This window comes from Aquarana catesbeiana, linkage group LG06, assembly GCF_042186555.1.
Source record: "Aquarana catesbeiana isolate 2022-GZ linkage group LG06, ASM4218655v1, whole genome shotgun sequence".
NCBI lineage: Eukaryota > Metazoa > Chordata > Amphibia > Anura > Ranidae > Aquarana > Aquarana catesbeiana.
In genome coordinates, this window is record NC_133329.1 from 415,433,206 (window position 1) to 415,665,696 (window position 232,491).

Below are 232,491 nucleotides of genomic sequence, written 5' to 3' on the forward strand. Positions count from 1 at the left end.
ACCTCCCTCCTCCTTGTAGTGTATGAGGATCCCCTCCAGTCCTCAGTACTTACCTCCCTCCTCCTTGTAGTGTATGAGGATCCCCTCCAGTCCTCAGTACTTACCTCCTTCCTCCTTGTAGTGTATGAGGATCCCCTCCAGTCCTCAGTACTTACCTCCCTCCTCCTTGTAGTGTATGAGGATCTCCTCCAGTCCTCGGTACTTACCTCCCTCCTCCTTGTAGTGTATGAGGATCCCCTCCAGTCCTCAGTACTTACCTCCCTCCTCCTTGTAGTGTATGAGGATCCCCTCCAGTCCTCAGTATTTACCTCCCACCTCCTTGTAGTGTATGAGGATCTCCCTCCAGTCCTCAGTACTTACCTCCCTCCTCCTTGTAGTGTATGAGGATCCCCTCCAGTCCTCAGTACTTACCTCCCTCCTCCTTGTAGTGTATGAGGATCTCCTCCAGTCCTCGGTACTTACCTCCCTCCTCCTTGTAGTGTATGAGGATCCCCTCCAGTCCTCAGTACTTACCTCCCTCCTCCTCGTAGTGTATGAGGATCCCCCTCCAGTCCTCTGTACTTACCTCCCTCCTCCTTGTAGTGTATGAGGATCCCCCTCCAGTCCTCAGTACTTACCTCCCCCCTCCTTGTAGTGTATGAGGATCCCCTCCAGTCCTCAGTACTTACCTCCCTCCTCCTTGTAGTGTATGAGGATCCCCCTCCAGCCCTCAGTACTTACCTCCCTCCTCCTTGTAGTGTATGAGGATCCCCTCCAGTCCTCAGTACTTACCTCCCTCCTCCTTCTAGTGTATGAGGATCCCCTCCAGTCATCAGTACTTACCTCCCTCCTCCTTCTAGTGTATGAGGATCCCCTCCAGTCCTCAGTGCTTACCTCCCTCCTCCTTCTAGTGTATGAGGATCCCCTCCAGTCCTCAGTACTTACCTCCCTCCTCCTTGTAGTGTATGAGGATCTCCTCCAGTCCTCAGTACTTACCTCCCTCCTCCTTGTAGTGTATGAGGATCCCCTCCAGTCCTCAGTACTTACCTCCCTCCTCCTTGTAGTGTATGAGGATCCCCTCCAGTCCTCAGTACTTACCTCCCTCCTCCTTGTAGTGTATGAGGATCCCCTCCAGTCCTCAGTACTTACCTCCCTCCTCCTTGTAGTGTATGAGGATCCCCTCCAGTCCTCAGTACTTACCTCCATCCTCCTTCTAGTGTATGAGGATCCCCTCCAGTCATCAGTACTTACCTCCCTCCTCCTTCTAGTGTATGAGGATCCCCTCCAGTCCTCAGTACTTACCTCCCTCCTCCTTGTAGTGTATGAGGATCCCCTCCAGTCCTCAGTACTTACCTCCCTCCTCCTTGTAGTGTATGAGGATCCCCCTCCAGTCCTCAGTACTTACCTCCCCCCTCCTTGTAGTGTATGAGGATCCCCTCCAGTCCTCAGTACTTACCTCCCTCCTCCTTGTAGTGTATGAGGATCCCCCTCCAGCCCTCAGTACTTACCTCCCTCCTCCTTCTAGTGTATGAGGATCCCCTCCAGTCCTCAGTACTTACCTCCCTCCTCCTTCTAGTGTATGAGGATCCCCTCCAGTCATCAGTACTTACCTCCCTCCTCCTTCTAGTGTATGAGGATCCCCTCCAGTCCTCAGTGCTTACCTCCCTCCTCCTTGTAGTGTATGAGGATCCCCTCCAGTCCTCAGTACTTACCTCCCCCCTCCTTGTAGTGTATGAGGATCCCCCTCCAGTCCTCAGTACTTACCTCCCTCCTCCTTGTAGTGTATGAGGATCCCCTCCAGTCCTCAGTACTTACCTCCCTCCTCCTTGTAGTGTATGAGGATCACCTCCAGTCCTCAGTACTTACCTCCCTCCTCCTTGTAGTGTATGAGGAACCCCCTCCAGTCCTCAGTACTTACCTCCCTCCTCCTTGTAGTGTATGAGGATCCCCTCCAGTCCTCAGTACTTACCTCCCTCCTCCTTGTAGTGTATGAGGATCCCCTCCAGTCCTCAGTACTTACCTCCTTCCTCCTTGTAGTGTATGAGGATCCCCTCCAGTCCTAAGTACTTACCTCCCTCCTCCTTGTAGTGTATGAGGATCCCCTCCAGTCCTCAGTACTTACCTCCCTCCTCCTTCTAGTGTATGAGGATCCCCTCCAGTCCTCAGTACTTACCTCCCTCCTCCTTGTAGTGTATGAGGATCCCCTCCAGTCCTCAGTACTTACCTCCCTCCTCCTTGTAGTGTATGAGGATCCCCTCCAGTCCTCAGTACTTACCTCCTTCCTCCTTGTAGTGTATGAGGATCCCCTCCAGTCCTCAGTACTTACCTCCCTCCTCCTTGTAGTGTATGAGGATCCCCTCCAGTCCTCAGTACTTACCTCCCTCCTCCTTCTAGTGTATGAGGATCCCCTCCAGTCATCAGTACTTACCTCCCTCCTCCTTCTAGTGTATGAGGATCCCCTCCAGTCCTCAGTACTTACCTCCCTCCTCCTTGTAGTGTATGAGGATCCCCTCCAGTCCTCAGTACTTACCTCCCTCCTCCTTGTAGTGTATGAGGATCCCCCTCCAGTCCTCAGTACTTACCTCCCTCCTCCTTGTAGTGTATGAGGATCCCCTCCAGTTCTCAGTACTTACCTCCCTCCTCCTTGTAGTGTATGAGGATCCCATCCAGTCCTCAGTACTTACCTCCCTCCTCCTTGTAGTGTATGAGGATCCCCTCCAGTCCTCAGTACTTACCTCCCTCCTCCTTGTAGTGTATGAGGATCTCCTCCAGTCCTCAGTACTTACCTCCCTCCTCCTTGTAGTGTAGGAGGATCCCCCTCAAGTCCTCAGTACTTACCTGTCACCTCCTTGTAGTGTATGAGGATCCCCTCCAGTCCTCAGTACTTACCTCCCTCCTCCTTGTAGTGTATGAGGATCCCCCTCAAGTCCTCAGTACTTACCTCCCTCCTCCTTGTAGTGTATGAGGATCCCCTCCAGTCCTCAGTACTTACCTCCCTCCTCCTTTTCGTGTATGAGGATCCCCTCCAGTCCTCAGTACTTACCTCCCTCCTCCTTGTAGTGTATGAGGATCCCCTCCAGTCCTCAGTACTTACCTCCCTCCTCCTTGTAGTGTATGAGGATCCCCTCCAGTCCTCAGTACTTACCTCCCTCCTCCTTGTAGTGTATGAGGATCCCCTCCAGTCCTCAGTACTTACCTCCCTCCTCCTTGTAGTGTATGAGGATCCCCTCCAGTCCTCAGTACTTACCTCCCTCCTCCTTGTAGTGTATGATGATCCCCTCCAGTCCTCAGTACTTACCTCCCTCCTCCTTGTAGTGTATGAGGATCCCCTCCAGTCCTCAGTACTTACCTCCCTCCTCCTTCTAGTGTATAAGGATCCCCTCCAGTCCTCAGTACTTACCTCCCTCCTCCTTCTAGTGTATGAGGATCCCCTCCAGTCCTCAGTACTTACCTCCCTCCTCCTTGTAGTGTATGAGGATCCCCTCCAGTCCTCAGTACTTACCTCCCTCCTCCTTTTCGTGTATGAGGATCCCCTCCAGTCCTCAGTACTTACCTCCCTCCTCCTTGTAGTGTATGAGGATCCCCTCCAGTCCTCAGTACTTACCTCCCTCCTCCTTGTAGTGTATGAGGATCCCCTCCAGTCCTCAGTACTTACCTCCCTCCTCCTTGTAGTGTATGAGGATCCCCTCCAGTCCTCAGTACTTACCTCCCTCCTTCTTGTAGTGTATGAGGATCCCCTCCAGTCCTCAGTACTTACCTCCCTCCTCCTTGTAGTGTATGATGATCCCCTCCAGTCCTCAGTACTTACCTCCCTCCTCCTTGTAGTGTATGAGGATCCCCTCCAGTCCTCAGTACTTACCTCCCTCCTCCTTCTAGTGTATAAGGATCCCCTCCAGTCCTCAGTACTTACCTCCCTCCTCCTTCTAGTGTATGAGGATCCCCTCCAGTCCTCAGTACTTACCTCCCTCCTCCTTCTAGTGTATGAGGATCCCCTCCAGTCCTCAGTACTTACCTCCCTCCTCCTTGTAGTGTATGAGGATCCCCTCCAGTCCTCAGTACTTACCTCCCTCCTCCTTGTAGTGTATGAGGATCCCCCTCCAGTCCTCAGTACTTACCTCCCTCCTCCTTGTAGTGTATGAGGATCCCCTCCAGTCCTCAGTACTTACCTCCCTCCTCCTTCTAGTGTATGAGGATCCCCTCCAGTCCTCAGTACTTACCTCCCTCCTACTTCTAGTGTATGAGGATCCCCTCCAGTCCTCAGTACTTACCTCCCTCCTCCTTGTAGTGTATGAGGATCCCATCCAGTCCTCAGTACTTACCTCCCTCCTCCTTGTAGTGTATGAGGATCTCCTCCAGTCCTCAGTACTTACCTCCCTCCTACTTGTAGTGTATGAGGATCTCCTCCAGTCCTCAGTACTTACCTCCCTCCTCCTTGTAGTGTATGAGGATCTCCTCCAGTCCTCAGTACTTACCTCCCTCCTACTTGTAGTGTATGAGGATCCCCCTCAAGTCCTCAGTACTTACCTGTCACCTCCTTGTAGTGTATGGGGATCCCCTCCAGTCCTCAGTACTTACCTCCCTCCTCCTTGTAGTGTATGAGGATCCCCCTCAAGTCCTCAGTACTTACCTCCCTCCTCCTTGTAGTGTATGAGGATCCCATCCAGTCCTCAGTACTTACCTCCCTCCTCCTTGTAGTGTATGAAGATCCCCTCCAGTCCTCAGTACTTACCTCCCTCCTCCTTGTAGTGTATGAGGATCCCCTCCAGTCCTCAGTACTTACCTCCCTCCTCCTTCTAGTGTATGAGGATCCCCTCCAGTCCTCAGTACTTACCTTCCTCCTCCTTGTAGTGTATGAGGATCCCCTCCAGTCCTCAGTACTTACCTCCCTCCTCCTTGTAGTGTATGAGGATCCCCTCCAGTCCTCAGTACTTACCTCCCTCCTCCTTCTAGTGTATGAGGATCTCCTCCAGTCCTCAGTACTTACCTCCCTCCTCCTTGTAGTGTATGAGGATCCCCTCCAGTCCTCAGTACTTACCTCCCTCCTCCTTCTAGTGTATGAGGATCCCCTCCAGTCCTCAGTACTTACCTCCCTCCTCCTTCTAGTGTATGAGGATCCCCTCCAGTCCTCAGTACTTACCTCCCTTCTCCTTGTAGTGTATGAGGATCCCATCCAGTCCTCAGTACTTACCTCCCTCCTCCTTGTAGTGTATGAGGATCCCCTCCAGTCCTCAGTACTTACCTCCCTCCTCCTTGTAGTGTATGAGGATCTCCTCCAGTCCTCAGTACTTACCTCCCTCCTCCTTGTAGTGTATGAGGATCCCCTCAAGTCCTCAGTACTTACCTGTCACCTCCTTGTAGTGTATGAGGATCCCCTCCAGTCCTCAGTACTTACCTCCCTCCTCCTTGTAGTGTATGAGGATCTCCCTCCAGTCCTCAGTACTTACCTCCCTCCTCCTTGTAGTGCATGAGGATCCCCTCCAGTCCTCAGTACTTACCTCCCTCCTCCTTGTAGTGTATGAGGATCCCCCTCCAGTCCTCAGTACTTACCTCCCTCCTCCTTGTAGTGTATGAGGATCTCCTCCAGTCCTCAGTACTTACCTCCCTCCTCCTTGTAGTGTATGAGGATCTCCTCCAGTCCTCAGTACTTACCTCCCTCCTCCTTGTAGTATATGAGGATCTCCTCCAGTCCTCAGTACTTACCTCCCTCCTCCTTGTAGTATATGAGGATCTCCTCCAGTCCTCAGTACTTACCTCCCTCCTCCTTGTAGTGTATGAGGATCCCCTCCAGTCCTCAGTACTTACCTCCCTCCTCCTTCTAGTGTATGAGGATCCCCTCCAGTCCTCAGTACTTACCTCCCTCCTCCTTGTAGTGTATGAGGATCCCCTCCAGTCCTCAGTACTTACCTCCCTCCTCCTTGTAGTGTATGAAGATCCCCCTCCAGTCCTCAGTACTTACCTCGCTCCTCCTTGTAGTGTATGAGGATCCCCTCCAGTAGGGATGAGCTGAACAACTCCCTGTTCGGTTCGCACCAGAACTTGCGAACAGGCAAAAAATTCATTCGAACACTCGAACACCGTTAAAGTCTATGGGACACGAACATGAATAATCAAAAATGCTAATTTTAAAGGCTTATATGTAAGTTATTGTCATAATAAGTGTTTGGGGATCTGGGTCCTGCCCCAGGGGACATGGATCAATGCAAAAAAAAGTTTTAAAAATGGCCGTTTTTTCGGGAGCAGTGATTTTAATAATGCTTAAAGTGAAACAATAAAAGTGTAATATTCCTCTAAATTTCGAAATTAAAAAAAAAAAATGACGTGGGGGTCCCCCTCAAAATCTAAACCAGGCCCTTCAGGTCTGGTATGGATTTTAAGGGGAACCCCGCGCCAAAATTTAAAAAAAAAATGGCATGGGGTCCCCCCAAAAATCCATACCAGACCCTTATCCTAGCACGCAACCTGGCAGGCCTCAGGAAAAGAGGGGGGACGAGAGAGCGCCCCCCTCCTGAACCATACCATGCCACATGCCCTCATCATTGGGAGGGTGCTTTGGGGTATGTTGGGGACAAGGGCCTCATCCCCACAACCACCTTGCCCGGTGGTTGTGGGGGTCTGCGGGCGGGGGGCTTATTGGAATCTGGAAGCCCCCTTTAACAAGGGGACCCCCAGATCCCGGCCCTCCCCCCTGTGTGAAAAAAGCTGTCAAAAATGTTAAAAATGACAAGAGACAGTTTTTGACAATTCCTTTATTTAAATGCTTCTTCTTTCTTCTATCTTCTTTCTTCTATCTTCCATCGGTTTCTTCCTCCATCTTCTTCTTCTGGTTCTTCTGGTTCTTCCTCCGGTGTTCTCATCCGGCATCTTCCTCCGCGGCGTCTTCTTCCCTTCTTCTCCTCGGGCCGCTCCGCTTCCATGATGGCATGGAGGGAGGGTCCCGCTATGTGACGCTTCTCCTCTTCTGACGGTTCTTAAATAACGGGGGGGGCGGGGCCACTCAGTGACCCCACCCCCCTCTGATGTGGGGGTCCCCCTCAAAATCTATACCAGACCCTTCAGGTCTGGTATGGATTTTAATGGGAACCCCGCGCCAAAATGAAAAAAAAAATGGCTTGGGGTCCCCCCAAAAATCCATATCAGACCCTTATCCTAGCACGCAACCTGGCAGGCCGCAGGAAAAGAGTGGGGACGAGAGAGCGCCCCCCCCTCCTGAACCGTACCAGGCCACATGCCCTCAACATCGGGAGGGTGCTTTGGGGTATGTTGGGGACAAGGGCCTCATCCCCACAACCACCTTGCCCGGTGGTTGTGGGGGTCTGCAGGCGGAGGGCTTATTGGAATCTGGAAGCCCCCTTTAACAAGGGGACCCCCAGATCCCGGCCCTCCCCCCTGTGTGAAAAAAACTGTCAAAAATGTTAAAAATGACAAGAGACAGTTTTTGACAATTCCTTTATTTAAATGCTTCTTCTTTCTTCTATCTTCTTTCCTTTATCTTCCATCGGTTTCTTCCTCCATCTTCTTCTTCTGGTTCTTCTGGTTCTTCCTCCGGTGTTCTCATCCGGCATCTTCCTCCGCGGCGTCTTCTTCCCTTCTTCTCTTCGGGCCGCTCCGCATCCATGATGGCATGGAGGGCGGGTCCCGCTGTGTGACGCTTCTCCTCTTCTGACGGTTCTTAAATAACGGGGGGCGGGGCCACTCAGTGACCCCGCCCCCCTCTGACGCACGGGGACTTGACAGGGACATCCCTGTGGCATTACCCATGACGTCAGAGGGACGGGGTCACCCTTAACGTAATCCCGCCCCCTTCTGACGTCACAGGGAATGCCACAGGGAGGTCTCCGTCAAGTCCCCGTGCGTCAGAGGGGGGCAGGGTCACCGGGTGGCCCCACCCCCCGTTATTTAAGAACCGTCTGAAGAGGAGAAGCGTCACACAGCGGGAGCCTCCCTCCATGCCATCATGGATGCGGAGCGGCCCGAGGAGAAGAAGGGAAGAAGACTCAGCGGAGAAAGATGCCGGATGAAAACACCGGAGGAAGAACCAGAAGAACCAGAAGAACCAGAAGAAGAAGAAGATGGAGGAAGATAGAAGAAAGAAGAAGCATTTAAATAAAGGAATTGTCAAAAACTGTCTCTTGTCATTTTTAACATTTTTGTGTTTTTTTGTGAAATGGTAGGGGTACTTTTGTACCCCCTTACCATTTCACACAGGGGGGAGGGCCGGGATCTGGGGGTCCCCTTGTTAAAGGGGGCTTCCAGATTCTGATAAGCCCCCACGCCCGTAGACCCCCACAACCACCGGGCAAGGGTTGTGGGGATGAGGGCCCCTGTCCCCATCAACATGGGGACAAGGTGTTTTGGGGGTCTACCCCAAAGCACCCTCCCAATGTTGAGGGCATGTGGCCTGGTATGGTTCAGGAGGGGGGGCGCTCTCTCCTCCCCCCCTCTTTTCCTGCGGCCTGCCAGGTTGCGTGCTCGGATAAAGGTCTGGTAGTTGGGGGACCCCACGCTGTTTTTTGTTTTAATTTTGGCGTGGGGTTCCCCTTAAAATCCATACCAGACCTGGAGGGTCTGGTATAGATTTTGAGGGGGAACCCACGCCATTTTTTTTTTTTTTTATTTGGCCAGGGTTCCCCTTAATATCCATACCAGACTTTAAGGGCCTGGTATGGAATTTAGGGGGACCCCCCCCCACGTCATTTTTTTAAAAATTTTGGTTCGGGGTTCCCCTGTGGGGAATTCCCATACCGTTTTTATCAATGAACTTTTATGTGTATTGTCGGACTGGCAATTCATGAATAGCCGCGAGTAGTAGCTGTCAGACTGTTCTAAACACGTGAAACATGCGCCCCTTTACAGGCATACTATAGACACCCCTCTGGTATGAAATTTAAAGGGATATTATACTTTTATTGTTTCACCTTAAGCATTATTAAAATCACTGCTCCCGAAAAAACGTCCGTTTTTAAAACTTTTTTTTGCATTGATCCATGTCCCCTGGGGCAGGACCCGGGTCCCCAAACACTTTTTTATGACAATACCATGCATATAAGCCTTTAAAATTAGCACTTTTGATTTCTCCCATAGACTTTTAAAGGGTGTTCCGCGGCTTTCGAATTCGCAGCGAAACCCCAAATTGTTCGCTGTTCGGCGAACTGGCGAACAGCCGATGTTCGAGTTGAACATGAGTTCGACTCGAACTTGAAGCTCATCCCTACTCTTCAGTCCTCAGTACTTACCTCCCTCCTCCTTGTAGTGTATGAAGATCCCCTCCAGTCCTCAGTACTTACCTGTCTCCTCCTTGTAGTGTATGAGGATCTCCTCCAGTCCTCAGTACTTACCTCCCTCCTCCTTGTAGTGTATGAGGATCCCCTCCAGTCCTCAGTACTTACCTCCCTCCTCCTTGTAGTGTATGAGGATCCCCTCCAGTACTCAGTACTTACCTCCCTCCTCCTTGTAGTGTATGAGGATCCCTCTCCAGTCCTCAGTACTTACCTGTCTCCTCCTTGTAGTGTATGAGGATCCCCTCCAGTCCTCAGTACTTACCTCCCTTCTCCTTGTAGTGTATGAGGATCTCCTCCAGTCCTCAGCACTTACCTCCCTCCTCCTTGTAGTGTATGAGGATCTCCTCCAGTCCTCAGTACTTACCTCCCTCCTCCTTGTAGTGTATGAGGATCCCCCTCCAGTCCTCAGTACTTACCTCCCTCCTCCTTGTAGTGTATGAGGATCCCCCTCCAGTCCTCAGTACTTACCTCCCTCCTCCTTGTAGTGTATGAGGATCTCCCTCCAGTCCTCAGTACTTACCTCCCTCCTCCTTGTAGTGTATGAGGATCCCCTCCAGTCCTCAGTACTTACCTCCCTCCTCCTTGTAGTGTATGAGGATCCCCTCCAGTACTCAGTACTTACCTCCCTCCTCCTTGTAGTGTATGAGGATCCCTCTCCAGTCCTCAGTACTTACCTGTCTCCTCCTTGTAGTGTATGAGGATCCCCTCCAGTCCTCAGTACTTACCTCCCTCCTCCTTGTAGTGTATGAGGATCCCCTCCAGTCCTCAGTACTTACCTCCCTCCTCCTTGTAGTGTATGAGGATCTCCTCCAGTCCTCAGCACTTACCTCCCTCCTCCTTGTAGTGTATGAGGATCCCCTCCAGTCCTCAGTACTTACCTCCCTCCTCCTTGTAGTGTATGAGGATCTCCTCCAGTCCTCAGTACTTACCTCCCTCCTCCTTGTAGTGTATGAGGATCCCCCTCCAGTCCTCAGTACTTACCTCCCTCCTCTTTGTAGTGTATGAGGATCTCCCTCCAGTCCTCAGTACCTACCTCCCTCCTCCTTGTAGTATGTGAGGATCTCCCTCCAGTCCTCAGTACTTACCTCCCTCCTCCTTGTAGTGTATGAGGATCTCCCTCCAGTCCTCAGTACTTACCTCCCTCCTCCTTGTAGTGTATGAGGATCCCCTCCAGTCCTCAGTACTTACCTGCCTCCTCCTTGTAGTGTATGAGGATCCCCTCCAGTCCTCAGTACTTACCTCCCTCCTCCTTGTAGTGTATGAGGATCCCCTCCAGTCCTCAGTACTTACCTCCCTCCTCCTTGTAGTGTATGAGGATCCCTCTCCAGTCCTCAGTACTTACCTCCCTCTTATTTGTAGTGTATGAGGATCCCCTCCAGTCCTCAGTACTTACCTGCCTCCTCCTTGTAGTGTATGAGGTTCCCCTCCAGTCCTTAGTACTAACCTGCCTGTTTCTTGTGGTATATGAGTAGCCCCTCCCCCAGTACCTACCTTCCTGGTCCTTGAAGTATATGAGGACTTGTCCCCGGGTCCAGTTGATGTCTCGGATCTCACACCCTCCTCCGTCTGATTTGTCCTTTTTCCCGAAATACAGCTCCAGTTTAATCTTTAGTTCTTTCAGCTTTTTGGGCTCTGTTCCCACTGAACAAGTACAGGATATCAGTAGATTTTGTCCCCCATTCTGTGTGTTGCTCTGGGAAGGTAACGGTCTATGTCAGTGACATGGCGATGGCTGTGTTGGGTGTGATTTTCACTTTCTGTATCTCAGTTTTCAGTTTCTCTTCCTCTTCTGGGAAATCCCTTTGCACTCCGAGAATGTCTCCACCGATCACCATTTCTGATCTCTGCAGGAGATACAAACACAGGGCAGGGCTGAGCACAGGAGCTGACACTCTAATCCTCACAGTGAGTTTAATATTGGTTTTCTGGGGACATTAGGGGGTCAGGTTTGGGGATTGGAAGGAATTACATGACTCAGATGAGGAAGTAAAATGATAATTACTGACATTCTGTCACATGATATGGGGGGGGGGGTGACGTCTGAAAGCGACATCCGAAAAATGTGAGATGTCAGGTGACTGGAGGAGGGGAATGACATTGTCCCCGATGTCCAGGGACAGTCTGAAGCCTCATCCCTCCTCCTGAGTCCTGTACATCCTGTGTTATAAATAATACATTCATCATCATCATCATCATCATAATAATAATAAACAAGTTAAAAGTTTTCATATCATCCGGTTGTGTTTTGTTACATATTTAACCTCACGCTGACCATGGAACACACAGTATGTGTGGCAGAGAGGAGGATGGACCTCAACATCTACACATGTGTGTCCTTGGCAGCTGAGCTCACACTCTGCACGCTCCCAGCACAGTGACCGAGATGTCACCAACATCTCCTCCTCTCTAGTATTGATCAGGAGCCGATGGGATGGTCCCCAATCATGTGACCACTATGGCTACCAAAGTGGTCACATGATCAGGAAGTCAGCCACTGCCCCCAGGTGGGGGGAGGAATTAACCAAATTTGCATAACTATTCACCCAGTGAATCTGCATGTACATTTGTTCGAAAAACAAACAAATGTTCTTTAGGCTATTTTCTCTTCTGAACGAATGTTCTTTTATTATGGGCCATAGTAAAATGATGCAAAAACAGGGAGGGGGAGAGAACCTTATTTAATAGTAAAATAATGCATTATAGCCACTAGATGGAGCTAAGGAGCATAGGAAATACAGATATCTTTACCAAGAGATACAATGTTACAATTCCAGATGTGACAGACCTAGCCGGGAAAGAGACTTTTGGAGGGGACTGTATGCTAGCCTCTTGCCGATCGATCGGGGGCCCTTGCATTTAGGGGAACGGTGCTCTTTGTAAGCTGTATGCCTGGGGACCCTTGAGGTGGTATTACTGTGGATTCGGGTCCTGGTCCCCCAGGACACACAGACTCTGGGGACCCTGGATTTGTCATATTGGAATAGTGGCTGATTCATAATGCTGGGACAGATACTGTTAGGAGATGCTGATGTAAATTCCAACACCTGTCTGTCTATTGTCTGCTAAAATGTGTATTGTAAATAAGTCTACTATGGGATCTAAGAGTCATTAGAGCCCCATTGTTATTTGTGTTAATTAACTCTGCTATTGTGTGAAGAAGAGTCTATGTTGATTGTGATAATGTTGATTGGATTTTCTGAACTACAAGACGGCCAGTCTGGCCTAACGGTCATGTCTGAGTCATCTAGGTTGTCTAAAGGGATTAGTTAATTAGCTCATGTTAATTAGGTTACAGCTGTATTGTTAGAGTAATATGAGCAGGAGGTCTGCACCTCCACTTTTAGTGTATAAAAGCCTGTATTTTGCAATAAAAGAAATTCCTGTTTGAACTTACATACAGCCTGCCTGGTGTTTGTTCTGAGCTATCACAACTGGATTAGAACGGCACATAGCTGTAGTTCTAGTCCCGGAGCATCGGATGACCGAAACAACCAGACGTTGCAATCTGATTCAATAGCTGCAGAGGAGTGTCGGGAGAGTGGAACCGAGCAAGCAAGGGGCTCGTTACATTGGTTGGCAGCCGTGGGATTTGCTCTCCAGTTACTGGGACACTCCAAACCAGCCTGCAGGAGAGCCACGCTGAAAGACTTACTTGAGAGCCGTGGAGGGAATGGTGGGATCGTGCTTCCTTGCCGTGAACACATCCAAACCATCACCTGGATCCAAGGTAGCAGGATAGCAGGAGAGGAGAAATACCAGCCGCCATGGATGAGGAATTCAGAAGGAGGTTGCGAGAGAAGGAGATACAGCACAGAGGACCAGTATCAGAGCAGGTCCTGCTAGGATGGTTTGATTCTATCCGCTGTGAACTCTGGAAGTAAGCGCTAGCCCGTGAGCAGCGACACCAGGGAAAAGTTCTCCCCTCCATCCATGTAAGGTACTGGTCGCAGTATGAAGTGCGAATGCTGTTTTTGGGGGAACAGCCGAACCAGGAGTGGACAGCCGAGTTAAGCAGGCTGATCTGGGCAGAAATGCGGTTGGACGAGAGCTACAGAGCCCTCCAGTGGTATGTAGCCCAAGTGTGCCCATGGACAGCGGATGACAGCCCCACGGAAGGCTTTGACTACGATGGCCTGGGATTGTTATACTGGAGGCTGTCCAGGGACCCTGATTTTGGAAGTGATCGGGAGTGGCGTTTGGAGGAAATAATGGAGCACAGAGAGCGGAGACTGAATGTCTCAGAAGTGCACTGGGCACTGGAAGATTTGGAGTTTCTGGACGTTCAGGAATGGGAGTTGGAGATCACCTACAAACAGCTGTTAGACTCTGCTCAGCAGCAGGGTGGTGCTCCCTTTGCCTGGGACTATCATGAAATACCAGTTGACAACTCTGAAATCCTGGCTGAAGAGTTGACAATGTGGCAGAGTAACGGTGTGCTTTGCCAACCTGCACCCGCAGCTATGGAGGCGGAGGTCTTATGGCGGATGCAGCAAGTGCTGACTTACCTTGATGAACCTGTTTCTGCATTGGATGATCTTGGATGGAGGAATGTGCCTGTCCAGCAGAATGCCAGAGAATCGGCAGTGGAAAATCTTAAGATTGCTGTCCCCAAAGCTGAAGTGCTGACAACAGGGCAGAGCTCTGCTAACCTCTGCCCAGCACTGATAGCATGTTCTGGGTTCCACGGAGAGGAGATGGTGAACCTTTATCCTCAGACACCAGTTGCAGAGACAGGGGATTTTATAGACTTTTCTGCTAAGGAAAAACAACCTGGTGAGCCTCCAGCAGAAGAGGAGCTGTTATTAGGGCTAAACTTCACTATGCTCTGCCCAGCACCAACAGAAGTATCTGTGAAGTCACAAGGAACTTCCCCAGCTGAAGCGCTGGTAACCGGACAGAGGGTCCAAGATCTCTGCCCTACACCTGCAGCGGTTCCGGAGGCTCAGGGTGAAAAGGAGGTGGTCACTTCCCAGCAGCAGATCAGGATACAGGGGGAGAAGGGAGAGGAGGTGTTCGTCGTCCCTCCCCAACAGTTAGCCGGAGCAGATGGTGTGGGGTTTCCAGCAGAAGGGCTGGCAACAGGGCCGAGTACTGCTGGACTCTGCCCTCAACTAACAGAGGATGGATTTCCTGTGAAGGTGGATGGGACTTCAGTCTCCACCTGTATACCCCAGGGATGCTGGGCAGTCGGCCCAGATCCCCAACAGCATGACGGAGTGAGCCCAGACACCCTGTCTTCTCTCCACCGGCAGAAAGGACTCCAGGGAGAAGGGCCATTCCAGGCCTCTCCCCAGCGGCAGATATGTTCTCTGAGAGAGGCAGAGGTTGGCTGGGTGAGTAATGCTTTGTTTGGAACAATTTGTTTGGGGTACTGTGTGGGTACAGGCAGTAGAGGACTGGAACTACTGACTAACTTCGGAGTCAACCCGTCTGGGGTCTCCTCCTGTGTTAGTCTCCTGCCAAAAGGGGAGAAATGTGACAGACCTAGCCCGGAAAGAGACTTTTGGAGGGGACTGTATGCTAGCCTCTTGCCAATCGATCGGGGGCCCTTGCATTTGGGGGAACTGTGCTCTTTGTGAGCTGTATGCCTGGGGACCCTTGAGGTGGTATTACTGTGGATTCGGGTCCTGGTCCCCCAGGACACACAGACTCTGGGGACCCTGGATTTGCCATATTGGAATAGTGGCTGATTCATAATGCTGGGACAGATACTGTTAGGAGATGCTGATGTAAATTCCAACACCTGTCTGTCTATTGTCTGCTAGAATGTGTATTGTAAATAAGTCTACTATGGGATCTAAGAGTCATTAGATCCCCATTGTTATTTGTGTTAATTAACTCTGCTATTGTGTGAAGAAGAGTCTATGTTGATTGTGATAATATTGATTGGATTTTCTGAACTACAAGACGGCCAGTCTGGCCTAACGGTCATGTCTGAGTCATCTAGGCTGTCTAAAGGGATTAGTTAATTAGCTCATGTTAATTAGGTTAATTAGGTTACAGCTGTATTGTTAGAGTAATATGAGCAGGAGGTCTGCACCTCCACTTTTAGGGTATAAAAGCCTGTATTTTGCAATAAAAGAGATTCCTGTTTGAACTTACATACAGCCTGCCTGGTGTTTGTTCTGAGCTATCACAACTGGACTAGAAGGGCACAGAGCTGTAGTTCTAGTCCCGGGGCATTGGATGTCCGAACCATCAGACGTTGCAATCTGATTCAATAGCTGCAGAGGAGTGTCGGGAGAGTGGAACCGAGCGAGCAAGGGGCTCCTTACACTAGAGAACTAGCAAATTATTGTAACCAGTGATTATATTTATTTTCCATTTCCTTCCAGCGTTCTCTAGAATTGTTACATTGTATCTCTTCTTACAAAGACCTGTGTATTCTCTATGCTCCTCAGCTCCATCTAGTGGCCATCATTAAGTACATTTGTTCAGAAAAGAAAGATAGCCTAAAAGAACATTTGCTTTTTTTCCCCCAATTTGCACAGAACTAAAATGTATGAATGGCTTTGCAATTGTTGTTTTTATTTTTTAAATAGACCTAGAAGTCTTTCAGGATTTTGCATGTGCATACCTGGATGACATTGCGATCTACAGTGGGTCTTGGGAGGAGCAACTGGTTCACGTAGGGGTGGTTCTGGACAAGATTCGGGCCTCAGGCCTGAACTTGAAACCAGACAAGTGCCATCTAGGTATGGCGGAGGTGCAGTACCTGGGACACAGAGTAGGGTGTGGGAACCAGAGCCAGCCAAGGTAGAGGCAGTAGCTAACTGGCCCACACCCCGTACTATGACCCAGGTATTAGCCTTCTTGGGGACTGCAGGGTACTACCGACATTTTGTCCCTGATTATAGTGCTATCGCCAAGCCACTGACCTGATGAAAAAGAATTTACCTAGGCAGGTCCTGTGGTCTCCAGGTTGTGAAGGCATGTTTCTAGCCCTCAAGCAAGCACTTGTAATTGCCCCTGTCTTGGCTCCCCCAGTACCCAACAAATGTTTCCTTGTCCACACAGACGCTTCCATGTTTGGACTGGGGGCTGTGCTGAGCCAAATTGGGGAGGACAGAAGAGAACACCCCGTTGCATACCTGAGCAGAAAGCTATTACCTCAGGAAGTGAGCTATGCGGCAGTGGAGAAGGAGTGCTTGGCCCTGGTCTGGGCCCAAAAAGTTGAACCCTTATTTGTACGGACAGGAATTTTCATTAGTCACTAATCACAACCCATTGGTCTGGCTTAACCGGGTCTCAGGAGACAATGGCAGGTTGCTGCGGTGGAGCTTAGCCCTGCAACCATACAACTTCACCATCAGCTACCAACCCGGTAAGCAAAATGGCAATGCGGCAAACAGACGTCACTCTAGTTCCGGACAACCCCAAGTTGATAAAGCCGGGTCTGCCAGAGTGTCCCACAAGGAGGGATTCATGTGACGGGAGTCACTTTTGGGTGCAGGGTGACCAAAGAAAATAATGTACCCTGTATCTGCCATATTAGAAATAGTGGCTGATTCATAATGCTGGGACAAATACTGTTAGGAGATGCTGATGTCAATTCCAGCCACCTGTCTGTCTGTGTCTGCTATAATGCAAATTAGTCTAGTATGACTTGTCACAGCTTCTAAAGAGTCTTTTCATCCAGTGTGCTAATTAACCCTGCAACTGTATTGAGATGTATGATAATGTGTATTGTATAGTCGGTGAGCTAGGAGACATGAAGTCTGTCCTGGAGGTCATGTCTCTGAGTCACCTAGGCTGTGTAAAGGATGGATGATTAGCTCATGTTGATTAGGCTTCTGGTGAGAGATTATATTTTCATCCTGCGGTATATATTTGTGCGAGATCTCAAAATAAAGAGTCATTCCTGCTTGAACCTCAAGACAGAGCCTTGTCTCGTATTTGGGGGAGAATTATTTGTATGGGTTCCTTGTTCAGCTGATGGAAGTGTTCGGTAGCTGCCTTTGTGTTTGGGTATGGAATGTCCTAAACGACTTTAACCCCTCATACTCGGGGTGTCGTTACAGAAGGTATAGCAATAGGTGTCCCAAGTACTTGCAGCCAATCTGCTAGCAGTACACCACCATCTGATTTTAGCAGGCAAATTTCCTTACCCCAGTTGCTACACCGTAAAAAAAAAAATCTGTCCCAGCCATCCACATGCTCAGCGTCTGAATGCTAGCTTGGCCAAATTGCTAGCACTGCAATTGCTGCCTTTTCAGCTGGTAGACTCTGCCCCCTTCCGTGAATTTGTGGAATGTGCTGTACGTCAGTGCAGGTTCCAAAACGCCATTTATTTCATGGAAGGCCATTCCGGCGCTCTACCAGCAGGTAGAATGCATACCGCTGACTCATGGTCCAGCAGGCATGGGCAGGGATGTTACCTTTCCTTCACGGCGCACTTGGTAACTCTGCTAGCTGCTGGGAAGGATACAGGACAGGGTTCAGTGTTGTTGGAGCTTGTTCCACCACCATGCCTCCAAAATGCTAGTGGTGATTCTGCCACAGCTCTCTCCTCCACCGCCTCCTCTTCTTCTTCCTCTATGGCCTCTTCCTGTGCAGATTTGTCCTCTGAACCAGCGGTGCTCCGTAAGCGTTCAAGGGGCTACGCAAGCAGTCAGGAAAAAAGATGCCATGCGGTGCTTGAGTTGGTCTGCTTAGGGGACAAGAGCCACACTGGGGCAGAGATTCTGTCAGCTCTGCAGAGGCAGGCTCAGAAGTGGTTGACGCCATGCCAGCTTCAGCCAGGAATGGTTGTATGCGACAATGGCACCAACCTTCTCTCCGCCCTCCGACAGGGACACTTTACCCTGTTCCATGATTGGCACACGTCCTGAATTTGGTGGTGCAGCGGTTCTTGAGCAGGTACCCGGCTTACAGGAGCTCCTGAGGCAGGCCAGAAAGGTCTGTGGTCATTTCCACTGGTCATACAATGCCAGTGCTCGGCTGGCTGACATTGAAAGGGAATGTAACCTGCCCACCAACCACCTCATTTGTGACATGCCCACCAGGTGGAACTCAATGTTGGCAATGCTGCAGCGGCTGCACACACAGCAGAGGGCCATCAATGATTACCTGTGCGAATATGGCACCAGGACAGGGTCAGGGGAGCTTGGCTTCTTTTCACCACCCCAGTGGCTACTGATCAAGGATGCATGCACTGTCCTGTCACCATTTAAGGAGGCCACAGAGATGGTGAGCAGCGACAATCCATGCATCAGTGACACTGTCTCTCTAGTCCTCCTGTTGGAGCACACGCTTTGTGGAATCATGGACAGGGCACTTAAGGCAGAACAGCAGGAGGAAGAGGAGGACTTCCTTACCTCTCAAGGCCCCCTTTATCCAGATGGCCTCCCTTCTGCAAAGCCTGCGAAAGGACCATAGGATTTGTGGTATCAAGGAGAGGAATCATTACTGGTTGGCAACCCTTCTTGATCCACGTTACAAGGGTAACGTTGCAGAACTAATCCTGCCTTCGCAGAGGGAGCAGAGGATGAAACATCTTCAGGAGGCCTTGAGGAAAGGTTTGTGCAATGCATTTCCAGACCCTGGGAGGTTACAATTTCCTGGTGCTGGACGTGTTACTGAGGCTTCGTTCAGTCAGCGGACGAGCGGTGGAGAAGGTGGCCGACTGATCGATGCCTTTAAACAATTTTTCAGTCCTCAGCACCAAGGCCTGATCACCAGTGCCAAGCAACCATCACCAGTGTCTGCATTACATAGTAAAGGAATATCTAGGGGCAAGAGCAGACTTGGAGACCTTTCCAACAGAGCATCCATTGGGTTACTGGATCTTGAGGATGGACCACTGGCCAAAACTTGCTCAATATGCAATTGAGCTACTGGCCTGTCCTGCATCCAGCATGCTTTCTGACCGCACATTCAGTGCTGCTGGAGGGTTTGTAATGGATAAAAGAGTGCGCCTGTCCACAGACTCCGTTGATAGGCTCACATTCATAAAAATTAATCAGTCTTGGATCAGCAGCTATCAAGCACCTGATGATGATGTAACTGATTGAATTTGGATGGGAAAATGGATGTGGGATCCCTTGAAGACTACCCATGCTGACTATCCTATTCCTCCTCAATCTTGATGATGCTAGCTTCCAACAATATTTTTGGTTTAGGGTACCACCACCAGCACCACCCAAGGCCCAATTTTTCTGCCCCTGTTTAACAGGGGGATGCAATTACAATTTTTGATATAATATTTCACAGCAGGGCCTGTTCCTGCGCCCACCAAGAGTAACTGAGGGCTTACAGTGTTCTGGTACCACCAACACCTAAGGCCCAATTTTCTGCAGAGTATATAGGCTGTATAGTATATGTACTGCTATTCAGAGTATATAGTGCCTGGGGGATCCCCATGCCATTTAAAAGTATTTGGGTGCAGGGTTTCCCTTAATATCCATACCAGACCTGAAGGGCCTGATATATATTTTAGGGGTGACATCCACGCCATTTTTTGTTTGGTATTTTTGATATTTTTATCTATATTGCCGGGATCCGACAATACATTACAGTCAAGCAGTTTTAAATTACATTTTTCCCTTTAGAAATGTAATTTTGCTGTGGCACTGTTATAAACATGGGAAAGATGCACTACTTTACAGGCCTACTAAGGACACCTCCCAGGCATGATATTTAACCACTTAAGCCCCGGACCTTTTGGCTTCCTAAAGACCAGAGGACTTTTTACAATTTGGCACTGCGCTGTTTTAACTGGTAATTGCACAGTCATGCAATGTTGTACCCAAACAAAATTTGCGTCCTTTTTTCCCCAAAAATAGAGCTTTCTGGGCATTCCATGGCCTCCGAAACTGTGATAGGCAGTGAGGAGTGAAATCAAAAATTTACACCCTTAGAAAGCCTGAAGACGGCGCTTGATTTTCGTGGTCCCGTACGCGGCTAGGCTCCCAAAAAGTCTCACACATGTGGTATCCCCGTACTCAGGAGAAGCAACAGAATGTATTTTGGGGTGTAATTTCACATATTCCCATGGCATGTTTGAGCAATATATCATTTAGTGACAACTTTCTGCAAAAAAAAAAAAATGTGTCCTTTTCCCGCAACTTGTGTCACAATATAAATTATTCCATGGACTCGACATGCCTCTCAGCAAATAGCTTGGGGTGTCTACTTTCCAAAATGGGGTCATTTGGGGGGGTTTTGAACTGTCCTGGCATTTTATGCACAACATTTAGAAGCTTATGTCACACATCACCCACTCTTCTAACCACTTGAAGACAAAGCCCTTTCTGACACTTTTTTTTTACATGAAAAAATATTTTTTTTGCAAGAAAATTACTTTGAACCCCCAAACATTATATATTTTTAAAGGCCCTACATATTAAAATGGTGGATGTTTCTTTTTTTTTTCACACAGTATTTGCGCAGCGATTTTTCAAATGCATTTTTTTGGGAAAAAACACACTTTTTTAAATTTTAATGCACTAAAACACACTATATTGCCCAAATGTTTGTTGAAATAAAAAAGATGATCTTAGGCCGAGTACATGGATACCAAATACGACATGCTTTAAAATTGCGCACAAACGTGCAGTGGCGACAAACTACATACATTTTTAAAAGCCTTTAAAAGCCTTTACAGGTTACCACTTTAGATTTACAGAGGAGGTCTACTGCTAAAATTACTGCCCTCGATCTGACCTTCGCGGTGATACCTTACATGCATGGTGCAATTGCTGTTTACATTTGATGCTAGACCGACGCTTGCATTTGTCTTTGCACGAGAGCAGGGGGGGGACAGGGGTGCTTTTTTTTTTTTTTTTCTTTATTATTTTTTTTTTGCTTTTTTATCTTATCTTTAAACTGTTCCTTTCATTTTTTATTTAATCATTTTTATTGTTATCTCGTGGAATGTAAATATCCCCTATGATAGCAATAGGTAGTGACAGGTACTCTTTTCTGAAAAAATTGGGGTCTATTAGACCTTAGATCTCTCCTCTGCCCTCAAAGCATCTGACCACACCAAGATCGGTGTGATAAAATGCTTTCCCAATTTCCCAATGGCGCTGTGTACATCCGTTGAAATCTAAGTCATGAAATGCTTGTAGCTTCCGGTTTCTTAGGCCATAGAGATGATTGGAGCCATTCTGGTCTCTGATCAGCTCTATGGTCAGCTGGCTGAATCACCGGCTGCATTCTCAGGTTCCCTGTTGGGACAGGAGAGCCAGAGAAAAACAAGGAAGACGGTGGAAGGGGGTACATTCCCTCCCACTTCTTGTAAAAGCAGTCTAGAGGCTAATTAGCCACTAGGATTGCTTTTCCTTAAAAGCCGACCACTGAAAAGAATGATACCAAGATGATACCTAAACCTGCAGGCATCATTCTGGTATAACCACTCAAAGTCCAGCAACATACCAGTACGTTGCTGGTCCTTGTTGGGCATATATTGAAATCTTTTTTTTTCAAGCAGCCTGTGGAAAAAAAGAGATTGATCGGTGGGTATGCCCACCATTAGAATACCTCCCTTCATCCACCCACTTCTAATGATGGGCATACATGCACCATTAATATATGCTGAAGCATGGAGGCATCCGCCCCAAAAGTTTGGAGCAAATCGCTCCTCCAGCCCTGCCCCCATGCTTTGGCATATACCGTATTTATCGGCGTATAACACGCACCGGCGTATAACACTCACCCCAATTTAGGAGGGAATTTTAAGGAAAAAAAACTTTTAGGAGGGAAGTTGAAGGGAAAAAAAACTTACATTTAAATGCCCATCATTGCAGTCTTCTCAGTGCAGCCATGTCAGTGCAGCCATGTCAGTGCAGCCTTGTCAGTGCAGCCATGTCAGTGCAGCCATGTCAGTGCAGCCTTCCCCAGTGCAGCCTTGTCAGTGCAGCCTTCCCCAGTGCAGCCTTGTCAGTGCAGACTTCCCCAGTGCAGACTTCCCCAGTGCAGCCTTGCCCCAGTGATCCCAGCCATTCTGGGCTTCAAAATCGCCGACCGCGATTTGAAAATGGTGCCGCCGGCGCCGAAATACACAGAGCCGGTCCTCGGCTCTTTCCGGCGGCTCTCGTTCACTTTCGGCTCCACTCGTAGTCCCGAGCGGAGCTATCCGAACCTAGCCGAGTAGGTTCGGATAGCTCCGCTCGGGACTACGAGTGGAGCCGAAAGTGAACGAGAGCCGCCGGAAAGAGCCGAGGACCGGCTCTGTGTATTTCGGCGCTGGCGGCGCCATTTTCAAATCGCGGTCAGCGATTTTGAAAATGTGACAGGTCGGGATCGCAGGGGATCGGCGTATAACACGCCCCTGCGATTTTCCCCTGGTTTTGAGGGGAAAAAAGTGCGTGTTATACGCCGATAAATAGGGTATGCTTTTTTTTTTAACTGTGGTGGTGAAATCACCTCCTATAGCGCTGGAGTCACGGCTTTATGTATCGTGGGAGCAAACGCTGTTGCTGTCAAGATAAATAAATCAGTGCTGCAGCTGAATGGCGTACCTGCTAAGCAAATGATAATTAACAATAAAACAAAGTAACATTACAGTATAACAGTAAGACTTACCATACCTGCAAAGCAAATACAAACAAAACATAGTAAAAAATAAACATTTTTAACGCAATCTGTGCCTAAAATATATATATGCCGAAGCATGGGGGCATCCGCCTGCAAAAGTTAGGAGCTGCAGCTGAATGGCATACCTGAAAACAAAAAAAGGGTTAACAATAAAACACAGTAAACAGTAAAGTATAAAAAAATTACATACCTGAAAAGCAAACATGTTAAAAACATAATAATAATAATAATAATAATAATAATAATAATAATAAAACATTATAGAATAGAATACAGTAAAAAAGAGTAGAACAATAGAGAGAGAATAGAGAGAGAGAGAGAGAACAATAAAACGACAACTATTTTTGTTTTTTTTTATTTCATATATCTTTTTGTGTTTTTTTTTTTTTTATATACACTTTTTTTGTAACTGTAACTTTTGTACCTGTAACCGGTTCCAGGTTCGGGTCTCTCAAAATGTGATGGCATCTTGGGAGACCCTGTGAAAGTGTGTCTAGTCTGTGCAATGCTGTACCCTATGATAAAACTCCACTAGTGTATGGTAGCGCTCAAAACATTCACCAATGCAAAGACCAGGATTGTCAGGACAGGAGGGACAATAATACCGGGTGTCACGCCTATATCCTCGCTTGCTGCAGACACGACACCTTCTTTGGGGGGCTCGTTGGGTAGGGGTACTCGGGAGGACATATTGAAAATGCCTCTCATGCAGCCGACTTACTGCATTTGGTTGGGGATGGTGAGGTGGAGCACCGTCTGGATACAGAAGGGCTCTGACAATCTCTTCCTGGAATTTAAGGAAGGATCCAGTCCGTCCTGAAGCTCTGTATAGAACATGAGTGTTCAGCAAAGCAAATTGAAATAAATAAACAGACACTTTTTTGTACCAGCGTCTGGCCTTACGCGCCACTAGATACGGCGCCAACAACTGGTCGTTGAGGTCCACCCCTCCCATATTTTGGTTATATTCGTGGACACAGAGGGGTTTCTCCACAACACCAGTCGCCGTAGTAATTTGGGCCGTCGTGTCTGCATGAAGGGAGGTGAGAACGAAAACATTCTTATTGTCCCTCCACTTCATAGCGAGCGGGTTATTACACTTCAAGCAGGCTCTCTCCCCCAGCCTAAGACGGGAATCTACAAGCCGCTGGGGAAAGCCCCGGTGATTAGATCGCACAGTGCCACATGCTCCAGTTTTGATGATCAAAAAGGTGACTAAAAAGTGGCACGCTCGTGTAATAATTGTCCACATATAAGTGGTACCCCTTTCCAAATAAGGGTGACACCAAGTCCCATACTATCTTGCCAGCGCTTCCTATGTAGTCAGGGCAGTTTGTCGGCTCTACGTGACTATCTTTGCCCTCGTAAACCATAAAACTACATGTATAGCCTGTGGCCCTGTCACAGAGCTTATACATCTTGACCCCGTATCTGGCACGCTTGCTGGGAAGGTACTGTTTGAATGACAAGTGGCCAGAAAACTTTATCAGGGACTCATCAACGCAGACAACTTGATGCGGAGTAAACAAGTCTGCAAAACGCTGGTTGAAGTGGTTTACGAGGGGCCAAATTTTGTAGAGCCGATCGTATCCAGGGTCTCCACGAGGACGACAGAGTTCATTGTCATTGAAGTGCATGAACCGCAAAATCTGCTCGTATCGTGCCCTGGCCATGGAGGCAGAGAACACGGGCATATGGTGAATTGGGTCAGTGGACCAATATGACCGCAACTCACTCTTTTTATTCAACCCCATGAGGAGGGAAAGGCCCAGAAAGATCTTAAATTCGGAGACCGTAATTGGTTTCCAATCTCTGGCAAGGGAGGACTGGGGATTAGCAGCGATGTGTTGACCAGCGTACAAATTGCTTTGGTCCACAATAGATCTATAGAGATCTTCAGTGAAAAACAGCGAATAAAAATCCAGTGGCGTAAAATCAACTGTTTTCACATGAATTCCGGGTTGGCCAGTGAATGGGGGAAGTACGGGTGCTGAAGAAGTGGTGGGTTCCCAATTCGGATTGGTGAATGCAGCAGGAAGGGCACTATGGGCACGACGGGCCTGTCTTTGTCTTCTTGGTGGCAGCGGGACACTACTTGTGCTTGTCACCTCACCAGCTTGAACTGCACTTATGGGACTCGCCACGTCACCACGTGATACTGCAGTGTTGGATGTACGACCAGGGTGTACTAGGCCGCTGGTGCTTGCCAGTTCACCATAAGGGAATAGCGACACCAGTACTTCTCTGCTCCATACGAGGGACCTGCGGTCCTTGCACATCAACGATAGAAGAAGAAGATTGGGATCTGATACGCCTGACCTTGGCAGGGACCACAACTCCGTCGTCAGAGCTATCTGTCATGGAGCCGCTGTCCTCCTACAGGATCGTATTCTGAGCCTGAATCTGACAGATGAGTGACTTCCTCTTCACTATCTGTCATGCTCAGAAACGTGTAGGCCTCTTCACTAGTGTACCTTCGATTTGACATTTTGGGCTCTAAATTTAGTAGTATACTAGTGAGACTCACAGGCAAAAAAGCTCCTGACTGTCAGCGACTGTATCAAAACGCTACCAACAAAAACTGTTAGTGATCACAGGGATCAGGCCTGACTCTGCGAACGCTGCAGTTATGTGTGTTTAGTGTTTTGTAAGTGTCAGTGATCGATCGATACTGCACTTGGGTGGGCTGGGCTGGGCCGGGCGGAGGGGCTAAACGCAGGTGCTAGCAGGTATCTGGGCTGATCCCACTAACACTGCGTTTTTGGGAACCCTAAACTGCTGGGGACGCTAGTATCTGATCGGATCAGATATTGATCCGTTCAGATACTTTACCACTAAGGGAGGCGTATGCTGCCTGCGTGGGTGTTAGCGGTACTGACGCTAACCTGACGCTGCCTGGGGCAACACAGACCTTATCTGACCTTAAAACCTAACTTGTATCACCCGCCGGGTGATTAGGGGGCTAAACCTTTATTCGGTAATAAATGGCGGGTGCCCTGACACTATAAAAAATAAACTAACCAGCGTCACCCATAACAGTTATACGGTGATCACTGGTGAAAGGGTTAACTGGGGGGCAATCAGGGGGTTAAAACCTTTACTAGGTAGTATATGGGGGTCTCTGACGTTATAAAACGCTGACGGTGAACCTAAATACTTACCTCCCTAACTAGCGTCACCAGTGACACTAATACAGCGATCAGAAAACCGATCGTTTCGTGACACTGGTGACGGGGGTGATCACGGGGTTAAACATTTATTGGGGGGGGTTAGGGGGGTACCCTAAACCTAAAGGGGCCTACCACTAACTGCCCTACCACTTATAACGGTCACAAACTGACACCAATGCAGTAATCAGTAAAACAAAAAACTGCTATAGGTGTCACTGTGACAGGGGGGTGATTGGGGGGTGATTCGGGGGTGAAAAGTGTGCCTAGTGTGTTCTACTGTTAGTGCAGTGTTGGTGAACTTACTTGGATGCCTTCTCTCCTCGGCGCCGGAACGAAAAGACCGGCACGAGGAGAGATGACATCACTTCCTCTGCCGCTGTTTACATTACAGCAGCAGAGGAAGATTGTCATACATTGGAAGCGATCGTGAGGGGGTGGCCACGAATGAGTGGCCTCACCCTCAGCACGGATCGCTCCCCTAACGATGCCGACCGCCTCGATGCGCGCCCGCGGGAGGCAAATCACATATCAGATACGCGATTTTGCCTGCCCGTGCCATTCTGCCGCAGTATATCTGCGTTAGGCGGTCGGCAAGCGGTTAATAGGGATGGGCTAACTGTTCGAGTTGAACATCGGCTGTTCGATCTTTCGATGCCAAATTTGGGCGGCGTGTAATGGCCCATAATGCACTGCGTCATTGCAGTGCATTGCTGGCTGATGATTGGCCAAGCATGCACTATGACCCGCATGGTTTGGCCAATCACAGCGCCGTCAGTGAAGAGAGCCATAATTGGCCAAAGGCAGGGTGCCTTTGGGCAATTATGGCTCAGGGGGTTAAGTCCACGCCCCACACTATATAAGGCCGCCTGCACGTGGGCCCTGTGTAGTGTGTTGGTGGCATTGTTAAGGGAGAGACAGAGAGAGGCAGAGAGAGTGTCATTTCATTTAGATTGAGCAGGTAGTTGATTCAGTTAGCTGCAGTGTATTTCATATATATATATATATATATATATATATATATATACAGTGTATATATATATATATACAGTCAGTCTAGTATATATATATATATATATATATATATATATATATATATATATATATATATATATATATATATATATATATATATATATATATCCACTGTATACAGTTTAGCTAGATCTTATTGCAGACCGTTCCTGGTGTACTGTTGCTAATATACTTCAGGCAGGCAGGTGATACAGTTAGCTGCAGTGTATTTAGTATATATATACATCCCGGCTTTGTATATATATATATATATATATATATATATATACACACACTGTATATAGTCTAGCCAAGCATATACCTGACTGCCATTCCTGGAGTACCTGTTCAAAGACACTTTCAGGCAGGTGACTCAGTGAGCTGCAGTTCATAAAATATATATCCACTGCATTGTAGTCCAGCCAAGCCTATACCTGACTGTAGGCCATTCCTGAAATACGTGTTCAAAGACACTTTCAGGCAGGTGACTCAGTGAGCTACAGTTCATTTAATATATATATAGATAGATATATCTATCTATATATATAGATATATATATCTATCTATATATATAGATAGATATATATATCTATATATATATATAAATAGATATAGATATATAGATATATCTATAGATATATCTATAGATATATATAGATATATCTATAGATATATCTATATATCTATAGCTATAGATATATAGATATATATATATATATATACAGGATTGTATATATATATATATATAGTCTAGCCAAGCCTATACCTGACTGTAGGCCATTCCTGGTGTACTGTCTTTAGTAAACTTCAAGCGTTGTTTTGCTAATCTAATTGTACAGTGTGTCTGGAAGGCCATCAAGGAGAGGTAGATGCTTACAGGCCACTAAAAGAGGACAAGCAGGCTCTGTGTCTACAGCCAACAGTGCTGGTCGTGGAAACACGGTGCATCCTCAGCACGTGGCTGTCCTTTTTTTTTGGCAGCTGGCCATGTTGCATGTTGAGCTACAACATACAGAAGAGTTGGTAGAGTGGATGACCAAGCCGTCCTCATCCTCCTCATCCTCTGTCCCCCAGGCTCAGGGTACTTTATCTGCCAATGCAGCTGCCAAAGCGGCCTCTTCCATCGGCTCAATGTCATCAGTCACTCCTTCCCTAACCCCACCATCATGCCCTGAAGAGTCCCCCGAACTGTTCGACCACAGTGTATGGTAAATCCTGAAGTAGGATGCGCAGCGTTTTGAAGGCTTTGATGATGGTACCCAGGTTGAGGATGAAGGCAGTAACATGAGCCCAGAGAGAGGGGGTGCCCAAGAAGGACAAGAAACTGGCAGTCGTGTTCCCCCAGTTGCAGCATACTGCCAGGTTTGCTCCAGTGGCGAGGAGGGAAGGGATGATGAGGTCCCTGACTCTACGTGGGTGCCAGATAGAAGAGAGGAGGAGGAGGCACATCTCCAATGAGGCAGGATGCCCTCCAGGGGCCAGCTTAAGGGCAGCCAACCGACTGCATTACACCGCAGAGCTTCCCATGTGTAGGGCGCTGCTGACTGTGCGTTTTTCCAAAAGTTCTTTGGTGTGGGCCTTTTTTGAGATGTGTGCAGCAGATCGCACCATTGCTGTTTGCAACATATGTCTGAAGCGTATCAAGTGCGGCCAAAACATCTCCCGCTTGGGCACCACATGCTTGACCAGACATATGTCGAGCTTCCATGCAGTCCGTTGGCAACAGTACTTAAAACACCCACACCAAAGAACAAGGCGGACCTCTCCTTGCTCCTCATCAGCTGGGATCTCCAACCCCACTTTGACTTCAGTCCTCTCAGAGACCTGCACTGAGAGGAACGAAGGTGTAGAATTAGGTGTCCCAAGCACTTCCGGGCAATCTGCTAGTGGTACACCAACATCCGATTGTAGCAGGCAAATTTCCCTACCCCGGTTGCTAAACCGGTGAAAGAAATTTGGTCCCAGCCATCCACATGCTCAGCGGCGGAATGCTAGTTTCGCTAAATTGCTAGCACTCCAACTGCTGCCTTTTCAGCTAGTAGACTCTGCCCCTTTTCGAGAATTTGTGGAATGTGCAGTACCTCAGTGGCAGTTCCCAAACGCCAATTTTTTTTCTCGGAAGGCCTTCCGGCTCTCTACATGTGGAAGGCAATGTCTTGGCCTCGTTGGACAGGGCGGTCAGTGGTAAGGTGCATATTACCGCTGACTCATGGTCCAGCAGGCATGGACAGGGATGTTACCTTTCTTTCACGGCGCACTGGGTAACCCTGCTGGCAGCTGGGAAGGATGCAGGACAGGGTGCAGTATTGTTGGAGCTTGTTCCGCCACCATGCCTCCAAAATGCTGGTAGTGGTGATTCTGCCACACCTCTCTCCTCCACCCCCTCCTCTTCTTCTTCCTCTATGGCCTATTCCTGTGCAGTTTTGTCCACGGAACCAGCGGTGCTCCGTAGGCGTTCTAGGGGCTACGCAAGCATTCAGGCAAAAAGATGCCATGCGGTGTTTGAGTTGGTCTGCTTAGAGGATAGAAGCCACACTGGGGCAGAGATTCTGTCAGCTCTGCAGGGGCAGGCTCAGAGGTGGTTGATGCCACACCAGCTTCAGCCAGGAATGGTGGTTTGCGACAATAGCACCAACCTCCTCTCCGCCCTCCGACAGGGACACTTCACCCATGCTCCCTGTTTGGCTCACGTCCTTAACTTGGTGGTGCAGAAGTTCTTGTGCAGGTACCCGGGCTTACAGGATCTCCTGAGGCAGGCCAGGAAAGTCTGTGGGCATTTCCGCTGGTCATATAATGCCAGTGGTCGGCTGGCTGACTTCCAAAAGGAATGCAACCTGCCCAAGAAGCGCCTCATCTGTGACATGCCCACCAGGTGGAACTCAACGTTAGCAATGCTGCAGCGACTGCACACACAGCAGAGGGCCATCAATGACTACCTGTACGAGTATGGCACCAGGACAGGGTCAGGGGAGCTTGGCTTTTTTTCGCCACGCCAGTGGCTTATGATCACTGTCCTGTCACCATTTGAGGAGGCCACGAGGATGGTGAGCAGTGACAGTGCATGTATCAGTGATACTGTCCCTCTTGTCTACCTGTTGGAGCACACGCTGCGTGGAATAATGGACAGGGCACTTGAGGCAGAACAGAGGGAGGAAGAGGAGGACTTCCTTATCTCTCAAGGCCCCCTTTTTACAGACAGTATTCCTGCAAGCCTGCCTATCACACAGGAAGAGTAGGAGGATTGTGTCAGCGTGAAGGTGGAGCCTGGCACTCAGCATCAGCAGCAGTCTTCAAGGGATCGTTTCCAGTCCCCAGAAACCCATGGACTTGTACGTGGCTGGCAGGAGGTGGCTGCGGATCAGGTCGTCCTTAGTGACCCAGAGGACTCCGGACCGAATGCCTCAGCAAACCTACGCTGCATGGCCTCCCTGATCTGGCAAATCCTGCGAAATGACCCTCGGATTCGTGGTATCAAGGAAAGGGTTCAGTACTGGCTGGCAACCCTCCTTGATGCATGTTACAAGGGTAAGGTGGCGGAAATTATCAGCCATCGCAGAGGGAGCAGAGGATGAAACATCTTCAGGAGCCCTTGCAGAAAGGTTTGTGCAATCCCTTTCCAGAGCCTGGGAGGTTACAATTTCCTGATCCTCCTGGACAACGTGTTGCTGAGGCTTCGGTCAGTCAAAGAAGGAGCGGTGGAGAAGGTGGCCATCTGACCAATGCATTCAGACAATTTTTTTAGTCTGCAGCCCCAAGGTCTGATCGGTTCCAGCAACCATCACCAGCGTCTGTTGTACATGGTGCAGGAATACCTTTGGGCAAGTTCAGACTTGGAGACCTTTCCAACCGAAAATCCACTGGGTTACTGGGTCTTGATGATGGATCACTGGCCAGAGCTTGCACAGTATGCAATTGAGCTACTGGCCTGTCCTGCATCCAGAGTTCTTTCAGAACGCACATTCAGTGCTGCTGGAGGCTTTGTAACCGATCACAGAGTGCGCCTGTCCACCGACTCGGTTGATCGGTTCACCTTCATAAAAATGAATCCGTCTTGGATCACCAGCAACCAAGCACCTGATGCTGATGTAACCGATTTATTTTTTTATGAATGTGAGATCCCTTCAAGACTGCCTATGCTGATGCTGAGTGACTATCCTGTTATGCTGAGTGACTATTCCTCCTCAATGTTCATGTTGATAGCTTCTAACATTCGATTCCAATAGACTTTAACGGTGATCGAATGTTCTCACGAACTGAACCGGGGGGTGTTCGGCCCATCCCTAATTAACAGGGTTTTATCAGAATGTTAAAAAAAAAAAAACACAATCTCTGAAGGAGAAAAAAAATAAAAAAAAACCCCACAAACAAATGTACACAGAAATGGTAATTGAACTAGGATAGATTGTGAGTTATTTTTTTTTTAGTACTGCTTGAACCTTGAAGATGGGGACAAACTCCAAAAGCTTGCCCTGAAAAATTGTATGTTAGTTGTTGTTTCTGACACACTTTATCATTAAAATTGTCTACAGACACAACCCTCAAATAACCCCAAAGTATCACCATGTAAATTCATAATAGAATAACTGTCCATTTACATAGTTACATAGTTAGTAAGGTTGAATAAAGACACCAGTCCATCAAGTTCAACCTGAGCAAGTGTGGGTGCCTGTCTACAACTATCCCTATTTTTTTTTTTTTTTTTATCCTTGGAGTAGTTGCCAGGTCCACCCCAAGGGGGGGGGGGGTGGTAATCTTCAACAAGTTTCACAGGCTTTCCCACCTTCTTCATCAGGAAACTATGGAACATATTGCAGATAATAGAGAATTACACAATCTTCACAGTCCAAAAAGTATATTTAATGTTTTCATGAAGACATCACAGAGGTGCAGACACATATCCTAATGTGGAGGGGGGGGTGTAAACCTAGTTTCTGATATTTGGGATATAAATACAGCAAAGGATAAAACTCCTTTGAAACAAAGATGAACACACCTCCCCCCTGAGCTGGACCTGACAACTACTCCAAGGATAAATGGACAGTTATTATATTATGAATTTACGTGGTGATACTTAGGTGTAGTTTGAGGGTTGTGTCTATGGGCAGTTTTATGATACGGTGTGCTATTTGTAAACTCCCTTAGCAGGGATTGACAGATATGCTCAGTACTTCTGCATTTTGGGCCAACAAGGAGAAAGTTATATATATGTATGTCCATAAGTAGTATCTGAATGGTACCTTTGGTTCTATTACATTATGTTACTTAAATTGTGTATTTGGAAATATGGAGCACCCATTTTGAGAGCTGGCCACCTTTGGAACATTATTCTATCTTTGATGGATCAGTCTTCAGCACATTGTTCAACAAGGTCTTCTCTAACATTAATCAGTCTTATGCATATTATCCTAGAGTGTGTAGTCTATGATTGATCAGTCTTCAGTACATTGTTCTAGAAGGTCTAGTCTTTGATTAATCAGTCTTCAGCACATTGTTCTAGAAGGTCTAGTCTTTGATTAATCAGTCTTCAGCACATTATTCTAGATGGTCTGGTCTTTGATGGATCCGTTTTCAGCACGTTGTTCTAGAAGGTCTGGTCATTGAAGGAGCAGTCTTCAACACACTGTTCCAGAAGGTCTAGTCCTTGAGGCATCAGTCTTCAGCATGTTGTTCCAAAAGCAAATTAGATATAACACCTCCTGTGCATGAGCGTAGTGGTCTGATGCTAAAATTGTTGCACAATGCCTTGGACTGGAGATGTCCCAAAGCCAACTGAACAAAAAGAGAGGGCGCTCCAGCCTAGAGCATATCACTAAAACCATTTTGTAACGACACCCCTAGTATGAAAGGGGTTAAAGTCATTTAGGACATTTCATACCCAAACACAAAGGCAGCTACCGAACACTCCAATCAGCCGAACAAGGAACCCATACAAATAATCCACCCCAAAAACGAGACACGGCTCTGTCTTCAGGTTCCAAGCAGGAATCAACTCATTTATTATAACACATGGGCACAACAGATAAAATAACTCAGAGACTCTTTCCCCCCACCCTTGGAAAAGAGGGCGGGTTAAACTGTCCAATGACAATGGACACACAGGTCAGGTGTGTTTAACGTCTCATCAGTACACAGTGTTAGCAGGGAGAGCTGTTGGAAGAATCCCCCCTCCCTCCAATGCAATACACATCCTGTGATCCAAGGCAGACAAACACAAACCCTCCAATGCAATACACATCCTGTGATCCAAGGCAGACAAACACAATAGAACATTGATTTGCAGGAGGCTGGCATTCAGTCCCCTCCAAAAGCCTCTTTTCCGGCTATGTTTGTCACATTTCTCCCCTTTCGGCAGGAGACTTACACAGGAGGAGACCCCAGACGGGTTGACTCTGAAGTTAGTCAGTAGTTCCAGTCCTCTAATGCTGGTATCCACACCGTACCCCAAACAAAAATTGTTCCAAACAGATCATTACTTACCCAGCCAACCTCTGCCTCTCTCGGAGAACACGCCCGCCGTTGGGGAGAGGCCTGGACTGGCCCTTCTCCCGGTAGTCTTTTCAGCCACTGGAGAGAAGACAGGGTGACTGGGCTCACGCCATCATGCTGTTGGGGATCTGGGCACGGATAGTCACTGGGTTGGCTTCAGTGGGGCCTATCGGGGCGTAAGCAGAAATGAGGGGGGCCAAATCATTCCCCAGTAGTACATCCGCTGGCAAATCCTTCATCACCCCCACATTCACGTGTCCCGAACCAACCCCCCAATCCAGGTGAACACGGGCAACGGGTAGCCGGAAAATGGTGCCTCCCGCTACCCTTACGACTACAGTGTCCCCGGTGTGTTGGCTCTCTGGGATGAGGTTCTTCCATAGTAGGGTCATGGTGGCACCAGTATCACGTAGGCCATTGGCTACCTTTCCATTAACCCGGACGGTCTGCCTGTGTTGCTGCCGGTTGTCCTGGTTAGCTGCTTGTACTAGATCAGCCTCATGCAGGACGCCCCAACGTTCTTCCTCCTCAATGCAGTGAGCCGCAGGCATGGATGTGCGAGGATTCCCCCCTGCTGGCTTTCTCCACGAGTGGGACTGCCTGGCTGGATTCAACGGACAGTCTGGCTTTTTGTGCCCTAGCTGTTTACACCCGAAACACCTTAGGGGTTGTGAGTAGTCTTGGGAGTTGAACCTGGGCTGCCGAGAATAAGTGGCCACTGGAGGTGGTGCTGTAGGGCGGTACAACTGTGGTTTGTAGGCACCAGCTGGAGGGGGTGCCGCTGATCGATAATCCACCCGAGCTGTTGTCTTGACCACATGGTTATCCAGTTTGCGGGCGTCTGTGTATTCGTCCGCCAGGCGAGCTGCTTCAGACAAGGTGCAAGGTTTTCGGTCCCGGACCCACTCTCTGACTTCTGGGAACAGCTTGTCGAAGAAGTGCTCCAGCAGGAATGGCTGCAGCACCTCTTCCCCAGATACTGCTTGGCATCCAGCGACCCAGTGGGATGCCGTGCGGTGTAGGCGGCATGCCCACTCGGCATATGAGTCTCCAGTCTGCTTGCTCGTCTCTCGGAACCGCCTCCGGTATGCTTCTGGTGTGACGGCATACCTGCCCAAAAGTGCTTCTTTTATCAGCCCATAGTTCATAATATCCTTGTCTGGGATGGCCCTGAACGCTTCACTGGCCCGGCCGGACAATTTCCCAGACAAAATGGTAACCCATTCCTCTGTGGGCACCCGGTGTAGGGCACATTGCTGTTCAAAATCGGCAAGGTACCCATCAATCTCCCCTTCTGCTTCAATGAAATTTTTAAAAGCAGCAAAATGTACCTTTCTCCTTTCAGTAGGTGCTGTTGTGACTCCCGCTGCTGCAGCACCTCTTTGCTGTAGCCAATTTGCATCCACAGCCGCTATAACTCGGTCTATGATCTCCGCTGTAGGGTTAGGGCCATAATGTGCCAGTCTTATTTTAACAGCCCGATCAAAACTTGCCTCTTCGGGTGTCCTGTCTGTTATGCTGGGTCTTTCCGCTCTATCCATTTCGACTAGTTCTTCGATAATGTCCCTCTTCTTACGGTTGTTGGCAGGTCTCCGGTTGTAGCTGTCCTTCTGGGCTGTGGGAATGATCCCGCTGCTTGCCACCAGTGTAACGACACCCCGAGTATGAAAGGGGTTAAAGTCGTTTAGGACATTTCATACCCAAACACAAAGACAGCTACCGAACACTCCAATCAGCCGAACAAGGAACCCATACAAATAATCCACCCCAAAAACGAGACACGGCTTTGTCTTCAGGTTCCAAGCAGGAATCAACTCATTTATTATAACACATGGACACAACAGATAAAATAACTCAGAGACTCTTTCCCCCCACCCTTGGAAAAGAGGGCGGGTTAAACTGTCCAATGACAATGGACACACAGGTCAGGTGCGTTTAACGTCTCATCAGTACACAGTGTTAGCAGGGAGAGCTGTTGGAAGAATCCCCCCTCCCTCCAATGCAATACACATCCTGTGATCCAAGGCAGACAAACACAAACCCTCCAATGCAATACACATCCTGTGATCCAAGGCAGACAAACATAATAGAACATTGGTTTGCAGGAGGCTGGCATTCAATCCCCTCCAAAAGCCTCTTTTCCGGCTAGGTTTGTCACATTTCTCCCCTTTTGGCAGGAGACTAACACAGGAGGAGACCCCAGACGGGTTGACTCTGAAGTTAGTCAGTAGTTCCAGTCCTCTAATGCTGGTATTCACACCGTACCCCAAACAAAAATAGTTCCAAACAGATCATTACTTACCCAGCCAACCTCTGCCTCTCTCGGAGAACACGCCCGCCGTTGGGGAGAGGCCTGGACTGGCCCTTCTCCCGGTAGTCTTTTCAGCCACTGGAGAGAAGACAGGGTGACTGGGCTCACGCCATCATGCTGTTGGGGATCTGGGCACGGATAGTCACTGGGTTGGCTTCAGTGGGGCCTATCGGGGCGTAAGCAGAAATGAGGGGGGCCAAATCATTCCCCAGTAGTACATCCGCTGGCAAATCCTTCATCACCCCCACATTCACGTGTCCCGAACCAACCCCCCAATCCAGGTGAACACGGGCAACGGGTAGCCGGAAAATGGTGCCTCCCGCTACCCTTACGACTACAGTGTCCCCGGTGTGTTGGCTCTCTGGGATGAGGTTCTTCTGTAGTAGGGTCATGGTGGCACCAGTATCACGTAGGCCATTGGCTACCTTTCCATTAACCCGGACGGTCTGCCTGTGTTGCTGCCGGTTGTCCTGGTTAGCTGCTTGTACTAGATCAGCCTCATGCAGGACGCCCCAACGTTCTTCCTCCTCAATGCAGTGAGCCGCAGGCATGGATGTGCGAGGATTCCCCCCTGCTGGCTTTCTCCACGAGTGGGACTGCCTGGCTGGATTCAACGGACAGTCTGGCTTTTTGTGCCCTAGCTGTTTACACCCGAAACACCTTAGGGGTTGTGAGTAGTCTTGGGAGTTGAACCTGGGCTGCCGAGAATAAGTGGCCACTGGAGGTGGTGCTGTAGGGCGGTACAACTGTGGTTTGTAGGCACCAGCTGGAGGGGGTGCCGCTGATCGATAATCCACCCGAGCTGTTGTCTTGACCACATGGTTATCCAGTTTGCGGGCGTCTGTGTATTCGTCCGCCAGGCGAGCTGCTTCAGACAAGGTGCAAGGTTTTCGGTCCCGGACCCACTCTCTGACTTCTGGGAACAGCTTGTCGAAGAAGTGCTCCAGCAGGAATGGCTGCAGCACCTCTTCCCCAGATACTGCTTGGCATCCAGCGACCCAGTGGGATGCCGTGCGGTGTAGGCGGCATGCCCACTCGGCATATGAGTCTCCAGTCTGCTTGCTCGTCTCTCGGAACCGCCTCCGGTATGCTTCTGATGTGACAGCATACCTGCCCAAAAGTGCTTCTTTTATCAGCCCATAGTTCATAATATCCTTGTCTGGGATGGCCCTGAACGCTTCACTGGCCCGGCCGGACAATTTCCCAGACAAAATGGTAACCCATTCCTCTGTGGGCACCCGGTGTAGGGCACATTGCTGTTCAAAATCGGCAAGGTACCCATCAATCTCCCCTTCTGCTTCAATGAAATTTTTAAAAGCAGCAAAATGTACCTTTCTCCTTTCAGTAGGTGCTGTTGTGACTCCCGCTGCTGCAGCACCTCTTTGCTGTAGCCAATTTGCATCCACAGCCGCTATAACTCGGTCTATGATCTCCGCTGTAGGGTTAGGGCCATAATGTGCCAGTCTTATTTTAACAGCCCGATCAAAACTTGCCTCTTCGGGTGTCCTGTCTGTTATGCTGGGTCTTTCCGCTCTATCCATTTCGACTAGTTCTTCGATAATGTCCCTCTTCTTACGGTTGTTGGCCGGTCTCCGGTTGTAGCTGTCCTTCTGGGCTGTGGGAATGATCCCGCTGCTTGCCACCAGTGTAACGACACCCCGAGTATGAAAGGGGTTAAAGTCGTTTAGGACATTTCATACCCAAACACAAAGACAGCTACCGAACACTCCAATCAGCCGAACAAGGAACCCATACAAATAATCCACCCCAAAAACGAGACACGGCTTTGTCTTCAGGTTCCAAGCAGGAATCAACTCATTTATTATAACACATGGACACAACAGATAAAATAACTCAGAGACTCTTTCCCCCCACCCTTGGAAAAGAGGGCGGGTTAAACTGTCCAATGACAATGGACACACAGGTCAGGTGTGTTTAACGTCTCATCAGTACACAGTGTTAGCAGGGAGAGCTGTTGGAAGAATCCCCCCTCCCTCCAATGCAATACACATCCTGTGATCCAAGGCAGACAAACACAAACCCTCCAATGCAATACACATCCTGTGATCCAAGGCAGACAAACATAATAGAACATTGGTTTGCAGGAGGCTGGCATTCAGTCCCCTCCAAAAGCCTCTTTTCCGGCTAGGTTTGTCACACATTTATTCAAACAAATGTTAATATATCTACTCACAGACGTCCATAATGACAAAGTGTATCAGAGTAATACAATCAGTTTGTCCACTTTGCTTGCCCTCGGGCTTGGGATTACCTCATCAATGATCCAAATGTCTTACGTGTTTCAAGGGCAGTACCCTCTTCCTCCGAGTCAAGGCTATTTGGATCTTAACTATTTGCCATTTTTCCAAAAGACCTGGTCTTTGATGGATCAGTTTTTAGCACATTGTTCTAGAACAGGGGTATCAAACTCAATTTAATCTTAGGCCCCATCAGCATTATGGTTGCCCTCAATGGGCCGGTTGTATCTGTAAGACTAAATGTCCAGAGCACCCCACTCCCCCTTACATCAGATGTCAAGAGCCCCCCGCCTTCAGAAGTCAAGCGTCCCCCACCCTTCCTTACATCACAGTGCTCCCACATTACCTTGTGCTGCTTCTGTGAAGAAACTGGGGGTGGGAGCTGGGAAGTTCAGGGTCTGGATGAGGACAAGAGGAGACCTGGAGTCTGTAGAATGCTGAGACCAGGGGGAGTCAGACATGAGGCTGCACAGAGAGGCACAGAATCTGTAGAAGGAGTTCTGTACTGCTGACGTCTTCTGAGATGGGGAAGGGGGTGGGAGCAGAGACGAGCCTCTCTGGGGCTGCAAGAAAACGCACAGGATCTGGCAGAGGAGTTCTGTGCTCCTCTCTGCTGTTGACTGCTGAGACAAGGTGGGGACAGAGACAAGAGGGTTGCCATAGCTGCAGGAGAGGTGCGAGGGCCACATGAAATGGACTGGAGGGCCATATTCGGCCCGCAGGCCTTGAGCTTGACACGTGTTCTAGAAAGTCTGTTCTGTGATGGATCCGTCTTCAGCACATTGTTCCTGGAGGTGTGATCTTTGTCTGTTATGTTCAATGGCAAACTGTAATCTTCCTTGTTTTATTAACCACTTAAGGACCGGAAGGATTTACCCCCTTAATGACCAGGCCATTTTTTGCGTTGCTTTACCTGACAATTGCGCGGTCGTGCGAAGTTGTACCCAAACAAAATTTCTTTTCTTTTTTTCCCACAAATAGAGCTTTCTTTTGGTAGTATCTGATTAGGTATGCCTTTTTTTTTACTGCACTCTAAACAAAAAAAAAGCGACAATTTTGAAGAAAAAGCCATATTTTTAAAATTTTGCTATCATAAATATCCCCCAAATATGTATAAAAAAAAATGTCTTCCTCAGTTTAGGCGGATATGTATTCTTCTACAAATTTTTGGTAAAAAAAAATTGCAATAAGCGTATATTGATTGGTTTGCCCAAAAGTTATCGCGTCTACAAAATAGGGGATAGAGATATGGCATTTTTATTATTATTTTTTTTACTAGTAATGGCGGCGATCAGCGTTTTTTATCGGGACTGTGACATTGCGGCGGACAGATCGGACACTTTTGACACTTTTTTTGGGACCATTGACATTTATACAGCGATCAGAGCTATAAAATTGCACTGATTACTGTATAAATGTCACTGGCAGGGAAGGGGTTAATGCTAGTGGTGATCAAGGGGTTAAATGTGTTCCCTGGGAGGTGTTTATAACTGTGGGGGGGAGGGGACTGACTGGAGGAGGAGAGAGATTGCTGTTCCTGATCACTAAGAACAGACAATCTCTCTTTCCTGTCAGAACGAGGATCTGTTTGTTTACATTGACAGATCCCCATCCTGGCTCTCTGTGGAGCGATCGCAGGTGGCCGGTGGACATCGCCGCCGTTGGTCACGGGCTCTGGCACCCACTGTATCTATTGTAAGAACCGACGTACGGCTACGGTGATTCGCGCAGTAGAGCCAACCTGATGCAGTATAATGACGGCGGCCGATCGACAAGTGGTTAAAAAAAAATCTCACTCAGTTTAAGTTGGTGCAATCTCTTTGTGATTGTAGGTTCATGCAGTAACCTAAACACCCCACTATTACATTTCCGGGTTATTGAAGACTTCAGTTGTCATCAAACAGTCAGCTCTTCGGTTATCAACATCTGGTTGGTTGTTAATCCCCAGAATAAGAATTCTGTGTTAAAGTGATTGTAAAGGCTTTCTTTTTTTTTTTAAATAACAAACATGTCACACTTACCTCCACTGTGCAGCTCGTTTTGCACAGAGTGGCCCCGAACCTTCTCTTCTGGGGTCTCCCGACTCCTCCCCACATCTGATAACCCCCCCCCCCCCGGAGAGGCGCTTCCCCGGAGGGGTTACCTTGCGGGCGCGCTCCCGAGTCCAGCATTTGCGTCTATAGACACAGAATGCCGGACTTGGCCCCGCCCCCCGCGTCATTGGATTTGATTGACAGCAGTGGGAGCCAATGGCTGCGCTATCAATCTATCCAATCAAGAGCCGGGAGCCCGTGGAGAAAAAGACAGCGCGTCCCCGCCAACTGAATGAAGGGGATTAGGTAAGTAAAACAGCGGGGGGGGGGGGGGCTGGAGGGCCGGTAGGATGCATAGGATGCATTAAGGTGAAAAAACACGAACCTTTACAGCCCCTTTAATATTGAGAATAAACTGTCCAGAGTCTGGCATGTGAACATGAAATGAAATAATCCGAAAACACAACATTGTAACCGATCTTATTAATTTACATTTTTACATTGTAACAGACTAAAGTGCCATATATAGGAAGATCCATTTCAGGCAACCAATCAAACATCAGACCTGCAACAAAAATCGATGGGTGAAGAATGAGCGTTGTAATGTGATTGGCTCATAGGACCTGTCTGAATCCACCCCCCACCCCCTCCATCACCTACCTTTCCCAATAGTTTTATAAATAAGACCCCCAATGGCCAGCAGTATGGAGACTTCATATTTACTCTTAGGACTCAGACACACCAGCACATTGTAGTAACATGGCATGCATGTGTTGGGTTTTAATGGCTCCCCAATGCACCGCAGCACATGTATGTTGTGATGCAAAACGCCACATGCCAGAAATGTTCCTGTGTTGAGGTAGGTTACAGCCCATTGGTTATTATGAATGGACTTGCTAATGCAGCCGGCTGCAATGCATCTCAAGGCACAAAACTGTCCGTGTTGCAGCAAAGTTTGTAGTGTGAACAGACATAGAAGGTTGCAAATAATAATTGCACTTCAAAACATTGATAGTCTTCCCTGAGGTTCCATGGAAATATTAATCACAAGGACACTTATTATGTGTATTGTGTGAAAGAAATGTTACATTCTGTATAAAACCGTATTATATTCTGTATGCTTTGCTTATATTCTGTACTCGGCACTAATAATGTTCTAATTACATTTTTTATTATTCTTTAGTGTCTGATAAGAAGATGGCCTGCCTATGTTCTTTTCTGTACTGCCCCGTACACACGATTGGATTGTTGGCCAACAAAACCGTGGAATTTTGTCCGAAGGTTGTTGGCTCAAACTTGTCTTGCATACACACGGTCACATAAATGTTGGCCCAAAATTCCAAACGTGGGAACGCAGTGACGTACAACACATATGACGAGCCGAGAAAAAGGAAGTTCAATAACCAGTGCGGATCCTTCTGCTTGATTCAGAGCATGCGTGAACTTTTGTGCGACGGACTTGTGTACACACGATCAGACTTTCCGACACGACAAGTTTTGTTGTCGGAAAATTTGAGAACCTGCTCCCAAACATTTGTGTGCAGAAATTCCGACAGCAATTGTTCGATGGATCATACGCACAGTCGGACTTTCCGACAACAAGCTCCACATCCACATCCATTTCCCGTCGGAAAATCTGACCGTGTGTATGTGGCATAAGAGCGGAAAGGATGTGGAATTCCCTTCCACAGGCGGTGGTCTCAGCGGGGAGCATCGATATTTTCAAGAAACTATTAGATAATCACCTGAATGACCGCAACATACAGGGATATACAATGTAATACTGACACATAATCACACACATAGGTTGGATCTGATGGACTTGTGTCTTTTTTCAACCTCACCTACTATGTAACTATGTAACGCCCCTTGTTACTGTAAAAGTACAATTATAATATCATTGTGATACCGATGTAATCATGGTTATAGAAAATTCAAGATATGCCAAATAAACAGAAGAGTGATTTGGAAAGCCGCTGAGTGTATCTTTTTGTGTCTGTTCCCTACTGCAGCCATTATTATTATCTGGAACCGCTGATCGGTATGAGGATAGGAGTTGCCTGCTTATAACTGGTGATATCATAGGGGACAACCTTGATTGTTCTCCACCCCCCCTGCCAGAAGCAGTCGGCTCTCCCCGTCTGAGGCTCAGTGAGTGAAGATCGGAGTCCCAGAGAATGAGTGCAGCACATGAGAAGTTGTGGAGCAATGAGCCATGGAGATCCCAGAGAATATAGACAATGGGGGGCTAGGACATTCCCCTCCTCCTCACTCTCTGATCCTTCACTGATGAGTCCCTGTGTGCTTGTTTCCTCTGGAATTATTTATCAGTGTTTTATGGCTGCTGTAGACAAGTGATGGAGCCACGCTCTGACAATATTATATCCCGATCCGGCCAAGTGACACCAAAACCAGGATTTTCAGGAGTCTCTGTCCTGGAGATTTGTGTGATCCCCGGTCACAGTCATGGATCATCACTGGAAGATGATGTGATATTCGGGGTAGGCCTGGATGTCATTAAATATCACAAACATTGAAGGATTCTGGACGTCATCTGTCACGCTGTCATAAAGGTCGGTGGGATTGGCTGCGTTTTTAGCTGGAGGTGCTATCATCCCTTCATATCCTGCACAGTAGAGTCCGGTGAGAACCCGGGCCAGGTACATGTGTTTCTGTCCATTTCTACCAGGGCTGGCGTAGTTAACAGAATAATTTGCATTGACTGCAAAATACGTGCCATTTCCATAAAGAGTACCTGTTTGAAAAGAAAGACATGTCACACGTTAATATGGGAGAGTTCCAGAGAAGAGGTGTAGCAGGAGAGAAGGTCTGGAGGTGAGAGTGAAACATGGGAGAGAAGATAACACTAAGACACAACAACCTCTGCCAGGTTAGCCCCCCATATCAAAATTTTTGAAAAAATCTTATGCTGTTTGTTAGATCTTTGTTAGATCAGGTTAGATCAAACGTTGCTTACGTTAGATCTCACACAGAAGAAGCAATATTAACAGTTATTTGCTAACCCGTCATCAGCCCCCCTTATCAAAAAATTGACCAAACAGTTAGCTATTTTGGAAGCTATTTGTTAGATCCGGTAAGATCAAGTGGTTTTAACGTTAGATCTCACATAATTAGAGACTTATTTAGTGATTAATAAGGGGGGGCTGGCTCCCCCTTATCAAACTTTCTGGCCAAAAATCATTCAGGCTAATAGATGTTCGTTAGATCCGGTAAGATCAAGTGGTTTTAACGTTAGATCTCACATCATTTCAGAGATATTCCACATCAACATAGAGATATTAGGTGGTAAATATGGACGGGTTATCCCCCCCTTATCAAATTTTCTGGCCAAAAATCATTCAGGCTAATAGATATCCGTTAGATCCGGTAAGATCAAGTGGTTTTAATGTCAAAGATATTAGGTGGTAGTACATAAGGATGAGATTAGATCTCACATAATTAGAGACTTATTAAGTGATTAATGAGGGGGGCTGGCCCCCTCTTATCAAATTTTCTGGCCAAAAAATCACCCCAGCTAATTGATATTCATTAGATCCGGTAAGATCAAGTGATTTTAATGTTTGATTATCCATAATTACAGGGATATTATGGATATTTGGTAGCGATGCACGCATATCCATACTAATGTCTATATCGGAGCTGGTGATGAGCATTTTCACGTGTACCAGTGAGGATTGCCATTGAGCATACCGAGGTATGCTGAAATTATGTTAATCAACAGGTGTGTCCAAGCCGAGTGAAGCCTGAAGCACAGTGCCAGAAACCAGAGGGAAACTTCGGAGGGCTCTGGTGAAGGAGCCAACCGGGTGCCCATCAACGGTAGCTGGCTCAAAACCAATGACACAGAGAGACAGCAGCGAAAGTCCAAACCCTTGCAGAGGGCCCCCCGTTCTTGCCTCCAAGCAACCCAGTGTCCTGTTTCTTTTGACAAATGCTGCCTGGTGTCGGAGAGTCAATGAACACCAGACTCCCAGAACTTAGCGCAGACTTAAGCCCGATCGGAACCTCGCAGAGAGGAGCGCGGATACAAACCACCGAACAGGCCAGGGCCACCACTTCCTCCATGCTCCCTGACAAGCTGGTGGGACCTTCTCCTGTTGTTCCCATCCAAGTAAAGGGAGTCTACACCAAGGCCCTTCTGGATACTGGAGCTTAAGTGACCCTTCTCTACAGAGACTTCTATGACAGGCACCTCAAGTACCTGCCTTTGCAGAAGTTGGAAGAGCTGCAAATATGGGGCATTGTGACTCAGAACTTCCCCTATGATGGCTATCTACCGGTCAAGCTGACCTTCGTCCCCTCCATGGCTGGGAAAGCCGAGACTTTTGAAACTCAGGCTGTGGTCTGTCCTCGCCCACCAGGGGTCAGTAAGAGTTCTCTCATCATAGGGACCAATACTGATCTTGTCAGAAGGCTGTTGACACCTCTTGTTCTGGAGCCGGGCAATTCAACTACAAGTGTGCACCCCATGCTGCGACAAGCCTACCAGCACCTGGTAAGGGAAAGATCTAGCGCTTGGACCAGTGTGAGAAGGTGTTACAGCCTGGTAAAGTGGCTTATTTACGAGCATCTGTCAAGCCAAATTGGAAGCAAGCAGGCCTTTTCATTGTCCTTGAATCAGACGGACAGAGAGAAGACATGGGAGTGGAGATAATTCCCGAGGTGGTTTCAACCAAAGGGTTGCAAAAAAGAAAAATCTTGGCTAGTGTCCGCAACATAGCAGCCTTGCCAGTGAAGATCCCGGCTCAGATGTTGCTGGGACAAGTGAATCTTGCCACCCCAGTCCCGCCGTCTGATTTGGTGGGGGGAGCAAAGGATGGGATCTCTGTGGAGGAGCTCTATCCGAAGAATACTCCCCTTTTGCCTGAATGGAAAGAAAGGGCCAAGACTCAGCTACTGAGATGGCAGGCTGCATTCTCCAAGAGGGAATTTGATGTGGGGTGTGTAAAAAGTGCCCAATATTTTGATGGATTCCTTTAGGGGACTTAGAGGATCTGCATGAACAACTGGCAGAGTTGAAGAGGGCAGGTATCATCCGAGAGTCCCAGAGTCTATACGCTTCCCCAATAGTGGTGGTACGGAAGAAGAATGGGTCACTGAGGCTGGGTATTGACTACCAGACGCTGAACCGAAGGACCATTCCCGACCAATATACCACCCCAAGGATAGAAGATGCCTTGCAGAGCCTGTCAGGGGCGAAGTGGTTCAGCATGCTGGATTTGAAGAGTGGGTATTACCAAATCCCCATGCACCCTGAGGATCGGGAGAAGACCATTTTCATTACCCCGGAGGGGATCTTTGAATTTGACAGTATGCATCAAGGCCTGTCTGGCGCCCCAGCCACCTTCCAAAGGCTAATGGAGAAGACCGTGGTTGACATGAAACTGATCGAGGTGTTGGTGTACTTAGACCACATTATCATTTTCAGCAAGACCCTGGAAGAGCATGAAGAGTTTCTGCAGAAGGTCCTGAAGAGACTCCATGATGAGGGGGTTGAAGCTGTCTCTGGAAAAGTGCCAGTTTTATCAACCCTCGGTCAACTGCCTTGGTCACATTGTGTCTGCTGATGAAGTGGCCACTGACTTCCAGAAGCTGGAAGCTGTCACCTCCTGGCCGAGGCCTACCAAGGTGACTGAGCTTAGGTCATTTCTGGGATTCTGCTCTTATTACAAAACATTTGTCAAGGGATTTGCTAAGACGCTAATCCTGATCTGGCGAAGCCTGTCAGACCAGCTGGAGGGCCCAGAAAACACAGAGAGTCCATTCAGGAACAATGGACTCCGAAGTGTGAAGAGGTTTTAGGCAGCTGAAGTGAAGCCTAACAACCACTCCAGTCATGGCTTATGCAGATCCAACCAAGCCATACGAGCTACACTTTGACACCAGTCAAAATGGGTTAGGTGGGGTGCTATATCAAGAGTAGGGATGAGCCGAACACCCCCCGGTTCGGTTCGCACCAGAACCCGCGAACGGACCGAAAGTTCGCACGAACGTTAGAACCCCATTGACGTCTATGGGACTCGAACGTTCGAAATCAAAAGTGCTCATTTTAAAGGCTAATTTGCATGGTATTGTCCTAAAAAGGGTTTGGGGACCCGGGTCCTACCCCAGGGGACATGTATCAATGCAAAAAAAACTTTTAAAAACGGCCGTTTTTTCGGGAGCAGTGATTTTAATGATGCTTAAAGTAAAAAAAAAAAAAGTGAAATATTCCTTTAAATATCGTACCTGGGGGGTGTCTATAGTATGCCTGTAAAGTGACGCGTGTTTCCCATGTTTAGAACAGTCCCTGCACCAAATGTCATTTTTAAAGGAAAAAATCTCATTTAAAACTGCTTGCGGGTTTAATGTCATGTCGGGTCATGGCAATATGGATGAAAATCAGTGAGACAAACGGCATGGGTACCCCCCAGTCCATTACCAGGCCCTTTGGGTCTTGTATGGATATTAAGGGGAACCCCGCACCCAAATTAAAATAAGGAAAGGTGTGGGGCCACCAGGCCCTATATACTCTGAACAGCAGTATACAGGCGGTGCAAACAAGACAGGGACTGTAGGTTTGTTGTTAAGTAGAATCTGTTTGTAATTTTGAACATTTTTAACGTGTTTAGCTCCAGCCAAAAAATCTTTTCTAAGCTTTTTGGAAAACATAGGGAAGGGTTATCACCCCTGTGACATTTGTTTTGCTGTCTTTCCTCCTCTTCAGAAGATTTCACCTCACTTTTTTGTCCCAATGAAAAATGTTTTTTGAAAATTTGGGTTTTTTTGTGGAACAAGGATTGGAAAGCATCAGTGGAAAGGAGAAATTGTTTTCCCATATTAACTCTTACAGGAGAGAATTTCCCTTCCTAGGGGTAGATTTCATCTCACTTCCTGTTGTCTCCTTCCGTTTGCAAGTAGGAGTCGTTTGTAAGTTAGATGTTTGAAAGTAGGGTCCTGCCCTATATACTCAGCAGAAATTTGGGCCTTAGGTGTTGCTGTGGCCACAACACTGTAAGCCCTCACAGGGCCCTGCTGTGAAATATTAGATCAAGAATTGTAATTACATGCCCCTGTTGAACAGGAGCTGAAAAATTAGGCCTTAGGCACTGGTGCTGGTGCCACAACACTGCAACCCCTCACAGACACTCTAGTTGGAACGCAGGAACGAGCCCTGCTGCAAATTATTGCTTCAAAAATTGTAATTACACGCCCCTGTTAGACAGGGGCAGAAAAATTGGGCCTTAGGCACTGGTGCTGGTGCCACAACACTGCAACCCCTCACAGACACTCTAGTTGGAACGCAGGAACGAGCCCTGCTGCAAAGTATTGCATCAAAAATTGTAATTACACGCCCCTGTTAGACAGGGGCAGAAAAATTGGGCCTTAGGCACTGGTGCTGGTGCCACAACACTGCAACCCCTCACAGACACTCTAGTTGGAACGCAGGAACGAGCCCTGCTGCAAAGTATTGCATCAAAAATTGTAATTACACGCCCCTGTTAGACAGGGGCAGAAAAATTGGGCCCTAGGCACTGGTGCTGGTGCCACAACACTGCAACCCCTCACAGACACTCTAGTTGGAATGCAGGAACGAGCCCTGCTGCAAAGTATTACATCAAAAATTGTAATTACACGCCCCTGTTAAACAGGGGCTGAAAAATTGTGCCTTAGGCACTGGTGGTGGCGCCCAGAACCAAAAATGTTCTTACAAGCTATCAGCGTGATGATTGAGGAGGAAGAGGATAATTACTCAGGGATAGTCACTCAGCATCAGCATAGGCAGTCTTTGAAGGGATCTGAGATTTCAAAAAAAATTATTCGGTTACATCAGCATCAGGTGCTTGGTAGCTGGTGGTGATCCAAGACTCATTCATTTTTATGAAGGTCAGCCGATCGACCGAGTCGGTGGACAGACGCACCCTGTGATCGGTTACCACGCCTCCAGCAGCACTGAATGTGCGTTCCGAAAGAACGCTGGATGCAGGACAGGCCAGTAGCTCAATTGCATACTGTGCAAGCTCTGGCCAGTGATCCATCCTCAAGACCCAGTAACCCAGAGGATTTTCGGTGGGAAAGGTGTCCAAGTCTGATCTTGCCCCTAGGTATTCCTGCACCATGTAAAACAGACGCTGGCGATGGTTGCTGGAACCGATCATACCTTGGGGCTGCGGACCAAAAAATTGTCTGAACGCATCGGTCAGACGGCCACCTTCTCCACCGCTCCTTCTTTGACTGACCGAAGCCTCAGCAACACGTTGTCCAGAAACAGGAGTTTGTAACCTCCCAGTCTCTGGGAACGCGTTGCACAGACCTTTCTGCAAGGCCTCCCGAAGATGTTTCATCCTCTGCTCCCTCTGCGATGGCAAGATAAGGTCCGCAACCTTACCCTTGTAACGTGGATCAAGGAGGGTTGCCAGCCAGTATTGGTCCTTCTCCTTGATACCACGAATACGAGGATCCTTACGCAGGCTTTGCAGGATCAGGGAGGCCATGCAGCGTAGGTTTGCTGAGGCATTCGGTCCGGAGTCCTCTGGGTCACTAAGAACGACATGGTCCGCAGCCACCTCCTCCCAGCCACGTACAAGTCCATGTGTTTCTTGGGACTGATCCCTTAAAGACTGCTGCTGATGCTGAGTGCCAGGCTCCACCTCCATACTGACACAATCTTCCTCCTCCTCCTCTTCCTCCTCGTCCTCTTCCTGTGTGATCTACGGGCACGCAGGAACACTGTCTGGATAAAGGGGGCCTTGAGAGCTAAGGAAGTCCTCCTCTTCCTGCCTCTGTTCTGCCTCAAGTGCCCTGTCCATTATTCCACGCAGCGTGTGCTCCAACAGGTGGACAAGGGGGACAGTGTCACTGATGCATGCACTGTCACTGCTCACCATCCTCGTGGCCTCCTCGAATGGTGACAGGACAGTGCATGCATCCCTGATCATGGCCCACTGGCGTGGGGAAAAAAAACCAAGCTCCCCTGACCCTGTCCTGGTGCCATAGTCGCACAGGTACTCATTGATGGCCCTCTGCTGCGTGTGCAGCCGCTGCAGCATGGCCAACGTTGAGTTCCACCTGGTGGGCATGTCACAGATTAGGCGGTTCTTGGGCAGGTTAAACTCCTTTTGGAGGTCCGTCAGCCGAGCACTGGCATTATATGACCGGCGGAAATGCACACAGACTTTCCTGGCCTGCCTCAGGACATCCTGTAAGCCCGGGTACCTGCCCAAGAACCGCTGCACCACCAAGTTAAGGACGTGAGCCAAACAGGGCACATGGGTCATTTGTCCCTGTCGGAGGGCAGAGAGGAGGTTGGTGCCATTGTCGCAAACCACCATTCCTGCCTTAAGTTGGCGTGGCGTCAACCACCTCTGAACCTGCCCCTGCAGAGCTGACAGAACCTCTGCCCCAGTGTGGCTCCTGTCCCCCAAGCACACCAGCTCAAGCACCGCATGGCATCTTTTGGCCTGCGTACTTGCGTAGCCCCTTGAACGCCTACGGAGCACCGCTGGTTCCGAGGAAGAGGCCATGGAGGAAGAAGAAGAGGAGGGGGTGGAGGAGAGAGGTGTGTCACAATCAGCATTTTGGAGGCGTGGTGGCGGAACAACCTCCAACACTACTGCACCTTGTCCTGCATCCTTCCCAGCTGCCAGCAGAGTCACCCAATGCGCCGTGAAACTTAGGTAACGTCCCTGTCCATGCCTGCTGGACCATGAGTCAGCGGTAATATGCACCTTACCGCTGACCGCCCTGTCCAGCGAGGCATGGACATTGCCTTCCACATGCCGGTAGAGAGCCGGAATCGCCTTCCGTGAGAAAAAGTGGCGTTTGGGTACCTGCCACTGAGGAACCGCACATTCCACAAACTCACGGAAGGGGGCAGAGTCTACCAACTGAAAAGGCAGCAGTTGAAGTGCTAGCAATTTTGCCAAGCTAGCATTCAACCGCTGGGCATGTGGATGGCTGGGAGCAAACTTCTTTCGGCGGTGCAGCAGCTGGGGCAGGGAAATTTGCCTGGTACAATCTGACGTCGGTGTACCAAAAGCAGATTGCCCACAAGTACTTGGCTGTGACACACCTAATTTTACACCTTCATTCCTCTCACTGCAGGTCTCAGAGAGGACTGAAGGTCTAGTGGGGTTGGAAATCTCAGCTGATGAGGAGCAAGGAGAGATCCTCTTTGTTCTTTGGTGTGGGTCTTTTAGATACGCTTGCCAACGAACTGCATGGCAGGTCAACATATGTCTGGTCAAGCATGTGGTACCCAAGCGGGAGATATTTTGGCCACGCGAGATACGCTTGAGACATATGTTGCAAATAGCAGCGGTGCGATCTGATGCACTCGTCTCAAAAAAGGCCCACACCAAAGAACTTTTTGAATAACGCGCAGAGACTGCAGCGCCCTGCACATGTGGAGCTTTGGGGTGTGATGCAGTCAATGTGCTGCCCTTAGGCTGGCCCCTGGAGGGCATCCTGCCTCGTTGGTGATGTGCTGCCGCCTCCTCCTCCTCCTCCTCCTCCTCCTCCTCTCTCCTATCAGGCACCCACGTTGAGTCAGTGACCTCATCATCCCCTCCCTCCTCATCACTGGAGCAAACCTGGCAGTATGCTGCAGCAGGGGGAGCATGACTGCCAGATTGCTGTCCTTCTTGGGCACCCCCTCTGTCCGCGCTCATGTTACTGCCTTCATCGAGCTCAGTATCGTCATCAGAGCCTTCCAAACGCTGGGCATCCTCCTGGAGCATGTACCCAACACTGTGGTCAAACAGTTCGAGGGAATCCTCATGAGGACATGGTGGAGCTAGGGAAGGAGTCACTGATGACATTGAGCTGAGGGAAGAGGCCGCTGCTTTGCCAGACAAAGCACCCTGGGCATGGGTGAGAGAGGATGAGGAGGATGAGGACGGCTTGGTCATCCACTCGACCAAGTCTTCCGCATGTTGCGGCTCAACATGGCCAGCTGCCGAAAAAAAGGCCAAGCGTGTCCCATGGCCACGTGCTGATGAGGATGCACCGTCTCCACGACCAGCACTAGACACAGAGCCTGCTTGCCCTCTCTTATTGGCTTGTGACTGTCTGCCTCTCCTTCTTGGCCTTCCAGACATACTAATGGCCTGTAGCTGCACTAAGCTGGGATAGAACACCTGTAATTTTCTTCAAGTAGCTTTATATACTGTAACCAGACAAGCCTGCCTGTCAGTAGGAAGATAACAGGAACGGATCTAGCTGAACACTGTGAGCAGGACGCACTGTACTAAATGTAAATAGTCTAGCTGCCTGACCGTGGTACTAATAGGATCAAATAGAACACCTGTAATTTTCTTCAGGTAGCTTTATATACTGTAACCAGACAAGCCTGCCGGTCAGTAGGAATTTAACAGGAACGGATCTAGCTGAACACTGTGAGCAGGACGCACTGCACTAAATGTAAATAGCAGGAACGGATCTAGCTGAACACTGTGAGCAGGACGCACTGCACTAAATGTAAATAGTCTAGAAGATAACAGGAACGGATCTAGCTGAACACTGTGAGCAGGACGCACTGCACTAAATGTAAATAGTCTAGAAGATAACAGGAACGGATCTAGCTGAACACTGTGAGCAGGACGCACTGCACTAAATGTAAATAGCAGGAACGGATCTAGCTGAACACTGTGAGCAGGACGCACTGCACTAAATGTAAATAGTCTAGAAGATAACAGGAACGGATCTAGCTGAACACTGTGAGCAGGACGCACTGCACTAAATGTAAATAGCAGGAACGGCTCTAGCTGAACACTGTGCGCAGGACGCACTGCACTAAATGTAAATAGCAGGAACGGATCTAGCTGAACACTGTGAGCAGGACGCACTGCACTAAATGTAAATAGCAGGAACGGATCTAGCTGAACACTGTGAGCAGGACGCACTGCACTAAATGTAAATAGCAGGAACGGATCTAGCTGAACACTGTGAGCAGGACGCACTGCACTAAATGTAAATAGCAGGAACGGATCTAGCTGAACACTGTGAGCAGGACGCACTGCACTAAATGTAAATTGCAGGAACGGATCTAGCTGAACACTGTGAGCAGGACGCACTGCACTAAATGTAAATAGTCTAGAAGATAACAGGAACGGATCTAGCTGAACACTGTGAGCAGGACGCACTGCACTAAATGTAAATAGCAGGAACGGATCTAGCTGAACACTGTGAGCAGGACGCACTGCACTAAATGTAAATAGCAGGAACGGATCTAGCTGAACACTGTGAGCAGGACGCACTGCACTAAATGTAAATAGCAGGAACGGATCTAGCTGAACACTGTGAGCAGGACGCACTGCACTAAATGTAAATTGCAGGAACGGATCTAGCTGAACACTGTGAGCAGGACGCACTGCACTAAATGTAAATAGTCTAGAAGATAACAGGAACGGATCTAGCTGAACACTGTGAGCAGGACGCACTGCACTAAATGTAAATAGCAGGAACGGATCTAGCTGAACACTGTGAGCAGGACGCACTGCATTAAATGTAAATAGTCTAGATAGAAGATAACAGGAACGGATCTAGCTAAACTGAATACAGTGTATATATATATATGCAACACCTGGGATGCATATATATACACAATACACTGTAAGTGCAGCTAACTGACTGACTGTTCTGCCTAATCTATCTAACTCAAATCAAATGACACTCTCTCTCTCTCTCTCTATCTCTCAGCACACCGGAACACACACTACACAGGGCCGCCGTGCAGGCGGCCTTATATAGTGTGGGGTGTGTACTAAATCCCCTGAGCCATAATTGGCCAAAGCCACCCTGGCTTTGGCCAATTACAGCTCTCTCTACTGACGGCGCTGTGATTGGCCAAGCATGCGGGTCATAGTGCATGCTTGGCCAATCATCAGCCAGCAATGCACTGCGATGCCGCAGTGAATTATGGGCCGTGACGCGCCACACGAATTTAGCGCGAACGGCCCATAACGTTCGCAATTCGGCGAACGATCGAACAGCCGATGTTCGAGTCGAACATGGGTTCGACTCGAACACGAAGCTCATCCCTAATCAAGAGCATGACTGCCATCTATGGCCTGTTGCCTACGTGAGTCGGAACTTGGCCCCCGCCGAGAAGAACTATCCCATGCACAAACTTGAGTTCCTGACCTTGAAGTGGGCGGTGGTGGATACCTGTATGGAGCGGAGATCGTGATCAAGACCGACAACAATGCTCTCACCTACATCCTCACTACCACCAAGTTGGAAGCCACGGGTCAGACGGTTGGCTGCTCTATCAGGGTTTATTTTCAGCCTGAAGTATCGACCGGGGTCAGGAAACAAGACGCGGATGCTTTGTCAAGAAGGCCCCATTGTTTCAGAGACCCTCCAGAAGAATAGGCCCAGCTGACACCAGAAGGGTACGAGCCTTATGTCAAGGAGCAGAACATCAACATGGAGGATCCAGGACCAAAGAGGTTGGAGTGTCAGCCGCTTGTGTCCCCAGATGTTATTGCAATGTCGCCCAAGTCAGGGATGAAGGTCTGCCCAAGCTGTCAAAGACCTGCAAAGGGACCAGTATGAGGACCCTCCCTGTAACTTGGCATTGAAGGCCTTGGAGAGCCAATGTCCTGACTTGCTCCTCACTGACTCCCCGAAGGAAACCCATCTGCTGCACCGAGAGTGGGATCGGTTTCAGGCGCACAGAGGGTTAGTCTACCGAAGGGGCCCCTCTGACGATTCTGAAGAAAAATGGCAGCTATTCCTACCTGAAAAACATACGTAGACAGTATTAACTGCCCTCTTATCAGGAACCATGAATCAGACCGAGACAAAAGTATAGTTAAATAACACTTGTTTAATAATAATAATAATAATAATAATAATAATAATAAGTTAAACAGAGTAAGCGTAGTCAAAACAAGCCAGAGTTCAGTAACCGGATCGGGTAGTCAGCCAAGCAAATGTCAGAGAGCCAGAGATAAACGTAGTAGTACAGCAAACAAGAGCCAGAAGGAACGCCAGCCTAGCAAGTCTTCAACAGGAACGCAGGAGAAAGACTCTGTGATGTTGACAAAGGCGAGGGCAGAGATCAAGTGAGCTGGACGACTTTAAGTAGGCAGGACTAACGAGCAGAATCAACAACAGCTGGGTAACTGTGGAGAGAAATGGGAGCTGGCAATTAGCTGACAGCTCAGCCCAGCCCTGACACCTACATGACAACCATGGCCACCTAGGGCCCAAGAGGACTTTTCTCCTGGTGAGGGACCGGTTCTACTGGCCCTGCATGCAGGCTGAAGTTGAGGACTATTGCCACTCCTGCATCAGATGTATCCAAAGGAAGACTTTGCTTCACCGAGCTGCCCCAATGGACCATCTTCAGAGTAAAGGACCCATGGAGCTGGTGTGCATTAACATTCTGTGCTTGGAGCCTGATCTGAGCGGGCAGGGAAATATCCTGGTAGTGACTGACCATTTCACTCGGTATGCCCAGGCGTTTTTCACGAGGGACCAACAAGCATCCATGGTGGCCAAAATCTTCACAGAGAAATTCTTTGTGCACTATGGTCTGTCCCAACGCATCCACTCTGATCAAGGGAGGGATTTCAAGAGCAGTCTCATCAAGAGACTTTTAGACCTGTTGGGCATCAGGAAGTCTAAAATCACCCTGTATCATCTACAAGGAGATCCTCAACCAGAGAGATTCAACCAAACCCTTCTGGATATGCTTGGAACTCTAATTCAGAACAAAAGCAGCACTGGAGCAAGCATATAGTGGCTATTGTGCATGCTTATAACAGCACCGCCAATGATGCCACAGGTTACTCTCCCTATAGTTTGATGTTTGGACCGTAGGCCCGACTGCCAGTAGACTTGGCCTTTGGCACATCCCTCGACCATACCTCAGCAACTTTCCACAGAGGGTATGTGGATCACCTGCAGAGACGTCTGAAAATCGCCTATAATAAGACTCAAGCTGCCTCATATGCCCAAGGACAGAGAAACAAAATACATTTTGACCTCAGGGTACAAGTGCAGGACCTACAGCCAGATGACAAGGTACTGCTGAGAAACCTGGGTGTCCCTGGAAAGCACAAGTTGGCTAACCGCTGAAAGTCGCAGCCCTATGTCGTTTTCAAGCATCTGCCAGGACACCCAGTATATCAAATCCGGCCAGAGGGAAGCACAGGCCCACTGAAGATTTGGCATCACAATCATATGTTACCTCTGTCACAAGCAGTTCATGTGCCACCACAGCCAGATTTACAGTCCACACCCACGGCCTCTCAAAGATCCCGACAAGTGACTAGATCTCACTCTGTAACCCTTGCTGAAGATGAAAACAGCGAGGATGAAGAGAAAGATTGTCTGTGGCCATCTCAAATGCCAGGGCCTGCCACCCCCCCTTTCTTCTCCTCCCAAGGTGACTGAGGTGACTCTCAGGCCAGAGGCTCCTGAGTTTGTACCTCAAAGTCCACCTTTTGAAGAGTTGGAAGACCCTCAATCTTCCCTGCTGACAGACCCCTAAGACTTTCCATCCTTCATTGAGGTAGCTGAAGCTAATATGCAGGAAGAAGAAGAGACCAGTGTGCCTGTAACCCCAGAACCTAAAGAACAGCGAGAGCGAAGGGTTATTCACCCGCCCAAAAGACTAACATATGATACTTTGGGTGAAAGCTCTGAGGAGGTCGTTCTCATTGCAAAAAGGACTCTTGAAGTAACTGACCCTTCCACCACAGATTTGGTGGTGGACAATCCCAACTCACTGTCAGGGCTGGGCTCAGCCCTTCCTTCTCTGAGCTGGCCGCTCAGCTGTCGGATAATTGCCAGCTCCTATCTCTTCACAGTTACTCAGCTGTTGATGATATCCTGCTCGTCAGTCCTACCTACTTAAGCCGTCCAGTCCAGAGGATCTCTGCCTTCGCCTTGGTCAACATCACAGAAACAATCTCCTGCGATCCTGTTCAAGACTTGCTTTGCTGACATCCCTTCTGGCTCCAGATCCTGCTTGCTGTTCCACTACATTGATCCCTGACTTCTGGCTTGGCTGACTATACGTTCCGGTTACTGAACTTTGACTATGTTTTGACTACGTTTGTTCTTTATACTTTTATTATTAAACAAGTGTACTGTACTGTACTTCTGTCTCAGCCTGATTTCTTGTTTTCTTGACACTTACCCCCTGACACATCTAGCTGGGCCATTCCAGTTAAGGTGGCCTGTAGGCAGGACAACCTCCCCTCCTATGCTAAGTGGTGGGATGTTCCTCTGCCAGGGTTTTATGCAGATGTAAATTGTATGGTTTCCTTTGCACACTAACCTGTTTTTTTTTTCCGTGTGTATATCAAAAGCATGTAACAGGTCATAGACTCTTTACCTCCTTTGGCGGACCAAAGGTTCTTTGGTGGGGGGAGTGTGTAGCGGGGCTACTCTATCACCCGTGGTCCCGCACCTCCCGCCATTCCTGCCAGCGACCGCTGGACTGAATAGACACTGACACAGGCACTCACTGAGGGCGAGCATCGCACCTCCCTGTGCCCGAGGCGGTCGGCATCGCTACAGGAGTGATCCGTGCTGAGGGGGAGGCCACTGATTCATGGCCACTCCCTCGTGATCGCTCCTGGCGAAAGGAATGGAAGACATCCTAGTAAGTGCACCAACACTACACATACAGTAGAACACGCAGGCACACTAATCACCCCCCCCCCCAATCACCCCTGATCACCCCCGATCACCCCCTGTCACAGTGACACCAACAACAGTTTTTATTTATTTACTGATTACTGCATTGGTGTTATTTGTGACTGTAATAAGTGGTAGGGCAGTTAGTGGTAGGCCCCTTTAGGTCTAGAGTACCCCCCTAACCCTCCCTAATAAAGGTTTAACCCCTTGATCACCCCCAGTTAACCCCTGTCGCCAGTGTCACTAAGCGATCTTTTTTCTGATCGCTGTACTAGTGTCACTGGTGACGCTAGGTAGCCATGTAGGTATTTAGGTTCACCATCAGCTTTTTATAGTGTCAGGGACCCCCATATACTATCTAATAAAGGTTTTAACCCCCTGATTGCCCCCTAGTTAACCCTTTCACCAGTGATCACCGTATAAGGGTTAGGGGTGATGCTGGTTAGTTAGTTTGTTTTTTATAGTTTCAGGGCACCCGCCGTTTATAACCTAATAAAGGTTTAACCCCCTGATCACCCGGCAGGTGATACAAGTTAGGTTTTAGGGTCAGTTAGGGTCTGCGTTGCCCCAGGCAGCGTCAGGTTAGTGTCAGTACCGCTAACACCCACGCACGCAGCATACACCTCCCTTAGTGGTATAGTATCTGAACGGATCAATATCTGATCTGATCAGATCTATCCTAGCATCCCCAGCAGTTTAGGGTTAGCAAAAATGCAGTGTTAGTGGGATCAGCCCAGATACCTGCTAGCACCTATGTTTTGCTCCTCCGCCCGGCCAAGCCCAGCCCAACCAAGTGCAGTATCGATCGATCACTGTCATTTACAAAACACTAAACACACATAACTGCAGCGTTCGCAGAGTCAGGCCTGATCCCTGCGATCGCTAACAGTTTTTTTGGTAGCGTTTTGATTAGGGTTGTCCCGATACCACTTTTTTAGGACCGAGTACAAGTACCGATACTTTTTTTTCAAGTACTCGCCGATACCGATTACCGATACTTTTTTTTAATGTCACGTGACAGTGTTTTTTTTTTTTTTTGTTTTTTTTTTTTAGGGGGGGGGGGGGAGCGAACGGTGTGTGTGTGTGCTTTTTTTTTTTTTTCATTTACATTTATTATTTTTTACAATTTAATTTTTTTTTATTCTTTATTGCACTATGTGTGTGTTTTTTTTTTAATCAGCCCTGTTGGGGGGCTTTGGTGAGATATCAGGGGTCTTAACAGACCTCTGAAATCTCCCCCTTGAGACAGAGAAAGAGACCGAGGATAGAGATTCCCCAGTCCCTTTCTCTGCAGCCTCAGCTGCACTGAGAATGAATGGAGAGAAGACAGCGGCTCCTCTCCATTCATAAACTGACACATCGTAATCACAGGTGATTACAATGTTTCAGTTATGTGAATAGACAGAGTCAGCTGACTCTGTCCATTCACACAGCGGAGAGACAGCAGAACGGAGGGGACAGAGGAAGAGAGAGGGGGACAGCGGAAAGCCGGAACGGATGGGGACAGCGGAGGGGGACAGAGCAAAGAAGGAGGACAGCGGAGGGGGTCAGAGGAACGGAGGGGGACAGAGCAACGGAGCAGGACAGCGGAGGGGGACAGAGGAACGGAGGGGGACTAAGGGGGATGAGGTGACAGTCAGCGGTGATCGCGTGTGGGGGAGTTACAAGCACCGATCACCGCTGTATGTCACTAAAGCAGCTGAAAGCTGCGGGGGGGAAGCTTGTAACTCCCCCACGCGCCGATCACCGCTGACAGTCAAGGTATCGGGGGAAGCATTGGGAGCATTTGTCCGAGTACAAGTACTTGGGCAAATGCTCGGTATCGGTGCCGATACCGATACTAGTATCGGTATCGGGACAACCCTAGTTTTGATACAGTCTCTAACAGTCAGGAGCTTTTTTACCTGTGAGTCTCACTAGTGTACCAGTAAATTTAGAGACCAAAATGTCAAATCGAAGGTACACTAGTGAAGAGGCCTACACGTTTCTGAGCATGACAGATAGTGAGGAGGAAGTCGCTCATCTGTCAGATTCAGGCTCAGAATACGATCGCGTAGACGACAGCGGCTCTGTGACAGATAGCTCTGATGACAGAGTTGTGGTCCCTGCCAAGGTCAGGTGTACCCAACCCCGATCTTCTTTTGCTGTCGTTGAGGTGCAAGAACTGTAGGTCCCTTGTATGGAGCAGAGCAGTACTAGCGCCGCTCATCCTTCTGGTGACTTGGCAAGCACCAGCGGCCTAGAACACCCTGGTCGTACATCCAGCACTGCAGTAACACGTGGTGACGTGGCGAGTCCCATAAGTGCAGTTCAAGCTGGTGAGGTGCAAACACAACTAGTGTCCCGCTGCCACCAAGAAGAAGACAAAGACAGGCCCATCGAGCCCATAGTGCCCTTCCTGCTGCATTCGCCAATCCTAATTGGGAGCCCACCACTTCTGCAGCACCCGTACTTCTCCCATTCACTGACCAACCTGGCATTCAGGGGGAAACAGTTGATTTTACATCACTTGATTTTTATTCGCTGTTTTTCACCGAAAATCTCTATAGATCAATGTGATCCAAAGCAATTTGTATGCTGGTCAACACATCGCCACTATTCCCCAGTCCTCCCTGCCAGAGATTGGAAACCAATTACGGTTTCCAAATTTAAGCTCTTTCTGGGCCTTTCCCTCAACATGGGCATAACTAAAAAGAGTTTGGGGGCGGAGCTAGTGCGCAGCATGTGAGGAAGCAGAGGAAAGAGCTCTCCCTGCATGTCCACGATTCTGACCTGATCCTGTGAGCATATTGCTCTGAAATTACCCGGACTGTTGGGGTATGTGTTCGGGGTCACCCCAAGATCATCCAGGGATGGTGAAATACGGGCCACCCTGGCCAAAATCGACGAGAGAGCGGCTGGCCCGCTTCGCATGGGGATCCCAAGATGGCGCCGACCTTCGGCAGGCGGTGGAGGAGGAGGAATGGCCACTGCTGCAGCTGCCTGTTGATCCTGCTCGGCCGACATCCCCATCATCACAGTATCGGGTGAGTCCCGAACCACAAAGGGAATGCCACAAGCGCAGGGGAGGCTCCCTGGATAGACTGGATGCCCGTATACACAGATCGGGCAGGGAGGCAGAGGAGGGTGGAGAGCCGTCCCTGAAACAGATTATGGCAGCCATACAGGGGTGCCAAAATAAACTGATCATTTTGGGCAGTTGCAGCTGGAATTTTCTTTTATAAAGCATGATATGCAAAAGATGAGGGAGAAGGTACAGATATCTGATCGCTGTATTGCAAGTCTGGAAGACACGGCCAGGCCTATGGCAACAACTGTACATGTGGCACAAAAAATCCTCTCTGAGCACACCTTAAAGATGGCCGACATGGAGGATCGAATGAGAAGAAACAATATTAGGCTGGTGGGCTTTCCTGAGGGAGCGGAGGGGAAACACCCTGAGGAGTTCCTGGAAGGTTGGCTTAAAGAGCAATTGGTTCCTGACACCTTCACTAAAGTGTTTGCTATAGAGAGGGCACACCGTGTCCCGGGAAGTCCCCAGACCTATGATTGCAAAGATCCTGCATTTTAGGGACCGGGAGAATATTTTGAAAGGGGCCAGAACGGGGCCTGAATTGGAGTTCAATGGATGTCGAATATCTATATATTCTGATTTTTCTGCTGCTACGCAGAAACAAAGAGCTTCCTTTCAGCAGGTGTCCTCTTTCACCCCTCCTGTTTGCCTTGACAATAGAGTGCTTATCGGTTAAGATACGATCTACCCCAGACTTGATTGGTTTGAGGCTTGGGGGGTTTGAAGAGCGAGTGCCGCTTTGCAGATGACATGCTGTTATATCTGCAGGATCCGGGTCCCTCGCTCTCAGAAGCCTTTAGATTGATACAGGAGTTTGGAGACTACTCCGGTTTTCGCATTAACTGGAAAAAATCCTCCCTTTTCCCTATAGATGAGGCGGTGGTAGTTCCACCGGATTGTCCTATCCCTTTATCCAGCACCTTCAGGTACCTGGGGGTTGAGGTACAGCTTCCCATCTCTATGTATCTGGAGAATAATTTGTCGCCTATTGTGGGAAATTTTCGAGAAAGGGTGCAGGGATGGAGGAATTGGGAAGGATAAATTTGTTTAAGATGATCTTCCTTCCGAAATTTCTTTACATTCTCTCGAACTCCCCTGTTTTTGTGACACTAAAAACTTCCAGGCACATTGATTCTATCGTTGTGGGATTCCTTTGGGGCTCTAAGGCACCCAGGATATCCCTTGCGATTTTGAAACTACCAGTCACGATGGGGGGATGGGCCTTCCTGATCTCCGCTCTTATTTTATGGCCTCGCAACTAACCTTTTTGCACTGGAGACTTTTTCAACAGAAACCAAATGCCACTACCTTGTTGGAGGCAGCTGTTGCTACCTCACAAGAAACTCTTCAGAATATGCTCTATAGGAAGGGGATTCTGGGGAGGAAAATAGGATCGTTTATGGCACTACCCGGGAAAATATTTCACTTGTGCTCCCAATGGCGGAAGGATACACCCTTGTGGATGTCTCTGAATAGTCCTTTGTGGTGTAACGAATTCTTGGGGGAGTTTTTAAAACTACTTGATGGACATAAGACTTGGGCACGTTATAGTATTAAGTACTTACACCAAATCTGTCAGAATGATCGGTTGTCCACTTTTGACCAATTGAGAAAGCAATTTGAAATACCCAAAACTTGGCTTTTCCGATACTCACAGTTGAGACATGCAGCGAAAGCTCAGTTTGGAGGGCATAAAATTCTGGTACAGAACACGGACTTGGAGAAGGTTCTGATTGATCCGGACCCATCTAAGAGAATCTCTAGATACCATGGGGCAGTGGGGTCAGGGATAAGGATGCTAACGGCTAGGACCAAGGAAAGGTGGGAGATGATTGTCCCAGAGTTGTCGGAAGAACTGTGGCATGAGGTTCTGGACACATATTTGGTGTCGGTTATCTCCTCTACAAACAAAATGATTCAGTTTCGGTATCTTCATCAACAGTATTATACTCCAGCTAGGTTATACCGAATGCACAGAAAGGACACTGTTATATGTCATAAATGTATGGAGGAGGAAGGCACTTTCATACACATGGTATGGGAGTGCAAAAAGGTAAGACCACTCTGGTCACAGGTAACTGAATTTATCTCTGATAAGTTCGCCCTGCCTAACATTTTCTCGCCCTTACGGTGCCTCCTGGGGATCTTTGATCAGGAGGAGATTAATACATGCACTAAATTGTTTCTTAGGATTCTATACTTTGAGGTGAGGAAACTCATTGCCAGACGCTGGATTCATGATGAACAATTGACTTTGGGAATGTGGATAAGAATAGTAAATGCGGATATGATGATGTATAAGGTGACCTATGAAGCTAGAGGAGCTCCCAAGAAGTTTAGGAAAGTATGGTTTAGATAGGTGGACTCTGAAAACACACTGGAGGAAGAATGAACACCGAGCATTAGTTAGTAGGAAAGTCTTTGTTCTCAAACAAAACAGATGGAGGGATGGGCACCATGTCTCTTCTTACGATAGCAAGATAGGGATTCTTAGGTCTATTGCATGGAACACTGAATGCAGACATCTCATGGGGGGAGGGGGGGTTCTCTCTTCTCTGGCTGGGATATAATGGGGAGGGATGTCGCCCTGAGAGAGTGGGATACCTGGTCTGTTGTATCTTCCAGGGAGGGTAATGGGTGGGAGTTTGGGAGGGGGGATGTGGTGTTTTAGTGTTATGAACAGTTATCTTTGCTTTAACAAAAAAAATGCACATATACTGAAACAGTGGAATGGGGGTAGAAACCCACATTATATATGGTGGGGAGATGGATATTGCAATGGTAATGTAATGAATATGCAATTTCAATTGGTTACCCTCTGTATTCCTGTCTACTGTGATGAATGCTCCCTCTTTGCTATGTGCACAATAAAATTCTTTAAAAAAAAAAAAAAAAAAAGAGTGAGTTGCGGTCATATTGGTCCACTGACCCAATTCACCATATGCCCGTGTTCTCTGCCTCCATGACCAGGGCACAATACGAGCAGATCTTTCTGTTCATGCACTTCAATGACAATGAACTCTGTCGTCCTCGTGGAGACCCTGGATACGATCGGCTCTACAAAATTCGGCCCCTCGTAAACCACTTCAACCAACGTTTTGCAACCTTGTTTACTCCCCATCAAGTTGTCTGCGTTGATGAGTCCCTGATTAAGTTTTCTGGCCACTTGTCATTCAAACAGTACCTTCCCAGCAAGCGTGCCAGACACGGGGTCCAGATGTTTAAGCTCTGTGACAGGGCCACAGGCTATACATGTAGTTTTATGGTTTACGAGGGTAAAGATAGTCACGTAGAGCCGACAAACTGCCCAGATTACATGGGGAGGGCTGGAAAGATAGTGTGGGACTTGGTGTCACCCTTGTTCGGAAAGGGGTACCACTTATATGTGGACAATTATTACATGTGTGCCACTTTTTAGTTACTTGTTTAATCAGCAGATTGGAGCATGTGACACCGTGCGACCTAATCACCGGGGCTTTCCCCAGCGGCTTGTAGATTCCCGTCTTAGGCTGGGGGAGAGAGCCTGCTTGAAGTGTAATAATTTGCTTGCTATGAAGTGGAGGGACAATAAGAATGTTTTCGTTCTTACCTCCCTTCATGCAGACACGACGACCCAAATTACTACGGCGACTGGTGTTGTGGAGAGACCCCTCTGTGTCCACGAATATAACCTTAATATGGGAGGGGTGGACCTCAACGACCAGTTGTTGGCACCGTACCTGGTTGCCCGTAAGGCCAGACGCTGGTATAAAAAAGTGTCTGTATACTTATTTCAATAGGCTTTGCTGAACGCTCATGTGCTATACAGAGCTTCAGGATGGACTGGATCCTTCCTTTAATTCCAGGAAGAGATCGTCAGAGCCATTCTGTATCCAGACGGTGCTCCACCTCACCTTTCCAATGCAAATGCAGTAAGCCGGCTGCATGAGAGGCATTTTCCTTATGTCCTCCCGAGTACCCCTACCCAACGAGCCCCCCAAAGAAAATGTTGTGTCTGTAGAAAGCACGGGTATAAGCGTGACACCCGCTATTATTGTCCTTCCTGTCCTGACAATCCTGGTCTTTGTATAGGTGAATGTTTTGAACGCTACCATACACTAGTGGAGTTTTATCGTAGGGTACAGCATTGCACAGACTAGGCACACTTTCACAGGGTCTCCCAAGATGCCATCGCATTTTGAGAGACCCAAACCTGGAACCGGTTACAGTTACAACAGTTACAGTTACAAAAAAAGTGTAAAAAAAAAAAAACACAAAAAGATATATAAAATAAAAAAATTTAAAAATAGTTGTCGTTTTATTGTTCTCTCTCTCTCTCTCTCTCTCTATTCTCTCTCTATTGTTCTGCGCTTTTTTACTGTATTCTATTCTGCAATGTTTTATTGTTATTATGTTTTATCATGTTTGCTTTTTAGGTATGTAATTTTTTTATACTTTACTGTTTACTGTGTTTTATTGTTAACCCTTTTTTTGTTTTCAGGTACGCCATTCAGCTGCAGCACTGATTTATTTATCTTGACAGCAACAGCGTTTGCTCCCACAATAAATAAAGCCGTGACTCCAGCCCTGTAGGAGGTGATTTCATCACCACAGTTAAAAAAAAGAGCATATATGCCGAAGCATGGGGGCAGGGCTGGAGGAGCGATTTGCTCCTAACTTTTGGGGCGGATGCCCAAATGCTTCGGCATATATAAATGGTGCATGTATGCCGATCATTATCAGTGGGTGGATGAAGGCAGGTATTCTAATGGTGGGTATACCCACCGATTAATCTCTTTTTTTCGTTCAGCCCACAGGCTGCATGAAAAAAAAGATTACAATATATGCCCAACAAGGACCACCAACGTACTTGTATGTTGCTGGACTTTGAGTGGTTATACCAGAATGATGCCTGCAGGTATAGGTATCATCTTGGTATCATTCTTTTCAGCCAGCGGTCAGCTTTTATGTAAAAGCAATCCTAGTGGCTAATTAGCCTCTAGACTGCTTTTACAAGAAGTGGGAGGCAATGTCTCCCCCTCTTCCACCGTCTTCCATGTTTTTCTCTGACTCTCCTGTCCCAACAGGGAACCTGAGAATGCAGTCGGTGGTTCTGCCAGCTGACCATAGAGCTGATCGGAGACCAGAATGGCTCCAATCATCTCTATGGCCTAAGAAACCGGAAGCTACAAGCATTTCATGACTTAGATTTTGCCGGATGTAAACAGCGCCATTGGGAAATTGGGAAAGCATTTTATTACACCGATCTTGGTGTGGTCAGATGCTGTGAAGGCAGAGGAGAGATCTAGGTTCTAATAGACCCCATTTTTTTCAAAAAAGGAGTACCTGTCACTACCTATTGCTTTTATAGGGGCTATTTACATTCCCTGAGATAACAATAAAAATTATTAAATAAAAAAATGAAAGGAACAGTTTAAAAATAAGATAAAAAAAGCAAAAAAAATATTAAAGGAAAAAAAAAAAAGCACCCCTGTCCCCTCCTGCTCTCGCGCAAAGGCAAACGCAAGCGTCGGTCTGGCGTCAAATGTAAACAGCAATTGCACCATGCATGTGAGGTATCACCACGAAGGTCAGATCGAGGGCAGTAATTTTAGCAGTAGACCACCTCTGTAAATCTAAAGTGGTAACCTGTAAAGGCTTTTAAAAATGTATGTAGTTTGTCGCCACTGCACGTTTGTGCGCAATTTTAAAGCATGTCATGTTTGGTATTCATGTACTCGGCCTAAGATCATCTTTTTTATTTCATCAAACATTTGGGCAATATAGTGTGTTTTAGTGCATTAAAATTTTAAAAAATTTATTTTTTCCCAAAAAAATGCGTTTGAAAAATCGCTGCGCAAATACTGTGTGAAAAAAAATGAAACACCCACCATATTAATATGTAAGGCCTTTGCTTTAAAAAAATGTATAATGTTTGGGGGTTCAAAGTAATTTTCTTGCAAAAAAAATAATTTTTTCATGTAAACAATAAGTGTCAGAAAGGGCTTTGTCTTCAAGTGGTTAGAAGAGTGAGTGATGTGTGACATAAGCTTCTAAACGTTGTGCATAAAATGCCAGGACAGTTCAAAACCCCCCCAAATGACCCCATTTTGGAAAGTAGACACCCCAAGCTATTTGCTGAGAGGCATGTCGAGTCCATGGAATATTTTATATTGTGACACAACTTGCGGGAAATAGACAGTTTTTTTTTTTTTTTTGCACAAAGTTGTCACTAAATGATATATTGCTCAAACATGCCATGGGAATATGTGAAATTACACCCCAAAATACATTCTGTTGCTTCTCCTGAGTACGGGGATACCACATGTGTGAGACTTTTTGGGAGCCTAGCCACGTACGGGACCCTGAAAACCAATCACCGCCTTCAGGCTTTCTAAGGGCGTACATTTTTGATTTCACTCTTCACTGCCTATCACAGTTTCGGAGGCCATGGAATGCCCAGGTGGCACAAACCCCCCCCCCCCAAATGACCCCATTTTGGAAAGTAGACACCCCAAGCTATTTGCTGAGGGGTATAGTGAGTATTTTGCAGACCTCGCTTTTTGTCACAAAGGTTTTGAAAATTGAAAAAAGAAAAAAAAATACACTTTTCTTTACTTTCTTCATTTTCAAAAACAAATGAGAGCTGCAAAATACTCACCATGCCTCTCAGCAAATAGCTTATGGTGTCTACTTTCCAAAATTGGGTCATTTTGGGGGGGGTTTGTGCCATCTTGGCATTTTATGGCCTTCGAAACTGTGATAGGTAGTGAGGAGTGAAATCAAAAATTTACGCCCATAGAAATCCTGAAGGCGGTGATTGGTTTTCGGGGCCCCGTACACGGCTAGGCTCCCAAAAAGTCCCACACATGTGGTATCCCCGTACTCAGGAGAAGCAGCAGAATGTATTTTGGGGTGTAATTCCACATATAACCATGGCCTGTGTCAGCAATATATCATTTAGTGACAACTTTGTGCAAAAAAAAATAAAAAGTTTGTAATTTTCCCGCAACTTGTGGAAAAATATAAAATATTCCATGGACTCAACATGCCTCTCAGCAAATAGCTTGGGGTGTCTACTTTCCAAAATGGGGTCATTTGAGGGGGTTTTGTGCCATCTTGGCATTTTATGGTCTTCAAAACTGTGATAGGTAGTGAGGAGTAAAATCAAAAATTTACGCCCTTAGAAATCCTGAAAACGATGCTTGGTTTTACGTGGCTAGGCTCCCAAAAGGTCCCACACATGTGGTATTACTTTTTGTAAATTTTTTTTGTCATTATTCAATCACTTGGGACAAAAAAAAAAAATATTCAATGGAGGGTCATTTGGGGGGGGGGGGGGGGGTTTGTACTGCCCTGCCATTTTAGCACCTCAACAAATGAGATAGGCAGTCATAAACTAAAAGCTGTGTAAATTCCAGAAAATGTACCCTAGTTTGTAGACGCTATAACTTTTGCGCAAACCAATAAATATACACTTATTTTTTTACTAAAGACAAGTGGCTGAATACATTTTGGCCTAAATGTATGACTAAAATTGAGGTTATTGGATTTTTCTTATACCAAAAAGTAGAAAATATCATTTTTTTTCAAAATTTTCAGACTTTTTCCGTTTATATCACAAAAAAATTAAATCGCAGAGGCAATCAAATACCATCAAATAAAAGCTCTATTTGTGGGAAAAAAAGGATGCAAATTTCATTTGGGTACAGCATTGCATGACCGCGCAATTACCAGTTAAAGCTACGCAGTGCCAAATTGTAAAAAGTGCTCTGGTCAGGAAGGGGGTAAAACCTTCCGGGCTGAAGTGGTTAATTTTCAGAACATGCCCACAACTTTGAAGATTTTTTTTTTATTATTGTGAAGCAAACAACAAATAGGACAAAATAACAGGAAAAATAAATGTGCATAACTATTCACCCCCCCTAAAGTCAATACTTTGTAGAGCCACCTTTTGCGGCTATCACAGCTCCAAGTCACTTTGGATAAGTCTCTATGAGCTTGCCGCATCTTACCACTGGGATTTGTTCCCATTCCTCCTTGCAAAACTGCTCCAGCTCCTTCAAGTTGGATGGTTTGCTCTTGTGAACAGCAATTTTTAAGTCTGACCACAGATTTTCTATTGGATTGAGGTCTGGGCTTTGACTAGGCCATTCCAACACATTTCCATGTTTCCCCTTGTTAGATGTGACTTTTAAATAAGTCACCTTTATGTTTATATTGCTTTGTCAAATCCTAAACCTTAAAGAAATAAACACGGAGCCAAATGTCTGTGTCTCGTTTCACGGTCTGAGTGCCCCGCAGTGAGATAGAGATATTACTGTCCTGTTTTATTGAATATATTTATAAGGTTTTGTTACATGACGTAAATATCGAAGTTCAATTCATATCAACAAATAATTCCTTATCAGCAATAAAAGATACAATAAAAAACAGTTTCATCGAGAATATGCGTCAGAAGGCAAAGGTTGAATACATCTGCAAAGCAGGCATAATATATTTCAAAAACAGATTTTAACACGTAGACATTAGTTTAAGTAAGAACTCTAAATCAAATCCCTAACCCTATCACCCTTAAACCACTCAAGTGTTGCTTTAGCAGTGTGTTTGGGGTCATTGTCCTGCTGGAAGGTGAACCTTCGTCCTAGCCTCAAATCACACACAGACTGCTACGGGTTTTGCTCAAGAATATCCCTGTATTTAGCACCATCCATCTTTCCCTCAACTCCGACCAGTTTCCCAGTCCCGACTGTTGAAAAACATCCCCACAGCATGATGCAAGGAGGGCATTAATCAGAGAGGCAGCACAAATTGCACATGTCTAGTGAATACTTTTGCAAGGCACTGTAGCTTTTGGTATTAAAGCCCAGCTTAGTTCTGGATTGAATGGAGAAGGATTATGGCCTCTGTCTGGCTTTTATTACCTGATACAGTAACTAGGTTTTGAGGCTCTAGACCAGGCTTTCTCATTGGTTCCTCCAGAGGTTGCTAGGGGTTCCTTGAGCAATGCAATTTCTGCCTCTCAGATAAGTTCCCACTGACTCTGATCATCTTTTTAGCTATTTGTAAGGGGGACTTTCTTCCCAATGATCGTCATGCTAATGTACTGGGAGCTCTAGTTATAACTGTTATTAGCAGGAGTTCCCTGATGCCGCGTACACACGATCGGGATTTTGGTCGGAAAAAGATATGATGGCTTTTCCGATGGGATTCCGCTCAAGCTTGCCTTGCATACACACGGTCACACAAAAGTTTGCTGAATTTTCGACTGTCAAGAACGCAGTGGCGTACAACACTACAACGAGCTGAGAAAATGAAGTTCAATGCTTTCGAGCATGCGTCAAATTGTTTCGGAGCATGCGTAGTAATTTTTGCGCGTCGGAATTGCTACAGACGATCGCATTTTCGGATAGGAACTTTTTCCGACCGAAAAATTGAGAACATGCTCTCAATCTTTTGCTGGCTGGAATTCGGCCAGCAAAAGTCCGATGGAGCATACACACAGTCGCATTTTCTGACCAAAAGCTCTCATCTGTCTTTTGCTGGCCGAATTTCTGAACGTGTGTACGCGGCATTAGAGTGGAAAGTTATTTCAAGGTTTCCTCAATGATAAAAAGGTTGAGAAAGAATCTGGACTCTATTATAGGTAGGTATACCAGTTGGTTGTATTAGTCCTTACTGGATTCAGGCAGTACACCAGTCATGGCACCAACTGAAGGTATGTTAAATCTTAAGGCACCCCAGTCTAAAATGGGATCATCATCTTCATTTGAGTTCCCTTTCACATCATAACCCCCCCTGTCACATCAGAGACCCCTTCTGCCTCCATTTCACATCAGAGACCTCAGTCCCCACTTTCATATGACAGTCCTCAGTCCCCACCACCCTTTCACTTCAGAGCATGCAAATTCTCCATTTCACAACTGAATCCTCCATCCCCCTTTAACATAAGAGTCCTCCCTTCTGATTTTCACCACAGAGTAGCTGTGGTGTGGGTGAAGAAAGATTTCCAACCCCTTCTGAATGATGGGGCTGCCCTGAATGCCGCCCACCCTGGATTAGCCTCATGTGTTTACGATGCTGCCAGAACCATGAAAACAGATGATGCTGTGTGAAAATACCAGACACAATGTGGCACCCCTGATGGACCCAGATGGCACCCTGATTGAGTAAGGCTGCTGTAGTGGGCCACAGCCATAGGCTGGGTCCTTGGGGTAGAGTCTTAAAACGAGAAATGAGCACCACAAGGGTTTTGATAGTCCGTTTGATAGTCATTAGTTGCAAAGTTTTATGAAAACTCAAAAGCATTCTGGGTGTTTAAAGGGACCTCTTTACCAGGACTTTAGACTTTTTAGCTAAAGAGAATCACAATCTGGATACCAAATATAATCCATTAAAGATATATATTTGATATGTAGCCTTCTCCAGTCATTGGTTTAAGGATTTTATCTGGTATCCAGATTGTGCCCAGATTATCTTCGGCTAAAAGTCTAAAGGAGCCATCTGAACCTCTAATAGACGTGGGCCTTTCCTTAGAACTCTGCAACTCATAAACTCTGTCTGGACTATCAGAATCTTCATGGCGTTCTTTTCCTTTTACCATATTTGAAGATTTTTATTACAATCTGTGTCTCTGAAGGGGGGATTTCCCAAAATGTCCTCCTCTGGTGAAAATCTATGTGTCTGTGAGTGATAGGGTGTCACTAGGACTGGAAATGGGAGGAAATCTCTGCAACATGGACACAGACAGCGACAAAAACCTGGTGGAGATATTTTATAGTATGTATATAGAAGAGTCAGCTCTGGTGTCCAGCATGAAGCCTGCATTTGATCCAGAGGAAGACAAAAACCTTTACACCACGTGATCCAATTTGCTGCAGCAGTAATTAAATCCTTTCTGATCCTCTAAGGTAAGCGACCACTCCCTGAATCATCAATCTACATTCTTATTTTCTCCAGATACAAATGGCCCCTTATATTCTCTCCATTTACATACACATCCAGGTCTTTTCTTATCATTAGTGTTAGCTAATAAGCTGTTATTTTCCCCTGAAATCTCTCACCATTTTTCCCTGCGTGGCTCCGGTTGAACCCATTATGATTGACATGTTGGATGGAGGCAAAGTCAGTCCCATGGAAAAGCTCTTTCTCATTGATGGTGGAACCATTCTTGGAGTCGATGTTCTGCTTCTTTATCTGGTATTGGAGCCAGAGATCTCTGTTCTGTACACGTAGAATCTGGGCGGACATACAAAGGCTCAGATGTATACAATATTCTACCAATAAACCGCAGACTGATCCAACTATTACACAGGAGAGGACATATTCTAGCATGAATACAGTGACAAGTATTATTCGGGTGGGTGAAAAGGCATGCTCGATATGGAAGGTCAGCACACTTAGGTTATTAAAAATATATTTATTGAAATTCACAGTTCACAGGTGATACAGGTGAACATATCAGGGAAAATGTCTCCCCCTTCCTCAGGGCTGTGATGGTTGGTGTGGTCGGATTTTACCTCATCGAACATGATAGGAGTACTTTGGTTGCTGTAAAATGACAGAGAACCGGCATGTCATATCAGCACTTGTTGTATTTGAACTCCAGTTCCTGGTCAATCCTGACCATGCCAACTATCACAGCCAACGCTTTGACTCTACTTATCACCTGTGGGCTGTTAATGTTATTAAATATCTTTAATAATAACCTCAAATGTGACAACCTTCCTCTACAACCATCTGAATCTATCTTTAGGAGCGCCTTTCAGTTGCTACCAGACCCTAACGAGGCTCACCCACATATTGCCTTTATCGGCCACATTAAAGGACAACCTATCCCAGATCACCTCCAGGGATATCAGACTGCAGACTGGTCCAGCGCTGTCTCACATACACATTGAGGTCAAGTATCAAACAGCTCTAACATGATGTTATGGGTAAAATATTCTATTGAAGGTTTATGTCTGCCCATTCCATAGTGCCAGTCATTATTCTATAATTGGAGTGCCCAGTTCTTTGCACCATCATAACCAAACCTGCACCTAAACCCTGATTATACACCCTCTTGTTTATACTTCATCTTAGAGCAGTCTGTTTGCCCTTTCTGCTATTTAACTGTCACCTACAGGAGATTCTGTACACTGCATGTACTAGACTAACGGCAGTGGATGTGGCCTTCACACCTGGCTACTGAGTCAGAAATTTACCTCCAGCTCATTGCCTGATCACAGATACTCTGACTAAGCTTTGGAATCCAGAGCTGAACTGATTACTTGGTAATCCAACTGTACACCCTGCTATTCTGATGTAATGTTTTCTACTGTTGCCATGAAAGATGATCGAAAGGTCCTGCGTCCTTGAACCTGTTTGTTGCTGCCTTTCTGGACTTTTGGCAATCTTCTATAAGATCAGCACTTTACATCTGTCTAGCCTGTATCAGAAGTCACCAGAGGAGCCTCTGCTGGGGGATTTATCTTGTGCCATCCAACAATGGTGTGACCCGGTGACCCTGCTCTCCAGGTAAGTCAAACATCTCTCCCTGTCATGGAGGCTCTATTTACTCCATGACACATACCCAGCACCAGTCTCCAGTGCCATGTTGATATGTCCAGTCCCTACACTATAAACGTTATACCATCACTGTCCCCCAGAATTCTATCACTGACATCTGCTATCTTTAATTACAATGTATCAGAGACATTACCTTCAGTATTTTGTTTTCACAACTTTCCTGGAATTTCTGCTGTACAGCAAAGTATTCAGGAGTTCCTGGAACGAAATCCACTTCCATCACAAGAGTCCCACCCATCGGCTTCCAGTGTGACGGTATTCTGTGAGTGTCCCCCTCTGAAAGATAAGATGTGCAGTCAGGACCCAAAGAAAAACCAGACAAGTAAAACCTTTTTGTACAACCTCGATGAAAGCATTGACATGGCAGCCAATAAGAATGGTTTAATGTATAGAAGATAATTCTGAGGTCCCCTCATACACTCAGGTCTCTGTTTTCTGGAAACGATAAAGCCACAAAATCGTAGCAGAGAAGCAGATTTCCACCTTATTCCAGATGGTCTATCCTAAGCTGTCACATTCCCTCCATGTTCCTGCAATGTAGGAAATAGTAACTAGCCATAGACAGGCAGATGTGTCACCAGAAATTAAGGATGATGAGACATCTGGCTGCCATTGAATTTATTGAGCTCATCTTCCTGGGGTCTGAGGCAAGGTGCAAGAAATCCAAGCTGGCTTGAGTTAGGATCGGGAGGTTCAGGAAGATGGCTGCTTGTTGGAGCATCTTCAGAGGAGTCTGCTATGCAGAAAGAAATCCAAGAGAGCTTGGGGTAAGCGGCTGCTACATGGTCATTACAAGGAGACCTCATTACTCAACCCTTAAAGGTACCTGTAAGTGCTTGCATAGGGTCATAGGAATAATTCATATTGAAAGTCTGCTGCTAAAATATTAGGAACACCAATAGCTACACCTAAAGTGTCTAGTGTCACTGGAAGGGTTCTACTTAGGATCACCAATAAATGCTCTTAAAGAATGTAATTGTTACTGGGAGGCTGAAACAATAGGCACACCATTAACTTTGGTATAAATGGAAGGCCACTACTTAAGAAATTATAGCTACCGTCCAATACACCATACAATTTTGTTGCTGAAATAAGATGAGCTGGGTTATTTTGGGTATTCTGTACCACCAACCCTCTCTCCATTTGTTGAGCAACTACTCTTCAGAAAGACTAAACTGACTGAAACGTAACTATCGCCCATTGTGCACCATCGGGTGTAGCTATGGGAAGGGTAGGAGAGCCCATGAAAATCCAGCATCTCTTGTGGAAATAATGCTACAGCTGTCTTGGTTGAGAAGACTCTTCCCTGCAATGGCAACTCTTGTTTTTCATTGAGTTTATATAATATAATGGATGAACTACCAACAAAAGTCATATTACCATGTTTCAAAACACGTTGGATTTGAATTTGGTTCCCATGCATGTCTATGACCGTTTCTCCTTGTAAACTGACAGTATTTTGGTTTCCTCCGACCTGGATTGTGATCTGGACCTTGTTGTCATTTTTTGCCTCTTCCAACTCCAGGTTTGTCATCTTGTCGAAGGGAACCATAGTTCCTCCATTGTCATATCTCCATTCCACCAGTTTCCCGGTGAGCTCTGCTGCCTGCTCTCTGTTCTTTCTGTCTTTTACCCGGTTTATAATCATTTCAATCTCCCCAGACACAGGTAGGACGTCCCGGGTGAGGCCCACAATCCGGATGGAGGGGTCGGGTGGTTTGTAAATGACAGAGACTTGAAACTTTTTCTGGAGGTCGGAGATCTTCTTCACCTCAGCTTCTTCTAATTCAGAGATACATTCCTCTGTGATCACCTTCTCTGCCTGCTCATTGTCGATCATCTGCTGTAGCCAAGCCTTCGTCCTGTCCACGCTCCCTTTATCTTCAGCACACAATCTGAACACCACAGGCTCAATGCCGTCCATCAACTGGAAAGCAGCAAGCTTCTGAGCTGGCTTCGGTGCTTTTAGTGGCATAATATATTCTACAGAGGAAGAAAAGAAACAATGGTGTCACAAACTGCTCTGAAAGTGGAAATATAAATTGTGAACAAATAGTTTATGAATGGGATGTAGACCAGGTTTAGGTAACATGTGGATTGACATCTACTTTAATCTGTGAAGCATTAAATATCAAATGAACTTTATACAGAACATCCTCACAGTTCCTAAGCTGAAATACATGTTACCCAAACCTGGTTTACATTCCATTCATAAACTATAACATAACTGAAAGACCAAACTCTGCCCCTGTGTTTGTTTTTTATTGTTGGAATTCAATAGTAAGGCAACGGTGTAAATATAAAGAATGTGAAAACAGGTCTGCCATCTTCTGCACACCGAAGGGCTTTGACTCGGTTGAATTGATGATAGGCAACTCCTATCCTCATATTGATTAGTGGTTCCAAATTAATAATAACTACTGCAGTAGGGAACAGACACAAAAGATACGTTCAGCATCTTTCCAAATTACTGTTCTGCTTTATTATGACGCAATTGAAGGTTTTTATGCACATGATTACGTAGGTATCACATTAATATTACAATTGTACATTTATGGTAACAAGGGGCGTTACATAGGCAGGCTAATTCTAATCAGGACTCGAAAGAATGTAAACATTTACTGAAAACATTATTAGTGCCGTGTGCACAGTGAGGGCAGTGTGCAATACATACAAAATACAATACAATTATATACAGAACTTACAAATTTCCATTACAGCTTCCATGATCATTGGATCAGTGGATTATGATAGGGATAAGTGAGCTTAGAACTGAAGCGGGACACTGTGATATTCAATCCCAAATAAACTTTTATTCAAATAGTAGATTGTCTGCAAAGCCAACATGTTTCAGGGCTTAGGAGAATGAAGCACAGATAGTGTATGTGAACTCAATAATCAGTATATAGTTGGATGTTGTTGGAGTGTTGGGAGTTAGGAGTTGATTTAAACTCATTATTGAAACCACATACACTATATCTTTGTTTTATTTTTTAAAGCGGAAGTCTCACAATATATCTTCTCTTCATCCTTAGGGGACAAAATGCATGTCGCACTTTGTCCCATTTTGATAGGTCCTGTGTATTCTGATGGAGTATGATAAACAGCACGCCCCTGCTCCCCCTATTGCTGTCTGACCACACTGCTCTGTAGAAGATGAATAACTAATTAGCATTTATTTATCTTCATATATTCTTGAGGGATACTGTTCAGAAATATTACTGTCCCAAGTGAAAGAGCCCCTTCATCCCTTCAACACAAACCACACACATAAGACCCAGGATAATGGGTAAAATTAAATGTTGAGTCCGGTGAGGTTGTACAGTGATTCTGATTAGTGCAGATTAGACTGGGGTTCTCGGTCAATCTGCGCCCCTAATAGATACAGAGTGACTTACACCTAGGATGGGCCGGGGGAGCTGGACAAGGAGTTTCCAGAGCTCTCCAAGGTAAGCTGGGTTCCACAAGCCCCCCTCCCAAAGTGACACTTGTCTCTAGCACCCCGAACTTACCTGAGACCAGCACCATCAAACTGCATGCAGAGGGGAGGAATATTAAAGCAATTTCCTCTATGCTCAGACTAGCTCACTGTTGATGATGACATCAGTGTGCCCAACAGATACACCCAAGACATGCATGGTGATAGCAAAGTGGGCAAGGGCAACAGAGCAGACAAGATCAATGATGTTGATATCAGAGCGACCAAAAAGCAAGCCTGAGATGGGCTGTGATAGTGGTGGGGGCAGAAGCAACACAGTGCATTAAATTATTGAAGATAGCATCTGCACATCCAACAGGTACACCCAAAATTTTTGGTAAAAACAGATGAATTACATGACTGACGGAGCGCATTAAATCAATAATGATGACTTCAAAATGCCTGACAGGTGCATCCAAGATGCATGGTGACAGCAGAGGGGGCTGGAGCAACAACAATTAATGTGTTCAACAGGTGTGCCTAAAATTCACAGTCACAGCAGAGGGGGCGGAAGCAACAGAGCTCTGCTTGATCTACCAATTAGGAAACCCCCACAAATTGGGCTTCTGGCAGGGGAGGAGCTGACAGACAGTAATAGCAGAGATAAAGAATAGATTTACTGGCACTGCACAATCTTTCAACATTCAGGGATAAGCATTTCTATGTTTATCATTAGACCAGCAGTTTTCATTGCTCATGAGACCTCTTTTTAAGTCCTGATGAAGGGGGTGGGATTACAGCCCCCAAAACTTGTTGGCTTTGTAAAAAATCTATCATTGTAATTAATTTGTATTCAGAGTTTAATATCAGGCTGTAGTGTTTCAATTGGTCATTATTCCAGGATCCTGAACTCCTACATACAGAAGGGTCTCTTCCCCTTTCTTGTTAAGTTGGCCACACTGAGCTCACACCCCCAACTCACCAGAGATTCTAGTTAAGAAGGATTTGTCTTCAGTAAGGATGGTCCCCTCTCTCTTCTTCATGCTCATGTAGAAATCATTCAGCATAGGTTGCTGGAATAGAACCACTTTCACCGTCTGAAGAGAACGGACCGATTTAGATGTGATGAAGTCCACCAAACCATCGAGGATTGAGTCGGCCACTGTGGAGGCGGCTAATCCCCCCGCACCTATATCAACCAGACAAAATGTTTACCATAGATATCTACTGACTAGGGATAAGCTTCGAGTTCGAGTCATAAGTTCGACTCGAACATCAGCTGTTCGCCAGTTCGCCGAACTGGGGTGTTCTCGGCAAATTCGGAAGCCGTGGAACACCCTTTAAAAGTCTATGGGAGAAATCAAAAGTGCTAATTTTAAGGCTTATATGCAAGTTATTGTCATAAAAAGTGTTTGGGGACCGGGGTCCTGCCCCAGGGGATATGTATTAATGCAAAGAGAAGTTTTAAAAACGGACGTTTTTTCGGGAGCAGTGATTTTAATAATGCTTAAAGTGAAACAATAAAAGTGTAATATTCCTTTAAATTTTGTACCTGGAGGGTGTCTATAGTATGCCTGTAAAGGGGCGCATGTTTCCCGTGTTTAGAACAGTCTGACAGCAAAATGACATTTCAATTCAAATGAATTGTCGGTCCAACAATATACATAAAAGTTCATTGATAAAAACGGCATGGGAATTTCCCCGCAGGGGAACCCCGAACCAAAATTTTAAAAAAATGTGTGGGGTCCCCCTAAATTCCATACCAGGCTCTTTAGGTCTGGTATGAATTTTAATGGGAACTCCACACCAAAATTTGAAAAAAAATGGCGTGGGGTCCCCCCAAAAATCCATACCAGACCCTTATCTGAGCACACAACCTGGCAGGCGGCAGGAAAAGAGGGGGGGACGAGAGAGCGCCCCCCCTCCTGAACCATACCAGGCCACATGCCTTCAACATTGGGAGGGTGCTTTGAGGTAGCCCCCCAAAGCACCTTGTCCCCATGTTGATGGGGAGAAGGGCCTCATCCCCACAACCCTTGCCCGGTGGTTTTGGGGGTCTGCGGGCGGGGGGCTTACTGGAATCTGGAAGCCCCCTTTGACAAGATCCCGCCCCCCCCCCGTGTGAATTGGTAATGGGGTACAAATGTATCCCTACCATTTCACAAAAAAAGTGTCAAAAAGGTTAAAAAACACAAGAGACGGTTTTTGACAAGTCCTTTATTAATTTCTTCTTCTTTCGGCTTCTTCTTCCATCTTCTTTCTTTCTGGTGTTCTTCTTATTCCTCCATCTTCTTCTTCCTCTTCTTCTTCTTCATCTTCTTCTTCCTCCACTTTTCTCATCCGGCATCTTCCACCAGGCTTCTTCTCCGCTCTGTCCGCACGATCCGCCTCAGTGGAAGTCCTCTGCTGTGCCATCCGGTGACCCCGCCCCCTCTGACAACACGGGGAAAGCCACAGGGAACTCCTGTGAATTCCCCGTGCGGGGGAGTGGGATCTGAGGGTTCCCCTCTTAAAGGGGGCTTTCATATTCCGATAAGCCCCCCACCCACAGACCCCCACAACCAGCGAGCAAGGGTTGTGGGGATGAGGCCCTTCTCCCCATCAACATGGGGACAAGATACCTTGGGGGGCTACCTCAAAGCACCCTCCCAATGTTGAGGGCATGTGGCCTGGTACGGTTCAGGAGGGGGGGGGCTGGTCTCTTGTCCCCCCTCTTTTCCTGCGGCCTGCCAGGTTGCGTGCTCGGATAAGGGTCTGGTATGGATTTTTGGGGGGACCCTAAGCCATTTTTTTAAAATTTTGGCGCGGGGTTCCCCTTAAAACCCATACCAGACCTGAAGGGTCTGGTATGAATTTTGAGGGGGACTCCCACGCCATTTAAAAAAAAAAAATTGGCACCGGGTTCCCCTTAATATCCATACCAGACCTGAAGGGCCTGGTATGGAATTTAGGGGGACCCCACGCCATATAAAAAAAAAAATTTGGCGCGGGGTTCCCCTTAATACCCATACCAGACCTGAAGGGCCTGGTATGGAATTTAGGGGGACCCCCACGCATTTTTTTTTTAAATTTTGGTTCAGGGTTCCCCTGTGGGGAAATCCCATGCCGTTTTTATCAATTAACTTTTATGTGTATTGTCGGACCGACAATTAATTAATAGCCGCGAGTAGTTTTAAATGACTTTTTTTCCTTTGAAATGTCATTTTGCTGTCAGACTGTTCTAAACACGGGAAACATGTGCCCCTTTACAGGCATATTATAGACACCGCCCAGGTACAAAATTTAAAGGAATATTATACTTTTATTGTTTCACTTTAAGCATTATTAAAAACACTGCTCCCGAAAAACCGGCCGTTTTTAAAACTTTTTTTTGCATTGATCCATGTCCCCTGGGGCAGGACCCGGGTCCCCAAACACTTTTTATGACAATAACTTGCATATAAGCCTTTAAAATTAGCACTTTTGATTATTCATGTTCGTGTCCCATAGACTTTAACGGTGTTCGAACAAATTTTTTCCTGTTCGCATGTTCTGATGCGAACCGAACTGGGGGGTGTTCGGCTCATCCCTACTTTTGACCACAAAATGTAACTTTTCATTCAATAAATGTAAAGGTAAAAGACATTAATCAGAGGAACCTGACCTCCGGAGCCTCTGCTGTACAAAGCTGGCATCAGAAGAGGCCCATCCCACTACTTAGTGCAAGGATGGAGGGAACCCCTCATAATGGTCACAGAAGGTGCGTAGACATGGGAACTTAGCACAGGAATTGTGGGAATCCCCATAATGGGTACAATAGGTGTACAGACCCGGGAACCCCTCATAATGGGCACAGCGGGTGTACAGACCCAGGAACTCAGCACAGGGATGGTGGGAACCCCTCATAATGGGCACAGCGGGTGTACAGACCCGGGAACTCAGCACAGAGATGATGAGAACCCCTCATAATGGGCACAGCGGGTGTACAGACCCAGGAACTCAGCATAGGGATGGAGGGAACCCCTCATAATGGGCGCAGCGGGTGTACAGACCCAGGAACTCAGCACAGGGATGGTGGGAACCCCTCATAATGGGCACAGCGGGTGTACAGACCCGGGAACTCAGCACAGGGATGGTGGGAACCCCTCATAATGGGCACAGCGGGTGTACAGACCCAGGAACTCAGCACAGGGATGGTGGGAACCCCTCATAATGGGCACAGCAGATGTTTAGGCCTGGGATTTAGCTCTCCACTTTCTATCAAACACTAAAATCTAAGTTCTGTCTGGACTGATCCCATTACTCATCTCTTAAGCTTATATCACACTTGTGATCCTGAGGGCAATATTGCTATGGAGGACACAGCAAGGAGGTGAAACATTCACCTGCTTGGGTGAGTAGGCCTCATGCTGGTTAGATGAGTGAGGTATACAGGTACATTTTAGCAATCTTGTACTAAGTCAGATGGTTATTGGGTGCAGCTGAGAGGAACACATATTTTATCTTGCACATGGAAGTAGAACTGTCTGTAATGCATTGATCATACCTGTTCCCAGAGCGGGGAAGGTGACAGAAGAGGCCTGATGCTTCTTGCATGCCTGCAGGATATTGCAGACAATTTTCTTGATGTATTTTGGATTTTTTGATACTCTTACATGGAGAATCCATTTACAGTGTTTGATGTTTCCAGAATCGGTGATGACGTATCCATTATGAGGTTGGGCACCTGTCAGAGATGGAAACTTTAGCTGGTAATGTACTGTAGATATTCCTGAATAACACTAACTAGGCTTAAAAATATCCCTTCTCCCCTCCGGGTACCTCTGCTGACTAACCTGTGGAAAAAAAATGTATAAACCAGAGGTGTAGCAAGAACCTTCAGGTCCCCGGTACAAGAGACCATGAAGGGCCCGCCCCCCAGACCCACCTCCCTTCCCTCCGAGACTGGGGCCCTTTACTCCCATTGCAGGGCCCTTTATTACGGTCCAACAGTGGGACCCTTTCACATGTTCTGCAGTGGACCCCCTTCCTGCCTTCTCGGGTAAGGTTGCCACCTTTTCCTCAAGCCAAATCCGAACACTTTAGCTCCACACAGCAAATTTTATTTGTGTAGTAAACACTATACATATATTTTGTGAATAAATAACATTTCTAATCATATGGATTTATTCACAAGAGTTCCCCCTAACATCAGAATCGACAGAGTTCCCCTTTATATCTGAATAGCAGAGTTCCCCTTTATATCTGAACCGCAGAGTTCCCCTTTATATCTGAACCGCAGAGTTCCCCTTTATATCTGAACCGCAGAGTTCCCCTTTATATCTGAACCGCAGAGTTCCCCTTTATATCTGAACCGCAGAGTTCCCCTTTATATCTGAACCGCAGAGTTCCCTTTTATATCTGAACTCGCAGAGTTCCCTTATACTATAAGGGGGACTTTACAGAATTTGAGCTACGTGAGAACTCTGGGGACTTCAAATTAAGGGGAACATTGAGAACTCTGATGTAAGGCGAAACGCAGCAGCCCCTCTGATAACCTGAGCCCCCACTTACATCAGAGTTCCCAGTATTCCCCTTTAATCAGGGTTCCCAGAGCCCCCTTACATCACAGTCCACAGAGTTCTCCCTTACATCAGAGTTTCCAGAGTCCCCCTTACATCAGATTCCGCAGAGCCCTCCTTACATTAGAGTCCACAGAGTTCTCCCTTACATCAGAGTCGGCAGAACCCTCCTTACAGTCAGCAGAGCCCCCCCTTACATCAGAGTCCGCAGAGGCTCCCTTACATCAGAGTCCACAGTGCCTCCCTTACATGAAAGTCTGCAGAGCCCCCCTTACATCAGAGTCCGCAGAGCCTCCCTTACATCAGAGTCTACAGTGCCCCCCTTACATCAGAGTCTGCAGAGCCCCCCTTACATCAGAGTCTGCAGAACCCCCCTTACATCAGAGTCTGCAGAATGTCCACTTACACTGTAAAGGGTATCTCTGTGGACTCTGGAACTCTAACATAAGGGGTGAACTGGGAACCCTGATTTAAGGGGGCTCTGATGTAGGGGGAATGCTGAGGACTCTGGTGTAAATGGGAACTCTCATGTAAGGGGTCTCCGCTCACCAAAGCCACCTCATACATCAGAGTCCACAGTTTATCTCTTACATATGAGTGCCCCTTATGTCTCATACACACGATCGGAAATTCAGCCAGCAAAAGACCGATGAGAGCATTTGGTTGGAAAATGCATCCGTGTGTATGCTCCATCCAAGATTTTTCTGATGTAAAACCCGCTCCTGCGTATGCGGCATTACATTTGTTTACTCAGAGACAGGAGAGAGAAGAGTGGGAGGGAGCACTTTCCTTACAGACAGAGGATGGAGGATGAGCTAACTCCCATGATGGAGGCTCAGCCATCCTCTGTCTGCACCTTTGATCATCAGCTGCTGGGCTTCACACTTCTTGTGGTGCACACACAGGAGGAGAGGGCGGAGGATGATTTGAAGGTCATCTCTCTCCCTTCTGTGCAAGGGAGGATGGAGGGGGGAACTGTCAGTGCTGGTTCTGGGCTGTGTGAGAGAGATGCTCACAGCTCAGAGCCCTGCAGCCAGCTGGGACCCCCCCATCCCCCCACAGTGGTGGAAGGCTATGGCCTGGTCGTAAGTGCGACCTTTGCAACCCTGGTAGTTCCACCACTGGTATAAAGGTACTTATTTTCAGCCAACTCCCGTCCAGTCCTGTGATCTCCTATGTCAGCCAGTGGTGGCTGCAGAGGAGAAGATAGAGTACTCAATAATGGCTGATAAAGCCTGGAGAGGTGACACCATCCACAGGCTCTTATGATCCATCCCTTGTCGGCTCTCTCTCTCCTCTTCCCTGTAGCTGCCACTGACTGATACAGGGGCACTGGATCACATGACCGAACCAAAGCGGGCTGCAAATAGTAATCACCAAAAATAAAATACACCATTCCAAAGAGTATCACAGAAAAGGCAAAACATATATTATAATAAAAAATTTGTTATTAAAAAAAAAAAAAAAATATATATATATATATATATATATATATATATATATATATATATATATATATATATTATGTGGCATTGGGATCCTGTGCTACCTGGAATATTGCTGGTTTACACCAGATTTTGGAGAGAAGGGCACGCTGATTGCACAGCTGTGTGCTGGGTAGGGATGGGCTTTATGTACAGGTCAAACATTATTTCTGAAAATGATGATAAAGGTTTTTCCATGGCAACCACAGGCAGTGCTGCAGAGTTGTCCCTGGAAATCTCACGAGGACTCCCTGTGTTGGAGCTGGCGGGGCTCCAGGACAGCTCTGATACTGCTCAGGTGGAATACAATGGGAAAACAGCTCAAATGATGGAGCATGATTTATCACAATCTGATGTGGTTGACAGTGACTATTGCAGGATGCCTGCTGCTAAACCACTCTGTCCACCTGTGTTTCCATGGGCAGAGGGAGCAGTACTGTGGAGTGCTGGTGACTGGAGCACAGACAGGATAGACTGGGATAGTCTCGCCATAAAGGTGTTAGCGTGGTGGAAAGAAATTTCTAAAGGTAATAGTAAGGTGGACACTATTGCTGCTGTGACAAATGGAGAGGCTGCAGGGCCAGTAGACACAGGTGTGTTGGCTTTTGCAGAAGTTTAACCTCTCCAGTTGGAAAAATCTCAAAAGGGTGCATACATAGCAGAGGTTTTGTCCACAGGAAAAGAGATGAGTAATGTTGAGTGTCAGGATGGTGGGATGATGGATGAAGACTTGGAAGGGCTCAGTGTTGCTGAAAATGAGAGGATGAATGTGACACATGCGTTTAGCAGTGCTCATGGGGAGCCGCAAGTTTTGCCAGTTGCCTCTGAGGTGGAGGTCTCTAAGTGTCTCGGCCTCTCAAGCCTTAGCAAATGAGCCCCTCTACGTCGTTAGTAAGGGAAAAGTCCCTAGAGTTCTGTGTTTAGATGTGGCATGTCTAGAAATAACTGAGATGTTGTTGGAATTGGTAAAAATCTTTCCACTGTATGTATCCTCCGCAGATGAGTGACCTCGTACTGCGTAGTACCAATTGGTGGAGACAGGTGGTACAGGCGATGTTAAGCAATGTTGATAAAAATTGGTTACTGCCATGTTGGTTAATTTTGTGGAAAGTGGTGTCACAGTTCTCTGCGAGAGTACTTCCAGCAGCAGTTGTGTGTGGAAGGCGCTCAGGGGAACTGCTAGAGGAATCAGAAATGATAGAAATAGTGGAAGTCTCTCCGTATGCTGGTGTGATGAGGTGCATTCCTGCTGGTGCGGTCCGAGGTGCAGCTGAGCAGTGGTTGGTACATGGCGCGTGTGCTGTCTCACCCACTGGACCACATGTAAAGAAAGGGCCCGGAACAGACGCAGCAGTAGTGGGAATTCAATCCATCACTCGCAGGGAGGTGCAGGTTGAGGTACCAATGGACACAGAAATGGTTAAAGAGATTGGTGTGGACAATCTCTTCTTGTGGACAAGAAGTCCTGATGACAATGATAATATTGAGTTGAATAATCGCTTGTGGAACATTGCTATTGAGGTTAAACAGAAGGATGTGGTGTTGATCTCAGATGGTTTGGTTGCCAAGGGTAACCACACAGGGTTTAGTGAACTTGGGAAATGGATGTTGTTGGTCAGTTTTGCGTCAGGTAGTGAGAGGGGTCAGTCCCTGACAGGTTTCATGGAAGTGGGTCCCCAACAGTCCCGGGAGATTAGGTCTATGTTAGAAAAAAAAAGAAAGGGAGGATCCCATGGCCAGAAGGTAGAAGGGATAGAGAGGTTAGTGGGAACCCACAGTTCAGGAAGAAGTACTTGTGGAAGCACACCTGGAAGAAGATGTGGGTGGAGTACCCCTTTAGAAAAAAGTGCCAAGGTGAAGTGCTGGTGGAAACACAGAAAGTCTGTGCGTGGGAGTCAGGTGGACTCCCATTCCTCTGCAAGAGTCAGAGACTGCATGGGTACAGACAGAGCATGCATGTCTGCAGGAGGCAGATGTACTTTGCGACAGAGCAGCAAGGCGCTGATCAGGAGTAAGCTAGGAGAGAGCTTAATTCAAGGAAACACTTTTGTTCTAAGGAGCGGACCTAAGACCTAGGCTACAGGCCTGAAGCAGCTGTGTGGCAATAACATAAGCCAGGAGAGAGAGTGTCACCAGAGGTACAGTGTGGGTACAAAACAGGGACACAGTTACAGGGTCAGGAGGACCGAGGTCAATGCCTGAACAGCAGTGCTGACCAGAGAGCCAGGTGGCTCGGTATTTTCCACTTATTTCATTATTGCTTTGTGGAAGAAACCCCTGCGTGGGAATTCTGGATGGACTGTTTTTCTTTTACTTCAATAAACCTGGGCCAAAAAAAGCCCTTAAACTGCATATCTGGCGTAGACTCAGCTCATTGGTAAGCTCTACACTGAAGCTAAATAACTCCCAATACCACTATATATATATATATATATATATATATATATATATATATATATATATATGTATGTATGTATGTATGTGTAGCGCACACCCCATTGAGGTGGGTGCTTAGTGTGTTTCTGTAATTAGTGATAGGTAAATTTGGCCAAGGCTTTGCATTTTTTCCTTTGGGCCTGGTTGTTTATTTGGGGGTGTGAGTGATAGAATAGAGGGGGGTGTGGCCACCTACACTCGGGCTCAAGGAAGTCCCCTCATCCTTCCAGTGAAATTGCATTGGAAGGGAGGTAGGATTTGGGACTTGAGTGGCAGGCAGCTTATGTGGAGAGCTCTGGACCAATTGTTAAATTGTATTGGCAGGGGCGGGATATAAACTGGGGTCACATGCTTCCTAGGGGGAGTTCACTGGAAGAGATGCAGGAGCTGTAACCATGTAGGGTGCAGGAGGAGGAGGCTTGAAGGCCTGGGTGGTTCAGAGATCCCAGTGCTGGATAGCAGGAGCAGTCATCACCATGTAACTAGAGGAGAAACCAGGCGCCCTAGCCGGGGGTGTGCCGGACTACCATGACATGTGACAAGAAAGAGAACAAGATGCTCTCACATGGTTCCAATGAAAACACGCCTGTCACAGAACTTGTAATGTAAACCAGAGTGATCCCATCCACCGAGCCGGGTAGCTGCTCTAAGATGTATTCCTGCATACAGCCAGGGACTCTGAGCCAAGAGCTGCCGCTGGAGACACTCAAACCAATACAGCCTGTGGCACTTGCAATGAAGGGTCAGGATGGCTGTGGGCACCGATCCAATGTGCCGGGGGAGTCACAGAACACAAGTCTGTGTACTGTGGATACTGCAACACGTTTCTGAAGACGTGGCCTCCTTCTTCAGGCATGCTCAGTAGGGCTCCTCCATCTCCTTAAAAGCAGATCCTGGTCTAGAGTCCCAGGAGGAGGCATTAACCCCTTACTATCAGATGGCTTACTAAGGGGCATATGTACAGTATATGTACAGTGGGGACGGAAAGTATTCAGACCCCCTTAAATTTCTCACACAGCACCCCATATTGACAGAAAAACACAGAATTGTTGACAGTTTTGCAGATTTATTAAAAAAGAAAAACTGAAATATCACATGTTTCTAAGTATTCAGACCCTTTTCTGTGACACTCATATATATAACTCAGGTGCTGTCCATTTCTTCTGATCATCCTTGAGATGGTTCTACACCTTCATTTGAGTCCAGCTGTGATTATTGATTATACTGATTGGACTTGATTAGGAAAGCCACACACCTGTCTATATAAGACCTTACAGCTCACAGTGCATGTCAGAGCAAATGAGAATCATGAGGTCAAAGGAACTGCCTGAAGAGCTCAGAGACAGAATTGTGGCAAGGCACAGATCTGTCCAAGGTTACAAAAACATTTCTGCTGCACTTAAGGTTCCTAAGAGCACAGTGGCCTCCATAATCCTTAAATGGAAGATGTTTGGGACGACCAGAACCCTTCCTAAAGCTGGCTGTCTGGCCAAACTGAGCTATCGGGGGAGAAGAGTCTTGGTGAGAGAGGTAAAGAAGAACCCAAAGATCACTGTGGCTGAGCTCCAGAGATGCAGTCGGGAGATGGGAGAAAGTTGTAGAAAGTCAACCATCACTGCAGCCCTCCACCAGTCGGGGCTTTATGGCAGAGTGGCCTGACGGAAGCCTCTCCTCAGTGCAAGACACATGAAAGCCGCATGGAGTTTGCTAAAAAACACCTGAAGGACTCCAAGATGGTGAGAAAAGAGATTCTCTGGTCTGATGAGACCAAGATAGAACTTTTTGGCCTTAATTATAAGCGGTATGTGTGGAGAAAACCAGGCACTGCTCATCACCTGTCCAATACAGTCCCAACAGTGAAGCATGGTGGTGGCAGCATCATGCTGTGGGGGTGTTTTTCAGCTGCAGGGACAGGACGACTGGTTGCAATCGAGGGAAAGATGAATGCGGCCAAGTACAGGGATATTCTGGAGGAAAACCTTCTCCAGAGGTCTCAGGACCTCAGACTGGGTCGAAGGTTTACCTTCCAAGGAGACAATGACCCTAAGCACACAGCTAAAATAATGAAGGAGTGGCTTCACAACAACTCCGTGACTGTTCTTGAACGGCCCAGCCAGAGCCCTGACTTAAACCCAATTGAGCATCTCTGGAGAGACCTAAAAATGGCCGTCCACCAACGTTTACCATCCCCCCTGACAGAACTGGAGAGGATCTGCAAGGAGGAATGGCAGAGGATCCCCAAATCCAGGTGTGAAAAACTTGTTGTATCTTTCCCAAAAAGACTCATCAAAAGGGGCTTCTACTAAATACTGAGCAAAGGGTCTGAATACTTAGGACCATGTGATATTTCAGTTTTTCTTTTTTAATAAATCTGCAAAAATGTCAACAATTCTGTGTTTTTCTGTCAATATGGGGGGCTGTGTGTACAATATGGGGGGCTGTGTGTACAATATGGAGTGCTGTGTGTACAATATGGGGGGGCTGTGTGTACAATATGGGGTGCTGTGTGTACAATATGGGGTGCTGTGTGTACAATATGGGGAGCTGTGTGTACAATATGGGGAGCTGTGTGTACAATATGGGGTGCTGTGTGTACAATATGGGGTGCTGTGTGTACAATATGGGGAGCTGTGTGTACAATATAGGGTGCTTTGTGTACAATATGTGGTGCTGTGTGTACAATATGGGGTGCTGTGTGTATAATATGGGGTGTTGTGTGTACATTAATGAGGAAAAAAATGAACTTAAATGATTTTAGCAAATGGCTGCAATATAACAAAGAGTGAAAAATTTAAGGGGGTCTGAATACTTTCCGTCCCCACTGTATATACACGTTCTGAGCTATCCATCTGTAGTACTATATACCTAAAAATAATTCTAATAAGAAACTTGTCACTACTTGAATGAGAAATATACAGATATATACATAATTATGTCATAAAAACATCATATTCCAAAATCATAAAAAAAAACTCAGAGTCCCTGGCTGTATGCAGGAATACATCTTAGAGCAGCTCCCCGGCTCGGTGGGCCGTGTTTTCATTGGAACCATGTGAGAGCATCTTGTGGTCTTTCTTGTTCCCAATAAATGAGGTTTTACACTAGGGGAGCGAGTCCCTTGTTTTTTTTTTTCCCTTCTTCCTTTCGTTACAGATTGCAGCCCAGAACTTGTTGACAATCTCCTAGGGGAGCAGCTCTACCTGGTTCACCTAATTAGGACAGTGGATATCTAGGTTGAAGAGCGCAGGATAAGAAATCTTTTTTTGTGAAAATATCTTCAACAGAACAAATCTAGCAGAATGTGGCCATTTATTACTAGCTACAGTATACCATGACTTGGATAAATGAGAACCTTCACAGACATATAAAGATGTACATGGCATGGCCTTTACTGGCACCGGGTGAGCGTCCATCAATAGTAATACCCAATGGTTTAAACCCATTTCCTTCTATATCTTCCCTACGTCTGTCACATTATGTTGGTGCATTGTCTATTCTTGTACAAAGGCAAAAACAAAGCATAAAACAAGGACGGTCCAGTGCAGAGCTTTACCCAGAGCCACAGCAGATGATACAACAGACGGTCCAGCAGCTTCCAGAATCACTTTTGAAACTCCTACAAATAAAAAATATAAAACACAATGAGGCTCAATTCACAGAGCTTCAACACACGGGTTAGTATCCTTATTTATCCAAGTGACTGTCATTTTCAAATCTTATTGAACTGAACTGAAAATAAGTATCCTTTATCCTGGTGTGTTAGCTTCGTGAATTGTGCCCTATGTCGACTCAACAGAGAGATGAGCCCAACAAAATTCATATTCCTTTATCTACGAGTCTTTCCATCCATAACTCATACAAAGCCCTTCACAATCTGATGTCTCTATACATTCCCTCACCAGTTTCCAGATACAACCACACATGACCTCCCCCTCCCCCCCTCCTCCAGTCATGTCGTCACACTCCACCACCCAGAACTTCTCTGGGAATCCCCTCCCCCATCCCGATCACCTCTACAGGCATCAAGTGCACTCTTCACACTCAGGTTGTAGTTTTTATGCTATACTAATCATTGGATCATTGTATTATCTGTACTACCCACCCGTGTTCTATCTAGGACTCTGAACATAGAACAAAATTATGACCACTTTTTTTTCTGGATTTCTTCATGAGTGATTTACAATCTACACTGATCAGCCATAACTTTATGACAGGTAAAGTGAATAACATTGATTATTTTGTTACCTGAAAGTGGGTGGGATATATTAGGCAGCAAGTGAACATGATGTCCCTGAAGTTGATGTGTTGAAAGCAGAAAAAAATAGGCAGGTGTCAGGATATCACCGACTTTGACAAGAACCAAATTGTAATCACTAGACCTGTGTCCACAGCCATAAATGCCTATGATGGGGATGTGAGCATCAGAACTGGAGCACAGAGCAATGGAAGAAGGTGGCTTGGTCTGATGAATCATGTTTTCTTTTACATAATGTGGATGGCCGGGTGTGTGTGCGTCACTTACCTGGGAAAGAGGTGGCACCAGGATGCACTATGGGAAGTCTGATCCATGGAGGCCCCACCTTGCAACTTGCAGGACCTAAAGGATCTGCCAGATACCACAGCATACCTTCAGAGGTCTAGTGGAGCCCATGACTCGATGGGTCAGGGCTGTTTTGGCAGATAAAAGGGGACATACTGGATAGTCATAGAGTTATGGCCGATTGTTGTATAATCTGATATTCAGATGTTGGGGGTCGGAATGAATCACCTTTGCACAGAGTGAAGTCTCGGTTGGAAGAATTTACAATGACGTCAGTGTCCTCTTTGGTTATATCGCCGGTCTTCACCTGATAAGTGATAGATCCGATCTTCATTTCATGAACCCAGAGTGACGGGTTTGTTACCGTCCCAAAGAATGCTGCAAGACAGAAAGGATAGGAATGTATGGGAGATGTATGTAGACCCCCTTCCCAAATGATGGAGTTCAGGTGGCTCCAGTGAATGGTGCTGGTAATACTACATTGTACAAGGACATCGTACACAATTGTGCCCTGCCAATTTTGTGGTAACAGTTCTGGGTAGACCCTTTTTTGTTCCAGAATGACTGTGCCCCTCCTGTGTACAAAGCCAGCTCCATAAAGACATGGTGTGACCAGCTTGGTGTGGAGGAACTCAAGTGTCTTGCACAGAGCCCTGATCTCATCCCTACTGATCACCTTTGGGATGAAATGGATCTCTGATGGTGAGTCGGGTCTTCAATACCTGACCTCACAAATGGGCACAAATTCCCACAGACACCCTTCAAAACCTAGTGGAAAGTCTTCCCAGAAGAGTGGAGACTACGAGGGGAAGGGGGCTGAGCAACTCCATATTAATTAGCCAATTTTTGGAATTGGATGTTCAACAAGGTCACGTAGGTGTGATGGCCAGGGGTTCACAGACTTTTGGTCATACAGTATATAATAAATTAGAATCTGATATGAAGCATCATTTGTATATTTTAAAATATATGGAATAGTTTGAGGGAATAAACTTCTTATAGCAGACATAGATTAATATTACATAAACATACTTGACCCCGTCGCAGCTGATTGCATGTTGGTGGCCCCGCTAAGGATAGCATCAGTGCAGTTTTCCAGTTGGCTTGTAAATGCCTGTAAATACATAACACAAGAAAACATCCATTATACAGCAAGAAAAACATATATGAGATACAGGTAATGTGAATTGGGAAGTGAGGTGGCCAGGGTCTAGTGGGATGAAGGAGAGGCTTTCTATAATCGTATGCACTACAATGATACCTTCTAAAAAGAGTCTTTGGTAATCCATGTTTTCGTTTGTAGTCACCAAATGTATTATCCTGTATGTGTATCCTGTTCAAGCCATCTCCATGCACCTAATGATGGCTCTGTGCTTGCCGGGGACAAGGAGCAGGACACCCCACCACCCAGATGGCCATGCAGGAATATTCAACCTCTACACTAAGAGCATCACAATAATCACAAGATCTCCATTACCTTGATGGTGTCACTGTCACTGGGGTGAAGGACCAAATGAACTTCTAGAAGGTTCTGTACTTTGTTTTTGCAGCTAAACTGCAAAATTTCATCGAACATCACAAAAGCAACCAAATCCTTTGGAAAACTGAGAATGCCGGTTCCAATAGCTGGGAATGATATTGACGTCCGCTGGTTCTGCTCTGCCTGCCCCAAACAGTCTTTAATAATTTTGCGAAGAATCTGAAACAGAGAGTCCAAGATTAAAGGGTAACTCTGGGCAAGATTTAAAAAAAAAATCACATATATTTAATTTGCAATTCTATAGTGCTTTTCTCCCTGGGGACTAAAAAGGGTTTAGGCGGTGGGGCAGCCATCTTGGGAGCACCTAGTTTAGCCAACTGACCTACCAATCTTTAGAGCGAGGAAGGACACTGGGGTACCCAGATGAAACCCATACAAGCACAGAGATAACCTGCAAACTCCATGTGTGACAGGGGCCTTTGGAGGGGACTGCAGGGTGGCCTCTTGCCTACTGACTATGGGCCCTGGCTTTTAAGGGAACACTACTCTTTGGGAGGTGTGTGCCTGGGGGACCCCTGAAGTGGTCTTATTTATATTCAAGTCCATATCTCCCCAAAACACACAGACTCTGAGAACTGGAGGTTCTGATGGCCCAGTAGAAGTCCTAGTAGGACGAAACGCGTAGGGCTTGGTTTCTCCGCTCCCCATACTGCTTTTATACATTTCATTTGTATGCTGGTTTTTATGAAGAATAAACAACCAACCTTTTTGATCTACACCATCGGAAGCTCTCTCCCCTTTTTTGCATATTCTCTGCTGTATGAGCTTGTTTGACCTTTCCACCTGGTGATTCATTGCTCGCTGGCTGTTTCCATCACTGCGATTCCACTGAGAGAGGACCGGACCTTCGAGGATACCGCTGACCACTCCAGACCCACCGAGTGATCCTCCCAGACCCTCCGGAATGTTCCTGCTCCATCGTGGTTCCGGTTACCCATGCTAGTTTGACCTGGTGTCGCTGACATCCAGGTCCACTGGCTCTAGTAAGAGTACCCATCTTTATTCAACTATTGATGTAATTTTCTTCAGATACAAATTCAACTGTTCCTGGTCTCTGTATATGAATGATCCTGTGTTTGTGGCACACCTGTCGTTTTTTGGGACTGTTTCATTTGAGACTTAGCAGTAGTCCTTTTATCTTCACTTGGTTGGGACTCATTTATGCACACATTTTACTTATATACTTGGTCATTCATGTATTCACAAAGTATATTAGCACTGTCTACTAGTACATGGTTATTTGTGTATTTACACAGTTCGTTAGCACTGTTTATTCATTACTGCTACATTTTCACTTTCTCCAAGAACATTAAACCTGACGCCCTGTCCTGGATGTTCCTCAAATCTAAGTAAATCTCTCTTCCAGACACTATCCTTTCTCCTGGAAATTTCCTCCTGCTTCAAGAAAACCTGCTCTCTTGAATCAAGCAAGCTTCCGCAGGACAGACGCCCTCCATTGGACCGGAATTACAGGCTAGAGATGGCTTGCTTTGGCACAAGGACAAAATTGACATACCTGAAAACCTACGAGTGTCTAAATTGGAACTTTGCCACGATCATGCACTGGCTGGGCATTTCGGCATGACCAAGACCACTGACCTGGTACAAGAATTGTAGAGCCAAGGCCTGGGGGCTACTAAAACCTTTGCCTGTCCCAGACAGACCATGGAAGATGTTATCCATAGACTTCACTGTCAAGCTATGACTGGCAGAAGATCATACCACTATCTTTGTGGTAGTAGATCGACTGGCAAAAATGGCACACTTTATTCCAATAAAAGGCACCCCCTCAGCCCCCGAAACGGCACAGGTATTCATTAAGGAAGGTGACAAACTCCATGGAGTACCAGCCAACATTGTCTTAGATCGGGGGGTACAATTTACCTCCCAATTCTGGAGGTCTCTTTGCAAAGCTCTGGATATTGAATTATCATTTTCTTCCGCTTATCATCCTCAGACCAATGGGCAAACGGAGAGGACTAATCAAAACCTCGAGCAATACCTGCTTCTCCTCTTTTGCCCAAGATGACTAGATTTCCCTGCTCCCATTGGCCGAATTTTCCTACAACAACTCCAGCCACTCCGCTACCAAGCAGACCCCATTTTTTGCTAACTATGGCCTTTATCCTTCATTCCTGCCCAATTCCCTTCCCGAATGTACGGTGCCAGCAGGTCAGGAAAAGATAAGTTTCTTTGCCTCCAATAATCAGCTATTACAGCAAACCATTTCCAAGACTCAGGAGCACAACAAAGAAACTTTCGACAAAAGAAGACGAGGTGAATTAATACTGAACTTGAAGATGGCATTCCCTTCAAGGAAGTTGGGTCCCAAGTTCATAGGTCCATTTCCTGTTAGAAGGAAAATCAATGAAGTTGCTTAAGAACTAGAACTTCTGAATTCACTGAAAATCCACCCTGTGTTTCATGTGTCACTACTGAAACCTTCTGTCTCCAATCCATTTTCTGGTCAAAGTTCAGATCCTCCAGACCCTGTCATAGTAGATGAAGAGTAAGAATTTGAAGTGGGGTCAATCTTGGATTGCAGGAGGAGAAACAACCAGAACCAATTTTCTGATTAAGTGGAGGGGGTATGGACCCGAAGAAAACTCTTGGGAACCCGAGGGGAAAATCCACGCTAAGAGTCTGGTTCAATCCTTTAAAAGATCCCATCCCAAGAGGCTGCACCTTGGGGGGGCAATGTCCGGAAGATCCTGCCAGTAACAGGCGCTCCAGGCTTATTGGTTCGTGGGCGCCAATGCGCATGCGCTTGCGCACAGGAATGTGCACACACTCCTGTTGGCACCAGGCGGGCTATTTAAACCTGCCTGTCACATACAAACTTCACTGTCTGCTCTACAGTATTCTGTGTGCCTTAACCTGATCAGAGACTTTACCTGTGAATACCCGGCTATCTGTTACCATCCCAGCTATCCACCTGCATCTGATCTACGGCCTGCTTTTGACTACTCTCCTGCCTGTTCCTCTGGTCCCTCTGCTGCCCACTTGATATGCGACCCAGCCTGCCTGACTACTCTCAGTGTGTTCCAAGTTCCAGTCTACTAACCTGTCAGCTGTTCCTGGTTCCAGTCCAGCACACCAGTTCCAGCCTGCCTCCTGTTCCTGTCTCCTGTCCCCTGCAAGGAATTCCTGGACTTCTGGACTTCCTTTCTCCGCTGTTGATCCTGCCAGGCACTTGTACCTCTCCTCACTCCTGTGCCTCTTTTTACCTTACCAGGGGCTGTGAGTAGGAGCCGTAAGGGAGGCCTCCGTCTGCAATTCGGGCTCAAGCCACTAGGTACGTGTCACTTTCACATGTTCTGCAGTGGGCCCCCTTCCTGCTGTTATGGGTATGGTTGCCACCGTTTCTTCAAATAAAATAAAATGACTCTTGGGAGCCACACACCCAACTAATAATAGTGTAATATTAAATAATAATAGTGTAATATTAAATAATAGTGTAATATTATGGGGAATCTTGATGGGATGCAATGTTCAGGGATGGGGACAATTGTGGGTGCTCACTCAGGTTGAACTGGATGGACTGGTGTCTTTATTCAACCTTACTAACTATGTTACTATGTTACTATTAATAATAGTGTAATATTAAATAGTAATAGTGTAATATTAAGTAATAATAGTGTAATGTTAAATAAAAAGCTGCCAGCACCCTCTCCACTTCCTTATAGTGAAATAACACAATATTTGTACATATAGTGCGGCGCTACTAATAAAGTGCAATGAAATTAATATCACTAAAAAATACAAAAAATAGAAATAAAAAAAATATACATAGACACAAATCAAACTAACAAATGTCCAAAAATACAAAGAATTTGTTAAAGTGAATGCCTTTTTAGATTGCATCAATCCAACCAATGTACAAAAAAAATCTGTGCAAAAAAATATAATATAAAAGAATATGTGCAAAGAATGTTCCTCAATCAGTGATCTTCATGTCATATATTTTCCACTGTGCATTATCCTTTTCTCTCAGCCACCTCCACCGTATTTGATGTACCCTCATCTTAAGGCTACTTTCACACTGAGTGCCCATGTGCTAAAGTGCAGCTTGTTTTGGCAGCGCTTTAGCGTTGTTTTAGCCGCGGTTTTCGGGCCGCTAGCGGGCGCTTTTTACAAAAAAATTGTAAAAAGTCCCATGTTGCGGCGCTTTTAAAGCACTTTTAAGGTGCTCTGGAAGCATTGCCCTTTCATTGCAATGGACAGGGGTGTTTTTAGAGCACTGGTTACAGCGCCCCCAACCGGCCCCAAAGATGCTGCTTTCATGACTTTTTTTCCCGTCCCGCAAGCGCACCACCCCCAGTGTGAAAGCCTTCATTTCAATGAATGGGGGGCAGTTTTGAGGCGCTTTACAGGTGCTATTTCTAGCGCTAAAATGCTTGAAAACTGCCTCAGTGTGAAAGGGGTCTAATACAGCAGATAATGAGTCTTTAGAATTTTCCTCATATAACGATCCTTGCTGAGTCATTTTACTGCATGCCCCAGACTCCTCAATCTGCAGCTGGAGATCGTTGTATGCAGATTGAGGAGTGTGGGACACGCAGTAAAGTGACTCAGCAAGGATCGTTTTATGAGAATACCTTCACACTGAAAGCGCCGGCCGTTCGCGCTAAAGCGCCGCTTGTTTTAGAGGCTCTTTAGCTTTCCGGACGCCAGCGGGGTGCTTTTATCCCCCAAAAAAGGGTTAAAAACTCCAGTTTTGCGGCACTTTCAAAGCGCTTTTAAGGCGATTAGAAAGCGCTGCCCATTCATTCCAATGGGCAGGGCGTTGTGGGAGTGCTGTATACAGGGCTCCCAACCCAAAGATGCTCCTTGCAGGACTTTTTGGAATTTCCTGCAAGCGCACTGCCCGAGTGTGAAAAGACACACTGGAATGAATGGGAGGCAGATTTCAGGCGCTTTGCAGAGGCTGTTTCTAGCGCTAAAACACCTGAAAACCACCTCACTGTGAAATTAAAATTCTGAAGGCTGATTATCTGCGGTATTAACTGCTTGCCGACCGCCTCACGCAGATATACATTGGCAGAAGGGCTCGTACAGGCAAAACCACGTACCTGTATGTACCCCTTTAAGAGGCAGCCAGCGGGCGCGCAGCAAGCTCCGTGAGTCGGGTCGCGGGTCCCGCGAACTCGATCGCCGTGGGGATACCTGCGATCACCTCATGGGGAGGAAGAACGGGGAGATGCTGATGTAAACAAGCATCTCCCCATTCTGCCTAGTGACAGTGTCACTCGATCTCTGCTCCCTGTCATCGGAGCACACAGCCACGCCCCTCACAGTTAGAAACACGCCCCTAGGACACACTTAACCCCTACACTGCCACCTAGTGGTTAACCCCTTCACTGCTAGTGTCATTTACACAGGAATCAGTGCATTTGTATAGCACTGATCGCTGTATAAATGACAATGGTCCCAAAAATGTCCGATGTGTCTGCCATAATGTCGCAGTCACAACAAAAATCGCTGATAGCCGGCATTTAAAAAAAAAATTATTACTAAAAATGCCATAAAACTATCCCCTATTTTGTAAACGCTATAACTTTTGCGCAAACCGATCAATAATCACTTATTGCAATTTTTTTTTACAAAAAATATGTAGAAGAATACATATCGGCCTGTGGAGAGGGTGAGCTGTGGGGGGGGGGGTGAACTGTGGAGAGGGTGAGATGTGGGGGGGTGAACTGTGGAGAGGTTGAGATGTGGGGGGGGTGAACTGTGGAGAGGGTGAGATGTGGGGGGGTGAACTGTGGAGAGGGTGAGCTATGGGGGGGGTGAACTGTGGAGAGGGTGAGATGTGGGGGGGTGAACTGTGGAGAGGGTGAGCTATGGGGGGGGTGAACTGTGGAGAGGGTGAGCTATGGGGGGGTGAACTGTGGAGAGGGTGAGATGTGGGGGGGGGTGAACTGTGGAGAGGGTGAGATGTGGGGAGGAGGTGAACTGTGGAGACGGTGAGCTGTAGGGGGGTGAACTGTGGAGAGGGTGAGATGTGGGGGGGGGGGTGAACTGTGGAGAGGGTGAGATGTGGGGGGGAGGTGAGAGGGTGAGATGTGGGGGGGTGAACTGTGGAGACGGTGAGATGTGGGGAGGAGGTGAACTGTGGAGACGGTGAGCTGTAGGGGGGTGAACTGTGGAGAGGGTGAGATGTGGGGGGGGGTGAACTGTGGAGAGGGTGAGATGTGGGGGGGAGGTGAGAGGGTGAGATGTGGGGGGGTGAACTGTGGAGAGGGTGAGATGTGGGGAGGAGGTGAACTGTGGAGAGGGTGAGATGTGTGGGGAGGTGAACTGTGGAGACGGTGAGCTGTAGGGGGGTGAACTGTGGAGAGGGTGAGATGTGTGGGGGGGTGAACTGTGGAGAGGGTGAGATGTGTGGGGGGGTGAACTGTGGAGAGGGTGAGGTGTGAGGGGGGAGGTGAACTGTGGAGAGGGTGAGCTGTGGGGGGGTGAACTGTGGAGAGGGTGAGATGTGCGGGGGGGTGAACTGTGGAGAGGGTGAGATGTGCGGGGGGGTGAACTGTGGAGAGGGTGAGATGTGCGGGGGGGTGAACTGTGGAGAGGGTGAGATGTGTGGGGGGGGTGAACTGTGGAGAGGGTGAGATGTGCGGGGGGGTGAACTGTGGAGAGGGTGAGATGTGCGGGGGGGTGAACTGTGGAGAGGGTGAGATGTGTGGGGGGGGTGAACTGTGGAGAGGGTGAGATGTGGGGGGAGGTGAACTGTGGAGAGGGTGAGATGTGGGGGGGTGAACTGTGGAGAGGGTGAGATGTGGGGGGGTGAACTGTGGAGAGGGTGAGATGTGCGGGGGGGTGAACTGTGGAGAGGGTGAGATGTGCGGGGGGGTGAACTGTGGAGAGGGTGAGATGTGTGGGGGGTGAACTGTGGAGAGGGTGAGATGTGGGGGGGGTGAACTGGTGAGAGGGTGAGATGTGCGGGGGGGTGAACTGTGGAGAGGGTGAGATGTGTGGGGGGGTGAACTGTGGAGAGGGTGAGATGTGCGGGGGGGTGAACTGTGGAGAGGGTGAGATGTGTGGGGGGGTGAACTGTGGAGAGGGTGAGATGTGCGGGGGGGTGAACTGTGGATAGGGTGAGATGTGGGGGGGTGAACTGTGGAGAGGGTGAGATGTGCGGGGGGGTGAACTGTGGAGAGGGTGAGATGTGCGGGGGGGTGAACTGTGGAGAGGGTGAGATGTGGGGGGAGGTGAACTGTGGAGAGGGTGAGATGTGCGGGGGGGTGAACTGTGGAGAGGGTGAGATGTGGGGGGTGGTGAACTGTGGAGAGGGTGAGATGTGGGGGGGTGAACTGTGGAGAGGGTGAGATGTGGGGAGGAGGTGAACTGTGGAGAGGAAGGGGGAGAGGGTGAGCTGTGGGGGGAGGTGAACTGTGGGGGGGAGGTGAACTGTGGAGAGGGTGAGATGTGGGGGGGAGGTGAACTGTGGAGAGGGTGAGATGTGGGGGGGGTGAACTGTGGAGAGGAAGGGGGAGAGGGTGAGCTGTGGGGGGGAGGTGAACTGTGGGGGGGAGGTGAACTGTGGAGAGGATGAGCTGTGGGGGAGTGAACTGTGGACGAGAGAAGAGAAGGTAACCAGAGGGAGGAGGGGGTGAGCTGTGGAGAGGGGAGGGAGTAAACTGAGAAGAGAAGGTAAGCTGTGCATGAAGGGAAAGGTAACCTGTGTGTGTGTGGGGGGGGGGTGAGCTGTGGACGAGAGAAGAGAAGGTGACCTGTGGATGGGGAGGTGAGCTGTGGACAGGGAGGAAGAAGGTAAAGAACACTTTACTTCTCTTTCCCAAGGAATGGCGGTATTGGGGGCGGGAATAGGGGTGGAGTTGGGGCGGTGAGGGGGCGGAGAGTTGACTGGGGAGGGTGGGTTCCTGCACCTATTCTCTGAGAAAAAAAGCCCTGTATATACAGTATATTTTGTGATTAACCGCTTGCCGACCAGCTGCTGTCATTATACTGCCATAGGTCGGCATATTCCTGCAAACCGTCGTAGCTGTACGTCGGCTCTTTAAGCAGGGGTGCCGATGCGATCCCGGGCACGAGAGCCAGAACAGAGATGTGTGTGTGTGAACACTAGGGATGAGCCGAACACCCCCCGGTTCGGTTCGCACCAGAACCTGCGAACGGACCGAAAGTTTGCACGAACGTTAGAACCCCATTGACGTCTATGGGACTCGAACGTTCGAAATCAAAAGTGCTCATTTTAAAGGCTAATTTGCATGGTATTGTCCTAAAAAGGGTTTGGGGACCCGGGTCCTACCCCAGGGGACATGTATCAATGCAAAAAAAACTTTTAAAAACGGCCGTTTTTTCGGGAGCAGTGATTTTAATGATGCTTAAAGTAAAAAAAAAAAGTGAAATATTCCTTTAAATATCGTACCTGGGGGGTGTCTATAGTATGCCTGTAAAGTGACACGTGTTTCCCATGTTTAGAACAGTCCCTGCACCAAATGTCATTTTTAAAGGAAAAAATCTCATTTAAAACTGCTTGCGGGTTTAATGTAATGTCGGGTCCTGGCAATATGGATGAAAATCAGTGAGACAAACGGCATGGGTACCCCCCAGTCCATTACCAGGCCCTTTGGGTCTTGTATGGATATTAAGGGGAACCCCGCACCCAAATTAAAATAAGGAAAGGTGTGGGGCCACCAGGCCCTATATACTCTGAACAGCAGTATACAGGCTGTAGGTTTGTTGTTAAGTAGAATCTCTTTGTAATTTTGAACGGGTACATTTTTAACGTGTTTAGCTCCAGCCAAAAAATCTTTTTTAAGCTTTTTGGAAAACATAGGGAAGGGTTATCACCCCTGTGACATTTGTTTTGCTGTCTTTCCTCCTCTTCAGAAGATTTCACCTCACTTTTTGTCCCAATGGATTGGAAAGCATCAGTGGAAAGGAGAAATGTTTTTCCCATATTAACTCTTACAGGAGAGAATTTCCCTTCCTAGGGGTAGATTTATTCTCACTTCCTGTTGTCTCCTTCCGTTTGCAAGTAGGAGTCGTTTGTAAGTTAGTTGTTTGAAAGTAGGGTCCTGCCCTATATACTCAGCAGAAATTTGGGCCTTAGGTGTTGTTGTGGCCACAACACTGTAAGCCCTCACAGGGCTCTGCTGTGAAATATTAGATCAAGAATTGTAATTACATGCCCCTGTTGAACAGGAGCTGAAAAATTAGGCCTTAGGCACTGGTGCCACAACACTGCAACCCCTCACAGACACTCTAGTTGGAATGCAGGAACGAGCCCTGCTGCAAAGTATTGCATCAAAAATTGTAATTACACGCCCCTGTTAAACAAGGGCTGAAAAATTGGGCCTTAGGCACTGGTGCTGGTGCCACAACACTGCAACCCCTCACAGACACTCTAGTTGGAATGCAGGAACGAGCCCTGCTGCAAAGTATTACATCAAAAATCGTAATTACACGCCCCTGTTAAACAGGGGCTGAAAAATTGTGCCTTAGGCACTGGTGGTGGCGCCCAGAACCAAAAATGCTCTTACAAGCTATCAGCGTGATGATTGAGGAGGAAGAGGATAATTACTCAGGAATAGTCACTCAGCATCAGCATAGGCAGTCTTTAAAGGGATCTGAGATTTCAAAAAAAATTATTCGGTTACATCAGCATCAGGTGCTTGGTAGCTGGTGGTGATCCAAGACTCATTCATTTTTATGAAGGTCAGTCGATCGACCGAGTCAGTGGACAGACGCACCCTGTGATCGGTTACCACACCTCCAGCAGCACTGAATGTGCGTTCCGAAAGAACGCTGGATGCAGGACAGGCCAGTAGCTCAATTGCATACTGTGCAAGCTCTGGCCAGTGATCCATCCTCAAGACCCAGTAACCCAGAGGATTATCGGTGGGAAAGGTGTCCAAGTCTGATCTTGCCCCTAGGTATTCCTGCACCATGTAAAACAGACGCTGGCAATGGTTGCTGGAACCGATCATACCTTGGGGCTGCGGACCAAAAAATTGTCTGAACGCATCGGTCAGACGGCCACCTTCTCCACCGCTCCTTCTTTGACTGACCGAAGCCTCAGCAACACGTTGTCCAGAAACAGGAGTTTGTAACCTCCCAGTCTCTGGGAACGCATTGCACAGACCTTTCTGCAAGGCCTCCCGAAGATGTTTCATCCTCTGCTCCCTCTGCGATGGCAAGATAAGGTCCGCAACCTTACCCTTGTAACGTGGATCAAGGAGGGTTGCCAGCCAGTATTGGTCCTTCTCCTTGATACCACGAATACGAGGATCCTTACGCAGGCTTTGCAGGATCAGGGAGGCCATGCAGCGTAGGTTTGCTGAGGCATTCGGTCCGGAGTCCTCTGGGTCACTAAGGACGACATGGTCCGCAGCCACCTCCTCCCAGCCACGTACAAGTCCATGTGTTTCTTGGGACTGATCCCTTAAAGACTGCTGCTGATGCTGAGTGCCAGGCTCCACCTCCATACTGACACAATCTTCCTCCTCCTCCTCCTCCTCTTCCTCCTCGTCCTCTTCCTGTGAGATCGGCGGGCACGCAGGAACACTGTCTGGATAAAGGGGGCCTTGAGAGCTAAGGAAGTCCTCCTCTTCCTGCCTCTGTTCTGCCTCAAGTGCCCTGTCCATTATTCCACGCAGCGTGTGCTCCAACAGGTGGACAAGGGGGACAGTGTCACTGATGCATGCACTGTCACTGCTCACCATCCTCGTGGCCTCCTCGAATGGTGACAGGACAGTGCATGCATCCCTGATCATGGCCCACTGGCGTGGGGAAAAAAAACCAAGCTCCCCTGACCCTGCCCTGGTGCCATAGTCGCACAGGTACTCATTGATGGCCCTCTGCTGCGTGTGCAGCCGCTGCAGCATGGCCAACGTTGAGTTCCACCTGGTGGGCATGTCACAGATTAGGCGGTTCTTGGGCAGGTTAAACTCCTTTTGGAGGTCCGTCAGCCGAGCACTGGCATTATATGACCGGCGGAAATGCACACAGACTTTCCTGGCCTGCCTCAGGACATCCTGTAAGCCCGGGTACCTGCCCAAGAACCGCTGCACCACCAAGTTAAGGACGTGAGCCAAACAGGGCACATGGGTCATTTGTCCCTGTCGGAGGGCAGAGAGGAGGTTGGTGCCATTGTCGCAAACCACCATTCCTGCCTTAAGTTGGCGTGGCGTCAACCACCTCTGAACCTGCCCCTGCAGAGCTGACAGAACCTCTGCCCCAGTGTGGCTCCTGTCCCCCAAGCACACCAGCTCAAGCACCGCATGGCATCTTTTGGCCTGCGTACTTGCGTAGCCCCTTGAACGACTACGGAGCACTGCTGGTTCCGAGGAAGAGGCCATGGAGGAAGAAGAAGAGGAGGGGGTGGAGGAGAGAGGTGTGTCACAATCATTAGCATTTTGGAGGCGTGGTGGCGGAACAACCTCCAACACTACTGCACCTTGTCCTGCATCCTTCCCAGCTGCCAGCAGAGTCACCCAATGCGCCGTGAAACTTAGGTAACGTCCCTGTCCATGCCTGCTGGACCATGAGTCAGCGGTAATATGCACCTTACCGCTGACCGCCCTGTCCAGCGAGGCATGGACATTGCCTTCCACATGCTGGTAGAGAGCCGGAATCGCCTTCCGTGAGAAAAAGTGGCGTTTGGGTACCTGCCACTGAGGAACTGCACATTCCACAAACTCATGGAAGGGGGCAGAGTCTACCAACTGAAAAGGCAGCAGTTGAAGTGCTAGCAATTTTGCCAAGCTAGCATTCAACCGCTGGGCATGTGGATGGCTGGGAGCAAACTTCTTTCGGCGGTGCAGCAGCTGGGGCAGGGAAATTTGCCTCGTACAATCTGACGTCGGTGTACCAAAATCAGATTGCCCACAAGTACGTGGCTGTGACACACCTAATTCTACACCTTCATTCCTCTCAGTGCAGGTCTCAGAGAGGACTGAAGGTCTAGTGGGGTTGGAAATCTCAGCTGATGAGGAGCAAGCAGAGGTCCTCTTTGTTCTTTGGTGTGGGTCTTTTAGATACGCTTGCCGACGAACTGCATGGCAGGTCAACATATGTCTGGTCAAGCATGTGGTACCCAAGCGGGAGATGTTTTGGCCACGCGAGATACGCTTGAGACATATGTTGCAAATAGCAGCGGTGCGATCTGATGCACTCGTCTCAAAAAAGGCCCACACCAAAGAACTTTTTGAATAACGCGCAGAGACTGCAGCGCCCTGCACATGTGGAGCTTTGGGGTGTGATGCAGTCAATGTGCTGCCCTTAGGCTGGCCCCTGGAGGGCATCCTGCCTCGTTGGTGATGTGCCGCCTCCTCCTCCTCCTCCTCTCTCCTATCAGACACCCACGTTGAGTCAGTGACCTCATCATCCCCTCCCTCCTCATCACTGGAGCAAACCTGGCAGTATGCTGCAGCAGGGGGAGCATGACTGCCAGATTGCTGTCCTTCTTGGGCACCCCCTCTGTCCGTGCTCGTGTTACTGCCTTCATCGAGCTCAGTATCATCATCAGAGCCTTCCAAACGCTGGGCATCCTCCTGGAGCATGTACCCAACACTGTGGTCAAACAGTTCGAGGGACTCCTCAGGAGGACATGGTGGGGCTAGGGAAGGAGTCACTGATGACATTGAGCCGAGGGAAGAGGCCGCTGCTTTGCCAGACAAAGTACCCTGGGCATGGGTGAGAGAGGATGAGGAGGATGAGGACGGCTTGGTCATCCACTCGACCAAGTCTTCCGCATGTTGCGGCTCAACATGGCCAGCTGCCGAAAAAAAGGCCAAGCGTGTCCCATGGCCACGTGCTGATGAGGATGCACCGTCTCCACGACCAGCACTAGACACAGAGCCTGCTTGCCCTCTCTTATTGGCTTGTGACTGTCTGCCTCTCCTTCTTGGCCTTCCAGACATACTAATGGCCTGTAGCTGCACTAAGCTGGGATATATATATATATATATATATATATATATGTACTGATACTGCAGCTAGCAAAATCAACTGCCTGCCTGTAGTATGAGAACACCACCAACCTTCTACAGGTAGCTTTAGCTGAACACTATAAGGTGGACGCACCCCACTAACTTGTAGGTTTAGCTGAACACTGTGAGCAAGACGCACCCCACTAACTTGTAGGTTTAGCAGAACACTGTGAGCAGGACGCACTGCACTAACTGTAAATAGTCTAGCTGCCTGACTGTGGTACTAATAGGATCAAAAGAACATCAGTAATTTTCTTTAAAATACTGTAACAAGACAAGCCTGCCTGTCAGTAAGAAGATAACAGGAACGGATCTAGCTGAACACTGTGAGCAGGACGCACCCCACTAGCTTGTAGGTTTAGCTGAACACTGTGAGGTGGACGCACCCCACTAACTTGTAGGTTTAGCTGAACACTGTGAGCAGGACGCACCCCACTAACTTGTAGGTTTAGCAGAACACTGTGAGCAGGACGCACTGCACTAACTGTAAATAGTCTAGCTGCCTGACTGTGGTACTAATAGGATCAAAAGAACACCAGCAATTTTATTTAAAATACTGTAACAAGACAAGCCTGCCTGTCAGTAAGAAGATAACAGGAACGGATCTAGCTGAACACTGTGAGCAGGACGCACCCCACTAGCTTGTAGGTTTAGCTGAACACTGTGAGGTGGATGCACCCCACTAACTTGTAGGTTTAGCTGAACACTGTGAGCAGGACGCACCCCACTAACTTGTAGGTTTAGCAGAACACTGTGAGCAGGACGCACTGCACTAACTGTAAATAGTCTAGCTGCCTGACTGTGGTACTAATAGGATCAAAAGAACATCAGTAATTTTCTTCAGGTAGCTGTATTTACTGTAACAAGACAAGCCTGCCTGTCAGTAAGAAGATAACAGAAATGGATCTAGCTGAACACTGTGAGCAGGACGCACTGCACTAAATGTAAATAGTCTAGCTGCCTGACTGTGGCACTAATAGGATCAAAAGAACACCAGTAATTTTCTTTAAAATACTGTAACAAGACAAGCCTGCCTGTCAGTAGGAATATAACAGGAATGGATCTAGCTGAACACTGTGAGCAGGACGCACTGCACTAAATGTAAATAGTCTAGAAGATAACAGGAACGGATCTAGCTAAACTGAATACAGTGTATATATATATATACACAACACCTGGGATGCATATATATACACAATACACTTTAAGTGCAGCTAACTGACTGACTGTCCTGCCTAATCTAGCTAACTCAAATGAAATGACACTGTCTCTCTCTCTCTCTCTCTAAGCACACCGGAACACACTGCACAGGGCCGCCGTGCAGGCGGCCTTATATAGTGTGGGGCGTGTACTAAATCCCCTGAGCCATAATTGGCCAAAGCCTCCTTGGCTTTGGCCAATTATGGCTCTCTGTTAAGGCGGCGCTGTGATTGGCCAAGCATGCGGGTCATAGTGCATGCTTGGCCAATCATCAGCAAGCAATGCACTGCGATGCCGCAGTGAATTATGGGCCGTGACGCGCCACACGAATTTGGCGCGAACGGCCCATATCGTTCGCAATTCGACGAACGATCGAACAGCCGATGTTCGAGTCGAACCCATGTTCGGCTCATCCCTAGTGAACACACACACATCCCTGTTCTGTGAAGAGGCAGATCGTGTGTTCCTACTAGCTAGGAACAACGATCTGTCATCTCCTCTAGTTAGTCCCTCCCCCCTACAGTTAGAATCACTCCCTAGGTAACACAGTTAACCCCTTGATCGCCCCCTAGTTAACCCCTTCCCTGCCAGTGACATTTACACAGTAATCAGTGAATTTTTATAGCACTGAATGCTGTATAAATGCCAATGGTCCCAAAAATGTGTCAAAAGTGTCCGATGTGTCCACCATAATGTCGCAGTCCCGATAAAAATCGCAGATCACCGCCATTACTAGTAAAAAAAAAAATATAATAATAAAAACACCATAAAACTATCCCCTATTTTGTAGACGCTATAACGTTTGCGCAAACCAATCAATATATGCTTATTACCAAAAATATGTAGCAGAATACATATCGGCCTAAACTGAGGAAACAAATTAGCTTTTTTAAAAAAAAATTGGGGATATTTATTATAGCAAAAAAACAAAATATTGTGTTTTTTTTTCAATTGTTACAGTTTTTTTGTTTATAGCACAAAAAATAAAAACCGCAGAGATGATCAAATACCACCAAAAGAAAGTTCTATTTGTGGGGAAAAAAGGACGTCAATTTTATTTGGGTACATCTTTTCATGACCGCGCAATTGTCAGTTAAAGCGAAGCAGTGCCATGTCGCAAAAAATGGACTGGTCATTGAGCAGCCAAATCTTTCCCGGGGCTGAAGTGGTTAACATAACATTTCTAATCATGTGACTTTAATAACAAGAATTCACCCATACATCAGAGTCTGCAGAGTTCCCCTTTAAATATGAATCCACAGAGTTCCCCTTTACATCTGAATCAAAAGATTTTCCCCTTTACATCTGAATCTGAAGAGTTTCCCCTTACATCTGAACTGGCAGAGTTCCCTTACACTGTAATGGATGACTCTGATGAATCTGATGATGATTATAGGGAACTCTGATGTAAGGGGGTCTCTGCTCACCAAAGCCCCCCTTACATGATAGTCCACAGAGCATCCCTTACATTTGAGTACCTTCCTTTTCTGGCTGCTGGGCTTCAAACTTCCCACCCACACAGAACACAGGAGGGGAGGGCAGGAGGATGAGGAGCAGAACCAGCTTTTTCTCTCCTCTCCCATCCATGTGGGGGGTGGGGGCAACTGTCAGTACTGGCTCTGGGCTGTGAGAGAGAGACTCTCTCAGCTTAGAGCTCTGCAGCTGCTGGGGAGCAACAGTCCAGGCTCTTGGGGGCCCCCCTAGTGGCGGAACTCCAGGGTCAGTCACAGGTGTGATCTTTGCGACCCTGGTAGTTCCGCCACTGCTCTTTATTATTATTAAATCTAGACCAACACTGAATAGTCTAGAAGATCTATCTGATTCTCCAACATAAACTACAGTTCTCCTTTCACATTTTAAATGAGAAACTTGAAAAACCCCTAGAATGCTTTCAGTCATATAATGAGATACACATTTGTTGAAAGAGATAACAACAACACCTATAAATATGGCCTAATACTCTCTACTGATGTCTCTCTTGAGGTCCACCATATCTTAACCACTTCAGCCCCGGACCATTTGGCTGGCCAAAGACCAAAGCACTTTTTGCGATTCGGCACTGTGTCGATTTAACTGACAATTGCGCGGTCGTGCGACGTTGCACTCAAACAAAATTGACGTCCTTTTTTTCCCACAAATAGAGATTTCTTTTGGTGGTATTTAATTATCTCTGCGTTTTTTATATTTTGCGCTATAAACAAAAAAATAGCGACAATTTTGAAAAAAACGCAATATTTTTTACTTTTTGCTATAATAAATATCCCCCAAAAATATATTAAAAAAACATTTTTTTTCCTCAGTTTAGGCCGATACGTATTCTTCTACATATTTTTAGTTAAAAAAAATCGCAATAAGCGTGCATTGATTGGTTTGCGCAAAAGTTATAGTGTCTACAAAATAAGGGATAGTTTTATGGCATTTTTATTAATATTTTTTTTTTTCTACTAGTAATGGCGACGATCAGCGATTTTTATCGTGACTGCGACATTATGGCGGACAGTTCGGACACTTTTGGCGCTATTTTGGGACCATTCACATTTATACAGCGATCAGTGCAATTAAAAATGCATTGATTACTGTGTAAATGTGACTGGCAATGAAGGGGTTAACCACTAGGTGGCGCAGTAGGGGTTAAGTGTGTCCTAGGGAGTGATTCTAACTGTGGGGGGGAGGGGCTGTGTGTGACACATCACTTATCACTGCTCCCAATTACAAGGATCTGTTATCAGTGATCTGTCACTAGGCAGAACGGGGAAATGCTTGTTTACATCAGCATTTCCCTGTTCTTCCTCTCCGTCAGACGATCGCGGGAATCCCCACGGACATTGAGTCCGCTAGACCCGTGATCACACTCACGGAGCTCGCGGCGGGCACGCGCACGCTCGCAAACCGCTTCTTAGAGGGCAACATACAGGTACGTTAATCTGCCTGTACATGCCCTTCTGCCGACGTATATCGGCGTGAGCTGATCGGCAAGCGGTTAAACTCAACAAATGGAAGATCTAACCTCATCCCTCCAACACCATGAAGAACACTATAGGAAAACTTGGTTTTGTTGGATTGAGTTCATTCGGAGGAATAATGTTCATTCCTTGCCAAATGATCGTATCCCCAGAAGCCCTTTAAATATTGTCTCTGATATGATTTGAAGGCTGTTTATTCTTTCTTTACCCCTTTTCTAAAGGTTAATATTAAATACTACAGTGGGCTCTGGCTCAGTAGACCCTCCCTCCCCCCCCCACGCCCGCCCCAACTCCCACCAATGCTCCCCCCTTACCATCCATTCACCACTCCCACACAACTGCCCCTTTCCAAATACCCCCACTACCCTGAAAAAGAATGCAGTCACCACATCTCAGGACTAAACATCTGCAATGAGGTGAAGTTTTGTTGGCCTCAACCATCCAGCAAAAATCCTTTTTTTTTTCTTTTTTTTTCTTTGCATGTGATTGGGTATTCTTTGCAATGTGAATTTTTACCACATTCACTAAGTTAAGTGAAAATTTCCTTTACAAATTGATCAGATTTCAGTCCTTTAATAAATTGACCCCAAAGAATTTCCCACCACACTCTGTGGGCCTGAAGGTACCGTTTCCGATGTTCCTTGTCTGTCCCATGGGGGGGCCACAACATGAAGAACCTCTTGACAGTTGAGATTGCAGCCGTCGGTACTAAACACGGATCCTGGCGCGGCCTGAGTGTCGAAACTTGCATCGTTCAGGAGTTTTTGCATATTAGAGCCTGCCCGACTCAGCAAGGCTTTGGATATGGCACCACTATTAAGGATCAGATCGGCTCCTACACTGTTCACAAGGACATCCGTCTGCCATGGAAAGAGAAGACAAGCATTACCAAGTGATATTAATTGAAAAAAAAAATCCCTAATGCTGCGTACACACGACCGGAAATTCTGCCAGCAAAAGTCCGATGCAAGCTTTTGGTCTGAAATTCCGACCGCGCGTATGCTCCGCGCGTATGCTCAGAATCAAGTACGAGACGGAAGCGTTTGGTCTGGTAAAACTAGCAATCCTAATGGAGATAGCACATTCGTCACACTGTAAATTTTTGTATCTTTTAATGCAGCGCATTCTTTTGTTCTTTATAATGCTAGAAGAATGAAGTTGTTTTGCTGCTGATATTCACACAGAGTTCTGACAAACTTATTTCTTTATTATTTCTCATGATCTCCTTAATAATATTTTTAGTTTTTAAAGCCAGAACTCCATAATAATGTTTAGAATTATTTTTTATAGTGATTTTTTTTTTTTTTTTTTATTTAAATCAAGATCTCCTCCTTTTTTTTGGATTATTTTAAAATTATTTTCTAGTGATCTCCATAATTTTTTTTAATTTTTTTGTGTGTCAAGTTACCACAACAACATTATTATCTTGTATTTTTTAACCTCAAGGAGGTTGCTGTTGGTGTCCCTTATTATTAATTATTTGACATTGCATTTTGGAAATGTACCTGCCTAGTCGCAAACAAACTGTCCTTTTTTAATAAAAACACATAGGCAAGTATTTGCTGAAAACAAAATTACCATTTATTCTGGGTCATAACAAAAGAAAGAGGGAAGGAAACGCTGGAGAAACTGCAGAGATTTGCGAAGCCTTTTGACCCCAGGGCAGACATCAACTATTTGAAAAAGAAAATTGGTAGCCTGAAGAGTCCATACAATAGGGAGCACAATCTGGTCCTGGACTCCGAGAGATCAGGAATAGCAGCAGATGACATATATGTCCCCAGGCTGTGGTACTACAACAGCCTGTGTCTTCTGTCAGACCAGACTGAACCCAGGCCATCACTCTCTTGTCTTCCTTCCACGCTTTCCTGCACGCTGTGACTTTGTTCGTGAAGTTGTGGCAGGGGTTGGAGGAGGTGTAGGAGAAGGAGGAGGATGGATGAACTCCGAAAGGTGGGTATTTTCGGTCATTTGGCCACTCAACCCCTTATTTAGGGTCTGTAAAATTATGTTCTTACATAAGAGGCGTTGTCCCTTCTCCATTTCCTGCATTTTAGCTGCTACTATGCAGCCATAACCCTCTTGAACGCTGGGGGGGTCTCTTAGGGTAGCATGAGCATCCCGAATGAGGGCAAGTGCTGCCTCCTCTACGTTCCTCCCCTTCCTGGGCCTTTTGGGTGGAAGGTGGATGGGAGGGACCTGGGATTGGGTCAGTCCACTGGGGCCGGCCACCTCCTGACTGCCACTTCCCCCTGCCACCTTCTGGCTGCCACATTCCAGACCCTCATCCTGGCTGAGGCTTTCCTGTGTATAAAAAAGGGACATAGTTTTAGTTTTTGCTTCATCAATCACACACAATTTTCAGCTCATGACTGTTGCAAATTGAATGTTAATAAATAGAAAAGACTATCCTTCTGAGCCCATCATTTTTCATTCTTGTCCCCATAATTTTTGGCCACTACTGTCTATTGATATGTAAAACATTTTTGTTCAATCATTAATTTCTTATCAATAATAACATCTAGTTAACATCATTAATTTTAGGACAAGAAATATGTAGAAAAATACTATACCTGCCTCAAGCTGGGCTCCTCCACTGCTTCCTGGATGGAAGGCCCAGGTTGGTCCTCGGAAGCCTCAGCTGGGGTGGAAGGGAGTGTGGAAAGTGATGCCCTCACTTCAATCTGGTCTTCCAGAAAATGCATTTTGTTGTAGTACCACAGACTGGGTACATACATGTCCTCTGCTGCTGCTCCTGACCTCTGGGATGCCAGGACCTTATTACGCTCCTTCTTGTATGTGCTCCTCAAGCTACCGATTTTCCTGTCTAAAAAAATCACTGTCTGCGTTGGGGACCTCCGTCTTCACAAATTCCAGCAGTTTCTCCAGCGCTGCCTTCCTAGTTGGTCTGTTATGTTTGACTTGCCACAAACTGGGCAGCTCCCTGTACCTATCTATAAACTGGATCATAAATTCTGGCTTTTTGAACGGATTCATTATTTCTGCAAGACAAAAAACAAGAGAAAAACCCTAATGTCAGGCTAAACTCTCATAATCTTATCACAATATAGGCCTCAATCTAGAAGCAGTATAGGCCACTGTTGCCCCAAGTTAAAATGTTACCTTCATTCTCATGATCGGCACTTCCTCCGCTCACAGATCGTACGTCCGACGCACATGCATTACGCTTTATATACACTGCGCATGCGTGAAACTCCACACGCGTCGCCCGCCCCTGACGTTGTTTCTAGAATATGCACCGCCCCTTCTCTTTCAGCGCAGTGGGAGAGGACATGGCGGAGACACAGCAGGTGCGTAATTCCAGTAACGAGGAGGAAAGCCCAGAGCCTGAAACATCCCAATCACGGAGGAGATTTAAGGCCTCAAATATGGCCAGTGTAGAGATGGTGGACATCTTGAAGAGGGCCGACTATGACGGGAAGTATGGACCTTACCTAAACCCAAATGTGAGAAAGGCCAAGATCATGTCTAAAGTTGTGAGAAGTCTGCACAGGAATTTTGGGGCACGACGATCCAAGGAGAAACTGAGGAAACGCTGGTCAGACCTGAAATTGAGGAATCAGTACAGAAGGATCAAGAAAGTGCTTCTAAAAAGTAAGTAGTTGTTCTGTGTTAATATTATTATTATTATTACTTGCATGCTCCTCCATGTGCTTTTCTTTACTGTTGTACAGTTTAAAATGGCAACTTTCAGGCTCGTGGGCACAGTAATCGGTCGTAGTAAACATCGTTCGCTCGCCCACTAATAATACAATGTTTTTTGCAGATGCAGGTTAACTACATTTGGTCATGCCTATTTGTATTAAAATAAGTTTAGTACATTGTTGTCTAGATGTGTTTGTAACTATAATGAAATGCAAAATGCAAACTTGATTCAGTGTAATGTAAGGAGAGGACACTCAGCAGCTGTTTACACATCTGGACGCTGGAGCACTAGTGTGGGACACCAGAACAAAGTTTTTAAGGTGTTCCACACAGGTGTTCCAGGGGATACTAGGGGTGTCTCCATGTGTGAATATTGTCCAAAAAAGGTAAGTATTCCAGCTTTGGTAAGGGAAAAAATCATGTATTCAGCTTGGAACTCTGCCAAAACAGACAATTGTACCACACTTCCAAGCAATGTTTCATATTCCTATATCTGGCCTCAAACATCTGTGTGTTAAGTATACCTTTCGTTTAATTCTCATAGGGGAGAAAAGACTCAGGACATCTGAGGACACCAGGGACCCCCCACCTACTAAAGAAGGGGAACTCAGCACACAACCAGAGGATGTGGAGGAAGGAGAGGTGGATGAAATAGTGACCACAACAGGTGAGTGTCTGAGACCACAGCTTCAGGTAATAGATGTATGCCTGCCTATTTCTAATAAATGGTGTGTTTTTTGATTTTAGGTGATGTGTATGTTGTGGAAGAAGATTCGCAGTTCACAAGTGAAAGTGTACAAATGCTAATCCAGGACATCATGCATTGTAGTCAGATTTTAGACATCATCAAGCAAAAAACCAATGATGTTGAACAAAAACTGAAGAACATGATTGATGTATTAGGGAGAATCTAAATAACAACCAAAGGACACCATTTTATATTTTTTAGGAGAAATTTCCTGAAGTTTGAATACATTTTAAAAGCCAAATTTTGAAGATGCACACAGTGTGTCAACATGTGCTATCTGCCATCATGGGATATCAATGCACTCGTTTTGTGGGTGCAACCCCTTCCTTGTAACTCAAGTAGGTGAGAGGAAGTGGTTGCACCCCCAAAACACGTCCATTGATCCCCCATGATGGTAGATAGCACATGTTGACATTAGGCATGGGATCAGGAGGGAAATCCCCATTTTGAATCCTAATTTTAGTGCATCTTCAAAATTTGGCTTTTACAGGGGTGACATCAATCTGATGAAGGCAAGATCAACACAGTTTTGACATACTCATGCCTGATATTACCTTCACATTTTGTACATTGAACTTTGTAAGTTCCAGAGTTGTGTATGTTATGGTTTGAAACGTGCCTGTTAAAGCAAAATATAAAACTAAAAATGTCAAACTTAATTAAACAAAGATGTATTTTTGGTGGAAAAATGTTTTACAACGCACATGTGAATGTGCACGGAGTAAAAGTTTTTATACTCAACAATGTGTGGCTTCTTCTTTCAATGCTCAGTACAAGTTTTTGTATTAAGTTGGTGTTTACAGTGACAATGGGGGTTATTTAATTAAGCAAAATCCACTACAAGTGCACTAGGAGAACCTAGGACACAGCTAAAAGAAACACAAGCAGTAAATCAAATTCAAGATGATTTCAGATCAAAATAATTTTTTATTTTATAAAAGAATCAAAAATTTGCTGGCATAGCAATGGCCCCCCTACCCGTAAAATAGTCCAGATACTTTTGACGCACATCACGGGTGCTTTGGGGGGGCAAGCCAGGACGGCCAGCTTCCAGGGCCATCATTGGATTTGAATTGCAGCCTCAGGCCCAACTGAGGCCACATAGTTTGGAGCATTTCTCCTTAAATAATTATGGCGAATACAACACGCTAGCACTATGTGATTGAGTTTATACTCAGCCATATTGATTGCCGTAAGGAATAGGCGGAACCAGCTGGTCATTATACCAAACGCATTCTCCACCACTCTTCTGGCTCTGGCCAGCCAGTAATTAAAAACACTCTTCTCCGGGGTGAGGGTCCTCTGGGGGATCAGATGTTCACCAAATGCTTCATCTGCGACAAACACAAATGGAAGTCCTTCCACGTTCTCTTCCGCAGGTGGCAATCCCAGGCCACCACTCTGGAGACATCCATAGAACTCGGTCTGGGCAAAGACTCCACCATCCAAAATCTGGCCATTCTACCCCACGTCCACATAGAGAAACTCATATGTCGCCGACACCACCGCCCATCAACACTATACTATGAAACCCCTTATAGTTAAAATAGTATGACCCCGAGTGGAGTGGTGGGATGATGTGGACGTGTTTCCCATCGATTGCCCCTCCGCAGTTGGGAAAGTCCCAACGCTCGGCAAACTGGGAAGCCACAGTCTGCCATTCCTGTGGCGTTGAAGGAAACTGTGGAGTCAAACCAGAAAAAATAAAATTACTACTTTTGCACATAACATTGCAAGCAGATTAGACACAAACATTCTTGGCCAACATCAATATAATAGTTATTTTAAGGAGTATTTAAAGACAAAAAGATAAGGTACACTTATCAGATTCCTCACCCCCTCTGATGGCCCATTGTAAAAATGTTAGGGGGGGTTCTAGATGAGTTTGGGACCCCAAAAAAAGCCTCTGGCACTCTGCCTGAATTTAAGGACACAAATAACATTTGGACACATTTTAGGGGGTGTTTAGGGTAAAGCACTACTATGGAGCTCACAAAATACATTGTTAAGTGACTAGGCTAGGTGTATATGGGCCCAGGAGAGCATGCTGGGGAGGTTAGTGAAGGGAAATATGCATTAAGGACGAAAAAGGGGGATTAAAAATTTCCAGTATGCATGAGGACAAAGAGGACATTCACAGCATATTACAATCATGGTAATTATGGAATGATGAAAGAAATACAATACATTAGCAAACATTAAATACATAGAATGTGATGTTAAAGGAGAAAACTTACCCTAATGTAGTCCTTCTGCAGGACCTGTATGATGGCAGCACAGGTCTCTGGAATAGTGATCCCCAGAGCCTGGGGGGAGATGTCTGTTGAGAACTTGAGGTCCTGCAGACTTCTCCCCATTGCCAAGTACCGCAACGTGGCGACTAGCCTCTGCTCGGGAGTGATGGCTTGCCGCATGCAGGTGTCTTGCTGTCTTGCTTCATAATATAAGGGGACAGCAAAGCCAAAAGACAGTGAAAAACGGGGTCCGTCATCTGGAGTAAATTCCTGAAATCATCAGGATTATTCTCCTGGATCTCCCTCAACAAAGGCATATGACAGAATTGGTCATGCTGGAGCAACCAATTCTTGGTCCATGAACACCTCCCCATCCTGTTAATGGACTGGGCTTGGGTCAAAGCAAGAACCCCAACACCAAGCCCCCACAAAGCACGAACTCTATGATGAGTACGTAACCGCAACATGGCTTCAAAACAGTCGGCTGGTCAGAACAAACTAACAGAAAGCACTGAAAATCAGAAAGGCCTGAGAAGAGCGAACTGAAAATCAGAAACGAGTGGACAAGAACACACTGTAAAAAAAAAAGTACTATAATAATAATACGCACTGAAACCCAGATGCAAACTGACTACACTCACTGAAGAACAGATACGAACCCACAAGCACAAACTGAAGAGCAGTTAATGATCTGAAAAGCACGAGGCTGAAAAGCGCGAATCGTCTCTCTCCAAACTTCTACTAACACGAGATAAACACGAGATTAGCAGAAGGGGCCCAAAGGGTGGCGCGCTTCATATGGAACTTCCCTTTTCTAGTGCCGTCGTACGTATTGTACATCACCACATTCTTGACGGTCGAAAGTGCAGAGAACTTTTGTGTGACCGTGTGTATGCAAGACAAGCTTGAGCGGAATTCCGTCGGAAAAACCATCCAAGGTTTTTCTGATGAAAATTCCGATCATGTGTACGCGGCATGAGAGTTAAATGGTTTGCAATTAAAAAGGATCAAAATAACAATCTTTGTAATTCTAATTTGTTCCAGATCCAGAAAGAAAGAGAAGCCAAATATGAAAAACTAGAGGTATTATTTATTATAACGAATATGTAATTATGTGTTGTCTTCTTCTACTGTTATATTTCCTAATTAGGGCATGAATGTACACATGTATACTACACCAGAGAAGTCCTTCTCAACCTTTTTTTTCAATGCAGAAACCCTTGAAATAAGTGCAAACAGTAGGAAGAATGTTCCTTACATTGGTGATCAGTGAGAAGAATGTTCCTTACATTGGTGATCAGTGAGAAGAATGTCCCTTACATTGGTGATCAGTAGGAAGAATGTTCCTTACATTGGTGATCAGTGAGAAGAATGTTCCTTACATTGGTGATCAGTGAGAAGAATGTCCCTTACATTGGTGATCAGTGGGAAGAATGTTCCTTACATTGGTGATCAGTGAGAAGAATGTTCCTTACATTGGTGATCAGTGAGAAGAATGTCCCTTACATTGGTGATCAGTGAGAAGAATGTTCCTTACATTGATAATCAGTGGGAAGAATGTCCCTTACATTGGTGATCAGTGGGAAGAATGTCCCTTACATTTGTGGGAGAAGAATGTTCCTTACATTGGTGATCAGTGGGAAGAATGCTCCTTACATTGGTGATCAGTGGGAAGAATGCTCCTTACATTGGTGATCAGTGAGAAGAATGTCCCTTACATTGGTGATCAGTGGGAAGAATGTTCCTTACATTGGTGATCAGTGAGAAGAATGTTCCTTACATTGGTGATCAGTGGGAAGAATGTTCCTTACATTGGTGATCAGTGGGAAGAATGTTCCTTACATTGGTGATCAGTGAGAAGAATGTTCCTTACATTGGTGATCAGTGAGAAGAATGTTCCTTACATTGGTGATCAGTAGGAAGAATGTTCCTTACAATGGTGATCAGTGAGAAGAATGTTCCTTACATTGGTGATCAGTGAGAACAATGTCTCTTACATTGGTGATCAGTGAGAAGAATGTTCCTTACATTGATAATCAGTGGGAAGAATGTCCCTTACATTGGTGATCAGTGGGAAGAATGTCCCTTACATTGGTGGGAGAAGAATGTTCCTTATATTGGTGATCAGTGGGAAGAATGCTCCTTACATCGGTGATCAGTGAGAAGAATGTTCCTTGCATTGGTGATCAGTGGGAAGAATGTTCCTTACATTGGTGATCAGTGGGAAGAATGCTCCTTACATTGGTGATCAGTGGGAAGAATGTTCCTTACATTGGTGATCAGTGAGAAGAATGTTCCTTACATTGGTGATCAGTGAGAAGAATGTCTCTTACATTGGTGATCAGTGAGAAGAATGTTCCTTACATTGATAATCAGTGGGAAGAATGTCCCTTACATTGGTGATCAGTGGGAAGAATGTCCCTTACATTGGTGGGAGAAGAATGTTCCTTATATTGGTGATCAGTGGGAAGAATGCTCCTTACATCGGTGATCAGTGAGAAGAATGTTCCTTGCATTGGTGATCAGTGGGAAGAATGTTCCTTACATTGGTGATCAGTGGGAAGAATGCTCCTTACATTGGTGATCAGTGGGAAGAATGCTCCTTACATTGGTGATCAGTGAGAAGAATGTCCCTTACATTGGTGATCAGTGGGAAGAATGTTCCTTACATTGGTGATCAGTGAGAAGAATGTTCCTTACATTGGTGATCAGTGGGAAGAATGTTCCTTACATTGGTGATCAGTGAGAAGAATGTTCCTTACATTGGTGATCAGTGAGAAGAATGTCCCTTACATTGGTGATCAGTGAGAAGAATGTTCCTTACATTGATAATCAGTGGGAAGAATGTCCCTTACATTGGTGATCAGTGGGAAGAATGTCCCTTACATTGGTGGGAGAAGAATGTCCCTTACATTGGTGATCAGTGGGAAGAATGTTCCTTACATTGGTGATCAGTGAAAAGAATGTTCCTTACATTGGTGATCAGTGGGAAGAATGTTCCTTACATTGGTGATCAGTGAGAAGAATGTTCCTTACATTGGTGATCAGTGGGAAGAATGTTCCTTACATTGGTGATCAGTGAGAAGAATGTTCCTTACATTGGTGATCAGTGAGAAGAATGTTCCTTACATTGGTGATCAGTGAGAACAATGTTCCTTACATTGGTGATCAGTGAGAACAATGTTCCTTACATTGGTGATCAGTGAGAAGAATGTTCCTTACCTTGGTGATCAGTGAGAAGAATGTCCCTTACATTGGTGATCACTGAGAAGAATGTTCCTTACATTGGTGATCAGTGGGAAGAATGTCCCTTACATTGGTTATCAGTAGGAAGAATGTTCCTTGCATTGGTGATCAGTGGGAAGAATGCTCCTTACATTGGTGATCAGTGGGAAGAATGCTCCTTACATTGGTGATCAGTGAGAAGAATGTCCCTTACATTGGTGATCAGTGGGAAGAATGTTCCTTACACTGGTGATCAGTGAGAAGAATGTTCCTTACATTGGTGATCAGTGGGAAGAATGTTCCTTACATTGGTGATCAGTGAGAAGAATGTTCCTTACATTGGTGATCAGTGAGAAGAATGTCCCTTACATTGTTGATCAGTGAGAAGAATGTTCCTTACATTGGTGATCAGTGAGAAGAATGTTCCTTACGTTGGTGATCAGTGAGAAGAATGTCCCTTACATTGGTGATCAGTGAGAACAATGTTCCTTAAATTGGTGATCAGTGAGAACAATGTTCCTTACATTGGTGATCAGTGAGAAGAATGTTCCTTACATTGGTGATCAGTGAGAAGATTGCTCCTTACATTGGTTATCAGTAGGAAGAATGTTCCTTACATTGGTGATCAGTGAGAAGAATGTTCCTTACATTGGTGATCAGTGAGAAGAATGTCCCTTACATTGGTGATCAGTAGGAAGAATGTTCCTTACATTGGTGATCAGTGAGAAGAATGTTCCTTACATTGGTGATCAGTGAGAAGAATGTTTCTTACATTGGTGATCAGTAGGAAGAATGTTCCTTACATTGGTGATCAGTGAGAAGAATGTTCCTTACATTGGTGATCAGTGAGAAGAATGTTCCTTACATTGGTGATCAGTGGGAAGAATGTTCCTTACATTGGTTATCAGTAGGAAGAATGTTCCTTACATTGGTGATCAGTGAGAAGAATGTTCCTTACATTGGTGATCAGTAGGAAGAATGTTCCTTACATTGGTGATCAGTGAGAAGAATGTTCCTTACATTGGTGATCAGTGAGAAGAATGTCTCTTACATTGGTGATCAGTGAGAAGAATGTTCCTTACATTGATAATCAGTGGGAAGAATGTCCCTTACATTGGTGATCAGTGGGAAGAATGTCCCTTACATTGGTGGGAGAAGAATGTTCCTTATATTGGTGATCAGTGGGAAGAATGCTCCTTACATCGGTGATCAGTGAGAAGAATGTTCCTTGCATTGGTGATCAGTGGGAAGAATGTTCCTTACATTGGTGATCAGTGGGAAGAATGCTCCTTACATTGGTGATCAGTGGGAAGAATGCTCCTTACATTGGTGATCAGTGAGAAGAATGTCCCTTACATTGGTGATCAGTGGGAAGAATGTTCCTTACATTGGTGGTCAGTGGGAAGAATGTTCCTTACATTGGTGATCAGTGAGAAGAATGTTCCTTACATTGGTGATCAGTGGGAAGAATGTTCCTTACATTGGTGATCAGTGAGAAGAATGTTCCTTACATTGGTGATCAGTGAGAAGAATGTCCCTTACATTGTTGATCAGTGAGAAGAATGTTCCTTACATTGGTGATCAGTGAGAAGAATGTTCCTTACATTGGTGATCAGTGAGAAGAATGTCCCTTACATTGGTGATCAGTAGGGATGAGCTTCGTGTTCGAGTCGAACCCATGTTCGACTCGAACATCGGCTGTTCGATCGTTCGCCGAATTGCGAATGTTATGGGCCGTTCGCGCTAAATTCGTGTGGCGCGTCACGGCCCATAATTCACTGCGGCATCGCAGTGCATTGCTGGCTGATGATTGGCCAAGCATGCACTATGACCCGCATGCTTGGCCAATCACAGCGCCGTCAGTAGAGAGAGCTGTAATTGGCCAAAGCCAGGGTGGCTTTGGCCAATTATGGCTCAGGGGATTTAGTACACACCCCACACTATATAAGGCCGCCTGCACGGCGGCCCTGTGTAGTGTGTGTTCCGGTGTGCTGAGAGACAGAGAGAGAGAGAGACAGTGTCATTTGATTTGAGTTAGATAGATTAGGCAGAACAGTCAGTCAGTTAGCTGCACTTACAGTGTATTGTGTATATATATGCATCCCAGGTGTTGCATATATATATATACACTGTATTCAGTTTAGCTAGATCCGTTCCTGTTATCTTCTATCTAGACTATTTACATTTAATGCAGTGCGTCCTGCTCACAGTGTTCAGCTAGATCCGTTCCTGCTATTTACATTTAGTGCAGTGCGTCCTGCTCACAGTGTTCAGCTAGATCCGTTCCTGTTATCTTCTAGACTATTTACATTTAGTGCAGTGCGTCCTGCTCACAGTGTTCAGCTAGATCCGTTCCTGCAATTTACATTTAGTGCAGTGCGTCCTGCTCACAGTGTTCAGCTAGATCCGTTCCTGCTATTTACATTTAGTGCAGTGCGTCCTGCTCACAGTGTTCAGCTAGATCCGTTCCTGCTATTTACATTTAGTGCAGTGCGTCCTGCTCACAGTGTTCAGCTAGATCCGTTCCTGCTATTTACATTTAGTGCAGTGCGTCCTGCTCACAGTGTTCAGCTAGATCCGTTCCTGTTATCTTCTAGACTATTTACATTTAGTGCAGTGCGTCCTGCTCACAGTGTTCAGCTAGATCCGTTCCTGCAATTTACATTTAGTGCAGTGCGTCCTGCTCACAGTGTTCAGCTAGATCCGTTCCTGCTATTTACATTTAGTGCAGTGCGTCCTGCTCACAGTGTTCAGCTAGATCCGTTCCTGCTATTTACATTTAGTGCAGTGCGTCCTGCTCACAGTGTTCAGCTAGATCCGTTCCTGCTATTTACATTTAGTGCAGTGCGTCCTGCTCACAGTGTTCAGCTAGATCCGTTCCTGCTATTTACATTTAGTGCAGTGCGTCCTGCTCACAGTGTTCAGCTAGATCCGTTCCTGTTAAATTCCTACTGACCGGCAGGCTTGTCTGGTTACAGTATATAAAGCTACCTGAAGAAAATTACAGGTGTTCTATTTGATCCTATTAGTACCACGGTCAGGCAGCTAGACTATTTACATTTAGTACAGTGCGTCCTGCTCACAGTGTTCAGCTAGATCCGTTCCTGTTATCTTCCTACTGACAGGCAGGCTTGTCTGGTTACAGTATATAAAGCTACCTGAAGAAAATTACAGGTGTTCTATTTGATCCTATTAGTACCACGGTCAGGCAGCTAGACTATTTACATTTAGTACAGTGCGTCCTGCTCACAGTGTACAGCTAGATCCGTTCCTGTTATCTTCCTAAAGACAGGCAGGCTTGTCTGGTTACAGTATATAAAGCTACCTGAAGAAAATTACAGGTGTTCTATTTGATCCTATTAGTACCACGGTCAGGCAGCTAGACTATTTACATTTAGTACAGTGCGTCCTGCTCACAGTGTTCAGCTAGATCCGTTCCTGTTATCTTCCTACTGACAGGCAGGCTTGTCTGGTTACAGTATATAAAGCTACTTGAAGAAAATTACAGGTGTTCTATCCCAGCTTAGTGCAGCTACAGGCCATTAGTATGTCTGGAAGGCCAAGAAGGAGAGGCAGACAGTCACAAGCCAATAAGAGAGGGCAAGCAGGCTCTGTGTCTAGTGCTGGTCGTGGAGACGGTGCATCCTCATCAGCAGGTGGCCATGGGACACGCTTGGCCTTTTTTTCGGCAGCTGGCCATGTTGAGCCGCAACATGCGGAAGACTTGGTCGAGTGGATGACCAAGCCGTCCTCATCCTCCTCATCCTCTCTCACCCATGCCCAGGGTGCTTTGTCTGGCAAAGCAGCGGCCTCTTCCCTCAGCTCAATGTCATCAGTGACTCCTTCCCTAGCTCCACCATGTCCTCATGAGGATTCCCTCGAACTGTTTGACCACAGTGTTGGGTACATGCTCCAGGAGGATGCCCAGCGTTTGGAAGGCTCTGATGACGATACTGAGCTCGATGAAGGCAGTAACATGAGCGCGGACAGAGGGGGTGCCCAAGAAGGACAGCAATCTGGCAGTCATGCTCCCCCTGCTGCAGCATACTGCCAGGTTTGCTCCAGTGATGAGGAGGGAGGGGATGATGAGGTCACTGACTCAACGTGGGTGCCTGATAGGAGAGAGGAGGAGGAGGAGGAGGCGGCAGCACATCACCAACGAGGCAGGATGCCCTCCAGGGGCCAGCCTAAGGGCAGCACATTGACTGCATCACACCCCAAAGCTCCACATGTGCAGGGCGCTGCAGTCTCTGCGCGTTATTCAAAAAGTTCTTTGGTGTGGGCCTTTTTTGAGACGAGTGCATCAGATCGCACCGCTGCTATTTGCAACATATGTCTCAAGCGTATCTCGCGTGGCCAAAATATCTCCCGCTTGGGTACCACATGCTTGACCAGACATATGTTGACCTGCCATGCAGTTCGTTGGCAAGCGTATCTAAAAGACCCACACCAAAGAACAAAGAGGATCTCTCCTTGCTCCTCATCAGCTGAGATTTCCAACCCCACTAGACCTTCAGTCCTCTCTGAGACCTGCAGTGAGAGGAATGAAGGTGTAGAATTAGGTGTGTCACAGCCAAGTACTTGTGGGCAATCTGCTTTTGGTACACCGACGTCAGATTGTACCAGGCAAATTTCCCTGCCCCAGCTGCTGCACCGCCGAAAGAAGTTTGCTCCCAGCCATCCACATGCCCAGCGGTTGAATGCTAGCTTGGCAAAATTGCTAGCACTTCAACTGCTGCCTTTTCAGTTGGTAGACTCTGCCCCCTTCCGTGAGTTTGTGGAATGTGCGGTTCCTCAGTGGCAGGTACCCAAACGCCACTTTTTCTCACGGAAGGCGATTCCGGCTCTCTACCGGCATGTGGAAGGCAATGTCCATGCCTCGCTGGACAGGGCGGTCAGCGGTAAGGTGCATATTACCGCTGACTCATGGTCCAGCAGGCATGGACAGGGACGTTACCTAAGTTTCACGGCGCATTGGGTGACTCTGCTGGCAGCTGGGAAGGATGCAGGACAAGGTGCAGTAGTGTTGGAGGTTGTTCCGCCACCACGCCTCCAAAATGCTGATTGTGACACACCTCTCTCCTCCACCCCCTCCTCTTCTTCTTCCTCCATGGCCTCTTCCTCGGAACCAGCGGTGCTCCGTAGGCGTTCAAGGGGCTACGCAAGTACGCAGGCCAAAAGATGCCATGCGGTGCTTGAGCTGGTGTGCTTGGGGGACAGGAGCCACACTGGGGCAGAGGTTCTGTCAGCTCTGCAGGGGCAGGTTCAGAGGTGGTTGACGCCACGCCAACTTAAGGCAGGAATGGTGGTTTGCGACAATGGCACCAACCTCCTCTCTGCCCTCCGACAGGGACAAATGACCCATGTGCCCTGTTTGGCTCACGTCCTTAACTTGGTGGTGCAGCGGTTCTTGGGCAGGTACCCGGGCTTACAGGATGTCCTGAGGCAGGCCAGGAAAGTCTGTGTGCATTTCCGCCGGTCATATAATGCCAGTGCTCGGCTGACGGACCTCCAAAAGGAGTTTAACCTGCCCAAGAACCGCCTAATCTGTGACATGCCCACCAGGTGGAACTCAACGTTGGCCATGCTGCAGCGGCTGCACACGCAGCAGAGGGCCATCAATGAGTACCTGTGCGACTATGGCACCAGGACAGGGTCAGGGGAGCTTGGTTTTTTTTCCCCACGCCAGTGGGCCATGATCAGGGATGCATGCACTGTCCTGTCACCATTCGAGGAGGCCACGAGGATGGTGAGCAGTGACAGTGCATGCATCAGTGACACTGTCCCCCTTGTCCACCTGTTGGAGCACACGCTGCGTGGAATAATGGACAGGGCACTTGAGGCAGAACAGAGGCAGGAAGAGGAGGACTTCCTTAGCTCTCAAGGCCCCCTTTATCCAGACAGTGTTCCTGCGTGCCCGCCGATCACACAGGAAGAGGACGAGGAGGAAGAGGAGGAGGAGGAAGATTGTGTCAGTATGGAGGTGGAGCCTGGCACTCAGCATCAGCAGCAGTCTTTAAGGGATCAGTCCCAAGAAACACATGGACTTGTACGTGGCTGGGAGGAGGTGGCTGCGGACCATGTCGTTCTTAGTGACCCAGAGGACTCCGGACCGAATGCCTCAGCAAACCTACGCTGCATGGCCTCCCTGATCCTGCAAAGCCTGCGTAAGGATCCTCGTATTCGTGGTATCAAGGAGAAGGACCAATACTGGCTGGCAACCCTCCTTGATCCACGTTACAAGGGTAAGGTTGCGGACCTTATCTTGCCATCGCAGAGGGAGCAGAGGATGAAACATCTTCGGGAGGCCTTGCAGAAAGGTCTGTGCAACGCGTTCCCAGAGACTGGGAGGTTACAAACTCCTGTTTCTGGACAACGTGTTGCTGAGGCTTCGGTCAGTCAAAGAAGGAGCGGTGGAGAAGGTGGCCGTCTGACCGATGCGTTCAGACAATTTTTTGGTCCGCAGCCCCAAGGTATGATCGGTTCCAGCAACCATCGCCAGCGTCTGTTTTACATGGTGCAGGAATACCTAGGGGCAAGATCAGACTTGGACACCTTTCCCACCGAAAATCCTCTGGGTTACTGGGTCTTGAGGATGGATCACTGGCCAGAGCTTGCACAGTATGCAATTGAGCTACTGGCCTGTCCTGCATCCAGCGTTCTTTCGGAACGCACATTCAGTGCTGCTGGAGGCGTGGTAACCGATCACAGGGTGCGTCTGTCCACCGACTCGGTCGATCGGCTGACCTTCATAAAAATGAATGAGTCTTGGATCACCACCAGCTACCAAGCACCTGATGCTGATGTAACCGAATAATTTTTTTTGAAATCTCAGATCCCTTCAAAGACTGCCTATGCTGATGCTGAGTGACTATCCCTGAGTAATTATCCTCTTCCTCCTCAATCATCACGCTGATAGCTTGTAAGAACATTTTTGGTTCTGGGCGCCACCACCAGTGCCTAAGGCACAATTTTTCAGCCCCTGTTTAACAGGGGCGTGTAATTACAATTTTTGATGTAATACTTTGCAGCAGGGCTCGTTCCTGCATTCCAACTAGAGTGTCTGTGAGGGGTTGCAGTGTTGTGGCACCAGCACCAGTGCCTAGGGCCCAATTTTTCTGCCCCTGTCTAACAGGGGCGTGTAATTACAATTTTTGATGCAATACTTTGCAGCAGGGCTCGTTCCTGCGTTCCAACTAGTGTCTGTGAGGGGTTGCAGTGTTGTGGCACCAGCACCAGTGCCTAAGGCCCAATTTTTCTGCCCCTGTCTAACAGGGGCGTGTAATTACAATTTTTGAAGCAATAATTTGCAGCAGGGCTCGTTCCTGCGTTCCAACTAGAGTGTCTGTGAGGGGTTGCAGTGTTGTGGCACCAGCACCAGTGCCTAAGGCCTAATTTTTCAGCTCCTGTTCAACAGGGGCATGTAATTACAATTCTTGATCTAATATTTCACAGCAGGGCCCTGTGAGGGCTTACAGTGTTGTGGCCACAGCAACACCTAAGGCCCAAATTTCTGCTGAGTATATAGGGCAGGACCCTACTTTCAAACATCTAACTTACAAACGACTCCTACTTGCAAACGGAAGGAGACAACAGGAAGTGAGATGAAATCTACCCCTAGGAAGGGAAATTCTCTCCTGTAAGAGTTAATATGGGAAAACAATTTCTCCTTTCCACTGATGCTTTCCAATCCTTGTTCCACAAAAAAACCCAAATTTTCAAAAAACATTTTTCATTGGGACAAAAAAGTGAGGTGAAATCTTCTGAAGAGGAGGAAAGACAGCAAAACAAATGTCACAGGGGTGATAACCCTTCCCTATGTTTTCCAAAAAGCTTAGAAAAGATTTTTTGGCTGGAGCTAAACACGTTAAAAATGTTCAAAATTACAAACAGATTCTACTTAACAACAAACCTACAGTCCCTGTCTTGTTTGCACTGCCTGTATACTGCTGTTCAGAGTATATAGGGCCTGGTGGCCCCACACCTTTCCTTATTTTAATTTGGGTGCGGGGTTCCCCTTAATATCCATACAAGACCCAAAGGGCCTGGTAATGGACTGGGGGGTACCCATGCCGTTTGTCTCACTGATTTTCATCCATATTGCCATGACCCGACATGACATTAAACCCGCAAGCAGTTTTAAATGAGATTTTTTCCTTTAAAAATGACATTTGGTGCAGGGACTGTTCTAAACATGGGAAACACGCGTCACTTTACAGGCATACTATAGACACCCCCCAGGTACGATATTTAAAGGAATATTTCACTTTTTTTTTTTTTACTTTAAGCATCATTAAAATCACTGCTCCCGAAAAAACGGCCGTTTTTAAAAGTTTTTTTTGCATTGATACATGTCCCCTGGGGTAGGACCCGGGTCCCCAAACCCTTTTTAGGACAATACCATGCAAATTAGCCTTTAAAATGAGCACTTTTGATTTCGAACGTTCGAGTCCCATAGACGTCAATGGGGTTCTAACGTTCGTGCGAACTTTCGGTCCGTTCGCGGGTTCTGGTGCGAACCGAACCGGGGGGTGTTCGGCTCATCCCTAGTGATCAGTGAGAACAATGTTCCTTACATTGGTGATCAGTGAGAACAATGTTCCTTACATTGGTGATCAGTGAGAACAATGTTCCTTACATTGGTGATCAGTGAGAAGATTGCTCCTTACATTGGTTATCAGTAGGAAGAATGTTCCTTACATTGGTGATCAGTGAGAAGAATGTTCCTTACATTGGTGATCAGTGAGAAGAATGTCCCTTACATTGGTGATCAGTAGGAAGAATGTTCCTTACATTGGTGATCAGTGAGAAGAATGTTCCTTACATTGGTGATCAGTGAGAAGAATGTCCCTTACATTGGTGATCAGTGAGAAGAATGTTCCTTACATTGATAATCAGTGGTAAGAATGTCCCTTACATTGGTGATCAGTGGGAAGAATGTCCCTTACATTGGTGGGAGAAGAATGTTCCTTATATTGGTGATCAGTGAGAAGAATGCTCCTTACATCGGTGATCAGTGAGAAGAATGCTCCTTGCATTGGTGATCAGTGGGAAGAATGTTCCTTGCATTGGTGATCAGTGGGAAGAATGTTCCTTGCATTGGTGATCAGTGGGAAGAATGTTCCTTACATTGATAATCAGTGGGAAGAATGTCCCTTACATTGGTGATCAGTGGGAAGAATGTCCCTTACATTGGTGGGAGAAGAATGTTCCTTACATTGGTGATCAGTGGGAAGAATGCTCCTTACATTGGTGATCAGTGGGAAGAATGCTCCTTACATTGGTGATCAGTGAGAAGAATGTCCCTTACATTGGTGATCAGTGGGAAGAATGTTCCTTACATTGGTGATCAGTGAGAAGAATGTTCCTTACATTGGTGATCAGTGGGAAGAATGTTCCTTACATTGGTGATCAGTGAGAAGAATGTTCCTTACATTGGTGATCAGTGGGAAGAATGTTCCTTACATTGGTGATCAGTGAGAAGAATGTTCCTTACATTAGTGATCAGTGAGAAGAATGTCCCTTACATTGTTGATCAGTGAGAAGAATGTTCCTTACATTGGTGATCAGTGAGAAGAATGTTCCTTACATTGGTGATCAGTGAGAAGAATGTCCCTTACATTGGTGATCAGTGAGAACAATGTTCCTTACATTGGTGATCAGTGAGAACAATGTTCCTTACATTGGTGATCAGTGAGAAGAATGTTCCTTACCTTGGTGATCAGTGAGAAGAATGTCCCTTACATTGGTGATCACTGAGAAGAATGTTCCTTACATTGGTGATCAGTGGGAAGAATGTCCCTTACATTGGTTATCAGTAGGAAGAATGTTCCTTACATTGGTGATCAGTGAGAAGAATGTTCCTTATATTGGTGATCAGTGAGAAGAATGTTCCTTGCATTGGTGATCAGTGGGAAGAATGTTCCTTACATTGGTGATCAGTGGGAAGAATGCTCCTTACATTGGTGATCAGTGGGAAGAATGCTCCTTACATTGGTGATCAGTGAGAAGAATGTCCCTTACATTGGTGATCAGTGGGAAGAATGTCCCTTACATTGGTGGGAGAAGAATGTTCCTTATATTGGTGATCAGTGGGAAGAATGCTCCTTACATCGGTGATCAGTGAGAAGAATGTTCCTTGCATTGGTGATCAGTGGGAAGAATGTTCCTTACATTGGTGATCAGTGGGAAGAATGCTCCTTACATTGGTGATCAGTGGGAAGAATGACCCTTACATTGGTGATCAGTGAGAAGAATGTCCCTTACATTGGTGATCAGTGGGAAGAATGTTCCTTACACTGGTGATCAGTGAGAAGAATGTCCCTTACATTGGTGATCAGTGAGAACAATGTTCCTTAAATTGGTGATCAGTGAGAACAATGTTCCTTACATTGGTGATCAGTGAGAAGAATGTTCCTTACATTGGTGATCAGTGAGAAGATTGCTCCTTACATTGGTTATCAGTAGGAAGAATGTTCCTTACATTGGTGATCAGTGAGAAGAATGTTCCTTACATTGGTGATCAGTGAGAAGAATGTCCCTTACATTGGTGATCAGTAGGAAGAATGTTCCTTACATTGGTGATCAGTGAGAAGAATGTTCCTTACATTGGTGATCAGTGAGAAGAATGTTCCTTACATTGGTGATCAGTAGGAAGAATGTTCCTTACATTGGTGATCAGTGAGAAGAATGTTCCTTACATTGGTGATCAGTGGGAAGAATGTTCCTTACATTGGTGATCAGTGGGAAGAATGTTCCTTACATTGGTGATCAGTGAGAAGAATGTTCCTTACATTGGTGATCAGTGGGAAGAATGTCCCTTACATTGGTTATCAGTAGGAAGAATGTTCCTTACATTGGTGATCAGTGAGAAGAATGTTCCTTACATTGGTGATCAGTAGGAAGATTGTTCCTTACATTGGTGATCAGTGAGAAGAATGTTCCTTACATTGGTGATCAGTGAGAAGAATGTCTCTTACATTGGTGATCAGTGAGAAGAATGTTCCTTACATTGATAATCAGTGGGAAGAATGTCCCTTACATTGGTGATCAGTGGGAAGAATGTCCCTTACATTGGTGGGAGAAGAATGTTCCTTATATTGGTGATCAGTAGGAAGAATGTTCCTTACATCGGTGATCAGTGAGAAGAATGTTCCTTGCATTGGTGATCAGTGGGAAGAATGTTCCTTACATTGGTGATCAGTGGGAAGAATGCTCCTTACATTGGTGATCAGTGGGAAGAATGCTCCTTACATTGGTGATCAGTGAGAAGAATGTCCCTTACATTGGTGATCAGTGGGAAGAATGTTCCTTACATTGGTGATCAGTGAGAAGAATGTTCCTTACATTGGTGATCAGTGGGAAGAATGTTCCTTACATTGGTGATCAGTGAGAAGAATGTTCCTTACATTGGTGATCAATGAGAAGAATGTTCCTTACATTGGTGATCAGTGAGAAGAATGTCCCTTACATTGGTGATCAGTGAGAACAATGTTCCTTAAATTGGTGATCAGTGAGAACAATGTTCCTTACATTGGTGATCAGTGAGAAGAATGTTCCTTACATTGGTGATCAGTGAGAAGATTGCTCCTTACATTGGTTATCAGTAGGAAGAATGTTCCTTACATTGGTGATCAGTGAGAAGAATGTTCCTTACATTGGTGATCAGTGAGAAGAATGTCCCTTACATTGGTGATCAGTAGGAAGAATGTTCCTTACATTGGTGATCAGTGAGAAGAATGTTCCTTACATTGGTGATCAGTGGTAAGAATGTCCCTTACATTGGTGATCAGTGGGAAGAATGTCCCTTACATTTGTGGGAGAAGAATGTTCCTTATATTGGTGATCAGTGAGAAGAATGCTCCTTACATTGGTGATCAGTGGGAAGAATGTTCCTTACATTGGTGATCAGTGGGAAGAATGTTCCTTACATTGGTGATCAGTGGGAAGAATGCTCCTTACATTGGTGATCAGTGGGAAGAATGCTCCTTACATTGGTGATCAGTGAGAAGAATGTCCCTTACATTGGTGATCAGTGGGAAGAATGTTCCTTACATTGGTGATCAGTGAGAAGAATGTTCCTTACATTGGTGATCAGTGAGAAGATTGCTCCATACATTGGTGATCACTGAGAAGAATGTTCCTTACATTGGTGATCACTGAGAAGAATGCTCCTTACATTGGTGATCAGTGAGAAGAATGTCCCTTACATTGGTGATCAGTGGGAAGAATGTCCCTTACATTGGTGATCAGTGGGAAGAATGTTCCTTACATTGGTGATCAGTGAGAAGAATGTTCCTTACATTGGTGATCAGTGGGAAGAATGTCCCTTACATTGGTGATCAGTGGGAAGAATGTTCCTTACATTGGTGATCAGTGAGAAGAATGTTCCTTACATTGGTGATCAGTGAGAAGAATGTTCCTTACATTGGTGATCAGTGAGAAGAATGTTCCTTACATTGGTGATCAGTGAGAAGAATGTTCCCTACATTGGTCATCAGTGGGAAGAATGTCCCTTACATTGGTGATCAGTGGGAAGAATGTCCCTTACATTGGTCATCAGTAGGGATGAGCCGAATACCCCCCGGTTTGGTTCGCAGCAGAACTTGCAGCAGAAAAGGCAAAAAATTTGTTTGAACACGCGAACACCGTTAAAGTCTATGGGACACGAACATGAATAATCAAAAGTGCTGATTTTAAAGGCACCCCCCCTCCTGAACCGTACCAGGCCACACGCCCTCAACATTGGGAGGGTGCTTTGAGATAAGCCCCCAAAGCACCTTGTCCCCATGTTGATGGGGAGAAGGGCCTCATCCCCACAACCCTTGGCCGGTGGTTGTGGGGGTCTGCAGGCGGGGGGCTTATCGGAATCTGGAAGCCCCCTTTAACAAGGGGACCCCCATATCCTGCCCCCCTGTGTGAATTGGTAATGGGGTACAAATGTAACCCTACCATTTCACAAAAAAGTATCAAAAAGGTTAAAAAACATGAGACGGTTTTTGACAAGTCCTTTATTAATTTCTTCTTCTTTCATCTTCTTTCTTCTGGTCTTTCTTCAGTGTTCTTCTTCTTCCTCCATCTTCTTCTTCTTCTTCATCTTCTTCTTCCTCCGCTCTTCTCATCCCGCATCTTCCTCTCTTGCGGAGAAGATGCCTGGAGGAAGATGCGGGACGAGAAGAGCGGAGGAAGAAGAAGAAGAAGAAGAAGATGGAGGAAGAAGAAGAACACTGAAGAAAGACCAGAAGAAAGAAGATGAAACAAGAAATGAATAAAGGACTTGTCAAAAAACGTCTCTTGTGTTTTTTAACCTTTTTGACACTTTTTTGTGAAATGGTAGGGGTACATTTGTACCCCATTATCAATTCACATGGGGGGTTGGGATCTGGGGGTCCTCTTGTTAAAGAGGGCTTCCAGATTCCGATAAGCCCCCTGCCCGCAGACCCCCACAACCACCGGCCAAGGGTTGTGGGGATGAGGCCCTTCTCCCCATCAACATGGGGACAAGGTACTTTGGGGGGCTACCCCAAAGCACCCTCCCAATGTTGAGGGCATGTGGCCTGGTACAGTTCAGGAGGGGGGGCGCTCTCTCGTCCCCCCCTCTTTTCCTGCAGCCTGCCAGGTTGCGTGCTTGGATTAGGGTCTGGTATGGATTTTTGGGGGGACCCCCACGCCATTTTTTTTAATTTTAGCGTGGGGTTCCCCTTAAAATCCATGCCAGACCTGAAGGGTTTGGTATGGATTTTGAGGGGGACCCCCACGCCATTTTTTTTTAAATCTTGGCACAGGGTTCCCCTTATTATCCATACCAGACCTGAAGGGCCTGGTATGGAATTTAGGGGGACCTCCACACCATTTTTTTTTTAAATTTTTCTCTGTGGGGAAATCCCATGACGTTTTTATCAATGAACTTTTATGTGTATTGTCGGACCGACAATTCATTAATAGCCACGAGTACTTTTAAATGCCTTTGAAATGTCATTTTGCTGTCAGACTGTTCTAAACACGGGAAACATGCGCCCCTTTACAGGCATACTATAGACACCCCCCAGGTACGAAATTTAAAGGAATATTAAACTTTTATTGTCTCACTTTAAGCATTATTAAAATCACTGCTCCTGAAAAAACGTCCGTTTTTAAAACTTTTTTTGCATTGATCCATGTCCCCTGAGGCAGGACCCGGGTCCCCAAACACTTTTTATGACAATACCATGCATATAAGCCTTTAAAATTAGCACTTTTGATTTCTCCCATAGGCTTTTAAAGGGTGTTCCGCGGATTTCAAATTTGCCGCAAACACCCCAAATTGTTCGCTGTTAGGCGAACTGGCGAACAGCCAATGTTCGAGTCGAACTCATGTTCGACCTGAAAATAAAGCCCATCCCTAGTCATCACTGAGGATAATGTCCCTTACATTGGTGATCAGTGAGAAGAATGTTCCTTACATTGGTGATCAGTGGGAAGAATGTCCCTTACATTGATGATCAGTAGGGATGAGCCGAACACCCCCTGGTTCGGTTTGCGGCAGAACATGACCAAAAAATTTGTGCGAACACACGAACCCCGTTAAAGTCTATGGGACTCGAACGTTAAAAATCAAAGGTGCTAATTTTAAAGGCTTATATGCAAGTTATTGTACTAAAGAAAGTGTTTGGGGACCTGGGTCCTGCCCCAGGGGACATGTATCAATGCAAAAAAAAGTTTTAAAAACGGCAGTTTTTTCGGGAGCAGTGATTTTAATAATGCTTAAAGTGAAACAATAAAAGTGTAATAAAGTGGTACATTTTTCCCGTGTTTAGAACAGTCTGAGAGCAAAATGACATTTCTAAAGGAAAAAAAGTCATTTAAAACTGCTTGCGGCTGTAATGTAATGTTGCCCTCCCCAGCCCATTACCAGGCTCTTTGGGTCCTGTATAGATATTAAGGGGAACCCCGCACCCAAATAAAAAAAAAAGGCGTGGGGCCCCCAGGCCTTATATACTCTGAACAGCAGTATACAGACGGTCCCCGGGTTACAAACAAGTTAGGGACTGTAGGTTTGTTCTTAAGTTGAATCTGTTTGTAATTTGGAACAGGTACATTTTGTAAGTGTAGCTCCAGCCAAAAAATCTATTTTTAAGCTTTTTGGATAACATAGGGAAGGGTTATCACCCCTGTAACATTTGTTTTGCTGTCTGTGCCCTTGTTCAGAAGATTTCACCTCACTTTCTATCCCAATGACAATTGGATTTTGAAAATGTTGGGTTGTTGTAGAAACAAGGATTGGTGATAAAGTATCAGTGGAGGAGACACCTTTTTCTCATATTAACTCTTACAGGAGAGAATTTCTCTTTCTAGGGGTAGATTTCATCTCACTTTCTGTTGTCTCCCTCCGTTTGTAAATAGTTGTTTGTAAGTCAGATGTTTGAAAGTAGGGGACCACCTGTATATACTATATGGCCTGCCCTATACACTCTGTGGAAAATTGGGCTTTAGGTGTTGGTAGTACCAGAACACTGTAAGCCCTCACAGTTACTCTTGGTGGGGGCTGGAACGGGCCCTGCTGTGAAATATTATATCAAGAATTGTAATTACATGCCCCTGTTAAACAGGGGCAGAAAAATTGGGCCTTAGGCGGTGGTGGTGGTGTTGGTGCACAACGCTGTAAAGCCTCACAGATACTTTTGTTGAGCGCAGGAACGGGCCCTGCTGTGAAATATTAGATCAAAAATTGTAATTATGCTCCCCTGTTAAACAGGGGCAGAAAAATTGGGCCTTAGGCGGTGGTGGTGGCACAACACTGTAAAAGCCTCACAGATACTTTTGTTGAGCGCAGGAACAGGCCCTGCTGTGAAATATTAGATCAAAAATTGTAGTTACGCGCCCCAGTTAAACAGGGGCAGAAAAATTGGGCCTTAGGCGGTGGTGGTGGCACAACACTGTAAAAGCCTCACAGATACTTTTGTTGAGCGCAGGAACAGGCCCTGCTGTGAAATATTAGATCAAAAATTGTAATTACGCGCCCCAGTTAAACAGGGGCAGAAAAATTGGGCCTTAGGCGGTGGTGGTGGCACAACACTGTAAAAGCCTCACAGATACTTTTTTTGAGCGCAGGAACAGGCCCTGCTGTGAAATATTTCATCAAAAATTGTAATTACGCGCCCCTGTTAAACAGGGGCAGAAAAATTGGGCCTTAGGTAGTGGTAGTGGTGCCTTGAACCGAAAATATTCTTAGAAGCTATCATCATGAAAATTGAGGAGGAATAGGATAGTCACTCAGCATAATAGGATAGTCACTCAGCATATGCAGTCTTCAAGGGATCCCACATCCATAGAAAAATCATTCAGTTACATCCGCATCAGGTGCTTGGTAGCTAGTGATCCAGGACTGATTCATTTTTATGAATGTGAGCCGATCAACAGAGTCTGTGGACAGGCGCACTCTGTGATCGTTTACAAAGCCTCCAGCAGCACTGAATGTGCGTTCAGAAAGAACGCTGGATGCTGGACAGGCCAGTAGCTCAATTGCATATTGAGCAAGCTCTGGCCAGTGACCCATCCTCAAGACCCAGTAACCCAGTGGATATTCTGGTGGAAAGGTCTCCAAGTCCGATCTTGCCCCTAGATATTCCTGCACCATGTAATTCAGACGTTGGCGCTGAGGACTGAAGAATTGCCTGAAGGCATCGGTCAGCTGGCCACCTTCTCCACCGCTCTTTCTGTGACTGAACAAACCTCAGGAACACGTTTTCCAGCACCAGGAAATCCCAGGCTCTGGAAACGCATTGCACAAACCTTTCTGCAACGCCTCCCGAAGATGTTTTATCCTCTGCTCTCTCTGCGAAGGCTGGATAAGTTCTGCAACCTTACCCTTGTAACGTGGATCAAGAAGGGTTGCCAGCCAGTAATGATCCCTCTCCTTGATACCACGAATCCTAGGGTCCTTTTGCAGGTTTTGCAGGATCAGGGAGGCCATGCAGCGTAGGTTTGCAGAGGCATTCAATCCTGAATCCTCTGGGTCACTAAGGATCCTTTGATCCTCAACAACCTCCTCCCAGCCACGTACAACTCCATGGGTTTCTGGGGACTGCAAACAATCCCTTGAAGGCTGCTGCTGATGCTGAGTGTTATCCTCTACCTCCATGCTGACACAATCCTCCTCCTCTTCTTCTTCATATGTGATCGGCGGGCCTGCAGGAATACTAGTATCTGGATAAAGGGGGCCTTGATAGGTAAGGAAGTCCTCCTCTTCCTCCCGCTGTTCTGCCTCAAGTGCCCTGTCCATTATTCCATGAAGCGTGTGCTCCAACAGGAAGGCAAGAGGGACAGTATCACTGATGCATGCACTGTCACTGCTCACCATCCTCGTGGCCTCCTCAAATGGTGACAGGACAGTGCACGCATCCTTGATCAGTAGCCACTGGTGTGGCAAAAAAAAAACCAAGCTCCACTTAACCCTGTCCTGGTGCCATACTCACACAGGTACTCATTGATGGCCCTCTGCTGTGTGTACAGCCGCTGCAGCATTGCCAACATTGAGTTCTACCTGGTGGGCATGTCACAAATGAGGTGGTTCTTGGGCAGGTTGCATTCTCTTTGAATGTCAGCCAGCCGAACACTAGCATTATATGACTGGCGGAAATGCCCACAGACTTTCCTGGCCTGAATCAGGAGATCCTGTAAGCCTGGGTACCTGCTCAAGAACTGCTGCACCACCAAATTCAGGACGTAAGCCAAACAGGGAGCATGGGTCAAGTGTCCCTGTTGGAGGGCTGAGAGGAGGTTGGTGCCATTGTCGCATAAAACCATTCCTAGGTGAAGCTGGCATGGCGTCAACCACCTCTGAGCCTGCCCCTGCAGAGCTGACAGAATCTTTGCCCCAGTGTGCCTCCTGTCCCCTAAGCAGACCAACTCAAGCACCACATGGCATCTTTTTGCCTGAGTGCTTGCGTAGCCCCTTGAACGCCTACGGAGCACCACTGGTTCAGAGGAGAAATCTGCAGAGGAAGAGGCCATAGAGGAAGAAGAAGAGGAGGGGGTGGAGGAGAGAGCTGTGGCAGAATCACCACTAGCATTTTAGAGGCATGGTGGCGGAACAAGCTCCAACAATACTGAACCCTGTCCTACATCCTTCCCAGCTGCCAGCAGAGTTACCCAGTGCGCGGTGAAAGAAAGGTAACGTCCCTGTCCATGCCTGCTGGACAATGAGTCAGCAGTTATATACCTTACTGCTGACCGTTCCCTGTCCAACAAGGCCAAGACGTTACCTTCCACATGCTGGTAGAGAGCCGGAATGGCCTTCCATGAAAATAAATGACGTTTGGGAACCTGCCACTGAGGTACCGCACATTCCACAAATTCACGAAAGAGGGCAGAGTCTACCAGCTGAAAAGGCAGCAGTTGCAGTGCTAGCAATTTGGCCAAGCTAGCATTCAGACGCTGAGCATGTGGATGGCTGGGACCGAATTTCTTTCGACGGTTTAGCAACTGGGGTAGGGAAATTTGCCTGCTAAAATCCAATGTTGGTGTACCGCTAGCAGACTGGCTGGGACTGGGACACCTATTTCTATACTTTCATTCCTCTCAGTGCAGGTTTCTGAGAGGACTGGATAGTGGGGTTGGAGATCCCAGCTGATGAGGAGCAAGGAGCGGTCCGCCTTGTTCTTTGATGTGGGTCTTTTAAGTGTTGTTGCCAACAGACTGCATGGGAGGTTGTCATATGTCTGGTCAAGCATGTGGTGCCCAAGCGGCTGCTGTTCTGGCCATGCTTGATACGCTTCAGACATATGTTGCAAACAGCAACGGTGCAATCTGCTGTACACGTCTCAAAAAAGGCCCACACCAAAGAACTTTTCAAAATATGCGGGGAGTCAACAGCGCCCTGCACCTGCTTAGCTCTGAGGTGTGATGCAATAGGGTGGCTGCCCTTAAGCTGCCCCCTGGAGGGCATCCTACCTCGTTGGAGATGTGCCTCCTCTCTTCTATCAGGCACCCAAGTTGAGTCATTGACCTCATCATCCCCTCCCTCCTCGTCACTGGAGCAAACTTGGCAGTATGCTGCAGCTGGGGGAACATGACTGCCAGTTTCTTGACCTTCTTGAGCACCTCCTCTCTCTAGGTTGACGTTACTCCCTTCATCAACCTGGGTACCATCATCGGAGCCTTCAAATTGTAGCACATCCTCCTGCCAGCATGTACCCGACACTGTGGTCGAATAGTTCGGGGGACTCCTCCATGCATAATGGTGGGGCTAGGGAAGGAGTGACTGTTGACATGGAGCCGATGGAATAGGCCGCTTTGGCAGCTGAATTGGCAGGCAAACTACTCTGAGCCTGGGTGACAGAGGATGAGGAGGAGGAGGACGGTTTTGTTATCCACTCCACCAACTCTATGTTGTGGCTCAATAACACGGCCAGCTGCAGGAAAAATGACCCCCCACGGCCACGTGCTGAGGATGCACCGTGTCCACAACCAGCACTGTCGACTGTAGACACAGAGCCTGCCTGCCCTCTTTTAGTGGCCTGTGAGTGTTTGCCTCTCCTTGGTGGCCTTCCAGACATGCTGTAAATTTTGTTTAGCAAAAAAACACTACACTGTATTGTGTACTGGGTGCATAACCAGGAAAGTAGTAGCAACTGCACTAGGGGTGCACGGTACTGTGTACACCAACAGAAGTGTAATAACAACTATGGGTGCACTGTATGTATTGTGTACACCACCAGGAAAGTAGTAGTAATTGCACTAGGGGGGTACAGTACTGTGTACACAAACAGAAGTGTAATAACAACTATGGGTGCACTGTATTGACCACCAGAAAAGCAACTGCACTATGGGTGCACAGCACTGCATACTGTGTACACCGCCTGAAGTATATTAGAAACAGTACACCAGGAACGGCCTCCAGTCATATGTAGCTAAACTGGATAGAGTGGATATAAATATATATATATATATATATATAAACTACACTGCAGCTAACTGAATCACCTGCCTGCCTGAAGTATATTAGAAACAGTACACCAGGAATGGCCTGCAGTGAGATCTAGCTAAACTGGATAGAGTGGATATATATATATAATATAATATTATTATATTATATAATATTAATAATATTATTTAATAGATATATTAAATACACTGCAGCTAACTGAATAATCTGCCTGCTCAATCTAAATGAGACTCTCTCTCCGTCCACACTAACGACACACTACACGGGGCCGACGTGCAGGCAGCCTTATATAGTGTGGGGCATGGACTTAGTCCCCCTGAACCATGATTGGCAAAAGGTGCCCTGCCTTTGGCCAATTATGGCACTCTTAGCTGAGGGCGCTGTGATTGGCCAAAGCATGCATGTCATGGTGCATGCTCCGGCCAATCATCATACAGCAATGCACTGTGCTCCCGCAGTGCATTATGGGCCATTACGCGCCACGCAAATTTGGCTCGAATGGCCCATAATGTTCGGTTTTTGACAAATGGGCGAACAGCCAATGTTCAAGTCGAACTCATGTTCGACCCCAACAGAAAGCTCATCCCTAGTTTACATTGGGGATTAGGGATGAGCCGAACACCCCCCTGTTCGGTTCACACCAGAACATGCGAACAGGAAAAAAGTTTGTTCGAACACGCGAACACCGTTAAAGTCTATGGGACACGAACATGAATAATCAAAAGTGCTAATTTTAAAGGCTAAAATGCAAGTTATTGTCATAAAAAGTGTTTGGGGACCCGGGTCCTGCTCCAGGGGACATGGATCAATGCAAAAAAAAGTTTTAAAAACGGCCGTTTTTTCAGGAGCAGTGATTTTAATAATGCTTAAAGTCAAACAATAAAAGTGTAATATCCCTTTAAATTTCGTACCTGGGGGGTGTCTATAGTATGCCTGTAAAGGGGCGCATGTCTCCTGTGTTTAGAACAGTCTGACAGCAAAATGACATTTTGAAGGAAAAAACTCATTTAAAACTACCCGCGGCTATTGCATTGCCGACAATACACATAGAAGTTCATTGATAAAAACGGCATGGGAATTCCCCAAAGGGGAACCCCGAACCAAAATTAAAAAAAAAAATTACGTGGGAGTCCCCCTAAATTCCATACCAGGCCCTTCAGGTCTGGTATGGATATTAAGGGGAACCCCGCGCCAAAAAAAAAAAAAAAACGGCATGGGGTCCCCCCAAAAATCCATACCAGACCCTTATCCGAGCACGCAACCTGGCAGGCCGCAGGAAAAGAGGGGGGGACGAGAGTGCGGCCCCCCCTCCTGAACCATACCAGGCCACATGCCTTCAACATTGGGAGGGTGCTTTGGGGTAGCCCCCCAAAACACCTTGTCCTCATGTTGATGAGGACAAGGGCCTCATCCCCACAACCCTGGCCGGTGGTTGTGGGGGTCTGCGGGCGGGGGGCTTATTGGAATCTGGAAGCCCCCTTTAACAAGTGGACCCCCAGATCCCGCCCCCCCCCTGTGTGAAATGGTAAGGGGGTACTTACCCCTACCATTTCACTAAAAAACTGTCAAAAATGTTAAAAATGACAAGAGACAGTTTTTGGCTATTCCTTTATTTAAATACTTCTTCTTTCTTCTATCTTCCTTCATCTTCTGGTTCTTCTGGCTCTTCTGGTTCTTCCTCCGGCGTTCTCGTCCAGCATCTCCTCCGCGGCGTCTTCTATCTTCTTCTCCTCGGGCCGCTCCGCACCCATGGCATGGGGGGGAGGCTCCCGCTCTTCTCTTCATCTTCTTCATCTCCTTCTCTTCTTCTTTTCTTCTCTTCTTCTCTTCTTCATTTTCTTCTCCGGGCCGCTCCGCACCCATGCTGGCATGGAGAGAGGCTCCCGCTGTGTGACGGCGCTCCTCGTCTGACAGTTCTTAAATAACGGGGGGCGGGGCCACCTGGTGACCCCGCCCCCCTCTGACGCACGGGATATGACGGGACTTCCCTGTGGCATTCCCCGTGACGTCACAGGGAAGTCCCGTCAAGTCACCGTGCGTCAGAGGGGGGCGGGGTCCCCGGGTGGCCCCGCCCCCCGTTATTTAAGAACTGTCAGACGAGGAGCGCCGTCACACAGTGGGAGCCTCCCTCCATGCCAGCATGGGTGCGGAGCGGCCCGGAGAAGAAAATGAAGAAGAGAAGAAGAGAAGAAGAGAAGAAAAGAAGAAGAGAAGAGCGGGAGCCTCCCTCCATGCCATGGGTGCGGAGCGGCCCGAGGAGAAGAAGATAGAAGACGCCGCGGAGGAGATGCTGGACGAGAACGCCGGAGGAAGAACCAGAAGAGCCAGAAGAACCAGAAGAAGAAGAAGATGAAGGAAGATAGAAGAAAGAAGAAGTATTTAAATAAAGGAATTGTCAAAAACTGTCTCTTGTCATTTTTAACATTTTTGACAGTTTTTTAGTGAAATGGTAGGGGTAAGTACCCCCTTACCATTTCACACAAGGGGGGTGCCGGGATCTGGGGGTCCCCTTGTTAAAGGGGGCTTCCAGATTCCGATAAGCCCCTCGCCCGCAGACCACCACAACCACCGGCCAGGGTTGTGGGGATGAGGCCCTTGTCCACATCAACATGGGGACAAGGTGTTTTGGAGGGCGACCCCAAAGCACCCTCCCAATGTTGAGGGCATGTGGCCTGGTACGGTTCAGGAGGGGGGGCCGCACTCTCGTCCCCCCCTCTTTTCCTGCGGCCTGCCAGGTTGCGTGCTCGGATAAGGGTCTGGTATGGATTTTTGGGGGGACCCCACGCCGTTTTTTTTTTTTTTTTTGGCGCGGGGTTCCCCTTAAAATCCATACCAGACCTGAAGGGCCTGGTATGGAATTTAGGGGGACTCCCACGTCATTTTTTTTTTTAAATTTTGGTTCGGGGTTTCCCTTTGGGGAATTCCCATGCCGTTTTTATCAATGAACTTCTATGTGTATTGTCGGCAATGCAATAGCCGCGGGTAGTTTTAAATGAGTTTTTTCCTTCAAAATGTCATTTTGCTGTCAGACTGTTCTAAACACAGGAAACATGCGCCCCTTTACAGGCATACTATAGACACCCCCCAGGTACGAAATTTAAAGGGATATTACACTTTTATTGTTTGACTTTAAGCATTATTAAAATCACTGCTCCTGAAAAAACGGCCGTTTTTAAAACTTTTTTTTGCATTGATACATGTCCCCTGGGGCAGGACCTGGGTCCCCAAACACTTTTTATGACAATAACTTGCATATTAGCCTTTAAAATTAGCACTTTTGATTTCTCCCATAGACTTTTAAAGGGTGTTCCGCGGCATTCGAATTTGCCGCGAACACCCCAAATTGTTCGCTGTTCGGCGAACTTGCGAACAGCCAATGTTCGAGTCGAACATGAGTTCGACTCGAACTCGAAGCTCATCCCTATTGGTGATCAGTGAGACCCCTTTCACACTGGGGCGGTTTTCAGGCGGTATTGCGCTAAAAATACCGCCTGAAAATCGCCCCTAAACAGCCGCCGCTGTTTGTTCAGTGTGAAAGCCCGAGGGCTTTCACACTGAAGCGGTGCGGTGGCAGGACGGTGAAAAAAGTCCTGCAAACCGCTTCTTTGGAGCGGGGAAGGAGCGGTGTATTCACCGCTCCTTCACCGCTCCTGCCCATTGAAATCAATGGGACAGCGCGGCTATACCGCGGTAATACCGCGGCTATAGCCGCGCTGTACGAGGTTTTTAACCCTTTTTCGGCCACCAGCGGGGGGTTAAAACCGCACCGCTAGCGGCCGAATACCGCTGCAAGAACGACGGTACAGCAGCGCTAAAAATAGCGCTGTTGTACCGCCGATGCCCCCACTGCCCCAGTGTGAAAGGGGCCTAAGAAGAATGTTCCTTACATTGGTGATCAGTGGGAGGAATGTTCTTTACATTGATGATCAGTGGGAAGAATGTTCTTTACATTGGTGATCAGTGAGAAGAATGTCCCTTACATTGGTGATCAGTGGGAAGAATGTTCCTTACATTGGTGATCAGTGAGAAGAATGTTCCTTACATTGGTGATCAGTGAGAAGAATGTCCCTTACATTGGTGATCAGTGAGAAGAATGTCCCTTACATTGGTGATCAGTGAGAAGAATGTTCCTTACATTGGTGATCAGTGGGAAGAATGTTCCTTACATTGGTGATCAGTGAGAAGAATGTTCCTTACATTGGTGATCAGTGAGAAGAATGTTCCTTACATTGGTGATCAGTGAGAAGAATGTTCCTTACATTGGTGATCAGTGAGAAGAATGCTCCTTACATTGGTGATCAGTGAGAAGAATGTTCCTTACATTGGTGATCAGTGAGAAGAATGTTCCTTACATTGGTGATCAGTGAGAAGAATGTTCCTTACATTGGTGATCAGTGAGAAGAATGTTCCTTACATTGGTGATCAGTGAGAAGAATGTTCCTTACATTGGTGATCAGTGAGAAGAATGTTCCTTACATTGGTGATCAGTGAGAAGAATGTTCCTTACATTGGTGATCAGTGAGAAGAATGTTCCTTACATTGGTGATCAGTGAGAAGAATGTTCCTTACATTGGTGATCAGTGAGAAGAATGTTCCTCACATTGGTGATCAGTGAGAAGAATGTTCCTCACATTGGTGATCAGTGAGAAGAATGTTCCTTACATTGGTGATCAGTGAGAAGAATGCTCCTTACATTGGTGATCAGTGAGAAGAATGTTCCTTACATTGGTGATCAGTGGGAAGAATGTTCCTTACATTGGTGGTCAGTGGGAAGAATGTCCCTTACATTGGTGATCAGTGAGAAGAATATTCCTTACATTGGTGATCAGTGGGAAGAATGTTCCTTAAGTTGGTGATCACTGGGAAGAATGCTCCTTACGTTGGTGATCAGTGAGAAGAATGTTCCTTACATTGGTGATCAGTGGGAAGAATGTTCCTTACATTGGTGATCAGTGGGAAGAATGCTCCTTACATTGGTGATCCTTGGGAAGAATGTCCCTTACATTGGTGATCAGTGGGAAGAATGTTCCTTACGTTGGTGATCAGTGGGAAGAATGCTCCTTACATTGGTGATCACTGGGAAGAATGCTCCTTACGTTGGTGATCAGTGGGAAGAATGTTCCTTACGTTGGTGATCAGTGGAAGAATGTTCTTTATATTGGTGATCAGTGAGAAGAATGTTCCTTACATTGGTGGTCAGTGGGAAGAATGTTCCTTACATTGGTGGTCAGAATGTTCCTTACATTGGTGATTAGTGGGAAGAATGTTCCTTACATTGATAATCAATGGGAAGAATGTTCCTTACATTGGTGGTCAGTGGGAAGAATGTTCCTAAGCTAAAAAGATCATTGGTCAGGAGTAGGGATGAGCCATACACCCCCCCCCCCCGGTTCGGACCAGAACCTGCGAACGGATCGAAAATTCGCACAAACGTTAGAACCCCATTGACGTCTATGGGACTTGAACGTTCGAAATCAAAAGTGCTCATTTTAAAGGCTAATTTGCATGATATTGTCCTAAAAAGGGTTTGGGGACCCCAGTCCTACCCCAGGGGACATGTATCAATGCAAAAAAAACTTTTAAAAAACGGCCGTTTTTTCGGGAGCAGTGATTTTAATGATGCTTAAAGTAAAAAAAAAAAGTGAAATATTCCTTTAAATATCGTACCTGGGGGGTGTCTATAGTATGCCTGTAAAGTGGGGCGTGTTTCCCATGTTTAGAACAGTCCCTGCACCAAATGTCATTTTTAAAGGAAAAAATCTCATTTAAAACTGCTTGCGGGTTTAATGTAATGTCGGGTCCTGGCAATATGGATGAAAATCAGTGAGACAAACGGCATGGGTACCCCCCAGTCCATTACCAGGCCCTTTGGGTCTTGTATGCATATTAAGGGGAACCCCGCACCCAAATTAAAATAAGGAAAGGTGTGGGGCCCCCAGGCCCTATATACTCTGAACAGCAGTATACAGGCGGTGCAAACAAGACAGGGACTGTAGGTTTGTTGTTAAGTAGAATCTGTTTGTAATTTTTAACGGGTACATTTTTAACGTGTTTAGCTCCAGCCAAAAAATCTTTTTTAAGCTTTTTGGAAAACATAGGGAAGGGTTATCACCCCTGTGACATTTGTTTTGCTGTCTTTCCTCCTCTTCAGAAGATTTCACCTCACTTTTTGTCCCAATGACAAATGTTTTTTGAAAATTTGGGGGTTTTTGTGGAACAAGGATTGGAAAGCATCAGTGGAAAGGAGAAATGTTTTTCCCATATTAACTCTTACAGGAAAGAATTTCCCTTCCTAGGGGTAGATTTCATCTCACTTCCTGTTGTCTCCTTCCGTTTGCAAGTAGGAGTCGTTTGTAAGTTAGATGTTTGAAAGTAGGGGCCTGCCCTATATACTCAGCAGAAATTTGGGCCTTAGGTGTTGTTGTAGCCACAACACTGTAAGCCCTCACAGGGCCCTGCTGTTGAACAAGGGCAGAAAAATTGGGCCTTTGGTGGTGGTGGTGCTGGTGCCACAACACTGTAAGTCCTCACTCGCTCTTGGTGGGTGCAGAAATGGGCCCTGCTGTGAAATATTAGATCAGGAATTGTAATTACATGCCCCTGTTGAACAAGGGCAGAAAAATTGGGCCTTTGGTGGTGGTGGTGGTGGTGCTGGTGCCACAACACTGTAAGTCCTCACTCGCTCTTGGTGGGTGCAGAAATGGGCCCTGCTGTGAAATATTAGATCAAGAATTGTAATTACATGCCCCTGTTGAACAGGGGCTGAAAAATTAGGCCTTAGGCACTGGTGCTGGTGCCACAACACTGCAACCTCTCACAGATACTCTAGTTGTAACGCAGAAACGAGCCCTGCTGCAAAGTATTGCATCAAAAATTGTAATAACACGCCCCTGTTAAACAGGGGCTGAAAAATTGGGCCTTAGGCACTGGTGCTGGTGCCACAACACTGCAACCCCTCACAGATACTCTAGTTGTAACGCAGAAACGAGCCCTGCTGCAAAGTATTGCATCAAAAATTGTAATTACACGCCCCTGTTAAACAGGGGCTGAAAAATTGGGCCTTAGGCACTGGTGGTGGCGCCCAGAACCAAAAATGTTCTTACAAGTTATCAGCGTGATGATTGAGGAGGAAGAGGATAATTACTCAGGGATAGTCACTCAGCATCAGCATAGGCAGTCTTTGAAGGGATCTGAGATTTCAAAAAAAAATATTCGGTTACATCAGCATCAGGTGCTTGGTAGCTGGTGGTGATCCAAGACTGATCCATTTTTATGAAGGTCAGTCGATCGACCGAGTCGGTGGACAGACACACCCTGTGATCGGTTACAAAGCCTCCAGCAGCACTGAATGTGCATTCCGAAAGAACGCTGGATGCAGGACAGGCCAGTAGCTCAATTGCATACTGTGCAAGCTCTGGCCAGTGATCCATCCTCAAGACCCAGTAACCCAGAGGATTTTCGGTGGGAAAGGTGTCCAAGTCAGATCTTGCCCCTAGGTATTCCTGCACCATGTAAAACAGAAGCTGGCGATCGTTGCTGGAACCGATCATACCTTGGGGCTGCGGACCAAAAAATTGTCTGAACGCATCAGTCAGACGGCCACCTTCTCCACCGCTCCTTCTTTGACTGACCGAAGCCTCAGCAACACGTTGTCCAGAAACAGGAGTTTGTAACCTCCCAGTCTCTGGGAACGCGTTGCACAGACCTTTCTGCAAGGCCTCCTGAAGATGTTTCATCCTCTGCTCCCTCTGCGATGGCAAGATAAGGTCCGCAACCTTACCCTTGTAACGTGGATCAAGGAGGGTTGCCAGCCAGTATTGGTCCTTTTCCTTGATACCACGAATACGAGGATCCTTACGCAGGCTTTGCAGGATCAGTGAGGCCATGCAGCGTAGGTTTGCTGAGGCATTCGGTCCGGAGTCCTCTGGGTCACTAAGGATGACATGGTCCGCAGCCACCTCCTCCCAGCCACGTAAAAGTCTATGTGTTTTTTGGGACTGATCCCTTAAAGACTGCTGCTGATGCTGAGTGCCAGGCTCCACCTCCATACTGACACAATCCTCCTCCTCCTCCTCTTCCTGTGTGATAGGCAGGCACGCAGGAACACTGTCTGGATAAAGAGGGCCTTGAGAGCTAAGGAAGTCCTCCTCTTCCTGCCTCTGTTCTGCCTCAAGTGCCCTGTCCATTATTCCACGCAGCGTGTGCTCCAACAGGTGGACAAGGGGGACAGTGTCACTGATGCATGCACTGTCACTGCTCACCATCTTCGTGGCCTCCTCAAATGGTGACAGGACAGTGCATGCATCCCTGATCATGGCCCACTGGCGTGGGGAAAAAAAAACAAGCTCCCCTGACCCTGTCCTGGTGCCATAGTCGCACAGGTACTCATTGATGGCCCTCTGCTGCGTGTGCAGCCCCTGCAGCATGGCCAACGTTGAGTTCCACCTGGTGGGCATGTCACAGATTAGGCAGTTCTTGGGCAGGTTAAACTCCTTTTGGAGGTCTGTCAGCCAAGCACTGGCATTATATGACCGGCTGAAATGCACACAGACTTTCCTGGCCTGCCTCAGGACATCCTGTAAGCCCGGGTACCTGCCCAAGAACCGCTGCACCACCAAGTTAAGGACGTGAGCCAAACAGGGCACATGGGTCATTTGTCCCTGTCGGAGGGCAGAGAGGAGGTTGGTGCCATTGTCGCAAACCACCATTCCTGCCTTAAGTTGGCGTGGTGTCAACCACCTCTGAACCTGCCCCTACAGAGCTGACAGAACCTCTTCCCCAGTGTGGCTCTTGTCCCCCAAGCACACCAGCTCAAGCACCGCATGGCATCTTTTGGCCTGCGTACTTGCGTAGCCCCTTGAACGGCTACGGAGCACCGCTGGTTCCGAGGACAAAGCACAGGAAGAGGCCATGGAGGAAGAAGAAGAGGAGGGGGTGGAGGAGAGAGGTGTGTCACAATCATTAGCATTTTGGAGGCGTGGTGGCGGAACAACCTCCAACTACTGCACCTTGTCCTGCATCCTTCCCAGCTGCCAGCAGAGTCACCCAATGCGCCGTGAAACTTAGGTAACGTCCCTGTCCATGCCTGCTGGATCATGAGTCAGCGGTAATATGCACCTTACCGCTGACCGCCCTGTCCAGCGAGGCATGGACATTGCCTTCCACATGCCGGTAGAGAGCCGCAATCGCCTTCCGTGAGAAAAAGTGGCGTTTGGGTACCTGCCACTGAGGAACCGCACATTCCACAAACTCACGGAAGAGGGCAGAGTCTACCAACTGAAAAGGCAGCAGTTGAAGTGCTAGCAATTTTGCCAAGCTAGCATTCAACCGCTGGGCATGTGGATGGCTGGGAGCAAACTTCTTTCGGCGGTGCAGCAGCTGGGGCAGGGAAATTTGCCTGGTACAATCTGACGTCGGTGTACCAAAAGCAGATTGCCCACAAGTACTTGGCTGTGACACACCTAATTCTACACCTTCATTCCTCTCAGTGCAGGTCTCAGAGAGGACTGAAGGTATAGTGGGGTTGGAGATCTCAGCTGATGAGGAGCAAGGAGAGGTCCTCTTTGTTCTTTGGTGTGGGTCTTTTAGATACGCTTGCCAACGAACTGCATGGCAGGTCAATATATGTCTGGTCAAGCATGTAGTACCCAAGCGGGAGATGTTTTGGCCACGCGAGATACGCTTGAGACATATGTTGCAAATAGCAGCGGTGCGATCTGATGCACTCGTCTCAAAAAAGGCCCACACCAAAGAACTTTTTGAATAACGCGCAGAGACTGCAGCGCCCTGCACATGTGGAGCTTTGGGGTGTGATGCAGTCAAGGTGCTGCCCTTAGGCTGGCCCCTGGAGGGCATCCTGCCTCGTTGGTGATGTGCCGCCTCCTCCTCCTCCTCCTCCTCCTCTCTCCTATCAGGCACCCATGTTGAGTCAGTGACCTCATCATCCCCTCCCTCCTCATCACTGGAGCAAACCTGGCAGTATGCTGCAGCAGGGGGAGCATGACTGCCAGATTGCTGTCCTTCTTGGGCACCCCCTCTGTCCGTGCTCACGTTACTGCCTTCATCGATCTCAGTATCATCATCAGAGCCTTCCAAATGATGGGCATCCTCCTGGAGCATGTACCCAACACTGTGGTCAAACAGTTCGAGGGACTCCTCAGGAGGACATGGTGGGGCTAGGGAAGGAGTCACTGATGACATTGAGCCAAGGAAAGTGGCCGCTGCTTTGCCAGACAAAGTACCCTGGGCATGGGTGAGAGAGGATGAGGAGGATGAGGACGGCTGGGTCATCCACTCGACCAAGTCTTCCGCATGTTGTGGCTCAACACGGCCAGCTGCCGAAAAAAAGGCCAAGCGTGTCCCACAGCCACGTGCTGATGAGGATGCTTCGTTTCCACGACCAGCACTAGACACAGAGCCTGCTTGCCCTCTCTTATTGGCTTGTGACTGTCTGCCTCTCCTTCTTGGCCTTGGCCTTCCAGACATACTAATGGCCTGTAGCTGCACTAAGCTGGGATAGATATATATATATATATATATATATATATATATATATATATGTACTGATACTGCAGCTAGCAAAATCAACTGCCTGCCTGTAGTATGAGAACACCACCAACCTTCTACAGGTAGCTTTAGCTGAACACTGTGCAGAGCTCGCAAAAAAAATAACTTGTAGGTTTAGCTGGACACTGTGAGGTGGACGCACCCCACTAACTTGTAGTTTTAGCTGAACACTGTGAGCAGGACGCACTGCACTAACTTGTAGGTTTAGTTGAACACTGTGAGGTGGACGCACTGCACTAACTTGTAGTTTTAGCTGAACACTGTGAGCAGGACGCACAGCACTAACTTGTAGTTTTAGCTGAACACTGTGAGCAGGATGCACCGCACTAACTTGTAGGTTTAGCTGAACACTGTGAGCAGGACGCACCCCACTAACTTGTAGTTTTAGCTGAACACTGTGAGCAGGACGCACCGCACTAACTGTAAATAGTCTAGCTGCCTGACTGTGGTACTAATAGGATCAAAAGAACACCAACAATTTTCTTCAGGTAGTTGTAAATACTGTAACAAGACAAGCCTGCCTGTCAGTAAGAAGATAACAGGAACAGATCTAGCTGAACACTGTGAGCAGGACGCACTGCACTAACTTGTAGTTTTAGCTGAACACTGTGAGCAGGACGCACTGCACTAACTTGTAGGTTTAGCTGAACACTGTGAGCAGGACGCACCCCACTAACTTGTAGTTTTAGCTGAACACTGTGAGCAGGACGCACCGCACTAACTTGTAGGTTTAGCTGAACACTGTGTAGAGCTCGCACTACACTAACTTGTAGTTTTAGCTGAACACTGTGAGCAGGATGCACTGCACTAACTGTAAATAGTCTAGCTGCCTGATTGTGGTACTAATAGTATCAAAAGAACACCAACAATTTTCTTCAGGTAGTTGTAAATACTGTAACAAGACAAGCCTGCCTGTCAGTAAGAAGATAACAGGAACAGATCTAGCAGAACACTGTGAGCAGGACGCACTGCACTAACTTGTAGCTTTAGATGAACACTGTGCAGAGGTCTCACTACACTAACTTGTAGGTTTAGCTGAACACTGTGAGCAGGACGCACCCCACTAACTTGTAGGTTTAGCTGAACACTGTGAGCAGGACGCACAACACTAACTTCTAGGTTTAGCTGAACACTGTGAGCAGGACGCACCCCACTAACTTGTAGGTTTAGCTGAACACTGTGAGCAGGACGCACCGCACTAACTTGTAGGTTTAGCTGAACACTGTGAGCAGGACGCACCCCACTAACTTGTAGGTTTAGCTAAACACTGTGAGCAGGACGCACCACACTAACTTGTAGTTTTAGCTGAACACTGTGAGCAGGACGCACAGCACTAACTTGTAGGTTTAGCTGAACACTGTGAGCAGGACGCACCCCACTAACTTGTAGGTTTAGCTAAACACTGTGAGCAGGACGCACCACACTAACTTGTAGTTTTAGCTGAACACTGTGAGCAGGACGCACAGCACTAACTTGTAGTTTTAGCTGAACACTGTGAGCAGGACGCACCACACTAACTTGTAGGTTTAGCTGAACACTGTGAGCAGGACGCACCCCACTAACTTGTAGGTTTAGCTGAACACTGTGAGCAGGACGCACCACACTAACTTGTAGTTTTAGCTGAACACTGTGAGCAGGATGCACAGCACTAACTTGTAGTTTTAGCTGAACACTGTGAGCAGGACGCACCGCACTAACTTGTAGGTTTAGCTGAACACTGTGAGCAGGACGCACTGCACTAACTTGTAGTTTTAGCTGAACACTGTGAGCAGGACGCACTGCACTAACTGTAAATAGTCTAGCTGCCTGACTGTGGTACTAATAGGATCAAAAGAACACCAGTAATTTTCTTCAGGTAGCTGTAAATACTGTAACAAGACAAGCCTGCCTGTCAGTAGGAAGATAACAGGAACGGATCTAGCTAAACTGAATACAGTGTATATATATATATATGCAACACCTGGGATGCATATATATACACAATACACTGTAAATGCAGCTAACTGACTGACTGTTCTGCCTAATCTGTCTAACTCAAATCAAATGTCACTGTCTGTCTCTCTCTCTCTCTCTCTCTCAATGAACGCCAGAACACACACTACACAGGGCCGCCGTGCAGGCGGTCTTATATAGTGTGGGGCGTGTACTAAATCCCCTGAGCCATAATTGGCCAAAGCCTCCTTGGCTTTGGCCAATTACGGCTCTCTGTTCAGACGGCGCTGTGATTGGCCAAGCATGCGGGTCATAGTGCATGCTTGGCCAATCATCAGCCAGCAATGCACTGCGATGCCGCAGTAAATTATGGGCCGTGACGCGCCACACGAATTTGGCGTGAACGGCCCATATCGTTCGCAATTCGGCGAACGGGCGAACAGACGATGTTCGAGTCAAACATGGGTTCGACTCGAACACGAAGCTCATCCCTAGTCAGGAGTTACTGTCAGAGGCAGAAATTGCTCAATGGTCAAAGAACCCCCAGTAACCTCTGGAAGAACACTTAGGAATCCACTAAATCCTCATTGAGAAAGGCTGATATACACCTTGTAAAAGCAGTAGTGCATTTTTGCCTTAATTTAGGGAAATTGAAACATCTCTGTCAAGTTTCCACTGCTGTTTGGGTCCATCTGTGGAAATCCCCTTGACGTCCAGTTTGGAGAAAAAAATCTCTAAAAGAAGAATGTAAACAGATTTGGAAAGAGTGAGAAACTCTGTTATATTTTTATTGCTCTCTGTGTCCCTGTTGGGCGAATTCCCCCCACTTTCTACCATCCAACTTGGACAGGAAGAACAAAGCGACAGAGGTTCTAACCCTTCCTACCTCTATTTAAATCATAAAAGTGGAGTCCTACTTTAGCAGGAATGTAAATGAAAAAAACCCTCATGGTGGGACCTTTGGCTGCAACAGGTAAACTGTTCTACTTTAGCAGGAAAGTGCTGGAGAATATACATACCGAACAGTCCTCAATATTCTTCTGAAGCAGCTTGATCTTCAGTCCTTCCTTGGTCATCAAAGTGTTGTCATTACCTCTATTCACTGGTGCTGGTGGGCTCTGTGCCACTCTTGTGACCAGCTGGGGTGTCATTGCTGTAGATGGCACAGCACTCGTTTGGTTACCAAATTTTGCCTTTGTAACCTCAGAGAAAATGTTAACAGTTTCATCATTAATGTCTACAAGATGGATTCTCTGTAAATTGCTCTGTTGTCCCGGTGTCTCTACATAGTCCCGTATGGCTTCCACTATGTTTTCAACACATAATTTTAGAGGAAATCCAAAAACTCCAGAACTGACAGCTGGAATTGCTATTGAACTGTGACTCTTCTCGGAGGCCAGCTGTAAACTGGTGGTAATCGCCTTCTGTAAAAGCCATTCACAGTTGGAGCATGAATTTGCATCCCATCGGGGACCGATTGTATGTATTATTTGTTTGCAAGGCAATTTCCCTGCGTCAGTAATTACTGAATCTCCAGTGAACAATTTACCATCTTTATTGATAATCTGATCGCAGTCATCTTGTAGTTTAGGTCCTGCTGCATCCAGAATAGCTTTTGCCAAACCCCCAATATGTTTAAGATCTTCATTGGCTACATTAACAATGACATCTACATTGTGACGGCACAGGTCATCTTTATATACAGAGAGGGTCATTCCATTTGGAAGAGTTATTTGGAATTGGGATTGGGATTTTTTAAATAGATCATTTTCTACTCCAGCCTCATCCAAACGTATTACACAATGATGATTTGTCTTTGTGATTGTAGCATGAACTTCTTCATTGGCCTTACAAAACTTTTTGGCTCCCGGTTTCTCAATACGCAGAGTATCACTGTGAAGTGAGTGCAGAATGTCACTAATGACATTTGCTGCCTCTTGAACTTTCACCCGTGGTCCTGACAGGCAAATGCTATTCGGATTCTTTGTTACATTTACATTTTTCTTTATCTTTTCCAACATCTCCTTTCTTTCCTCCCAGAAGAACGTCATCTTTACTGAAGGATGAACTGGAATTTCTGTCTCTATAGTAGTGTTCTTCTCCAAAAAGTCGCTGACTTGTTTGTAACACTTTAGAACATTTGAAGGCAGGCCGGCGATGACCATGTTGTCCTCTGTTCCAGAAGAAGATTCCCCTATTAGAACTGTGATTTTCTCTGCATTAAATTCCTGGAGCAGATGTGACTGGAGACTTCTCCACTCCGGAGTTTTCAGAAGACTTTTGTCTTCAATTAAAAGTTGTCTGTGGAGCAGATTTTCCTTAATTTGATTTTCTGCTTCTATCAAGTCTTCCTTTGAATAAGCCATCAGTTTAACAATGCCATCATCAATTTCCAGCATTGCGTTAATTTTGTGATGTACAAAGAGCAGAGAAGACAGCTCTTCATTATTGGTGGACATCAGGAAGTGGACGAGGTGTGGATTCATCTGGATGACTTTACTTTTCATTTGTTGTGTGATGTTGAGTATCTCATATTTGGCGGTGAGCACTTCATCTCTCAGTCCCGATAGACAGGCTTTCTTTTTTGGCACATCATAGTCCATCTTCAGCTCTGGAACCTGGTCCAGGATCTTCTTCTTTAGGCCGCTGTTACACATAATCTGATAGAGGGCTGGAGACATAGATAAGGTCTCAGTCTTGGTTTGTTTCTTTCTTTCCACCACTTTGGTGGTTTCCGCTATCAGTTGTCTGAATGTCGGGTCAATCTTTGTAACATCCTTGGACATTCCAGCCAAGAAAACTTTCTCTAAACCAAAGTCAGGTTTGATGAGTACTTTATCATAGGTGGAGCTGCTGACACGTTCTCTAATAGTTTCCCAGACGGACTTATCCATTTTATACTCTATTACTCTGAACTTTGATATGAAGAGTGAAAATTCATTATAAATATCCTCACTCCATTGCAGTACAATCTTTGTCACAGACCTGAGATTGGTGGACAAGGTGGAAGAGAAGATGAGTTGAAGGACAGGATTCCGGCAGTCTTGATCTGGCCATTTGATCTCACAGTGTTTATTCTTCATCTTCACATCTATGTTGTTCTTTAGTCCTTCATTATTACAGATATGTTCCAATACGTATGCACTGATATTAAACTCTATAGGCTTTGGTATTTCTATACAAGGTCCGTCCTTCCCATACAGTGCTATACCCAACAATGGGTAGTAAGGGTATACGGATATCTTTTTCTTGGAAAACACATGATCCTTCTTCAAAACTCTTTTAACATCTGGAAGAGAAGGAAACAAACAGATGGTTCACACTGATGCTTCACTTAATACTCACAGTCAGTTTTTTTTTTAATCCAAACTTTTTTATTAATATGAAAAAGCATCTGAAAAGTACAAAGACATATAAAATAATAGAGAATGTAAACAAAAACAAAACAGATCAACCAGAGCTCATAATACAATAAGCTGTGCACAATACAATTTCTTTCTGTTTTCCTAGAATAATATACTATAAGCTCAGAACAAGCCTAATATAACTGACGCTTTAGGTAGATGAAACAATTCGAGCCCCTTAACAGTGGGGCCGTACCAACTTAAATTTGTCTATCCATTACTAGCTGTGAAGGAGCGAGGCCGTGAGAATCCAACCAGCTCTGCCAAATAAGATTACATTTTCACCAAGTAGTAGAGAATTAACATACTCAACTCATTTCTTTCTAGAAGGTACTGTGGGTAATATCCAGAACCTAGCAATTAACTTCCTAGCTAAATATAGCAATCTAGTTATCATAATGTATACACCCGGTGGGTAGATTTCAGTGTCCACAGTTCCAGGTAGGCACACCAAACAGGTTAAAGGTACAGAAACTTGGGTGAGCTTTGAGATAGTCTGTTGGACCTTAGTCCAATTCCAAGTGAGCTTTGGGCATTGCCAGATCATCTGTATAAAACCACCCCTATATAAAACCACCCCTATGTTACATTTAGGGCACAGTGGCTTATCTCTCCTGCCCCAATCAAACAAGGTGGCGGGTGTATAGTAGGCTCTATGAAGGCTAAACAACTGTGAGAGTTTGTGTGAGGCCGATAGGGATGTAACAGGAATAGATTCCAGGGCCATGTCCCTTTGATCACCATCAATATCTCCTATATCAGCCACCCAGCGAGCCCTGCATTTCAACAAAGTGTGGTTCTGAATGGAGGGCAACAACTCCAGATATATACAGGATATCAAACCTTTACAGACACTGGATTGTAGGACCTCGGTCACTAAGACTGAACTATATACTGTTAAATTAGGTGGGTTTTTTGGGGGTTTTAGTGCATGTCTGAATTGAAGATATTGGTAGAATTGCTTGTGGGACAATGAGAATTCAGTGCATAAGTGATCATATGCCTTAAGGGTAGTAGCGCTAAAAACTTAGGGAAAAAAAACAAACACCCCTTTGTTGCCAAGATGAGAATCCCTGCAATTAGCAAAGTTCGGGATAATTGGGGTTACACCATAGGGGGGTAAAATACAGAGGGCCAGACATATGCAGTGCCTCTTTAGTAGCCTAACAAACTGTCATGGGGAAAGAAGGGGGAAGGCTCAGTAGGTCCATCTTCAGGTGGGAGCTAGCAGGGAAGGTAGAGTGGGACAGGGTTACCAACTGAGCTACGGGGTCTAAGGTATTACAATGTCCCCAACCAGCAAACTGTTGTATCTGGGAAGCCAGAAAATACATTCTGGGATGCAGAACTGCCAAACCTCCTCTATCCTTACTATACTGCACAGTGGTTAAGCTGATACGGGCCTTTTTCTTCTTCTAACCACTTCAGCTCCGGAAGATTTTACCCCCTTCCTGACCAGAGCACTTTTTGCGATTCGGCACTGCGTCGCTTTAACTGACAATTGCGTGGTCGTGCGACGTGGCTCTCAAACAAAATTGATGTCCTTTTTTTCCCACAAATAGAGCTTTCTTTTGGTGGTATTTGATCACCTCTGTGATTTTTATTTTTTGCGCTATAAACAAAATAAGAACGACAATTTTGATAAAAACACATTATTGTTTACATTTTGCTATAATAAATATCCCCCAAAAATATATAAAAAAACATTTTTTTTCCTCAGTTTAGGCCGATCGTATTCTTCTACATATTTTTGGTAAAAAAATCACAATAAGCGTTTATTGATTGGTTTGCGCAAAAGTTATAGCGTTAACAAAATAGGGGATAGTTTTATGGCATTTTTATTAATAATTTTTTTTTTTACTAGTAATGGCGGCGATCAGCGATTTTTATTGTGACTGCGACGTTATGGCAGACATGTCGGACATTTTTGACACATTTCTGGGACCATTGTCATTTATACAGCGATCAGTGCGATTAAAAATGCACTGATTACTGTGTAAATGACACTGGCAGTGAAGGGGTTAACCACTAGGGGGCGGGGAGGGGTTAAGTCAGTACTAGGGAGTGATTACTAACTGTAGGGGGGATGGGCTAGCTGTGTCACTACGCTGATCACTGCTCCCGATGACAGGGAGCAGAGATCAGTGACACTGTCACTAGGCAGAACGGGGAGATGCTGTTTACATCAGCATCTCCCCATTCGTCCTCTCCGTGAGGCGATCGCGGGTATCCCGGCGGAGATCGAGTCTGCGGGACCCGCGGCCAAACTCCGGGGCGCGCGCACGGAATGGCACGGCGGTGAATTTAAATGGACGTACCTGTAAGTGCCATTCTGCCGACGTACATCGGCGTGCGCCGGTCGGGAAGGGGTTAAACCATTTGTTAGAGATCCACATTGGAGAGTTATGAAATATATAGGAGCTGTGGGGCTCAGATCATCTTTATTAAGTTAACACGCTTTTTAACCTCTGCCTATCCAACAGAGGGGTAAGGTTCAGTTGGAGGTATTCTGAGGGCTCAGGGGATACCACCACCCCTAAATACTTAAAAGCGACAACAGCAATTTGACTAGCACAGGCAGGGAGTGGTGCTCCTAGTGGGTCAAGGGGCATTAGGATGGATTTATACCAATTTATGGTGAATTCACCAAATTTATTAATGGTTGCCATCAGAGTCTGCAAGGAGCCAGCTGTATTGCCCAAGTATAGCAGAGCTATACTATGTCATCTGCATAGAGGGAGATTTTCTCTTCAAAAGAGCCTTGCTGAAATCCCAGAATAGCAGGATCCTTATGGATTTGGATGGCTAAGGGTTCCACCAGGGTGTCCATTATCTCCAGAAAGGGAGATAATGCACACCCTTGTCTAGTGCCCCTATGTAAAGAAAAGGAGGAATAAATGATATTATTAATGCGCAGTCTGGCTCTGGGATCAGACTAGAGAACACGTACCCAATTAACAAAGTTTTTCCCCAGCCCAAACCTCCTAGAGGTAAGGCCATTCGACAAAGTCAAAAGCCTTGGCTGTGTCTAAGGAGAGAATGGCCCTACCTATTGGGTTATCCACTGGCACTTGTAGATTGAGAAACAGCCTCCTAATGTTATTAGCCATTGACTGGTATGACAGACCCAACGGGGACAGAGGCTTTTGGAGAGGACTGCAGGGTGGCCTCTTGCCTACTAATGGGCCCTGACTTTTAAGGGAACACTATTCTTTGGGACGTATGTGCCTGGGGGACCCCTAGAGTGGTCTTGCTTTGGGTTCATGTCCATATGTCCCCAAAACACACAGACTCTAGGAACTGGAGGTTTCATAAACATATTTGGGGCCTCTATGCCTCAAATTAACATGTATAGATATTGTTTATGTAATCAGCTCAAACCACTGGGGTCTCCTGCCATAATGTGTTTATTGTAAGTAGGTCTCTCCCGAGTGTCTTTCTCCCATTGTTAATTATCTGAGAATTATAGGAGAAGTGTATACTACTAATTCTGTTGGGGACAGAACTAGCGCCAGGGAAAGGTTCCTGATGAGGAGGGAAAGCATAGAGATCGCTACTTCTCTGGACATCCTCCTGCTTTGGCATGAGACGGCCAGGCTGCATTCTGCCCCTCATAACAGACGCTGTCAGATTGGCTGATACCTGCTCTCTACACGCTGTTGGAATCCCTGAGACTTCCCACCGGGTTCAATGTGAACTATCTTTGTATTACTTTATTACAAGTTCTCCATATCACACTTGGACTGGGTGTGTTATTGCCACCTCACCACGCTTCACCCTACCTACACTTGGCGGCAGTCAACAGGACATTTCCTTTGCAGCGGGTGCGAAAGGAGGATTGGGTTCCAGCATGGCTCCACTAGGATCTGCCTTAGTCCTAATAACAAAGTTCAGTGGCTCCAAGATTCCTCAGGCAGAGTGGGTGGAGAGACTAGAAAATGCCCCGTGCCTATACCAGGTTTCGGCTGTTGGTGAAGCAGGCTATTAATGCCCTAGTCGATGTGGATACCTTGACACAGGAGGTAGTCTCCTCTTAGAAGGACTCAGTCCAACCCCATAGGGGTGAAAACCCACTGCGCAGGGATCCCAAGGAAGACAAAATGCTGATGGTGCGACTGCTACGGGCACATATCCAAGAACTGTGGGCGGTCTGGTTTAGAAACTCTTCCAGGCTGTAATTTAACTACTGACTACTGGGGCAGAGGGATGAACCCCGGACTAACAGCACAAAGTCCCAGCAAGTCAGAGGACATTGTCGCACCAACACCAACAGTAGCTGCCCTGGTCAACAGGCAAGAAGTCCCATGCCTGATTGACACTGCATCAGTCAAAGGTCACAGTCATAGAGTATGATTTCTATGTGCAGAGATTTGGAGTATGAGAACAATAAGACCCCAGCTGCCTATCCCTCAGAGCAGCCAGTAATCAACCCATTCTGGTCGACCTGGGTGAGGATATAAATCAAGACCTAGTGGTGGAGCCGGTAGGGGTAGTTGTGACCCCGGGCCCAGTCAACCCAGCAATGCTTGTTGTGCTGGGCATGAATGTACTGAAAGGCCTGGACTTACCCCACTTGTTGGACAAATATGAACATTCGGGCCAGCGGACACATGGCTGCGGTCTGCGAACTGTGTGGCTTTCAGTGCTCCAGGCCTATGAGGACAAGCGCAGGGCGATAAAGAAGCAACCAGAGCAAGTAGGAGTGTCCCGTACACCCCAATCAAAAGTTATTCTTGCAACCCCTGAAAAAGGTGGTGTGATGGACCCCCATACTCAAGAAGAGTATGTCTGCCATAAAAGCGTTCTTTTTCCGGTACCGGCACGATCCAAGATCCCTTAGCCCACCCAGTCACTTTTCAAGGCATCAGTGTAGGGTGAAGAGTAGGGATGGGCCGAACGGACCCCTGTTCGGTTCGCACCAGAACTTTCGAACACCACGAAAGTTTGGACCCAAATAACGAACCCCATTATATTCAATGGGACCCGAACGTCAAAAATCAAAAGTGCCCATTTTGAAGGCTTATATGCAAGTAATTGGGCATACAATGGTTATAGGGGTCTGGGTCTTGACCTGGGGGACATGAATCAATAAAAAAAAAGTTTGGAAAAATGTCATTTTTAAATGAGCAGTGATTTTTTGATTTTTAAAGTGAAAGCCTAAAAATGAAAAAATCCTTCCAATATAGTGCCTGGGGGGGGCCCCTTAGTCTACCTGAAAAGTGGCAGCTCTGTACCGTGTCTAGAATCTTCTGCAGCAATAATTGCATTTATAAAGCCAAAAAAATGTTCCTTGCAAGCTGCCTTTATTTTGCTCAACAACAGCTGGGGAGCCAGTGTGTATGATGAGGCCCCCGTGTAGTGCATAGGGAACAAGATTAGAGATTTTTTGGATACATTCTGGTGTCACTTTGACTTTGTATAGAAGTAACAGGTGCGTAAAAATTGGGTTTGGGTGTCGGTGGTGCCTTCCCACCGTAACCCTATAGAGACAATCTTGATGAAAGCAAGAATTGGCCTTGCTGTAAAAAATTGCAATGATATGCACCTGTTACACAGGTGCAGAAAAAATGGTCTTTGGTTGTTAATTGTGCCCATGAAACCTATACCAAAAACATTCTTCCAGATGAAATGATTGAACACCCTCAAAGCTAGGCAGCCTCGAAGTCCTGCAGAAATTCCACATCCCAAAAAGACTTCATCAGTGACATTGGCATCAGGGGCTTTATAGCTGGTAATCCAGGACTGATTCATTTTTATAAAAGTCAAGCGGTCCAGGAAGTCTGTGGACAGATGCGTTCTATGATCAGTAACAAAACCTCCTGCAGCACTGAATGCCCGTTCTGAAAACATGCTGGATGCAGGGCAGCCCAACAACTCAATAGCATACTGGGCAAGTTCTGGCCAGTGGTCTATTCTCATGACCCAGTAAGTCAGTGGATAATCAGCTGGAAAGCTTTCCACCTCTGTTTTGGTCCCGAGGCAATCATCCACCATGTGATGCATACGCTGCCAATGGGATATGGAAGCTGGCAGCCCAGGACTAAAAAAAATCCAAAATGCCTCACTTAGGCGGATGCTTTCTCCAACGCTCCTCTCTTGAACAACAGAAGACTCAAGACACTGTAATCTACTGGAGTCAGGAAAAATGTTCAATAAAATTCTCTTTAACGTGTCCTCAAGAGATTTTATCTTCTGCACCCTCTGTGGGGACGGGATGAGTTCTGAGACCTACCTCTTATAACGGTGGTCAAGGAGGGTTGCCAACCAGTAATCATCCTTCTCCTTTATACCACGTATTCTTGGGTCCTTTCGCAGGCTTTGAAGTATGAGGTTGCCCATGCGCCTTAAATTTGCCAAGGCTTGAGAAGCAGACTCCTCGGGGTCACTCAAAATGACAGCATATGGAACTTCCTCCTCCCAGCCACGTACTACTCCCAAGGGTCCTGGTGTTGGAAAGCCATTGATTACAGATTGACGCATGTCTTCCTCTTCTTCGAAGCATATGAAAGTGCCAGAATCCTCCTCCTCACCCTCCTCCCCTCTCTCCTCCTGTGTGTTCTGTGACATAGGAATGATGGTGTCTGGATAAAGTTGCCCTTGAGAGGAAAGGAAGTCCTCCTCTTCCTCCTGCTGCTCTGCCTCCAGTGCCCTGTCCATAATGCCATGCAGAGTCTGCTCCAGCAGGAACACAACAGGGATTGTGTCAGTAATGCAAGCCCTGTCACGGCTCACCATTCTTGTGGCCTCCTCAAATGGTGACAATACAGTGCATGCATCCTTAATGATCAGCCATTGGCATGGGGAAAAAAAACCGAGGCGGCCTGAGCTTGTTGTCGTGCCGTATTCGCACAGGTACTCGTTGACGGCCCTCTGCTACACGTATAGCCACTGCAGCATTGACAAAGTCGAGTTCCACCTGGTGGGTATGTCACAAATCAGGTGGTTTACGGGCAGGTGGATTTCCCGCTGAATTTCAGCCAACCGAGCACTGGCTGTGTATGACTGCCTTAAATGGCTACAGACTCTTCTGGTCAGCTTTAGCACATCTAGCAACCCTGGGTACGTACTTAGGAAATGCTGCACCACCAAATTGAGGACATGTGCCAGGCATGGCACATGTGTCAACTTTCCCTGTCTAAGGGCAGACAGGAGGTTTGAACCATTATTGCACACCACCATTCCTGGCTCCAGCTGGCATGGTTTGAATCACCTCTGGGCCTGTCCCTGCAGAGCTGCAAGAATCTCTGCTCTGGCGTGGTTCCTTTCCCCTAAACACATTAGCTGAAGCACTGCATGGCACCTTTTAGCCTGACTCTGGAAATAGCCCTTTGAATGCTTAGGGGGTACCTGCTGTTCATAGGACAATTCTGCAGGGGAGTGCATTGAGGTGGCGGAGGAGGAGGGTTGTAGATCTCACAGGTCTGGCATCATCACCACCAGCTGTATGGAGATGTGGGGGCACAACAAGCTGCAGTGCTAAGCCCTGTCCAGCATCCTTTCGAGTTATAAGCAGCGTTACCCAGTGTTCTGTGAACGAAATATATTGTCCCTGTCCATGTTTGCTGGACCACGTGTCAGCAGCAAGCTGGATTGCCTTGCCCAACAATGCCAGAACATTCCCCTGCATGTGATGGTAGAGAGATGGAACGGTCTTACATGAAATTTAGTAGCGACTGGAAACCTGCCATTGTGGTACAGCACATTGTGCTAATTCACAGAAGGGGGCAGAATCCACCAGGCTGAAAGGCAGAAATTGGAGAGCCAACAGCTTTGACAAGCTTGCATTTAGACGCTGGGCATGTGGGTGGCAGGGACTGTATTTTTTTTTCCACTGCAGCAGATGGGGCAGAGAAATTTGTTGGCTACAGTCTACAGCTGGTGGTGTGCTGCTGGCAGATGTGCTGCTAGCACCTGGGACACCCTGTGCTGTACCATCATCCCTGTCAGTGGAGGCTGCTGAGAGGTAATGACTCGGTATAGCAGGGGCAGACTGAAGTGGGTAAGGAGGAGGAGGAGGGATAGATTTGTGCCCCTTTTGAGTGGCTTTTGGGTGCTCTTGTCGAAAGACTTTAAATGCCTTGTTAAGCATGTGGTACCCAAATGGTTGGTGTTTTTGCCACGTTTGATGAGCCTGAGACACAGTTTTCAGATAGCAACAGTGCGATCTGCTGCAGATGTGCTGACAAAGGCCCAGACAGCTGAGGTTTGGGGAGTGGGCTGGGAGATAACAGCTGCAGAATGTGATGGAATAGGGTGGCTGCTCTCTACTTTTTCTTGATGCCGACCTCCTCAGGGTTGTGCCGCCTCACCTTCAGTTTCCTCCTCTGCTCTATCTGGCACCCAAGTCACATCAGTGACATCATCATCATCTCCATCTCCATCTCCTCCATCTTCATCATTACCACTGGATACAAATTGTCAATTCGCTGCGGCTTGGGGAACATGAATGCCAATTTGTCTACCAGTGTTCCTCCCTCTCTCCAGGCTCATGTTCCTGTCATTCTCAACCTCAGAACCAAGATGTGAATCCAGTAATGGCTGGGCATCATCAAGGAGCAAGTGGCTGACGCTGTGGTCAAATAACTCAGCTGACTCCTCAATGGCTTATGTTGGGGCTATGGCAGAGATAGATGTGGACAAAGGAGGCAGGTTTATCCACTCTGGCAACTGCGGGGGACAGCACAATTGTCTCTGCTTGCGTGACAGAGGATGAGGAGGATGAGGAAGGTTTAGTAAGCAAGTCCACCACCTCCTCTGCATGCTGTGGCTGGATAGCATGGGCAAACTCACTAAACAGAGGGAATGATGCCCTGCCTGAGAACTGACCACCACGTCCACCTTTGCCTGTGGACACATTTGTTGCTGGCCCCCTTACAGTGCCAAGAGAACGTCTGCCTCTCCTTGTTGTCCTACCAGACATTATTGGGAGGGAGGGGGCGGTGCTTATAAGCAAATGTAAAGAAGAAGTTGAAATCTGTACGCAGATGCACTTTAATCAATGTAAAGAGGTGTTTGGTGCACTTTAATTTGAGTACTCACACTACACAGACACACTCCACAGATACACTATTATATACTTCAATATAATGCACCAAACGTACAGTGACACACAGAACTATATGGCGTTAAACTGGCAGTAATGCACACAAAAGTAAATGGCATTAAACTGGCAGTAACACACAAAACTATATGGCGTTAAACTGGCAGTAACGTACACAAAACTATATGGCATTAAACTGGCAGTAACGCACACAGAAATAAATGACGTTAAACTGGCAGTAACGCAACCAAATAGACAGTGTTCAACCGTCACTACACTGACGCTATCTGAACTGTCCCTACTCTAGCCATACACTAATGTCAAGATTAATGACACGGTCTCACTACACTACACTGAAACTATCTGAGCTGTCCCTACTCTACACTAATGTATGTATGAATGACACGGTTCCTACTCTAGCTGCGTACTATGCAAAGCTGAATGGTGGTCCTCCTCTCTACACTCACACTATCCCTAGACTGACACTAAACTAATACTAAACTAATATTCTACACTAACAATTGAAGCAAAATAGCACAGTATAGCACACTAACTAACTAATAGCGCTGAACATAGCCCCATTCTATCTCTCTCCACAGCGAAATCACACTGAAAATGGCTGCCATTGAAAGAATACTTTTATACTGTGGGGCGGGAATGAGCCATGATTGGATAAAGTCATGATGACAGTGTCCAATGAAGCTTTCACTGCTTTAGCCAATCAGGGCCTGCAATGCACTGTTCAGCACCGCAATGCATTGTGGTTGGTTCGGGGGGGGGGGGGAACGGTCGAACAACCCGTTTGTTCGGCTGTTCGCCAAAGGTCCGAACAGCGAAAGTTCGGCCCAAACTTATGCTCGGGCCAAACCGTTCACCCATTCCTAGCGAAGAGAAGCATAAAACTGTTTATTCAAACACATGTACAAAGAGATATATACACTCAGGGGATAATCCCCCTTCTTTGCATAATGGCACAGGGCAGGGTAAACTTTACCTCATCCAGTAACATGACACATAGGTATTCAAACATTTCAACAGTAGACAGTCTTTGGGAGTGGCTGCTGGAGAACCCCCCGCCCTTCCCCTCTAGAATCGAATCCACATAAACATAAACATCCCATAATAGGTTGCTCCCAAGGCAGACAGAAACAATAGAACAATCGATCTAGTAAAAAGCCTACAACAGTTTATGAGACCAAGTTCATACAATATTCCAGCAGTTGGAAAGGTGGAATTAATTTATCTTCATATATTTCTTGAGGGATATTGTTCAGAAATATTAATGTTCCAAGTGAAAGAGCCCCATCATTCTTTCAACGCAAACCACACAGCACTCAGGGGACAACCCCCCTTCTTTGCATAATGACACAGGACGGGGTAAACTTTACCTAAACTTTACCTCGTCCAGTAACAAGAGACACAGGTATATTCAAACATTTCAACAGTAGACCATCTTTGGGAGGGGCTGCTAGAGAAACCCCCACTCCCCTCTCACAGCTAATCCACATATGCATCCCATAATACTTTACTCCCAAGGCAGGCAGAACAATAGAACAATGGGATACAGGCACTTCACAAACACATAACAACCCCCACCCCACCTCAAACCATCTATCAATTGTCTGAGACGAAAGGTGTAATCTATTTTCATATAACTCTTGAGGGATATTGTTCAGAAACATCACTGTCCCAAGTGAAAGAACCCCTTCATTCTTTCACCACAAACCACACATATAGAACCCTGGATAACAGGGGTAACAGGAAATGCTGAGTCTGGTGTGGTTGTACCGTGAGTCTGATTAGTGCAGATTAGACTGGGGTTCTCGGTCCCTACCCCTAATACACACTGGGTAACTTATACATAGAAGGGGGCGGGGGAGCTGGACAAGGAGTTTCCAGAGATCTCTAAGGTAAGCTGGGTTCCACAAGCCCCCGTGCCCAAATCCTGGTCCTGTCACAAGCAATCTGCTCACTCACTGTTGGGGCCCATCAGAAATGACAGGGGGCCACTGTTATGGCAGAACCCCACAAGGATCCCATGACATCAGGGGAGTGGATGGTGGGCCGTATCCTATCCATCAGGGAAAAGTCTTGGTGCAACTTGTCAACCTGGGAACAACACCAGTATCGCTTCCCAGACACGCCATCTTGGCTGATCTCTACATAGTGTCTTGCCACTGTATCTCTAAGGCCCAACCAGGGGTGGAAGCAGTCTGCGCCCCTCTACAGGCAGCTATGGCCTCCTGAGATGAGACCCAATACAGTTCCCTACTAGAGCAGCTGGATATCCACTTTAAATATTTTTCTCTACCCCAACAAAGACTGCTTCACCAGCTGCTGAAAAACACCTACTGGTAATTACCACCAGTCCAGAGGATTATGGGTTCCCCGAAGCCATCGACTACCCCATACACATGAAGAACACACAGCCCATCACCCCAGCTTTGTGCCAAGAGGTCAAGGAGTTACTCTGCAACATGCTTCAGAGTGGAGTGATCAAGGAAAGCCGCAGTCGATGGGCCACTGCTGTCGTTCTGGTGCGAAAGAAGGATGGCAGTCTACAGTTCTGTGTGAACTACTGTAAAGTCAACACATGCACCCACTGGGATGCCTACCCACTTCCTAGAGTTGAGGAATCTCTAAGAGATCTTGGACAAGCCAAGTTCTTCTCCACCTTGGATTTGACTAGCAGCTATTGGCAAGTCCCAGTGCGGGATCAGGATGAAGACAGCCTTCACCCTTGAGACTGTTTGAGCTTAATCACATGCCCTTTCGGCCTCCAGCACCCTCCAGTGAATAATGGAAAGATGTCTTGGAGACCTCAACTTTGAGACTGTGTTATTTTACCTTGATATCATCATCTGCTCCAAGACATTCGAAAACACGACAAACATCTGGACCAGGTGTTCTCTCGCTTGGCACAATACGAACTAAAATGTAAACCCAGAAAGCGCCACATGATGCGGCAGGAAATAAAGTAATTTGGACACATTGTTGAGGCCAGACGTGTATCACCTGACCCAGCCAAGGTGCTAGCTGTCCAGGACTGGCACCCTCCAAAAAGTAGGAGATGTGCTTTTTCTTGGGTCTAGTGGGGTACTACCGGCAGTTCATCCCGAAGTTCACCCAGATAGCCATCCCCCCTACCCCTTTCTGAGTGGGCATAGTGCCCAAAGGAAAAGTGAACATTCACCTTCTATTCAGGCCCAATGGCATGACTCCCAGCAGCAGGCCTTTGAGATGCTAAAGCAGAGACTGACCTCCGCCCCATTGTTGGCCTATGGAGACTACATCCAGATGTGTACACAGAAGGGAGCCTACAGGGTCTGGGGGCTGTTCTGGCCCAAGTACAGGATGGCCAAGACAGGGTGATTGCTCCTGCCAGCCAGAGCCTAACAACTACAGCTCTTTCAAGCTCGAGTTACATGCTCTGGTTTGGGCCATCAGCAAAAAATTCACAGAATATCTCACAGGGGCTGACATGGACAACAATCTGGAAACTGCAAAGTTGGGGGTGTTGAAACAGAGTTGGGTATCCTGCCTGGCCTGGTTCAAGCTCAACAGGCATGCTGATGTTCTGTCCTAAACAGGGTGGAGCCAGTGGCGTAGCGTGGGGGGTGCGGAGGGGGCCGCGGCCCCGGGCGCAACATTTAGGGGGGCGCAATTCCGCGCCAGTGTGTGACTACTGGCTGCCCCCTCCTAAATTCACTGCACTGTGTCCCCACGCTCTGGCCGCCATGTTCAGTCTCCGGCGCCCTGTGATTGGCCGTATGCGGTCATGTGCGGCGGCGCGGCTGGCCTGTCCATGCTCGCGGTACATCCTGGAGTCCCGCCTCTGCACTTGTTCAGTCTCCGGCACCCTGTGATTGGGTAAATGGGGTCATGTGCGGAGGCGGGACTCCAGGAGCAAGCGCGAGCGTTAACAGGCTAGCCCCGCCGCCGCACATGACCCCATACACCCAATCACAAGGCGCCGGAGACTGAACATGAGTGCGGGGGACACAAAAATTCAAGATTGTGAGCCGCCGCTGTCTCCTCCTCCTGCTCCCCTCCGGACCGATGGGAAACAAAGAAGAAAAGGTGAGACTCCCTCGTGATGAGAGTCGTGTTGCTGGCCGGGGGGGGGGGGGGAGACACAGTCTGGGAAGAGGGAGTGGCCAACCAGAGAGAGAGAGTGAGTAGAAGAGCAGCTAGAGTCATGCAGTGTAGTGGTCAGTATAGGAATACTGTAGGTAGGATAGTGTAGTGGACAGTAAAGTAGTCAGTGCAGTATAGTGGACAGTATAGTGTAGTGGACAGTATAGTATAGTGGACAGTATAGTATAGTGGACAGTATAGTGTAGTGGACAGTATAGTATAGTGGACAATATAGTGGTCAGTATAGTGGATAGTATAGTGTAGTGGACAGTATAGCGGTCAGTGTAGTGATCAGTATAGTGTAGTGGACAGTATAGCGGTCAGTATAGTGTAATGGACAATATAGTGGTCAGTGTAGTGGGCAGTATAGTGTAGTGGACAGTATAGCGGTCAGTGTAGTGGACAGTATAGTGGGCAGTATAGTGTAATGGACAATATAGTGGCCAATATAGTGTAGTGGGCAGTATAGTGTAGTGGACAGTATAGCGGTCAGTATAGTGGACAGTATAGTGTAGTGGGCAGTGTAGTGGACAGTATAGTGTAGTGGACAGTATAGCGGTCAGTGTAGTGGGCAGTATAGTGTAGTGGACAGTATAGTGGACAGTGTAGTGTAGTGGGCAGTGTAGTGGACAGTATAGTGTAGTGGACAGTATAGCGGTCAGTGTAGTGGGCAGTATAGTGTAGTGGACAGTATAGTGGTCAGTATAGTGTAGTGGGCAGTATAGCGGACAGTATAGTGTAGTGGGCAGTAAAGTGTAGTGGACAGTATAGTGGTCAGTATAGTGTAGTGGGCAGTATAGTGGACAATACAGTGTAGTGGGCAGTATAGTGTAGTGGACAGTATAGCGGTCAGTGTAGTGGTCAGTATAGTGTAGTGGACAGTATAGTGGTCAGTATAGTATAGTGGGCAGTATAGTGTAGTGGACCATATAGTGGTCAGTGTAATGGGCAGTATAGTGTAGTGGACAGTATAGTAGTCAGTATAGTGTAGTGGTAAGTATAGCGGACAGTATAGTATAGTGGACAGTATAGTATAGTGGACAATATAGTGGTCAGTGTAGTGGACAGTATAGTGGATAGTGTAGTAGACAGTATAGAGGTCAGTATAGTGGGCGGTATAGTGTAGTGGACAGTATAGTGGTCAGTGTAGTGGTCAGTATAGTGTAGTGGACAGTATAGCAGTCAGTGTAGTGAGCAGTATAGTGTAGTGGACAGTATAGTAGTCAGTGTAGTGGTCAGTATAGTGTAGTGCACAGTACAGCAGTCAGTGTAGTGAGCAGTATAGTGTAGTGGACAGTATAGGAATCAGGTTTGTTAGTACTATTGTAGGAAGGGAAGGGACAGGACTCGGGGAGTGCTAAAAGTCGACAGGTTAGGGGGTGCAAATTACTTGCCTTGCCCCGGGCGCTGACAACCCACGCTACGCCACTGGGTGGAGCGCCCAGGGGAGGATGTGGACTCTAGTCGAGAGAACATAGAGATAGAGGTTGCTCCTGTTCTACCCATGCCAGCCGTGTTACGCTCCATTGAGGACCAAAAGTTGGACCCACAGACCAAGGATGAACTTTATGGTTGAGAGAAGTGGGCACTGATTCAGCAAAAAGATCCAGACCTGATGCAGGTGCAGTGCTACCTCTCCCAGAACCACAAACCCACTTCCCGAGAGTGCCAGAAGTTGTCTCCTGTCGCTCCCGCCATCCTGAGACATTGGGACCAGCTGGAATTACGACAAGGTACTCTATCGTCAGACACACATTCCCTCCGAACAGTGGGATATCCTCCAGGTCATTGTCACCCAGATCTGTCAGGTACTCCATGTGACAGATGACCATTTAGGGGTGGATCGAAATAAATTGTTGGTTTAGAGATATTTCTTCTGCCCTTATTTGTCAGAATAGGTGCACAAGGCTTATAGGGAATGTGAAAGTTGCACCATACACTTCCCCTGTAAAGATAACTCCCATGACATTCACCACTTCTGAACCTTTTGAGTTGGTGACCATGGACTCCCTGACGATCTCCAGCACTCCCTCCAGCTATCACTATGCGCTGGTCTTTGCCACTTTACCAAATTTGGGGTGGTGGTGCCTACCAAGGGCCAGACAGCTGTCACCACTGCAAAACTTTTCTGGGAGCATTTTGTCCAACCATATGGCTACCTGAAGAGGATCTGCTTTGACCAAGGCCCAAATTTTGTGTACGTAATCATGACCAAACTCTGTCGCCTAACTGGCATCTGAATGTTTCATACCACCTCCTATCACCCCCAAGGCAATGGCACCTCACCTGTGAGCAGTTCAACAGCACCCTGCTGGGACCCTAGAACTGAGTTACCAAAAATGGTGGCACCAACAACTGGGGGCCATGGTGAGGGCATATAACACCAGCCACATGCCCTTTTTCCTAATGTTTAGGGAATACAGCCGAATGCCTGTAGATCTCCTGTTGGGGACACTGGAGCACATTTCCCAGAACACCTAGTTTGTCTGAACAGGAACATTGGGAGTGGCTGAAAAAGGCCAAGTATATGACGTTAGACAAGCACAAAGAGATGGCTCCTGAACCTGTTTTGGAAGAACTGCCGTTGTGACTGTGGGACTGGGTGTTGGTAAACATTACCTGTCACACCTGAGGGAGCAAGCTGCAGCCCAAGTGGGAACGCACCCCATACTAAGTGGTGGGGCAGCTTTTCCACCTACACCTGTCTATGATCTGGTCTTGGAGGGGCCTGACCTCATAAAGAAGCAGCTACATCAAAACATGCTGAGACCTTGTGTGCTGGGTGGAGATTGCTCCAGGAAACCTACTTGTGATGGGAGTCACTTTGGGTGGGGGGCCAGTAGAACCCAGAATCCCTTGGAGAGTTTGGGAAACCCTTGCTTCAGCTCCCCATGCACCTTCTATGTCTAAGTCACCCTGTGTCTATTATGGGTACAGGGTGGCCCGAGAACCCCAGTCTGATCTGTACTAATCTGACTTACTGTACAACCACACTGGAATGTTGCAGAATGTTGTGTGTGTGTGTGTGTGTATGGGCCCTCCTGTACCTTTTGTATTGTACTGTAATTGTGTTGTCCCCCTTATACATTGTAAAGCGCTGCGTAAACTGTTGGCGCTATATAAATCTTGTATAATAATAAATATATATATGTGTGTGAGTGTACGTATATATGTATGTATGTATATTTATATATATATATATATATATATATATATATATATATATATATATAATATTATATATTGTCTCATACTGTTGGGGACTTTTTGCTGGGTCGTTTGGGGTGTGGCTGTATTCCATTGTTCTATTGTGTCTGTCTGCCTTGGGTATAATGGGATGTGTATGTAGACTAGCTGTGAGAGGGGAGGGGGGATATTCCTCCAACAGCTCTCCCTGCTGATTGGACAGGCTACTGATGAGAAGTTTAAATATCTCTGTGTACCTGTGTTTCAATAAACAAATCATGTTGAGCAACCAAAACGAGTATTGCCTAGTTATTGGTTGTCAGCGGTTTGGAATATCTGATATCTATATTCGGACTGGACTAAGCGATATATGACGAAAGCACTCAAGCGGAGTGTGGGACGTTTCGTTACACTACCGATGACTGGGAGGTGTTTGACGCCGCGGATCTTCCCCCAATGTGTATGAAACCCCAACTGACTGGTTCCTGCTGTCCCTCGTAGTCGAGCTTCCAACCTTTCCTAATTCAGAGATTGACAATTTGGGTGTCGAGAGTCCAGAAGGTCCATCCACCCCATCCAGTACTACAGACTGTACTGCCTTATCCAAGGATTTGACCTTGGTGCCAGGAGATGAGAAGATAGAAGACACATTTGGTCCCTTACCATCTGAAGCTCCTGAATCACTCTCTACAGATGCACCTTTGTTAAGTGACTCTACAGAGAATCGAGAGGGTCGTCATCTTTTGCAGTCCAACTCTGGGCAGCTCCCTGCAAGATATTCTGACTATGTTGTTTGAAAGTGTCTACTGTTCAGTCCTAATCTTCCTTTGCTTGTGCTTTTATCACTGTTATTATTGTTGCTTCCATGTTACTGCAATGCTGAGAACAGCATCTGTTAAAGAAGAGGGGAGTGTAGGCAGGTGAAGTCTACTTTCTCCTCTGTGGGTGGTGTTCATCTGCAGTGGCATAGCAGTTGCAGAGGAAGTCAAAAAGAACATGGTTCCTTTATGGTTTCCTGGGTCACTGGGGGAAGCTATCCGATTGGATGCTGCCACCCCATGCCATTCTAGCCACCATATTGGGTCAGGCAGAGCCTATTTAAGGTCCAGGCTTGGTGTACATAGGCGAGTGGGTAGAGTAGGGACAGGTACTTGTCTGTTAGGGAAAGAGCTAGCAACAGGGAAAGGTTCCTGATGAGGAGGGAAAGCATAGGGATTGCTACTTCTCTGGGCACGAGATGGCGAGGCCGCATTCTTTCCCTTCTAACAGGCGCTGTCAGTTCAGCTGATACCTGCTCTCTAAGGCTGCATTCACACCTGAGCGTTTTCACCTCGTAAAACGCTCTTAAAATGCCAGAAAAAACTCCAGAAAAACACCCAAAAAGCGAAATCCCATTGATTGAAATGGCCCCTGTTCACATATGAGCGTTTTGTAGCCTGAAGCAAAACGTCTGAAGCTCAGAAAAATACATGGGCTTCTTTTTGGGCAGATTACAGGCCTTTTTGTGCTTTTTACATTGGTGACCATTTGACCTGTGCAAAATTGCGGCAAAACATGGCAAAAAAATTGCAGAAAACACAGCAAAATCACTGTAAATACGTGAGAAAGGCCTGTAAACTAAATGCTCAATTGTGAATGCAGCCTAAACCCCGTTGGAATCCCTTATGCCGCGTACACACGGTCGGACTTTTCACCTGCAAAAGTCCGACGGACGCCGCCGGACCAAGTCCGGCGGACAATCCGACCGTGTGTGGTCTCCATCGGACTTCCGACGGACCGTTTCGGGTGGAAATCCGACGTACTTTAGATTTGAAGCCTGCTTCAAATCTTTACGTCGTACCTCCGCCGGACTCAGTTCCTGACGGAAAGCCCGTTCGTCTGTACGCTAGTCCGAAGGACCAGATACGACGGAGGAGCAGGTTACTGCATCTCGCGCTCGCTGCAATAGGAAAAACTAATTTTCCCATTGCGGCGAGCGCGGGGGGCATCCCAGGCCCTTAGGTCTGGTATGGAACTTTAAGGAGAACCCCCTACGCCGAAAAACCGGCGTGGGGGTCCCCCCAAAATCTATACCAGACCCCGATCCGAGCACGCAGCCCGGCCGGTCAGGAAAGGGGGTGGGGACGAGCGAGCGCCCCCCCCCCTCCTGAACCGTACCAGGCCGCATGCCCTCAACATGGGGGGGTGCTTTGGGGGAGGGGGCGCCTTGCGGTGCCCCCCCACCACAAAGCACCTTGTCCCCATGTTGATGAGGACAAGGGCCTCTTCCCGACAACCCTGGCCGTTGGTTGTCGGGGTCTGCGGGCGGGGGGCTTATCGGAATCCGGGAGCCCCCTATAATAAGAGGGCCCCCAGATCCCGGCCCCCCCACCCTATGTGAATGAGTATGGGGTACATGGTACCCCTACCCATTCACCTAGGTAAAAAGTGTCAATAATAAAACACAACACAGGTTTTTAAAATAATTTATTAAACAGCTCGGGGGGGTCTTCTTCCGTCTTCGGGGGTCCCTCTGGTTCATCTTCTCCCGGCGTCCGGTTGGTTCTTCTCCGCTCTCCGGCCTCTTCTCCCGGTGTCCCAGGTCTTCGGCCGGCCCCTCCGCTGTCTTCAGGTAGCTCTATTGCCAGCGGAGGTCCGGACTTCTTGGCTTCTTGTGTTCTCTTCTCTTCTCTTCCCCCAGATGTTGACACGACGCTCTCTCCGGCTGGACTGGTCTCTGAGGGCTGCGTTGTGACTTATATAGGCGGAGACCCCGCCCCCATATGATGTCACAGTCCCTGGGCATGCTGGGACTGTGACGTTTTAGGGGGCGTGGTCGACCACGCCCCCTAAAACGTCACAGTCCCAGCATGCCCAGGGACTGTGACATCATATGGGGGTGGGGTCTCCGCCTATATAAGTCACAACGCAGCCCTCAGAGACCAGTCCAGCCGGAGAGAGCGTCGTGTCAACATCTGGGGGAAGAGAAGAGAAGAGAACACAAGAAGCCAAGAAGCCAAGAAGTCCGGACCTCCGCTGGCAATAGAGCTACCTGAAGACAGCGGAGGGGCCGGCCGAAGACCTGGGACACCGGGAGAAGAGGCCGGAGAGCGGAGAAGAACCAACCGGACGCCGGGAGAAGATGAACCAGAGGGACCCCCGAAGACGGAAGAAGACCCCCCCCCGGAGCTGTTTAATAAATTATTTTAAAAACCTGTGTTGTGTTTTATTATTGACACTTTTTACCTAGGTGAATGGGTAGGGGTACCATGTACCCCATACTCATTCACATAGGGTGGGGGGGCCGGGATCTGGGGGCCCTCTTATTATAGGGGGCTCCCGGATTCCGATAAGCCCCCCGCCCGCAGACCCCGACAACCAACGGCCAGGGTTGTCGGGAAGAGGCCCTTGTCCTCATCAACATGGGGACAAGGTGCTTTGTGGTGGGGGGGGGCACCAAGCGGCGAGATTGAATTCCTTTTCTAGTCCCGTCGTACCCAAGTCACGTTCAAAATGAACGGACTTGTCCGTGTGTGGGAAAGTCCATTCATTCTGAAAGTCCGGCGGAAGTCCGTCGGGAAGACCGGATTCCGGAAAGTCCGGCCGTGTGTAGGCAAGTCCGGCCGTTCAGAAAGTCCGGCGGTAGTCCGCCGGAAGTCTGGCGGCAAGTACGTCGGACCTAGCTTTCTAGAAAGTCCGACCGTGTGTATGCGGCATTAGTGTTCCTGGTTGGGTTGTCTTCCTACTCTTTCATTGCACTAGGACTATGTGTTTTATTGCCACCACACTATGCTGCACCCAACCTACAAGTTTATGAAGTGAACAAAACCAAAAGGTTTTTGTAATCTGTTGGTCAACAATTAATATTACATAGCAGATCATTTGACTGATAAAAAAAAAAGTTAATATAGCTATAAAATAAAGACTGTTCATAACCAATTCCCTGGCCTGGTTCACTCATGATCAAACTGGAGCATTGTTTGAACACTTTGATGTTGACCACATGTGGCTCTATTTCTCCAAGATGTGCCGCTTGGGACAATTCTAAACAATTTAAAGTTTTTATAAGCATCATCAACCAGCAATCATTTCCAACATATGAGGGTCTTCTCTGTACCCACTCTGTGAACTCACCTGCTGTCTCCTGAAACATGATCAGCGCAGCTCTTTCCTCTGGTAACATCACAATGTATACTACTCTTCCTCCTCCCTGTGTTGGGTTCTCAAAGAAATCTTTCAGATGCATCTCAGATGTGCTCTCCGGGACATTCTCCACCCTGACACTTTGGGATTCTTCCAGAGGCCTCGCTGTCAGCCTGTTGTGATCCACTCTGAGGTTACTGGAGAATGTTCTGATGAATCTCTGAATATCTGGAGAAAAACAGGAACCCCCCCCCCCAAATTTAATGGCAATAAGTACAACTGTGTAAAAGTTTTACTGATGGAACAGAATGATAGAATCTTGCTGCTTTAACATTTTATATAACTAATAATGATATACATTTGGTCAATTATTGAACTTAAATACAGTCCCAATGTTCCTATCTATAATTAATCATTCACGGGGTTATTTTAATTTTTCTTGAAATGACTTCATTGTACAGTGAGCACATTTTTGGCATGTGAATCTGTACATTGAAGCTTTTAGCATTATTGCTCTCCAGCATTCAGTAGATAAAGATGTGTAGAGCGCAGGCCTCATGGTAGCTCCCCGTTTTTTGGCATATGGCAAACAACATTCTCTTACAAGAGCCATTGGCTGGTAGTACATGATGGAGCTCTTAGGCCCATACTAGAAGCTGTGAGCCTCATTTCAGGCTCTGTATCTAAATCATGGGCAAATCCCAAAGATTGGACTCACCGATATCACATGTGAAGGTGACAACAGCAGATTGGATCTCCGGAATTATCTCCACATAGAAGTCCATGTCCTCAACCTTCCCACTGATATTTTTCACCAGGAGGTTTAACATCTCAGGAGTGTGGCTGTCCTTGACATTTTCAATCAGAACCAGAGAGGACGAGGGGTTTTCATCATCTGATGCGGCTGTAATACAGCAAAATATATTCCCGGGGAAAGTTTTTTGAGTGGAATTTTTTCATCTACATCATGATGAACATAATGACTTAAAAAATATTCTGAGAGCTATCTGCAGAGATTGTGTTACTTTGTTGGGTTGCTGAACTCATTCACTAGGACAGGATGAGAGTTGGTGACCTCAGAGTGGAGCCATTGTTCCTTCTAATTGTGGAGGGCTAACTGAAAAGAAAAGCATGATATATATACATAGAGGCCTTCTGGGAGGATCCAGCTGGTCCTGCTCAGGAACATCCAATTGTTGGAAGATTCTGAGATAGATTTGAAATTCATTGGAGGTAATATATCTCCATCCCAGGACTGACCCTAAACACACTGGAGATAATATATCTCCATCCCTGGACTGACCCTGAACACACTGGAGGTGATATATCTCCATCCCAGGACTGACCCTGAACACACTGGAGATAATATATCTCCATCCCTGGACTGACCCTGAACACACTGGAGGTAATATATCTCCATCCCAGGACTGACCCTGAACACACTGGAGGTAATATATCTCCATCCCAGGACTGACCCTGAACACACTGGAGATAATATATCTCCATCCCAGGACTGACCCTGAACACACTGGAGAAAATATATCTCCATCCCAGGACTGACCCTGAACACACTGGAGGTAATATATCTCCATCCCAGGACTGACCCTGAACACACTGGAGGTAATATATATCCATCCCAGGACTGACCCTGAACACACTGGAGGTAATATATCTCCATCCCAGGACTGATCCTGAACACACTGGAGGTAATATATCTCCATCCCAGGACTGATCCTGAACACACTGGAGGTAATATATCTCCATCCCAGGACTGACCCTGAACACACTGGAGGTAATATATCTCCATCTCAGGACTGACCCTGAACACACTGGAGGTAATATATCTCCATCTTAGGGCGGAACTCGTTGGAGGGGTTATATCTCCCTATTGGCATTAAAACTTGCAATGACAGACAGGGGAATGAGGGAAAATCTCTCTTATGGAACCCCAGATTGCAGTTAAATCCTAATCCTTCCCCCACTCCATCCAAAAATAGAAAAAGTTTTTGGCTCGACACTTTAACCAATTTTGCTTTACAGGAATTCTCTGTAAAAGTAAAATTGGCAATTTTGGTGCAAAATCAGCAACTTCTCCCCAATGGAAGCACCTCAGCAATCAGTGCCAGAAGGCAGACCGGCCTCAGACACCTTATCCTCTCCCTTCCCCCGCTCCCATCATTGTGATCTATAGGACAGATATTACTCTAAACGTCCAATGAATGATTTCTTACGTTTGTCCTCGGCACGGCCGCACTGTGAGCCCTGAAAATAGAAGATAAACCACTATAAGTCATTTCTAGAGATTCTGTTCATTATAACAATTCTTATTTCTACAACAATCATTATTTCCAGTAGAGACAACCAATGAGAGCTGAGAATAGAAAATGGTTACTGCCCTCTGATTCGGTTCACTGCCTCTCTCCCATCTGAGCTGCAGATCCCCTCATCTTATTTCTCCTGGACTGGGCGATCTCCCCTGTGACTTTATTGATATATTACCTGGGGTAGATCATGGGATGGTGGCAACAAAGCCATGACTGGAGAGGGGAGAGCAGGAGAAGTAGAACTCTTTACACGAGGGATGTTCTTCATTGGGCAGTTTACTTTCCTTCAGAAACTATTTCTTTATGAGTTTCTTATACGTTTTATATGTACCTGTTTAGCATCACTTCATTGCTCTGGATAACAATGAATCAAAAAAAGAAATAGTGCTCAGAGGGCAGAAAAAGCAGCTGACCCATCAATCAACACAAATCGATATACAGTATCTCACAAAAGGAAGTACACCCCTCACATTTTTTAAATCTTTTCTTCTATCTTTTCATGTGACAACACTGAAGAAATGACACTTGTCTACAATGTAAAGTAGTGAGTGTACAGCTTGTATAACAGTGTAAATTTGCTGTCCCCTCAAAATAACTCAACATACAGCCATTAATGTCTATACCGCTGGCAACAAAAGTCAGTACACCCCTAAGTGAAAATGTCCAAATCGGGCCCAAAGTGTCAATATTTTGTGTGGCCACCATTATTTTCCAGCACTGCCTTAACCCTCTTGGGCATGGAGTTCACCAGACCCTCGCAGGTTGCCACTGGAGTCCTCTTCCCCTCCTCCATGACGACATCACGGAGCTGGTGGATGTTAGAGACCTTGTGCTCCTCCATCTTCCGTTTGAGGATGTCCCACAGATGCTCAATAGGGTTTAGGTCTGGAGACATGCTTGGCCAATCCATCACCTTTACCCTCAGCTTCTTTAGCAAGGCAGTGGTGGTCATCTCAACTGCCATAAACTGGCCGCGGGAACTCTTCAAAATAGTCGCCCAGTCAATGAACCCATCCTGCTTAGAGCCCCCAGCAAACGATACTCAAGAATTCTGCAATGAGTTATCAAATTTCTTCATCGACAAAATCAACAACATCAGAAAATCTATCCAACAGAAAAAAACAACAAACCTCACCCAACCAAAGAGGACATCAACACGAACATCACACAACCGCCGGACTTCTTCTTGACCCCGATCACCACTGACACAACTAAAACCATTATGAGAAGCCTTCGAGACAGCACATCACCAAATGACATCATTCCCACGAAACTCATGAAAGAATGCTCCGACATCCTGGCTCCCACCATAACACACCTCATAAATCAGTCGTTCAAAGAAGGGATTGTGCCAACCTCCCTCAAGCAAGGCACCATCAAACCCCTGCTAAAGAAACCCAATCTTGACCCCAAGGACCCTAACCACCTCAGACCGATAACAAGCCTTAACACCATCTCCAAGATCATGGAGAAAGCGGTAGTACAACAGTTACAACACCACCTGGACACACATCAACTTCTGGACACTCTACAATCAGGCTTCCGCCCAGGCCATGGCACAAAAACAGCACTTCTAAAAATATGGGATGATGCCCTCGAAGCTGCAGATGACGGAGAATAATGTCTCCTGATACTGCTAGACCTTAGTGTAGCATTTGATACAGTGGACCACAATACTCTACTTGTCCGCCTCACAGAAGTTGCAGGAGCCACAGATTTGAGTCTAAAATGGTTTGCACCCTTCCTAGAGAATCGCTCTCAGACAGTGAAACTTGGAGCATTCACCTCCGACACCCAGACAATTTCCTGTGGAGTCCCCCAGGGTTCACCTTTGTCGCCATTGCTATTCAACATCTACATCCGCCCACTCCTCAAAATCATCAAAAAATCAGATCTCTGCTTCCACTCATACGCTGACGATACCCAAATCTACTTTCGCATCACCGGACAAAAAGACCACCATCATCAACTAAAGCAATGTCTCACTTTGATAGATGACTGGATGACCATCAGTTCCCTCAAACTCAATGGGTCAAAAACAGAACTTCTCCTCCTAAACGCTAACCAAAATCCCAAAACCAAGTCTCCATGGATACCTCCCACCATCTTTGGACAGACCATCTCTCCGAGCACCAAAGCCAAGAGTCTCGGAGTTATCTTTGACTCAGAAATGACAATGGATGCACAAATAGGATCAGTAGTCAGCGGATCTCACCATCTCCTCCGCCTGCTACGCAGACTCATTCCCTTTATCCCAGAAAAGGACAAAGCAGCAGTAGTTGGAACAATCATCAATTCCCGTCTTGGCTACGCAAACTCACTCTACATAGGCTTACCCCAATATCAGCTTGCGCGCCTACAGGCCTTTCAAAACGCGGCGGCAAGACTGCTAACAGGAAAAAAAACCCTTGGAGTCCATCTCCCCATCACTGAGGAGCTTACACTGGCTAACGATAAAGAATCGGATCACATTCAAGACCCTCTGCCTCACCCACAAATGCATACAAGGAAACGCCCCTCAATACCTCCGAGAGAAAATAAAACACTACACACCCCATTGCAATCTGCGATCATCCAACCAAAACCTCCTCCTCGTTCCCAAATACCGCTACAAAGCAAGGGGAGAATGCAGATTCGCAGTCCAGGGACCTCGGCTATGGAATACTCTTCCGACTCACATCCGCATGGAAGAAAACCATCAGGAAAAAACTAAAGACCTTCCTCTTCTAAGAAGCTGCCCAGACACAAAACGCATTAGCGCCTTGAGGCGATTCAGTTCGCATTTGCAGTGCTTTACAAATCATTCATTCATTCATTCATTCTTGGAGGTGTGTTTGGGGTGGTTATCATGTTGGAATACTGCCCTGCGGTCCAGTCTCTGAAGGGAGGGGATCATGCTCTGCTTCAGTAGGTCACAGTACATGTTGGCATTCATGGTTCCCTCAATGAACTGTAGCTCCCCAGTGCCGGCAGCACTCATGCAGCCCCAGACCATGACACTCCCACCACCATGCTTGACTGTAGACAAGACACACTTGTCTTTGTCCTCCTCACCTGGTTGCCCCCACACACGCTTGTCACCATCTGAACCAAATAAGTTTATCTTGGTCTCATCAGACCACAGGACATGGTTCCAGTAATCCATGTCCTTAGTCTGCTTGTCTTCAGCAAACTGTTTGCGGGCTTTCTTGTGCATCATCTTTAGAAGAGGCTTCCTTCTGGGACGACAGCCATGCAGACCAATTTGATGCAGTGTGCGGCGTATGGTCTGAGCACAGACAGGCTGACCCCCCACCCCTTCAACCTCTGCAGCAATGCTGGCAGCACTCATACGTCTATTTCCCAAAGACAACCTCTGGATATGATGCTGAGCACGTGACCTCAACTTCTTTGGTGGATCATGGCGAGGCCTGTTCTGAGTGGAGCCTGTCCTGTTATACCGCTGTATGGTCTTGGCCACCGTGCTGCAGCTCAGTTTCAGGGTCTTGGCAATCTTCTTATAGCCTAGGCCATCTTTATGTAGAGCAACAATTCTTTTCTTCAGATCCTCAGAGAGTTCTTTGCCATGAGGTGCCATGTTGTACTTCCAGTGACCAGTATGAGAGAGTGAAAGTGATAAAACCAAATTTAACACACCTGCTCCCCATTCACACCTGAGACCTTGTAACACTAATGAGTCACATGACACCGGGGAGGGAAAATGGCTAATTGGGCCCAATTTGGACGTTTTCACTTAGGGGTGTACTCACTTTTGTTGCCAGTGGTTTAGACATTAATAGCTGAATATAAAGAAAAAAATGGGTACGGCACCAATTAGATTTATCATACACTATTGTCAACTGATGCTGCTCCTAGAATTAGTGAAAACTAATAAACAAATGCAGAATAATAAAGGGCGCAACAGTAGTGCAAAACAACAATTATGCTCAATATCATATGTGAATACACAATCAATTAGCAAAAAATATGAGTCCATATATATATATATATATATATATATATATATATATATGTAGTATATATCTTAACCATTGCTGTGAGACATGAATTGATAAACCTTCTCTATATTTTTCCAATCATCATGTGAAATTAAAATGCTTCAAATAAAAGTGCTGAGAGCTTCAAATACTTCAATATAAAGTGCTTCACCCAAAATGGTATATCAAAACGCTCACCAGATTGCATCGGCCACCAAGTGACCAACAGGCATGTAATCGACAGAGATTGTAATCCCCTTCATGGATCTTTCAGCTTAGACCAGCTGTATATTGATCAAACAATTTCAATCCAAACGAAAATCTGTATGCCTATGTACAGTGGGGCAAAAAAGTATTTAGTCACCACCAATTGTGCAAGTTCTCCCACTTAAAAAGATGAGAGAGGCCTGTAATTGTCATCATAGGTATACCTCAACTATGAGAGACAAAATGTGGAAACAAATCCAGACAATCACATTGTCTGATTTTTAATGAATTTATTTGCAAATTATGGTGGAAAATAAGTATTTGGTCACCTACAAACAAGCAAGATTTCTGGCTCTCACAGACCTGTATCTTCTTCTTGAAGAGGCTCCTCTGTCCTCCACTCATTACCTGTATTAATGGCACCTGTTTGAACTTGTTATCAGTATAAAAGACACCTGTCCACAACCTCAAACAGTCACACTCCAAACTCCACTATGGTGAAGACCAAAGAGCTGTCGAAGGACACCAGAAACAAAATTGTAGACCTGCACCAGGCTGGGAAGACTGAATCTGCAATAGGCAAGCAGCTTGGTGTGAAGAAATCAACTGTGGGAGCAATAATTAGAAAATGGAAGACATACAAGACCACTGATAATCCCCCTCGATCTGGGGCTCCACGCAAGATCTCACCCCGTGGGGTCAAAATGATCACAAGAACGGTGAGCAAAAATCCCAGAACCACACGGGGGGACCTAGTGAATGACCTGCAGAGAGCTGGGACCAACGTAACACACTACGCCGCCAGGGACTCAGATCCTGCAGTGCCAGACGTGTCCCCCTGCTTAAGCCAGTACATGTCCAGGCCCGTCTGAGGTTTGCTAGAGAGCATTTGAATGATCCAGAAGAGGATTGGGAGAATGTCATATGGTCAGATGAAACCAAAGTAGAACTGTTTGATAGAAACACAACTCGTCGTGTTTGGAGGAGAGAGAATGCTGAGTTGCAACCAAAGAACACCATACCTACTGTGAAGCATGGGGGTGGCAACGTCATGCTTTGGGGCTGTTTCTCTGCAAAGGGAACAGGATGACTGATCCGTGTACATGAAAGAATGAATGGGGCCATGTATCGTGAGATTTTGAGTGCAAACCTCCTCCCATCAGCAAGGGCATTGAAGATGAAACGTGGCTGGGTCTTTCAGCATGACAATGATCCCAAACACACTGCCCGGGCAATGAAGGAGTGGCTTCATAAGAAGCATTTCAAGGTCCTGGAGTTGCCTAGCCAGTCTGCAGATCTCAACCCCATAGAAAACGTTTGGAGGGAGTTAAAAGTCCGTGTTGCCCAGCGACAGTCCCAAAACATCACTGCTCTAGAGGAGATCTGCATGGAGGAATGGGCCAACATACCCGCAACAGTGTGTGACAACCTTGTGAAGACTTACAGAAAACGTTTGACCTCTGTCATTGCCAACTAAGGATATATAACAAAGTATTGAGATGAACTTTTCATATTGACCAAATACTTATTTTCCACCATAATTTGCAAATAAATTCTTTAAAAAATCAGACAATGTGATTGGATTTGTTTCCACATTTTGTCTCTCATAGTTGAGGTATACCTATGATGACAATTACAGGCCTCTCTCATCTTTTTAAGTGGGAGAACTTGCACAATTGGTGGCTGACTAAATACTTTTTTGCCCCACTGTATATGTGGCTCCTTAGAAGGACCAACTCACATCCAATTCATCTGCAAATTGTGGCTCTCTTTTCCTGAAGACGCACGCACGAGAGTGAAATATATTGAAAGTGAGTCTCGACACGCACTACACGAGTCCTCCGCTTCCGCACAGTTGAGACTCATGCCCCGTACACACGGTCGGACTTTGTTCGGACATTCCGACAACAAAATCCTAGGATTTTTTCCGACGGATGTTGGCTCAAACTTGTTTTGCCTACACACGGTCGCACAAAGTTGTCGGAATTTCCGATCGCCAACAACGCGGTGACGTACACCACGTACGACGAGACTAGAAAAGGCCGGTTCAGAACCAAGCGCGGCACCCTTTGGGCTCCCTTTGCTAATCTCGTGTTAGTAAAAGTTTGGTGAGAGACGATTCGCGCTTTTTCAGACTCGTGGCTTTCAGATCGTTTTCTGACGTTCAGTTTGTGCTTGTGGGTTTGTATCTGCTCTTCAGTGCGTGCAGTCAGTTCGTATCGGAGTTTTCTGTGTGATCTTGCCTGCTCGTTGCTGTTTTTCAGGTCGCTCTTCACAGGCCTTGCTGTTCTTCAGTGCGTTTTGTTACTTCGTTCTGAGCAGCCGACCGTTTTCTAGCCATGTTTCGTATGCGTACTCCTCGTAGAGTTCGTGCTGTGCGGGGGCTTGGTGTTGGGGTCCTGACCTTGACACAAGTCCAGTCCATGAACAGGGTGGGGAGGAGTTCATGGACCAAGAATTGGTTGCTTCAGCGTGACCAGTTCTGTCATATGCCTTTGCTCCGTGAGATCCGTGAGAATAATCCTGATGATTTCAGGAACTTTCTCAGGATGACGGACCCTGTATTTCACCGTTTGTTGGCTTCGCTGACCCCCTATATCAGCAGGCAGGATACCTGCATGAGGCAAGCCATCACTCCGGAGCAGAGGTTGGTCGCTACCTTGCGGTATTTGGCCACAGGGAGAAGTCTGCAGGACTTGAAGTTCTCGACAGGCATCTCCCCCCAGGCTCTGGGGATCATTATCCCAGAGACCTGTTCTGCCATCATCCAGGTCCTGCAGAAGGAGTATATGAAGGTAAGATTTTTATCCTTTAATATCACATTTTATTGTATTGAATGTTTGATAATATATTGTATTTCTTCCCTCATTCCCTAATTATCATGATTGTAATATGCTGTGAATGTCCCCTTTGTTCTCATGCATGCTGGATTTTTAGGTAATTATTATTTTATGTCCTTCATACATATTTGCCCTTCAATAACCTCCCCAGCATGGTGTCTCCTGCCCTATATTCACCTCATGTAGTCACTTAACAATGTATTTTATCAGCTCCATAGTAGTGCTTTACCCCAAACACCCCCTATAAAATGTTTGGAAATGTTATTTTTGATTTAAATTCAGGCAAAGTGCCAGAGGCTTTTTTTTGTGGTGTCCCCAAATTTTTTTTAACCCTCCCCCCCCAACTGCTAAGTCAGCTGATCCCAATTCTCTATCTATCCTCAATCATCTATCTGCTGACTTTGCCAAACCCATACACACTATACCCATCTCTTTACTGGTCAGATTTATGGATGAATTCCCCAAAGCATGTAGTGCAAGGGCCTGCCTGTATACTTTCCAATGGTACTGTTTAAAGTTTTTGTATCCTATTATTATCTTGATAGGTAATAGCAGAATGTTCAAATGTCCTCAAATGTGTACAGTGTGTATTTATATCTTTGTATTATGACACTTCTTACCTGTCCAGTGGTCTGCCAATAGTGTAACTAAGGAGGGGCTGTTCAAAGTAATACCCTGTATTTAGGCATTCATCTCTCAATGAAGTGAAGAGGGTTACCTGTCCAAGAGTTCCCCCCCCTATAATGTTAGAAATGGCCCATGAGAGGGGGGAGGGGGAATATGATAGGTGTACCTTATACTTTGGCCTTGTTAAATTCCCCTTAGTAAATGCTATCTGGAGGTTGCCCCATAATGTTTGTGTCTAATCTGCTTGCCATGTTTCTGTGAAAAAATAGTAAGGTTTATTTTTTTTTCCTCAACAGTTTCCTTCAACGCCACAGGAATGGCAGACTGTGGCCTCCCACTTTGCCCAGCGGTGGGACTTTCCTAACTGCGGAGGGGCAATTGATGGGAAACACGTCCACATCGTCCCACCACCCAACTCGGGGTCGTACTATTATAATTACAAGGGGTTTAATAGTATAGTGATGTTGGCGGTGGTGTCGGCTAATTACGAGTTCTTGTATGTGGACGTGGGGAAGAATGGCCGGATGTCCGATGGTGGAGTGATCGCCCAGACGGAGTTCTACAGGCGTCTCCAGAATGGCAGCTTGGACTTGACACCTCCAGAGGACAATGTTGAAGGTCTCCCATTTGTGTTCGTTGCTGATGAAGCATTTGCGCTGGGGGACCACCTGATGCGGCCATTCCTGATGAGGACCCTCACCCCGGAACAGAGGGTTTTTAATTACCGGCTGGCCAGAGCCCGAAGAGTGGTGGAGAACACATTTGGAATCCTGGCCAGCCGGTTCCAATTATTTATGACACCCATCCATATGGCGGAGTATAAACTGAACCATATAATACTTGCCTGCTGTGTTCTCCATAATTTTTTAAGAAAACATTCAGCCAACTATGCTGGCTCAGTTGGGCCTGAGGCCGGAATCCCTAATCCATCAACACTGACGGCGCTTGAAAGTGGCCGTCCTGGCTTGCCCTCCCTGAATGCCCGTGATGTCCGGTTACGCTACCTGGAGTTCTTTGCGGGTAGGGGGGCTATCAATATGCCAGACAATCTGTGACACCTTTTTCAAATAAAAAACAACCAAAAGAAATTCTTGGTGGACATTTACTGCTTGTGTTTGTTTTAGCTGACCCTGACAGAAATGTGTTGAGTGCAGAAAATGTCGTGATTGGGTAACCTTATAAAAAACAGTGTTGGCTGGTACTTCCTAAATGCAAAAACACATTTCACTACAAGTGCACTTGCAACTGCACTGAACCTGCACTTGTAGTGCAAAGAGGATTTGCCCTTAGGAAATAACCCCCATTTTTGCATAAAACAACAATTACATCACCCCAAAAGTGTTGTAGTGTTGAGACAATAATCCACACATTCTTGAGTAAGGCACTTTTTTATACCTGCACAATCACATGTGCATTTCCCAAAGGTTTTTAAAACAAACCAATATGTTTGTTGTATAACAATGTTTGCAGTAGCATTATGAAAAATAAAAATATCCATTTCAGATAAAACAGGCCTGTGTAAAACCAACAAGAAAGCCAAAAAACTTGAACTTACAAAGTTCACATTAGGTAAAACCTGAAGGCTATATCAGACATCAGTATTTAGGAACTGGGTTTGATATAGTGTTCAGATGGGTGGAAATCACCCCTGGAAAAGCCAAATTTGGAAGATGCACACCAATTTACGAATGTCAACATGTGCTATCTGCCATCAGGGGGGGATCAAGGGACATGTTTGGGGGGAGCAAGCCCTTCCTCAACGCTACTTTATAATTGAGGAAGGGGTTGCACCCCCAAAACGCGTCCATTGATCTCCCGTGATGGCAGATAGCACATGTTGGCACACTGTGTGCATCCTCCAAATTTGGCTTTTCTAAACATTGAAAAAATTTTGGTACGATCAAACAGGTGATTTTGTGGGGTTTAAATTTGCCCCAAAACATCAATGATGTTATTATTTTTTTTAATAACATCACTGATTTGTTGCTGGATGTTTTGCAATTGGAGATTACACCCCATGATCTCCCCGATCAGTATCTGGGCACTTTCAGATGTAAAGCGTTCTGGATCACGATCACCTAAAAAGAGATAAAGAACAAAAAAAAAGGTCTCAAAAATCTGCCACCAGCCATCTCTTTTACCTGAGCCTGTGGTCGCAGACACTCACCTGTTGTGGTGCCAATCTCCACCACGTCTTCTTCTTCCTCCTGCTCTTCTTCTTGTGTTGGTATTTCCCCTTCTTCCAGAGGGGGGGTCTCTGGTCTCCTGGGATGAGGAGTGTCCTCCGAGTCTTTTCTCCCCTATGTAAAACAAAAATGGTATAATTAGCACACAGATATTTGATGGCAGAACTAGAAATAGGAAACATTGCTTGGAAGTGGGGTACAATTGTCTATTTTAGCAGAGTTCCAAGATGTATATTTTTTATTGCCCTTTGTCAAGCTGCAATACTTTACCTGTTTGGTACAAGTTTCACAGATGTAACCCCCCCTATAGTATACACTGGAGCACCTGTGTGGCCCCCCCTAATAAAAATGGTGTTCTTGTGTCCCACACTAGTGCTCCAGTGTCCAGATGTGAAAACAGCTGCTCAGTGTCCTCTCCTTACACACAATCTAGTTTGCATTTCATTCTAGTAATAAACCCATCTACACAAACAAATATTTGGCATCCAAGTAGGCCCCCAAAAATGTGTGAAAATGCATATGGCCTAAACAAAGGTGTTCTAGAGGCCGAAAGAAAAATGTTTGATACGAACGAATAATGTGCCCATGAACATTAAAGTTGACCTTTTGAAACGTTACAACTAATAAAAGCATATGGAGCAGAACGAACGGAATAAAGACAGAAAGAATAGGAACACAGCACAACTACTTACTTTTTTGCAGCACTCTCCGGATCTTTCGGTACTGCTCTGGCTCTCTCAACTTCAGGTCTGACCACCGCTTCCTGAGCTGATCTTTAGACCTTCGTACCCCAAATTCCGCTCAAGACTCCTGACCACTTTCGCCATGATCTTGGCCTTTCGGATGTTCGGGTTGGGGTAAGGCCCATATTTTCCGTCATAGTCGGACTTCCTCATGATGTCGACCATCTCCAACATCTCCCCAAACGACATATTTGTGGCCTTAAACGTCTCCTTCTGGATCGGGACGTGCCTGGATCCGCCCTTTCCTCCTCCTCCTCCTCGTTGCTACAATTAGCCCGCACCTGCTGTATGTCCGCCATCATGCTCTTCCCCCACTGCGCCGAACGAAAAGGGGCGGGGAATACACTAGAAAGAAGGTCAGGGGCGGGCGGAGTTACACGCATGCGCAGTGTATATAAAGCGTAACACGTGTGCGTATTACGTTTGATCTGTGAGCGGAGGAAGGAGCATTGGACGCGGCGATCGTAAGAACGAAGGTAAGAGACAAACTTGGGCCTATACTGCTTCTATAGATTGAGGCCTATATTGTAACAAGATTAGGAGAGTTTGGTGTGACATTAGGCTTTGTCTTGTGTTATGTCTTGCAGTGAACATGGATATGGTCCTGAAAGATAAGGACTTCATTTCAGTCTTCATAGAGATGCTAAGGGAGCTGCCCTGTCTGTGGGAGATTAAACACCCCCATTACAAGAACCAAACAAAGAGGAAGGCAGCACTGGAGCAATTGTGTGAAATTGTGAAGCAGGTGATCCCCACGGCAGACATCACTTTTTTAAAGATTTTCATTGGTGGCCTGAGGAGCACATATCTGAGGGAGCGCAATAAAGTCCTGGATTCACAGAGATCCGGAGCAGCAGGTGACATCTATATCCCCAGGATGTTGTACTACGACAGGCTGCACTTTCTGGCAGGCCAGACTGAACCCAGGCCATCCCTCTCCAGTCTTCCTTCCACGCTTCCTTCCCCCCGGCTGAGGCTTCTGACGCCCAACCTGGGCCTTCCAGGCCACATGTGGAGGAGCCCAGATTGAGCCAGGTATAGCATTCCTCTAAATATTTCTGCTTGTCCAATCAATGATGTGAACTATATGTTAGTTGGGAGTACTAATTTAGGATTGTGATTGATGATGCAAAACATTACAACTATGTCCCTTTTTCATACACAGGGAAGTCTCAGCCAGGAGGTGGCCGGGCCGAGCCGGCTGGCTGATCTGCAGGTCCCTCCATCCCCCTGGAAAGAGAAAGTGGCAGTAGGAGGAGTACCCTAGAGGAGGCGGCTATCAGGTTCTTTTGTAGGGCTACAGAGGTCCTGGGAGCACCACACACCAGGCAGGAGAACATTGCTGCATTCATAGCATATAAAATGCAGAGGATGGAGGAGGGCCAAAAAGCCATGTGTCAGGCCCTCATATCAGAGGCTTTGGCGAAAGGTATGAGGGGCCAAATTACACCTCACACACAGCTTTGGGATGGTCCTCCTCCTCCTCCTCCTGCAGGTCCTCCTCCTCCTCCAGGTCCTACTCCTCCTCCTGCCACATCTCCAACTGCACAGCCACAGCCCGGAAGGAAGTGTGAAAGGAAGACCAGAGAGTGATTGCCCTGGATCCAGTCTGGTCGGCCAAAAGATGCAGCCTCTTGTGGTACCACAGCCTGCGGACACACATGTCATCTGCTGCTATCCGAGTCTCTGTGAATCCCGGACCAGACTGCCCTCCCTTACATATGGACTCCTCAGGCCACCAATTTTGATGTTTAAGAATTGATGTCTGCCGTGGGGGTCCCAGGCTTCACTAATTTCTCCTGTTGATCCAGTGTTGCCTTCCTCTTTGTTTGGTTCTGATCCCTTAATAAAGGATTTTTGTTTTGAATTATACTCTCCTATGTGTTTTACTTCAAAAATGACAGTTGGTTTGTGAGGATTCAGGTACATTTCAAATATACAATGTGAAATGAACAAGGGACACCAACACCAAACAATCTCCTGGAGATTAAATAATAAAAGATATCAATGGTGTTGGGGTAACTTGACACACAAAACACACCCAAAAATATTCTGGAGTAAAAATAAAAATAACATTGAACAAAGATCAGCCTTGGAAAAAATCCAAACATTAAAGAAAAAAAAAGGCTTAAAAACAAAAAAAAAAAAAACATACAAAATATAAAACTGTCAGATGTGACAACTAATAACAATATATTCAGGGAATCCCACTAAAAAAACACAAATAAAACTTTGTGAGAAGTGTGTGTGAATATGAGCAGCAAAACTACTTAATTCTTGTCACATTATAAAGAAGAAGAGAGTGCGCTGTATTAAACCATTTTTTACATTGCAGCGTGACGAAAGTGCTGTATCCATTGCGAACGCTAAGTTTACCAGAACGAGCTGTCCCGTGTCGGAATTTCTTCTGAGCATGCGTGGCACTTTGTGTGTCGGAACAGGCCACACACAGTCGGAATTGACGCGATCGGATTTTGTTGTCGGAAAATTTTATCTCCTGCTGTCCAACTTTGTGTGTCGGAAAATCCGATGGAAAATGTCCGATGGCGCCCACACATGGTCGGAATTTCCAACAACACGCTCCGATCGGACATTGTCCATCGGAAAATCCGACCGTGTGTACGGGGCATCAAGCTGAGACGAACGCTGAGCATCGGGTACATTTGTATGGTGCCGGACCGGCTTCTGCTCTCCTCTGCGAGCTGCATTTTACATTTTGCTGTACCTAACACTGAATGAACTGGAGTTGTAAGTGTTGCTTTTTAAAGATATTAAAAAACTTTATTACACTATCCATGCCTTTCTGTGGCTTTTCATGGGGAGCCACACTTTGCAGATGAATTGGATGTGAGTTGGTCCTTCTAAGGAGCCATATATACATAAGCATACAGATTTTCATTTGGATTGAAATTGTTTGATCAATATACAGCTGGTCTAAGCTGAAAGATCAATGATGCAATCTGGTGAGCGTTTTGATACACCACTGCGAGTGAAGCACTTTATATTGAAGTATTTGAAGCACCTTATTTGGTTGAGATATACAGTATATATACATGGACTTATATTTTTTGTTAATTGATTGTGTATTCACATATGATATTGAGCATAATTGCTTTGCACTACTGTTGCGCCCTTTATTATTCTGCATTAATGGCTGTGTGTTGAGTTATTTTGAGGGGACAGCAAATTTACACTGTTATACAAGCTGTACACTCACTACTTTACATTGTAGCCAAGTGTCATTTCTTCAGTGTTGTCACATGAAAAGATAGAAGAAAAGATTTACAAACATGTGAGTGAGGGGAGGGGTGTACTTTTTGGGAGATACTGTACATATATAAACAGTACAGCGCTAAATAAAATAAAAAGTGAGTCCAAATGAATAAATAATCCCGACAGTCACAATGTGATCTAAGAAATTCTTTCAATTGTGTTCCCACATAAGATTCTCCATACAAGATGACCACGTTGTGTACTCCAGGCAACGTCGGATGTGACAAAACACGTTGAGTTGAGGCAACTCTCGTGACGTCATCACGTACATTGATATTACAAAGCGGCCCGCCTGTCCCCTGGCGACTGTTTGTATAATGTTTTGGTGCATATACATTTTATTCATGTAAGTGTTCTACCTTTTAATACCTTCCCTCCCAGCCTATAGTACAACAGCCGGGTAGGAGGACGTCATAGCTGTGATTGGTGACAGTAATCACATGGTACAGACAGGGTCAATAACAGCAAATATGTACCATGTGATTAGCTTTGACCAATCACAGCTAATCACAACAAAAGACACGGAATGAACCAGTTTACATAGTTACATAGTAGGTGAGGTTGAAAAAAGACACAAGTCCATCAAGTCCAACCTATGTGTGTGATTATGTGTCAGTATTACATTGTATATCCCTGTATGTTGCGGTCTTTCAGGTGCTTATCTAATAATTTTTTGAAACTATTGATGCCCCCCCGCTGAGACCACCGCCTGTGGAAGGGAATTCCACATCCTTACAGTAAAGAACCCTCTACGTAGTTTAAGGATAAACCTCTTTTCTTCTAATTTTAATGAGTGGCCACGAATCTTGTTAAACTCTCTTCTGCGAAAAAGTTTTCTCCCTATTGTGGGGTCACCAGTCCGGTATTTATATATTGTGGGGTCACGAGTCCAGTATTTATATATTGTGGGGTCACCAGTCCGGTATTTATATATTGTGGGGTCACCAGTCCGGTATTTTTAAATTGAAATCATATCCCCTCTCAAGCGTCTCTTCTCCAGAGAGAATAAGTTCAGAGCTCACAACCTTTCCTCATAACTAAGATCCTCCAGACCCTTTATTAGCTTTGTTGCCCTTCTTTGTACTCGCTCCATTTCCAGTACGTCCCTCCTGAGGACTGGTGCCCAGAACTGGACAGCATACTCCAGGTGCGGCCGGACCAGAGTCTTGTAGAGCGGGAGAATTATCGTTTTATCTCTGGAGTTGATCCCCTTTTTAATGCCAATATTCTGTTTGCTTTGTTAGCAGCAGCTTGGCATTGCATGCCATTGCTGAGCCTATCATCCACTAGGACCCCCAGGTCCTTTTCCATCTTAGATCCCCCCAGAGGTTCTCCCCCCAGTCTATAGATTGCATTCAGATTTTTGCCACCCAAATGCATTATTTTACATTTTTCTACATTGAACCTCATTTGCCATGTAGTCGCCCCTCCCCCATTAATTTGTTCAGATCTTTTTGCAAGATTTCCACATCCTGCGGAGAAGTTATTGCCCTGCTTAGCTTAGTATCGTCTGCAAATACAGAGATTGAACTGTTTATCCCATCCTCCAGGTCGTTTATGAACAAATTAAATAGGATTGGTCCCAGCACAGAACCCTGGAGAACCCCACTACCCACCCCTGACCATTCTGAGTACTCCCCATTTATCACCACCCTCTGAACACGCCCTTGTAGCCAGTTTTCAATCCATGTACTCACCCTATGGTCCAAGCCAACGCACCTTATTTTGTACAGTAAACGTTTATGGGGAACTGTGTCAAATGCTTTTGTAAAATCCAGATACACCACGTCTACGGGCCTTCCTTTATCTAGATGGCAACTCACCTCCTCATAGAAGGTTAATAGATTGGTTTGGCAAGAACGATTCTTCATGAATCCATGCTGATTACTGCTAATGTGTCAGGAAGATCCTGCCAGTAATCGGCGTCCCAGGCTCATTGGTGCGCGTCCGCAGGCGCCATTGCGCAGACGCGCACATGGGTGCGCACACGCGCATTCCTGTTGGCGCCAGGCGGGCTATTTAAACCTGCCTGTCACACTCAGTCCCCGCTGTCTGCTCTACAGTGTTCTGTGTGTCAAAACCTGATCTGATCTGAAACTACCTGTTACTTGACCCGGCTATCTGTTTGTGACCATCCCAGCTATCTGCCTGCATCTGACCCCCGGCTTGCTTAGACCATTCTCCTGTTTGTTCCCTGGTACCTTTGCTGTCTGTCTGATATAGATCACTGGCCTGTCTGACGATCCTTCTGCCTGATACCTGCCTGCTTACCTGCTGTTGTTCCTGGTTCCAGTCAGCGTTCCAGTCTCCAGCCTGCTTACCTGCTGTTGTTCCTGGCTCCGGTCAGCGTTCCAGTCTCCAGCCTTCTCTCTAGTTACAGTTTCATGGGTCCTAACTATTCCTGGACTTCTGGATGGGCTGTTGATCCTGCCAGGCACTCATACCACTCCTCACTCCTGTGCCCTCTGTCCCCATTCCAGAGGGTCGTGAGTGGGAGCAGTAGGGGAGTCCTCTCTCTGCATTTCGGGCTCAAAACCTACCAGGTACGTGACATAATGATACCGTTCTCATTACTAAAATCTTGTATATAGTCCCTTATCATCCCCTCCAAGAGTTTACATACTATTGATGTTAGGGCTAACTGGTCTGTAATTCCCAGGGGTGTATTTTGGGCCCTTTTTAAATATTGGTGCTACATTGGCTTTTCTCCAATCAGCTGGTACCATTCCAGTCAGTAGACTGTCAGTAAAAATTAGGAACAATGGTCTGGCAATTTCTTGACTGAGTTCCCAAAGTACCCTCGGGTGCAAGCCATCAGGTCCCGGTGATTTATTAATGTTAAGTTTCCCAAGTCTAATTCTAATTCTGTCCTCTGTTAACCATGGAGGTGCTTCCTGTGATGTGTCATGAGGATAAACACTGCAGTTTTGGTTACTGAAGCCCCCCGATTCACTCGTAAGGAATAAATTCAATACCTTCGCCATCTCCCCATCCTTTGTAACCAGATGTCCTTCCTCATTCTTTATGGGGCCAATATGGTCTGTCCTCCTTTTTTTACTGTTTACATACGTAACCACTTGCCGACCGCCACACAGCTATTGACGTCGGCACAATGGCAGCGGTGGGCAAATTTTTTTTAACATACCAAAAATTACCAGTTAAAGTAGTGCAGTGCTGAATAGCAAAAAATGTCCTGGTCATGAAGGAGGTAAAACCTTTCGTAGTGGTTAAAAAGCCACCTGTAAACAAACCATTCCCCTCCGAAAGGAAGACTTATCTTGACCCCCAGTCTCCGGTGCTTCCTATAGTCACGCATTACTTCACCGGGGACAAACAGGATGCTTACAAATGGCTTTCCAAAGCTATTCATATTGGTGGGCAGAGGGCTAGCAAAAAAGCAAACCTTTCATTTACCATGGAGGGTCCACATTAAAGTCCAGGTTCCCAACCTTTAGCCTTTTGGCATTTGTTGTGTGGCCTTTGGACCCCAGTAGTCAGCAGTGGGAGCATTAATTTATAAATGGACTGTAATCTCAGTGATCTCCAGCGGTCTATTATAACATGCCCCTATTCCTTGTCCTATAGCAGATCTCCATTCTCCAACTTCATCTGTAGCATATCCACAGAGCCTGACCTTCTCCTGTACTTTGTAACATTAATATAATGAATACTATTTGTGGTGGCCCCTTGGGGAGGTCATAGACCTCAGATGAAGCCCCCTGTACCTCATTAGTTGACCACCACTGATTTAAAGTGTATGCAAACCCAACAATGATCTTCTCTGATTTCCTCCCCTTTGGTCTGTTAAATTTCCCACTGGAAGTGTTTTGTTATGTCATTCTTCTTTCCCCCAAAATGAAGCAGCAGAAGTGTGAATCATACATTGCATTTACAACCAAATATATTGCCAGTTTATATTTCCTCTTCAATGTCAAAGAGAAGGAAGGAGGCTTCCAGTGCCACTGATCACAGGGGATCAATACGGATTGAAGAGGTTTATCTATCTGATCAGTTGGGTGGTGACGGTTTCTGCAGACACACATGGGATTATTGGTGGAAAATGTGTCTGGTGGCCCCTTCAGGTGATTGAAGAGATTTCATGGAAAATAAGTTTTATGATATTCTGATACACGATCCATAACCTCAATGTGGAGCTTGTCTGGCAGATTTACTTACATGGACCGATCCCGATGTATTCCCCGCCTCGTCCGGACTCTCAGTATTCGGCAGTGAGACGGTCAGATGTACTTCTTCCCCATTGGGAAGTTTCAGCAGATGGTGTCCTTTCTGGAGGACTCGATCCCGCGCTGGAAGACAAGGAGAACCATGATGAGGATTTTCTATAGGAATGTCACCGGTCACATGACCATCTATATCCAAAGTGCTCCATGTCAGGTGGGCCGCTCCCAGATTCGGATAACCATACCACGCCATAGGACCACACATCCTTATGGTGTCACGGCTCCAAACACATTATTAAAGTACTTGTCAAGAACAGTGTATGTTTGTATTTACTGTTTTCCTTTTTTCTTTTTTTTTTTTAATAACTAGGGGTTCTTATGGGGGAGCAGGTATCTGGGGGCCCTTTATTGCTAAAGTATGCTTCCATATTTTAATAAGGCCCTACCCATAGACCCTCACAACCACCAGGCCAGTGTTGTGGAGAAGAGGCCCTTGCCAACATTGGGAGAAGGTGCTTTGCTATGGGGGACCCCCCACATGTTGAGGGTATGTGGCCTGGTATGGTTCAGGAGGAGGGGGGTAAATGTTCATTGCCTCCCTTTCCTGGCTTGCCAGGCTGTATGCATGTATTAGGGGCCTGGTATGGCTTCATGCACTTTCTCCTCTTTCTTTATACTTGTGCTTCCCCATTAAAATCCACATTTGGGGGGGGGGGGGCATGCTGTTTTTTTCTTTTTTGCATGGGGACCCTCTTGAAATCCATGCCAGACCCTCATCAAGAATAAGAGTCTGGGGGGTATTTTTAGGGGGAACCCGACACCATTTTCTTTTATTGTGAAGGTCCTCCTAACCTTCACCCACCAGCTCTGGAAGTTTCTACAAGCAGGGGAGCTGTCAGGATGACTCATCCTGACAGCTCCCCTGGTTGTAGAAACTTCCAGAGCTGGTGGGTGAAGGTTAGGAGGAGCTGCCACCTAGGGGCAGGACTTGGGAGCTGGAGGATTCCTGCTAAAACATAGAAGAGGAAGTCTTCCTGGAGGCACGGGAGCAAGAGAGGACAGAGTGAGGACTAAAAGGTGGGATCCTGACCCAGATTCACAGCTCAGGCTTTGCCCTGAGCTAACTAAATGTACCTACTCTAACAAACCTACACTACACTACAAAACCTATCGTTCATCTAGAACACACTAGAGGGTGCTACACGGTGTGGTGAGGTTTTACCGCCTTTGTGACCAGAGCAATCTTTGCTTTTCAGCACTGCACTACTTTAACTGGTAATTGCGCGGTCATGCAATTCTGTACTCATATGACATTTATATAATTTTTTTTCCCACAAATAGAGGTTTCTTTTGGTGGTATTTGATCACCCCTGGGTTTTTTTTTTTTTTTCCAAAAGATTTATTGAAAAGCAGTACATTAGAACTTAAGGCCACAATTACACATTGAGACAGAGCCTGGGACAACCAGGGCTAGTCAACCGATTAAACAAACATTACTCAACTACGATTGTTCTCCACACTACGATATATACCTGAGTTTCTTGTGAACAGGGGTATAATATGTAAGTGCACTTAAATCAGTAGTCGGCCCTGACACCCCATATGGGTTCACACTGTGTCGGGTTCCGGCCGGTTCGAAAGATAGAGTAAGTGCTCTTTGAAGGTCAGGATTGGTCTTGCAGCTCGGGAATACCAGCAGATTCCACAGATACTGGATGAGTCCAAAGGAGAGTAATATGCTTACTTCTGTTAGAGTCTCGTCTGAACAGAGAGTTTCCTTCATAAGTTATCGCAACTGCTTGTGAGCTCCTGTGACTGAGATAATGGTGAAGGCGTTTGCTCCAATTTAAGACTGTCAGAGCATACATTCTTGTTAGCTTAAACATTATAACAATAACAAAAAGGAGTAGGGGGTAGAAGGAAGAAAAGGAGAAGAAGGGTTCAGGTAGTGGGTGCCAGTTTAACACATTTAGAAGCTTGTTTGTGTCGCGTTGACTCCAGGGATGAGGGAGATTCCCGTGTGTCTAGCCCAGGGTTCCCATGTTGCTTCAAATGATGTTGTGGTGTCCCTTATAGTACTAGGACCGTTTGTTCTTGGGACATGATCCACAAAATCTTTCTTTTGGCGGTCAGGAGAGAGATTGTGGGCTGCTTCCAGGCCTTAGCTATTGTGATTTTCGCTCTCAGCAGGATAAATGAAATCTATTTTTGAGCGTGTTTTGGAGTCTTGGGGATTTGGGCATTAAGCAGTGCTATTTGGGGGGATTTCTGAGACTGAGAAATCTCCAGATAAGATTAAATATTTTGTTCCAGAATCCTCTGATTCTCGGACATTCCCACCATATGTGAAGCATGGAACCCTGGGCTTGACATTCTCTAAAACACAAGGGTGAGGTAGAGGGAAACATCGCTGCTAGTCTAGTGGGGACTAAGTACCATCTCGTCAACACTTTCAGATTTTCTTCTATCAAAAATATATTCAAAATACCTTTAAAGGCTCTTGTTCCCATTTTATGCCATTCCTCCAGGTCCCAGGTTTCCTGCAAATCTCTCTCCCAAGCTTCCATGTAAGGGAATTTGGAGGAGGGTTCCGAGAGTGATGTGTATATGATGGATATACCCCCCTTTTGTTCCAACGCCTGGCCACACCAACGCTCATATTGTGTGAATTCCGGGGGGGGTGTTTCTTTTTCCATATAGAGGATAGGAAGTGAGAGATCTGAAAGAATCTACATTTCTCAGAATCTGGGAGTTCCAATTTTTCTACGCAAAGTTTCAAAGAGATTGGGCCAGAGGTGCAGAAGTAGTGTCCAATACGGTACATCCCCTTGTCTAGCCACCATTGGAAAGATTTGATGTCCATACCTGGACTGAAGTGAGGGTTATGGAAAATGTGATCTAGTGGGTGTATGCTAAATACAGGAAGTCCCTGAGTTACGAACATCCGACTTGCAAACGACTCCTACTTACAAACGGGACGGCGGGCACATTCGACGGAACCTTTTTGATGGCGGGCACATTTGACGGAACCTTTTCGACAGCGGGCACATTTGACAGACCCTTTTTTGACGGCGGGCACATTCGACTGACCCTTTTCGACGGTGGGCACATCCGACCAAACATCGGAAAACGACATATCTGCCGTTCTGACTTACGAACATATGCGACTTAAGAACAAACCTACAGTCCCTAGCCCATTCGTAACTCAGGGACTGCCTGTATCAACGAAGGGAGATGTTTCATGTCATCCCATAATTTAAAGGAGTGGGATAGTGTAGGTGAAATTATTGGGGGCCTAGATTTTCGGGGACACCACAGGAGGTAGTCCAGGGTATATGTTGGGACCGCTTGTCTCACTATACTTATCCAGTCAGGCCTCGTGTATCTAGAATAGACCGTCGAGAGTTGGGCTAGCCTAGCTGCTTGGTAGTATCTAAAGAGGTCAGGTAGGCCCAATCCCCCTTGTGTTTTAGGACTATAGAGAATACGTCGGGCTAGTCTGTGACCTTTCTTTCCCCAGATGTATTTAATTATCTTCCCCTGCAATGATTTGAGATCTCTTCTAATTGCTATCAGGAGGGATTTAAACAGGTAGAGGAGCCTAGGAAGTAGGGTCATTTTGATAGAGTGAATTTTGCCTAGCCATGATATATTGTGTAGTGTCCAAGTTTGGAGGTCTTAGAGCTAGTTTTCATGGGGCGGGTAGTTGTGCAGTAAGAGGTTTTGATTTGTCCAAGCTTTGGTCAAATGCGATATTGAAGTCTCCTCCAAATATCACTGTTCCTTCCAGTAGCGGTCCTAAGGTTTGGAATATTATTTGAAAAAATTTGGCTTGACCTTTATTGGGAGTATAAGAGATGAATGAGTACAAGTGGTCGTCTAGCACCCCCTTTACCAAGATAAACCTGCCCTCGGTGTCCTTGTGTACCTGTAGAGCCTTAAATTTGCATGTCTTCGCAAATAGGATCGCTACATCCTTCGTTTTGTCCTCGGCGTTTGCTAAGAAGAATTGGGGGTAATGAGCGTGGAGAAGGGAGGGAGAGTACCGTATTGGAAAATGTGTCTCCTGAAGCAGAACAACTGCCATTTTGGGAGTGATAAGCCTGTAACACTTTTCTTCTCTTGATAGCCAAATTAAGGTCCTGAACATTATGAGAGACTAGTTTGAAGGAGGGTAGGAGCGTGGTGTTATTTGGTATGACCAGTGGAGGAGAGGGGTATATCGAAACAAACATCACTTACCCCCCCCCAATAGGTGATGGAGTGATTTTGATCGAGGATTGGAGCAGGACCTGGGACCTGGAGCGAGAAGGTGGAGTTGCAACATCTGTGGACTGGCAAACAGAGAGAAAAGATTAGTGTGAAAGAAGAAAAAGAGGGGGAAACATAGTGCAAATTGGCCGAACATGGGCCTGCGGCAATGGGAGGGGGAAAGGACCCTCCCCTTGTCAGCGTACAAAGAACAATTGTAGCCCTCTAAAAGGGCTAGCATTCCATCGCCCAAAAATGGTGGAACCATAGCCACGAGATGGATGGAGGCGCATCACTGCTGCCCCAGCCGCAGCCATCCCTGGTTGTAAAAAAAGAAACATTAGGTAATACAAAAACTGTAACGTTAGTCTATGAATGAATCAAAGCCAGCAGGCAAGTGTAAACTAAATTGCTTGTTACAAGTCGAGGGGGGGGGGACAGGATGGAGGAGGGGAAGGGGATCGGGGGGAAGGAAAGGGGTAAGGGGGTAGGGTAGGGGTTGGGCATTGCATCACATTTCAAAGTTTTTTTAGAAAATGGTGCCAGGAGGGACCCCTAAATCAAATTAAGCGAAAAAAGGAAAAGATAAACACAAAAGTTGCATTAGTCATTCTCCCCGTGAGCCTGGGGGGGGTGAGGACCGTCTTCAAAGAAACCTGTTGAGTGACAAAAAATGGGTTCCTTTAGAATCTTTGATTGTTGCGTCACAATCAAATCGCTTGTTAGACTGAATTCCTTCTGTCCGGCTGTCTTGGCTGATGATGATTGTCAGTGAATGGGGGTGAAGTCAAACCTTTGGGGTAATGCTGATAGGGCAGATTAAAGTGGATGTAAACCCGAATTTTTTTTTTTTTTTGATGTCATAATGTAGAGTATAAGATTTGCTATCATTTGAGCCCAGTCTTGCCACACAGAGTTAATCCAGCTCTGAGCAACCCTGTTTTATTGTTCAGTGAGATAAATCTTGACAAACAGAGAAAAACTTTGTCAAATCCTCCCCCTTGCTGTGAGTGACAGGTGATTTACATCTCGTGCACTAGCCTAAGACATGCATTATTTTTAATTCCCTTCCCCCACTCCTTTCTTCAGCAGCTCTGCAAGGATTGGCTGTTCCACACCTCAGTATGATTTGACATGCTGAAGTCATGTGGTTACTTTGCTGTCTTTTCACTGGATGTTAGAGATCATAGCAGAAGTTCAGTGTTAGAAATACACAGGAGAAAATGCATATTGACAAGGGGAGTGTAGAGGTGGGCGGGGAGTCTACTGAACTCATGACTCCACCCACTGAACTCCAGACAACAGACCCCGCCCACAGAATATGTAGTTTTTCGGGTCTCATAACAGACAGAGGGGAGACATTTGACAGGTAAAGATACATGCAGGAGGCGTGTATATCCTTATAGATAACCCCTATGACAGGTTTAGAAAGGATGACATTGGGTTTGGTCTCCAAACTCTGGGAGGAGATCCAAATTGAAGGTGCCAAGCAGGGCTGGGCCCTGAGAAGTGACATGAAAGGGTTAGAGTCTAGTCGGTAATCAAGTGGGCATGGATTCCTTCAATCGCCTACTTTTGTTTGTTTTCCACGCGGGGGAAATCGGGTTTGTAGGAGTGGGGCGTTTGGAGGATCCTGCTTGAAGATTTGAAGTGTTCATTGCTGGATCTTGCGAGATGAATTTCAGGGAAAGGAGCACCCATTCGCCCACTGGGAGGGTGGTTAAGGAGTAGGTTTTACCTTTATAGGTACATTTTAGAGCGAAGGGGAAAGCCCACCAGTATTTGATCTCCTTCTGTGAGAGGATCAATAGCAGTGGTTTAAGGGCTCTGCGTTTTTGAATGGTCATGGGTGAAATGTCTGGATGTCATGTCCTGGAAAGGAGATGCGGGGTTGCTGATGTGAGATTTTTATAATCTCCTCTTTCACACCATAGTAGTGTGGTTTCACCACCACGTCCCTGGGGGACCCGTCTTTCCTAGGGGGGCCCAGTGAATCCTGGCACACAGCACCCTATATAGACAGAGAGTCTGCCTAGCATCAGTGCTGGATCGTCCCTGTGTTCCTGTTGTTACTCTGCCTGATTGACCTTGTTCCTGAAAACCTGGCTATCTCCTGAACATTCTCTTGGATCTTCCCTGCCTGCTGAACCTGCCTCTACCTGCAATACTGACCTTGGCTTAGACTTATGATTACGGCTCTGCCTTCTGATTCTGTACCCCGTTGTCCATCTGTTGTCAACCTCTGCCTGTTCCTGACTACGGTTTTGCCTTCTGATTCGGTACCCCGCTGCCAGCCTGTTGCCGACTCCTGCCTGTTCCTGATTCTGCAGTTGATCCTGATCTGGCTCCTGCTTTTTGTGTGAATGTTATAACGTCTACAAATTATGAGATATAAATATATTTGAAAATCAATCCTGATGTACTGACGGCCGATCATATTTCTTGAGGCACGAAAATACCAGAACAGTACAAATACCCCCCAAATCAACCCTTTTTGGAAAGTAAACAGTCTGAAGTTTTTAGTAGGAGGCATGGTGAGTTTTTTGAAGCTGTAATTTTTTAGCAAAAATTTTTGGGGAAAATTGAGAAATTAAGTTAGAAGGCCGGCCATTGGCTAGCCTGAGTTTGTAGGAGGAGTCTGGAGCTTATAATCCCCCCTCCTTCCCTACACACTCGTCGGCTAGCGTTTTTCTGGTTTGCTTTCCATGACGCGGTCGACGATGTCACTTCCGTGTTTCGGTATGGGGGTCTGTGGCAGGCAGTGTGGATGCTCCAGGCCCTCTGGATCTCCTTCGATCTCATAGCGGCATCAGTCTCGGCCAGTGGTGTGGGTACCTAGCGAGGGTATCACAGGATTTAGCACGCTTCGTTCAGGTAGAAGGTAGGTGCGGGACCAGAAGCCCGGGGTGTGGGGGGGGGGAGGTGTGGACAGGCTGCTGCATCCATCACGGGGAATGTACACTGATCCCATGTTTGGCGAGATCTTGCCCCCATACCAGAGGGACCAGCTGTCTGCACAAGCAGCGTCAGCTGCATTGGGGTCATCACAGGTTTGTCACCCACGTGCAGGGCACTATTTCAGTCCCGGGTAGCAGTCAGCCACTCACTGTCCACCTAGTGATGAAACGCGTAGGGAGGAGAAACATGCTGACGTCACCGCTCTGTTTTTCATGTTCCACTTACACGGGCGTGTTTGTACTATTTGCTGGCCAGCTTAGCTTGTTTTATGGAACTTTTATTTTAGTCTGTCTGTTTGTACAGACTTTTTATAATAAACACCACCTGGTTTTACCGATGGCGAACCTTTTTTGTCTAGTTTTTTGGGCTTAACCTACCCACTGAGGATACGTTCGTGGATGTTTGTCTGAATTGTTGGTCATCCATCAAGCCTGCAGGAATGCTCAGCTCGTTAGCCACTGGAGGTATCGGGAGGATTTAAAGGCCCTGGCTGGGTATTAGCCACAAGCTTTGACAGCTTGTATAGCTGGTAAGCCTTCAATTTATGTGGTGGTGGAGTCACGGTGTCCTTTGAATATACAAGATCCTTCACAGGGTGTTTTCATCATTTACTCCCCGTTGGGAAACATTATGGAAGAGACTTTTATTTTTATTTTTTTATCTATTCACATTGTTTTATTTTTTATTTATGGTTTATTTAGCATTTTTTCCATTCATTATATTCACATATCTGTTGAATTGGTTGCCTTTGTTTCACTCAAATAGGCTATTTGTATCTATTACTACACAGGATTCATTTGTTTATTGTATGTCACTTTATTTTTATTTTTTGGTCACCTTCATCAGCTCATCACTATAGGGTTTCCATAATTTTTATCAATTTATTTGTTAATTTAATTAATTGGTTCATCATATCACATTCATTTGTTTATCTCATTTTTATTAGCACAACTTCCTCTTGCTTACCACTCAGGTTCAACCTGCCGAATCCAGGTGTTCACAAGTTAGGGGGTTGAAATTGAATGTTGCAGCTTGTCACTTCTTCACATGTTTTCACGTACCTGTCAACCCGTTGTTCACCACACATCAATGTCCGCACATGCAGCTTCTGATGGTTATTCATGACAAAGCTGTCCTTATGACACCATGTGGCGGTTGCATTACCATCAGTTTGGCCAGCGGTCAGCATTCCAGCACCAGGGGCCATAACACTGGGCACCTCACTGGCGTCACTCAGGCAAACCGCTGGGTCTTGTAGTTCTGCAAACTGGTGGCCTCGGTTCCGCCCCTCATTAGGTGAGGCATGGCAGGGCTCTCGCCCAGCTCCAGGGGCCTCAGTCCTGGGAACGTCATTGGCGTTACTCAGGCAGTTTCTGAGTCTTGTAGTTCCACTGCTTGGTGGCCACATTATCCCCTCATTTGGGCTGCCACTGTCACATCTCACAGGCGGGGCGGGCTACGTACAGCCTGGTTCCCCCAGCCCCCATATTAAAAAGAAATTTAAAAAGGGGGGGGGTTTCAGGGCTTTCTTCTCTGTTGCAGGTTCACCTTTCTTTCTCCCAGCACAGAGCTCACGCTTCACTCTGTCCAGGTGGTGTCTTATTTTGGTGTTGCTTTTAGGTTTTTGATTTTCTGCTTGTTCATTCCATCATTTTATTCAGTGCATACCTCATGATGTTGTTTCAGGTGGATTCCACATTCTACGTTCAGGAAGAGCAAGGCGTGTTCTGTGTGTCTTTCGGTCAGGGGTCATAGCTGGTTGCACTACATACCAGGATCTGTCACGTCTAGGTTTCATTTTTAATTGAAATAATTTTTTATTAAGCATGTCGTTATACAAAGAACAGATCACTGAATTTTACAATTGTGATTTAATAAGGCACTTACAGAATAATACCAGAATAAGACCAGAAATATCTTATCTCAGAAACTTTCCGTGGGTTCTTCTGTTCTCATTTGTTTACAAATTAGATATAGCTTCAAATTAAAGGACTTAGTACCAAGGACAAGGTACATCAACAGTCAACTCAATATCATTAGTCATATGTAAATTGTTCAACATAAAAGTGATAAGAGGGGAAGATAAGAAAAGAATATGGGGGAGGGGGGTGTAGGGAAGGGAGGAAGGATATACTGTGATAATGTTACTGGACTACCGCTGTGTAGAGTTCAGGGATTCCCATGTTGACCAGTTGTAAATGTATTTTGTAATAGATCCATCTTTGAAAGCTAATATCTTTTCGTATTCTGCCACAGTATTAACTTTAATTATTAGCTCTCTTACACTAGGGATTTAGTTGGTTTTCCAATTGCTTATCAACAGGGATCTAGCTGTGAAAATAATATGCATTGCTATAGATCTTACCATTAAAGGATTATCTGACATAGTGATACTCAGGATTGCTTTCTCAATAGAAGGTTGTACAAAGACCCCAGAGACCTTCGCGATCAGTTTGAAGACTTCTGACCAGAACCCACGTATGTGGGGACACGCCCATACCAGGTATCAGCGTCCCCACCTGACCACAGCCCCTCCAACAAAGATTTGAGTTGCTTTTTGAAAATTTGCTAATTATATATGGGGTATAGTGCCATCGTGCGTGAAGTTTTTGTGCTAGTTCGTCATAATTCGAACACCTTGAAAATTGGTGGTTACATTTGGTTGCATTGATCCATTGTTCGTCTGTGAAAACCTTACCCAGTTCTTTCTCCCATTTGATTTGTGGGTTGGATTTGAGGAAGACTGACTTGGAATTGAGTAAATCATATATCAGGGAAATACCTTTTGCATTTGGATTTGTAGAATTTAGGTGATTCCACAGTGGAGTAGGGATTGAGGAATTATTTGCAATTAGTTGTTGATAGATGGAAAAGATTTGAAAATATGTTAAAAACTCAGAGGCAGGTATGTTAAATTTGTCTTGGATCACTGGAAATGACAGTATGTCATCCTTCATAAGGTCTTTTAAATGGGGTACTTCTCTATTCATCCCGAGAGACAAGGAGATGTTTGGAATCAACCAATGTAGGGATTCCAGAGGGATGGAGACCTTGGTAGAATGTGTCTTAAGATATGTTACTTCTTTTAAGTGTGACCAAGCGTTCAGTGATGCATGTATGTTGGGATGATCTATAGAAATATTGGTGTGCAACACATTGTGAGCTATCAGTAGGGACCTTGGAGAATAGGGAAACAGCCAGGACTGTTCTAGGTGGCACCATGGTTTAGGTGCGGATTGATCGAACCAGCCTCTAAGCTGATCTAAAATCGCCACTGTATAATAATCTTTCAGGATAGGTATACCTAGCCCCCCTATTGACCTTTGACTTTCTTTTGCATTGATAAGGGGAATCTTGTTCTCTTGCCTGACCATATAAAGTTTGAGAGTTGTTTTTGCATGGATTTGAAGAACGAAGACGGAATAGGGATTGGAAGTGCTCTAAAGTAATACGTTAATTTTGGTAAAAGTTTCATTTTGTAAGCCACTAAGCGGCCGCTCCGGGAAATGTAATGTTTCTGAATTCTCGAAATTTCCTGTTGATATTTTGTAATTAATGGGTAATAGTTAGCTTTATATAGGATTGTGATAGGGGAAGTTAGGTGGACTCCCAGGTATGAGAGTCAGAGGACCATGGGTATGGAAGGTCCCTTTGGAGGGGTGATTTGGTGGAATTACCTATTGCTATACCCAGAATGCTAGATTTTGATGCATTGACCTTATAAAAGGCTATCTTACTGAACTGAAGGAGGGTGTCGTGTGCTGCGCTTAGAGATAAATAGGGGTCGGATAATGCCCTGGATTATGGGGTGTGATCTTATATTTTCCGCTAAAGACTCAAAAGCAAACATTAGAGGGGACAGTGGGCACCCCTGTCTAGTCCCATTGGTTATTGTAAAGTTCTTGGAGAACATGCCCTCTGCGTATACGTATGCTGAGGGAGTGGAATACAGTGCCCTAATGGCCTTTTGGATTGGACCAGTTATATTAAATTTCTCCAGGACCTTGTTTAAATATCCCCAATGCACCCTGTTAAAGGCCTTCTCTGCGTCCAACGTGAGAAGCAGAGAAGGCCTTTTGGATTTTTCGGCAGAATGTATAATGTTGATCATTCTTCTGGTTGCATCGTTCGCCTGACGACCCAGCACAAAACCAACTTGATCTTGATTAATAAGATTCGGTAATAATCTGTTTGCAATTAATTTAGCATATAATTTAACATCAACGTTTAGCAAGGATATGGTTCTAAAGTTTTGTGGGGTTGAAGGATTTGGTTTAGGCAAAGTAATTATAGTTGCTGTTAGCATTTTTGGTGGGAAAGAGGCTTTAGACATTGCGGCATCAAAGACTTGTTTAAGGTATGGTGATAATTTGTTTTGGAACAGCTGGTAGTACTCGGAAGAATAACCATCTGGTCGAGGTGATTTGTTATACGGCATACTTCTAATTAATTTTTCAATTTCAGGGACCGTAAATGGTAAATTAAGCAATGATAACTCCAATTGGGAGAGTTTGGGGAGATGTAATAAGGTAAGAAAATCTGTGGTGATCATGTCATCAGAAGGTTGGTGGGTATCTGGGTCATCCTTAAGATTATACAGGGATTCATAGTAGTCGCTGAAAGCGTCTGCAATCTCCTTAGGGTTTGAGACTGTTTTCCCTGATTTGGGGTTTTTCATATGTTGGATTTTTTGTTTAATTATTTTATCTTTCAGCTGATTCGCCAGCAGTTTCCCCGCCTTATTGCCGCAGCGGGTAGGTATTGGCTTTTAATGTACGGAATCAGTTCTCTTATTGAGAAATCAGGACAGTACGTAGTTCCTGTCTAGCATAGAATAAAGAATCTCTAGTTTTTTGTGTGGTATTTTGTTTGTTGCTACTTTCTAAGTTTTTGATTTTGTTTAACAAGTCATTGAGCTGCTGCTTCCGCTGCCTCCTGAGCTTGCTGCTCATTTGTATTAACAACCCTCTCACATATAGCGTGTTCCAGAGTGTGAGCATTGAGTTCGAAGAACTCTTTTAGGGCACTTCTAATAATTTTGGAGTTTTCAGGTTGGCACAAAGTAAATGTGTCATTCCTCCATCTATTTGCTCTTGTTTCGGTGTTTTGACCCCCCACACTAATGGAGACGGGCGCATGATCTGACCAGGATATGACATGAATATCAGACCTTACAATCTTTTGTACCATAAATGTATCCACTAGAAACAAATCTATGCGTGAATACGTGTGGTGCGCGTTGGAAAAAAAAGTAAAGTCCCTTTCTGAGGAGTGTTGACATCTCCATACGTCAAAAAGATCAGAAGAAGCAAGAAACTGGGCTAAAGTTGGTCTTCTTAGTTGGGATCGCATGGAGTTAGATAGGTCTAGTTCTTTGTTTGGAATAGCATTAAAGTCTCCGGTCAAAATTACATGGCCTTGTTTAATTGACTCCACTCTTTTCCAAGTTTTCTTTAAGAAACAAATTAGGTCCGTGTTAGATAGATATAAGTTGACCAGTGTGTATTTGGTGTTGTAAATTTCACACACAAGAATAATGTATCTTTCGGAAGCATCTATGCGTGTTTCTATTTGGGTGAAAGGAACAGAGTCTGATGGCTATAGCGACGCCTCCTTTCTTCTTGCGACCGTTCGCTAGGAACACATGAGGGTATTTCTGGTGGTGAAAGGGTGGTGGTTTGTGAGAGACAAAGTGCATCTCTTGAAAGCAAATAATGTCACTCTTGAGTCTGATTGCTTCCTTCCAGGCCATTTGCCTTTTGTGAGGGCTGTTCAAACCTTTCACATTAAATGAAGTTATGTTTAACGCCATCTTGGAAGTGTGTTAAAGTAAATTACGTACCGTGATGTTGTGGTGATTTAGATCTACGTAGCTTTCTGTTACCTGGAGGCAGATAATTCGATCTTGTGGGAGTGGGGCTGGAGTCTGCAGGATGGGACTCTACAGACCTGTATGATCCTCTGCTGTAGATTGTTGGCGTATATCCTGTGGGAGGAAGAACGTTAAGGGAAGACAAGAAAAAGAAATAGTCTAAGATGTAAAAATAGTTGATTTCGTTGGAATCTGTGCAGAAAATAACCGCTGTAACTTGGGGGGAAAGAAAGAGTAAACTCAAAAACTGTGTGGCATTCTCCAGGGCCATCAGGGGAGTTTTAAGAAGCATCAAAGGTGGGTCGGGATTTCAGCCTGTTTCAGTGTCAGAGTTGGCCCGGGAGGACGGTGGTGATTGCTGCATGTTCTACGTCATATTTTTTGGTTCCAGAATTTGCCATTCTTTCATGAGCCTGAGGCCTTCTTTTATAGTAGCAATTACGAAAGAAGTGCCATCTTTGGTTACCAGTAGTTTAGCAGTGTATAGCCATCTGTATAGAATGTGGTGATTATTCAATGGCTTGGTGATTGTGGCCAGTTGCCTTCATTGCTGCATGGTGAATGCAGAGAGGTCAGCAAAGAAGGATAGATCCTGCAGCTCACGGCATCTGGCTGCACTCATGAATTGGTCTTTTATGTGGTAGAAGTGCATTTGGACTATAGTGTCTCTGGGTAGATGGGAGGGAATGTTTTTAGACCTTGGTAGCCTATGTATGCGGTTGATGACCAGATCTTCTAATGGCGCATCCGGAAGCGCTGCTTTCATGAGATTTACAAAATAATTTTTCAGGTCAGGGGGTTTGACAGATTCGGGGATTCCCCAAATTTTAACGTTATTATGTCTTGATCTGTCCTCCAAATCTGCTAATTTGGTTTTTATTTGCACAATCTCGTCATCCCTGTCGTTTTGGGCATCTACCATTTCATTAAATGTGGTTGTGAACTCTCCCATTTTTGATTCAATGTGAGTGACTCTGTTGGACACAGCAGTCACCTCTGATTTGAATTGTTGCGTGATAGCTAGCATAACTGCATGTAAAGTGGTGCGTAAAGATACCAGCATATCTTTAAGGGTAGTGTCCATGAGGGGCTGGTTTAATGTGGGGAAGTCATTAATGGAGTCTTGCAACTCCCTAGTGTCATCCAGTGAAGATTTAAATCCGCTTACCTCTTCATTGTCTGCAGGCTCTATAGACATTCTTTGTCTGCTCTTTGCAGGGCTGGAGGAAGCTGATGGAGGTGGGGAGAAGTTGTCATATCCCTGTGTGCAATTAGTGTTGCTGCAGCTTCTGTTTGGTATGAGAGCCGTTCCCTGCTGCTTGTAATGGCCGCGTGTGTCCTCTCTCTGGCCACCAGCGCCATCGTGGCTGTGAGGACAGCGCGGCTGTGTAAAAAAAGTCCGTCATTTTCCCCGGAATGACACACTCCTTTCTCCTGCAAGACAGCATCTGAGAGTATGCCCGCTCTGGATGAGGCAGATCGTGTGCTGAAACGAGGCTCGTAGCCGCTGATAAACCCCTTTTTGGCCCTGGATGAAGCGGAGCTCTTTCAATGTGCTGCCATCTGCTCCGTCGGCTAGCCATGCCCCCTAGGTTTCATTTTTAAATTATAGTAATATTTGCAGTCTTTTCACCTGTACTTCAAACGTTGCACATCACGTGCGTTCCTATTTCTACCTACCACGGTCTGCAGGTTCCAAGCTCCAAGTGTTCGTTTTTAATTACCTGTCTTTGCGCTGCGGGTTACTCGAGCTCGCCTACTACATACACACAGGGGATTACGGTCACTAAACTCATTTACATTAAACACATTATAGCTGACATCAGACAGGTGAGTGGAGTTGATGACACCAGCATCTCCTCACAGGATGTGTCCCAACAGTATGAATCAGTCTTATCAGCAGGGGGCTGCTGGAGGAATCCCCCCTCCCTCTTCAGGGACACACATCCCAAATGATCACAGCAAGGAGTCCCCAACAGAATCAAACAACATACAATATATACATATATACACGACTGAGTCCGATTAGTACAGTTCAGACTGGATTTCTCATTCACCTCACAAAGAGTATTGTTCCATTGAAAATCCAGGGCCCATAATCAAAAGGCAAGAGGCTTGCATTCAGTCCTCTCCAACAGCCTCTGTCCCAGCTAGGTCTGTCACAATATTCATATGTTAGAATGGCCCAGTAATAGTCCAGACCTAAATCCAATTGATAAACTGTGGCAAGACTTGAAAATTGCTGTTCACAGATGCTCTCCATCGAATCTGACAGAATTTGTCCCTCTCTAGATGTGCAAAGCTGGTAGAGACATCCCCAAAAAGACTTGCAGCTGTAATTGCAGAAAAAGGGGGTTCTACAAAGTATCGACTCAGGGGGGCGCTATACAAATGTCCCCCACACTTTTCACATATTTATTTGTATCATTTATCCTTTTCCTTCCACTTCACAATTATGTGCTGTGACAGACCTAGCCGGGACAGAGGCTTTTGAAGGGGAATGAATGCCAGCCTCCCCTCCTGCAAACGGATTATGGGCCCTGGCATTTGGGGGACCCTTGGGTTGGCATTACTTTAGATTCAGGTCCATGTCCCCCAAGACACACAGACTCTGGGGACTCTGGATATGCCATTGTGATGGGAGTCACTAATAGGGGCACAGGATGAATGAGAACTCCACTATGATCTGTGCTAGTCAGAGACTCAATGCTGTATATATGTATATATGATGTGTGATGTCTCATTATGTTGTGTACTGTTTGCTCTGCTAATTTTGGGTGGGGCTGTATTCCAATGTTCTATTGTGTTTGTCTGCCTTGGATCACAGGATGTGTATTGTTATTGAGGGAGGGGGAATTATTCCAACAGCTCTCCCTGCTAAGACTGTGTACTGATGAGACGTTAAACACACCTGACCTGTGTGTCCATTGTCATTGGACAGTTTAACCCGCCCTCTTTTTCAAGGGTGGGGGGAAAGAGTCTCTGAGTTATTTTATGTCTTGTGTCCATGTGTTATAATACATGAGTTGATTCCTGCTTGAAACCTGAAGACAGAGCCGTGTCTCGTGTTTGGGGGAGAATTATTTGTATGGGTTCCTTGTTCGGCTGATTGAAGTGTTCGGTAGCTGCCTTTGCGTTTGGGTATGGAATGTCCTAAATGACTTTAACCCCTTTCATACTCGAGGTGTCGTTACATGAGCCACTTTGTGTTGGTCTATCGCATAAAATCCCAATAAAATACATTTACATTTTTGGGTGTGACATGATAAAATGTGGGGAATTTCAAGGGGTGTGAATACTTTTTCAAGGCACTGTACCTGCCTAATCCTTGTAGTGTATAACGAACCCCCTCCCCCCAGTACCTACCTTCCTCCTCCTTGAAGTGTATGAGGATGTATCCCTGGCTGCAATTGGTGTCTCGGATCTCACATTCTCCTCCATTAGATTCGCTCCTGTTCTGGAAATACAGCAGAAGTTTCTTTTTTAGCTTCTTCAGCCTCTCAGGGTCGTCACCCCACTGGAGAGAGACGGGGTACGGGTACTGGGGGTCCTCCATCCTCTGGTAGTAAAGGTTGGTCTGGCCAGGTAAAGGTCTGGGAGACAAAGGTTGTGTGATCTAGGTGTGGTGCCGGTGAATGGCTCAGAGCTCATTACTTTCTGTTTCATTTTTCACTCTCACCGAGATCTCTCCTCCTATTCAAGGAAAGTCCCTCCGCACACACAGAAATCCATACACAGACAGACCTCCATACACACACAAACCTCCGCACACACAGCTCTCCGCACACACAGACCTCCGCACACACAAACCTCTGCACACACAGACCTCCCCACACACAGACCTCCGCACACACAAACCTCTGCACACACAGATCTCCGCACATACAGACCTCCGCACACACAGAGCTCCGCACACACAGAGCTCCGCACACACAGACTTCCGCACACACAGCTCTCCGCACACACAGACCTCCTCACACACAGACCTCCGCACACACAGACCTCCCCACACACAGACCTCCGCACACACAGAACTCCATACACACAAAGACCTCCGCACACACAGACTTCTGCACACACAGATGTCCGCACACACAGACCTCCGCACACACAGACCTCCGCACACACAGACCTCCGCACACACACAGACCTCCGCACACACACAGACCTCCTCACACACAGACCTCCGCACACACACAGACCTCCGCACACACAGATCTCCGCACACACAGACCTCCGCACACACAGACCTCCGCACACACAGACCTCCGCACACACACAGACCTCCGCACACACAGATCTCCGCACACACAGATCTCCATACACACAGATCTCCGCACACACAGACCTCCGCACACACAGCCCTCCACACACACAGCCCTCCGCACACACAGCTCTCCACACACAGACCTCCGCACACACAGACCTCTGCACACACAGCTCTCAGCACACACAGTCCTCCGCACACACACAGACCTCTGCACACACAGACCTCCGCACACACAGACCTCCGCACACACAGACCTCCGCACACACAGCTCTCAGCACACACAGTCCTCCGCACACACACAGACCTCCGCACACACAGACCTCCGCACACACAGACCTCTGCACACACAGATCTCCACACACACAGACCTCCATACACACAGACCTCCGCACACACAGCTCTCCACACATACAGCTCTCCACACGCACAGACCTCCGCACACACAGACCTCCGCACACACAGCTCTCCACACACACAGCTCTCAGCACACACAGACCTCCGCACACACAGACCTCCGCACACACAGACCTCCGCACACACAGACCTCCACACACACAGCTATCCGCACACACAGCTCTCCGCACGCACAGCTCTCCGCGCACACAGACTGTGACAGACCTAGCCGGGACAGAGGCTTTTGGAGGGGACTGAATGCTGGCCTCTTCCTGGCCGATTATGGGCCCTGGCATTTGGGAGAACGGTGCTCGTTGTGAGCTGTATGCCTGGGGACCCTGGAGGTGATGTTACTTTAGATCCAGGTCCATGCCCCCCAAGACACACAGACTCTGGGACCCTGGCTATGCCATTGTGATTGGAGTCACTAATAGGGGCACAGGGTGAATGAGAACCCCACTATTATCTGTGCTAGTCAGACTCAATGCTGTATATATGTATATATAATGTGTGATGTCTCATTATGTTGTGTATTATTTTCTGTGATGGTTGGGTGTGACTGTATTCTATTGTCTATTGTGGCTGTCTGCCTCAACTATTATGGGATGTCTAAGTGTCTTGCTGTGAGGAAAGAGGGAGGGGGGATTCCTCCAGCAGCCCCCCTGTTAAGACTGTTTACTGATGAGAAGTTAAACACACCTGACCTGTGTGTCCATTGTCATTGGACAGTTTAACCCACCCTGGTTTCCAAGGGTGGAAGGAAGTGTTTTGAAGTGGGATCTGTATAACATGTTTTTGAATAAAAATGAATTCCTGCTTGAACCTCAAGACAGAGCCTCGTCTCGTACTTGGGGGAGAATTATTTGTATGGGTTCCTTGTTCGGCTGATTGAAGTGTTCGGTAACTGCCTTTGTGTTTGGGTATGGAATGTCCTAAATTACTTTAACCCCTTTCATACTCAGAGTGACGTTACAACTGGTGGCAACCAGCGGGATGATTCCCACAGCCCAGAAGGACAGCTACAAGAGGACACAAGCCAATGAAAGCACAGTGTGAATGGTTAAAGCGCTCTTCCCTCAAGGACTTACTGGAGAACCGGGGGGTGACCGGCCAACACCCGTAAGAAAAGGGGCATTATCGCAGAACTAGTCAAAATGGATAGAGCCGAAAGACCCAACATAACCGAAAGGCCCAGCGTAACAGACAGGACACCTGAGGAGGCAAGTTTTGATCGGCCTGTTAACATAAGACTGGCACATTATGATCCTAACCCTACAGCAGAGATCATAGATCTAGTTATAGCGGCTGTGGATGCAAATTGGCTACAGCAAAGAGGTTCTGCAACAGCAGAAGTCACAGCAGCACCAACTGAAAGGAGAGGAGAGGTACATATACCGGCCACCATGGAAGAGAAATTCAGAAGGAGGTTGCAAGAAATGCAAATACAGCATAGAGGACCAGTATCAGAGCAGGTCCTGCTGGGATGGTCTGATTCTATCTGCTGCAAACTCTGGAAGAAAGCGCTAGCTCTCGAGCAGAAACACCAGAGAAAAGTTCTCCCCTCCATCCATATAAGGTACTGGTCGCAGTATGAAGTACGAATGCTGTTATTGGGGGAACAACCAAAGCAGGAGTGGACAGCTGAGTTAAGCAGGCTGATCCGGGCAGAGATGCGGTTGGACGAGAGCTACAGAGCCCTCCGGTGGTATGTAGCCCAAGAGTGCCCATGGTCAGCAGATGACAGCCCCATGGAAGGCTTTGACTATGATGGCCTGGAATTGTTGTATTGGAGGCTGTCCGGGGACCCTGACTTTGGGAGTGATCGGGAGTGGTGTTTGGAGGAAATAATGGAGCACAGAGAGTGAAGACCGAATGTCTCGGAAGGGCACTGGGCAGAGGAAGATTTGGAGTTTCTGGTCATTCAGGAATGGGAGCTGGAGATCACCTACAGACAGCTGCTGGACTCTGCTCAGCAGCAGGGTGGGGCTCCCTTTGCCTGGGACTATCAGGAAATACCAGTTGACAACTCTGAAATCCTGGCTGAAGAATCGGCAGTGGAAAATCTGGAGATTGCCATCCCCAAAGCTGAAGTGCTGACAAAAGGGCAGAGTTCTGATAACCTCTGCCCAGCACTGATAGCATCTTCTTGGTTCCACGGACATGAGATGGTGAACTTCTATCCCCAGACACCAGTTGCAGAGATGGGGGATTTGATAGACTTTTCTGCTGAAGAAGAACAACCTGATGAGCCTCCAGCAGAAGAGCTGGTATCAGGGCCAAACTTCAGTGTGCTCTGCCCAGCACCAACAGCAGTATCTGTGGAGTTGCAAGGAACTTCCCCAGCTGAAGTGCTGGTCACCGGACAGAGGGTCCAAGACCAACAAGGGTTCATGCACCTGGGTGACAATACCAGTGAAAGTGAGTTCCAACAGCAGACGGCACCCCAGAATGATGACACCAACCCAGCTGAAGCGCTGGGCAGAGTACTACCAACCTCTGCCCAGCACCGGCAACAACTACAGTGTTCCAGGGAGCCGGGGCAGTCGGCCTCCCTCCCCAACAGTTAGCCGGAGCAGATGGTGTGGGGTTTCCAGCAGAAGGGCTTGCAACAGGGCAGAGTGCTGCTGGCCTCTGCCCTGAACTAACAGAGGACGAATTTCCTGTAAGGGTGGATGGGGCTTCAGTCCCCACCTGTATACCCCAGGGATGCTGGGCAGTCGGCCCAGATTCCCAACAGCATGATGGAGTGAGCTCAGTCACCCTGTCTTCTCTCCAGCGGATGAAAGGACTCCAGGGAGAAGGGCCAGTCCAGGCCTCTCCCCAGTGGCGGGCATGTTCTCTGAGAGAGGCAGAGGTTGGCTGGGTGAGTAATACTCTGTTTGGAACAATTTGTTTGGGGTACTGTGTGGGTACAGGCATTAGAGGACTGGAACTACTGACTAACTTCGGAGTCAACCCGTCTGGGGTCTCCTCCTGTGTAAGTCTCCTGCCGAAAGGGGAGAAATGTGACAGTTCTAGCCGGGACAGAGGCTTTTGGAGGGGACTGAATGCTAGCCTCTTGCCGACCGATTATGGGCCCTGGCATTTGGGGAAACGGTGCTCATTGTGAGCTGTATGCCTGGAGACCCTGGAGGTGATGTTACTTTAGATTCAGGTCCATGTCCCCCAAGGCACACAGACTCTGGGGACCCTGGATATGCCATTGTGACGGGAGTCACTAATAGGGGCACAGGGTGAATGAGAACCCCACTATTATCTGTGCTAGTCAGACTCAATGCTGTATATATGTATATATAATGTGTGCTGTCTCATTATGTTGTGTACTATTTGCTGTGATGGTTGGGTGTGACTGTATTCTATTGTCTATTGTGGCTGTCTGCCTCAACTATTATGGGATGTCTAAGTGTCTTGCTGTGAGGAAAGAGGAAGGGGTGATTCCTCCAGCAGCCCCCCGATAAGACTGTTTACTGATGAGAAGTTAAACACACCTGACCTGTGTGTCCATTGTCATTGGACAGTTTAACCCACCCTGTTTTCCAAGGGTGGGGGGAAGTGTTTTAAAGTGGGATCTGTATAACATGTTTTTGAATAAAGATTCATTCCCGCTTGAACCTCAAGACAGAGCCTTGTCTCGTACTTGGGGGGAGAATTATTTGTATGGGTTCCTTGTTAGGCTGATTGAAGTGTTCGGTAGCTGCCTTTGTGTTTGGGATGTGACGGGAGGCACACACAGCTCTCCGCACACACAGACCTCCACACACACAGACCTCCGCACACACAGCTCTCCGCACACACAGACCTCCACACACACAGACCTCCACACACACAGACCTCCCCACACACAGACCTCCGCACACACAGACCTCAGCACACACAGCTCTCCGCACACACAGACCTCCACACACACAGACCTCCACACACACAGCTCTCCGCACACACAGACCTCCACACACACAGACCTCCGCACACACAGACCTCCGCACACACAGCTCTCCACACAGACAGACCTCCGCACACACAGATCTCTGCACACACAGACCTCCGCACACACAGATCTTCGCACACTGAGACCTCAGCACACACAGCTCTCCGCACACACAGACCTCCACACACACAGACCTCCGCACACACAGACCTCCGCACACACAGCTCTCCACACACACAGACCTCCACACACACAGACCTCCGCACACACAGACCTCCGCACACACAGACCTCCGCACACACAGACCTCCACACACACAGACCTCCGCACACACAGACCTCCACACACACAGACCTCCACACACACAGCTCTCCGCACACACAGACCTCCACACACACAGACCTCCGCACACACAGCTCTCCGCACACACAGGTCTCTGCGCACACAGACCTCCGCAAAAAGTATTGTTCCCTTAAAACCTAGGGCCCATAATCAGTCGGCAAGAGGCTGGGATTCAGTCCTCTCCAAAAGCCTCTGTCCCAGCTAAGTCTGTCACACATCTCCACTTTCGGCAGGAGACTAACACAGGAGGAGACCCCAGACGGGTTGACTCCGAAGTTAGCCCATATTTCCAGTCCCCTAATGCCTGTACCCACACAGTACCCCAAACAAATTGTTCCAAGCAGAGCATTACTCACCCAGCCAACCTCTGCCTCTTTCATAGAACATACCCACTGCTGGGGGGAAGTGTGGACTGGTCCTTCCCCCTGGAGTCCCTTCAGCTGCAGGAGAGAAGACAGGGTGGCTGGGCCCAGTCCGTCATGCTGTTGGGGATCTGGGCCGACTGCCCAGCCTCCCCGGGGTATACAAGTGTAGACCATAGTCCCAATCACTTTCACAGGTAATCCATCCTTTGTTAGTGGAGGGCAGAGGCCAGCAGCGCTCTGTCCTGTTGCCAGCAGTTCAGCTGGGCATAGGAGCTTCCCTACATCATCTGCTCCAGCTAACTGTTGGGGAGGGAGGTCGCCTGCCCCAGATCCCTGGAACTCCACAGTTGTTGCCAGTGCTGGGCAGAGGTTGGTAGCACTCTGCCCTGTTGCCATTACTTCTGCTGGTTTTCTGTTAATATAGACCGCAGGCCCATCCACCGACACCAGATCAAGCTGCAGTTGTGAGGTGCCGACTGCATTCTCTCCTTGGATCCTGATCTGCAGCTCAGGAGCGACTGCCACCTCCTCACACTGGGCCTCCAGAACTGCCGCAGGGGTGGGGCAGAGGTCTTGGACCCTCTGTCCAGTTGCCAATGCTTCAGCTGGGTTGGTGTCATAATTCTGGGGTGCCGTCTGCTGCTGGAACTCGCTTTCTCTGTTATTGTCTCCCAGTTGCAGGAATCCTTGTTGGGGAGGGGGTATGGCAGCTTCTTTTCCCTGCATCTCTGAAATCCACTGGGGAAGAAGAAACACCACCACCACACCTCAGGCCTTCAAAACTGACACAGGTGTGGAGCAGGGGTCTGCAGTACTCTGTTCTGCTGCCAGCATCTCTGCTGGAGGGTTGCCGTCTGTAGACGATCTCCAGCTCCCATTTCTGCACGGCCAGAAACACTATATCTTCCAGTGCCCAGTGCACTTCCGAGACGTTCAGTATCTCTTCTCTGAAATCCATGATTTTGTCCAACCACCACTCCAAATCACTCCCAAAGTTATGGTCCCCTGTCAGCTTCATGTACAACAGTTCCAGGCCGTCGTAGCCAAAGCCTTCCATTGGGCTGTCATCCGCTATCCAAGGGCATGCTTGGCATACATGCCACTGGAGGGCTCTATAGCTCTCATCCAGTTGCATCTCTGCCCTGATCAGCTTGCTTAACTCAGATGTCTGCTCCATGTGCGTTTTTTTCTCACAAATACAGCACATGCAATCCATACTGTGACCAGTACCTTTCCTGGATGGAGGGGAGAATTTTTCCTGGTGGTGATGCTCACAGGCTAGCATTTCCCTCCAGAGTTCACAGCGAATAAAATCATACCATCCCAGCAAGACCTGCTCTGATACTGGTCCCCTGTGCTGTATCTGCATCTCCCGCAACCTCCTTCCGAATTCCTCCCCCATGGCAGCTGGTATCTGTACCTCTCCTCTCCTGCTATCTGGACCTTGGATCCAGGTGGAGGTTTGGATGTCCCAGACTGCAGGAAGCGTCCCACTGCTTGTCAGTTGCCACCAATGTGACAAAACGTCCCACACTCTGCTTTAGTGCTTTTGTCATATACCGCTTCCTCCCAGTCTGAATATAGATTACAGATATTCCAACCGCTGACAACCACAAACAAGACAATACTCGTTTGGTTGCTCAACATGAACTTTTCTTAGAACAAGAATAAAGTCTTATATACATTTGAAGAGGAGGTCTCCCCCCCTCCTGCTCATATTACTCTAACAATTCACCTGTAACCAGAAACATAAATTAACATTAACTAATTAACTAGTCCCTTAAAGCAACCGATGTGACTCCATGCCCACCTGGCCATTGTGATTAATCAGGATTTCACTACAGGTCAGACTTGTTGTCACCGAGCTTCACACTGTAGATTATACATTATCATAAGTATAAACCCAGCAAACCTTCTCACAATAGCAGAAGCTCTAGTAGGAGTCGGCCCGTCTCCTACATTGTACAGAGGCCAATGTGATCAGCTCTTCCAATTAACATGTCGAGTTCAGAATCAAACAAACCAGGAATAGTCTTTATATATATCCTGGGAGATATTGTGGATAAATATTACTGTGCCATTTTAAGTAATCCAAGACACATTTTCTCTGAAGAGCAATCTGAATGCTGATCGCTTCAGAGACCAAAACACAAGCCTTTAATAATTTTTTAAAAATTTTATTATATCGTTTTTAGAATATTTATCTTTTTGTTTACATTTTTAACTGCCCTGTTGTGGGGGGGCTTTGATGAAATATCAGGGCTCTAAACAGACCCCAGATGTTTTCGCTTTTGGTGCATATGAAAATGCATGTGTTAGCAGATGTGTGGGGGTGCCGTGCGTCTACTAATGGACAGTGTGTTTCTGTGTGTGTCAGGAAAGCCACAATTTCGTGGCTGACATGGAAAGGTGTGAACCTCGCCTTACAGAGGGCTCACACCGGTGCGCTGCGGTTTGGCCACACTGTGATTGTATGTACTTATTACCCGGGTTTTAGGGGCGCTCTCAATGAATTCTATTACACAACCGCATCAAAGATGCAGCATGCAGGACTTTAGTGTGCTTTCATGAAAACGCACTGTGTAATAGAATTCATTGGGAGCACCCCTAAAACCCGGGTAATTCGCACATACAATCACACTGTGGCCAAACCGCAGTGCACCGGTTATTAGGGATAAGAAAGAGTGAATTGGCGGGGGGTCTGGGTAGTAAGAATGTGTTAAAGAGAAGAGTGAAAGACTATATATAAAGTGCTAAGGCCAGGGCTCGAGTCTTGTGGGAACGCATGGGAACGACGTTCCTGTACTTTTACACAGAAGGAACGCCTTTCCCGTTAGTAGCCGTCTCCTGCAGGACTGGCCTCAAGTATGCGAGCTGTGGCAGGCAGGCCGTGTAGGTGTGCGGGAAGAGGAGGATGTCCGTGCCAACTGGGGGGGGGGGGCGGTAAGCCCCATGTGCCACACATTGGGGGAGTGTCATCCAGGTGTGCCCGTCCCCCCTCCCTCGGTCCTCCTCCTCCAGGGGCCGCTATACTATATAGGGCTGCACCTGCCAATCTGCAGCACTAGATCCTTAATGCAATACTGTCATTGGCTGCTAGAACCGCCATTGTCCTAGCAACCAATGACATCACCCATGCTCCCCATCCTCTTCAGAAAGTTCCTCCGCCCAGCTCCTGCCCCCTGCAGCATGCTCCTTCTTCAAGCTCTGCACCTGCCCTCTGCCTGCAAGGACTTATGGCTCACAACTCTGATGGGGGCACTCTGATAGGGGCACTCTGATGGAGGCACCCTGATGGGGACACTCTGATGGGGGAACTCTGATGGGGGAACTCTGATGGGGGAACTCTGATAGGGGAACTCTGATGGGGGAACTCTGATGGTGGCACTCTGATAGGGGAACTCTGATGGGGACACTCTGATGGGGGCCAGGGCTGCCATCAGGGGGGTACAGCCGATACACATGTACCGGGCCCGAGTGACTCTGCAGGGGCCCAGGGCCCGGTGGCAACCAGGAAGTGTGCAGGAGGGAGGAGCCGAAGGAGATATAGTGCTGGTCTGCAGGAGAGATGCAGCTGTAGGCTAAGCATAGTAAGCTGGGCAGGGCTGGTACTCGGGCGATGGTATGAGGGAGAGATCACTAAAGAGATCACTGTCCATCCAGCCTGTGCTCCCCTAATATCAATCACTGTATTACCAGCCCTATTGCTGTTCTTTTAGCAGAGTGAAAGTGAAAGTAACATTACACACATGTGCAAAATACATGTCAGGTTATGTCACCATGTTCAAAGAACAGCAATATGGGTAGCATTACAGTGACTGTTATTAGTCCAGATTCACTAAACTAGCCAATGCTCTGAAAAGCAATCAATGCGGATTGCTTTTCAGGCCCCTTTCACATGAGCGGTCCGATCAGGTCCTCCTCCTGTCCGTTTTTTAGGCAAACTGATTGGACCGCCCATTGTTCTCTATGGATCGGCAAATTTAAATGGAAATGTGTCCGTTTACACCCGCCTGCCTCTGATCTGATCTGGCAAAAAGAAACGATGGAAGAGCCCCCATTCCCCTCCATATGGCCGGATCAGAGGACAGTTGGGTGTAAACGGATGGCATGAGCAGACACAGATCTGTCAGTTGTCCGCTCAGCTCAGCAAGGGATCCACAGACAGATCCCCTGCTAGGAAAAACTGTATCGGCCTCTGTGAAGATTGCAGCTAGAGTCCAGATAAGGCCGGCCATAGACGTTTGAATTCTGTATAGCAGAGACTGGCTGAGACTCAAACTATGTTAGGATGGGGGGTGTGGCCAAGACAGGCATGTGAGAGGAAGCATCTCCCACAGCTCCCGGCGTTAATCCGGTACCGATCCTCTCCCAGACGCCCAATCGAGTATATACCGACATATGCTGTGGAGCTTGGTGTAAGTGGAGCTGGATTAAGTGGGAGTTAAAAACAAGAGTTAGAGTATACAAGTCTTGGTGTTTGTTTGGTGTTTGCTGTCTGTTGGTGTTTGCTGTCTGTTGGTGTTTGCTGGGTTGCATTTTGGGGACTTTTCCTTTTAGTTTTTAATTTGCCTTTTGCTGTCACTTTTTAAATAGCTTTTTTTTTTTTCTCTTGGTTTCATCAGTCTATCAATTAAGGGGTGTGGTTAATTGCTCACAGGTGCCTATTTAACTTGTTGTAGGACTCAGTCTGAGCGTGCTCAGTTTGAAGCTGTGGAGCTTGGTGTAAGTGGAGCTGGATTAAGTGGGAGTTAAAAACAAGAGTTTAAAACAGGAGATTATAACAGGGGTCATAGTACCTGTGTAGTGTGAGTATCTGAGTGTTGTCTGAGTAGTGTGTGTGGATCGTTAGTACTTGTGTATTGTGTACCTGTGTATTGTCGTGTACCTGTGTATTGTCTTGAGTATTAGTGCCAGGAAGCTAGCTGTTAGGTAATTTGGACAGGGTAAAATCCCCAAATCCTCACTAAATTTAATAGGTACGATGCCCGGCGGGTGTGGAGAGGCGACTCTTTGTACATCTTACCGCATGTATGCGTTCCTTGATCATCCGATCGAGGGCGAATACTGCTGTGCAAAATGAAAGCACATTGTTTCCCTGGAAGCCCAGGTTCTGAATCTGGGGAAGCAACTGTCAGCACTGAGAAGTCCCTTCATACTAAAGGTGAGCCAGGAACGTACACGGCAGGTGCCGGCAGGGGCCAGCACAGAGGCGGGTGGAGACAAAGAGGTGCAGGCACTAGCAAAGAGTAGATGGGTGACAGTCAGGAGGGGTAGAGGGGGAAGTGCCAGGGAGGCCGATCCAGGACTGGAGCATCCCAATAAGTACGCTCCATTGAGTGACATTGGTGAAACCAGTCAGGGACCAGCACTGCTGGAGATGAGGGACTCTCCTAGCTGCCAGGGGAAGAACTCCTCCAGTGAGAGTGGGGGGGCAGCAAAGGGAAAGGAAAGACAGATTCTGGTGGTAGGGGACTCAATTCTTAGAAGGACAGAGAGGGCAATCTGTAACCAAGACCTGAAGCGCCGAACAGTATGTTGTCTACCGGGCGCTCGGGTTCGGCACATCACGGATCTTGTGGACAGATTACTGGGAGGGGCTGGGGAAGACCCGGCTGTCATGGTGCACGTTGGCACCAATGACAAAGTCAGAGGCAGATGGAGTGTCCTAAAGAACGATTTTAGGGACTTAGGAGCTAAATTGAGGAAAAGGACCTCCAAGGTAGTATTCTCAGGAATACTACCGGTACATCGAGCCACACCAGAGAGGCAGAGGGAGATTAGGGAAGTAAACAAGTGGCTGAAGAGCTGGTGTAGTAAGGAGGGGTTTGGGTTCCTGGAGGACTGGGCCGACTTCTCAGTCGGTAACCGGTACTATAGAAGGGACGGACTGCACCTAAATGAGGAGGGTGCAGATCTGCTGGGAATGAAGATGGCCAAAAAGTTAGAGGGGTTTTTAACCTAGGCGATGGGGGGGAGGGTCCAGAGACAGTGATAGCCAGCGCGGAAGATATTCCAGAGGGTAGTATTGGGGGCATTAGTGGTAGGTTAACCAAAGCACAAAAACACAAGGTGAGTATAGTAGCAAGTCCTAGTTGCAATCTTGAAACACCCAATACGAGGACAATATGCGACCGGTCTAAACTATGTGGCATGTTCACCAATGCCAGGAGCCTGGCGGACAAGATGGGTGAACTAGAGATACTGTTGTACAAGGAGGATTGGATTTTGTGGGAATTTCAGAGACCTGGTTCAACAGCTCTCATGATTGGCTGGCAAACATTCAAGGCTATACCCTATACCGCAAGGATAGAGAGGGTAAAAAAGGGGGAGGGGTATGCCTATATATCAAGAATAATGTACAAGTGAATGTGAGAGATGACATCACTGAGGGGGCTAGGGAGGAGGTGGAATCTTTATGGGTAGAGCTCCAAAGGGATGAAGCTAAGGGGAAAATAATACTGGGAGTATGCTATAGGTCCCCTAACCTGAGGGAGGAAGTGGAGACGGATCTCCTATCACAAATTGGATTAGCAGCAAGGATGGGAAGTGTTATCATAATGGGGGATTTTAATTATCCAGACATAGACTGGGCAGAGGGAACCGCGCATTCATTTAAGGCTCCCTTAGTGTCTTGCAGGACAATTTTATGGGTCAGATGGTAGACGCACCAACTAGAAATAAAACCTTACTAGATCTACTGATTACCAACAATACAGACCTGATCACAGATGTGGAAATACGGGGCAATTTAGGTAACAGCGATCACAGGTCAATTAGTTTCAGTATAAATCACACAAATAGTAAACATGAAGGGAACACAAAGACACTGAATTTCAAAAGAGCCAACTTCCCTAAACTACAAACCTTGCTAAAAGGCATAAATTGGGATAAAATATTAGGAACAAAGAATACGGAGGAGAGATGGGTTTGCTTTAAGAGCATATTAAATAAGGGCATTAGCCAATGTATCCCATTGGGTAATAAATTTAAAAGAGCGAACAAACATCCTGGATGGCTTAACTCCAATGTAAAAATGCATATAAAAGCAAAGGAGAAGGCCTTCAAAAAATACAAGGTTGAGGGATCATCCACAGCATTCAGAATTTATAAAGAATGCAATAAGAAATGTAAGGGTGCAATTAGGATGGCTAAGATAGAACATGAAAGACATATAGCGGAGGAGAGCAAAAAAAATCCCAAGAAATTCTTTAAGTATGTAAACAGTAAAAAAGGGAGGACAGACCATATTGGCCCCATAAAGAATGAGGAAGGACATCTGGTTACAAAGGATGGGGAGATGGCAAAGGTATTGAATTTATTCTTCTCCTCAGTCTTCACGAGTGAATCGGGGGGCTTCAGTAACCAAAACTGCAGTGTTTATCCTCATGACACAAGACAGGAAGCACCTACATGGTTAACAGAGGACGGAATTAAAATTAGACTTGAGAAACTTAACATTAATAATTCACCGGGACTAGATGGCTTGCATCCGAGGGTACTTAGGGAACTCAGTCAGGTGATTGCCAGACCGTTGTTCCTAATTTTTACAGACAGTCTATTGACTGGAATGGTACCAGCTGATTGGAGAAAAGCCAATGTAGCACCAATATTTAAAAAGGGCCCAAAATACATCCCTGGGAATTACAGACCAGTTAGCCTAACATCAATAGTATGTAAACTCTTGGAGGGGATGATAAGGGACTATATACAAGATTCTAGTAATAAGAACGATATCATTAGCAGTAATCAGCATGGATTCATGAAGAATCGTTCTTGCCAAACCAATCTATTAACCTTCTATGAGGAGGTGAGTTGCCATCTAGATAAAGGAAGGCCCGTAGACGTGGTGTATCTGGATTTTGCAAAAGCATTTGACACAGTTCCCCATAAACGTTTACTGTACAAAATAATGTGCGTTGGCTTGGACCATAGGGTGAGTACATGGATCGAAAACTGGCTACAAGGGAGTGTTCAGAGGGTGGTGATAAATGGGGAGTACTCAGAATGGTCAGGGGTGGGTAGTGGGGTTCCCCAAGGTTCTGTGCTGGGACCAATCCTATTTAATTTGTTCATAAACGACCTGGAGGATGGGATAAACAGTTCAATCTCTGTATTTGCAGACGATACTAAGCTAAGCAGGGCAATAACTTCTCCGCAGGATGTGGAAATCTTGCAAAAAGACCTGAACAAATTAATGGGGTGGGCGACTACATGGCAAATGAGGTTCAATGTGGAAAAATGTAAAATAATGCATTTGGGTGGCAAAAATATGAATGGAATCTATACACTGGGGGGAGAACCTCTGGGGGGATCTAGGATGGAAAAGGACCTGGGGGTCCTAGTAGATGATAGGCTCAGCAATGGCATGCAATGCCAAGCTGCTGCTAATAAATCAAACAGAATATTGGCATGCATTAAAAGGGGGATCAACTGCAGAGATAAAACGATAATTCTCCCGCTCTACAAGACTCTGGTCCGCCCGCACCTGGAGTATGCTGTCCAGTTCTGGGCACCAGTCCTCAGGAGGGACGTACTGGAAATGGAGCGAGTACAAAGAAGGGCAACAAAGCTAATAAAGGGTCTGGAGGATCTTAGTTATGAGGAAAGGTTGCGAGCTCTGAACGTATTCTCTCTGGAGAAGAGACGCTTGAGAGGGGATATGATTTCAATTTACAAATACTGTACTGGTGACCCCACAATAGGGATAAAACTTTTTCGCAGAAGAGAGTTTAATAAGACTCGTGGCCACTCATTACAATTAGAAGAAAAGAGGTTTAACCTTAAACTACGTAGAGGGTTCTTTACTGTAAGAGCGGCAAGGATGTGGAATTCCTTTCCACAGGCGGTGGTCTCAGCGGGGAGCATTGTTAGCTTCAAGAAACTATTAGATAATCACCTGAATGACCGCAATATACAGGGATATGTAATGTAATACTGACACATAATCACACACATAGGTTGGACTTGATGGACTTGTGTCTTTTTTCAACCTCACCTACTATGTAACTATGTAACTACTATGCTGCAAACCTGTACCCCAGAGACTCCTGTGGAACCACCGCCGGCCCTATGCACCAGAGGAATGACCCGCAAAGGACAGGCAGAGATCGCTGGTCCGGAGCTCCAAGATGGCGCTGCTGCGTTCTCTGTGAAGGGAACACCACGAGGTCAGGATAAACAGAGCCTCAAACCAAGTAAGCCACCCAAATCCCTGAGCAAAGATCCCCCTAAGGACATGATTTACTATACTCAGAAGTTATCTGGGGCCCTGGGGTCGGATCAGCCATCCCGCTCGGGGGACCCACAGCACGAACAGCCTAACAAGCAGGCAGCTTCTGTCCCTGATCACTGGGGTGAGGAGGAGGGGGAGCAAGCAGACACCATGCTGGTGGAATCCCAGGCCCCAGATGCACAGGACATAGCGCAACCCACACTGGCAGATATCCTCAAAGTTGTGAATAACTGCACAGCGTCTGTCAACACCTTAAAAGAGCAGTTTGGGGGCCTCATGGAGGATGTGTCACTATTAAGGCAAGACATGCAGAAAATCCGTGAACGTACCACTGCTGTGGAGAGCAGAGTCAGTGAAATGGAGGACCATCTGCAGCCCATGGCCCAGGACACCAGAGCCGCGCTACAGATGGCACGGGACACAAACAATCATGCAGAAGATATGGAAAATCATTTGCGACGAAACAATGTAAGCATACTGGGACTGCCAGAGGAGGTGGAGGGCAAGGATCCTACTACATAGGTGGAGAACTGGTTGATCAAAATCTTTGGCAAAATCGCATTCTGCCCCTTCTTCGCAGTGGAGCGCGCGCACAGGTGCCATCTCGTTCCACCTCCGCCGGGAGGTCCCCCTAGGTCCATCCTGGCAAGACTACTTCACTACCGGGATAGAGAGGCGATGCTGCGTCAAGCAAGGGAGGGAATATCCAACATAATGGAACCAGGGTGTCCTTTTACCCGGACTTTTCAGCAGAAGTCCAGAGACGCAGAGCTAAATTTACAGATGTCAAGCACCGGCTGAGGATCCTGCAACTACCCTATGCCATGCTGTACCCAGCAAAGCTCCGAACAGCAGTGAGGGGACAAGCCCAGTTCTTTGAGTCAGCCAAAGAGGCCTGAGCGTGGCTAGAACACAATGAGCAAGCACTTCAAAGAAGAATGCAGGAGGATGAGGACTAACACTTGCAACGTGAGTTGACCTGCAGACACACAATAAACTGACGGAAGATTCTTTATGTTCATCTTGTTCAGAGGAGATCCCCTGCATTTACATTAAGAAGATGCTCCCTGGCTGGGGGACAAAATATTGCACACTATAAAGAGAGCAAATTGGATTGAACACTACCAATGCAAAAGTTGAATTTGGACAGAGTATAGCGACGGAATGTCGTGAAAAAAGTTGCAGCTGCCCTGTTGGCAGCCAGCGAAGTTCATAGACCAGTTTGGTCTGTAGTTACAGTCCACTTTTTTTTCCCTGGCAGTTATTGGCCAACAGAGGTATATTGCAAAGGACACGGGCTCCGAGCCTGCTCACACACTCACAATTGCAAAGAGACCAACCAGATGGAGATGAAGATATTCCTGCCTAAAGGACCGTATGTAGATCTGAACCCACAACCACCCTGTCAAGTGACTTTTGTTGCTATTATTCATGGCTAAGGTCCCCATAGTATCGTGGAACATTAGAGGCCTACACTCCCCCCTCAAACGTACTATGATCTTTATGTGCCTGAAGAAGTTCCTCCCCCGGGTAACATGTTTTCAGGAAACTCACTTGACAGCAGAGACAGAATGCTTTTTGCGGTACTCTTGGGTGGGGAAGGCCTATCATTCTACACATACCTCCTTCTCCAGGGGGGTAAGTGTATTGATTCATGGAGCCATGGATTACCAGGAATTTGACAGTGTCATAGATACGGAAGGGAGATTTGTCTTTATCCATTGCAGATTTAATACATTGACAAGTGTGTTAGCATGCATATACATCCCCCCGCGGTTCACATCGGCGGTACTATGGCTCCTCCTAGCATTTTTGGATGGTAGGCCGGATGTGCCGCTGCTCATGATTGGAGACTTCAATTGCTGTCTGGACCAGGTGGCGGATAGACACCCTAGCCCTAGACCCTCTGCTCTCTCCAGGAGTCTTCCCCTGGCGCGATTGTTGCAAGAGGTGGGCTGGGTGGATATCTGGCGACATCGCAATCCAGGTGCCAGAAAGTTTACATGTTTTTCCAAGTCGCAAGGCTGTCTGTCTAGAATTGACCTGGGGTCGGAAACTTGAGCATGCTCCCGTTTGTAGCTGACAGGATACATATACCCCGTAGTGTATCAGATCACTCTCCCTTGGTGATCCAGGTCCTGATGGCACTGCCATCCACATTACCTAAGGCCCCCTGGAAATTTAATGCTTATTGGCTGAAGTTGTTCTGCTCAGATGAGGGGATAGTGAGGAGCATGCGGGAGTTCTTCGACACCCAGGACCAGGATGCCTCAAGGGTATTACAATGAGAAGCCTTTAAGGCATACTTACGGGAACTATTGATAGGTGAAATGAACAAGGTAAAACATGAATCATCCTCCCTTAAGGTGGAGGTAGAAGCACGGGTTCAAGCAATGGAACAGGAATACATTGCTAGCCCTTCGGATTCGACCAGGGAGGCATGGCAGGCGGCACTGTCTGCCTATCAGCACCTGCTCTCCTCCTCGGCCAATAAGAAGAGGTTTTTTACAAAGCAGGCGTTCTTCGAGGAGGGTGAGATTGCAAACTCCCACCAACGCTCACCGGCAATAGGAGCTATTAGATCTCAAGCTAGTAATTTGTTGTGTCAGACTTAATTGATCATGCAGGAGCTAACTGGCTTCTACGAGACTTTATACAGTCCTGGCACAGCATACACCCAAGAAGACTTGGATCTATACCTGAGCCATATTGACTTCCCCGAACTGTCCGAATGTCAACGAGCCCAGTTGGAGGCCCCCGCTCACAGTAAAAGAGCTGCAGGTGGCAGTTGGAGCCTTCCCCAACTGCAAGGCCCCGGAGGAGGACGGGATACCCATAGAGGTGTACAAACATTACTCTGAGGAGCTGCTGCCACAACTGTTAAAGGTTTTCAATGAAGCTAGAGAAAGAGCTGCCCTCCCCCCCTCCATGTCCAAAGCAAACATAGTCCTACTACTCAAATCGGGCAAGGACCCAGTAGACCCTGGGGCATACCGCCCAATTTCGTTGCTTCAAAGTGACATTAAGATACTAGCAAAAGTACTAGCAATCCAGATGAATGGAGTGATAACATCTATTGTGCATGATGACCAAGCTGGCTTCATGCCCAATAAATCCACTGCAGTCAATCTGAGGAGACTGTTCCTCAATATCCAAGCATGGGCAAATAACATGGGCAGTAGAGCGCTATTGTCATTAGACGCCACAAAGGCATTTGACAGCATAGACTGGAACTACCTCTGGTCAATTCTGCTGAGATTTGGATTCGGCCCAAACTATATCTCCTGGGGAAAGCTCCTATACAGCCAACCGCAAGTAGCCATTAGGAGCTCCGGCTCTCTGTCCCCCCTCCTCTTCGCGCTGGCAATTGAGCCATTGGCTATTGATATCAGGGCAAATCAACACAGGTTTCTGCTATGGCAGCTTGCAAGAAAAGGTCATGCTATATGCAGATGACACGCTGCTTCTGCTGGGAGACACGGACACCTCCCTAAGGGAGGCCATGTCGACCATATCCAGATTTGGAGGATTTTCGGGCCTACTTATTAATTGGTCAAAATCTGCTTTACTCCTGCTGGATGGGGACGATACACAGATAGTTAATTCTGCCTGCCCTATACCCATAGCTATGTCCTTTAAATATCTGGGGATCCAAATTACAGCTAAACCAAGGGATTTTCTGCATTTAAATGTCTCTCCCCTGCTATTGAGGTTTAGGGACAAGGTTAAAACTTGGAAATCACTCTCCCTATCAGTTGCGGGTAAGGTAAACTTAATTAAAATGATACTTATGCCCCAGCTATTATATTTTCTCCATAACACCCCCATGGTTGTCCCACTGAAGACGTTTCTTACTGTTAATACTATCTTTCATCATATGGAAAGATAAAAACCTTAGGATTAAAATGGAACATTTGCAGAGGCCTAAAGACAGCGGGGGCTTGACACTGCCAAACCCATGGTTGTAATACCTAGCAGCTCAGCCACAGCACCTCATTGCATGTTTCTACTAACGGGGGGGGGGGGGGGGGGGGCAGAGACGAGGTCGCAAAGTTCTTCACAAAAATTACTACTACATACTGTGTGTAGGGGACCTGTTCCCATGGAAGCATTGGCATTTGCCAAACCTCATAAAAAATACCCAACCTTCAGTTTAATACAGAAGATTTGGAATAAATCTAAATATATTCAGAATGCATAAGGTTATACAGAGTACAGTCCCATATGGTTGAATGATACATACACTGAACTGGCCAAGCTGCAGTCTGGAGCTAGGTGGAAGCAGTATGGGGTTACACATCTCAAACACATATTCCGCAATGGGGTGCTGCGCCCCTTTGAGGATCTGAAGGAAGCCTATGACCTTCAACCTCAATGTACTTTCAATATATACAGCTTGGCCATGCGGTGGCAGCTCAGAGCCGTTCTTCGGAGTGGCACCTGTCCCCAACTCCTGTGTTTAGCCTTCTGGAGGATGCTGCCTCAGCCAAAGGATTTATCTCCCAATGCTATGCTATCCTGTTGCAATCCATGATGAGGCGGCATCCTCTGAAGGTAAGGGAGAAGTTGGAAATGGATGCCGGAAAATTAGACGGGGAACAGTGGGAGGAAATTTTTCAGTCAGTGGGTAAGTGCTCACTGAATGTATCCCAAAGACTGACCCAGTTTTACATCTGTTGCGAAAGTATTATATACCCCACATGCTCCACTTGATGAACCCACAGCTTGACCCCACATGTACTAGGTGTAAAAGAAAACACGGGAGTCTTATCCATATGCTGTGGCACTGCCCCAAACTACATACCTATGGGGCAAGTGTGGTGACCACGGTCAACTCGGTGTTTAAAGTCTCCCTTCCACAGGACTCGCGAGCTTGCCTCTTGGGTGCTCTGGAGGAATATGAGTGGGAAGAACATTGCAGAGAGGCCTTGCACAGAGTTTTATTCCAGGCAAGGAAATTAACTATGCTACACTGGAGGTTTGAGGCTCCTCCCACCACAAGGGAATGGATTGAGAATATAGGAGTAGTATTAAGAATGGAAAAATTGGTATACCAGCATAGAGGTAGCACACGCAAGTTTGAGAAACTGTGGGAATTGTGGTTAGATGTACCGGGACTAGCCCCGGTGGACCTGGTAGCAGACAGATTACTAGTAGGGATGAGCCGAACACCCCCCTGTTCGGTTCGCACCAGAACATGCGAACAGGAAAAAAATTCGTTCGAACACGCGAACGCCGTTAAAGTCTATGGGACACGAACATGAATAATCAAAAGTGCTAATTTTAAAGGCTAATATGCAAGTTATTGTCATAAAAAGTGTTTGGGGACCCGGGTCCTCCCCCAGGGGACATGAATCAATGCAAAAAAAAGTTTTAAAAACGGCCGTTTTTTCAGGAGCAGTGATTTTAATAATGCTTAAAGTCAAACAATAAAAGTGTAATATCCCTTTAAATTTCATACCTGGGGGGTGTCTATAGTATGCCTGTAAAGGGGCGCATGTTTCCTGTGTTTAGAACAGTCTGACAGCAAAATGACATTTTGAAGGAAAAAACACATTTAAAACTACCGCGGCTATTGCATTGCCGACAATACACATAGAAGTTCATTGATAAAAACGGCATGGGAATTCCCCACAGGGCAACCCCGAACCAAAATTAAAAAAAAAAAATGATGTGGGAGTCCCCCTAAATTCCATACAAGGCCCTTCAGGTCTGGTATGGATATTAAGGGGAACCCCAGCCAAAATTTAAAAAAAAAATTGACGTGGGGTTCCCCCTAAATTCCATACCAGACCCTTCAGGTCTGGTATGGATTTTAAGGGGAACCCCGCGCCAAAAAAAAAAAAAAAAAAACGGCATGGGGTCCCCCTAAAAATCCATACCAGACCCTTATCCGAGCACGCAACCTGGCAGGC

The 232,491-nt window shown here is 46.7% G+C and overlaps 2 protein-coding genes across 2 annotated transcripts in view; both read right to left on the bottom strand.

Moving 5' to 3' along the window:
- The window catches only part of LOC141147316 (protein mono-ADP-ribosyltransferase PARP14-like), a 108,075-nt gene extending 96,831 nt beyond the window's left edge, over positions 1-11,244 (bottom strand). Inside the window, exon 1 of the mRNA XM_073634533.1 lies at positions 10,749-11,244. The gene's annotated coding sequence lies outside the window, so the exon portion shown is untranslated. The remainder of the gene's footprint in view (positions 1-10,748) is intronic.
- Positions 11,245-40,529: 29,285 nt separating this feature from the next.
- Positions 40,530-211,680, bottom strand: LOC141147320 (protein mono-ADP-ribosyltransferase PARP14-like). The gene is made up of 17 exons (XM_073634541.1): positions 211,413-211,680; positions 194,961-195,091; positions 176,839-176,869; positions 175,326-175,511; positions 174,599-174,835; positions 151,738-154,007; positions 109,050-109,283; positions 91,239-91,460; positions 90,794-90,875; positions 89,990-90,139; positions 88,775-88,837; positions 80,287-80,466; positions 76,744-76,950; positions 73,724-74,326; positions 72,477-72,619; positions 70,837-71,011; positions 40,530-42,820 (listed from the first exon to the last, which is right to left on the bottom strand). Exons 1-17 carry the CDS (start codon positions 211,600-211,602, stop codon positions 42,540-42,542), a joined length of 5,385 nt encoding a protein of 1,794 aa, XP_073490642.1. The 5' UTR covers positions 211,603-211,680; the 3' UTR covers positions 40,530-42,539.
- Positions 211,681-232,491: the final 20,811 nt, after the last annotated feature.

Coding starts and splice junctions, on each gene's coding strand:
- LOC141147320 (XM_073634541.1), bottom strand. CDS start 211,602: ATGGAGGACCCCCAGTACCCGTACCCCGTCTCTCTCCAGTGGGGTGAC. Junction 88,838..89,989: donor AGACTTCACTCTGTGCAAAG/GTGATTCATTCC, acceptor TTTTATTTGTAG/GAGTTTCAAAAGTGATTCTG. Junction 42,821..70,836: donor GAGCCACGCAGGGAAAAATG/GTGAGAGATTTC, acceptor CTTTTCAAACAG/GTACTCTTTATGGAAATGGC.